The 288,358-nt window shown below is 45.3% G+C and overlaps 2 protein-coding genes across 2 annotated transcripts; both read left to right on the top strand.

Moving 5' to 3' along the window:
* Positions 1-67,437: 67,437 nt before the first annotated feature.
* On the top strand, positions 67,438-259,259 carry LOC146340470 (uncharacterized). The gene is given in 87 exon segments (XM_084807236.1): positions 67,438-67,537; positions 77,842-77,986; positions 80,996-81,083; positions 86,414-86,602; positions 88,155-88,263; positions 100,128-100,235; positions 107,945-108,137; positions 110,206-110,342; positions 113,247-113,471; positions 117,012-117,153; positions 119,187-119,310; positions 123,339-123,530; positions 124,426-124,563; positions 124,776-124,958; positions 126,522-126,716; positions 127,834-127,982; positions 129,709-129,877; positions 131,070-131,204; positions 134,454-134,606; positions 135,882-136,083; positions 137,630-137,770; positions 139,333-139,515; positions 140,105-140,176; positions 142,628-142,754; positions 143,006-143,145; positions 143,954-144,157; positions 146,027-146,176; positions 148,026-148,205; positions 149,268-149,384; positions 150,752-150,901; positions 152,251-152,466; positions 154,592-154,696; positions 155,118-155,262; positions 157,744-157,961; positions 160,678-160,896; positions 164,425-164,531; positions 165,249-165,402; positions 166,685-166,784; positions 168,179-168,345; positions 173,620-173,853; positions 175,993-176,090; positions 177,085-177,262; positions 183,263-183,520; positions 183,960-184,037; positions 184,824-184,997; positions 186,623-186,778; positions 190,861-190,981; positions 193,993-194,219; positions 195,993-196,244; positions 197,047-197,238; positions 197,348-197,572; positions 198,334-198,483; positions 198,781-198,898; positions 199,795-199,998; positions 201,797-202,017; positions 202,245-202,391; positions 203,166-203,330; positions 206,178-206,329; positions 207,317-207,485; positions 208,562-208,670; positions 209,794-209,939; positions 210,933-211,058; positions 211,208-211,390; positions 214,360-214,584; positions 215,304-215,430; positions 217,622-217,821; positions 225,142-225,354; positions 226,702-226,847; positions 226,987-227,114; positions 229,433-229,565; positions 231,115-231,247; positions 232,492-232,647; positions 234,405-234,531; positions 237,287-237,498; positions 239,453-239,615; positions 242,181-242,260; positions 244,221-244,381; positions 246,132-246,288; positions 246,652-246,821; positions 247,072-247,153; positions 249,301-249,453; positions 250,592-250,933; positions 253,981-254,099; positions 255,705-255,820; positions 256,834-256,963; positions 258,149-258,292; positions 259,071-259,259. Coding segments are annotated over 87 exon segments (13,860 nt in total).
* A 3,240-nt stretch (positions 259,260-262,499) lies between these two features.
* Positions 262,500-280,101, top strand: LOC146340469 (uncharacterized protein CXorf65 homolog). The gene is made up of 6 exons (XM_084807235.1): positions 262,500-262,587; positions 265,876-265,962; positions 267,921-268,037; positions 273,443-273,517; positions 278,982-279,080; positions 280,025-280,101. The coding sequence occupies exons 1-6, from the start codon at positions 262,500-262,502 to the stop codon at positions 280,099-280,101; spliced, it is 543 nt and encodes a 180-aa protein (XP_084663361.1).
* Positions 280,102-288,358: the final 8,257 nt, after the last annotated feature.

Raw genomic sequence — 288,358 nt, 5'->3', positions numbered from 1 at the left:
GATATTGAGCATGCATATCATGTTACTGGTTCAAGGCATGGCACTAAAGGGACTTCTGGGACTGTTATTGTTCAATTTTCATGAGTCTCCACAAAAAACTACCTTATGCGTTTGGCAAGAGAATGAGGTATGCTCTGGTGGGGACCAGCAAATGACAAGATTGTGCTCTTTCATGATTATACTAAAGAAATTGCTGACAGAAGAAGGCAATTTGCCAGGGCAAGGAGTTGGGCAAAGCAAATTAACCTGCAATATCATATTAAATATCCAGCTACATTTTGTGTTCTTTTTGAAGATCAGATGAAGAGATTCTTGAATCCTGATGCTGCAAAAACATTTTTAATTGGTATTAAAATTAAATTCAAGGAACCAACTCTCTCAGCCTCTGGAGTTGGAACTTAGCTATTTTTACTGTTCTTTTGAAGTGTTGTTTGGGTTTTAGCTGATAACTGGTCAGGCAGTAGGCCAAAGTTAAATGTTTGCATTTTTTTCCTTCTCTCTCCTCTTTTTTTCATGTTATATTGTAATTAAGTGCATATTTGTGTGCGTATGTGTGAGTACACATATAAATCTATTTTTAGATATGATACTACTTAAAATATACAAATGATTTGTTTCTGTTTTTGTCTTTCTCTTAAACTTCTCTTTATTCCCCTTTTTATTAGTATTATCACTATTAATATCACTATGGGATTATTGTTGTTGCTGTTCCTTGCTGGTTAAACCTTTAATGTTTATTAATACATGTTAACTGAATAGTAATTTATGGCCCATGGAAATTGGTTGTTTACTTATATTTCTGTGCTAGAAGACTGCTTGGATATTTGGTTTGTCTTTATTGAAGTTTAATATAATTCTGTTTTTTCTGTTGTTCTTTTTTCTTTTTCCCCCCTCTTCCTTCTTTTGCTATCCTCCCTTTCTTTTCTTTTGTTAGAATACTGTAATGTTGGAAACAGAAGATTTTGATGATATTGTTGGTAGTGTTTATTTTATTTGTAAAAATAAAATAAAAATATATTTTAAAAGAGAGAGAGAACCTAGGCAGATTATAATTTGACATACATTTGTCCCTGATATATGGTAAAATTCATACTTTCCCAAACTTCACTACCACTCTCTACACCAAAAAATAACATTTAAGAAATGCATACAAATATTCTGGAAACTCCACTGCAACATTCCAAGAAATGCAAATACCACAAGATAACTGAATTCTGGTTTGCAGACCGATTCATGAAGTGTGAATTTGGTTCACTTTTTGATAAGAATTTACCATACAAAATCCTCCCCCATGCCTACAAAAATAACCCATTCAGTATGAGGTTATGTGCACACCATGCTAAATTACTACTTGGTAAATCATTGTCTGTATATCCAGATATTGGTTGCCTGTCAATGAAATGAGGAGGCAACATTTCTCTCCCACCCCCCCGCCCTGCCTCTGGATACCAACATAAGAGCTGCAATGCTTAACTAAAGGGCTTTGAGACCTTCAGATGAAAGGGATTTTGATCAAAGACATAAAAACGGCTAAGTACTCCAGAGATGTAGCAGCTCTGAGCATTCAGATACCTACCACCTTCAATTCTAAACTGATGTTTGTAGCAAGACTATCATCTTCCTGTCAGCTTACTGGAGGATATTAGAACAAAAGCTCCTTTTATAGATCTTTCATTTTCCTTTCACATTATCTGGACAGGTTCAGATCCAATAATTAAAATGCCTCTCACTCTCTTTTTACTTTTAAAAATGTGTACACAGGCTCATTTTCTCGTTAAATAGGCAAGCATGACAAATAGAATAATATCAACAGAATTAGGGATGGGTGAATTCACCACATGCGGCAAGTGGTGCGTGGCCTCCCACTCCCTCGCCAAGCCATCATTTTGCGTGAAAATGACAGCTCTGCCTTTAATGGAACAGCCGATTTTGCGCAAATGGCAGCCAGGAAGAGACCCATTTACAGAAAATTACAGGTGTCAATGTTCTAAATAGACCATTTATGACTGTAAATCTGCATAAATGGGCTCTTTATGGCTGCCATTTGCACAAAAAAATGGCCTTTCCGTAAAAGGCCAAGCTGCCATTTTTAAACAGAATGGTAGCTCGGCAAGGGATCAGGGATCCTCACACTTGCCTGGCTGGGGGCTGAGCCAGAGAGAAATCACCAAGCTTCGAGCCCCAACCAGATGCCTGTGACATCCCTAAACAGAATATATGCTAGAAATCAGACACAGTGTATGTTCTCCAGCTCAAGGTCCCTGCAGTCAATTACAGGAGAATAAATTAGGAGCCTGAGCCTAGAGTTCAAACAGGAGTTTTTGTTCTGTTGACCAAGATCCTAGTTTATTTATCCATCCTAGCCAATGAAGCATCTTTACACTGAAAACCAATCATAGGGGGCAGTGTTGACATCCTTCTTTTCTTCTATGCTTGCAGAGGGTTCTGCTGCTGGGTTTAGATATCAATGCTGCCCTCAGATTCTTATCTGGGGCCCAGCAATTGGAAGGTGTATGTCTGCTTTTTTCCAGCTAGACTGATTACCTTTTTGTTTTCTAACTCAGTTAACATGCTGGTATTAACCTTTACAGCCCTTACCCTCCTAAGACCAGTGTACTTCAAGAATTCCTTTCTCCTGTATGAACGTGCTCACATTTTTAAACTTTGCCTCTGAGGCCCTGCTCTCTGCCATCATTTTTTGATGTTAGACAGACAAGTATAAGAGACAGGGGCTTTATGGTGGTGGTGCCAACATTTTTGGAATGCCTTCCCCGTAGACCTGCAGCAACTCCGCTTGCTTTCAGATGTCTAATGATCTGCTGCTTTCAAGGATTCATTTCCTTTTAATTAATATGTCATCTGATTGCTGCCATTTTGTTATATTAGATATTTGTGTACTCTTGTTGTGTAGTTTTGATTATATTGCTTTTAGTTTTTATAAACATCAAGATGTCTTCGTAGCAGAAAAGCTGGAACGAATAATCAGCATGTCCGTGCACTGTATCTGTTCTTGGACTGTGCTACTTCAACCAAGGACAGGGGAGTTGGATGTTTGAATTCTGCCCCATTCTTTAAAAAAAAACCTGTGTGGTAAAAAAAATGCTCATGTCTGGGTGTTAGGATCTAGAGGAGCCTTCTACAAAACATGCTAGTTTTGTAGGCACTGTGAATTTTATTTATGGGAGACGATTCAAAACTTCAGTATCCCCATTTGCCCTCTGTCCAGCAACAGATGTATCCTAGAAGCCTGCTGACGGTGTACTTTGGCTCTGAAATTCAGTGATGAACGAGGTGTGAATATGTATGAGCATCCATGTGATAGATGCAAGGAGCTGATTAAACCATATTTGGTTTGTCATGTTAAGTAATTGGCCAGTTCTCTGAGCCGAGAGCATGAGCAAACTTATGTGGTCTATAAATCAAGGAGAAGCAAATAAATAAAAGTCATGAGAGATAGGAGTAATAATAATAACAGGCACAATTTACATCTTTCCCATCTGGTATAAAGGGTTACTTTCGTACGAACTTGGCTGGCACAGGCACAGCTATGTTTGGGTTGAAATGACACAAGTTGTAGCCAATGTGTCACTCAATCTACCTAGCTGAATGGTTTCCAACCTGTTCTGGAAGGGATTTTACTGCCCCTAAAGGACCAGGTTCACAGTCTGAGGGTACTCCCACATCCACCATTCTTACTGGAAGCACAGGTGGTCTCACTGGTCTTTTATATTTAAGTTAAGACCACTGGGACTACCTGTGATTTCAGTAAGAATGGTGGATGTAGGTCAACAGATTTGACCCTATCTGGACAGAGAGAGAGACTTGCTGCCATTATCCATGCTCTGTTAACGTCCCCTTCAGATTACTGCAATGGGTTATAGGTGAGGCTGCCTTCGAAAATAGTCCAAAAACTTTAGCTGGTCCAAAATACGACTTCAAGATTGCTAACAGGGACTGGCCTTCCTGGTCATATCATGCCAGTGCTGCCAGACCATTTCTGGGCCCATTTCAAAGTCCTGGTTTTAAATTGTAAAGCCCTAAATAGCTTGACACCAGCTACCTGAAGGATTGCTTCTTCCTCCATCGACCTGCCCACATACTAAGATCTTCTTCAGAGACCTTCTCAGGATGTTCCTGACAAATACATTATGGAGGGTGGTTACCAAAGAAAGCGCCTTTTGTGGTGGCACCCCAAATCTGGAATGCCCAGGAGATGATTTGGCACCTACATTTCAGTGTTTCAGTTCCAACCAAAGACTTTTCCCACACATACACACACTTTAAGATCATGTAAAGATCATCAGTGTTTTTATCTCTGCTCTGTTAATGTGAGGTTTTACTGATGATTATTTTATTTATTTAGAGAACAATGCTATGCACGTTTTCATTTTATTTCATTTATTATATTTCTATGCCGCCCCATAGCCAAAGCTCTCTGGGCAGTTCACAAAAATTAAAAATAATTAAAATACATTATATAAAGTACAAAAAACTATTCACATAATGACATAAAGCAAATAACACATACAACAACAACATATCTAAAAACAACAACAATCAGCCAGAGACAATCAAGAGACTCATTATATGCTGCCAAATGCCTGAGAGAAGAGGGCAGTTTTTAACCTGGCACTGAAAAGATGAGAATGTTGGTGCCAGGCAGGCCTCATCAGGGAGATTATTCCATAAATGGGGAGCCACCACCAAAAAGGCCCTCTCCCTTGTTGCCGCCCTCTGAGCCTCCCTTGGAGGAGGCTCCCAGCAGAGGGCTTTAGATGCAGAGCATAGCATATGGGCTGGTTCATGCCGGGAGAGGCATTGTCAGGTACCATGGTCTTGAGCTGTGTTCTATTTAGGTAGAAAAAATGTCCTACAACTCCCAGCATGCCCCAGCCAGCCATGCTCCTCTCCATTTTATCCTCCTCCTCTCCATTTTATCCTCATAACAATCCTGTGAGGTAGGTTAGGCTGAGAGCCAGTGACTGGCCCTAAATCACCTAGTGAGTTTCATGGCTGAGTGGGAACTAGAACCTGGATCTCCCAGGTTCCTGTCCATCACTCTAACCACTATACCACACTGGCTGCTTGGGGAAGGCTGCTTTATGGTATAAGGCACTGCCTTATTTAAAATTCAACCAGTAGCCAAGCACCATCTATTCTGATGGGCAGGATCACTGGCTGAGGCCTTTCTCAACCTTACTATCTGATATCATTTAACCGGAGACAAGAAGCCAATATTCTCCTCTCAGACTCCAATACGGTCCTGCCTCCACCAGCATATTAGTCCTTGCTAGCCTGGCCTGGTTATAAATACGTCCAGGTCAATGCAGGGTCTTTGCCAAGGCTGCCTCTGCGCTTCCACTCAACGTGTGGGGGAGGGATTGGGGCCACAGCAGCAGGCCACGCCTCTGACATCCATGCATTGACCGCCTGTGTGTACATAGAGCCTATGCCCATACACAGAGCCAATTAACATGAGGGCAGGGTCAGCAGGTGTCACCCTGATCCTCCACACACACCTACACTCATGCATTGATTCTGTCCACACTAAGATTGTCTAGAATGTGTCTGGGCATCCATTCTAGTGTGTGTGCATGTTTAAAATATTTGCAAATATAGCAGAACAAAAAGAAAGCGGGAGAGACATAGGGATGGTGGAGAAATTCGAGATGGACTAAAATGAGTTTGGATTTCTAAGAATCCAACCTGTGGGATCTGCTGTGGACTGGTCTCCTCGGGCTCTGCAGAGTCCATGGACTTTTGGATCTATCTATCTATCTATCTATCTATCTATCTATCTATCTATCTATCTATGCAAATTTATTCATAGGAAAATACATACGTTTCTGCTGAGACATGCACCATCCTGGAAAATATAAACGGGGAACAGTTAAATAGAACGGGGGACAAAACACTAAATGTTATGTACTACCATAAATTATGTAAATTGTTGCAGACCCTCATATGGAATTATTTGTGTGTTTTTCCACATAATAGGAAAAACAATTTGAATCCATCTGTGAATGGACGCCAAAATGAACAACACGATGCACGAAACACACATGGGACGGAGTTCATAAAATCCAAACATCTCTAGGGAGGCAACAAGAAACAACAACAAAAAGAACATAATAAAAAAGAAAATTCATCCACCATAACTATTCACAACCCCATTAATATGTGGTTCAAGCTGTTTGCGAAACACATTCATGCCATTTGGTTTTCAGGGCACTTTAGAATGTATATTGAGCCTTTTTCAGATGCTTGATCAGTATAGAACACGTGAACATGGGAAGAAGGGAGCAATATCACAGTAGAGCCCCCACATTAGCTTTCATTTCAATATCTGTAGAGACAGAGCCATGTATAGGTGTATAGGTATAGAGACACCATCCAGGTATAGGTGTACACAAAGAGAAGGGTCTTTCTGTGTGACCAGTAACCCTTGAAAAGCAGGGGTCCCACCATGTGGAGAGAGCCCTCTGTCAGTGTAATGATGGGTAAATCTGTCAATTGCAGTTTCTCATTTTTCCAGTCTTAATTTCAGTTCATTCTCAAGTTTGAGATTTTTTCTAATCTTCAGTTTGGTTCATTCAAAACTTTGAGTGTTTTTTTTTTTTTAAGTTTGCAAAAAAATCATATGCAGTTTACATACATTTTTATACATAACTTTGACCAATATATGCACTTTTGCAAGCAATTTTCCCATAATATAATACATTTTAATGTTGTTTTCACTTAGATACACATTTTTGATGCAGTTTTCCCTCATATATGCACTTCTGTATACAATTTTGAATTGGAGAACTCCATTACAGAATTTGGAGAAGTGTGAATTTTGAAGGATAACAGAGTTTCAGTTTGCATATTGGTTCAAAAGTTTAAAATTAGGTACATTTGCATTAAAATGTGAACCAAATGAATTTCTCCCAGATCCCCACTAGGGATGAAAGAATCTGTCGAATCTGGTTTCTCTTGATTTCTCATTTCTCCAATCTTAAGTGTAGTTTGTCTCAAACTTCGAGAATTTCTCCAGTATTAAGTTCAGTTTATCCTGAACTTTGCAAACTTTTTAATAAGTTTGCATGAAAATGTTAAAGCATTTGTGTGCACATCTCTCTCTCTCTCTCTCTCTCTCTCTCTCTCTCTCTCTTTCTCTCTCTGCATTTTTGCCTAACAGACACATTTTTGCAAGCAATTGCCTAATATAATGCATTTTTTAATGTTATTTTCCCGAATATACTAATTTTTCTAGCCATTTTTGTAAATAAGAGAACTCCATTGCAACATTCAGAGAAGTGAAAATCTCCAAGAATAACCGAGTTTTGGTTTGCGTAGTGGTTCAAGTACATGAAATCGGGGGCAGAATCCTATGGGGATAGTCAGCTACCTCTGAACTCGGACGTGACCAACTATCCAATACAGAGCAGGCAAAATGTGGAGGGGATCCTCTCCTCTGCTCTGGCCAAACTGCATTTGCGGCTACATGATTTCAGCTGTCTAGCCAGGGCACCTTGGAGTGGGTGGGGGGAGGCTGGATGGTGCATAGGAAGCATTGTAACGGTGCTTCCACTGTCCCCTCTGCTCCCTGCCCCCATAAACACCCACTTTTTGGCTTCTCCACACTGCTCTTATGTGCACAAAGCTGGGGATGAACCACACCGCCTACAAGGTGGCGGAAGAGGGGGTGGGGAGTCGGTTTTCTAGTAACTGAGCTCAGAGCGCTGGCTCCAAGCTCAGTTCCCAGAAAACTAAAAATCTTGTGGTCATCTAGATGCTGTCTAGCGGCCATAGGATTGCATCCTAGGTAAATTTATTTATTATTACATTTATTAATCGCCCATCTGGCTGGTCACCCTTCGCCTACATTCACATTGAAGTGAAGCAATTTCTCTCTCATCACTAGTACTGACCTCACCATACTCCTAGCAGTCTAGGGATGTACGAATCCCATATGTGGCTCCATTCTGGGGCATCTGCGGTGGGGGGGAGGCATTCTGTCCCCCCCCCCGGAATCCTCCCTGGCCAGCTCTGCTCCATGGCAACTCCACGGAGCCACCAGCCAGGGCTGGCCGCAGCCAGACTTCTGGCCACTGCTGGGCTGCTGTGGCCGCAAATGGCGGCCGCTACGCCGGCCGCCATTTGCATCCATGCCAAGCCATGATAGGCTACTTAAGTATTTACGTAGCCTATCACAGCAAAAGGCAAGGATGCAAATGGTGGCTGCTACGCCATTTGCATGGCTGCCTTTTGCTGTGATAGGCTACGTAAATACTTGTGTAGCCTATTATGGCAAAAAGCAGGGCGCAAATGGTGTAGCGGCTGCCATTTGCGCCCCTGCTCTTTGCTGTGATAGGCTACGTAAGTATTTATGTAGCCTATCATGGCAAAAGGCAGCCACGCAAATGGCAGCCGCTACGACGGCTTCCATTTGCAGCTGCTGCAGCCTGGCAGCGGCCAGAAGACGAGCCGGAGCCGCTGCTACTGCCGAATGCGCCACCGTCGCCACATCCGCCTCTAGGTAGGCTCTGTCCCGCGGAGTGGCGGGGGGAGGGAGGCCGTTCCGCCACGGACTCTGGGGGGTCGGATTCTAAAGAATCCGGCCTCACTGGAGTCCATGGCGGAATTCTCCAACATCCCTACAGCAGTCTCAGGTGCTCAGTCTCCATCCTCTCGGTTTATACACCAGTGCTGATGGACACTTTTCCTTTTGAACAGTTTTTCATTTTTACAGTGAGAGAAGGGCCCTTGACCAGGGAAAAATCTGTGCTGATATTTGCTCTTTTTTCCATGACAGCTGGCAAATGAAAAGTTGCTGAGACCAAGATGCAGAGAACAGGAGCTTATGATTGATTGTGTGTGTGTGTGTGTGTGTGTGTGTGTGTGTAGAGAGCGAGAGAGAGAGAGAGATGCCAAAGTGAGTGAAGAATGCAAATTGCTTTCTGGAGTGAGGACAAGAGGGAGAATTGGCAGATCATTTAGAATTGGGAGTGACTGGAAAGTTTTGCATCTTTGCCTCAGCCATACTGGAGGTTGCAGAGGGGTGTCTTTTCTGCTCAAACTGCTAATTACTCATTAAGCACTACAAAAGTAACCCTCCTGACACTTTCATCTGCATGCAAATTAAATTGTCCAGATTCATTATTATTTCTCTTCCTCAGCTGAAGGGGGATGCTGCAATTTGTGGAAAGCTCTTTCAGTGCAGATTGTGTAAAATGGCATGAGGATCATCGGGCACCTCAAATGTTCTCCAGGCTGGGTCCTAATCTATGTGTTCATCTTCTAAGCATCCATACCTCCCTTCCTGCACCTCTGCCTTTGCCAGCCCCAAGGAAACACAAGAGAAATGTTTGGAGCACATGTTTGCCCCCACACCCGGAAATAAACAGGTGAAATATTTGATACTGGGATGACAAGGATCCCAACTTTAACAACTACAACAAGGCAGATCTGCAATGGGTCAACCATTGTGGGCCTTTAAGGCAGAAAGTGACGCCCTCTCTCCCTATTATCTAAATGAGAGTGAGTCTGACCTGGTCCTGAGTCCACAGACGGTGCACTGTCTGTCTCTGTTCCCTTGGCTACATCTTCCTGGTGCTGAGAGAGGCCTTCCTGGTGTGTCTGCTACATGGGTGGCCCAGCTGAAAGTGGGGCCAGACAGATAACTCCATCCCTATAGTCCTATGCTCAGTGCAAGTGACAATAGCCAGGACTGACCTGTGTTTTTCCCCTAGTAAGCCCCAGCTGCCCATTTGTGGCCACCCTGGTCCTCCCCCAAAGTGTAGTAAAGTGCTACACTCTCCTTGAGCAGTTGGTTCAGCAGCTTGGTCCATGCCCAGCTGCTTTAGATCTGGTTGCTCTCCCACCCCAGTCCCCCTCTGGGCATGGCACCTCCTGCATCCTTGCCACTCTCTTCAAAGACCACAAGCCCCCTAAAAGCTTTAGTCTTTGCAGGACCCTTAGTTTGCCACCCTTCGTTGTTTGGTTCTCCCTGCTTTCCAGGTGTTGGCCCTTTTGCTCTCTCTAAAGCCTCTGCCCATGGCATCAGGGCAGGTAAGCCTGGGCCCTCATTCTCCTCAGAGGAGGAAAAAGATATTAGGGGGTACTTAGGGGGTGGACTTTTAGCCCTTCCTTTCCCTTTTTTGGATGCCATCTTCTCACTGGGTCTTACTGCCCTCCCATTTCTCTTTCAGTAGTAGTAGTTGTGCATACATCTATTTAGTTATTGTGCGATGATGATGATGATTGTTATTATCATTATTATTATTTCTACTAGCAGTAGTAATAGTAGTAGTGGTTTAGTCATTAAGTCGTGTCCGACTCTTTGTGACCCCATGGACCATAGCACGCCAGGCCTTCCTGTCCTGCGCTCTCTCCCGGAGCGTGCTCAAGTCCATATTCATTGCATCGGTGATGCTATCTAGCCATCTCATCCTCTGCCGTCCCCTTCTCCTTTTGCCTTCAATCTTTCCCAGCATCAGGGTCTTTTCCAGGGAGTTTTCTCTTCGCATTACGTGGCCAAAATATTTCAGCTTCAGCTTCAGTATCTGTCCTTCCAATGAGCACTCAGGGATTATTTCCTTTAGGATTGAATAGTAATAGTAGGAGTATATAAACATGAGAGGGAGGAAGTGCCCTGTTGCAGTCACCATTCATATCAACTTACACTATGCTTTGGGTCCAGTCTAATTCCCTAAGGCAGGGGTGGGCAACTTCTGGGCCAAAACATCTGTTGGGCAACATTTTTCATCAGGCCTAGCCAGCATAGCCAATAGTGAGGGATGATGGGATTTGTAGATAAGGATGGCTGTCGTGAGGAAATCCGGCCCTTTGGGGGCTTCCTGGATTTCCCTGGATTGCCTTGCTCAAATTTTTCATGAAATTTGGGAACTTTGATATTTTTTTCTTCTTCTTAAAATAAGCATTTATGCAAGTTGGAGCTGCAATTTGTGTAACTTATGCAAATTTCAGCTATAATTTGCATAAATTGCAGCCATAAATATGCTTAACTTGCAGAAATTGCACCCACCATTTGTGGCCGGAAATTGCACCCACCATTTGTGGCCAGAAATTGCACCCACCATTTGTGGCTGGAAATTGCACAAATGCCAATTTTGAGCGGGGTGAGGGGACCACCCCAAAATCTGCAAGATGGCCTGACTCGATACAGATCAAGTCAGGCCAGCTTGCAGGTAAATGAACTGGAGTCTGGGGGGCCAAGTTGCTGAATATTAGGTGAACTTGACCCCCCAGACAGATTGCCCTGACTTCCCTAGTTGTGTACCAAAACATCTGGATTGCTATAAGCTCCCCACTCCTGCTCTAAGGTCTAGCCATGTGGCCATAAATCCAAGCCTCTGTCTCCCACCAAGCCCTTCCCAAGTGTTAGCACCCCTAATTTCTGCTGCTAAAGTGACAGAAACAGGGCTACCAGGCCACAAGATCTGGCCCACTGAGCAACAAATGCTGCCACTCATATGACAGTGAACAAGCCCCAATTCTCAAATACCAGCCCATGGGGTACAATGCTTATAAGGCCACGAATGGCGAGCCCAAGGGACCAACACCTTTCCTGCCACTCTGCAGGCTCTAGTGCCCCTTCTTGGCATCTGTCCTTGATGCTGAGTGAACTGATTGGGCCGGGGAGGGAGGTGATGGCCTCCAATACATCCTCTTAAGCTCCACCCAGTACCACCTGTGCAGATGCACTGCAGAAGACACTTGTGTCCTGAACATGTCTTGCATTCCTCCAGAGCTGGCCACAAAGCCAGGCCTCCGTCAAACCCACTGCAGGGTCTGAGAAGGAGTGGGAATGTACTCCTAGTAGCACTTTCTAGAGGAGTGGCACACAGTGCTAAGTCCATGGTTACTCCATTTGTGAGTGACCTTGTTGTACAGGCATTGAGAATCATGGTGGCAAAGGAGTATGGACTTTGGCAGACAAGGTTGAGGAGAGTTTGATCAGGAGAACACATGCACATACACCAGATCCATGCCTCCCCCCCACAATTATATTACAGATGGATATGAAATCAGAATGTTGGGAAGCCGTTTGCAACCTTTTTTTGATGAATGAAGCTCCCAGCCCTCATGGTAGTGTGGAAATAGATTAGAAGACTTTTGGAGATATCTGCTAACAGACTCTCAAGGTAGAAAGGGAGGAAGATCCAGTGGTGAGTGGGCATGCTTTCCCATGTGGCATTCAGTGTACCCCCCCCACAACTCCCCTCCATTCTCCACTGTCTCTCCCCCTCCCCTCCCATGACCAATTTTCTGTGCCAAAATTCCAGATCTTGCAATTGGAATAAATATGGTAAAATCAGCCAATCTATACCCTATTAAAAACTCACACTGTATATCTCATCAGCCTTATCTCTATCTTGAGAAAATGAAGACAGTTCAAAAGATAACATGAAAATGAATCTAGACAATTTAATTATCATGCAGATGAACGTGCCTTGAGAATTATGTTTGCAGCTCTTAATGCATAATTAGCAATTTTAACAGCAGAGGCTCCCTCTACAACCCCCTGAACAGCTGAGGTGAGCATGTGGCAGCTCCCAGCCAATCTCAGTTCTGGATGTGTACAGATTTGCTTAATGTACACAATCTGTTATGACTGTAAAAGTTGAAGGCTTCTCTTTTTTTAAATGTAGAGCTCAAGCTTCATTGGGTGTGGTGGTGTGGCATATGAATGTTAAGGATTGTTTAGCAGGTAGGGATGTGTGAATCAGCAAAACTCAAGCTCACTGAAGTCCTCCAAATTCCATCTTAAAGCTCGTTCTGACTCTCGAGTCCGTATCAGGTTGCGAGCTTTGTTTTTTTCTCTTCACCTGAAAATCCATGCATATTTCCACAAATGTACACCTCAATTGTGCACATCTGTGAAATGTACACATCCTTCTCCCATTGATTGAAGCATATTCATGTGCATTTTCCAGAAATGTGCATGCTGTTGAACACATGGGGGGGCTGCAAATAGGAATGTAAGAACTCCCCCTAGCTCAGTTTCTCTGGGCACTCACCAAAGCAGCACCCCTGCTCGCACACCCCCCCCCCCCAGACCTGTGCTCCGGCTGCCCATGAGCTTGGCGAGTTCCCTGGGCTCACTGCGATCCTGTTCAGTGAGCATCCACCATTTTTGCACCTTTGATTTCAATGTAAAACAGGAAGTTAAAAAATGTGCATATTTAAATATGTGCAGTTTGGAGCTGGGAAAGCTAAATAAGCGCAATATTAGAGGTATAATCCCTCTAATATTGCGCTTATTTAGCTTTCCCAGCTCCAAACTGCACGTATTTAAATATGCACATTTTTTAACTTCCTATTTTATGTAGAAATCAAAGGCGCGAAAATGGCGGGCGCTCACCAAACGGCATCGCTGTGAATCCTGGAGAGCACGAGCGGGTACAAGTGAGGGGCAAAGAAGGAGCGTCTTGGCGAGTGCAGTCCGGGGAGGAGAAATTCTCCAACAATATCTCACAGATATGGTAGGGGTTGTAGCACACCTTCCTTCTTTTTTCCACAGGGTTTTTGCTTTCTTGCACTGCTCCTGCAAATGGCAACAGGCACAGCATCAACTGTGTTGAGGCTTCCGCTCTTCTGAGGCAGAATTTTGAATTTCTTTGGTGGTATTTTTGAGCTTCCCTAATCCCTGTGAGGTGGCCGAGGGTGCTGTGTGTGTTTTCTCTCTCTATTACACATCCTTCCATTGCCCTGCAGCCTCCCAGGCCACCTGCACTTCCTGAACTGAAAAAGCGCCATGGGAGGAATTCCCTCAGGATGTCTTCCTCAGCATGTCTTTAACTGAAGTGTGGGAAGCCAAGGAGGCTGCAGGCTGCCACAGAGATTACTGTACAGTGACGAACAGGACACTCCTGCACACTCGATTGCATAAGTAAGGTAAGCACAAGAACCCCAAACCCTGCCCATGAGAATTTCTCTGAATTCTTGCCCAATTTGAATTTCTTTTTGAAAGCCATTTCTTTTCTATCAAATTGAATGAGAATGGTTAAAAAAATGTAGGAATAATTTTCGGCACAGCACTAGTTAATCCTGATCAGAACTGAAACACATCCCTATTAACAGGAGCAAAGTGGAGAGTTACTGCTTATAAAGAAATCACTTCCAACTCCAGAGTCACCTGTTCCTCCCATAGCTTCACTTCCCACACCCCTTAAGAATATAAGGCCATAATCCTATACACACAGAAAGAAGTCTTACACCTCCTAGCATTCCCCAGCCAGCCATGCTAAGCCCTAAGTGTTGCCTCTTTGGGTCCGACCAGAGGACCATGTTAAGGGCTTATATCAGGGACTGGGGAACCTCCTGTGACACTTTAGATGTTGTTGGATTTCCATCATACCTTCCCCTGGGCCATGCTGTCTGAGACTGATGGGAGTTGGAGTCCAACAACATGTGAAAGTTCTCCACCCCTGGATAGCATATGATCCAACAGTCCCTATGTACCAGGTACTCTCTGAATTTTCTGGCCCCTGTTCTTTGTAATTCACAGCCCCAAATTTTGTCCTTATTTTTGCCTTTGGGGAATATATTGTTAAAACCTGGTTAGTACAAGTTCTCAGTGTTGTCCTTCTTCAGGGTTCAGCTGCTTCCCCAGGGTCTCCAGAAGTTCATTCCCTGAGTGGAGGTAGCCATGACCCAAGAGTCCAGCAGTGGCATGGACATGGACTCAGAGGTTGAAGAATGAGTGGTGCTGACAGAGGAAACACCAGGCCTGAGCACTGCTGCAGAACCCAAAGCCAGGCCAGCAACCCCTTCTTCAAGATCCCCACAGAGGTGATGAGCCAACATCAGCAGTGCACCAGGCATGAGCTCTTAGAGAGACAGAGGGGTGCTAGGCTCCAGGTCAGAGATCTGTCCCATGAAAGCATCCATTTTCATAGCAGAAAAGGCTTCAGTTTGGTTTCAGACCATGTCGAAGCTCTCCTAAACTCTCGTAAATTGTTCACTAGGAGCTCTCCTGAGTGCTACAAAGTCTGGGCCAACCAGAACATGACAAGAGGGTGGGATGCATGGTTCCCTCTAACACACATGTAAGTAAGTGCATGAACATGACCACTAAGGCACTATGCAGTGCCCAGCTTGCTATTTCACACTCTGTGGCTCCTGAGGTCTGTTTTGAACTGTTCATAACAAGTATGTGTTTCTAGTACAACTTTACCCATCTTGGCATTTAAATTGGAGGAGGACAGGGCTTTGGCAGAGTCAAGGAATACAGCAAGTTTTGCCATCAGTGGCTGGAGGCTAAGGTTGCCAATCAGCCAGGATTTTACCGGTCCTATTGATAAACAATGTTCTATCAGAGCCTTCCCTCTCCTGGTGCCCTCCAGATGTTTTGTACTTCAACTCCCAAGAGCCCCAGCCAACTTGGTGAATGGCCATGAATGCTGGGAGTTGTTCAAAACATCCGGAGGGCACCATGTTGAGGGAAGGCCACTCTATCAGATAATCAATATTGGGAGTCTGGAAAACCATGCGCTGCAGATTCTGTGAATCTCCCACTAGTTCAGCTCTGTTCAATGACTATCTAAAAATATTCCCAGAAGATCAGGAGAACAGCTGACATCAAACATCACAGATGGTAATTTGGGGAAACAAATTGGTTTTGGCTGTAAAAGAGAAGGGACTATTTGCAATCAATGGCAGCAATCCTATACTCACTTACCTGAGAGTAAGGCCCATGGACTTCAGTGGGGATTCCATCTGAGCAGACATGTAATGGATACTGCTGTATAAAACAAGGAAGAGTAACGCAGGAGATTCAGGTTCCTCCTTCTGATCTTCCGGCGGGAGCAGCCTGTGCAAAGTATGTTTGTTATCAATGCTCTCTTTTCATTGAGGGACCCATTTTATTTGGCTCTTTCATTTTCAGCTGATTTAGAAGGCTTGGAAGAAAACAGCAACCAGCCTTCAGAGAAATCATTTGGCAAGGTCTCTATATGGCCTGCACATCTCACATTATGTCTTCTGAGGATCTGGTGCACATATTTTCATACCACCATAAAAGGCAGGGAGAAAAGGGTAGCAGATGAGATGGCAGAGTTTAAACAAAATAAGCTCTCCCTTGGTTAGTAGTCATTGATCTTCTGTCTGCTCACTTTAATGAGACCATGCAGCACATAATGGCTGCCATTCCTTCAACTCATGGAACTGTCAACAAATGTATTATTTTTGTTAGCTTAGATCAATTTGCTTTGTTATAAGGGAGGAGAGGGGAGCCATTCTCTGATCTCCATATGGATTCTCCCCTCCCACTCTCTGGGCCTACTCTGACTGTCTTTGTAACATTTCTTTCTGCCATTGTTTTCCAGTAAGAAAAAACATTACAAAATTAAGATGGGCTCCTGAGGAAAGTCCAGTGAACTAGACTGTGATAGCAGGGAGGGAAGGGCGAGCAAGCAATTTTCATGATCTTCCAAGTTTCTCTGAATGCCACCTTGAAACTCTCTTCACCTCATTTCCCATGCTTGATTGTGCTCTCATGCTTGTCATGCTCAGTTTTCATTTCATTCAAATGGGGAAAGTATGTATTTCAAACGAGGAAAATTCGCATTTTTAAAGAAGAATGCACCCTGATGTACAATTTCCCCCCATAGAATAAAGTGTGAAAGTGTGTGAGTGGGGGGGGGATTTGCTTTTTTAAAAGTGTACATTTTTCAAACATGAATGCAAATTCAGGAAACTGAGACACACACACACCCTGCTGTTGCTTGCGTTTGTGTTCAGAATTGTGAATGGGACAGAAACAAAATTCTTATACATCCCTAAGAGTAGGCATGATCTTAAAACTTTCTTGGATGCAGACATCAAAACGAACCAGTTCCCATGTACATTGGCCAGATACAAAAGAGGGACAAGACTATTGCAACTGCAATAGCTGTGTGGAAAAGAAAATTTCCTTTGGTCCACATTGGGTGGTGATTTAAGCACAGTGCTTAGTGGTTAAGATGCTGAACTGCAGACCGGAAGGTCGGCAGGACGGCAGTTCAAGACCCGAGTGCCGCATGACGGAGTGAGCTCCCGTCTTCAATCCCAGCTCCTGCCAACCTAGCAGTTCGAAAGCAAGAAATTGCAAGTAGATGAATAGGTACCGCTTTGGCGGGAAAGGTAACAGCGTTCCGTGCACCTTGGTGTTCAGTCCTGCCAGCCACATGACCACGGAAGCATCTTTGGACAGCGCTGGCTCTTCGGCTTAGAAATGGAAATGAGCACCACACCCTAGAGTCGGACATGACTGGTTGGGGACACCTTTACCTTTTTTTTATGCTTTGGATTATTCATTCATTCATTCATTCATTCATTCATTTCATTTCTATACCACCCAGTAGCCGAAGCTCTCTGGGCAGTTCACAAAAATTCAAACCACAAAGCACAGCATAAAACAATATAAAAAATGAAAGCTTAAAACCACAATATAACAGTACAACCAGAATAAAACCTAGCAGCAATGCAGACATTTAAAATACAGATTTTATTTAGCTTTTACCAGAGCTAAAAGATTAGGAAGCTAAAATGCTAAAATATACAGGATTATACTTCTCCAAATTTTGCCATGCAGTTCTTGGCTCAAAAAGTGCATACAGAAATGTGCATATTAGGGAAAATTGCATAGAAAATACACATATATTACAGAAAGCTGTTTACAAAATGTATATGTTATTGAAAGCCACATATGAGAATAAACGTGATGGGAGGGTGTTTAAAAAAAAAGATTGCAGAAATTGGATGGAACGGACTTCGGACAGAATACATAAAAAACCGACATGGACCAGAAATGGTCTGATTCATCACTCCAGTTGTGTGCCTTGCATGTAGCATGGTGCTGAAATTCCCTCTTCTACACAGTTATTATAAATGCAGGAGCCCTGTCATCTTTTGATCTGACCATCCTACTCCCATCCCATGTAAACTGTGACTTCATCCTCCCCTTGTTCATATTGCAAGATTCATTTCCCAACACATCCATGCAGATCAGGTTCAAGACATCAAGATTTTGTTGTTGTTATTCTGTGGTGGTTAATTTAGGCGGGAGAAAATTATGGGATGGAGGTGACAGTTTTGATCAAATTACAATGGTTTTTCAATATATGGAGTGTGATATTACATCTCTGAGGGATGGGAGAGGGGGAAGAACAATCTCTTTTCTCCATGACTAGGTAATTTCATACACATCAACTCAATAAAAAACCAACCGAAAGGGTCTGAAACACCTATTCTATTCATTTATTAGCTATTACAGGGCTGCAGATTTGCTCTGCTGTAAACAAGGTACAAGATGACTGAAGCATTTGCACCTCCTGGCTCAAATCACCAGTTCCTTGTGGTGTTCATTTCTGCCCCAGTAGGGATGGAATTGTACCCCAAAGGAAGTGTAAGCTAGTTCGTGGGTTGGTCGACCAAGTAAATTTATAAACTTTGCTTTATGACATGAACTGTGCAATTCTACGCATGACTACTTAGAAGTAAGTCTCATTGTGTTCGGTGAAACTTACTTCCAGGTAAGCATTCGTAGGATGCAGCCTTGATGATTTAGGATGCAATCCTATGTATGTTTAGACAGGAAAAAGTCCTGCAACTCCATTCCTCAAAGAAGTTGTTGTTTTTAAATCTGCTGTGCCTGCTTCTCTTGCATTGTAGTATTTTATTTGGGTGTGTGGGGGGGGGGTGAGAGAGAAAGAGAATGAGAATGTGAGTTTAATTTGCTGCAAGCCACTTCAAGTTGTGCATGAAGCTAGAATCTCAGACAGTGCTGGGAGGAGCACTTGCTATGTCCCTTTCTCTGTGCATGGAGAAAGTGAAAACAGGCAAGGTGATGCCAATGGCCATGACCGCACCCACTGACATCATCCTGTCCATGATGGCTTGGGGGAGGGGGAATTCAACCCCCACACCAAATATTAGTTCTGCATTACCTGCTGTATCTGTGGGCTAGCATATTTACTAACCCACTCCTGAATCTCTGGGGAGAATGGAGTAACAGGAAGAGGGACGGAGAAAGAATGGGGTGACAATGGGGTGACGGAGATGTGTGTGAATCTGGGAGTGTGTGGACATATAGATATGTGTAAATAGGTTGAGTATATGTCCTTAGCCCTGCTCACTATTGGATTTGGTCCCCATCCACCCCCAATTAGGGATGCTGGAGAAATCCGCTGCAGACTCAAATGAGGCCAGATTCCAAAGAATTTGACCTCTGGAGTCTGCAGTGGACCAGCTGCACTCACCTCTGCGTCTGCACTCACCTCCACATCTGCAAGACTTCCCAAGGGGCAGCTTTTCAGCTTTCAAAAAGCCACGATAGGCTAACGGCAGCTGCCACGAACCTATCGTGGGAAAATTACGGCTATAAATGGAGTATTTTATGTCATTTGCAGCCATAAAGCACTTACTTTTACGTAAATACAGCTGTAAATATCTGCAATTTATGGAAAAGTAAGTGCATTATGGCTGCAAATGGTGTAAAATATGCCATGTATGGCTATACTTTTCTTGTGATAGGCTAATGACAGCCACTATTCGCCTATTATGGCTTTTTTTTAGAAAGCTGGAGAGCCGCTCCGTGGACTCTGGCAGAAGTGACAGAGCTCTGGAGAATCTGTGGGGCCTCAAGCAGCCCAGATTTCTCTGCAGCAGACGCCCCACCCCCTGCCTTGGACTGGATGTTGGGGGTTTGCCTGTCCCTACCATCCACTGGCCTCCACCTAACCAGCCCCCTGAATCTATCTGCAGCTCCTTCTACTACCTCTCTTTTTGGGGAACAAGCCTGGAGTCTGGACTATGGAATCAACTTCCAGAGCCCAGAAGAGATTGCTAAAATTGCACATTCTTGAGGATTATAGCTGCCTTGGAAGCCAAACTTAGCTAAATGCAGGGCACAAATCATCATCGTCATCGTCATCACCATTCATCCTGATGGAGTGCCTGTTCCAGCATGAATGAGCTAGTACACTACATTCAGCATGTAAGGCCCTCTTCCAGGTGCTTCCTCCAAGGGAGGCTAGGAGTGTGGCAGCAAGGGAGAGGGCCTTCTCAGTGGTGCCCCCTCCCCAATTGTGGAATGATCTCCCCAGTGAGGCCTTCCTTGCACCAACATTGCTATCATTTTGGAGCCAAGTTAAAACTACCCTCTTCTCTCAGGCATCTAGCAGCATACAATGAGTTTTTACTCAGGTCCTGGATTGTCTTTGGTTGATTGTTTAAAAATTATTTTTAGGTAGATGTTGTCTCTGTGTGTGCTATCTGTTTATTTATTCTCATATAAATGGTTTTGTATTTTGTATAATGCATTTTAAGTGGTTTTCAATTTTTATGAACCACCTAGAGAACTTCTGCCATGTGGCGGTATAGAAGTACAACAAATGGATGGATGAAATGAGTAAAATAATGTTGATGATGCATTAGTTAAAAGCCCACGTAAGCAAAAGAGCACCCTACTTTTGGACATGTGCCATTTCAATTGATTAGGAGGCATTCATTAAGGGGAATGTTGCCGTGGGGCCCTTTGGGACCCAATTGATTTGAAGCTCCTCTGCAGGAATTAATTTATCTGGGTTAGCAGGAAATGTGTGGGACCCAATATACTTTTCTATTGAAGTGCCAGGAGGCTTTGACTAGATAATAGGATATGCTTCTCCTTCCAGACATCACTGGATTATAGAATAGAAGCACATGCTACCAAGAAGAGAAGCAATAACAAGGCTGCCCAAAGACAGACTCTGGGCTCAGAGCATCTTTTGATTTTCCTCTGTTCTGAAAACTAAGTTGCATCAGGATCTGAGCTCTTCATCTATTGTCTTCATTGCACAAACTAGAAGAACTGCATGATCTGGGATGCATCGCAAATCAGCCAATTATTGGTTCAAAGGAAATGATAAAGTGATGCAAGACACAAATTTAGAGGCGCATGTAGGCTACAGTTAGTCCTGTTTGTTCTATAATAAGGTCTAAGGGGAGCTTAGCGCAATGTATATACTCCGAGGACGTGGAGGGGGCAGGAGATGAAACTACCTTAGTATAGGTTTTCTGGCTTCGACTACGTGCATTCTTCCTGACACAATCAAGAGGTGTCTTACTGGAAATATTTATACACTGAAGGGATTAAGGGATCAATCAGCATCCTGGCTAGGGAGGTATGACAACTGTTCCTTTAATTTTATTTATTGTTGATATTTCTGCCATCCTGTATGTTGGCATCACATGTCTGGGACAATTATCCACACAAACAGATACGTGGATTTTGCAAGGTGGATCCAAACCATTGCTGTACATCATATGGGTATTATCTGCAGTTGCATATTTAAAAATGCAGGCACAGTGGGATATAAATTAATGTGGATCTGAATCTTTCTTGCACTTGCAGGTCAACAGCTTGCACAATTAAGCTACTGCTTCCCACCCCCCACCATCACCATTCATTTTTGCAAATTGGAGCAAATTTTAGACACTTACCTACAACAGGAAATCTGTGTTTTTTGCTTCTGGAAGAGAAAATCAGAGTCATCCAGGGCATCCCTAATCACTTTCATTAATGGTAATAGTTCTGAACTGCATCCTGAGATGACAAATGTAAGACACTTCAAATAATTGCAAGGGTAACTAACTTGCTTTAAGCAATCTGCATGGTAAATCCTTTGGCTTTTCTCAGAAAAACCAAAGTTTGGCTTCACAGTGTTGTCTGTCTTTTAAGTTGGGTGGTGAGATGTCCTCTTTTATAGAAGACAGTCCTCTATTAGAAGGGGTGCAAGAGGAGCATCCTCTATTTTGAAGGCATGATCTATTTGAAGGGCTGTCCTACAGGCTGTCCTGTAAGTCTAGCATACAGGTAAAGAACCATCAGAAAGAAGAACTGGGCTATCAATAATAGGGATAGGCAAACATGTGATGTTTGAGTTCGTTGAGGTTCTCTGAATTCTTTCTCAAAGCTTGTTTCACCTTGTTTGCATTCTTTTCTTTTTTTTCCTAGTGTTCCTTATCAGAAAAAATGTGCAGTTTTAAACGTGCACAATTTTCTCCCAATTGAAAAAAATACGCATTTTTTAAAATACACATTTTTCCTGAGCAAAAATGTGTATTTTCCACTATAGGCTAAAGCATGAAAATACAGATCGGGGAGGGGGGATTTCCAGAAATGTGCACTTCCAAAAATGCACATTTGTGCACTTTTAGAAGTACACATACTGTATGCACATTTGCAGATGTGTGCATTTGCACAAGTGCACATTTCCAAATGTGAACACAACCTCGGGAAATTGTGGAAAATTCCCGATAACTGTTTTCCTGCTCACATTGAAATTCAGGGTTGTGAATGGGATGTTTTCACATGAGTTACAAACAGGAACAAAATTCTTGTACATACCTAATCAACAGCACCTGGACAGCAGACCGAGCAAGGCACACAGGTCACCTAGTCACAGTCTTTCACATTATGGTGTGATGTATTGTATTTCTACTGAAACTGGTTTCCACTTATGTCCTCTTTTTTTGGTGGTGCATTTCCTTTTTGAGGGGACTGATAAGTCGCCATCCTACTGTTAATACCTAAGCAACTATCTCTTCAACCTATGTTGCATCCATTTGATGTATCCTAAACTCTGGTCTCAGGTACAATCTAGAAGAACCATGATGCCACCCATGCAAGCTTTACCATCAGTGTCAGTAGGATTAGGGATTTCATGAGCAAAAAGGTGCTACAGATGCTCTTGTGTCCATACAGATGTTCAATCTGCCACATTTCTGCACCCGATGGAGTCACATCCTCCTTGCTACTTAGTAGGATGATACAGACAACTGAGCTACTTGGGATAAGAGAACTGGCATGAGTTGCAGGGGGAATAGGGCAGCATGAAAAATCAGAAAGATGGAGGGGCTAGCATCTGATGAGAGCACTACAGTACAGTCACTAACATAAAGACAGGAAAATCACCCAGTCTAATGATATCCCTTCAGGCAAGGCATCCTAGCAGTGTGGCACTGAATGCTGTTATCCTGCTGTGTTGTTGTTGTTCAGTCATTAAGTCGTGTCCGACTCTTTGTGACCCCATGGACCATAGCATGCCAGGCCTTCCTGTCCTCCGCTCTCTCCCAGAGTGTGCTCAAGTCCATATTCATTGCATCGGTGATGCTATCTAGCCATCTCAGCCTCTGCCGTCCCCTTCTCCTTTTGCCTTCAATCTTTCCCAGCATCAGGGTCTTTTCCAGGGAGTTTTCTCTTCGCATTAGGTGGCCAAAATATTTGAGCTTCAGCTTCAGTATCTGTCTTTCCAATGAGCACTCAGGGTTCATTTCCTTTAGGATTGACTGATTTGACCTCCTTGCAGTCCAGGGGACTCGTAAGAGTCTTCTCCAGCACCACAGTTGGAAAGCATCAATTCTTCGGCACTCAGCCTTCCTTATAGTCCAGCTCTCACAGCCATACGTTGCTACTAGGAAAACCATAGCTTTGATGATACGGAGTTTTGTCGGCAAGGTGATGTCTCTGCTTCTTACTATGCTGTCTAGGTGTGCCATAGCTTTCCTCCCAAGGAGCAAGCATCTTTTAATTTCATGGCTACAGTCACCGTCTGTGGTGATCTTGGAGCCCAAGAAAATAAAATCTTATCCTGCTGTAATAAAGCACAATTCTCTGTCTCTGTTGGTGTGTGTGTGTGAGTGTGTGTGTGTGTGTGTGTGTGAGAGAGAGAGAGAGAGAGAGAGAGAGGTGGATGAGGGAATACTCATCATTTTGCTTTGGGGGGGGGGTCTCACTGCTGTGTACTGCAAAACCCCTAGGCCAATTACTTCTGCCGCTCCTAATGATAACAATAATTTAGTGATAATTATAGGAGCAGCAATAAGAACAGTAATAATAATGACAAATGTTAGCCCATTAGCCAGATGTGCATCTGGATGAAGATCACCATTGCAAGGCTAGTTCCTGAAGGGAAGCCTTGCTTGGAATGCAGCTGAGGAGCAGAAGTGACTTCAGAATGGAGTCTGGGGAGATGGGATGAATGATGAGATCTTGTTTTCAGGGAAAGTGGAGGAGCAACATCTTTCAAAGTCCTGGAACTGGCAATATGCCAGGACACTTACTGAGTCACCAAGCTATTGGCTCTTCACAGGAAGGGGTTAACTGGGCCATCAGTCAGCTTGTTGCAAGGCAGCCCAGCTTCCTTCCGAACTCTGCTAATTAGACCATGTGGGATTTGAGGATTGAGAGTCTTTAGGGGGTGGGGGGAGTTTGTGTTTTTGTTTTCTGACTGTGTGCGGCCCAGGCCTTGCCCCCGCCCCTTGCCTGAGTTTGAACGTTCTATCCAATACTACCTTCAAAACATGACCTCCAGTCGTACCCAGGGAAGTGTAAGGTGCGAACTGGTAACACACACAGTTCACACACAAATCTTTTGTTAAGGCGAAAGATTTAATAGATTTGCAGCCAAGCCAGGACCAAGTCACATGCTTCTGTATATGGAGGTTTATATATTTATCACATTCACACCACAGTTTTCCACTTTAAGAAGCTCAGTGCAGCATAAATGGGTTTTCCCCTTGCATCTTCGTAATTACCATATGCGGTGGATTAAGCCTGAGGGATGGTGACTGGCCCGGCCGTAGATCACCTTGTAGGGATGTACGAAAGTCACTTACCTTTTCGAAGGGTGACATTTGCAGTGAGGCGGGAGGCACTCCATCCCTCCCCCCAAAATTCTCCCCAGCTGGCTCAGCTCTGCAGCAACTCCGCGGAGCTGCTGGCTACGGCGGCCGCCATTTGTGTTCCCTTTTTTTGCCGTGATAGGCTATGTAAATATTTACGTAGCCTATCACGGCCTCCACAGGGAAACAAATGGCGTCCCTGCGTCAGCCGTGATAGGCTACATAAGTATTTACATAGCCTATCACAGCAAAAATAGGGAAGCGAATGGCGGCCGCAAATGCGGCCGCCATTCGCAAAGCAGTGTGAACGGCACCAGGTAAGTGCTCCGTTTTGTGTGCCTTTCGCGGGGCGGGGGGGCGGGGGCTTCATTCCTCCATGGATTTCGGGGGGCCGAATGCAGTGGCATTCAGCCTCACCGAGATCTGTGATGGAATTCTCTGACATCACTATCACCTTGTAAGCTTTATGGCTGATCCTGCGTTTGAATCTGTATCTCCCAGTTCAAATCTAGCTGTCTGTCAGCTGTTAGGAATATGTACCTGGAATTACGAAGTGAGTCTACATACTGAGACTGAAAACCCAAATGGAGTTTTTAGAATACCTTTATTTAGATAGAATGCAGTTCAGTTCAATCCAGTCACACATTCTCCATTCACACAGATAGTGTAGGAGCAACAGAACCTGATGGCCCTTCGGGTTGTATACTCTGAAGCAAGAGGTGCACTAGTGGCAGCCGCTTCTTGGTGTTCGGGTCTTCCTCAGAGTTCTGCAGATTTGGGGGTAGGGATGTTGTGGGTGCCCACTATAGGGGTGAAATCCCCCCCTCAGCCCCCCAGACCCCCATTCTCAGACTGTGCAGCACTCACCATACCCATCCACGAACACCGCATGGTCCATGAGCATCCAACAGCCTCCCATTCTTTCCCTGAGCTGCCATTCATGCCTGTAATGCTGTGTAGATTGCCCTTTCACAGCCACAATCTGCACAACATTGCTGTTCTAGAAAGACCCGAGCAGCCATTTCTATGCAAAATGGTGGCTCAGTGAAGGAGCGGGTGGCCCCACTGCACTTGCCGGTCACTCGCTGAGCTGTCGAGAAGCTCATGTGGTATGGCAACAGCTTGCTGAATGACCGAATGACCCTGGACAGAGGTGAGTCCATCCACCCCTATTTAGGGCATATCCTAAATACTCTTCCTCCCAAGTCTTTGCAAGATGTGGAAAAATACATGTGTTGACTATGTGTTCTGGTCATGGTTGGGCTTTTTTCCTGGAAACTCTGCTGTTTGGTGCTAAAGACACCAAAGGTTCTTAGAAGTCCCAACAACCACCACTTTACCTTTGCCTTCATCTCCAGGCTTATCTTGGAACTCTCTTGTCCATTGTTTTCCTCTTCTAAAGTCCACCTATCTACTGCTTTTTGTGGTTCACTTCTTTTCCGGTCTGCTTTGCACATGCACACCTTCTTTGTTCTATTTCATTGGCCTTTACTGCACATTTCCCTTGGTAACTTTCCTTCATTCTGACACTGGAACTTATTCACCCAATAAAGGGGGGCATTTTGGGGGGGGGGTCCGACAGGACATTATGGATGCATAGTCATCTGCATGCTTTCCTTCCCTCCTGCATTCAGTTTATGGCTCATCGAAATGAATGGCTAGCTTGGAGGATTTCCTTTTCTTAAGTTCTGATTGAATCCAAGCATGACTAATTCCAGCCTGAAATACAATTTCTCCAAGGAAGAAAACAACTGAAGTGGGCGTTGTAGGAGGGAGGAGGACAAAAGCATTAGTTTTTACTTAGAATGTTTTTATAGCAAATAGCTGGAGTATACACAGTTCACGGAGCAGAGAAGCCAAACGTTGCTGGTCTCTCACTGGAGCCAGCAGAATGGCCCAGCTTCTCACCTCCCTCTCTCCTGCATCCTGATGGAGCGACTGCTGCCAAGTGACAGTTCATGGAGGGATGGGTGAGCCTCATAGAGGTTGCAAATCTGCTGTGGCATAGGCTTTGTGGAATAGTACCCATTTTATCAGAGGCATGAAAGGTTACCCTCGGTTGGCAGATAGATAGATAGATAGATAGATAGATAGATGATAGATAGATAGATAGATAGATAGATAGATAGATAGATAGATAGATGAAAAGTTTATTTTTACAAAAGGGAGAATTTTTGGATCTATAGACTGAGAACTCTTAGTCCCAATGGCCTTAACCTGAAGGACAATTCATAGGCATTATACCAATCATACGTAGGGATGTACGAAACCCCTACCTGGCTCCGTGCCAGGCAATCCGTGGTGGTGGGGAGGTGCTCCATCCCTCCCCCTGGAATCCTCCCCAGCTGGCTCCACTCCGCGGTGGCTCCACAGAGCCGCCGGCCAGGGCCAGCCACAGCCGGACTTCCGGCTGCTGCCCGACTGCTGCGGCCGTAAATGGCGGCCATCTTAGCGGCTGCCGTTTGCGTCCTTCCAGTAAGCCGTGATAGGCTACATAAGTATTTACATAGCCTATCACGGCAAAAGGCGGGGATGCAAATGGCGGCCGCTACGCCATTTGCATGGCTGCCTTTTGCCGTGATAGGCTACGTGAATACTTACATAGCCTATCACGGCAAAGATCAGGGGCAAAAATGGCATAGCGGCTGCCATTTGCACCCCTGCTCTTTGAAGTGATAGGCTACGTAAGTATTTACGTATGTAGCCTATCACAAACAAAGCCAGCCACACAAATGGCAGCCGCTACAATGGCTACCATTTGCAGCCGCAGCAGCCCAGCAGTGGCCAGGAAACCAGCTGGAGCCGCCACTGCCGCTGCATCCTCCGCCGCCACTGCTGGAGCCGCCGGAGCCTCTGCATCCACCGCCAGGTACACTCCGTCCCGGGGGGATCCCGCAGGGTGGCGGGGGAGGGAGGCCGTTCCACCAAGTATTCCAGGGGGGCAGATTCTAAAGAATCCGGCCTCAATGGTTCTGTGGCGGAATTCTCTGACATCCCTAATCATACGTCTGTTTTTTCTCCTAAGGAACTTTCATCTCCAGGCATTCCAAACAGCCACTCCTTATACCCAGTTAACAGCACAGCTACTGATGAGGGCAGAACCTGAAAAGTTTAGTATAGTATGTATGTATGTGTGTGTGTGTGTATATATACACACACACACACACACACACACACACATACATATACATATATACAAACATATAGATAGATAGATATCTGTTAGTTTTTCTATCTTTCATTTATATATGTACACACACACACATATACATACACATACACATGTGGGTGTACAGAGAAGAATATAAATCATAAGGTCAGATGCAAATTAAATGTAACAGCTTAAATGTATGCAAAATAAGCATAGTGACCCTTTGAGAGAGCAGCAGTTACGAACGGTGAGTTTACTGCTGTGAGTGGTCACTGTGCTTAATTTTGCTTTTTTAAATTAAGAGTTTAATTTTCCAAATACAAAGACAAACAATAACGAAAAAGGAATTCACATCAAATGTAAGTCTAGTTATTGAGAGAGTGTAGTACATTTAAGGGAGCAATCCTATGGCCCCTAGACATTGTCTGAAGGGCCATAGGAATAGGATACTAGGGAATCCGCCTTCTGAGGTCAGAAACAGCACTCTGACCTCAGAAGGAGAAGTTGGAGGTCCAACCCCCCTCTCCTGACCTGTTGCAGCTGACATGGAAAGAACCTTGCCAGCTGGCCTCCAAAGCTGAAACATCAACTTCAGAGAGGAAGGAAAGGTGGTGTTTTGGTGGACATGAGCTATCGTGTGGCCTCTCCAGCCTCCTTTCTTCCCCCTCCAAAGTACCATTGCTAGATGGGCAAAAAAGCCCATCTGTAGTTTCCCAGCTTTTAACTATTGCCCTACAAGCTGCCAGCAGCGTGAACACAATTAAGGTTGCAATCCTATGCATGTTTAGACAGGAAAAAGTCCTACAGCTCCCAGCATTCCCCAGACAGCATGGCTGGCTGGGGCATGCTGGGAGCTGTAGGACTTTTTTTTCTGTGTACTGTAAACATGCATAGCATTGCGACCTAACTCTATGCTTATTTTACATTCATTTCCGCTTTAATGTAATTGTTACAGACTGTATTTTTTGCATTTTATTTCCATCTGACCTCACTGCTTACATCCCCCCTTATAATTATACCATAATACATTTTATTTATTTTTATTTAAAATATTTCTTGGCTGTCTTTCAGGGCAGAAGCCCTCCCAAGGTGGCTTACAACAATAAATTGCATAAAAACAGTTAAAATATTAAAAGCAATAAAAACATAAACACAATAAAATAGCAATAAAAACAACAATAAAAGTCAGCAATTAATCCAGCAGCAGCAACAGCAGTGGCAATAACAGCAACAACAGCAGTCATATCAAGGGAAGGCCACAGTAAAATAATATGTTTTCAAGGCCTTCTTAAAAGCCTACAATGACAGAACATGACGGACTTCCGATGGCAACTTGTTCCAAAGGTGTGGGAGCACTGCAGAGAAGGCCCCCTCGTGTGTGTTCACCCACCTAACTGCTCTCATGGGTGGGAAAATGAGATGTGTTCCCAAGATTCTCTCATCTTTTTTGCTGCAATGGTCTAAGACAAGTATCCCTCTAGAAATTACACAATAAGAGACATTTCAGATGTGACTTAAAAGACAGAGGACAGGAAGTGAAAGTGACATATACTTTACCCCTGTGCAGGCTTTCAGCACCTGCAGGTACTGATCATGTGAAGGAACTTCCAACGATGTGCCTGACGAGTTCTGCCTGCTAGGTCCCAATGTGATGCTGGCCACACACCCCAGGTCATCATGCAATTGATATTATTTGGTGTATGGATGGATATGTATAGGGCTCCCTCCACAGGAACATGAGCCCTGTTCAATCAGGGTCTGCATCCCTGTGAAGAGACCCCTATGCGTGTACATCCATGTGTGTGTAAGGCCCCCTTCTGACTGTCTCTGGTCTCACGTCAACCTGAGGCTATGGTCCATGCATTCATCAGAGTCTATATGGCGGGGCTACCTGGGTACATTCTCAGAAGCCCCGTTATGCATTCAGTACCCCTAGGTACCAAACACCTGCTCAGGTATTTGGTACCCGCTCACAATATCCCATCAGAAATTAATGGTGTGCCTCACACACAATGGGGAGATAAAGAACCTCTCACTGCAGGGGCACACCTTGTATGTATGCCTCCCCATCAAGGGAAATGTGCAAGGTCAATTCTGCACATGTCAGAAGTCAATGGCACATCCTTATTGTCATATCCCAGTTCAATGTTAGTTAGCCCAATGGTGCATCCAATGCAGAGCTCAACTACTGAACTTTATGAGATAAAACTAGTATTACCAACATTCCAATTTATATTCTCCTAACTGATATTCCTCCATAGTATGCCACAAAAGGGAATGAAATTATGCCTGTGTCTTGTTTATCACCAGTTACCTTGAGTCATCCAGTCCCCAGCAATTTATTTTGTGATGTTTCCCCATTGTAGTCTCAAACACCTGTGTGCAGCTTTTATTCATCACCTTCTCTGTGAAAAGAAAGGAGGGGAGAAGTCTAAATAAGGGCAACAAAAGCAATTAGAGGTCTCATGGATGGAGAGAGTTCCATATGAGGACAGATGAAAAAGATTAGGACAATTGAGTTTGGAGTGGAGATGACTGCAGTGGAGATGGCAATGAACAAGAGAAGGTCAGGCCAGCCATGTCTGTTTATCCTTTCCCATATTTCAAGGACAAAGGAAAAGGGAGGTGGGAAAACTAAGCTGTTGCATAAGGACATGGGCTACTATTATTTCCATAATTACTCTTTGGTAATTAAAAAAATTGATTGTGTGGATCACAACAAAATGTGGCAAATTCTTAAAGTGATGGGAGTACCAGACCACCTTACCTGTCTCCTGAGAAACCTGTACAAAGGTCAAGAAGCAACAGTAAGAACCAGACATGGAACAACTGAGTGGTTCAAAATTGGGAAAGGAGTACGACAAGGCTGCATATTGTCACCCTGCTTATTTAACTTATATGCAGAGTACATCATGAGAAACGCTGGGTTGGATGAATCACAGGTCGGAATTAAGATTGCTGGGAGAATTATCAACAACCTCCGATATGCAGACGATACCACCCTAATGGCAGAAAGTGAAGAGGATCTAAAGAGCCTCTTGTTGAGGGTGAAAGAGGAGAGTGCAAAAGCTGGTTTGAAACTCAACATTAAAAAAACTAAGATCATGGCATCTGGCCCCATCACTTCCTGGCATATAGAAGGGGAAGAAATGGAAGCAGTGACAGATTTTACTTTCTTGGGCTCCAAGATCACCGCAGACGTTGACTGTAGCCATGAAATTAAAAGACACTTGCTCCTTGGGAGGAAAGCTATGGCCAACCTAGACAGCATAGTAAGAAGCAGAGACATCACCTTGCAGACAAAGCTCCGTCTAATCAAAGCTATGGTTTTCCCAGTAGTAATGTATGGCTGTGAGAGCTGGACTATAAGGAAGGCTGAGCGCCGAAGAATTGATGCTTTCAAACTGTGGTGCTGGAGAAGACTCTTACGAGTCCCCTGGACTGCAAGGAGTTCAAGTCAGTCAATCCAAAAGGAAATCAACCCTGACTGCTCATTGGAAGGACAGATACTGAAGCTGAAGCTCAAATATTTTGGCCACCTAATGCGAAGAGAAAACTCTCTGGAAAAGACCCTGATGCTGGGAAAGACTGAAGGCAAAAGGAGAAAGGGACGACAGAGGCTGAGATGGCTAGATAGCATCACCGATGCAATGAATATGAACTTGAGCACACTCCGGGAGAGAGCGGAGGACAGGTCAGGAAGGCCTGGCATGCTATGGTCCATGGGGTCACGAAGAGTCAGACACGACTGAACGACTGAACAAATTAAAAAAAATATTCCTAAGACTTTAAACAGCTTTTACACGAATATAATGGATATTTACATAAACAGCACTGTCCGTAATTACATTGCATAAAGAAATTTCTGAAGAATTCTCAAGGGCAAACAGTGCCTTTAGATTTTGTTTTGTACCAGGAAGATGATTACTTTAGTTTACTCAACTTCTATGCAGATTCACCAACAAAGTAAAGTGTAGAGAAAACATTTGTACTTGAAAATAAATGACTCGTTACACAGCCTGAAGAATACATGCCCATAGCACATCAGACTCTGGCTTCTAGGGTTATTTCATGCTTCTACAGGGGGGAATCGTCCTCTCTGAGGAGGAGCTAGAGCTCCCAGAGGCAGACAATGCCAAGGAGCTGCCCATGTCAGGAGATCTGGGGTGCCTGGGCCCTCAGGGGAGATCGCCACTAGTCCATCCCTGCTGGAGGAAGGGAGTTCCACCTCTGAGGCCGAGGCTGGGCAACCATCTAGTGCCCAAGAGTGTCACCACCTCAAGAGGCAGGCCAATAGGGCTCCCTTGAGAAGGAGTGCTCAGTTACAAAAAGGGACTCCTCGGGAGCAAAGCCTTCCTCCAGAGTAGGACTTTTGCCAGAGGGGCTGTAATGCACTGCAGATAAGCCCTGGGTGGGGCTCAGAAAACTCTGGCAATATAAACCATTGTGGTGCAGCGGTTCGAGTGCTGGACTGGGACTTGGAAGATCGGCTATTGGGCGGTATAGAAATTGATTAATTGATTAATTAATTAATTAATTAATTAAATAAATAAATAAGCTCACTGGGTGGCTTTGGGCCAGTCACAGACTGTCAGCCCAACCTACCTCACAGGATTGTTGTTGTTGTGAGGATAAAATGGAGAGGAGGAGGATTACGTATGCTGATTTGGGTTACTTGGAGGAAAAAAGGTGGGATATAAATGCAATAAATAAATAATAAATAAATAAACCTTCGCCTTTAGCCTTGCCCGTGCTGGAACAACATTCATAAGCTCCTGTGCCTTTCTTCCTGGACCTTGCCTTGTGATTGACCTTTTGTGCTACTGACCCTTGGACTCCCATTTGACTGTTTCTGGACTGTGTATGGTAACTTGCTTGTATGTGGACGACTCCTGCCTTTGCCTGATCCCATACTGGACTGGAGCTTTTGTATATGACAATTTGCTTGCTTTGTTGCCTTGTCTTTTGGATTTCCCCATAATTTGCTCTAATGCTGAGTCTGATTGAGCCATAGCAGGCCAGGCTACTAGTCAGAATAGAAAATGGCAAGCAACCCCAGTTGAGATATTCACACCACAGCCAAAAAACCTTCTGGCCTCAGGTGCCAACCAAGGGCCAATCTAGTGCCACTGAATGATATAAAAATCTCAGAATGGCTGACTTCTCTTACTTGGACAGCTTGTGCTGGCAACCTATCCAAGGCATTCTTGTCCTTTCTGGTGTGTGCACCTGAAACACATATGTGCAAAAGAAAATCCAAGGCATTTCATTCCTGCAAACTATTGATGCTGCATGAATTAGCCACCAGCCAGAATCTGTGGAAATTTACATTGGCAGCCAGGATTTATGTGGAAATCTTTCAAAAATGGGGGAACATAACTGCAAAATGGCGTTCCTGCAGTGGGTTTCTTGGACAAACTATATATTACCTGGCAGATGCATAAAACAGCTGCCTGCTAATTGCTGAGGGGTGCGGGTTAATGAAAAGCAGCCACCATTGGCTGTGAGACTGATTGGAGAAGAACTGGAGAGGATGCTTGAACCCCCATGAATAGAAAACAACGGGGTGAGGGTAATTTTGATTTGGGGGAAAAAAATGCTCCACCATGAGTGGGTTAAGCACTCCTTCCCTCCGCCTCTTCTCCACTCAAACTCTCAGACTCCCACTAGTGTTTTGTATGAAAAACCCCCCGCTGTTTAGAGCTGTGTGTAAATGGTCCCTCAAAATTATCTGCTGTATTTGTGGGGAGGGCAATTTGGAGGACCACTCTCTGAAGTTCTCCTATGGGAGAAGAAATTCTCCATCAGTTTCTCAGAGGTCAAGCTGACCGTTGCTATGGCTACAAGTTGCAGCAACAACAACTGTGTAGGCAGCCCAGCTACCACTTTTCATTGTCCACAGTGCCCAAACCTAATACTGCTCTGGTTCATTAGGAGGGAGGATGGCAGCCAAATATTGTTGATGAACAATATTTGGAGAAAATTCTGCAAAATGACCTCTCTATTCCTTTCCTAGGGAGATGACAAAAAGTAGAACCTCAGAAATATTCTCAGAAAACATCCTCTGAGGAATTTTTGGCTCAGCTCTGCTGTCGTATGCCATCTAGTCTGGTCCTCATCAGCATGGATGACTATTTCTAAAGTGCCTGAAATAAGAACACAAGTGCCTAATTTTCACAGGAGGCTGAAGACCCACTCTTATGTTTCACTTTGCTTCCCTTCAGCAGTCCAGCCCTTATTCTTCCTCCACCACTTCATTCGCTAATTGCTTATGGAGACCATTCTTGGAGACAAGGCATCCCTCTTCTGGAAGATGCAAATCAAATCCCACTTGTGGGCAGGAACAACTCTCTTGCTGCCCCACATGAATAACATATATCTCTGTGTTTGTTTGTCTGGGCTATTTTTTTCCTGGCCCAGGGAAACGTTTGAAAAGCTGGAAGTGCCTTGCCATCGCAACCACTCAAAGAAACTGAGAAGTGCACACAGCTGCTCTCCTCCTCCTCCTCCTTCCTGTGTAGTGTTACATTGCCAATTAACAATGCTTTCCCTCACATCAAACAAAAGGAAGAGGCTCTGAGAACTGGAAAAATCCTGCACATGAATTCAGCATCCTTTTGAGCCCTCGGTGTTCCAATTGCAGCAGGCAAAGCAGAGATAATGGAAAGAGGAGATGCAACTGTTGTGCTGAAATTTCTTTCTTTTATCTGGAGATGTAGACATACTCTCTGTTTGGGGGTGGGAAGAGATAAATGTACCCCAATGCAAAGTAGTAATATTTCATCTGATGTAAATATTATTCACTGTCTTGTGGCTAGAGGGCCTTGTGACTCAAATGCTCTCAGAAAGTTAACTAGCAGCCCTGGGTCAAATGCAGCCCCTTCTGCCATAAAGCTGCCAATGCCATTGACCAACCCAGGTTGCCTGTCTCATTTCTATTGCTGAAACATACATTTCAGTGGAAGGAGGAATGACAGAATGAGAAAGAGGATGGGGGTATGGGCTGGTCTACCACTCCTCAGTGCCTTGTCAAAAAGGCTACCCAGAAATTGAGCTCCAGAAGAACAACCTATTTATTTTGTGTACCAACTAACACACATGTAGCCTCAGCCATTGTGCCTGTAATGCTAAACATGCGTAACGGTTCTTTCAAGCTTGAGTCACTGTGAGCCACTTATAAGTGGACACCCTGGTATTAGAGGATTTAGGAAGTCAGAGACAGGGATTTCCAGAGAATAATATGCTGCATTTATATTGAGAATTAATTACTGGGATAACAGAAGCTCAAGAATGTGTTAGTGGTCCCAGTGGGTTTAGGTGAAGTAATGGATAACAGAGAAGTATAGCATGTGCTGCACAATTTCATAATGTGTATGTGAGTCTATCCAAATATGGAAAGGCAAAGGGGGAATGAAAGGAGATGGATACAGTTAAGATCCAACTGGGGGGGGGGAATATAGGGTGGTGGTGGAAATGATGAGTGCAAATTATGGACAGGCTCATTTGGGAGAATGTGGTTTGTCAGTTACTCTGGGACCAAGGTGTTAGGGCTTTATAGGTAAGAGGCAGACCCTTGAACTAGGGATGGATGAAACTGACAATTTCAGTTCCTCTCAATTTTTTTCCTATCTTAAGTTTGATTTGTCTCAGATTTTGAGAATTTCTCCTGTCTTAAGTTTGGTTTCTCCCAAATTTGAGAAACATTTAAAAAGAAGTTTTCATGAAAATTTGTAAACATTTCTGTGCACGTTTCTCCAAAGACATGCATTCTGTATGCATTTTTGCCCACTTTAGACATTTTTGCATTAATATAATGCATTTCTGAACGTTATTTTCCCTAATATACTCATTTCTGTATGCATTTTCTGATGGGAGAATGCAACTCCAAATTTGGAGACATTTGAATTTTGAAGAATAATGGTGTTTTCAGTTCACACAGTGGTTCAAAAGTGAAAAATTAGTTAAGCTTGCATTAAAATGCAAACTTTATCTTCCCATCCCTACTTTAAATTGAGCCAGGAAACAAATTTTAAGTCAGTGCAGCTGTTTCAAGACCAGTGTGATATGTTCTATAAAATGCACACCAGAGGGAAGTTTGGTTACCATGTTTTGCATTAGCTGAAGTTTCAGGACACTCTTCAAGGGCAGCCCCATGTAGAGCACATTACAGTAATCTAAATGTGAGGTGATTATGGCATGTAGCACTGTGGCCAGATCCACCTTCCCCAGGTGCACCAACCTAAGCTGGGCAAAGGCAATCCTGGACATTGACACCACCCGTATGAGAGTAGTTAAGTAAGAAGTGAGTTTTGGGATGCAAAAAGATCACAGACTGAAGTGTTGCAACAATAATTTACAATCTTCCAGGTCCACACGGGATTTCTTAAGGCTTGGCTGCACAAGTGCCTCCTAAAAGGCAGCTGAAAACCACTTCCTCCCACATGGAGACATGCATAACCTCCCAGACCCACCTAGTCAAGCCCCTAAGGATAAGCACTGGGGAGAAATTCAACCAGTTTGCATCTCAGTATGAATTAATCTATTTTGCCCTTCCTAAACCAATATGGAAACCACAATGAAGTTATCGCTTCTCTTAATTTTCTGGTGGAAATTAATAAAAAAATGCACATACTAGTGAAAATCGCATACAAAATGCATTATATTGAAAAAAAAATAATGCATGTTAGGCAAAACTGCATACAAAAATGTATGAAATGCACTCAAAAATGCATACACATTTTTATGGAGGTTTTTTTTTTTAACAAATTCATGAACTAATGCAGAAACAGGATGGAATTTATTTATGAGAAAGTAAGAGAAACTGAAATTGACAGATTTGTCCATCCCTATCTATGGCTAGATATCATTAACCAAGAAGGATAAGGGTCAAGAACATAAGCATTTGACCAAAGCCCTCCAAGCACTTTGCCTACATCCTCTTAGAAGAGGCATTTTCTCCTGTAGAAGAGTGAAGGAGGTGGGTGCCTCTTCCAAGGTGGACCTTCACCCTTCCCAGCTTTACCAAAATCTGCTGTGCTATTAAGCAAGGTCACATTGTTAATTGATCCAAATAATTGCAATTGGTTAGTGTAATTAATTGATTAAATGTTTGTGCTCTACCAGGACCCTCAAACATGATGCTAGCAGCACTTCTGTAGAGATTATCAGCTTTATAGAGAAAAATCAAGTCAAAAATGCCTGTTTTTCCCCACCAGCAGCTCAGTGCTGTGTTTAGGGGTGTACGAAATACTCACCCCATTCCGGTTTGGGCGTCTGTGGGGTGGGGGGAGGTGATCCGGCCCTCCCCACAGAATCCTCCCTGGCTGGCTCCGCTCCACAAAATATTTACGTAGCCTATCACCGAAAAGAGCAGGGACGCAAATGGCATCAGCTACGGTGGATGCCATTTGCATCTACAGTCCGGGGCAGTGGACGGATGGCAGCGGACGGACCCGGACCAGCTGGCAGCCGGTAGGGTCCATCCAAGGAGAATTTCAGGGGGTGGCAGGGGGGGGAGTAGTCTGTTCTGCCATGGAATCAAGGGGGTTGGAATCTAAAGAATCCAGCCTCATTGGAGTCCGTGGCAGACTTCCCCACCATCCCTAGCTGTGTTGAGTTCTGGTTTCTCACCAATCTTCAGGAACAAGACCACATAGCTACACTTTACTTATACTGTCAAGGTCATCAACCACAGACAACTAAAAGTCCTTCTATGAAATAGGATGGAGGCTCTGCAGTGTATGTCTGTGGGAAATCATAGGTGTTATGACCTGGACTTCAAGCACCAACCAGGACTAAGATATGGACAGGACGGACCTAGTCATGAGTAACAAGACCTCATTTCTCAGTTATCTATTCAGGGTCCTGAAAGCCCTGTATTTGACCATCCTTGTTCTCTAGCCATAAGCCAGGGGAGGGCAACCACTTTTGGTCCAGGGGCCACATTACCCTCCCCCCTGGACTAAGCTGGTGGACCAGATGATGTCAAAGGGGCAAGGCCCCACCCCAAAGCTCTGCCCCTCCCATAACCTCATCTGACTACCCCACCCACTTTTCTGGGGGGTCTGCATGCAGAGGTCTGCATTCTGGGTCTGCGTGCAGAGAAAAGGAGCTCTGTGCCTCTCTGCAAGGAGGAAGGGGCTTGGCCAGAGTTTGCAGGAGCCCTGCCTGAGTCAGGCAGGCTCCTCCTTCCTGGACTGCTCATGTCCCAATCATGGCATGAGCCCCACAAGAAGGGACTCAGCCAGGGCTCGCAAGACTGGCTCCTTCAAGCCCCAACTGAGTAGTGCAGGGGAATCCATAAGAATGTAAGAACATCAGAAGAACCATGCTGGATCAGACCAAAGGTCTAACTAGTCCATCATTCTGTTCACACAGTGGCCAACCAGCTATCAACCAGGAACCCACAAGCAGGGCATGAGCACAACAGCAGCCTCCCACCCATGTTCCCCAGCAAATGGTGTACATAGGCTCATTTATGAACAGGTTGAAAAGCAGTGGTTCTAATACAGGTCCCTGTGGGACCCCACTATTTACTTCCCTCCATTGGGAGCATTTACTATTCATTCCTACTCTCTGCTTTCTGTTCTTTAACCAGTTACTGATCCATAAGAGGATCTGTCCTCTTATTCCATGACTGCTAAGTTTGCTCAGGAGTATTTGGTGAGGGACTGTCAAAAGTCTTTTGGAAGTCCAAGTAAACAATGTCTACCAGATCACCCCTGTGTACATCTTTCTTCACACTCTCAAAGAACTCTAAAAGGTTAGTGAGACAGCACTTACTTTTGTGGAAGCCATGTTGATTCCTTTTCAGCAGGGATTTTCCTTCTATATCCTTACTAATTTTATCTTTAATAATGCCTTCAACCAATTTACCTGGAACAGATGTTAAGCTAACTGGCCTGTAATTTCCCAGATTCCCCCCTGGATCCCTTTTTGAAAATTGATGTTACATTGACCATCTTCCAGTCCTCTAGTATAGAGGCTGATCTTAAGGACATGTTGCATATTTTGGTTAGAAGATCAGCAATTTCATATTTGAGTTCTTTGAGAACTCTAGGATGGACAGCCTCTTGGCTTGGTGATTTATTTGCTTTCAGTTTATCAATAAGGTTGAGAACTTCAACTTTTGTCACCACTATTTGCCTCAGTTCCTCAGTCAGACTCCCTTCCTGAAAACATCAGTTCAGGCAAAGGTATCTGTCCTATATCTTCTCGAGTGAAGAGAGATGAAAAGAATTCATTCAGCTTCTCTGCAGTATCCTTGTCCTCCTTCAGTACTCCTTTAACTCCATCATCATCATCCAGTGGTCCAACTGCCTCCCTAGCTGTTTTTCTCCTTCTGATATATTTAAATCATTCTTTATTGTTGGCCTTGACATTGGTAGCTATATGCGCTTCAAAATGCTTTTTTGCATCTCTTATTGTCTGCTTGCATCATCTTTGTGCAAGCTCGTGCTCCCTTTTGTTTTCCTCACTTGGGCAAGACTTCCAGTTTCTGAAAGAAGCTCTCTTTTCTATACTAGCTCCCCTTAACACTGCTCATTAACCATGCTGGAGACCCCTTGGACTTGGTGCTACCTTTCCTAACCTGTAGTATACATTTTAGCTGAGCTTCTATTATTGTGGGTTTGAGTAACCTCCAAGCATTTTGAAGGGAATCTTCTTGACTCCTGCTTTTGACTTCCTTTTCATTCATTTCATTGCATTTCTTATATTTCTACACTTCCCCATAGCTGAAGCTCTCTGGGCAGTTCACAAAAATTAAAAACCATTAAAATACATTATATAAAATATAAAAACCATTCACATAATGACATAAAACAAATAACACAAACAACAACAACATATATCTAAAACAATTTAAAACCATCAGCCAGAGACAATCAGAGACTCATTACGCTGCCATATTTTCACCAGTTCCCTCATTTTAGAGATGTTTTCTCTTTTAAAGTCAAATGTGACTGTGCTGGACTTCTTGGGCAATTTTCCACTTAAATATATATTAAATCTGATAGTACTGTGGTCACTGTTTCAAACTGGCTCAACAATATTTAAATTTCATGAGCTTTCACAGTTGTTCACACCAATCGTTTGCAAATGCTTGACTCATTTCAAGCAAAGGGATGTTCCTGTATCCCTATCTGAAACTTGGTCAAACTTGGTGTGCTTCACTGTGTATATGAAAAAATTTGCCAATTCTGCTTTCCGATGAGAATGTAAGAGACTGACATTCATTTCTAAACAGAACACTTTTTAAATGTCACAAGATTTAATGTGTCTTCTTTTATCCAAAGACAATCTGTGAATCTGAACACTTACTTTCTCCCAAAAAATAAAAAAAATACCCTTTGCAAAACAAACACACACTCCCAAAAAAATCTTAGAAAAAACATATAGAAATTGGCCATTAGGGTGGAAGAAGCTCCCTGCTGGCATGTAATCCGTTATCACTCACTCCCATTGCACTGTATTCCAACTGTGCACCCAACCTTAGCTTTGCAAAACTATGCAAAGGTCAAAATAACAAATTGCTTAGAGATTATAAAAATCCCATTTCCCATTTGCTGGAATCTATTCTGAGGAAGTTTCTAGTAATTTGTTGTTTTCATCTGTCTATATAAATTTTTTGCTCTCTGCCAAGCCCAACAAAACATTGCATGCTCGAATGTTCATATTTCATTCCTCTGTGAAAGTTAGGGGCTGGGGGGGGGGTGCACATAAAAGTTGCTGTTGTTTATTCATTCAGTCACTTCCAACTCTTCGTGACTTCATGGACCAGCCCACGCCAGAGATTCCTGTGGGCCATCGCCACCCCCACCTCCCCCAAGGTCAAGTCCGTCACCTCCAGAATATCATCCATCCACCTTGCCCTTGGTCGCCCCCCCTTCCTTTTGCCCTCCACTTTCCCTAGCATCAGCATCTTCTCCAGGGTATCCTGTCTTCTCATGATGTGGCCAAAGTACTTCAGTTTTGCCTTTAATATCATTCCCTCAAGTGAGGGTTAAATTCCTTTGAAAATAATGGAACATGCTGGATGTGGTGAGTCCTGTCGCCTCCAAATGGGACAGAGATGAATTGGACATGACACTGAAGAGGTGTGAATCTGTCAACATTATTTGAGGAGTGGCTAAAAGAAGCTGTGGGAGCCCCAAATTGGATTGGGTCTATATCATGGGGGCAGGGACTTCATAATTATTATTTATGTATTTGAAATATTTCTTAGCCTTCTTTCAGGGCAGAAGCCCTCCCAAGGCAGCTTACAACAATAAAATACATAAAAACAGTAAAAATGTTTAAAGTGATAAAAACATAAAAACAATAAAAACAACAATAAAAGCCAACAATATAGACAACAAAACCAACAATAAAACCATTAGTGATGTTAACAGCAGTAACAGCAACAGCAGCAATCAAATCAGTAGAAGGCCAGGGCAAAATAATATGTTTTCAAGGTCTTTTTAAAAGTCTGCAATGATGGAGCAATGGCGGACCTCCAATGGAAGCTTGTTCCAAAGGTGTGGGGCCACTGCAGAAAAGGCCCCCTCATGTGTGTTCACCCACCTGACTGCTCTTGCGGGTGGGCAAATGAGAAAGGCCTCTCTTTCTGATCTTAAAGTGTGGGCAGGCTGATATGGGTGTAGGCTGTCCTTCAAGTAACTTGGTCTCAAACCATTTAAGGCTTTAAAGGTCAAAACCAGCACTTTTTAACTGTGCTTGGAAACACACCGATAACCACTGCAGCTGGCACAGTATAGGCATTATATGATCATTTTGCCTTGCCCGCACCAATACCCGGGTGGCTGCATTCTGCTCAAGTTTCTGATCCTTCGTCAAAGGAAGCCCCATGTATTCTAGTAGTCCAGCCTGGACATGACTAGTGCTTGGATAACTGAGGCAAGGTCCGTCCTCTCCAGATAGGGCCACAGTTGGCGTACCAGCCTAAGCTGGTGAAAAGCACTCCTGGACACCACAGCCACCCGGGCTTCCCCAGCTTGCTCAGAGTCCAGGAGGACCCCCAAACTGCACACTTGTGTCAGGAGCACTCTGGCAGCCTCTCCCAGTAGATTCCAATAGCCAACTCAAGACACAGATGAAAGGATTTCTTTTCAAAGCTTTAATCCCATTACATTACAACTTAATGACTCTTTCAGATGCTAATCACCAGTGGCTAAAGCAAGGAACAGCAGCGTGGCCTAAGCTTCAGGCAGACAGTTGATCCCTGTTTGAAAGAGAGTCACTTGAAGACCCAGAACTTATGGGCTAGGGAGAGATCCTCCCTCTTTCCCTTCGGCACATGGGAGGCAGCCATTGCTTGCACACCAAACGGGTGCTACACCTCCTTTCCGCGCCCTCCATCGTTCGTCACTCTTTGTGTCTGCGTCGAGCATCTAAGAAGCCCCCCTCCCACATTCCCTCACTGCCAGGGTCGCTATCTATCTTAGGAATGCTGGCAGGAGGAATCTCTGCCAGGTGCTGAGCCTGGGAGGGATGAGCTGGCCCCTCTCCCACAGATAGCTGTTCCTCCTCAGAATTCGAACTGCTCTGAGGCTCTCTGGGCTCAGTTTCCACCCTGGCATCATCCCTGCTCCCATGAGGCCCCCCCTCATGCTCCTCCCCTGGGGCCCCAGGTTTGTGGGGGTACAGCTGGTGGAAGTGCCTCAGCAGCAATGGAGCATGAACATTTTCCACGGGTTCCCAGGATCGCTCATCTGGCCCGTACCCCTTCCAGTCCGCTAGATATTGCAGGCGGCCATGAGAAAGGCGGGAGTCCAGAATCTCCATGACCTCAAACTCCTCCTTCCCCTCCACTAGCACTGGCAGCAGGGGGGAGCCGACTGAGCGATGAGGGTCACCAGAAACCAGGGGGGACAGCAAGGACTGATGAAAAACAGGATGGATCTTCATAGACGGGGGGAGAGCCAGGCAAAAAGCAACAGGGTTAATCTGGGCCATAATCTGGAAAGGCCCCGTGCGGCGAGGCGCGAGCTTCCTTGCGGGCGAGTGAGAGGGGAAGTATTGGGTGGACAGCCAAACCCAGTCCCCCAGTTTCAGAGATGGACCTGGCTGGCGCCGCCGGTTTGCAGAGGCCTTGTAGGCTCTCTTGGCTTGCTCGAGGGAGTCCCGTAAGAGGTGGTGTACCGCTTGCAATTCCTCTAAAAAGTCATGGGCCGCCGGCACTGAAGAGGGAGCTAGGGTGGACGGGAAAGCCTTGGGGTGGTAACCAAAATTGGCAAAAAATGGAGTTTGGCGGGTGGAAGCATGGCAGGCATTGTTATAAGCAAATTCTGCGAGAGGCAGCAAGGAAAACCAGTCATCCTGCTGGTAACTGACACAACAGCACAAATATTGCTCCAGAGTAGCATTGGTGTGCTCGGTCTGACCGTCCGTCTGTGGATGGTGGGCAGAGGAAAGACGGAGCGTCACATGGAGCAACGCAAGTAGCTCCCTCCAGAAACGGACAGTAAATTGGGGCCCCCTATCCGAAATGAGACCCTCAGGCCATCCGTGGAGCCGGAAAACATGCGCCAAAAACAGCTCTGCCATCTCCCTGGCTGTGGGCCACTCAGAGCAGGGGATGAAATGGGCCATCTTACAAAACAAATCCACCACCACCAGAATGGTGGTCTTACTGTGTGAGGGAGGCAAGTCAGTGATGAAGTTAAGGGAGAGCAGTTTCCAAGGTCCTGAGGGGGTAGGCAGGGAGTGAAGCAAGCCTGTGGGCTTGCCTGGGGGGGCCTTCGCCCACTGGCAGGTTGGGCAGGAGGCGACATAGGTCTTGATGTCCCAACACACACGAGGCCACCAAAAATCCCGTGTCACTCTGTGCAGGGTCTTGGCAAAGCCAAAATGCCCAGCAGTGGGGGAGTCGTGGCACTGATGGAGAACCTTCTCGCTGAGGGGTCTAGAGGGCACATAGACCTGGCCGGAATGGTAAAGCAGGCCACCTCGCAAAGAGAAGGGGGTAGAGTGGGGGGGCAGAGGCTAGCCCAAATTCCTCCACTTTTGTGTGAACAAAATCATCCTGAGCCTGTGCAGAGTGAAGGAGCTCCTCCCAAGGGCGAGGCACCGCAGCTGCCACCAGGCTCTGGGGGGGGGGAAGAATCGGGGGGGGGATTCCCCTCACCCCCTGGCTGGAAGTCCGGCTTACAAGAAAGAGCATCTGCTTGTAGGTTGTCGGAGGCCTTCACATAGCAAATCTTAAGGTGGAACTGGGGGGAAAAAAGCAACCATCTAATCTGCCTCTGGTTTAAGGCTCGGGCTGTTTGAAGATGTTCCAGGTTGCGATGGTTGGTTCTAACTTCAACTGGGTGCTGTGCCCCCTCCAGCAGATGACGCCAGGTCTCCAAAGTGGACTTGATGGCCAACAATTCCTTCTCCCAGATGGTATAATTCCTCTCAGACATGTTCAGCTTTCTGGAGTGGTAGGCGCAGGGTTGCAAAGCGCTAGGGATGGCGGAGAATTTCTCCCCGAAACTTCGGGGGGCCAAGCGCCAACGTGTTCGGCCCCCCGAACAAGTTTCGGGGAGAAATTCTCCACACACCCCGCACCCCCCCGGGACGGGACTTACCTTTGCCGAATGTCCCTCCCGGCGGCAGGTCCGGCCGGCGGTTTGGCGGGTGTTCGTGCGGGGCAGGAGCGGCAGCCGGTCTTTCAACCGGCTGCCGCCGCCGCCATTCCAATAAAAGAAAAAAAAAACGCCCCCGTGATAGGCTACGTGACGATTAACGTAGCCTATCACGGCTAGATCTGCAAAGTGAGCCGTGATAGGCTACGTTAATCGTCACGTAGCCTATCACGGGGGCGTTTTAAAAAAAAAACTTTGGAGTTCGTGGCCGGGCGAGGCGGGAAGCCTCCTCCCCGGCCTGAATTTCGGCCGGGCGAGGCAGGAAGCCTCCCCCCCGGCCTGAATTTCGGCCGGGCGAGGCGGGAAGCCTCCCCCCCCAGCCTAAACTTTGCGGGGGGAGCAGCGAAGCGCCTCCCCCCCACCGCGAACAAGCTTCAACGACAGGTAAGTGACTTTCGTCCACCCCTACAAAGCGCTGCCCACCCGATTTGGCTGAAAAAGCACCAACCCCACCGCAAAGTCAGAGGCATCAGTTTGCACTACAAAAGGCTTCCTCTGGTCGGGATGCAACAGGATCGGCTCAGAACTAAAAAGTTTCTTAAGTTCCTTGAAAGCCTGTTGGGCAGATGCCGTCCAATAAAAAGATTTCCTGCCCTTAAGGAAGTCTGTGAGAGGAGATGTCAGCCGAGCAAAGCTGGGCAGGAACTTTCTGTAAAAAGAAAGCAAACCCCAGAAAACGTTGCAAGTCCTTCTTGGTGGATGGAGCCTGCCAGGAGAGGACAGCCTGGACCTTTGTAGGATCCATCCTGATACCGTCAGCTGAGATAATGTAGCCAAGAAAGTCCAAAGAGGTTAGGTCAAATGCACATTTCTCCAGCTTGGCATAAAGATGGTTCTCGCGGAGGCGCTGGAGGATGGCAGAGACATGGTGCTGATGGGCGTGGGGGTCCTCAGAAAATACAAGTAAATCATCGAGATACACAATGAGGAAAGTGTTCAAATAGTCTTGGAAGATGGCATTCATAAAACGCGAAAACATGGGGGGGGGAGCTGGCCCCTCTCCCACAGTTAGCTGTTTCTCCTCAGAATCTGAACTGCTCTGAGGCTCTCTGGGCTCAGTTTCCACCCTGACAACTTGGTCTTTCAGGGGGAGTGCAACCCCATCTAAGACCAGTTGTAAACCTGCATCCGAAGTAGTTGGTTTCCCAACCCACAGTACCTCCATCTTGTCTGGATTAAGTTTCAGCTTGTTCACCCTCATCCATCCCCAAACAGCCTCCAGATGCTGGTTCAAGAGTTCCACAGCCTCTGTGGGATGTGCAGATGGAAATCAGAGGTAGAGCTGAGTATCATCCACATACTGATGACATTTCAGCCCAAACCTCCTGATGACTTCCCCCAGCAGTTTCATGTAGATGTTAAAAAGCATAATGCGGGACAAGATAGAAGTTTGCGGCACCCCACAGGCAAATGGCCATGGAGTGGAACTGAAGTCCCACAGCACCACCTTCTTTACCTTTTCTCCCCCACACTGATGCACTGATGTGGACAAGATCCCTTTCCAGATCTGCTATTAGTTATGGAGGAAGAAGCACGGAACCACTTTGCCACAGAATACGTGCAACAGACTACTGAGAGAAGACAAAGGGTTGTTTGTTTGTTTGTTTGTTTGTTTTATATTGTCCCTGACAAAGATCTTAATTAAAGCACATTGGGCCCAATAAACTATATTTGTGTGCATCTCATTATTTCATTTCCTTTTGTTTCTGACTTTTGAAGCCCCCAGTGGTGTGGGACCATGGATAGGGGAGAATTTCATTTGTTCTGTATTTTGAGACGGACCATCATAATTCTCACTTCCTGGACTAATATGCAGATCAGAACACAGTTATCATTCAGATCGCACACTCTGCTGAATTTTGCAATGCAGTTCTAAACTCAAAAAGTGTTAAAAGTGTGCATATTATGGAAAATTGTGTGCAAGTGTATAAGTTAAGGGGAAATTGTGTGCAAAAATAAATGTGAATTTGCGTGCTTTTTTAAAAAAAATATTGCAGACTGTTTTTTTAAAAAAATAGGTAGAGCAGACATATAGTTGAATACATGTGAAAATGACACAGGCCAGAAATAGATTGATTTGTCCATCCCTAGCTGGGATCACAGCACTATCTTAAGGCACTGCCTCCATCCATGTGAATCTACTCAGCCCTTGAAATGACCTGGTCCATCTGCATCCTTCTGCCATCTAAGTACAGCAGGTGAGTAGAAGGGATAGGGTCTTCACTGTGTTGGCACTGCAACACCCTGCTGAGAGTTGTTCACTTGGCCTAATTATCATTTGCCCTGTGGTGAGCAGCTGTCTTTTTCAGGTGGCTTTTTCAGGTATTGGATCAGATTTAGATCCAGACATAATTGCACTTAGAATAGGCCCATTGGAAGCAATGGGAGATGTTAGAGGGTCTACTGTAATTATGACTAAGTCTGGATTGAACCCATTGCTGTTAGTTTTAAACTGAATTTCTGAGTGCAGCTAGTTTGTATGGATATTGATCTTTTAATTGCAATTTCAGCTTAAATTTTGTTTTAAGTGTATCATTTTGAATTCTGTTGCTGCCTTGAGTATTGTGCTGCCTCAAGAGGAAAATGCTGAAAAGCAAACAGCAATTCTCAGGGACTCAGCAGCAGCTGGCCCAGGAGTGTCAGTCTGGAATGACAGGTTGCTCAGAGAGAGGGAATGCAGCAGGCAGTGGAGGCAGGAGAGTGGGTCGGTGTCTCTTGCACCGTTGGACTCCCAGCCACAGCCCACAGGAGAGTTTCTCATTAGCAGTGCTGCCTGTTGTGTTTCTTGACTTGAACATCTGCAGTCCCCCTTCCTAACTGTGAGGTTACCTGGACAGTGCAGGGAGTCAGAAATCTGTGCCTGGCCTGCAGAACTCCTGGCTCAGGCCCCCCGCACCTGGCGGTTGGATTGCCTTTTTGGTGACAGAAGAGGGTTTCTTTGGGAAACAAACCACTGGAAGTTCTGCATTTCTGCACTGCGGAAGAGTTTAGGGGGCTTCTTTCATGAGTGGCTCTGCAGGTTGCTGATGAATACTTCATTTTGGAAACAGGCATGTTTTCCTTTCTCTGCGGCACCAGACATCTGAAAGGTTGGACGAAGTCCACAGATAAGCAGGCATTCTCCATTTGCTCTAGGATATAAGATTCACTTCACCAAGTCTGTGAAATCAACTGAGTGAGACTTGGATGGCTGTGCAATATTCATAGTCAAGCTTTCCAGCTGTGAGTTGCATGCGCCAGCAAGAACAGTTGCCATGTCTTTGAAAGGACAAAAAAAAAAGTTGCACTCATGCCCGTCAAGCAAAAACAGCTGAAGGGAGCAGTTATTGAGTGAGAAATGTAATTGGATAAGATCTCTCTGTACTTCAGTCTCTGGGGAGCTGCCTGAGTGCAGTGGTAGAGCACCTGTTTGTATGCAGAAGGTTCTAGGTTCAGTCCCTGCCATGTCCCCCAGGTAGCACAGCCTTCCCCAAACTGGTGCCTTTCAGATGTTTTGGATTACAACTCCCAGAATGTCTGACCATTTGCCATGCTGGCTAGAGCTGATGGGTGTTGAAGTCAAAAACTTCTGAAGAGCACCAGGTTGGGCAAAGGTGAGGTAGCAAATATAGGGAAAGAGACCAACACCCGCCTGACGCAAACGCCTACTAGGCTAGATGGGGAAATAGCCCAACCTGATAGAAGGCAGCTTCCTTTGTAATGTTGTTGCATCTGTCACATTGACCTTTGATAAGCAATGCATCTTCTTGACACATCCTTGATCTTTCACACGTAATGTCCTATCCATGTTTGAAACAGGAAGTTGGGGAGAAATGTTTGCCAGTCTTCTCTACATTCTCTCTCAGCTTCCCTTGATGTTGGTTAACTGCTTCTTCCCAGCAGGAGTTTCCACTCTGAATGCAAGATTTTGCTAGGGATGAATCAGTAGATTGTGTTCAAGTCTGCATTTAGGTCTGGACATGCTAACGGGGTAAATTTTGGTCTGAAATGTTCTGAAATGGATTTCTCATACATCCATAGATTTTGATTTTTGTGATATAGGAACTTGGATATGAGAACAGACCCTGAGAAACATTGCCATTCTTATTGGCACTCTGTTTGATTCCCACAAAATCTCTTGGATGTTATCCCCAAGCAGGAATTTTCAGATGTTCCTAAACATTTTCCCCTGGGCAAAATCTGGAGGCAACTTTAGTTTGAAAGAAACGAAACCACAATCCAATCCGGGGAAAGATCTTACTTCATTTGTGCTCCGCTCCACCTCTGATTCGTTTCTATGGCTTCAGCTACAGAAGTGCACAAAACTGAAGCTATTATATAGGGAGAGCTAATTTCTTCTTTATAAAAATTAATATTTATGGGAGGGAGGTCCCTCATTTGGTTTGAGGAGGGAAATTAGAAGAGCTGAAATGGCCCCTTCAAGGAACTTTCTTTGGATCTTATCAAAGTTGTGCACACTGAATGTCAAACACAGTTTCAGGTTCTGTATTTAATGCACGGGCTTCTTGATCAACGTACATATGGACTATAAGTTAGCTAGAATCACGAATATGTATGCACTAATATACAAGAGCTATCAGGAGTATACAGGAGCCAACATCTTTTGCTGTGCATAAGTAGGGATGTATGAATTACTCACCTGCTGTTCCGGCCGGGGGGGGTCCACGGGGGGGGGGCACCATCCCTCCCCCCAGAATCCTCGCCATCCGGCTCTGCGGCGATTCTGCGGCACCGCTGGCCAGCTCCGAAGCCCCAGCGATACGGCCACCATTGTTGTATCTCTGGCTGGACTGATGTACTGCCGACGCAAATGGCGTCCAGCATAGCAGATGCCATTTGTGTCCCTGCTCTTTGATGTGATAGGCTACATAAATCTTTACGCAGCCTATCACACGAAGGAACAGGGATGCAAATACGCCATTTGTGTCCCTGTTTTTTCATGCAATAGGCTACGTAAAGATTTACGTAGCCTATCATGTCAAAGAACAGGGACGCAAATGGCGTAGCGGATGCCATTTGCGTCTGCAGTCCATCAGTCCAGCCAGTGATACAGCAATGGCGGCCGTATTGCTGGGGCTTCAGAGCCGGCGGCAGGTGGGATCTGGCTGGCGAGGACTTTGCGGGAAGGTGGAGGTAAGAGATCCGATCCTCCATGGACTTCAGGGGCGGGGGGAGGTTTCAATAGAATCCGGTCTCATTGGGGTCCGTGGAGGATTTCTACGACATCCCTATAAGGTATCAGGAACCTTGAACCAGGGATGTTGTCAGCATAGCCTGGCTGCCTTACTGTCCTTGTACCACTGTGACAGTTTGCATACAGGTGTAGCTGCAGGCTCGAGCTCTTCTGCTCTGCATCACCACTGCTGCAAATGGCTAGAGTGGGAACTGCAACTTCAAAGCCCAGTCAGATCAGGTGATCTGAGGAGCCAATAGGGTCCTGTGTAGCCTTATATAATTACTGGGGGGGGGGGCTTGGCCACTTAGTCAAAGCAATTTGTTGTTCACTGTGAGTGAAAGCCTAGTCCTCTGCAGAACACCGAGGTCTGTTTGAAAAGAGGCAAGCTCTGATGAGGTGTCCTGTCTTGCAAAAGCCCTTTTTGTACACTGTGTGTTAAAAAGCCATTGCCAATGCCAGCCAGAGAATCAGGTTTTGCATGTGAATGAACATTTGCTGATGCAATGACATGGATAGGTATCGATACATAACAACCAGCAGAGCACCACAGATAGGAGCATGAAGAGAGGGCCTGAAGAACATAGTCTATGAGGAAGTGGAACAAGGTATTACTAAGGGACTTAGTGTGTTGCTTAAGACCTAAATATAATTACAGCCATGGCACATGCTACAGAACTATTGTGAACTCATTCATTAGGATTCATACACTGTTCTACTGAACTTAACTGTATTAGTTTGCTGACACCACTGGATTGGTTTGCTGCTGATATCGTTACAACGTTTGGATGACTTCAGTAATGCAAGCTAGCATGGTGAGTGGCTTGGATTGCTGTTTACTGGCTTTGCTGAAAAGAGTAAAAAAAGAACAGCCAACCTTCAGGCAAGGGCTATCTAATACAAATAGCACCACCAGCTGAGCTGTGTTGATTTCAGACAAGGTAGCACAGAAGGCTTTCACAAAGGATGCCCTGGTGGGCTGAATCCAGGGTGCTCTGCTCATTCTATTCATCAAGCCTCGCCCTAGATCGGAGGTGGGCAACTTGTGGCCCTCCAGTTCTGTTGGCTTACAAATCCCATCCTTCCTCACCATAGCCCATGCTAGCTAGGGCTGATGGGAATTGTAGGCCAAGCATCTAGAGGACTGCAACTCCCATGAGTTCTAGCCAGCATGCCCAATGGTAAGGAATGATGGAAGCTGTAGGCTGAAACATCTAGAAGGCCACTAGTTGTCCAACCCTGCCCCAGATGGACAGGAAACGGTCTGGGTCTCACTGCCACCTGAAAACCAAAGGAACTGGTCATTGGGTCAAGTGTGTGCAATGACCCATGATGGTTTGTTAATTCTCCCCTGTTGAGGTTAGAATCTTGTGGGCAGAACTATTGCATTTGGGGTCTGCTGGGCATATTCATTATAGTGGAGCCCTGTGGACAAATGTAGTCTACTATGACATTGTGGGTGATTTACTTGTAGTTACTGCATTGTCAAATAAAACTGAATTATATCCTTTCCCCTTTGTGATCTGGACTCCTGTTCCTGATTACACGGTCCGTGCAACCCTTAAGCTGCCCTGTGTGTGAGTGCTCACCCAGGCTACCTGGCTGGAAAGTCTTCCCAGGCCTGTTAAACCACTGGACTGCCTCCTAGCCAGCCAGCCTGCCTGGCCACCAAACCAAACAGTGTCTAGCCTTGTCATGTCATCCATCTTGTTTCAGATACGCTTTTGTGTTACTTACAAATAAAGAAATAAATAAAGCAGATATGAACAGTCATAAGGGACAGTGGAAGCAATATGCCATTCTCCTATTGTACAGGTTGGAATACAACAGAGCTGTAATCGAAGTTCTGATAAGCGGGGGGGGGGGGAGGTGTGACCATTTAGAAGAGTGTTCCCTGAAACACTGTGAATGATCCAGCAATGGGGAGGAAAGCTGGGGTAGAATTAATATTGTTACCTGAAAAAAAATTCACACTAGACTAAGCGGGGGGGGGGAGGAGGAGGAGGAGGAGGAGGAGGAGGAGGAGGAGGAGGAGGAGGAGAAGAAGAAGAAGAAGAAGAAGAAGAAGAAGAAGAAGAAGAAGAAGAAGAAGAAGAAGAAGAAGAAGAAGAAGAAGAAGAAGAAGAAGAAGAAGAAACCTTGTGTGGGCCAGTTTGTAACCCAAGCTTTGATAACAGAACAAACAAAAAACATAATTAACTTGAACTGTGACCAAGATGCACTCAAAAATTAAAACAAATTGGAGATTGTCAGGGAACTGGACTTCTCTCATTATAAATCTCTAGAGCTAAAATGTATTTGCTCCCAAAAAGTGTCTGTGAAATTTTTGTCTGCATATATGGGTTTTAAAAAACTTTCCAGATATCCCTTTAGTACTCAAATGTTTGCTGAATATTCACCAAACATTTGATTTGCACTTCACATCCTATGAGGTTTCATCTCATTACTTGATATCTGACAGCAGCAGTTTCTTCATATTTGACAAGAATTGATTACTGACATGCAATGGTATTTGACAGATGACATGCAGTGGTGTTATTTGACAGCTAAATGCTTATAAGATTTCATATTTGACACATGCCAAAATAAGCAAGAGCTAACATTCAAAGAGCTTAAATTGTGAGGTGGAATTCCAGAGTCAAAATGCAAATTTTATGTATGAATTTTTCATATTCAAAGTCCGAATGACAAAAATTGGAAAGTCTAGCACATGCTTGGACTATTTGCAAATATTTGTTTCACCTGCTCTACACATTTATAGCAGAGAATGTAACAAGATTTAGACAACTTTTTTTCTAGCCATATGAGCAAATTCTCTGTAGGAATCTGGCAAGAAAAAATAAAGCAGGAGGATAGAAGAAAACATGACAAGAAAGAGTATAGTGGTTTGTTAGATCAGTGAGTCATGAAAAGAAAAAAAAGCTGCAACTTAAAGAAACAATATGTACCCACAACCATTAAAAAGAAACCACAACCCTCAATAACAGCACTTATTTATCGCAGGATCGATCAGCTGCACTATGGTATTTGACAGCTAGTTTCTTGGTTTGGAACCACACCTGCCATTTAAGGAGACACAAAGTCAGGTGGAGGATGCATCAACTCTTAAAGTGAAAAGACACCTGGATTCAAAGTTTGCAAATGGTGAACTGCTGCATTTTTCAATAATAATAAAAAAGATTGTGTCCTTTCCATCTTGTTAAATATTTATAAGACTTTAGAGATTCCACATGCAGAGAGATCTGCAGAAATATAGCATGTGTTACTGATGTTGATACAGGAAGTAGCCGCTGCTGGAAGCGTATCTCCACCTGTGTCAGGATGTTCCTCCAAGCATGACTGAAGTTCATTGAGCAGGTCAGATGCATATTGTCATGTCTGCGACTACAGCAGGATTTGAGCCATCATGAGTTAATAATTTATCTGATAACCATGGCCAAAGTAATGCTGGTACCAACTTGGGAAAGAGCACACATTCCTAACCTGGATCCTTGAAATTTGAGACACTACTAGAAATCAGAAAAGCGTGCGCCAGTGTGTAGTGTTTTACAGTCACAGTCAAACAACACGGTACTCCCTTCTTGTTCTGTTTTGATGAGCAGGGAGGGGCGTGGTCTTTTAAACCATACAAATATAAAACAGTTGTGCCCTGTTTGAGACAGATAAACTTCATAAGATTTGGAATGGCCCCACAATATGGCCTATTGGATTTAAGCAGAAACCAGTCGCTGTGACATATGCCTTGATCATTTCAGGATTAGATTACTGTAATGTGCTCTACATGGGTTTTTTTTTATTGAAGCATGTTCAGATACAGCTAATCCAAATTACACATCCAGAACAAGAGAACACATTACACTTATACATAGAACCTGGTTACCAGGTAGTTGATGGCCTTGTTTTAACCTGGATAAAATGGACAAATTCAGCTTCTCTCCATTTCTTATTTTTCCAATCCTCAGTTCATTCTGTCCTGCTTCCACATTGGGTTGAGGGAGGCTTCTTTTTTCAAAGCCTTCACAAAGCTCTGCATGCAGTTTTGTGTGCATTTCTAATATATGCATGTACGTATGTAATTTTGCCTAATATGCACATTTTTGCAAGTGTGGGTTTCCATTACATGATGCTTTTGTATGCTTTTTTTCACCAATATATGCATTTTTGTGTATACGTTCCCCTAATAACACATTTTTGCATGCATTTTTTTGTTACGAGAACTGCATCACAAAATTCTGAGAAGTGTGAATTCAGAACATAACTGTGTTCCTGTTTGCATATTAATTCGGGAATGGTGAATTTGGTAAATTCTTATCAAAATGCAAACTGAAGGAAGTTCTCCCCCGTCTCTAACTTTGAGCCTCTAAGGGCACAACTCTATGCATGTTTAGAGAGAAAAGAGTCCTACAGCTTCCAGTTAGCCATGGCTGGCTGGGGAATGTTGGAAGTTGTAGGACTCTTTTTTGTCTAAACTTGCATAAGATTGTGTCTTCAGTGGTTTGGGTCCAGGATACCTGAAGGATCATTTTCTTTCCTATATTGCTGCTCAAGCTTTGAGATCACCAGATGAGGCCCTATCCTAGGTCCTTCCAAATGTCCTTTCTCTGTCCTTCCAAATTAAAGTGATAACGAACAAGCCCTTCACTGTGGTGTCTTTCACTTTGTTGCAGGAATTTCATTTCTTATGGCCACCTGACTGGGTATGTTTAGCAAGGTGGTGGATTTCTTCATACATAGGAAGGCTTTTGGATGAGTGCTTGCGCTGGTACTCTAATTTTGTCACTGTGTTTGAGTTGACAATTTTTTAATGGTCATTAACGTTTTATAGGGTGTTAAATTGTCTTACAGAATTTAATACATATTTTAGTGATTGTTAGCCATCTTGAATGCCTTTGGCTGACTGGCAGGGTATAAATAAGAGGATTCATTTATTAAATACTTGAATTTATTACTCCTCTGGTGTCTCCTGGGATTTGATAGTTCTTACTGAACTGTATAGCTAAAATAACTGTGATGGATGCTTCCTTATCTTTTCCATGTCTTCTCCGGGAAGCTTTTTCCCCCCTTCTTCCCTTCAGTCTGTTCTGTTCTTTTTTAATTTTAAAACAAACAAAATATAACCAAATAGAGATATTTGTAGAAGTATATTCTCCTTTTCTGTCCACAAAACCACTCTCTCCTTCTATTTGCCCATTGGGAGGAGTGAGCAAGGGTGGAGAAAGAGACGGTCCATGAATCAAACCTCCAAGAAGTGTATGGAGTAGTTACAATTTATACATGCAAGATAGAAGGCTCCAGTATAGAGAAAAGAACCTGGTTGTGAGTAATGATGAGGCCATGGTTATCTCTTGCAACTAAATCCTGTTGCCACAGCATGTTCTACAACTGGGCAGTGCATGGAAGAGGTTGTATTTCATGCCACATGTGTGTGTATAAAATACTTCCCATCTTTCAATTAGATTCCTGATGGGATCTCTGTCCAGTCTTAAGTTTTGCCTCCTGGCTCAATGGACACATCCATTTCATTCATCCCGTCCTGTGAATAACGGAGCCTGAGACAAGGCTATAAATCGTTTTAATGGGTTCCTCAGATCCAGATATTAGGAGCTTCAAATTTATTGGTGATTTAAGATAAAAGGATGGAGGAATCATTACCGAGCACCTCGGATGGGCTGCATGTAACTCTGGGAGCCTTTGATAAATCATCTGTCCCATCTTCCCTCACTCCCCCGTGACACCCCATCCGTGTACCCCCCTAGTGCCCAGTAAATGAAGGCCCCTTGATTTCCTACCATGTTTTGGAGTCGCAGCCTGAACTTTTCCAAGACTTGGTCATTACCACTGCTGGTTTGACATATAAGACATCTAAAGGGAGCATCTTTCCCCAAAGCAGACCTACTCAATCTATTGGATCAGTAGACTAATCCAATCGATTGGTGTCCTTACACCACAGCAGTGGTATAAGGACACAGTAACTCTGTGGCATTTTTGTGAACTGACGCTCTCTGCCCAACATTGCGGTGGATAGATATCACACGTGGCTGCCTACAGAGAGATGTCTATCTATGCATTCACTACATTTTACTTACTAAGAATCCAATCCTATGGATGTTGAGATAGAAAAAAAGTCCCACAATTCCCAGCATGCTGAGAGTTGTAGGGCTTTTTTTCCTGCCTAAATGTTCATAGGATCATGTCCTTCCTTACTTACTTATTTAAAGTATTTTTATCCTGCTCCTCAGCCAAAAAGGCTCCCAGAATGGCTTACATATAATCAGTAAAAGAAGACAGACCCTGCCCTCAGGCTTACAGTTTAACAAGAAAAGACACTCAAGGGGAAAGGGGATGGGAATGGAAGAGGAAAAAATTAAGTAGCCTTTCAGCAGGGCTGGTGGAATGGCCCCGCTTCCCTCTCATCGCTTCTTGTACAGCCTGGTGAAATGGCTGCTGATGGCAACAGTTGAGGGAGGGGGAGATATCTCTCTGCAGCCTGCTTCATGATGGTGATTCTGTTTCTCTCCTAGGCTCCCATTAATTTGTTTGTCTTCCCCTACCAGTAACCCTGCAGCATTTTTGTGAACTGTCTCTGCCCAACATCATCATGGATAGATATCATTCTTCCGTATCTTTTTCATGTCTTTTCCAGGAAGCACTTCTTTTCCTTCTTCCCTTCAGTCTGTTCTGTTCTATCATTTGTTTTATATTTAAAAACAAACAAAATATAACCAGAGATATTTCTAGAAGTATATTCTTCTTTTCTATCCACAAAACCACTCTCTCCTTCTACCACTCATCATAACTAGTGATGGGCAAAGGTACTCCAAGTGAATGTATGATTTACTTGGAAATTAATGAATTAATTCATGTGAGCTTGGCTGAGACTTATCCTTTAATATGAAATTTCATTCTGTGTATAAGGTTTTTGTTGTTGTTTTTTGTGCATGCTTACTATCAAGGTGTTTCTTGGGAATGGTAGTTTGGAAGTGCATGGTGAGGCATGAGGTCATGAACCACCACATTATGCACCCTCGTTCTGACCAGTTGTTGTCACATGGTCTCCTTGCACGATGATGTCATGTATTGCCAATGCCAATAGCCAGTATGAAGATGGACCCACAGAGTCCTTGTCCTTGGAACCAGATCTATGGCAGTGGCGGTGATGACGATGGAGGAAGCAGCTAAAGAAACTGCTTTAATGTGCAATCCTATGCAGGTTCAGATGCTGGGAGTTGTAGGGCTGTTTTTCTGTCTAAACATGAATAGGATTGTGCACTCAAGTAAGTAAGTCTAGGTGGTAGGAAGACTGAAAATGTAAAGGGAGGGGGGATCTGTGTAATACTTTACTGCCTTTGCTTCAAGGCTTGCAATCAATTCCAAACTTAATAGCAAATTCATAATCCATCGATCCAGGCTCACTGCAAAGGTGAGCATTACAAACTGATGAGTTTCAGCCAACAAGCTGACTAATTACAAGATTTGGCAACATCACCACTTATAATAGGATACAAGGAGCTCCCTTATCCTGACAGCTATGTTACAGATGGATATAGATCACCTTCTAGCTCATCTCTTGTTGGCCTTCAATGTGATTGTGTGAAGTGACTCCCAGGGCTGGAGCTGCTTGGGGTACCATGGTTGGGAGGGGGTGCCATGCTCAGGATGGGGCACATGTCAATGTGAATGTGTGCAGCACCTCCAGGGCTGAATCTGACGATTCTCCGTTGAGCCCAATGCGTTCTCCTCTGACTCACAGGAGCTCTCTGTGGTCTTTTCAAATGGCCCTTGAGACTATTTTAACTAGAGTTTCCAGGGTTGATCCTGGGACCTTCTAAATGCAAATACCTCTGACCATGTATTTCACGTGTGCTCAGTCTTCGCTGTTTCTCTTCTGCTGCTAGACAACATGTCACCAAAAGAGTAAAAAACACCTGCATCTGGATCCCACTCTTGTGCCCTTTTAAAACCTCCCCCCATGGATGAGACCTTTAAAAATGATGTCCATACAGTAATCATTGCATTTGGAATGTGGACCTCTGGCATTCCAATCCACTACTGTCTTGGTGATGGATGAGCCATCTTCTAAATTCAATCTGTTGTCTATGATGAGTCAGAGAGAGAGAGAGAGAGAGAGAGAGTTCATATAGCTGATATCTGCTTACAACAGCACCTTCCAACATTACAAAACCCAGCACTGCTAATCCTCCCTCTCACTTGTGTTGGGAAGAGGAAACTCTTGACCTATATTCGCCATCCCTCCTTGCCACCTCCACTCACCAGTCTGCTAGGCAACAAAAACCCCACATGACTTCTGCAATCCCTTTCCTGCTCCTTCATCATTGTCAGGTCAGGAGCTTGACACAAATCTGTCTGTTTTGCCCCCAGCTCCCTGCACCTCCATTCCCTCCAGATTCTTCACTGATGGTTCCATCCCTCTAATATGCTCACCAACTTCGTTATCAAGGTCTAGAACACTCAAAGAAAATGTATAATCCTCCCAGGCTGGGGAATACAATACATGTTATTGGCCTAACCTTGTTGTTGAGAGAGTTCTGTCCATTTAGCTATGAATAATTCAGCTTGAAACAGGGTTTATTGAAGGGTGTTGTCCAAAATGCACTAGTTAAGGCTCTGGCAACATTTTCCATTATAAATCCCCTATATACAGCAGGTTTTATTGCTCCATTACTAAATGGGAACTAAATGGGATGGGCAGGGGGGAGAATCTTCCTGTACCAGTAAATAGTAGACAAAGTCTCTGAGCACCTCCATGACTTCTAATTTTATGTCTAACCATAAACACAAGTTCTGCTTTTTTTTATTTTACAATTCAGTCCTATGCATATTTACTCAAAGGAAGCCCCACTAAGTTCAATATGGCTTATTGCCTGGTAAGTGTGCATCAGAGTTTAGCCATGCAGTGCAATCCTATGCATGTTTACACAGAAGTAAGTCACACTGTGTTCACTGGTGTTTACTCCCTAGTAAGTGTGTTTAGGATTGCAGCCTCAGAGACTTTCAAACAACTGAACAGATGCTAAGCTTACATGCCATTAGTGCATCCTTATCTTTTATCAAAAAGATAATAAACCAGCACACATATTCACACACACACATACCAGTCCTAGACCTGGGCTTCCATAAAATACAAACACCCTGATGCTCAGATGCAGTGCCTTGTGGAGACATTGTTAGATGGTGCTTGCAAAAGGAGAGGAGAGTGTGGTATACCCAGCTCCCGCTGTGTCTCCACATGATAACACATGGACCTGGCCATTCTCTCTTGCTGCCTCTTATGCTTGGAACTGCTTCCCAGAACACTGGCATGATGCCTCCTCTCTTGTTTCTTCCAAATATGTCCTCAACCTCTGCCTTTTCTGTGAAGCCTTTGACAGAAGCCGTTTGCCTTCAGCTTAAGTATTAGAGCTGTGTGCAAATGGCCTCTTGATATTCTCCACCTTACTTGTGGGCAGATAAATTTGGGAGACAATTTCACGGCATTTCTCCAGTGGAAGGAGAAATTCTCAACCATTTCTCCCAGGTAGGGCTCCCCACTGGCAGTAGTTGTAGCACAGCTTCTTTCTCTTTTTCCTGCTGCAACAGCATCAACTGTCTTGGCAGGCCAGCCCCCAGTTGCATCCACTGTTGTGTCCAGCTCCAGAGATGAGGTGGAGTTAGTGCTCTGCCAAAATTGGCCCTCCAATTTCCTGAAAGTTTTCTCCCCCTGTGAAAGAGGCTTCTGTTGTTCTGCCTCATTTAGGATGTTTTATAATTTCTTTTTGTGGTGATTTTGAGCTTACCTAATCACAGCTAGCTTCCCAGGCTGCCTGCACATCCTGATCTGAAAAAAGCCCTCTGGGAGAAATTTCCTCATGGTGCCTTCCACTGGGCTTAACTGAAGTGTAGAAAGCTGAGGAGGTGACAGACGGCTGGAGAGATGGTCGTACAATGAAAAACAGGAGACTTGTGCTCACTTCTCAGTCACCTCCTAACTAAGGGAAGCCCAAGAAACCCAATCCCAACCCATGAGAATTTCTCCAAAAATTTCTTCACCACTGAATTTCTTTTTGGAAGCAATTTCTCTTCTATCAAATTGAATGAGAACAGTCAGAAAAAAACGTAAGAGAATTTTTGGCACAGCACTATTAAGTATATGAAAGAAATGCATATAGTCTTATCACCCCTAGGTTGAATGTTAGACTGCTCCTCAGGGCAGGGGCTAGGACAGGGCTGTTGAACCTCTGTCAGCCCAGGGGCTGAATTTTGTTTTGGAAAAGATCTTGAGGGGCTGCATTCCAGTGGTGGGCAGGACTGAAGCCAATAGGGCCAAAAATACCAGCATATTTTAGCTGAAGGATCTTGCTGTCAGCAACTAAGAGGAGGCGGGAAAGAAGGATATGAAGAGGAGGAGGAGGAGAGGAAAAGGGGAGGAAGAGGAAGAAGTGGGATCCAGACACAGGCTAGATCTACACTACTGCTTTATCGTGGCATTGAAGTGCACTGATAACTGTTGGGGCACATGACACTTTGTATATACCGCTACCATGGTGTTATTTCCTTCTTTTTATTCCACATTATCCAATATATCATAACAAACATAACTGTGTGTCCTACGAGGTTTAAATGCACAAGAGGGATACAGCATTGCCATGATGGGATCGTAATGATGTGACACAAGGTGTAGAGCTGGCCTGAGTTAGTTGAACTTCGTTCAGTGGGACCTAAGTTCAACTAACTTAGCTCAACAGCAACAAGATAGGTGCTGGACCAAAGGGAGGCTGGAGTGACTGGGAATGTGCGAAGCTCTACACCTGGCTAACCACTGGACAGAGAACAGATTGATCTCCTTGACATTCCAACCCAGATATTCTGCCCCTCACATTCATAGCTATATCTTTCTATTCCCACCTGAATAAAGGTGCACTCCTATTCATATTTAGACAGAAAAAAGTCCTACGACTCCCAGCAGCTGGATTTTTTTTCCCTGACTAAACATGTGCAGGATTGTGGCCTAAAATTATTTGAATGGAATGACATTCAACTCTGATCTTAAAGGAAACACTGCATATTTCACGGGTGAAATTCACTACTACAAGATGAGGCATCGGCCACTAGCTTAGCTGCCTCTTCGAAAGGATTAAATAATTTTGTGGAGGATCAGTCTCTTGACATCTCTTAGCCATGATAGTTAAGTGGAACTTCCATGTTTGCAGGCAGTGGACTTCTGAGTGTCCAGCATTTGGAACCAGCAACAGGAGAGATCCATTGCCCTCTTGTCCTGCTCCTTGAGAGCTTCCCACAAGTATGTACCTGGCTAATGTCAGAAACAAGATGCTTGACCAGATGGAGCATGGGTATGAATCAGGAGTTTGGTTATGTACCCTTCCCATAGGCTTAAGTTGGGTTCCAAGTACAACCATTTAAAACTCTTGCATAAATCCACACTGAATTAAAACAACAGCTATAAACTACAACTCTATTTAAATCATTTCACTCCCAGCACACTCTTCTTCCTACCTCAAACATCCACTACATAGTCAGATGTCTGTATCTCCTGATGTTAATTTTCCTTCATTTTTTTTTGTTTTGTTCTGGCATCTTCACCTTACATCCTTCCAGCTTTCTATAATGAATTCCAACTGCATCATATTGGCGTAAATTCTTTGCACTAACCCCAATTCTTCTGCGTTCTTTTCCAGAAGTGTGTGCTCTGATTAACAGAATCTCCAGTGTAATCATCGTGGTGAGACACCCAGCAGTAGCACCAAGCCAAAGACCCTGACTGCATGGCTTTTCATGTCTTTATTAGCTCCTGAGCAATGCACAAAACGCAATTCCCTGCCTTATCCCCCTGGACTTTCCTTTGACACTGCCCACAGCAGACTCTTTGCAAGTCAATATGATCTGTTCGTGATTTCACTTCAGGTTGTGTAGGCAGGCAGAAGTGCACTCACACCAAAACCCATGTGGAAAAAAATGCTAACTCTAACAAGGCATGCAATGGATCCTAGAAATAGCACTGGCAGATAGCCTGTCAGGGAGCCTGTCAGGGAGCCAGTAAGAGGTATTTGGCCTTTACAACCTCTCTTAGTCACAGTGTGTTTACAGAATGCTAAGGCAGAGCTAAAACAACTCCTTCTGTCTTTTAGATGATATGCTCTTTTTTATTGCTATTATGGTGATTACATTGATTTGTGACCCAACTTTTTACAAAAAGTAAACAATTATTTGGCACATATCCTCTTAAATAGTTCTCAGGCTTGCTCTTAGTTGCCCTCACTAGCCCTCTCAAATGAAATATGCTATAGTCATATCTGATTTGCTACATAGCATTGTGATGATATTCCATTTACTATGTGGTCCTTGACTAGGATGGATCAGCCTTGTGATTGCTCAAGGAATGATGAGAAAGAAACTGCCAGGGGACACAAGGGAAGCAGTTTAGAAATTGCAGTTGTGGCAGCTGGAACACGTCTGAGAGCTAGACATTCAGATCATAGTCTTTGCCAGTTACATTGGCTGTCTGTTTGTTTCCAGACCCAATTTATAGTGCTAATATTAACCTCTAAAGCCCCAAACTGTTTGAGACCAGGTTATCAGGACCCATACACCCATATGAATCTGCCCAAACTTTAAGACTGGCATCAGAGGCCGTGTTTTGTAGTCCACTTGTGTGAGCTGTCCATTTAGTGAGTACCAGAGATGGGGCATTTTCTGTGGTGATCGTGATCCCACTTCTCTGGAATGCTCTCCCCAGGGAAATAATTTTGGCCTCTTCTCTGCTGGCCTTCAAGACAGCTTTATTTACTTTTATTATTCCATACCATATTTGGATAACTTTATGGTGCTATGTTCTGTCTATCTATCTATCTATCTATCTATCTATCTATCATCTATCTATCATCTATCTATCATCTATCTATCTGTTGCTGCTATCTTTTAATGCCATCTCAATGGTATAATGTTATTTTAATAATCAGGAAGTTTGTAATATTGTATCTTTGTTATGTGATATTATATTTGAGGTTGCAAACCACCTTGTGGGGGTAGATACCCTGAAAGGAGGGTTAAAATCTCTTAAGGAAGGAAGGAAATATTCACACATTCAAACTGGTTTCTGAAGGATTTTCACTCCACAAGGATTGCTAGCTTTGTCTCAAAAATTCAAACAGATGTACATTCAGTGCTGCCTCAGCTGAGATGCTTTCATCAGAGTACAATGTTTCCCATTACTTGTGCTGCTGTTGCAATCATTTAAGCAACTGATTTTTGTTTAAATCGTGTCACTCTTAGTGGACATCTTAACAAACATGCAGAAGTTTCATGTGACATATACCAGCTGCTATGGTGTACTGTTAAAATTCACATGTGGGGGGGGGAGGAGTCGAATGTTTGAAAAAAAACACCCATAAAATACTTCCTGGTTCCTGCACATGAAAACTAGGATGTTAGTGAGAAGGTTCTAAGAAGGTCTTTTCCCTGATACACTAGTTTTGAATGTGTGGGATTCTTTATTTTTTCATTAAAGCTGGCAGGCATCTTCAAACATGAAGCCCTCCCTTCACATCAGATTGAAATGGCACAGCCTGGTAACAGGTACATCAACCTGGGACTTCTGCTCATCTGTCTTAGCTGCACACCAAATACTTTGAACAAAGGAAAGAGGGACCAGAGAGAACCATGACACTTGAAACATGCCTTACAGAAGCACCTATTTAATAGACACACATAGCTATTTTGTCTCTGTTTATCCCAGGTGCTGGTGCACATAGAATACCTGATAGTTAGGTCTTAATTGATGCATAACCACAAACAGGATATTATTTTGCCTTTCCAATTCCCCATGTCTCACCACAGGTTGTAGGCACAGGGGATGGTTAGTAAGAACTACAGGGATGCAAGGGTGATGTAAGGAAAGGATGGTTTTCCCTGAGCCAAACTGAGCTTCTGCTTCCCCGTTCCACAGCTGCACTGATGGTCAACGTTCTGTGACTGATCCTTCCCCACCACCAACTAGAATATTTACATCTGCTGATCTCCTAGGATGCACTATTATGGCACCAGGTGACTGTGGAGGTTTGAGGCCTACAGAGGCAAAGGGGGGAAAGTTTTCTGTTGGGGTAACCCTGAGAGGAGTAGTTTCATTTCTCCACATAAGTTTTGTTTCTTCAGGTTTGAAGCAGTACTTTCAGTTTTGAGGGAGGTGGGTATATAAGGAAAGAGAGAGAGAGAGAGAGTAATGGTCAGAGGAAGACCAGGCAGCAGCAAGAGAAGAGCCTGAAGAGATAGCCAGGGCCTGAAGTGAGAGCAGAGTTTGAAGAGTGAGCAGGAAGAAGCAGCCTGGAGAAGTCTAAGTACAACTACAGTAAAGGAACTTGCGCTTTGCATATATCATTTTATTTAAATGCCTTTTGCATTGCTCAGCTCTATTGTGTAAATACCTTTAGTTGTAAATAGCTTGTTTTAAATCTGCTAAGTAAACTGTTGTGGTTAAACCCTGTGTCTAGAGTGTCAGTCACCCCACATCTACAACCTAAACCCCACATTACTGGGAAGGGGAAGTTTAAAAGAAGGAAGGTGGGTCTATTAAGGAGGGAAGAGATCCTTAAGGAGTTGCTCAGCAGGTCTAGGTCATAAGGGGAACCTTGACAGTGACAGCCAGTGTAGAACTTAACTTTGCAAGATGGGATATTTGAACAGATGAAGATCAATGGAGCCAGAAGTGCTACCGGAAACTGCCTCGATAATCCTAGCACAGCGGCCAAGTATCTTTCTTTTGTTAGGGAAACTAGCTGATGATTGCTCTCAAAAATTGGCCTTCTAAAGCAGGGCTGGGCAACATATGGGGTTTGAATTGCCTCCCCCAGAACCCACCAGGGGCCACATAACCCCCCCCCCCACTGGTGCCATAATTTCCATCGCTGCTGAAATTGCTGTGGCAGTGGCAAAAAAAAGCAGTGATTGTTCAAGAAAACAAGCTGTGCTCAGGGAGAGTGTATCTTGTTTATAAACAGAATCACACTCCTGATTCTGCTTTCCAAACAAGGCATGCACTCCCTGCATGCCTTGTTTTCTTAAAATAATATATGCTTTTTTGCCTCTACTGCCACCACCACCATGGTGTTGAATTTGGTGGCGGTTGGGCAGTCCCTCCTTGCAAAGATGGCCATGGGCAGGGTGCATGTTGCCCCCCCTGTACTATATGGTTAGGAAACACCTGCAAGGGGAATACTTCTCCCCCACTCACCCCAGCGAAGGACAGTATGACCTAGGTGTTTGTGTGTGACGAGAGACACCGAGAGATGAATTGGAGCTCTGTGAGCACCTTGGGGTACTGGCTGTTTCCTCCAAGATCCGATGTGGAAACATTGGAGTCTGGCTATCTTTTGGAGTGTTTAAGCTGTGCCTCCACCTATGCTCAACCTGTACATTTGTAAATACATGCAAATATTACAAAACACAAGTAAGTAGAGATGGACGGACCCATCTCCATCCGGGGCATGGGGGAGACTCCCTGCTTGCCCCGCCCACCTGCCGAGCCATGCAAGCCGCCCCTCCTCTGTGCCAAGGACTCTGGCAGTCAAGCCCTTGTGCTCTGTGCGCACAAGGGCTTGACTGCTAGAGTCCTTGGCATGATGCACCCCACAAGCTAGAGCACTGGGGTGCCACCAAGGCCCTTCCTGCCTGCACTGGTGGTCAGGGGTTTCCTTGACAGCTGGTGGAGGCAGGAAGGGTCCCTGCATGGCCACCCCCCAGCAGTCTAGCCCTGTCCTCTGGAGGAAGACAGGGCTCAAGTGCTTTGGCATCAACAAGGCCCCTCCTGCCCACACTGGTTGTCAAGGGCTTCCTTGACATCCGGCGGAGGCAGGACAGGTCCTCGGCAGTGCTCCCAGCTACTCACCAAGCTCCAGGGCACTTGGTGGCTGGGTCCATCAGCACCTCACGGCTTGGTGAGCAGGGTCCGGCAGGCCAGACAGGGGGGAGTCCATCGGAATCCACCCCCTCCTCAGACTCCTTTGCCATCCCTAACAGTCAGCCTCCAGTGACCTCCTTCCCAAAGAGAACAAATCCTGGGTTAACACTGCACGCCTGGGAACCTCTCACTGCTCAGAGAATTGTGTCTTTGGGTAACAATAGCTATCCTGCCACCCCTTGCCATTGTGATTCTAGCTGCATGCCATCTATAAACTTAAAAAATGACTGGGCTCCATGATCACATTCACATACTCCAGAAAAATATGCAGTCGAGTCCAAAACCTGTTAGTTTAACACTGTCAAGTTCTTTAGGTTGAGAATTAGCATGCTAAAATGGTGTTCAGAAGAAATCGAAGGTGTTCAGTACTTTTTAGCAATCATTTCTCACACAGCAAGGGAGCAATATAACGGGGGAGGGGGGAATGGTAAAGAAGAATGCAGATCTCATTTTGCTGCAACAGAGGCTGAGTGTGAATTGCGTGGACCAGGCCAGCATGCTGTTTGCCCGCATGGATGCAATTGGTCACGTCGCAGTCTTCTATTGCCTTCAGCTTGCACCCCACCATCCTTGTCTCTAACATGAGGTTCGTTCCAAAGCTGAATAGTGCTAAAATAGCATCTGTGCTGTTGTGCCTTTCCACAAATCTGTCTGAGGCATCATTGTCAGGGAGGTGTCATTATCTTGTCAGAGCTACCTTCTTCCTGAGGTGTTAACATCTCTTTGGAAGGCTAGAATTACAGGGTATGGCACCAATCACAAGATGATGTGAAAGATGCAAATTATTTCCATCTTGCCTCAGAAGGGATTGCCTAGCACAGATTGCCTTTTGCTCCCCAGGGTGCAGGTGGGGAGGTCAGAGGAGGGAAGAACTGAAACAGCATTGCCTTTGCTACGCCAGAGGTGGGATTTTAATGTTTGAAGGTGTATATGCTTTATACGGATGGGCAAATGAGTGATGCTGAAGATTGCTGGGACATTTACCACCCTAACATGGATGCTTGCCTCACAGGACGGGGTGCTCTCTGAAGGAACCACCACACCCAGGGCTTGTGGACCAAGGAGGAATCTCACCTCAGCATCAACCTACTGGAACTGAGGGCCATTCACCTGGCTTTGTGGCACCTAGCCCCACAGCTAGAGTCGCAGAATGTCCTAGTCAGAACAGACTAGAGGTGTATAAAACCCCCTTACCTGGAGTCTGCTGGGGGTTCTGTGTGGGGGGGAGTCGATCCGGTCCTCCCACCCGGAATCCTCCCCGGCCAGCTCCTCTCCGCGGCAACTCCATGGAGCCGCCGGCCAGGGCCAGCCGCAGCCGGACTTCCGGCCACAGCCGGTCTTCGGACATAAATGGCGTCCAGCCTAGCAGACACCATTTGCAACCCTTCCCCTTACCGTGATAGGCTACGTAAGTCTTACCTATCACAGTAAGGGGAAGGGATGGGAAGCAAATGGCATAGCGCACGCCATTTGTGTCCCTGGCCTTTACCGTGATAGGCTATGTAAAGATTTACGTAGCCTATCATGGGAAGGGGAAGAGAAGCAAATGGCGTCCGCTAGGCAGGACGCCGTTCGCGTCCGAAGAACGGCCACGGATGGACCCCGCTGGACCCAGACCTGGCAGTGCCAGGTAGGATCTGGTTGGGTTGGACTTTGCGGGGTGCAGTGGTCCATTCCGCCACAGACTCCGGGGGGGGGGTGGATTCCAAGAATCCGGCCCCCTGGAGTCCATGGCGGAATTCTCTGCCATCCCTAGAACAGACAGCATGGTAACAAAGGTGTTCAACGAGGCACTCAGTCTAAATCTATTCAGGAGGAGGCCATGATGCTATTCAGGTGGGCCCCAAAACATCTCCGTTCCATCATGGCAGAGTACCTAAAACGTGTGCTGAACGTCCAAGCTGACTGGCTCAGCAGGACATCCTTAGACATAGGGGAGCAGAACCTCCACAAAGATACATTCAGTTGGCTGACGAGGGGTTCAGATAGAGGAGGGCAACAAAGATGATCAGGGGACTGGAAACAAGGCCCTATGAGGAGAGACTGAAAGAACTGGGCATGTATAGCCTTGAGAGGAAAGGACTGGGGTGGGGGATATTGAAGTCCTTGAAAGGCTGTCATGGAGAGGAAGGCCAGGATCACTTCTCGATCATCCCTAGGGATGTTGGAGAATTCTACCACAGACCCCAACAAGGCTGGATTCCAAGAATCCAGCCCCATTGGAGCCCGTGACAGAATGGAGCACTCACCTCCGTGCCCCTCCGGAATCCGTCTGGGTCAGCTCCTCCACACAGTGATCCTGCGGAGCTGGCCACTGGCTCCACATCGCTGGTGATACAACCAGCCGCCATTGCTGTGCCATATCGCTGTGTTCAGTCCATATACAAATGGCATAGTGGGTACCATTTGCAGCTGTAAAGCTGTTAGATTAGCCTAAATGCAACCATTTATGGCTGCATTTAGGTTAATCTAACAGCTTTATGGCCTCAAATGGCACCCACTACGCCATTTGCCTCCCTGTTTTTTATGTGATAGGCTACGCAAATATCTATGTAAATCTAATTTGCATAGCCTATCACGTGAAAACAGGGATGCAAATGGCGTAGTGGATGCCATTTGCATCCAGACTGAGCACAGCGATACCGCATGGCAATGGTGGCTGGCTATATCGCCAGCAATGCAGAGTCGACAGCTGGTTCCGTAGGATCACCGCAGAGCTGAGCCAGCCCAGACAGATTCCGGGGGAGGGACGGATCACCTCCCCCCCCTGCGGACCCCCCCAACTGGAACGGGATAAGTGATCTGCCCATCCCTAATCATCCCAGAGTGCAGGACTTGGAATAATGGGCTCAAGTTACAGGAGGCCAGATTCCGGCTGAACATCAGGAAAAACTTCCTGACTGTTAGAGCAATGTGACAATGAAACCAATTACCTTGGGAGGTGGTGGGCTCTGCCACACTGGAGGCATTCAAGATGAAGCTGGACAGCCATCTGTCAGGGATGCTCTGACTTGGACTCCTGCACTGAGCAGAGGGTTGGACTCTATGGTCTTGTAGGCCGCTTCAAACCCTACTATTCTGTGACTGTATGATTCTATGAATCTCATCTCACTGCTAGTCTTGTGCCTGATTCCTGTTCACATTTCTGTTCTGAACACTGATCACTCTGAGCGAACAGGAAAATTGCACAAATTGAGCAGTAATCAAATGTGAAATTTGCATACATTCACCCATCTTGGCACACATTTCCTAATTTGCTCAAATTTCCTTCATAGAGTAAAGCAGGGCTTTCAGTCTGCGGGAAAAATTTGCACAAAATCAAACTGGGAAAATTGTGCAAATCTAATGCGAGCACATGTCCAATAATTTGTGAACATTTTCAGTAGACACATGTTCACATTCATGTTCAGGGCTTCAAACATGGCATGCTTGCATGTTTTGTGAGCAAAAACTAAATTCTCATTCAACCCTGCTTTTTTAAGACACAGCCTTCCAAACAACACTACATGAATAATAACAAAACAAAAAATTGACAGGGGAGGGGTGTTCAGGAAGAAAAAGACACCCTCTTTGGGGCTACATACTACACTGAAAGCTAAAGTAATATGGTGACTAAATGACTGAGCTATGCACCAAGATATGTTGGGTTCAAATCTCCCCATAGCCATGAACTCATTAGGTGGCCCTAGACAAGGTACTATCTCATAACCACAGCCTTCGATCAGTCCAGTTGCACACTTAGATTTTCAGCAGAGGTTCTACGGTCTGTCCAACTGCTCATTGAGACATGGTGGGTTAGTATGCAAGACAGGGCCTTTTCAGTGGTCCCACCCACTTTCTGGAATTCCTTGCCTTGAAGTGCTAGGCCAAGGTGTGGTTATTTCAGTTTTGGGGCTGGGCAGTATTTCTATGGTTGCCTTATTGGATTTTGTTTCTGGTTTTGCTGCTTCTCCTTTTGAATCTTGTGGATTGGATTTGTTAGGGATGCCGGGTCCTCACTATCCCTAACAACCAACTTCAACATTATCAGGCAGGCAGCCCAACACAGATAGATCCCGTCTCCACTCTCAGCTGGCCTTGAGATCATGCCAAAAGGCCTTATCTATCAGCCTCAAGCACAGCGTCAACAGCCTTAGCCCTGGTAATCAGCATAGCTACCCCCCATCAGCTCAACCAACAGGCACTCTAGACATGGGTGGTGAAACTGATGCGCTGCTGCTGACTCCTAAATATACAAGGGTCTTCCATATTTCCACTATAGCTACGTAGGTCTGCCCCTGTATGCTTAGGGTGGCCATTTGTCACCTGCTCAAAAAGAGAACAAAAGACAACACTGATTGGTATAAACTGGATTCCTGCACTGAGCGGGGAGTTGGACTCAATGGTCTTATCGGCCTCTTCCATCCCTACTATTCTATGATTCTATGATTGTATATGTAGATACAAATTATTATTATTATTATTATTATTATTATTATTATTATTTCGAAGGAAATACATCTCTCTATAGCAATGGAAGACTGTGACCAGGTGACCTGTATGGCCTTGCTCAGTCTGCTGTCCAGGTGCTGCTGATGGGCAACTTCAAAGCCCTTTTGCTCTCCCTTCTTATGGTTCTTTATCTTTCAACCAGACTTGGACTTAACAGCCCTTCAAAAAGAGGATCACTTCAAAACAGAAGACACTCCTCTGGCAGCCCTTCAATTAGAGGACTGTCTTCTGTAAAAGAGGATACCTGGACACCTTATATACACTGCCTGGATGAGAGCGTACCTGAGAATCAGATGTTAGCCACTCAGAGCTATTTGTAGGAAAAGTGAGGAATGGCTTTAATTAATAAATATGCCATGTTCCAGAAATGCAGTCCCACATCATGCTGCACCTGCACCCGTGTGGGGGAGTCAGACATGTGGAAGAGAGCAGGAATGGATCTCACATTGCTGTGTCTACTCTCTTGCTGTATGTAGAACCCAAACCCTCCAACATTTCACAGATGGAAAAGAAGAGACACTTATAATATGAATACCCCTGTGTTCATACTAAGGATTAGTGCACAAATCCACTGCCCTTTTCCAAAAAATATGACTCCATCTGTTATATGCTTCATGCCTTTGCTGTGCAACAGCCTGTCCTGCACTATTTTAAGAGCCAAAAAGGTGTTAGTTCTTCCACTTGAAGCTATGCAGGGAAAGCATAAAGAATTCTATGCTCTGTTATCCATGGTTCAAAACGAACTCAGCCAGCATGAGAAATGACAGGCTGTGTCTTACATGGAACTTTTATGGTTCATGCATGCATGCTGACATGCATGTTGCATTAGAGACATCTGTTGTTGCCACCCTCCGAGGTTTAACTCCTCACAGCACTGGGGAAGGAGTTGATGCCTGATGAATGACAACTCTAACAACTCACACTGATAAAAATTCAGCAAGGCATCCCAAAACAAAGGAAAAAAGAGAGACAATGATCTACCAGAGGGACCCCCAAAATGTCTGTCCCTGCCAAATAGAAACAGTTGGAGCATGTAAGACCCTCTAGCATGAATTGGAGCCTATGTGAGGAAGTACTTGCATGCATAGGCCCAGTGGAGTTTGGTGGCTCCAATGTCAGTGGGGCCCAGAAACCGCTCCGGTTTTCAGTCAGAACCAGTCAGAACTCTAAAGGAGCTATCCAAGGAGCTGCACCTTCAATAGCTCCTTCTGAGTTCTGACTGAAACCCAGAGTGGATTCGCTGCCCCACTGACATCGGAACCACCAGCCTCCACTGCATAGACCCCATTCACACAATTCACATCATGAATAGAGGGCAGACGGTTCATGTGTACAGGGCCCATTCTTTCAATTCACATTGACTTCTGGTTGCGCAGTTACATCTGGATCTGTAAACAAAGATGTGGTAAACAATAGAAGTGAGCTCGGGGTTGTTGTTCCAGGATAAGAGAATGTTTAACCTGTTTCACAGAACGTAATCAGGGAGAGAGAAGGGAGGAATATTTCTTACTAGGCTCCAGAACTTCATATCTGGTTTGCCAGTACCTCCCTCAGTCTAAGTGATCTGAGATAGCAGTTTGAACCAGCTCCTGCCCTATACTCCCAGCTGATCCTCCAAAGACCTCCACTATCCACTGTTAGAAATTCACATCTGGAAAGATACAGCACAATGGACTAAGTTGTTATTACAGATGTCATCTAAAGGTCCTTGTTTTTGCTTTCTCTTGCCTTTTCCCATAGGGTGGCCAACATTTGATTTCAAAACTACTTGTCCCTTGGTAGAACAAATACTTGTCCAATTGGAAGAGGGAGCTGTTGGCCAAAGGGAATCTCCATTCTTATCTCCAATCAGAGATAACAGTGGGGATCCCATCCCTGCTATGCTTCAGGGGGCAGGGCTTTGAGGAGGGGAGGTGCTCTAGGGAAGGGCATTACCCAACTAGGTACCACAGCCCAGAGGTTCCCCATTCCTGATTTAGACTTTAGAGAAATCAGGAAGGATAGTCTGGGACAGAGTTAAGGTGAGATAGGATCTGGTGAATCTATCAACACCAAAGTGGAACCTGACATATTATGGATGTGGCCTGGCAGAACCAGGTGCATCAGGAGGAAAGCATTTTAGAATCCAGAGTTTACAGGCTCTTCAAACTCTGTGAGTGGTTATCTAGTGGAACTAACTCAGCTTTACTGATTCAATCAGTAAAATATACTGACTGGCTGGCAAACTTACACTCCCACCCTATAAAATCCACAGGTGTTCTCAGACTGCCAGCTAGCTGGGGGAGAAAAAAAAAACCTATATCACTGAATTTGGCTGGCTGCCTCTCTTTAACACTGTGTTGATAAAGATTTAATTGGCAATTCTTGTCTGTAATGTAAGATAATTGCAGATATTCCCAGGAATTGTTTATAGAGTGGAAGGAAACAGATGCATCTGAGATGTATTGGAAGAGTTTAATTAAAGACTTTATAAAAGTGCAACAGATGGCATCTTGCTAGCTAAAGGGGCAGGAGGCGGAGGCTTTGGGTGGCATCTCAGTGACTTGAAGGAGGCAACTCTTCCCTGCTGTTTGAATGTGCTCCCTTCAGATGCCTCTGTTCTGTTGGCATGTCTGTATTTCATATTCATAGCCTCCAACTCTTCACAGATGAAAACAGGCATACTCTTGTGTAGGTGTAGTAAAGCCGTTTTCATATCAAGGATGAGGCTCAGATCCGGTTTGCTCGTATTGCTGAAGGATCTTCTCTGCCTGCTGTTCTTACATGGGGTGCTAAAGCAGGCATTGTTAATTGATTATCCACAGCACACGCTCCAGCATTTCAGAAATGGAAAAAAGGACAATTCTACACATGAATTTGTAGGGCTATACGTTGGAGCCAAACTACACTTTAAGCTAAGCACGTAAGGCAAGCTAGGCAACCTTTTGGGGCTGTGGGCACATTTGGGAATCTGATAAACTGTCTTGGGCATCTCCACAAAATGGCCACCATGGGAGGTGTGGCAAGAGACAAGTAGCCTGCCCAAAAGACAGTATAAGGCAGAGGTGGGCTCTGAGCTCCAACACACTAAACAAATCCTTTGAACCCACAGTTTTCAGCATGAGCAGAAGCCCATTTCATAGCAATCTTAGCTGCTGGCAAGCAAATGTGTTAATTTAAAAAAAGCAGGAGGAGTAGGGCACATTGGTGGGTGCCAAGAAAAGTATTCAGGGGCACATTGTTGCATGCCCCGGTATAGCATGATGGTTAGTTTTTTTTTAATTTACTCTTGTGTAAGCATATGTGGCCCCAATGCAGATTGGGGCCACCACTTGGGATGTCAGAGGCACCTGCTGAGATACTGTTCTCACTCTCCCCTTGCTCGCGCCCGCTTGCGCCCTCCCAGACTCGCCGCAATCCCATCCGGTGAGCACCCACCATTTTCCCGCCTTTGTTTTCTGCTTATAAAAGGAAGTTAAAAAAAATGTGCATGTTTAAATATGCGCCATTTGGGGCCGGGAAAGCTTAATGTGCCCAATATTAGAGGTAGAATGCCTCTAATATTGCACATATTAAGCTTTCCTGGCCCCTAACTGCGCATATTTAAACATGCACCTTTTTTTTAACTTCCTTTTTTAACGCAGAAAACAAAGGCGGGAAAATGGCAGGTGCTCACATGACAGGATCACGGTGAGTCTGGGCAACTCACCGAGCTCATGGGTGGCCCAAGTGCAGGTTGGACTTGCAAGCGGGGGGCGGCTCTGCAGCAGGCACCCAGAGAACCCAAGCTGGGGTGGGTTCTCACATCCCTAACCACCACGCACTGGGAGGGGAGGATTAAACCTTCCCTATCATTCCCCCCCCCCAAAAAAAAAAATACCACCCTCCCTGGGGGTGTGGGTTCTAGAAAATTAAAAAAAATCTCCATGGTCATCAATAGAGGCTTTTTCTTCTTCTACTTTTTTACACCCCCTGCCCTGTTGGGGGATTTCAGGAAAACATGGTGGGTGGAGGTGTAATCCTCCCATCCCAGTGTGTGGTGGTCCTGATCCTAATTGGGGTTACACATGCTTCTACTCAAGTAAAAAAACTTACATGCCTCAGCTACACAATTAGTGTAACGTGTAATTTGGCTCTTAGTGTCAGAGTTGAGGAACACACAGAAACACACCAGAACCAGGAAGGCCTTGATGCTCAGACAAGGCCCTGCCCCAAACAGGAAGCCTTTTATAGCCCTTTTCCTCCAATAGCCAGACTGAGTGGGGTGGGCACGGCCAATCCAGATCCTAAAAATTCTTACTACTCAGAAGATATCCCAAGTTACAGTTCTGAACTCTCACCACATGGGGAAGCTATGCACAGACCTAAAGGGTTCCCAGGTTTTGCCTGGGCTGTTTCAAACACTGAGGCAAGTCTACGTGGCAAATCAAATGCACAAACATTCACATTTGAATTGTAACAATGTCCCCTAAAACATGCATTTCCCTCTAAAATATGCGTGTTTCCAAGCATTTTTTCTCCAAAATCTGCATTTTTGTACACATTTTTTGAGCCATGAACTGCATCGTAAAATTCAGAAATGTGCAGAGTACAAAGGATAACTGCATTTTAATCTATGTATTAGGATGGGCATGCAAATTAGGCTGAGTCGCTTAAAACATGGACCAAACAAAATTCCCTAACTGAAATGCTCTTCCTACAATGTCTGTGGCTGCTTTGCACACTCTAGCTAAGACTGTGTTGCTATTGTGCCAAACAGAGAGCAATTCGGTGTCTGCTTACATACCCCCGTACCTGTCCGAACATTGTCTCTTTCTGTCTTTCACAACAGGTAAATGAATGCATAGGAGCTTTGTGCTTCTTTGAATTGAATTGTGCTGCTTGGCACTTTTAACAGCAGCCGGATGGATGTGACAGGAGGAGCTGACATTTAGGGCATGGTGGTTGTGTCTACCACCGTTTAATCAGATATACTTCTTCTGAATATGGAGGTTCTGGTTGCAATGATCAAGTACGATAATAGCCTTCGGTGGGTCTGCCTTCTGTAGATTCATCAAATTTAGCAACTTGCTGATGCTGGGAATTTTAAAACCAAACCAAACAACACAGTGCTGTCAGAAGCTGGGGGTTATGTTCAAACAAAGTGCCCTGAATTTTGCTGCCACCTGTACTTTGCTTTTTTTGAAATTCCACAGTCATCGTTATATGATTTTCTGTGACCTCTTGGAGGCTGTCATCCTTTTTCCATTGCTTGGTGTTCATTTCACTTCAGGCTGTTTTGGAAAGTGATTACCTGGGAGAGATTTGGTTACATGTTTGGCTCCAGCAAAGGAAACTTTGGTCGCTGGGGCAGAAAGACACCTGGCAGTTTTTTCACGTGTTTTGGGTTTCTGTGCCAGAACTGGTCTGCCTGTGGTCTGATGGCTGAACTCTGGTGCCACTTTATTTTGATTTCTGCCCTTGCTTGCTTCTCAACTGGTATGTATATACATACATATATATATATATATTTCTCCTTTCCTTATATGTGTGGTTTTACTTTTTAAATTTAGATACCCCACAGAGACGAAAACTTTTTGCTTCTTCTTAAGCATCTTTTAATGTTTCTCTGATGGTTTGCCTGAGCAGGATCCCCAAAATTTTCCCCAATTGTTTTCTAATACCTCATCCCCCTGAAGCTCCCTCCACTGTTCCAAAGGGTCCTTCAGCCCTCCAGCTCCACAGTAAATTTCTAGCAGGACAAGAGGCTGCAGGGGGGAGGGGAACTTGGGAGGAAACTCAGTATCCTGGCCCCTAGAATGAAAACCGCTTTCCAGCCCCAGATTAATCACATTCACACACAACAGAAACAGCTTTAGAAAGGCTCACAGGGTTGTATTGGGGGGGGACCCTTCTCTTGGTCGTCCTGCCACCTCCCCCACCCTGCAAAACAAAAAACTTCCCAGGAGTTTTTGAAACTCAAATATCAGCTCTGCTCTTAAACACACACATTCCCAGCAGTGTACATTATGTTTTAAACCTTTCTTCTCCATGAGGAATAGAGAAGGAGAGATGTTATTTAGGTGCCTGTTACTAAGTACTTGACTATTCAAATTCGAGCCGAAAGGAACTTTCTTTAAAAGGATTCTCACCCACATTTAAATTTTTATGTGAAAATATACATTTCAAAATATGCTGAACATTTTTCTGGATGTTTGAAGTCGAACAGCTTTGTTTCAGCAGTTAAAAAGAAAAAGAAAAAAAGATGGCTCTTTTATAGCACCAAACTATTTCATTATATATGCTGGAACACTGAAATCATTGACATGATCTCTCTCTCTCTTTCTCATGTATATGCATAGATGATGATGATGAATTATCTAATCCATTTCTTAGCCAGCTTTCGAGACCAGCATCTTCCCAAGGTGGTTTATAACTTAAAAACTATACAATTCAAAAATATATATTGAGTGGTGCAGCTAGGGAGCTTTAGATCCTGTACTTCACGCCAATCCTATGTGTGTTTGGACTCCCAGGAGTTGTAAGACTTTTTTTTTCTGTCTGCCTAGGATTGAGCCCTTAAGGGCACAATCCTATGGCTGTTAGACAGCATCTAGACGGCCATAGGATTTTTCATTTTCTGGGAACCGAGCTCAGAGCCAGCACTCCGAGATCAGTTCCAAGAAACCAGACCCTCCACACACAGACACACACGCACACACACACACACACACATTCTAGCGAGTTTGCATCCTCGCCAGGGGCAGGTCTTTGATAAAGTCAATGGGACTTAATTGTCCATTCTAGACGAAGCCACCACAAAATACTTTGCATTACGACAGGGATAGCTTATAACAAGCTATTGTTGCTAGAATCCCCCCCTCAGCTACTGTGAGGATTGCAGCTAAACTCAGGGAAGCCTGAGCAGAGAGGCAGATCACATCATTGGCCCCGGTAATCAAAAAGTCACAGCACTTCAGCCTCATGAGCCCTGGATCCACTACACCACGGGCGGCTCTCAGTTGGCTGCTGATCTTGCTGCTAGACAGGGCTTGATTTGTGCCAGGACTTTCTGGGGACTCACCTCCAGAATCTGACCTCAGTGGCAAGGTTGAGCACTGAGAGACATGATAAAGTGCCTCTGAACATATGCAGAGTGCCTTTCAAGTAAGTCCCACTGCTAACCCTCACACTGCCAGGAGTAGTGGCAAATCTTCCAGGTCAAAGGCATAGCTTGCAGGTAGTGAGTCCCAGCACCTCTCTTCCAAACCAGCACCTTCTGGACCAATTATGGATGAAGTAGGGATGTCTGTTTCTGGGAAATCCAGTGCTTCTTTTGACTCAACTGAGTTTTGCAGCGTGTATGGCTTGATTTGTGTTTACAAGCCAAGCTGTGGGCTTTCCCCAAAACTCTGGGAACAGTTTTTGCACGTCGGTTGTGCAGGCTCTGCAATTTGTGCAAATTTCTGAGCAAACTGAGCAAATTATGGCTGAATTTGCACAAATCACAGCCGGATTTGCATGAATTGCTCAGAAATTCATGTACATTGCTCAAATTTGCGGAAATTGCGGAACCTGGGGGGGTGCACAAAATCCCCAGAAAATCTTTGAACTGGCCTGACTTTCTGCAGATCAGGTCAGGTGCCACAGTGGGAACTGAAATGAAACCCAGGGGGCTGAACCTAGGAAAACTTGTTGAACACCCCCCCCTCAAAAAAAAACAATTTCTCCAACATCCCTCTTATGAAGACAAGTGGCTCCCTGGCCCTGCTTGTGTTGAAAAAGCTAGATTCCTTATCTCGGTCCTGCTTCCCTCCAGGCACCATTTCCATCTTATTTGCAGGAACCGTCTCTCTCTCCTCAAACCATGAAGACATCGACTGCAAGAGCCGGTGCCTCATTAACTGCTCAGAGGGACACTACTACACATCTGGCAATTGCCTGGAGTGCCCAGTTGGATTCTTGTAAGGAAGCACCTTTTCCCACTGATATTTTGCACAATTAGAATATAAAACATAAAGAGATCCAAGGCCTGCTGTGTTTTGTTTTTTTTTCTTCCTGCACAGAAGAGGTACATGAGGAGACATGCATTCCCCAGCACACACCAAAATGGAAAGGAATATTATTTATATAGCACCATCAATTTAGATGGCACTTTACAGAGTAATGCAAGCAAAAAAGAGGTCTCTGCCTCAGTCAGTTTACATCTGACATTTCAACATGTTGTTGTTGCTGTTGTTGTTTCCTTTATCCATTTTCATGTTGTGCATCATGCATAGGCCATCTGGTGTACTTGTGCATTTAATTTTTAACCTCCAGGGGTTCAAGCCAAAATGTCTCTTTGCATATAGGGTAATTCATGAATACTTAAAAAAAAAAAAAACCCAATTATTTCAGGCACTAATATCTGCCTTTCAGGAGAATTTCCTAAAGTGTTTATACTTCAGAGGTAATTTCCTTATCCTGTACTACTCTCCCAACATCTCCATCACACTTAAGTGTGACCAAGAAACAGAACAACCAAGATGGGTCTATGGATGTGTTTGGGGTTCATTTGACTCTCAGTGGCTTCCACAGAGTTCTATGGGACAATGGAAATGACTTGCTATGTGAGGCACAGATGAAAAGGGGCTCTCCATGGCCATGCCAGCTGGGGTTATGGGAGTTGTAATCCAGCACATCTGGAGGGCACCAGGTTTAGGAAGGCTGAGCTAGGTAACTTTTAAAGTGCACTCTCTCTCTCTCTCTCTCTCTCTCTCTCTCTCTCTCACACACACACACACACACACTGGAAGGGGATTACAACTGAAATAAGCATTTGCAACTGCTTGAAATTCACCCACTTTCCAATTTTTTTTGCATCTACATTTTCAATGTGTTGTTGTTGTGATTACATTTATTCTGCCCTTCAAATTATATTTCCAGGGCAGTTTAAAAAAACAAAACTGAATATGACTTTCCCTCCTGAAATGTGTCTTCTTGGCAGCATTTCTTGATTGCTTTGATTCTTGACAACATCAAATCTACATGTCATAAGCTGTCAAAGGTCAAATACCACTGCAAGTTATCTATGACATGTCGAAAGATGCTGAATACCATTGCACAAAAGCAGTCACAAAATAATAGTATTGCATGTTGACTGTCAGATACAGTCAAAACTTTAATTGTATGTTGGCTGACATGCAACAGTCTATCAAATATCATGTGACAGATAGCAGATGTTAAGTAAATACTGAAATATTTTAGGAGAATCTGGGAGAGCAAAGTCATACAGCTCTGGGCACCTCCCAAATCTTGAAGGGTGAGTTAGGCCATTCCCATATTATTCCATTCTTCATGTTCCCCAATTCTTAATAGTTAAAATGCTTGCTGTCAGCTACTAATACATTCTTCCATTCTACATTATTTCTGCTTGTTCTGCCATGCAAATAGGGCATGGCCTGATAAGTAGTAACATCTCCCTCCCTGAGGGTGAATTGGAGGAAAATCTTCAGTTGAGTCCCCATAGTAAGGGGTAGCTGTGGAGGGTGAGGCCCAGCTGGGGCCCAGCTGTGGAAAAATCACAAGAAAATGGAGATCAGTGGTGCCCATCTTCAACCAAATCTTTATTGCTCAATGAAAATGTTGACCCAGTGTGTGGCTGCTGTGAAAAAAAATGCAAAACAAATGCATGTTAGGTATAATGAGGAAAGGAATTGAAAATAAAACTGCCAATAACATACTGCCCTTATACAAACCTATGGTTTGACTACGGTTAGAATACTGTGTACAGTTCTGGTCACCACACTTAAAAAAAGGATATTATTGTCAGGAGCGCCCTAGCTGCCTCTTAGAGTCACCTCCAATAGCCAACTCAAGACACAAATGAAAAGGATTCTTTTCAAGGCTTTATTCCTTTTACAACTTAATGACTCTTTCAGATGCTAATCACCAGCAACTAAGCAAGGAACAGCCCTGGGAAAAGAGAGCAGAGTAGCCTAAGCTCCAGGTTAGGCAGTTGGTCCCCATGTGGAGGAGAATCACGGGAAGACCCTGAACTTATGTGCTAGGGAGAGATCCTCCCTCTTTCCCTTGGGTCCTCGGGACGCGACCGTTGCTTGCGCACCAAAAGAGCGCTACACCTCCTTTCCGCGCCCTCCATCTGTCGTTGCTCCCTGTGTTGGTGCCGAGCATCCAGCAAGCCCCCTCCAGCACTCTGTCGCTGCCAGGGTCACTATCTATCCCAGGAATGCTGGCAGGAGGAATCTCTGCCAGCTGCTGTGCTTGTGAGAGATGAGCGAGCTCCTTTCCCATGGATTGCTGTTCCTCCTCAGAATCAGAACTGCTCTGGGGTCCTATTGGCTCAGTTTCCACCCTGACAATTATAGAGTTGGGAAAAGTGCACTAAAGGGCAACCAAAATGATCAAAGGGCTGAATCAACTCCCCTATGAGGAAAGGTTACAACATCTGAGACTGTTTAGCTTTGAAAAGAGGGAAGTAAGGGGAGAAATGATTGAGGTGTACAAAATCATGCATGGTGCGGGGGGGGAAAAGTGAATAGGGAGACATTTTTCTCCTTCTCTCTTACTAGTAGAATCAAGAATCATCCCATGAAAATGATTGGTGGGAGATTCAGGACTGATAGTACCTCTTCACACAGCACATAGTTACATTACGGAATTCACTTCCATAAGATGTATTGATGGCTACCAACTTGGATGAGTTTAAAAGGGGATTGGACAAATTCCTGGAGGAGAAGGCTATCAATGGCTACTAGTCCTAATGGCTCCAGCATCAGAGGCAGTACACCTGTGTACACCAGTTGCTGGGAAACATGGGTGGGAGGATGCTGTTGCACTCATGTCCTCCTTGAGAGTTTCCTGTGGGTAGCTGGTTGGCCGCTGTGTGAACAGAATGCTGGACAAGATGGGCCCTTGGTCTGATCCAGCAGGACTCTTCTTATGTTCTTTCCTTCTTATGTTCTCAATTGCAGCTGCCCAGGAGGTCAGATGGCTCCACAGTGGTGTCCAGTAGGGACATACAATCAACTCACAGCTCAGTCAGATATCGCTTCCTGCCAGGTAAAAGAAACACAGTGGGAGGAAGGAGAGGTTGAAGGGGACCATAGGGGGCAGAGGATTGTTGCTGTGCTTTCTGTCTGTGCTAAAAAGCTATTCCAATGCTGTGATCCTTTTTCTTTGCTCAAATTATAGGAAAGACACCCGCAGTCCACCCCAGGGTCCGTCACTAAGATTGCCAACTTTTGAAATTTTTTAAAAAGCTTGTAATTGGGTGGGGGCTGGAGAGGAAGAGACGAAAGTGTGCCGAAGAGTGAAGCTAGGGGTACAGCCCGTTCAGTTTAGCATGGCTTACAGCAGGGGATGCTGAACCTCAGACCTACAGGCCAAATCTACCTAGCCCTCCTTGGGTTTCAATCCAGCCCTCCAGGGTTCCTCAGATGGCCATGCCCCTTTCCCATGGGCCCACCTTTTTCCCCCTCAACTGCCAATCATTTGGTCATTCCTTGGCTTTTCTGAAGTTCCCCACCCCACCCACAACCCATTCTTAAAGTTTGAAATTAGAGCTGTGCGCAAATAGCCTCCACCTGACCTGTGGGCAGAGAAATTTGGGAGACAATTTCACCGAATTTCTCCAGGAGGAAGAGGAATTATCAACTGTTTCTCCCAGGTAGGGGTCTCCATTGGCAGGGCTTGTAGTTCAGCTTATTTCTTGTTTTCTAAAGGTTTTGGGGGTTTTCAGGTTGCAACTCCATCAGCTCTCTTGGCAGGCCAGTCTCCAGTTTCCATCCACTGCAATGCAGGTGGGGGCAGTGTTGCATATAACGCCAGGGATGAGGTGGAGTTAGTGCTGTGCCAAAAGCTGTCCTCCAATTTCCTGAAAGTTTTCTCCCCCCACCACCCCCGTGAAAGAGCCGTCCATTGTTATGCCTCATTCAGGATGTTTTATAATTTATTTTTGTGGTGATTTTGAGCATACCTAACCAGAGCCAGCCTCCCAGGCTGCCTGCACGTCCTGATCTGCAAAAGCCCCATGGGAGGAATTTCCTCATAGTGCCTTAAAATGGGCTTTACTTGAAGTGTAGGAAGCTGAGGAGGCTACAGGCTGCCAAAGAGGTGATCATACAATGAAAGACAGGACGCTTGTGCTCACTTCTCAGCCACCTCCTAAGTAAGATAAGCCCAAGAAACCCAACCGCAACCCATGAGAATTTCTCCAACATTTCTTTTCTATTGAATTTCTTTTCACTTTCAGAAGCAATTTCTCTTCTATGAACTGGTCAAAAAAAATGTGGGAGAAATTTTCAGCACAGCACTAATTGAAATGTCTCTCCTGAGGCTTAGTTACCAGAAGTAAGAACTTCAAGCTAAAATATGCTGGCATTTTTGGTATTCTAGCTTGCCCCTTTTGGCTTCAGCCCCAAAAGCTTCTCCAACCCCCACCAAAACTTTTTCCCAAAGTTGAATTTGGCCCTTGGGCCAAAAGAAACTCAACATCCTTGGCCTAGAGGGTGGATTTCAAAAGTAAAATCAGCCTATTCACTGAAAGCAGCCTCCCTTGAGCTTCGGCCCACAGCAATGTGTTGGACTACAACTCCCACCATCCATGTGGTGGATGATGGGAATTGTAGTTCAACAAATCTGGAGGGTGCCAGGTTGGGGAAGGCTGAACTAAGTGTTACATTTTAAAAACACACAGATGGGGTGAAGAAAAACATAAAAACAAAGAGCCCTTCTGGAACAGACCAAATATCCATCTTGTCCTGCATCACGCATCTTCCAATGGCCAGCCAGATGCCTCTGGAAAGCACCCAATCAGGGCATGAGTGCAATAGCCCTCCCCTGCTGTTGCTCTCTTGTAGCTGATACTCAGAGGTATAGTGCCCCTGACCATGGAGGACCCATACAGAAGCCATCCTGGCTAATAGCTACAGATTTTAAAATATTGTCTCATCTCTATCCACTTTCACCACATTATCTGTAATTTTATAAATAGTATGTGTAATTTTATAATATTATAAGCCTCTGCTACATTCCCCTCCTCATCTGTCTCTGTTTTATTTTTCTAAAATTAAAATAGCCCCTTGTTTTTTATGGCAAGGGGCCCAACCACAAAGTAACCCCCTCCTCGCTGTTTTTCTTTTTCTACTGTTTGCTTGGGAATTCTAAACACCATCTGGGAATCAGAGTTGTGCAGTGTAATTTTTACAGCTGGCATGAAATCTGTTTTCCCCAAATTTCATACAGTTGAATAATAAGGGAGAGGCTACAGTCTTATGCACACTTTCCTGGGAGTATGTCCCATTGAACACAATGGACTTTCTTCTGAGAATTTTTTTTTTTTTTACATTTGTACCCTGCCTTCCCCCCAAAAATACATCTAAGATAGCTTATGACAGTAAAACCCAGAATATTAAAAAGTAACATGAGACTCATACAAAACCATCTAAAACAAATAGAGTATGCAAGAAAAGCAGCCAGTTAAAACATCATTAAATTCGAACACAAGTTAAAACAAGGAGCTGCAGAGAAAACAGATCAGTTCTCTAGGCCAAATGTTAACCTTCCCCAACATGGGAGCTCCAAGATGTTTTGGACTACAACTCCCAGGATTCATGACTATTGGGCTTGCTGGCTGGGCCTGATGGGAGTTGAAGTCCAAAATATCTGGAGGGCACCAGGTTGGGGAAGGCTGGAATAAAAAGGGTTTTGCTGCTGGCAGAAGGTCATACATGAGGGGTTAGACAAGCTTCCCTTGGTAGGGAGCTCAAAAGTTTGGGCACAGCCATAAAGAAGGCCCTTTCTCAAAGTCACATCAGATTTTGGTAGGACAAAGAGAAAGGGAAATACATAGGCGAATTCTGCGAAGTGGTACTCCCATGCATGCTCATTTTAGGGATGGCCATCATGGGGAAATCTGGCCCTTTTTAAGCTCAGTGGATTTCCCAGGATCCCTTGGCTCACCTTGCATTTGTGAGCCAAGCCATGGGCTTTTTCCCAGGCCAGATCTATACCTTGTGTCATATCATAATGATCCCATCGTGGTAATGCTATATCCCTCTTGCATATTTATCCCTCATAGGACACACAATGACATTTTGATGCAGTATTTTTGGATAATGGGGAATAAAAGGCAGGAAATAACACTACAAAAGCAATATATTGAATCTGTAATGTGCCCCAACAGTTATCAGTACATTTCAATACCACTGTAAAGCAGTAGTGTAGACTCTGGGAACTTTTCTCAGATTTTTTTTCCCCTTAAAGTGACATTTATGTAAATTGTGGCTCCAATTTGCTCAGCTTGGGCAAATTTGTTTGTTTATTTATTTATTTCATTTCTATACCGCCCAATAGCCGAAGCTCTCTGGGCGGTTCACAATAATTAAAACCAAACAACACACAATAAAACAATTTAAAATATATAGAACATTAAAACCACAATATAACTAAAACCACAATATAACAAATTCCAGTCATAACTTGTGTAATTTGCGCAAATTGCATCTGCAATATGCTTAATTTGAACAAATTGCACCTGCAATTTGCAGAAAATCACGGGCTTAATTTGTGCAACCACAATTTGCATAAATGTTGCTTAAAAAAAACAACAAGCAAAAATCCACAAGCTGGCCCAACTTGATCTGCATCAAGTCAGGACAGCTTGCAGGTAAGCAAATCGAAGTCTGGAGGGCCGAGCTTCTAAAAGCTCAGTGAACTTTACCCCCTGGACAGATTCCTCCAACATCCCTAGCTTATGTGAGTGTAATTTCCAATGAACTCAGTGGGACTTACTCCTGAGTAAACATGTGTGAGAGATCCTTCAGATGTATCAACTCATAACTGCAGCAAACAAGAGGTGAATGAGCGTGGGTGCAAATGAATGAGTGACTGCAGCACTGCTAAGGAGGCAAGAATGTGACTCTGTAGGTGGTTGTAGCCACCGTGGAAGCTGAGAACCGCTAAAGCCATCTGGAGATTTCTTTAAATGCAGGGGCTGGTTCCCCGGTTCCTGCCTGAATCCGTCCTCAGTTCTCATCTAAATGTGTTTGGAACGATAGAGGTATTTCTGTTAAGAAAAAAACAGCCCCCATCACCTGTGTTCCAAAGCACTCAAGACTGGGTGTGCTGAATTACAGTCATATGTTCAGTTGTTATCTCTCCCTGAGCAAAAACATGTGGTCTGTTTCCAAATCCAGTGACTAACATTTAAGAGAAATTACCCTTTCAGCAGCTGCTAATAACTGATTTGAGGCCAAAAAATAGCAAGGGATTTTGATGCAAAATTTGGGCTGTTCCTGAAATCCAGTCTTTTGCTTCAGCTTTGCAAAATGTGAGCATTGGTTCTGCTTTTGATTCCTTTTCTTTCTTTAAAACCTTGGTCTCTAGTAAGCACATACATTCACCTTTGCTTCCATCCATCACTAGAATAAAACTAAGGAATGGGGTTTGGGGCGGGAGGGAAGCTTGCTATGTTTATTCTTCTCTCAGGTGTAAAGCTCACTTCTTGAGAGTGCAACAAATCCCAACAATTTGACCCTCTCTATTGTGTTGTTATTTAATTGTTTATATTTTTATTAAAACTAATTAATAATTAATCACAGGGGATAGGATGTCCTGCATCAGACAAGATTACCTTTAGGGACCCTTCTCCTTTCTACTTTTGTATGTACTTGGGCTGGAACTGACAAGTTTTTTATCTGCACTCTGCTGTCCCTTGTTATAAAGGAGTTCCTAGGGCAGTGATGCTGTCCCAGCTTCAAGCTTGACTCTACCTGGCAATCTTTTGGTAAAGCTATGAAAGTTTCAAAATCAGGTTTAGCCTTTTCCTGGGTGTCTGGTTGCTATCATTGGCTCTTATTCTCCTGCCCAGTGAATTACAATCATGCCCCAGTCCTAGGAAAATATGCCTTCTGCTCCCATCCTGCCAGTTCTCTGATGGCCTACAGCCCACCTTCATGATGTTATGGATGCCTATCTTCTTTGGTTGAAATGGGTCATGAGAACATGATGGGACTCTTCTATCATCAGTCAATCTCCCATCTGCTGCCCATCTAACTTGTGAGTTGGGTCCAACAAGGAGTCTGCCAACAGATCTGTTCACTGTCTCAAGAAGAAGCCAAGAGGGGGAAGCAGAAATTCTGATGTTTATTTTCTTACAGAGGCAATGTTTGGTCATGAAATTGGCCATCACATTCTCAAATGTTTTGCTGCTAGTGAAAAGTCCTTCATTGTGGGAATTAAGGAGATCTTCAACTTCCAAGTGCTGGCAAATTGGGAATACACCCATGAATGTCAGCTCAGCAGTTTGAAAACCTTGGCCTTCACAACTCTTTGTGTCACCATCCCACTCAATAAGGTCACCTGGTAATGGTTCAAAAACTCCTTGACAGGCTTGCCCAGATGGTTACATCAGCATGAAAAGCAGATCCGGATGCCGGGCATGTCCAGATGGCTACTGGTGTGATGCACAGAGGGGTCTGCAGAGACATTGCCTCCCTGGTCATTATTCACCTGAAGGCGAGATGGAGTGTCAGGAATGTCCCAAAGGATATGTCTGCCCAAATGGACAGGAGAGATGGGTACAGTATAGCACCTGATGCCTGTTGAGTGTGATTTTATGCAAACATTATTTTCAGAAGACATCCCAGGATTCCCAGCCTTCAGAGACATTTCTGCAAGTGTCCCATGTTTACATACAAGCATAATCTTATACATACCCACTCAAAAGTAAATTCCATTGATTTCAATGGGGCTTATTATGTATTATTTTATTTATTACATTTCTATACCACCCCATAATCGAAGCTCTCTGGGCAGTTTACAAAAGTTAAAACATTGAAATACAATATACAAAGTGTAAAAGCCATTTACATAAAAGCAGACAGACAAACAACATCTAACTCAAAACAACTTTGAACTAAAAATAATGATAATCCACCAATAAAGCAGCACACATCAAGAGCCAGCAAAAGGCACGAGAGTTCTAAAAAGGGAAGGCCTGCCAGAATAACAGAGTCTTTAATTCCTGCTTAAAAGCCTTCAGTGAGATCAGCAGGTGCATTTCAACCGGCAGGTGATTCCACAAGACCACAACTGAGGGGCAGCAAGGGAAAAGGTCCTCTTGCATGTGGCTGCCAATCTCACATTAGGCAGCCGCAGCAGAGAGCCCTCGGAGGACCTTAGGTGGCAGACTGGGACGTCGGGGAGAAGGTTTACTCCCAGGGAACTAGGTTTAGGATTTCAGCCTTAGGGGCTCAGTCCTATGCAGGTTTAGACAGAAAAAAGGCCTACAATTTCCAGCATTCCCCAGCCAGCCATGCTGGCTGGGGAATGCTGGGTGTTGTAGGCCTTTTTTCTGCCTAGACCTGCATAGGATTGCACTCTTACTCTTTTAAATTTGCCCCCAGGTGGTGAAAGAGATGGAGGTTTCCTTCCCAGAAAATCAAACAATTTCTTCTTCCATCTCTTTCTTTTGGTTCTCTCTTTTTCGCTATGGGGAGGCACGTAGGTAATACTAATAAAACATAGACAAATTACAGGGAATTCACACTGCAGAGTGAGGTTTCTTGATCGGGTGGAGGGAGAGAGAATATGTTAGCTCATCCTGGAAGACAGACTCCAACTCATCCTAAACCAGATGTTTCTATTGGCTATGGCAGGCATTGTTGATATAACATATGTTGATTAAGTGAGAGGAATTAAGGGAGCTCCTGCCTAGATGCCATGCAGATGTACAGGTGAGGAGAATGGGGGGAAACAGTTTTTGGAAGAGTGAAGGAAACGTGTTCATTATTTTGGCTAAAGTGAACATTGTGGAACCAGAGCTGGCATCAATTCTTTTGCATGCCTCCAGCCAGATATCTCAGATGAAATATCCAAACTTTGAAGCTCAAAGTCTAATTTCTCTGGGGTGGAGAAAATGGGGCAAGAGTACAAAATCAGAGCAATAACACCTGCATTTCCATGGCCCACTTTCGCTGGCCACTGAAATGTCAAGCTCTGCTGCCAAAGCTTTCATTCTGCCTCTTGGCCGTTTATTGTGAAGGCAGGGAATTTAGCGAATGTTGTGTTTGGGAGATAAACACAGACAGACACACAAATACGAAGCTCTGCTCTGTCTCCTCTCTTTAGCATTGCCTAGGTGGCCAGGAGCCCAACCCCAGCCGCACATTTTGTGTCACCTGTCTTCCTGGGTTTTTTTCTACCGAGGGGACTCCAGGATGCCAGCTCTGCCCAGCAGGTAGGTCACGCATCTGGGACCATCCCAAGCCACCTGGGATGAGACACATGGAAGCCATCTCTTTGGCTCCCTGCATCAACAGCAGTGCTTCTTCTCTGCTTCTAAACCCTTGAAGTATTTCTGATTAAAGCAGTGGTTGAGAAAAAGATAATCTACAACTCTGGGGTGAGAGTTTTGAGGGTGTTATAGTAGTGACTTGGGTTCTATCCTAGGAGAATGACACGATAGGACGTGGCAGGGATTAATCTTCCTTTCCTGCTTCTTAGGAACAGGTGCTGCAAAATGAGAGAAAAGCACATCCTCGCACCACACATAGTTACACTATGGAATTCACTACCAGAAAATGCCACAAGAAAGATGTTGTTCTGGACACCAGTTTGAATGGCTTTAAAAGAGGTTAGAAAGGATGAGGCTATCAACGTCCACAAGTCATGACAGCTATATACTACCTCCAGTATTGGAGGCAGTATGCCTCTGCATGCTAGTTGCTAAGGATAGGGATGTTGTGAGTGCCCGACAGCCACGTGGTCTGAGAGCAACCCTGCTCGGCCCTCTGGACACCACTCACCAAGCCCCAGAGCACTTGTGGATGCACTCACCGAGCTCCATGTGGTCCAAGAGCGCCCCGAAGCTGCCCGCTTCTCGCTGGGAGCCACCATTTTTACGCAAGACCGGGGCTCTGTAATTTCTGTATATTTAGTATTGTGCAAAATGGCAGCTGTACAGGGCCATCCCTGCAACATGAGAGGAGTGAAGGGGCCCTTTGAACCTCTAATGGTGCAGAAATGGCCCTGTGTAGCCACCATTTTGCGCAACATCAAATATGCAGAAATTACAGAGCCTCGATCTTGCATAGAAAAGGTTGCTTGCAGCAAGGAGCAGGTGGTTGCAGGGCACTCCCGGTCTACTCACGAAGCCCTCCAGACCAGGGTTCATGCAGCCTGGTGAGTGAAGGTGGGCAGCTGTGGCAACTCAGTGAGCATCCATGCTCAGTAGGTGCAGGTGAGCCCATCTACCCATAGCTGAGGAACATGAGCAGGAGGATGCTATTGCACTCATGTCCTACATGTGGGTTTCCCACAGGCAGGTGATTGGGACTGTGAACAGAATGCTGGAAGAGATGGATCCTTGGTCTGATCCAGCATGGCTCTTCTTTCGATCACTGTCTGTATATCCCCTATTGGTTAGGAGGCTACACATGAAGTCTACTTGGGGTCTATCAGATCACACATGCTAAAGTCCATGGTTTTTCTTGGGAATGGGGCCTTGCACCATGCATACAGCCATATAATCTGAGAGGGTAATTTCTAGTAACACAGAGAGGGATGTGTATTAAGAATGAGTGTACTTTAAAAGTACTTATTAAAAGTGTATTAAAAGTACATGTGAATCCACCCCAATTTGATATGCCATAATCATTTGGTAACTTCGAGTGCTCTGATCTGAGACCCCAGATTTGGGCACAATTACAGCACTTTGCAATGCAGAAATGAGAGGCCGCCATTTTTGCAGTCAGATACCTATCTTGGGAGTTGTCCAATTTTAAAAGCTTTCAGATGTTTGACATCAAAATGGTAAGCGTTCTGGGTGAAAGATCTTTCATGGCACAATTTCGTGTCCCTCTGCGTCTCCAGGAGAAACTGAAGTGGAATTCTGTAACCCCAACTTAATGATTTGTAATAACAATGTCAGTTTGGGAGTATTGGGGGTGGGGGAGAGAGAGGATCCTACAGGGTGGCGGGGGGGGGGGCTGGACTGAATGACTTTCAAGTCCTTTACAGTCCTACATGTCTGTGACTCAAAGCAACTTGGCAGGATCAACATTTAAGTCTTTGAAAAACCTAGAAGTAAAGCCTGGAGATTAGATGTGCTCCACCAGTAAATAAGTAAATTCTCAATTGTCCTCCATAAGCCTTTTAAAAAACTACTCTCTCTTAACTGCGATGTGCCTCCTTCTGCTTGATATTCCAGAGAGGTCTTGATAATCCCATCCTCAGGATATCACCAGCCTATCATTGTGGGAATGATAGGGGTGTTGCGAATTCATCACTGTGACATTAGTGCCAAACCAAGTATGACAGGAGGATGGGCGGGGGGGGGGGGGGACTCAGACCTTTGTTTAAAAAAAAAGAAACAATTGCCTTTGAGAATTATGAAAGCGTAGAATGTGTTATTAGAGATGATTAATTGGCTGAAATGGCTCAGAAAATTACAGAGAAAGACAACCAGCCAACACCACAGGGCTCTTCCTAGTGCACAATGGCTCTCACATTAAAATTGGGTTGGAAGGGAATCAAATATCTGAAATAATTCATGGTGGGAATTTATTTCCCTCAGCTAGTTCTCTGAAAATGGGAAACATCTGAGAGGGGAGCTATCTGAAAATTGCCAATGTGTTTTTTAAGGTGAGAAGGTAGGAGGGGAATAAATGCAATTTTCCCTTGTGAGGTTGCTTTTTTCATACACACACACACACAACCCTACAGACAGACAGACAGACAGACAGACACACACACACACACACACACACACATACAGAGAGAGAGAGAGAGAGAGAGACTGTGGAACTTATCTTGAATTAAGCCACATTATTCCTCCATGTTTACATAGGGATGGGTGAACGAACAATTTGCGGGCTCTCCTTTTTCCACCCCAATGCTTGTTGTACCTTGTTCTTGCAAGTGTGTGTGTGTGTGTGTGTGTGTGTGTGTGTTGGTAGTGGTGGCAGTGTGGTTCTGAACAGGGACACTGCAAATTTTTGAAAAGGGAAAATGCACACTTTTCCAAGCAGAAGCAGATACACTCAAATGCATACTTTCCTGCCATTAATTAAAGCATGAAAATGCTTCCCGTTCTTTAAAGTGCACATTTTAAAGTGTGCATTTTTCAAAAAGGATCCCTTTTGTAAATGCAATCACAAGCTCATGAATGTGCAAGCAAGCTTTTTTTCCAAAAATTGGCCTCTCATTTGGGGGTTTGAGTGGTGCATTTTCATCACTGCTTCAATGTGAATGAAATTCTCATACATTCCTACATAGGAAGGGCTTCTTTTGCTATATTCTGAACATGCCTACAGTGCGATTTGAGTATTGGCAACATGCAAAGATTTTCAGGGACATTCATTCTGACATCAACGGTGGCTTCTTTGGCATTCCTGTCAATGTGGGTTGGCCAAATACTCCCTAGACACTTGCACTTCCTGTTTTTATAACCATTCAACATCACAGTAATTCAAGTCTATGCCCCAACCACTGATGCCAAAGAAGCTGAGGTTGATCGGTTCTATGAAGACCTACAACACCTTCTAGAACTAACACCAAAAAAAGATGTCCTCTTCATCATAGGGGATTGGAATGCTAAAGTAGGAAGTCAAGAAATCACCGGGATAACAGGCAAGCATGGCCTTGGTGTACAAAATGAAGAAGGGCAAAGGCTAATAGAGTTTTGCCAAGAGAACACACTGATCATAAGCAAACACTCTTTTACAACAGCACAAGAGGCGACTCTACACATGGACATCACCAGATGGTCAATATCGAAATCAGATTGATTATGTCCTTTGCAGCCAAAGATGGAGAAGCTCCATACAGTCAGTCAAAACAAGACCTGGAGCTGACTGTGGCTCAGATCATGAGCTGCTTCTTGCAAAATTTCAGCTTAAATTGAAGAATGTAGGGAAAACCACTAAACCATTCCGGTATGACCTAAATCATATCCCTTATGAATATACAGTGGAGGTGAGGAATAGATTTCAGGGATTAGACCTGATAGACAGAGTGCCTGAGGAACTATGGACGGTGGTCCGTAACGTTGTTCAGGAGGCAGCAACTCAATCCATCCCAAAGAAAAAGAAAGACAAGAAAGCAAAGTGGCTGTCTGATGAGGCTTTACAAGTAGCTGAGGAAAGAAGGGAAGCGAAAAGCAAGGGAGAAAGGGGAAGATATACCCAACTGAATGCAGAGTTCCAGAGAATAGCAAGGAGAGACAAGAAGGCCTTCTTAAATGAACAATGCAAAGAAATCGAGGAAAACAACAGAATGGGAAAGACTAGAGATCTCTTCAAGAAAATTGGAGATCTCAAGGGAACGTTTTGTGCAAAGACAGGCATGATAAAAGACAAAGAAGGCAGGGACCTAACAGAAGCAGATGAGATTAAGAAGAGGTGGCAAGAATACACAGAAGAACTATACAGGAAAGATCTGAATATCCCTGATAGCCATGATAGTGCGGTCACTGAACTTGAGCCAGACAACCTCGAGAGTGAAGTCAAGTGGGCCTTAGGAAGCATTAGTAACAACAAAGCTAGAGGAGATGACAGTATTCCAGCTGAGCTATTTAAAATCCTAAAAGATAATGCTGTTAAAGTGCTGCACCCAATATGCCAACAAATTTGGAACACTCAACAATGACCACAAGACTGGAAAAGGTCAGTTTACATTCCAATTCCAAAAAAGGGCAATGCCAAAGAGTGTTCAAACTACCATACAATTGCGCTCATTTCACATGCCAGCAAGGTTATGCTCAAAATCCTACAAGCTAGGCTTCAGCATTATGTGAACCAAGAACTACCAGAAGTACAAGCTGGGTTCTGAAGAGGCAGAGGAACTAGAGATCAAATTGCCAACTTACGCTGGATCATGGAGAAAGCAAGAGAATTCCAGAAAAAGTCTATTTCTGCTTCATTGACTACGCTAAAGCCTTTGATTGTGTGGATCACAACAAACTCTGGCAAATTCTTAAAGAGATGGGAGTACCAGACCTCTTTACCTGTCTCCTGAGAAACCTGTATGAGGGTCAAGAAGCAACAGTAAGAACTGGACATAGAACAACCGATTGGTTCAAAATTGGGAAAGGAGTATGACAAGGCTGCATATTGTTGCCCTGCTTATTTAATGTATATGCAGAGTACATCATGAGAAATGCCAGGTTGGATGAATCACAGGTCAGAATTAAGATTGCCGGGAGAATTATCAACAACCTTAGATACGCAGATGATACCACCCAATGGCAGAAAGTGGAGAGGATCTAAAGAGCCTCTAATTGAGGGTGAAAGTGGAGAGTGCAAAAGCTGGTTTGAAACTCAACATTAAAAAAACTAAGATCTTGGCATCTGGCCCCATCACTTCCTGGCATATAGAAGAGGAAGAAATGGAAACAGTGACAGATTTTATTTTCTTGGGCTCCAAGATCACCGCAGACGGTGACTGTAGCCATGAAATTAAAAGACGCTTGCTCCTTGGGAGGAAAGCTATGGCAAACCTAGACAGCATAATAAGAAGCAGAGACATCATCTTGCCGACAAGAGTTCGTCTAATCAAAGCTATGGTTTTCCCAGTAGTAACGTATGGCTGTGAGAGCTGGACTATAAGGAAGGCTGAGTGCCGAAGAATGGATGCTTTTGAACTGTGGTGCTGGGGAAGACTCTTACGAGTCCCCTGGACTGCAAGGAGGTCAAATCAGTCCATCCTAAAGGAAATCAACCCTGACTGCTCATTGGAAGGACAGATACTGAAGCTGAAGCTCAAATATTTTGGCCACCTAATGCGGAGAGAAAACTCCCTGGAAAAGACCCTGATGCTGGGAAAGATTGAAGGCAAAAGGAGAAGGGGACAGCAGAGGATGAGATGGCTAGATAGCATCACTGATGCAATGAATATGGACTTGAGCACACTCCGGGAGAGAGAGCAGGACAGGAAGGCCTGGTGTGCTATGGTCCATGGGGTCATGAAGAGTCGGACACGACTGAACTACTGAACAACAACGCGGACATTCTCTTTAGGCTGAAAGAATACATGTGAATTTACAGAAGCATAAAAGCAAGCAAGCACCAGGGTTTGGGGGTGGGTTTTTGCAAGACCAAGGAAAGACCCAACACCATACTTCTGTGATTAAGTCCAAGATGTGTATGCTGGATCATACTCAAAGTGTGTGGTAAGTTCTGCAATACCAGGGCCAGCCTACTAACCAGGAATGGGGAGGCAGGGATAGACCCTAAAGTAGATACCTGAATTCCAGAGAGGCAATAGAAACAACTGAGACAGGGGAAAACACACAGGGTTAAACACTAAGTACAGTGAATGATTCATTGAATATGCACGGACCTACAAATAGGGATGCTGGAGAAATTTGAGATGGACTAAAATAAGCTCAGATTTCTAAGAAACCAGTGGAATCCACTGTGGACCAACCTCCTCGGGCTGTGCTGAGTCCATGGACTTTCTGACCTTTTTTCTTCCTTTCCTTTCCTTTCCTTTCTTTTCTTTTTTTACTTTCCTGAAATTTGCACAAAGTTATTTGTGAGGAAAATATGCATGTTTCTGCTGAGACTGAATGGAAAAGTTGAATGGAACAGGGGGCAATATGCTAAATATTACATACTACAATATGTAAATTGTTGTGAACCCTCTTACGGAATTATTTGCGTATTTGTCCACATAATGGGAAAAAATGAATCTGTCTGAACAGATGATGGAACAAAAGGTGTCTGACAATCCACAAGACACAGACAGAGTGGGTTTTACACCAACCATACATCCCTACCTACCAAAGGGCCCAGAAAAAAACAACAACAACAACAGGGAATCAAGATTAGAGATGTGCGTACAAGAAAAACTTGTGTTTGTCAAATTTCTCCAAATTCCACCTCAAAGCTTGTTCCATCTCTTGTCTGTATCAGGTTGGGATCTTGGGGTTGTTGTTGTTGTTTTTCTGTTCACCTGAAAATGCATGCATATTTTTGTATGCTTTTTTCCAAATGTTCACATCAATTATGCATGTCTTTGAAATGCATGCATTCTTCTCCCATTGATTAAGGCATGTTTGTACACCTTTTCAGCAGTACATATTTTGCAAAAATACGCATACTGTTGAATGCAGTCGTTCTGGTCTGCAAATCACATTGCAAGCTTGGAAACATATGGACATGGACTGTAGATTGAGTTCAAGTCCATGGTCCATCCAGAATGTCCAAACTGGGCATAGCCTGATCAAAAACAAATTGAAATGAATTTATGATATATCCCTAATCAATATTCAGGTCATAGTCAGAACTAGCTCACACATGCATAGACATCACTTTATTTCTCTGCGTGTGATTCAGCCACATATAATGACTTAGCAGCTGGAGGCAAGAACTGACTCCACCCAAAAGCATTGTGATATGAAAGCATTCTCTGTAGTGTTAGGTCTCTGTTGGTCAATACACACATGCAAAGCACTACCTGTACTTTTGCATTTATCAAAGGAAGATGTGCATGCGTGTGTAAACCAGCCCTCAGCCAATCAGGAAACAGTGTTCATAACAGATTTAATTACCTCTTCACTTGCCATAATTAGAGGGCGAGGGATCACTCTATTTTTTCAGTCCATATCACTTTTGCATGTGTTTACCCATTCATGGCATTCCATTCATGTTCATTCCAAATGCTACAAACATGTCCTTTCAATTCCAATTCCACATTACTCTATGAATTTTAAATATGCATGGAAAATGGCATTAAATACATATTTAAATAGGCATTTAAAACATATTTTCTCTCAAATATACATTTCTAAACATATTTTCTCTTAAAATATACAGTCCTAAACACACCTTGTTTTAAAATATGCATTGTTGATGTATTTTTGTATGTTTCCTGATTTAAAAAAACTTGTGCATAACATTTGGGGAAATGCCCAGAGAGGCTGACCTGGCACCTACATCATTATCTTCTCGCTGCTAGGTGAAGACTATTTCATTTCCCCAGGCTATTTAGTCCTTCCGTTTTGTTTTTAAATATAATATGCTGTTGTGTTTTAGACCTTTAGTCTGCTGCTGGCTTTTGCTATGGTTTTTACTTTGGTATTACTCTGTTTTAAACTTTTACAAGTTTCATATTTTATCATGTTGCATTTTGAGGTGTTAACGTTTGTGAACCACCTAGAGAGCTTCGGCTATTGGGCAGAATAGAAATGTAGTAAATAAAATGAATAAAATAATAAATAAAAATCTGATGGATAGCTGTGTCCCAATCCTCACATTAGTCCAGGCATTGCTGATCAGGTCAGCTTGTTTCAGAATTCACAAAGATCAAATTCCTCAAGCATCCTGCATCACAATGTATCAGCCTGCCGAGTCTTCAGTACTGGACAGCTCCTTAAGGAGTGTCTCTGCAGGTTCAATACCCAAGACAAGCAAGTGCCTGGTGACATTTTGGGTCCAAAGTTCCATCTCCCAGTGAGTGCCAGATGCTCCTCTTCTTTGAGACCCATTGCTCCATTGGAAGCCAAAGTATTTAATGAACATGCCTAGCTATCTCCAGCTGTGCCACTGTACTCAGTAACCTGATTCTGATGTCTGTAATGAGGATCCTCTTAATTAAATAATGAAGTGTTCCTGTATTCCGGTTGCCTTGATGTCAACTGATAAAAGGCAAAATGGAATGGCTGATGCTCCATGAAAAACCCCATGGTTCACATCCAGCAGTGGTCTGTAATTCACTATTATGGAAATTAGATAACGTTGGGTCTTAGGTTTCTAGGCTTTCAGCGTCTAGTATTAGCACATGCTGAATAGAGGGCAGACTTCTCCTGGGAGTGTCCATTGTGTGAAATACAGAGTTAGGAGACTGTGTGCTGGCACTGAGGCAATGCTTGGGGGTCAGTGCGGAATATTGCAATTTCAGTCTAGCAGTTCTGGCAGAATGAGACATATGGTATTTGTTGCCTACCCCCCCCCCCCCCAAAAAAAGCAGTTTTGGACACAATGGAAAATTTGCAAACTGGTCTATTTTTATTGACAATCTTATTCAAGGCTTATAAAGATTTCAATAAATATGCAAATAATATAGGCTTTGGCTAGAGCTCAACATTGGGGTGTTTGGGCTATTATTTGCCCTGTGGCCCAGCTCTGGGGCAAGATCAGGCTGTGACCAGGCAAGAAAAAGGTTGGAGCATCTCCATGGGCCAACAGTGGACAACTAGTGGCCAACCACAACTTTTTGCCTACAACTCCTGTCAGCCTTAGTCAGAACATAAGAAGAGCTGTGCTGTGTCAGACCAAAGACCTACCCAGTCCAGCATTCTGTTCCCACAGTGGCCAACCAGCTGCCTATGGGAAATTCACAAGCAGAACATGAGTGTTCAATAGTACCCTTCCTCTTGTGTTCCTCAGCAACTGGTAAACATAGACATACTGCCTCTGGTATTTGAGAGAGCATATAGCCAGTGATGACCAGTGATGACACCAAGTTCATAATTAGGTGGATCCTTAGTCAAAACTCATCTGTTGTAAATGCTCACCTTTGTAGCAAACCTGGATCAATGTATTACAAATTCACTATTAAGTTTGGGATTGATTGCAAGCTTTGGAACATGTGCAGTTTGCATATAGACAACATCATTTGTGTCCATGCACTGAGTTCTTGGTTTAATCCTTGAATGATCTGGTCTTGCATCCACTGCTTCCCTCATTGTTGCCACCACTGCAGCTCTGGCTCTGTGGGGAAGACTCTGTTCTTCTCTGAACATCACACGTGTAAGGCATGCAAAAACAACCAATCAGGAAGGAGGGGTACATAATGTGGTGATGCATGGCCTCATGCTGCACTATACAATTCCAAACTACAGCTCCCAAGATGAACTTTGATATTATGCATATGCAAAAACTCATATATGTGGAACAAGATCTCATATTAAAGAACTCTTGTCTGAGATCACATGGATTCATTAGTTACTTTCTGAGGAAATAATGAACTAACTTGAGGGTAAATTTTCCCATCATTAGTCATGACTAGTAGCCATTGCTAGCCATAAATTTCTCTAATTCCCTTTTAAAGCCAGCATAGCCAGTGGTGAAGGATGATGGGAGTTGTAGGCCAAAGCATCTAGAAGGCCATAAGTTGTTCACCCCTGCCTTAGGCAAGGGTTCGGAGATACTGCAATGGTTCCACCCACTGAGTCTAGCTATTGACTGAAGACTCCCTGTTCAGGCTGGGACTTTGCCTGAACAATGATAGTACTTCCTGTCCCTAGCTTGTCCTGACTGCCCAGCTCAACTTCCTTCGCTGTCACCCCTTGCATGGCTCCTGGCTGTCAGTATGCCCGGCTTCTGCTCAGTAGCTGTCTACAGCTCAGCCCCCCTGACAGTTTGGAAGCCACATCTGCCTAGGGTGTGAAACTGAATTCCAAACTAATCCTGGTTTCAGTTTGAACATTGCAAAATACATTTCAATGCTTTGCTAAAGCAAGCTGGAGGGAGCAGTGTTACGGAAGAGTGAATGCCATCATGACCTGATCCTAAGGCATTTCTCTTCACCCCCTCATCTCCTACTTTAAGAAGTATTGCTAAAGAGGGAAAGATATAAGAGATGTTGAGTGGGGGAGGTCTCTGACCTCTAATATCACTTTGCTTCCCTTGTTCTCTGTGCTCTGTCAGTATGATTTACTGGCGTTCAGGGTAGTGTGATGCCATTCCTTGTCTTAAGTTAATCTCGCATCTCATGGTCATTAGCTCTCTCTTTTTCCCTTTTTTTTTAAACAACATTTGAAGTACAAGTTATCAGAGACCTAAGGAGAATGGGATAGTGCACTTAACTTAGCCAGCCTGCCAATCTCTACAAATAATGTGCTGTACCTATCAATAATGCATCAATATGGACACCATAAAAGGAAGTACTTCTTCACACAGTGCATAGTTAAACTATGGAATTCACTTCCATAAGTTGTATTCATGGCTACCAATGTGGATGACTTTAATAGGGGATTGGACAAATTCCTGGAGGAGAAGGCTATCAATGGCTGCTAGCCTTGATGGGTATGTGCTACCTCCAGAACCAGAGGCAGTGAGCCTATGTACACCAGTTTCTGGGAAAAATGGGTAGGAGGGCACTGTTGCACTCATGCCCTGCTTGTGAGTTCCTGGTCAACAGCTACATAGTTGGCTGCTGTGTGAACAGAATGCTGGACTAGATGGACCCTTGTTATGATCCAGCAGGGCTCTTCTTATGTTCTCATGTTCTTGCCCTCTGTTGGTTTTCACTGGCTGCATTAAAATCATGCAGACCCCACAATAACACATGTCATATGTTGCTCCATCTGGTTTGCTTGGTTTTTCAGGACATTACTGTCCTCCTGTTGGCACCATTCAACTGCTCCTGTGTCCACCCATCCCTTGGGCCCATGCTCCTGGACAGCCTGAGTGTCAAAAGTGAAATGGAAGTTTTTGCTGTCATGAGGTGCATCACACCCAGTATCTCACTTTCTCTGCTGGAGGTCTGCAATACCAGCTCTGACCCTCAAATTAATGCTCAGAAATAGTTGTGCTCTGAAGCTTGTTGGAGCAAATTGTTCACTTTCTAGAGCCTAGTGAATCCCTGTGTCTGACTGGTTGCTCTGTTTGTCTGGGTGGTTCCTCTGATTGGTTGCTCCAGATTCTAGTTAATCCCTGTGTCTGATTGGTTGCTCTTTCTGTCTGAATGGTTGCCCTAGATTCTAATGAAACCCTGTGTCTGATTGGTTGCTCTGTCTGACTTCCTATGCTCTCCCTGCAGCTTAGTTCCTAGCTGTTGGTTACCTGCTCTGACCCTTCACCTTCTGCCCACATGCCCAGCCAAACCTCTGTGATTTTGACCAAATACCACAATTAACTGGTTTATGCAAACATGAACCACTTCAGACTGCAGGTGGAGAATTGCATGACTGGGTGTTCCTCAAATGCCCTACTTGTGGTCAAGTCTACCCATGAATATCCTGTTTCTGAGTAGGCTCTCTATGTGATCATCTCCTGGGGTGATGATCCCAGCTTGAGGCCATTATCAGAGGGATTGCTTTTGGAGGAACCTGAAGGCTGCATCACAACAAATATATTGGTGTATCTCATCTGGCAGGTCACTTCCGAGCTGATGAGCTCACTACAGCACCATGCCCAGCAGGAAGCTTTGAGTCCAGAGAGCGTTTTGCAAGGCCCGGCAATGGCTCTTCTTCATACTTTCCAGGTTCGTGTCTTATATTATCTCTACTTTGCACAATGGGGAAAGCCATTTCAGCTCTAAATCACACTACTAATTAGGCTCTTCTACAGTCCCTGACAGTTATAGTGCTTATTTACTACCCTCTGGCATAAAGCAAGGCAAGTTAGACACCAAGGAAATTTCCTAGAAATTTGTACATGGAGGCTTTTGAGAATTATTAGTTGGGGGGGGGGGGTTGTTGTTATTGTTTTAGGTAAGATATAAAGTTGGGCTATAGGTTTCTTGGAATTCACTGGTATTTCAGTAAAAATGTGGAGTAGATTCCATGTGGATGGGTGAAAGGTACTAGATAACCCAAAGCTTCTAAAATCTGATCTAATCATTTGTTTTGGATCATTGGATGAGCCATAGGTAGAGGATCTGAACCCAGGATGGAAGGGCCAAGATTGCTATTTCGAGGCTTTATCACTTGCCATACAGGAGGAATGTCACCATTTCACCATCAAAGAAATGGTTCATTGTTCTTCTACAGCACATTCACTGTTAGGGGAATACACAATCCTAAAGCCACTTAGCTACCTAGCCAGACGTCACCCAATGCCATCCCTTGCAAAATGTCATCTTGGCATGCCCACTGGTTAGTTAGGCTGATTCTGTTGCTTGTAATCACACCTAATGAGATCCTCCCCAGACTGCACACAAAATAACTGCTTTCCATTTGGGGGGGTATGGTGAGTACCTTGATTGTCCAATGTCATTAGGAACACTCTCCATCTTTTGAACAGGAATGGGTGAATGAGTGATGTTCAAGATCACCAGGATTCTCTGAACATTGTCTCACCACTCATCTTGTGCCTGATTCCCATTTGCATTTGTGATCACTGCTTGCTCTGTGTGAACAGGAAACTTGCCGAAATCGAGTAGCGATTGAAAGGGAAATTTGTGCAAATCAAACTGGGAATCAGAAATGAAATGAAGCACGTCTTTGACAATTTGTGAATATTTTCGGCAGACGCACGCTCATGTTCAGGGCTCCGAACAGGGCATGCTTGCATGTTTTGCGAGCAAAAACAGAATTCTCATACATCCCTACTTTTGAACATGCAGGCATAAGCAATCAGGACTGGACTGTAAGTAGGGAGGTGAAGTGTGAGTCTCGGAGGATTTGGGACTGGGTGGAGTTCTGGGGCAGAACCTCAGAAGGATCCCTCTTCTGGATCAGTCAGTCGCAAGCTAGGATCTAAGCTGAGAAGTCTGACCAACAGAGGGCTGGAAGGATGAGTCTCCATCAGCTACTTAATCTCTCTATGATAGAGCTCCCATGGGAATCTGACATACAGGAAACTGGCAGACTGTGATGGAAACAGGGAAGCAGGGAGATAGGCACTGCACTCTTCCTCCCATTTGCCTCTCAACATTTAATGCTTCTCCATGCTGTGATGCCAGCAGATTCCCATGGGAAACCTATTGTAGAGAGATTAGGTAACTGATGGAGTCCATTCCATTAACGTACAGGTTTATTTTACTTACAATTGACATCCATTAGGACAGGAGATGGATGGCTTGGCCAATGGCCTTTGTCATGGCATTTGGCATAATGGATGATACCTGTAAGTGAAATAAACCTATTTTTAATGGAAGCAAGCGACTGCATGAACAGCCTCCTCTAAAGCAGAGGGCACCTTCCTGAATAAGTATCCCACATGCTTGATCTGTGCAGATCTTGTTGGATATTAACAATGGTGCCAGTTAATTGGCATCTGTAAGTATAACTTGTCATTATCATTATCCAGTACTTAAAGGAATGTAGGATGCAGAAAATTATACTTCTCAGTATATGCAAAGCTAAATAGAATCCCAGCACAGGAGGAAACTAATTAGATCCAGTATCTTCATTTTCAAATATATGTTGACAAGGTGAAAAATGCCCTCAACTTTCACAAAAGTCGGGACGACTTAAAATCAAGCATTCCTTGGGCAGAAACCCCACATTCTCTGTTAACTGGTTCCAAAATCTGTTTGGGAAGGAAAGTGACAAGCTATTGCTAGATAATAAGATGTGATGGAGCAAAGGTGCTCAGGCATAATAGCATTATCTGCAGATCTGTAGTTTTACATATTGCATCAGGCATGTTACATATAAACTAGAAGAAGCAGAAGCAGAAGCAGAAGCAGAAGCAGAAGCAGAAGCAGAAGCAGAAGCAGAAGAAGAAGAAGAAGAAGAAGAAGAAGAAGAAGAAGAAGAAAAGGAGGAGGAGGAACATGGTGTGGACCACCTCCATTTCTTGCCATTTAACACACACACACACACACACACACACACACTTCCTAGTGAATTTGTGAGCAACTGTTTCACTGTAATGTGATTAAAATTTGGTAGCACCAACAGCCGCCAGACATAATTGCCCTTGGGGCCAGATTCAGTGCCAAGACTGCCAGTGGATGACTACCCCTGCTCTATACAATGTCAGTACTACAATGTCACAGTTGCCACCTCTGTCATAGTGACTTCATCAAGAGTGGGCTGAAACAGCCACTCATTTCCTACTGCTGGTATATCATTTCTTACAGGAAAAGCAAAGCAACGTGGAAATACCTCTCATAAGGCTTTCATTTACAGCAACAGAAACTGCCAAACTCATCAGATCTTTTTGTTTTGTTTTTAAACGGATTGCAGCTATTTATTTCCCTTAAGCATTTGGGCTCTCCCTTTCTTTTTTTACTTACCTTCTGGATTATTAGTTATTATCCTTACTGTATAATTTTTAGAAGTCATCCTATAATGAGTGGGGAAACAACCTGTTCAGTGTGAATGAGTTTTGCAAATTAACAAGTAAATTGGGCAAACTCAATTAAAAATAATAATAATCCAATGATGGCACATCACAAACTGCACTCGCTTCATTTATTTTGATAATTGCCATTTGTCTTTAATTATTATTATTTTTTCCCCTGGCACACTAGTGAGTGGAATGAAATATGGCTTTTTCCTGTGAGGCGAATAGTATCTAAGTACTACAGGGGTGCTTCTGTGACCTTCTCTCCGTCAACACATTGTTGCTCTGATTATCAGCTCTGTATCTGAATGGTAACAAATAGAAGTGTCATTGTGAGGAGGTTGACTGAAGGATTTCATGGCCATTTTCCAAGTTTCTTGCATGAGTTGACCAAACGTCATAGACATCCGTGGCAGGATTTGAACTATGACTTTAAGAACATAAGAAGAGCCCTGCTGGATCAGAAAAAGGGTCCATCTGGTCCAGCATTCTGTTCACACAGTGGCCAGCCAGCTGTCGACCAGGAACCCACAAGTAGGGCATGAGTGCAACAGCAACCTCCCAACCATGTTCCCCAGCAACTGGTGTTCGTAGGCTCATTTCCTCTGATACTGGAGGTAGCACATAGCCATCAAGACTAGTAGCCTTTGATAGCCTTTTCCTCCAGGAATTTGTCTAACCCCCTTTTAAAGCCATCCAAATTGGTGGCCATCACTACATCCTGTGGTAGCGAGTTCCATGGGTTAATTTCTTGGTAACCCATTGTGCTGATCCACACAGGGAAGGGGTATTGAATCTCTTTCAGCCCAGGACCAACCCAAGGAGCTACTTTCTGCCTACCCCTGTTCTAGGGCAGTGAAGTCTTCTCAGTCTCTGGACTGGCCCCACCCACCCAGGCTGGCCATGGGGCCCTTCTGGACAGAAAGACTTGTACAAGGCTTCCTGTTTGGGCCGAGACCTTGCCTGAGTAACAGTGGTCTTCCTGGCTCTGGTGAGGTCCTGTGCATTCTTTGTCTCTGACTCCCTGACTCAGCTCCTGGCTCACCTCTGACAGCTGCCAACAGCTCAGCCTTGACACACAGCCTGTCTGTTACCCCTCTGCCTTCGTTTCCCACCACCACAAGCTCTCCCAATCTGTCTACTTCCTTACCCACTGGCCTGTCCTTTCTGTCTCCCTGCATCCTCATTCCAGCAGGCTGTACAGAGTGAGATCAGAGGGGAAGCAGCTGGGCCATTCCACTAGCCATGCGGAAAGACAACTTAATTTTCCCCCTTCTCTCCTCATCCTTTTTTCCTTGTGTGTCATGTTGCTTGAGATTGTAAGCTTGTGGGCAGAGACTGTCTTGTTTTACTGGCTGCATGTAAGCTGCTCCAGGGTTTTGTTTTGTTTTGGGTAAGGAACTGGGTATCAAATGAGTATTAAAAAATACTAATCCCAGCTCCCCATTCAGATCACCTATGTCGCTGGATTGCTGCCAATCCACTCCACCTCTGGATTAACCTTCCTATGGTCTCAGGACTTCATCCATCTTGGGTCGCTGCCAGGGAGGAGGACCTACATGTCACCTCACTGCCTGGCTGGCTGTCTAGGGCTCAACGCTGACCCCTCTGCTCCTTGGGTAGCTCTAGAGAAGGCAACCTTCCCAGGTGCAAATGGCTGTCATAAAGCTAGCCCTGCCTTCCCTGATCTGGTGCCCTCCAGATGTGTTGAACAACAATTCCCATTGATGCTGGCTGGGGATGCTGTGAGTTGTAGTCCAACATATCTCGAGGGCACCAGATTGGGGAAGGCTGAGCTACAGAAATGGAAAGAGGGTGCACCATATATCTCTATCACAAGCAAAACTAATATAACATGGCCTATGTGCCTTTGTTCTTCTGTTACATGGGAAGCTAAAGATGTTGCATTCTTTCCGCTTTTTGCTACAAGCATGAAAACCAAAAGGATGTCCAGGGCAGAACAGATCCCCCTGACTTTGCTAAAATAAGGAACTCAGAACAGCATACATGGGAGAGTTTTAGCTCTGTGGTTAGAGCACATGCAGGTACAGCTGGCCCTTAGCTGTAGAGCATATGTTTTGTGTGCAGAAGGACCCAGGTTCGATTCCTGGCATCTCCAGGTACTGCTGGGAAAACTCCTGCCTGAAACCCTGGTCAGTGTTGACAATCCTGGGCTAGATGGACCAATGGTCTGAATCAGTATAAAGCAGCTTCTTCTGTTGTTATGATTTGTATTCTTATACTTTAATCCTGGGCATTTACAGTTAAAAGGATAAAGTGGCAAGAGATGGAAAACACCTTTCTCTACCCTGCGACCATGCAGAGTTGTTGTCAGTGAGGGTAATCAATATCAAGCTAGATAGACCAATCAGGGTTGGTTTGGTGTAAGGCAGCTTCTTACGTTACCACATTCTGGCCAGTTCCAGACGGTTTAGCAGATTTATATTTGCGGGGTGGATGTTTGTTTGGTTTTTGTGGCAGGTCCTACTGTGCTGCATAAGGACAGATCTATACTGCAAACTTGCATTGGCTTAAGACAGGCTTCCACAACATTGTGTCCTCCAGATTTTGTTGGACTGCAACCTAGTCCCTGGCCATTGGCCAACAGCTGGCTGGGGCTGATAGGACCTGTATTTGAAAACCCCTGGAGAGCACCAGATTCTGAAAGGCACTTTGAGCTTCCCCTAGAGGGAGTTGTGCTTTGAGAGGAGGGTGCTGAGAATCTGTTATGGATCTCTGGTTTCTCTTCCAGAACTACAGTTCCCTAGGGAGAGAGAATGGCCATTAAACCCATCTGTGGGGTAGATACCTCCTTTCTTTTGCCAAGCTTTCTCTCTCTCAGAGGTGCTGCAGATGTTGGTGACCAACCAGGAAAGAGATCTTGGGTGAACAGCTCAATGAAGATGTCAGCCCAGCATGAGGCCATTATAAAAAAGGCGAACTCCATGTTACGCATAATTAGAAAAGGAATTGAGAATAAAATGGCCAATATCATACTGCCCCTATACAAATCAATGGTGTGACCACACTTGGAATAATGTGTACAGTTCTGGACACCACACCTAAAAAAAGATATTGTAGAGTTGGAAAAAGTGCAGAAAAGTGCAACTAAAATTATCAAGAGGCTGGAGCATCTCCCCTATGAAAGAAGGTTACAACAGCTGGGATTGTTTAGCTTGGAAAAAAGGAGGGCAAGGGGAGACATGATAGAGGTGTACAAAATTATGCATGGTGTGGAGAATGTGGATAGAGAGACATTTTTCTCCCTCTCTCAAAATATTAGAACCCAGTGGGGGCATCCTATGAAGCCAATTGGTGGGAGATTCAGGACAGATAAAAGAAAGTCCTCTTCACACAGCACATAGTTAAACTAGGGAATTTGCTACCACAGGATGTAGTGATGGCCACCAATTTTGGATGCCTTTAAAAGGGAGTTGGACAAATTGCTGGAGGAAAAGGCTATCAATGGTTACTAGTCTTCTTGATGGCTATGTGCTACCTCCAATATCAGAGTCAGTGAGCCTATTTACACCAGTTGCTGGGGAACATGGGTGGGAGGGTGCTGTTGCATTCATGCCCTACTTGTGGGTTCCTGGTCGACAGCTGGTTGGTCACTGTATGAACAGAATGCTGGACCAGATGGACCCTGTTTCTGATCCAGCATGGCTCTTCTTATGTTCTTAAGTTCACGATGCAAAAGTTTTGTGCATTGTTTTTAGTGTTTGTGTGTGCTTCCCCTGCCAGATGGAAATGTGCTATGAGAATATGTGGCTGGTGAGATTAGCTCCAACCAGGCATCATTTATTTTCTCCCCCTTCTCATCTCAATGGTGCCCCCCTTTCTATGCCCACAATGAGGCAGCTCCGTTGTTTAAGGTCCACAGTTCCCAAGCCCTGCCGCACATTTGGGATGTTTGTCATTCATGCAGGTATGCCAGTGTTTGCGCTGAGTCTATCACCAGTCTGTGAAACCTATTCAGCGTTCTCCATTCAGAATACAAATGTGGACTCAGCTTTTTGCAATAGAGCCCCGGCTATTCAAAGACCCGGCCACAGGTGCTCTTGCTTAACTACATTTAAAAGAGTTCATGGTGAACCTGCACCCATGCATGTTCATAGGCTGATATTTTTATTCGCGGTTTAATGTTTCTCTTTGTCATATGATCAGCTGTGAACAATCCCTACTGCTTTTTATCCCTTCCAAGATTTTTAATTTTAAAAACACCAAATAAAACCAGACTGATAATATTAAAGCTCGGCTAGTCCAATAGCACCACCTGCTGGCCCTGGATTCTGGACTCTTCATCACATTTAAGAACACCGAAAACCACCTTATACTAAGTTGAACTCTTTGTCCATCTACCCGACTCTGCCTTGACTGGCAGAGGACTTTGCCATCATCTGCTACTTGACCCTTTTAACTGGAGATGCCAAGGATTGTAGCTTGGGACTTTTGCTTCCCAAGCAAACACTCTGACTGTGGCCATACCCCATCCACAGCAGTCATTACCTTTCCCTACCCACATTTTCAGAAGTGTGAATAGAGAAACTCCTAAAAATTGGCTGAATGCACTCTTCCAGTCAGGCACAAGGCTGGTGTGCATACAAAACTGCATGATGTCAGAGCACTGGTCCATCTAACCCAGTATTGTCTACAGCGACAGTGGGGAACCTCCAGGCTATAGGCCACCTTTGGCCCAACAGGCCTCTCAGTCTGGCCTGCAAGTTCTCCCAACAGGCCACACCCAGTCTCCTCATGCCCCAACAAAAGCCAACGAGACTCCCCTTTGCTTTCTGTCATCAACTTCGTTACCTTGAAAATGCATCCAAGTGCTTTGTGAACATAAAGCGGCTAAGGCTGACATCCTATGCATGATTAGACAGAAAAACAGTCCTACAACCTCCAGCATGCCCCAGCCATGTGATACTTTTATTTTTTTCTACCCTCCTCATCCAGGAATCAAACAGTGCCTGAAGTGCCCTGCAGGATATTTCTGCCCTAATGGAACAAGTTACCCAAATCCATGCCCCTCGGGGACCTACAATCCACTTCAGGGACAAGATGAATCTACAGACTGTAGAACATGCCTTGCCGGGAGAGCTTGCACCCAAGCTGGCTTGGCCAAGCCAGACTCAGAATGCATGCCAGGGTAAGTTTTGGCTGTCCAGCCTCCTTTATATCTCTCCTTGAAGCTGCCATCTTTCAGGGAAGCCTAAGGAGCAAATTCAGGGCACAAGGGAAGTAGAGACTGTAGTGTGCCAGAAATAGGACTAAAAGGGCACACCTTAGAAGAGCCTTCCCCAATCTGGTGCACTTCTTCTGTGTTGGACTACAACTCCCATCATTACCAGCCATACTGGTTCAGAATGATGGGAGTTACAATCCAACACATCAGAAGGGCACCAGATTGGGGAAGGCTGCTTTAGAAAGGGGAACTCTTCATCTGCAAAAGTATTTCTGCTTCCCTACACATTGTGCTATGGCTAAATGACACATCATATATAAACATGCATTGCTGACTCTGTCCCTAGGTGGTGAATGAGGAGGCATGGGGTTAACTTTCTTCAGGGGTGGGTAGCTTTTTCCTAATCATAAGAACATAAGAAGACCCATGCTGGATGAGACCAAGGCTCCATCTAGTCCAGCATACTGTTCACACAGTGACCAGCAACCAGCTGCTCACAGGGAACCCACAAGCAGGACAAGAGTGCAATAGCACCTTCTTGCTCATGTAAAGGATGTCTATCAAGACTAGGGATGTCTGCCACTGGGAAATCTGTTTCTTTTGGGGGTCAGTCGAGTTCCGTGGCATGTCCAACTGAGTTTGCATTTGCGGGCCAAGCAGTGGCTCTTTTTCCCTGAACTCCAGGAACATTTTGTGTATTTTTGTGTATATGTTCAGCCATAATTTGCACAAATGGAGATCTGTGCAAATCATGGCTGAAGTTTGTGCATGTTTGTGCAAAAGCCAGCCATAATTTGTGCAAATTAAAAAATAAGGAAAATACACAGATGGGCCCAACTTGCTGCAGACCAAGTTAGGCTCTACAGCAGAAAACAGACTGAAGTCCAGGGGTCTGAACCAAGGAAAGCTTGTTGATCTCTACACACACACACACACACACACACACCCTGAACAGATTTCTCCAGCATCCCTAATCAAGACACATGAACTGGAGTGAGTAAGTGCACAAGCATAAGTGAATAAAAGACATGTTTAAAAGCAAAGGGTTCATTGCCACAGGGGAAGGGGGTAGCCTTTCTGATCTCAGTATTTAAAAAGAAAAAGAATGTTGATGAAGTGCTCCCTGACTGGAGTATCACAATAAATGGTATAAATACATCAAAACAGTCCCCTGCAGGATAAAGTCCTTTTAGTCTAACATCCTCTTTCCCAGAGTGGCCAACTGGATGCCTCTGAGAAGACTTCTAGTGGGAGTTGAAAGCGTTAGCCTTCCCCTGCTGTTTCTCCCCAGCAAACAATCATCTCTGAGGTTGAATGTTCCATATATAGCCATCATGGGTAGCAGCTATTGATAAGACCTCCCTCCTCCTCCAAAAAATTTTCTAGTGGCCAGCCCATCATCTTTTGGCAGCAAATTCCACATGCTCAACCTCTTAAAATACAGTTCTGTCTGAGCGTTAAGGTCAGCCTCAGGGGTCACTTCTCATGTGTCTACCATTAAGATCGGTCAGGCCGGTGGGCACAAGAGATGTGGCCTTCTTGGTGGTGGCCACAAGGTGGGATTCCCTTCCTAATGACTTGCCCCTTCTCTCCAGGTGTCCAGGTGAGCCTTAGGGATCTCCCATTTCAATGCCACCTTCAACTGAGGTTGCAATTAGCTTTGCAATTTCAGAACAGCTGCTCATTATACTCCGTACATTTGGCTAATGCTGCTCTGGTTTTTGTACATCGCTTGGTGAGGGTGTCACCCTAAAAAGCAAATGAAAATACTTTAAATAAAGAAATAAATGAAACTTTCACATGGCCACAAAATGATGCGGATAGATGGGAAGTAGGAGTTGTGTCACCCATCACTAGTGATGTCATACAATGGCTTCTCTGACAAACCCGTTATCCCACACAACAATAGCAATGGAGATGCTGAGGAGCAGGTGTTCCTACTGGGAGAGTACAGAGGCTTGAGCACTGGGAAGCCATCTCTCTTGTTTCAAGAGGCCTAAGTGTTATGACCTGAGTATTGCTTCATTCTCAGATATGTTTGCCCAGTTGGTTCATCCAGTCCTCACGCCCCCAGCAATGCTTGCCCTCCAGGGACATTCGGCAACCACTCTGGCCTCTTCGATAAAACACAGTGTGAAACCTGCCCAGAGAGATTTGTCTGTACAAAAGGTATGTTGCTCCATACTTAGTTATATACAAAACGTTGATAAGCATTTTGGTAAGCAAAATGTTGATAAGCTGAGCAAGCATCAGTTGCCATCCAAGAAGCAAACCTGGGCTGATGAATGAGAGTATTGCCAGGAGTGGCGGCATTAGGAAGAGATGTACTCAGCCCCATTCTGTCCACTTGCCAGATGTTTCACAGTGGCCCTGATTCTGCAGCCCTCCCATCTCAGAATCAATCAGGATATGCACATCAGCAAAACTTGAATGCATCAATGATCTCCAAATTCCACCTTGAAGCTCATTCTGTACAAGTGTCTATATCACATTGCAAGTATTATTGTTATGGTTTTGCATGAAAAATCTTGCATACTTCTGAGCACACTTTTCCAAATATATGCATCAATTTTGAAATGCACACATTTTTGAAATGGACACATTTTTCTCCCATTGATTAAAGAGTGTTGGTGCACATTTTTCAGATATACTCATTTGATCATGCACATTTTTCAAATGTCTGCATTTTTTGAATGCTTTTTTTTTTGCTGTACAAATCGCATCGCAAGCTTGGAAATGTACGGAATTTGAACGTGCATTGTGTTCAGGCCCACGTTCAGGTCTGGGAGATGCAAACTGGGTGAACTCTGGTCAAAAGTGAACTGAAACAAACTTCTCATATATCCCTAGCCATCCGTATTTCCATTGTAACTGCTAGGGCTTGATGAATAGTTGTTTAAAGGAGGCCCCCTAAAGGAACGGCAACAGTCAGCAACAACTGAAGAAGATAGTGTCAGGTCAGCTCCAGACTGGAGCGTGACTTGGGCAAGATGCCATAAGCGAGGGTCCCTGTGGAGTCCACCTCCTTACTATTGTCTCCACCTCCCATTTGCTTGCCCCACTTCAAGCCCAGTCCATACTACTGCCCAGAAGAAGGTGGCAAAGCGAATGGAGGCTGCTGTTCCTTCTATTTGCATTTGTCGCCATTTGCATGCTTGGAGAGTGCAGGGGAACAGGCAGCAACAGGAAGGAAGAGGAGCAGGAGCGGAAGCAGGGGGCTCTGGAGTCAGCGGTGCCCCCCCTGCTGGGGTGTTGCCCTAGCAGGTGCCCAACGATGCTGACCTTTGATACCAGGCCCGCTGTGGATGTCTTAGAATGGTGGGTACAAACTTTTCTAAATAAATAGGCTGGCCTGCTGGCTTGTTCATCTAGGAATATGCTTCTATCTCGGGTTGCGAGAGGTCCCAGGTTCAAATCCTAGACAGGCTATCCCCAGGGAGATTGGGTGGCTGAACCTTTATGGGAAGGGTCGATAGCTCAGCAACAGAGCACATGTTTTGCATGCAGAAGACCCCAAGTTTAGTCCTCGACATCTCCAGTGAAATAATATCAGACAGAAAACCTGAGAAAGGCTTTTTTCTGTCTGAGATCTTGGAATGCTGGTGCAAGTCAGGGCCCAAGTACACGTTTCACTGAATGCATAGAGTGCAGCGTTGTCTGCATTGTTAAAAAAAAATAAAGTGATAATATGCGTGGGGGGCAATTTGCATCAGCACCACAGCGTGTGAGGAGAACAGCTGGGGAGGGAAGGGTTAGACCTCCATGCCTTGTACACTCTGGTGCCAATAAGGGATGTGTGAATCAACAAAACTCAGGCTCACCAATGTTCTCTGAATTCCACCTGGAAGCTTGTTCCAACTCAAATCTGTATCAGATTGTGAGCTTTGTTTGTGTTTGTTTGTTTTTGTTTTTTGTTTTGCATCAAAATCTCCATGTATTTCCATGTGTATTTTTCCAAATGCACACATCCACATTTTTGAAATGTACACCTTTTGAAATGCGCTCATTTTGCATGGTATTTTGAAATGTATGCATTTTTTAAATGTACTCATTTTTCTCCCAGGATTACGGTGTATTTGTGCACATTTTTGAAATGGACACATTTTGAAATGTAGACATTTTTAAAATGTATGCCTGCTGTTGAACACTTTTTTGGGGAGGGGGTCCACAAATCACACTGCAAGCTTGGAAATGTATGGACTTTGACTGCAGATGGTGTCTGAGGTTGTGTTGGTTCAGGAGGTGTGTGAACTGGGTATAATCCTGGTCAAAACTGAACTGAAACAAATTTTCCATACATCCCTAATCCAAATGCAAATCAAGTGGGGCACACACCTACTGTTAATTTTTTAAACCTACAGACAACACTATGCATTTAATGTGACATACAGTTAGGCCCTCAGAAGAGACAAAACAGGACTAAATGGGACAAATTTCTGACTCAGCAGAAGGTGGCAATATGAGTCCCAACATGGCTTTGCCTAGTTCTTCTCCCCTGGCCCCCTGTTTCAACCACCAGCTACCCTGGTCTTTCACTAACTTTTCCTTTGGATCTCAACTTCACCTCTGCCTGCTGAACATGACATGCCCTTGATTGTAAGGCTGAGACAAAATTTCTCAGAAGACATTTTTTTTTCTGAGAACTTTTCTGAGAATGTTCTCTTTCTCACACCCTTAGGAAAAGAATGCCACATCACAGCATTTTCTATGGATATTCTCCACAATATGTTTTTATCTTTTGTGTGGCAGCCACCTTTTCCCGTCCAAAACACCCTAGGAAATGCTGGGGCATTGTGGAGGATGCAGAATGGTAGCCAGGCTGCCAAACAACAAGGGGAGAAGAAACTTAGGAAAAACAGAAGGAACTGTGATAGTCTGACTGCTAATGATGAACCCCACCCCTTAGAAACTGCTGGAGAATTTCTCTTCCCCATGGGGAAATTTGGTGAAATGGTCCCCCCAATTTCTCTACCTACAGAGAGGAGAATATCAAGAGGCCATTTGTGCAAAGTTCTGCTTGATTTCCTGTCTAGGCTGGGCTTCAATGCTGACTGTCCATCATTGCATTCACAGGTTCAGGGGGGAAGCAGAAACCACCTGCCCCATGCCCAGCTGGTCACTACTGCCCACCAGGCACCAAGCACCCGATGGAGTACAGGTGTGCTCCTGGCACATGGAGCAACAGGACAGGACTAGCGGCAGAAAAGGAGTGTGTGCTGTGTCCAGCAGGATGGTTTTGCATGGCGGGTGCTCAGGCCCCTTCGGGAAGTTGCAGTGCAGGCCATTTCTGCCCAGAGGGTAAGGAGAAGGCAACTAGGCTGAGCTCATTTCCCATGCATTGTTCGCTATTGGAGTTCTTCCAGTGTATTTTTTTCAACCTCTTAAGTCAGGATCAGGGCAGGACTTGGCAAGATCAGGGGCCCTGGGAGGTCATGAGTTCATGGAGATCAGGATTCTCAAGAACAAAAGCCCAAGAAACCTGCGGATGCCATTTTTCACCCACAGAGTTTCAAATGCACATGGAAATGAAGACTAGGTTTATCTGGCATGAACCATCATGATTCAAAACGTCTTCCAGAATTCTAGCCTGCTGCTTCAGTTAATATACCCATAAGGACACAAGAGCTGTCTCACTGTATCAGACCAATGTTGTGTCTAGCTGAATGTCTTGATTTTCAAGAAAAGCCATAACAGGAAATGAGTAAGGAGTAGGGATGTCAGAGAATTCCACCATGGATCTCAGTGAGGCCGAATGCCAGTGCATTCAGGCCCCCGAAATCCATGGCAGAACGAAGCCCCCACCCCCCCAACCCACGAAAGACGCGCGAAACAAAGCACTTACCTGCTGCCTTCCGCACTGACTTGCGAATGGAGGCCATGTCTGCGGCCGCCATTTGCTTCCTCATCATAGCCGGGATAGGCTACGTAAATAATTACGTAGCCTATCACAGCTAACACAGGGATGCCATTTGTGTCCCTGCGGAGGCCATGATAGGCTACGTAAGTATTTACATAGCCTACCATGGCAAGCAAAACAAAACAGCGGACACAAATGGTGGTGGCTACAGCGGCCGTCATTTGCGTTCCCTTTTTTTGCCGTTTTAGCTTACGTAAATATTTATGTAGGCTATTATGGAGGGGGGGGGAAAGGGGAACACAAATGGCATAGTGGGCGCTATTTGTGTTCCCCTTTTTTTTCACCATAATAGCCTACGTAAATATTTACGTAGGCTAAAACGGCGAAAAAAAGGGAACGCAAATGGCGGCCGCCGTAGCTGCCGCTATTTGCGTCCGCTGTTGTTGTTGTTTTTGCTTGCCGTGATAGGCTACATAAATATTTACGACGCCTATCACGGCAAATACAGGGATGCAAACGGCGGCTACAGCAGCAACCATTTGCATCCCTGCAGGCTGCCCAGCGGCTGGATGTCCAGCTGCAGGCGGCCCCAGCTGGTGGCTCTGCGGAATCTCCGCAGAGCGGAGCCGGACCGACAGATTTTCGGGGGGAGGGACGGAACACCTGCCCCCCACCACAAATGTCACCCCAAAAAGGTAAGTGACTTTCGTACATCCCTAGTAAGGAGCAAAGCAATATGCTGTGATGCAGTTTCTGGAAGTCTTAATATAAGGAGATGCCTTATAGTGAATCAGATTTTTGATTGAGATATCTATCCCAGGATTGACTTGCTAAGTGGCAGCAGCTCTCAAGATCTCAGGCTGGGGCCTTCCTAGCCAGCTGCCCAAGAACTGCAGAGCCAGCTCCAGGTTTTTGAGGGTCCTTGGGCAACACACCCTTAATGGGCTCCCTCCATTGGTGAATCTACCTTCTCACCCATTGCCACCAGCTGCTATTGCTCCTTATCCTGTTTCTTCTCATTGCTACCAGTGGCTTGCTTGACAGGGAGAGAACCAGTGAGCAAGTAGGCAGGGGCATCTCCCACTCCTCCTTAGGGATGTTGGAGAAATCCATTCGGGGGTGGAGTTCAATGAGTTTTCCTAGGCTCAGCCCCCCTCTCCCCAACTTTTTTCAGTTCCTGCTGCAATGCTCAACTCAATCTTCAGTGAGTCGGGCCAGTTCACAGATTTTCTGAGAATTTTACTCATTGGGGAGAGAGTTCTGCAATTTGAGCAAATTTCTTAGCAATTCACGCTGATCATGGCCAAATTTGTGAAAGTTACTCAAAGTACAGGCAAACGTGCATAATTTGTGCAAATTTGGCTGTAATTTGCCCAAATTTGGCAGTAATTTGCACAGATTGTGGAATCATCCCCCCAAAAAATTACAAAAAAGTTCCTGGAGTTTGGGGAACAGCCCACAGCTTAGCTCACAGATGCAAAGCAAGTCATACATGGCATGGAACTCCTTTGAGCCAAAAAAAAGAACTGGATTTCCCAGCGATGGAAATCCCTACTCCTCCTTCACACCACCACCACCATTGTCTTGGCCAGAGCGAGAGGCAGGTGAACAAGCAGACTGCAATTGTCAAGAGGAGGAGCAACTCCATGGGGCACTAAGCAATGGGCTCCTGCCTGGTCTGGACCCTTGGCAGGTTTCCCACCATGCCTACCCTTGATGCTGACCCTGTGTCAGGATTGGTTCTGAATGCAGGGAGATAGAAGTTCAGATTCAGAAGAGGAGCAGCCAGAACTGGGGGAGGCATTTTCACAGGCCAGTTCAGATATGGGTAGGCGTGCTTCTCAGGTTACCAACTCCCAGATGGCCAGGCATGAAGCTTCCTCCTTATCCCCCTCTGTGAGAAGCAGCAAGCAAGAGGAGGAGGGGCTCAAGGACTGTGACCTAAGAGATGTGAAGCCGCAGCTCAGAGCTAAGAGGGAAACATCAGGGGCAGAGCTCAGACGGTCGAACTGGTTAGCGATGCATGAGAAGCTACGCAGGGAATCATCACACAAGGGGTGGGGCCTCCCTCCCTAAGTTAGCCAAGCAGATAGCCTCCCTTTCAAACTATGGGCAACTTTCGGTGATCCCATTTGAATCCCCTGGAGGCATTCCTTTGTAGCCAGAGAGTCTTCAAAGGTTTGCATCTGTAATGAACCTGTGAATAATGAATTAAAGGCGTGAGACTGAAGCCTCTCATTGTGTGTGTGTGTGTGTGTGAGTGCTTAAGGAAAGAGGGGCCCAAGGGAATTGTGACACCCTGTGACTGAAATTGAACCTGGGATTTCCTACCTTCTTCCTTTATCAGTATGCACCTCTCTGTTATCCTATTTACTAACAGCAAACTCATTCTCCAAGTGCTGATCCTTGTGTAAACAGCACCATCCACACACAAGAGGGGAAGTATCAGTGGGGTTGGGGGAAGCCCAAGATCTGCAGAATTAGGGGCGGGGGGAACCTTTAGGGAAAAAAATCCCAAAGGTGGGGAATCCAAAACATCCCAATGAGAACTGAGTATACTCAGTGTCTATTGGGGCGGGGGGATAGAGTATCCTGGAAAAGGGCATGGCTACCAGGCACAACCCTGAACAGGTACATTTTGTTGCAGGCCCTAACTGTATTTCCCAGTAGCATATCTAATACTGTGGAAATAATAATCTTGAGGCCTGGCCTGGGGACACTTGATGTAGCTAGCTTGCTGAAGCTAAGCAGGATTGGGTCTGGTCAGTGCCTGGATGGGAGGCCACTTAGGAACTCAATGCATGCTGCCTTAATTTCCATGGAAGACAGGTGACATAAATATGATTGATGATCATCATCTGTTTCTGTTTATGAACTAGCCTTCTTGTCTACTCCATTCAAGGCTGGGAAGAGTATGTCTTTATTCTTTTGCCTATGACTACGGTTGGGTTCATTCTGTCCCCTTTGTCTCTTTGAAAAAGGTACTCAGACAAGCACACAGTTCCCTTGCCCAGCTGGAACCTATAGCACCAGGCTTGGAAATGGTAAAATGGATGATTGCATTGCTTGCCCCAGTGGAGCCTACTGCCCGGAAGGAACCGCCAAGCCAGCTCTCTGCCCACCGTGAGTCAAAAACGTCACACTGTGACATTAAACTTGGATAGTATAACATGAATCATGACAGTAGATTCTAACACTGGATTCACCATTATGTTTGGGAAGCTATGGTGTATGGTCCCACCCTGCTATGAGGAGCTACATATCGGTGAATTTCTGGGAAAAGGGATCACAAAGAGCTCCAAAAGGATCTCTCCAAACTGAGAGAACAGGCATCAAAATGGCAAATGCAGTTCAATGTAAGCCAGTGTAAAGTGATGTATATTGGTGGGAAAATCTCAACTTCATATATACACTGATGAGACCTGAGCTAGTGGTGACTGACAAAGAAAGAAATCTTAAAGCTGTGGTGGACAGCTCAATGAAAACGTCAACCCAGTGAGTGACTGCTGTGAAAAAGGCAAATCCTTAGAGATGTCAGAGAATTCTGCCACGGATCTCGGTGAGGCCAAATGCCAGTGCATTCGGCCCCCCGAAATCCATGGTGGAACAAAGCTCTGCCCGCCCCCCCACCCCGTGAAAGGCACGCGAAATGGGACACCTACCTGCTGCCTTCTTCATTATAGCTTCTTCATTATAGCTGTGGTAGGCTACGTAAATACTTACTTAGCCTATCACGGCTAACGCAGGGATGCCATTTGCGTCCTTGCAGAAGCCGTGATAGGCTGCGTAAGTATTTACGTAGCCAATCACAGCAACAACAACAAAAAGGGAACGCAAATGGCGGCGGCTACAGCGGCTGCCATTTGCGTTCCCCTTTTTTTTGGCCATGATAGGCTATGTAAATATTTACGTAGCCTATTACGGCAAAAGAGAGGGGTGCAAATGGCGTAGTGGCCTCCATTTGCGCCCATCTCTTTTGCCGTAATAAGCTATGTAAATATTTACATAGCCTATCACGGCAAAAAAAAAGGGAACGCAAACGGTGGCCGCCGTAGCCCCACCGCGAATGTCACCCTTCGAAAAGGTAAGTGACTTCCGTACATCCCTACAAATTTTGTGTTAGGTGTAATTAAGAAAGGAATCAGAAATAAATGTGCCTGTATACAAATCTATGGTGTGACTACACTTAAAATACTCTGTACAGTTCTGGTCACCACAACTAAAAAATGATATCGTAGAGTTAGAAAAAGTGCAGAAAGGAGCAACTAAAATGATCAAGGGAAGGGAGCAACTCCATCATGAGGACAGGTTACAATGTCTGGGCCTGTTTAGCTTAGAAAAATAAGTGATTAAGAGGAAATATGATAGAGGTGTACAAAATTATGCATGGTGTGAAGAAAGTGGAAAGTAAGTTATTTTCTCCCTCTGGCATAATGCTAGAACCCAGAACCCAATGAAGTTATCCCATGAAGCTGATTGGTGGGAGATTCAGGACAGATAAAAGGAAGAACTTCTTCACACTGCATAGAGTTAAACTGTGGAATTTGCTACTGCATGACATAGTGATGGCCACCAATTTGGATGGCTTTAAAAGAGGATTAGCCAAATTCATGGATAATAAGGATACATTGTGATGGCTACTAGTCACAATGGCTTTATGCTACCTCCAGTATCGGAGCCAGTCAGCCTGTTTATATAAGTTGCTGGGAGAACACAAGCAAGAGGGGACTTACAAATAGGACATGAGTGCCCTCTGGGCAGCGGTTTGGCCACTGTGTGAACAAAATGCTTGACTAGATGGACCCTTGGTCTGATCCAGCACGGCTCGTCTTATGTTCTTATTTCTTAGATAGTTTCCTTTAGAGTATGTCTCTGGTACAAACTCCATTTTCATGCCCCTTTCTCCCCCCCTCCAAGGAATCCTGGTTGCTAGTTGCTTCACAACTTTCTGAATTGCAATAATTGCAGAGCTCAGTGTGGGGTTAATGAAGGAAACTAGGCAACCCCACAGAGATGGGGGAAAGAGAGAACAGAAAGCCCATGAAAGCAATAAACAGAGAGTCCCCTTACACAACCAGATAGTATTAATGCATTGTTTCCCCTCCACTGATTTAAATGGTAAACAATCCTTCATCTTCTGCTCTCTCCTTATACAGGGGAACATATTCTTCAGAGCAAGGAGCAAAATCCACCAGAGACTGCATACCCTGCCCTGGAGGGTATCACTGCCCTGAAATGGGCACCATCACCCCTCAGACATGTGGTGCTGGCAAATTTTCAGTAAGTGCCATCAGATGATTGCCCAGTAGGCTAGCTGTACTGTTGATGGCCTTTGGGCCTGCCAGTGAGATGGGGATATAACCTTAGTAACTCAACAGCCTGTAAGCCAAATTATGCTAACCCTTTCGCTCTTCCTGGCTTGCCATTTCCATTTCCTCCTGCAAACTTCCCCCTGCCAGCCCCTAAAAGCTTGGGGTTGCAAACTTGAAATAAAGGTCTACTGCATCAAATTGCGGGGGAGGGGAGTCTCTGCTGGTTGCAGGGGGGGAAGTAGCAGGTTTCAGAAGGGTTAAACACCTCTCCAACTGTCCATTGCTTCTCCCACATAAATCATCTTCTAACAATATATTTCTGCAGTAGAGAAGAACCAAAGGTTTACAGTCACATGTTGGCCACCATTTTGTTTTTTTAAAAAAAATATGTATAACCGACCTTTTTCTCCAGTGAGCTTGAAGCAATGTATGGTTCTCCCCCCTTTAACCTCATGACAATCCTGTGAGGTTGGTTAGACTGAGAGACAGTGAGTGGCCCAACATCACCCAGTGGGCTTCATTCCTGAGTGGGAATTTCAACCTGGGTCTCTCCACTCATAATCCAACTCTTTAACCACTACACCACACTACACTGGCACTGGGGTCAGGAAGGTCAAGTAAATGAGTAGTTTTGCCTTTGGTCAACTGTAGCCAAGCCATATCAAGGACCTTTGTTTAATTTGTAGTACTGTCTCATGGGAACAGATGAAAAGCAACCATCTCTGGATGCATTTTTTGCAATAATGATGCTCTTGAAAACTGCAAATTTAGCAGACAGACCCACCACACAGATTTGACTGTATGATGGTCTTCCTTCAGTGATCATTAATGCGAATCATAGGAGTTTTAGAGACACATTCCAATTGACATGGAAATTGCTGCCATTTTAATGGGGTCTGGTGGCTACCCAGCTGGCCACTAGCCATTTTGAAGAAATGTGTAATTTAGATGATTTTCTCCTCCTCATTGTCAAAACGAAGCTGTGGAAAAGAAGGAAGTGGTTATTAGTGTTTCAGACTGGCTCTCAGGGGAGTACAAATTGCAAAGAAATTGAATGTTCCTTTTGCCATCAAAGGTAAAATGATGTGTTGTTAGAGCCACAAAAGAGGAGATGGCAGCATGGTTATTCTGACAAACAAATGCCAAACCCTGTGTCCTACTCATCTGTGGCTAACTTGGGATGAATAATGTTTAAGTGCTAATGATCAACATTTCCATATTGATGGAGGACAAAAAGGAAACATTATTGCTCTCATGTTTGTACTGTTGTTTCCATCCAGTCTGGTTTTCTGTACCTTTCTGATTTCGGCAATATATCATTTAGAACCATGTGTTATCCTTGGAGATATGGCATGAATGATGAATAGAGACCCACAACAAATATCCAAAATCCATAGTTGGGTAGTACTTTACTGAGACCAACTTAAATGCCAGAAAAGATTGTGCTAGAATTCAAGTTCTCCAGAACTTTTCATCAGGCTAAGTGGTAAGAAAAATGGGGGGAATAGGGGAAGAAGAGAAAAGTCCAACAATTAGATCAGAAGCTGGCTGGGGAATGCTGGAAGTTGTAAGCCCTGTGGAAGTTTGTGTGTGTGTGTCTAAACATGCATAATATTGTGCCCTTAGGGCGCAGTCCTATCTAGCTAGGGGGCTGCCTCAAAACTTGGAGGTGACCACCTATCCAAAGCAGGGCAGGAGAAGCACGGAGGGGATTGTTCTCTCCACGCTTCTCCTGCCCTGCTTTTTCGGCTAGACAGCCAATTGCAGCTATCGAGCTGTGGGAGCACAGAGTGGGAAAGGAGGCTGCTGTATGACACCTTAGATGAGTTGTACAGGCATTTCCATCCTCCCCGCCCCAGAACGCCCGCAGCCACGCCCCTTTCCAGCTACTCCATGCTCCTCTTATGAGCACAGAGGACGGGGATGTTCCACGCTGCCTCTGAGGCAGTGTGAAGTGGGGGGGGAGGTCGGTTCTTTGGGAACTGACCTTTGAGCATGGGAACCAACCTTGGAGCACAGGCTCTGAGGTCAGTTCCCGGAAAACACCATATCCTATGGCCATCTAGCTGCTGTCTAGCGGCCATAGGATTGCTCTCTTACTGTATTACTCATGGTGGGTATTTAGGTATCAGATTATACTTAGCATTCTGCGACAAAGAAGCAATGGCAAACCCACATTTCTGAAAACATAAAGGCGAGTTGATGAACCACCTAGCCTGGTGAAGAGTTCTGGAGAACTCAAAAGCTTGCACAAACTTTTGTGGCATTTTGGTTAGTCTTAACAAAGGTAATGTCCAACTGTGGATTTAGGATCCCCACCCCCACCCCGTGGACCAGTGTAGCTATCCTTTTTTTTTAATGTGCCATGACAAATATGCATAAATTGTGTCATCCTTGTTCTATCTAGGCGGACTGGGTTGAGAGCTAAGTAGGTAAATCTTAGAAGGGTCATATCTAGGGTGGAAGCAAAACTAGATTTGTTTCAGGATACAAAAGCTGGCAAACAAACATGGTTTGACAGGCAACAAAGAAGCAAGATGGAGGCAAGCAACAAGCTTATGGGAAAATATCACAGCAGATAAACAGCAAGCAGAACCCAAGGCTTGGGGGGGGGATGGTCCAAACAAGGAAGATTCGGGGGAAAAGCAGCAGCTTCTTGTTGCTTCCTTTTGCAAGAGCTTTTGGGAGACTGAGTCCTAGGATGATGGTGTCTGAAGCCATCTGTGCCCTGTTCCATATCAGCAAGAGAGAAGTGAGGGAAAAGATACTGAGGCGCTGCCTCAGTGAAAAAAACCCAGCCTTTCTCTGATTTCCCACAGCCTGCAAGCAAAAGAACTAGATGCAGTGCAGTTGTGAAGACAGTCCATTGACAGGAGGCCCTTATGGTCTTTAACCCCACTGAATCTGAATTTTATTACTGGTATTGCATGGCGTGTGGCACTTGGTAATTGAATTGGGCCACATTTCCATAGGTCCTGTTATTTTTGTAGCTGCCCTGTACTGCTCTGTCCACCCTGTTCCAACTCCGTGCTTCTTGAAAGAAGTAGGGATGGCAGAGAATTCCGCCACAGATCTCGGTGAGGCCGAATGCCAGTGCATTCAGCCCCCCGAAATCTGTGGCGGAACGGCCTGCCACCCCCGTGGATCCCCCCTGGGACGAGACTTACCTGGGGCAGATGTTCTGGGCGGCGGCGGTGGCTCCGGCGGCAGCTCCGGTGGCAGCGGCGGTGGCAGCTGGTCTTCTGACCGGCTGCCGCTATTTGCAGACTTGTGGTTTGTTCTGTTTTTTTCAAGATGTGATAGGCTACGTAAAGATTTACGTAGCCTATCATGGCTGGGTTAAAAAAAAAAAAACGTGTACGCAAATGGTGGCAGCTATGGTCGCCGCCATTTGCGTTCCTTATTTTTGGTGTCTTAGTCTACATAAATATTTACGTAGACTAAGATGGCAAAAATAAGGGGAACGCAAATAGTGTAGCGGGCGCGATTTGCGTCCCTTTTTGATTCGCCGTTTTAGCCTACGTAAACTTTTATGTAGGCTAAAACGGTGAATCAAAAAGGGATGCAAATAGCGCCCTCTATGCTATTTGTGTTCCCCTTTATTTTTGCCGTCATAGTCTATGTAAATATTTACATAGACTAAGACGGCCAAAAATAAGGAACGCAAATGGCGGTGGCCGTAGCTGCCGCCATTTGCGTACGCATTTTTGGGGGTTTTTTTGTTTTACCCAGAGCTCTCCATGGCTGGAAATCCAGCTGCGGACGGCTCTGGCCTGGGCCTGGCCAGCTGCTCCGTGGATCCACCACTGAGCACAGCCAGCCATCGAGGATTCCGGGGGGGAGGAATGGAGCACCTCCCCCCGCGTCGAGGATTCTGGGGGGAGGGACGGAACGCCTCCCCCCCACCATAAACATAATCCACAGAAAGGTAAGTACATTTCGTACATCCCTAGAAAGAAGGCTGTGATGAGAATGTTTCCTCCTTCTGTTGTTCAGGACCCTGGATCCACCTCCTGCCCACCTTGCCTTGTCGGGCACTACTGCGCAGCCATGAACACCAGCAGGGAGGCCATGGTGCTTATGATGGTGTGTCCAGCAGGTATGCTTTGCCCTGAAGGACTGGCAGCTGCTCCAAATGTTGGTGGCCATGCCTGCCCAAGAGGCTACTATTGTCCACCGGGTGATGTTGTAAGTACTCTTGTTTTGACTGTTGTCATTCACTTTTATCCCCTTCTGACTCACTGTGCTGGAATGCCGCAGAATGTGCAGCAGAAAAGCTACTGAAGCATAGTGCAAGGGTCCCCAAACTTTGGGGTTCGTTGGGTATATTTGGAAATTTGAGAGACTGTCAGGGGCACTCTCACTAAATGGCTGCTATGGTCTTGCCCATTCCTACAATGGCTGTCGTGGTGGGCATGGCTAGTCACAAAATGCTCATTTCCCAGAAGGCAAATGGGTGAGACAAAAAGAGAAGTAATTTGCTCAAGGACATGAGTACAAGACAGTGGGATCTGAGCTCCAAAACACAAAAACTTTCTATGGAACCCAAATGACCATATGGTCTTTAACTGCAGTGATCATTGATCTACTCTACAGAGCTGTTGTTAGGAGGATTGCTGAGACAATGTATCACAAATTGTCTTGAAGTAGCTTTAAAGACTAACTGATGTATTTTGGCATAAGCTTGCGTGGTCTAGACCCTGCTTCATCAGATGCATGAAGTATTATCCTCTGTTAGCAGATATATAGGGTTAAGGAGGGGAAGATGTTCACAGTGGGGCCAAATGGCTGTGAAATGCAAACATTTCAGCCTGTGAAATTCCAGAGCTCAACAGTATACAAGCTAGTCACAGTGATTGTTCACAACAGTAATAATAGATAAACTAACAGCACACTCTTCTTAGCTTTGCTGTTTTAATTTGACACCTGTAGTGGAAGAGGAAACCATTGTCTTGATTCAGACCTAAACAAATAGAATCAAATCTATTGAGAATGTATGTGGTGCTCTGAACACTCTAAAGTGCTGTATAAAATGTTGTTGTTATTAGCTTTAAGAAACAGCTTCTGTTCTTTTTGCCTCCAGCATTCACATGCTAGGCCATGCCCTAATGGGACGTACAGTGTTCAAAGGGGGCTCGGCAGAGCTGACCAATGCTTGCTATGCCCCATGGGCAAGTACTGCTACAGAGAAGGGCGAGTACCTCAAGGAATATCTCAGCCAGTGAGTACTCTCCTCCTGTCTCCTCCTTAAGCACACCCTTCCACTCCTTCTTGAATTTTTATGCTTTAAAAAAAGAACTGCTTCTCACGTCTGATCTTGCCATTGTCTTGCTCAATGTGTGGCTGGCTGGATTCTTCCATCCCTGTCCTGAAGAGCATTGCACCGTTAACAGCCCATATATGTAGACTTGTGTGTGCATGTTTTCTTCTTAGACTGGTGATTGCCCCACTGGATATAAATGTCCGCCAGGGACTGGGTTCCCTTTCTCTTTTCCATGTCTGCCTGGCTCCTACTGGGATAATTCCACAATGGATGGAGGAGATACATGCAAACCATGTCCAGCTGGGTTCTACTGTGATTCTGTTGCAATGACCCAACCCAAAGTATGCCCACTGGTAAGTTGTTGGGGAAGAAAGGAATGTGGGGTCGTCATTGTTATCAGGCAAGTGGGACCTTCAACAAAATGTTACCGTGTGGAATCCTCAGGTGGTTTCCAACAGTGCCATCCCACAAACTCAAACAGCCCTAGCAGCCTGCTGCTAAACTTTCCCATTGCACAAGCAGTTGCCCGTTATGCTTGCACAAGCAGTTGCACAACAGGATGCACAATGTGTTGCACACGAATTATGCACACAACAGGTTGCACAAGCATAATGCACAATGGCTCGCTCCACCATGCTTGCGCAAATGTAACTTTAGTTGGATTCTTCTCTTTCCCATAGTTCAGAACCTAGTTTCTGCTAGCGCAACATCACTTGTGCTACCAGAATGACACAGTTGGATACTGCTCCTCTTGTTCAGATAATGGTACCACTCGGTAATTTTAGACCTTGTATTCAATGGTCTTATTGGGGGGAGAGGCTTTAGATGGCCATATATATTACTTCACTTGTGAAACGCACAACTCACATTTCTCTTCTCCCCTTGACCACTGTTGCATGCTGCTTCTATATTCCCAATAGGGTAGAATAATAACAACACTATTTGCCAACATGAAAAAATATACTCCGAACATGTGCAATTTTTCACTATAAACTCACTTAAATCATAGCACCATCATGACTACAGGAATAAAATGCAGTTTGCTTCTGCTGCTGTTCTCAGGATAGTCTTTTACCTCCCCCCCCCCCGCCCCTGACTAGGCTGCAGGGCCCAAGATTCAGCCTTAGCTGCACCAGTATGTTCAGAGTTCCACTCACCCATGTCCTCTTCCATGATATTCCATTCCATCCCCATCTCCCTTTTTTTCTGGTCTGTTTGTTCGTTGTTGTCTTTCCTCCAGCAGTTGATCAGCTCAGGCATCATTGGCCTATTTGGTCTCCCCACCCTGGAGTTTCTTTTTTTCTTAAACTTTTTTTCCCCCTACTTCTGCAAACCTTGGGGTCCCCCCCCCCAGTCTGCCAATACTTCCTGCTTGTGCATGGATGGTACCATTTTGCCTACATAAGGATCCACATTTGGAGAATGAGTTTGCTATTAGATGCTGCATTAATCACATTCAGCATCCAAGGCCCTCCCGCAGTGCCTCCTGCAAGGGAAGCTTGGAAGGTGGCAACATGGGAGAGGGCCTTCTTGGTGGTGCCCCCCCCCAACTATGGAATTAACTACCTGACAAGACCCGCCTGGCTCCAACATTGTTATCTTTTTGGTGCCAGGTTAAAACTGCCATCTTCTCTCAGGCATTTGGCAGCATATAATGAGTTGTTAAATCAGGTCCTGAATTGTCTATGGTTTATAGTTCAAAAATGGTTTTTAGATATGTGTTGTCTGTTTAGATTTTTTTATGTAAATGGTTTGGATTTCATATTTTTTTAATGGTTTTTAATCTTTGTGAAACTCCCAGAGAGCTTCGGCTGTGGGACAGTATAGAAATATAATAAATGAAATGAAATGAAATGCATTAGGATATGCAGCATCTTGGTGCCCTATAGGCATAAGGGGTTGTCTTTGCTTTTCAGGGGTCTTACTGTGCCAGTGGCAGCTCCCGGCCCGAACCTTGTCCAGAGGGCACCTATGGCAACAGGAGGGGGTTGATAGCCCAGCGAGATTGTAATCCATGCAGAGCAGGCTTTTACTGTGCTGCTCATGGACAGACAGCCCCAAGTGGTCGGTGTGAGTCTGGGTTCTACTGCTGGAGCAGAGCAGTGTCACCGGTAAGTCTCTTGCATGGATGTCTCTGTTTTGTTCATTGACACATGACATGGGTGTGCGTTCCTCCCATGCTGCCTTCCTGAAGAGTGATAGCAGTGTATCTACCTTTGTTCCATTTCTATGTGCTTTGGGACATTCATAGATTTAGAGCAGGGGTGCTGAAGCTCTTTCAGCCCAAGGACCAAATTCCATTTTTGGAGAAGCTCTTGGGGGCTGCTGTAAGGACTGGGCCCAATATTTCTGCAGAAACATTCCAAGAAGGCATGGGAACAGATTCAGAGTCAGATGAGGGGGAAGTCAGGTGTGGTGGAAATACCAAGGTGGCAGGAGATAGGGCAGGGAAACAGTGTCAGAGAGGACGGGTCTTTCAAGATGCTGGCTAATCAGTTGGATCAAAGCCACCCAAAGACCTTTCTATCCATGGGAATCCAAGATCTCATGGCAGGGGAGGAGTTGGGAGTGATGGACCTAAGAATCAGATGTCAGGTGAGGAGGGAGAAGCAACTTCAGGACATGAGCCATTCTAAAAGGTTGGCCACTCAAAAGGGGTCCCTAGGGGAAGACCCTCCAGAAGGATGGGACTGGAAAAAATACTCTGGTTTCATACTGTTGGCTGGTGCCAGTTTTGTGGCAGCATCCTAACATAGTGTATTCATCAAATGTAGCTTCTTGTAGTCTAATCAGTATTCTGCAAAACTGACCAGAGAATTTAGCTCTGTCTTGCTTTATGTGGATTACCTCTGTAACCTGAAGTGTGGCTGATCTGGCTCTGGCTTGCAGAATGAAAGCTAATTACTAAGACTTCATCTTCATTGCGTGACCAGAAAGATGACCGGAAGCCTGGCATTCGACAGCCATGTTCCAGTGGTGGGTGGGGCTGAAGAAAAAGGGGTGGGGCCAAATATCCAAATTGCCAGTAACTGCACCTTAGGAGAAGCATTTCAACCTTTTAGACTGGGGAAAAAATGCACCAACGATTGGTGGTTTTCAAAAGGGGCTGGAGTCCGTGGAAGAGAGTGTTGCCTTCTGCAGAACCCCAGACCGGCCCCCCTGCACCACTGATTTAGAGTAACCTTGGATTCTTCCCTCTGCTGAGATCTATCCCTTCCCCAAATTCAGCTGCCCACAGATGGAGTCACTGGGAATATTTGCCCACCTGGAGCATACTGCCCACCTGGATCTCCTATACCCATCCTCTGCCCTCCGGGAACCTACAGCAACATCAGTGGATTGAAAAAACAGAATCAATGTTTAGACTGTCCACCTGGGTGAGTTTGTTTTTCTTTTTCATTCTGCAGGAGAGTGTCTCTCAGCTGCACTGTAACACAGCGAACTGCAAAGGCTAGAGACACCCAGCCAGGTTGAATCTTTGGTGGCACACATCACATGAATGGCTCATGGATATGCACCACAGAAATACTTCCAGCTAGGTGTATACCTCAGTACCTGTGGGAACTGAAATATTCCAGGTGCATAATGCCAGCATATATTCCTTGTGCAGCCTTCCAAGGGGAGTAGATTCACTCACATAAGCTATGAGACGTATTTATTCTCCTATTCTGTGTTCCAAAGTGGTTTTTAAAAGTTAATGGAACTGGAGAATTAAGAGCCACACTTAACTCCCCCAATGAAATCAAAAAGTCTGAAAAGTGCTTAGCTTTGTCTGGATTAAGAATATAAAAAAGAGAAGCCTTACTAGTCTGTCTAGTCCAGTATTTTATTTTAGCCTGCCACCCACATGGAACATTCACAACCAGAGCCTTAGGGTATGCAACTCCCCTTTTGCTGTGTCTCCCCAGTACCCAATACTTAGAGATTGGGTACTAGGGACAACAAAATAAATACTGGGTACTGGGAACAACACAACAAAATGTGAAAAAGTCAAGGGGGGGTGAATACTTAGGCAAGGCATTGTATACTGCCTCCATGTAGCCACTGTGGCTACTACGGGTTGACAAACTGGTCCACCATGGATATATTCCATCTTTTTTGGAAGGCATCCAAATTGTGCCTATACATTTTATTTTTTTCCATGGACATATATGGTCTTGAAGATTGATCTGTGATACCATGGAATTCCATCCAATCAGTTTCTCAGTTTGGGATATGGTCTATTTTGATGATAGATTGGTTTTATGTATTGACTGACTGACTTATCAAGCAATCCTAACCCCACTGAAGACTGGCTTCATAGGGGATCTCCCTCCTCCTGATACAGAATAAAACAAGATCACAGTTTTAAAACGCAGCAGTTAAAACAAATTCCTCAGTCTCAGGACATTAAAAACCTGTAAAGGCCCATGAGAATGAAAAGACCTTTGCCTGTCGCTAGAAGGACAACAGAGCTGGTGCCTGGGGAGAGAATTTCATAAGCAGGGCCCCACCAAAAAGATGACTCTCTCCCTCATCCCCACTTCAGATGGGGGAAATGCTGAAAGATGGACCTCTGCAGATCTCAGTGCATTGTGAATAAGAGTGTTTCCCAATAAAGGATATTACTTACTTACTTACTTACTTACTTACTTACTTAATTAATTTTACAGCATTTGTATACCACCCCATATCTAAGATTCTGGAGTGGTGAACATAAGAAGTAAAAAAGGAAAAAGATAAAATGAATTAAAACACCTTTATTACAATTGTTCTTTTAAAAACAGTACGCCAATAAAAACTGGCTGGTTAGTTAAAGAATGCTTCCTGGAAAAGAGCTGTTTTCAGGAGGCACCAAAAGCAGCACAATGTTGCCACCTGCCTGACCTCCAGGGGCAGGGAGTTCCAAAGAAAGGGAGCCACCACAGTGAAGGCTCTTCTCCAGGTGGACTCCAGTTGGGCCATAGGTCCATATGAAACCAGCAGGAGCATGCCCTTTGATGACCTTAGTGATCAGTCAGGTTGCTAAGGGAGAATGCACTCTCTCAGGTATTCTGGTCCCAAGTTGTTTAGGGCTTTGTACACTAGTACCAAAACCTTAAACCTTTTCCCCTCTAATACTAGGCTTTACTGTGATGGGACTAATACACACGCTCCCACCGGACCTTGCAAACCTGGCTATTTCTGTACTGGTGCTGCCAAAACAGCCACCCAGATGATGGCAAAGGAAGGGCATTATACACTGGAAGGGGCTGTCCAGCCAGAGCTCTGCCCTCCAGGTAGTTTCCAGCCGGTAAGCAGAGTCAACAGAGTGTTTCTGCCCTACAGATAAATAATGCGGCCAAAATTGCTTTCAGATAAATTTACTATCAAACCAGATGCATACAGAACCAGGCACCTAAAAGCATGATGCATGTCTTTGCTGTTTGTCTTTTAAGAGCACCAAGCTTTAATTAGTTTAATCAGTAAATTAATCAACCAAAGCTTTAGTTGATTAATAGGCAGAGGCAGCTTTTAACCAGCGAGAGTGGAAAATTAGGGCAAAGTTGTTCGTTTTTCAGACTGTTCTGGTATGTTGCTCTAATGAGGAATGGAAAACAACATAGTAAAGATGCCTTGACAGTTAGTGGTGGTAGATTATTTTATTACTAGATTGTAAGTTGGCTCATGCTTATGTCAAATAGCGGCACCTGTATTCAGACGCTGATGTATTTTTCATCAGTGATCAATTGCTTACAAGGGAGATGACTGATCAATTAAAAATTCTGTAATTGGCTGACAGTCCTGATCTTTTTCCCAGTGTGCCCTTTACTCTCTGCCACCAACTCCTCATGCATGTCTCCCTGACAGAGTAGTCTATAGGGTATCTCATGATAGGCTAGTTGGCTGCAAGTAGGGATGGATGGATCAGTCTATTCTCTAGTCCTTGTCAGTTTCACATAAGCTCATTCATAAATCTATTCCATCCCATTTCTGCATTAACTTTTTTTAAAAAAAAATCTACATGAACATTTGTACTTTAATCTGTATTTTGAATGCGTTACCCTGCCCCCCCCACATGTGTGTGTGTGTGTGTATTCTCAATGTATGCTCTTCTAAAAGAATTTTATCATTTGAAAAAAGCATTTTATATACATTTTTGTACTTTTTTTTAAGCTAAGGACTGCATCACAAAATTTGCAGGAGTGCAAAATTTGAAGAATAACTGTGTGTGATCTGATCCACATATTCATCCAGAAGGTGTGAATCAAGTGGATTCACTGCAAAATGTGGGCCAAACAAAATCTTCAAGTGTGACGTGAGCCAAATCAATCAACACAAGAGACACAACACATACCTGTTTCGTCTCTTCCACCCTACTAAAGATCCCTGGAGCCTTGGGTTGGCAGTGAGGGGTGGGGGATGGATGTATTAGGCTTTCTTTCTCTCATTTTCATCTGAAGCCTGAGTATGACCTTTCCCACAATCTCTCATCATCTTTCTAGAGTCTAGCACAGTCTGCCTGCACTGAATGCCCAGCAGGGATGTTTTGCAATCACACCGGCCTTGTGGAACCCTTGGTTTGTCCCAAAGGATATTACTGCCCAGCCCGGAGTATTCTGCCTCTACTTTGCCCAGTGGTAAGATGTTCTAGAGATGTAACAACTTTCTCAAGTTGAAGAAACCCATGGGTAATCCACAAAAGGCAAAGATAACCATGATGGCTGACAAGAAAGATTCCAAACTGCATGCTAGAGCAATATTTTTATTATGGTGATTTTGGTTGGCCTAATAAAGGTACTGCCCTACTACGGACATAGGAAATTTAGGAGCTTCATTCTAATATCAACATTTCATCTTTGATTCCAGGGCTACAGTGAATACATTGCCATCAAGTTAAGACTTTCCTCTATTTCCAGGCATCTGATGCATCCATTGAATTGTTTATGGTTGCTACTGGTGTTTTATTAGTTGTCTTAGGGTGTCATGGTCTTTTATTAATAATTCCTTTTGGCTGTTTTAACTTATTTCAAATTTTTGTCTGTTTTAATTTGTAAATTTGTAAGGACACAACCCTATGCATGCTTAGACAGAAAAATGTCCTACAACTCCCATTCCCCAGCCAGCCATGCTGGTTGGGGAATGTTGGGAGTTGTAGGACTTTCTCTGCCTAAACACGCATAGGATTGTGTGTTTAGATGAGGAGGGGAGGGGAGGAGACCGGGGGGCTGCGTTACGCCATCTCCTATGGCCACCCCAGCCTCCTTCCCTTCCTCTCTGAGATACCACTGCTAGACAGGCAAAAGCACCCATCTAGCAGAAATGCTGGGCAGCTGGATCGCGGGGCTGCTGCTCTCCTCCCGCCCTGCATTGGATACTCGGCAGCCTCTGACATCAGATGCTGCCAACTATCTGGATAGGACTGAGCCCCAGGTGTCTCTTTTTTAGAAAGGTGTCTAAGAAATTGTTGTTGCTGCTGTTGCTGAAAATCCAAAGTGGAGTCTCTCTCTCTCTCTCTTTCAATCTCTCTGGGCTGGTTCGCACAACCCAAGGGTGGTTAACAAGCCATAGTGGTTTGTTAATAGGGATGCTGGAGAAATTCATGATGGTCTAAAATGAGCTCAGATTTCTAAGAATCCAACCTGAGGAATCTGCTGTGGAGCGACCCCCTCAGGCCACGCAGAGTCCATGGACTTCTGGATGATATTTTTTACTTTCCCAAAATTTATGCATATAAATTCATAGGAAAATACATATGATTCTGCTAAGGAAAAGTTGGATGGAATGGGGGACAATACGCTAAATGTTACATACTACAGTAAATTATGAAATACTTAAGTAATTGTATATTTTTCCACATGACGAGAAAAAAATATTTGCCTCTGCCTGTGGGCAGACAATGGAACAAAAGGCACCTGACAATCCATGAAACGCAGACGGAGCAGATTTTACACAGTCCTTACATCCCTACTTGTTAACCACCCTGCATGTGCCAGTCACATGCTGGCCCAATTTACATAATTACTCTTGCCGGATGCAGCTTTTTATGTCATCTGAACCCAATGAGGATAGCTCGTTGGGGTGGTTAAGAAACCACCCGGAACCCATGGCCTGTTGTAGGGTTGTGAGGTGGCTTGTTAACCAGCCCAACAAGCCACCCTTGCCAGGGTCAGATGAAATGAGAAACTGCGGTGCGGGGCTTGAATCGGCAACTTGGCACCTGCAGATGCTGCAACCCAGTGGACTGCGATGAACATGTGAACCAGCTCTCTCTCTCTCTCTCTCTCTCACACACACACACACACACACACACACACTTTGTATGGCCAGAAGAATCCCAAAAACGAAGGGGCATCCATATAGAAGTGAACTACATGTGGAGGTACAGTTTTGCTTCCTGCTTACACTGCAGCAGTTCCCACTGCTTTAGAGACAAGCTACTTGTAAAATTGGACAGGAGCTGATGCCTTCAGCGGCAGCAAGGACAACTCCTCAAGCTCTCTCCTGTCCGTGTTCACATCTTTTAAATCCTGGCCACAGCCTATGGATAGATTTTAAAGCTGACATTCAAATCTCAAAAATCCTGAGTTTTTAGGACTCAGAAATGTCAACAGATTCCTGGAGCAAATAGTAAGACTGCTTTCATGAGATGAAGACAGTTTTTTTTAATTGCTGGCATCTACATGATATACTGATCCTCACTATGTGTGTTCATGTGTTAACATTTTTGTGCTCCAAGAAATGCCATGCCAATTATTTCCAGGTGTGGGAGAAGCCACATGAACCCAGAAGAGTCTCAGTGCTGCGTTCCTCCTGTATGGAAAACGTGGCATTTAGCAGCCGATACAGTTCTTTAAAGTGCTGTTCACCAGAACAGGAAAACATACATTGTCAATCTTACTGCTTAGCTACATTTCTAGGAGTTATCATTTAAACTGTAAATAGCATTTTTTGGCATCATATCCAGCAATAATTGCCATCTAGTTCTTATTGAGGTCACACACACACACACACACCAGCACTCTGAAGTACAGCCGAGACCCAGGTTTCCCACCTTGAAGAAAATTTGGCCAAAAATCTCAAAACAAATTGCTTAGTATTGTATTTCCCAGAGATTAAGAACGTAGTCTTCATATCAGCTGCTGAAGCATTCTAATTCTTTTTCCCTGCCAGGATCCAGAGAATCATGCAGCTACTTCCACACACACCCCAAAAGCAAAACTGCTTTGGAAACAGAAGGTGGTTTCAAAAGACTTGTGTGATCTGACATGGGTAGGGATGTGTGAACCAGCAAAACTTAAGCTTGCCAAAATTCTCTGGATTCCATCTCGAAGCTTGTTCTGACCCAAATCCATATCAGATTGTGATCTTTTTTTCTTTCTTTTTTTGGCATGAAAATCCATGTGCATTTCTGTGCATATTTTCCCAAATGTATGTGTGCATCTTTGAAATGTACACATTCTTCTCCCATTGTTGGAAGTGTATTTGTGGGCATTTTTCAGAAGTACGCATTTTTTTCATGTGCATTTTTCAAATGTATGCATGTTGTCAAATGGGGGAGGGGAATCTGGAAATCACAGTGCAAGCTCAGAAATGTATGGATTTCAACCACAGATTGTGTCCGAGTCCATGTTTGGTCCAGAAGGCATGAACTGGGTAAATTCTCATCAAAAAGGACTGAAACGAATTTCTCATACATCCCTAGGCATGAAAGGGGTGGGGAGTCAGCTGTTCAAAGGCACAAAGTTAAACACGCACAGGATTGTGTTGAAAATCTGATTGTGGAAAAGCTTTGATAGAGTTCTAGATAGAGTGAAAGAAAGAAAACCCACTTGTGTGTGCCAAGAGTTTCCCTTGGCCATTGACATATTTCCCCCCATTTTATTCAGGGCACTTACTCAGACATCTTGGGCGGCACTGGAATGGGCAACTGTAAGCTATGTCCGGCAGGCATGTACTGCAGCAAATCTGGGCTGGTGGCACCTGAAGGATTTTGTCAACCAGGATATTATTGTCTCCAAGGAAGCAGCGGTTCCTCTCCAGTAAGTCCAGCGCTGGTGTCCCCTCTCCCACTATTCCAGTCAAGACTGCAACCCTTCTTTAAGAGGGTAGCCCTGTCTCTGTCAGACTTCAGGGCTGAGAGACCCAGGTGGGTCAATCCACACATATCTTGTCCTGAGGTCAAAGTGTTTAGCTCTGGCCAAGCCAATAACTTAACGGTGAGAGAGATGTGATGGAGGAGTCAAAGGTGAAGCACGAGTCAAAGTTGTCATTAGAGGCCACACAGGTCCAAGTACCAGAAGATCAGGTCAAAATCCTTATTTTCTAGAAGGGACCAGATCCAGATTATTGGGATTTGCTTGGGGGATGTAGAGAACATACAAAGCAGGGAACAATAGAGAGCTTTTCTACATGTGGCTGTTAATCTGCTGTACCTATTTTCAGTTTTGTTGCAAAACGGAGGTCCGAGCAGTACACAAAGAGTATTTCATTTCCTGCTTTTCCACTACATGACCTCTAGGTGGCACTGTGGTATACTGGATTACAAAGAAGAAAAATGGGTTCTCAGGATGCAAAAATGAATTTATTATAGGAAGCCCAATGCATTTGGGCCTTTCCCCCCTTATTTTTAGGCCTTCTTCAGGGGGTAAAGAAAAAAGTCTGCAGATTTTTTTTCAGCAAAGGATTGTCTCCTGTGTCAATCTACTGGCCAAAAATAAATTCATTTTTGCATCCTGAACACCCATTTCTCTTCTTTGTGATCTGCTTTGGATGCTCTCCACCTTCTGTTTACTACGGTATAGTGGAATTGCACAACTGCAGACGTAGAAGAATGATTTCCTTTTGCTTTCACAAATAAGACTGCATTTTCACTACTCTAATAAAACTTGCCGAAAGTGCAGTTTAAAAACAGAAGCTAAACTGGAGGGTCATTGTAAGCAACCATGACTAGGGAATAATGAGCACACTATAAATGTGTTGTGTAGAAAAGCTTAGAGAATACAAAGGCTGAGAAGACATCTAGTTGCTTAGTACAAATTCTGGAACAAAACAGTGACTTCATAAAGGCCTCTAAGCCAATGAGAATGCAGCTAGGCTTTTTCCAGTCAGTTGCTCCTAGAGATGATGTTTGCTTGTGCGTGTTTTTATCTGTGTCCAGGCACTTGGCTGCAGTTGGCTAAGCAAGACTGTAGTCAGTCTTACTCCAGAGTTGGGTCATCCCTAATTTAACACCTAAGTGGTCCCCCTACATCTTAACAGGCTCCACATGATAACGGGGCTCTTATGCATACATTGCCCTCTTTCTCTTTTTGGAGGCTGGACTCCCTTTTGGTGGACCTTGTCCTGCGGGACATTACTGCCCAGCTGGCACAAAGCAGCCCAGGGAAATGCCCTGCCCAGTTGGGACATGGAATGAGCAGAAAGGAGGCCGGGATTCAAGCTGGTGCTTGCCTTGCCCACCTGGATTCTTCTGCAGCAGTCCAGGCCGTGTTTCCCCAACAGGTCCATGTGCTCCAGGTGAGAGGATATAATTTTTTTGTGTGGGGGGGGGATTCATCTGGGAATTGTCTTTGACTTGCAGCTTGAAGGGGAAGTCTAAAAATGATGCTCCTTCCCTAGAAGGAAAGCCAAAAATGATTGCTTGGATATGTGCATATGCTTGTTGTTTCATTTCAATGTATTCATATGTAATATCTTCATGATATTAGCCACTGTGGTATAGTGCAGGGCTGGACAAGAGGTAGATCAGGATGTACTGATAGATGTCTGGATGATTTCTAGTAGTTTGGCAAGGGATTCTGATTCCCAATTGTATAATACTAGCAATCACAAAAAGCTTTATCTCCCCCACTCCCTTAAATTAGGTTGCCCACCATTGTTCTCCCTTCTTAGGGTTCTTTTTCTTTAACCTGAGCTCATCAGAGGGCATGTTCCTGGTGGTTTCACATGCACCCATCACCCAGTTGGGGTCCACCAGGGAAAGAGCCTTCAACATGGTGGCCCCCTTCCTGTGGAACTCCCTGCCTTTGGAGGTCAGACAGGTGCCAACATTGTGTTCCTTCTGGCACCTCATGAAGACATTGTTATTTTGGGAAGCCTTCCTTGAGTGATTAACCATGGTTTAGTAAATTTGGTCTTATTGGAACTTATTTCTTTTAAAATGTTTTAATTGTTTTAACATGATGTTTTATTCATTTATCTTTGCTGTTCACTGCTCCAAAATCTTTTGATGTGGAGCGGTATATAAATATTGTAAGTAAGTAAATAAATAACCTGGACTTGGGCTGGACAACCATTCAGATAGAGGACACTTTATTTGAAAGTGTCCTCTATATAGTCCTTTACAGAGGACTGCCCTCCATAAAATAGGACACATGACTACCTTAACATCTAACCATTTCATTATTTGGGGTTCTTTTCCCTTCCATTGTAAATACTATAGCAGGATTTGTGTTTAAATTTTTGTATGGTATATACTTTAGGCAAAGTCCCTACCATCTTTTCCCTTCCCTGTATTGTAGTGCCCAATAGGCATGAGTAATTCAGTGATAAACAACTGAATAGATGGTGTAGGGATGTTGCGGGTGCCCAACTGGGTCCGGGAGTTCGTCGGGCTCCCCCTGTCTGTGACCCCTGCACTGCACCCGCTGAGACACTGTCCTTGCTGTCCCCCCCTTGTGCCCACTCATGCCCACTCGTGCTTTCCAGGACTCACTGCGATCCCATTCGGTGAGCACTTGCCCTTTTTGCACCTTTGATTGCTATGTAAAACAGGAAGTTAAAAAATGCGCATATTTAAATATGTGCAGTTTGGAGGTGGGAAAGCTAAATAAATGCAATATTAGAGAGATTATACCGCTTCAGCGAGTGCCTGGAGAAACTGAGCTAGGGTGAGTTCTTACATCCCTAAGTTGGTGTTACAGTCAACCAGTGAAGAACATGGGTGTGTGAACTGACCTTTAGTGGCAAACCCTAAAATATTGTGTGCTTGGTACTTCCTGGACAATTCCTCTTCTGCAACAAGATGTGGTTTGAGAATCATCCACTTGCTCTCTGCTTTCAGGCTTTTTCTGCAGGGGAGGAACACGAACAGCCAGGCCAGTGGACAGGGTAACTGGAGATGTGTGTCCCAATGGCCACTTCTGCCCTGCAGGCTCAGCAGTGCCATCTCCATGCCAAGATGGGGAGTACAGTGCAATAACAGGTCAGGAGTGGGAGGGCATCTCCAGCATGCCTAGCAGGAGTCAATTTGGATTGGATTGGCTCAGAATCAATCAAACCAAGCTATTTCCCCAAGAACTGCTTATTTTTGAGCCAATCCAAATTCAGCCTACCCCATCCCAAGCTCCTGTCCTCCAATCCACTAATCCCCCCCAAATCCTCCCCCCTTCACCCCTAATCCAGTTTACCAGGTTCCAGCACCAGTGTGCAGGGATGTACGAAAGTAACTTACCTTTCGCGGATTATGTTGATGGGGGGGGAGGCGTTCCGTCCCTCCCCCCGGAATCCTGGCCAGGGGGGAGGTGCTCCGTTCCTCCCCCCGGCATCCTCAAACAGCCGGCTGTGCTCCGCAGCAGCTCCACGGAGCAGCCGGCCAGGCCCGACCAGAGCTGTCCGCAGCCAGATTTCCGGCCGCGGAGGGCTCTGGGTGAAAAACAACAACAACAACCAACCGCGTATGCAAATGGCGGCAGCTACGGCCACCGCCATTTGCATTCCTTCTTTTTGGCCGTCTTAATCTATGTAAATATTTACGTAGACTATGACGGCGAAAATAAAGGGGAACACAAATAGCGTAGCGGGCGCTATTTGCGTCCCTTTTTCATTCACTGTTTTAGCCTACGTAAATCTTTACGTAGGCTAAAACAGCGAATCAAAAGGGGACACAAATAGCGCCCGCTACGCTATTTGTGTTCCCCTTGATTTTTGCCGTCATAGTCTACATAAATATTTGTGTAGATTAAGACGGTAAAAAGAAGGAACGCAAGTGGCAGCGGTCGTAGCTGCCACCATTTGCATACGTGGTTGTTATTTTTTTAAACCCACCCAACCATGATAGGCTATGTAAAGATTTACGTAGCCTATCACGTCTTTTTTTTTCTTTTTTTTTAAACCTAGCCATGATAGGCTACGTAAATCTTTACGTAGCCTATCACATCTTTTTTTTTTTTTACACACAAGCCTGGAAATGGCGGCGGTGGCAGCCAGTCGGAAGACCGGCCGCCGCAGCCGCTGCCGGAGCCGCTGCCGCCCAGAAGATCTGCCCCAGGTGAGTCTCGTCCCGGGGGGGATCCGCGGGGGGGCGGCAGGCCATTCCGCCACGGAGTTTGGGGGGCCGAATGCACTGGCATTCAGCCTCACTGAGATCCGTGGCGGAATTCTCTGACATCCCTACTAGCAACAAGCCATAGCAATGAGGAGGAAACAAGGGAGAAAGCTCTCTCCCTTCTCCAGCACCTGGCCACAAGTAGCTCTGGGAAGTGTGATTTTCCTAAGGCTACTGATATTTGGATCTGAGCCAGAGAAGTATTTGTGTTTTTCTCAATACTTGCCTCATATTTGAGCTCCCAAGACTCATATTTTTGAGCTCAGAACTACAATTCTCAGTAGCATCACTGCCTGTTGGCCTTCCTGTCATTTTGGTACTGTCTTAATCCAAAAATACATTTTTGGGGGATGTAATATTTTGGATCATCTCCAAGGACAGAATTAGGAAGAGGAGAGAACAATGACTTAGCTCAGGATTGTTGTTTTTTCTTCCCCCAGGTCAAGAAGAATGCTTTCCATGCCCAGCTGGCCTTTATTGTAAAAATGGGGTAAGATACCTCTGTCCACCTGGCTTTTACTGCCCACCAAAGACTGGAGTTTCCCTTTATCCCTGCCCTCCTGGGACTTATAACCCATCCCCTGGTATCGACCAAGTTCATAGATGTCAGCTGTGCCCTGCAGGTAAGCAACCATGTTAAAAAATAAATGTTGCATCTGTTTCGTTCAGCACAATGCCTTTGCAAAGGTCCTCTACATCAAGGGTAGCTATGGTTGGACATTTGCTGAGGATCCACACACTAGCAGAGGCCCACTGACAAGATCCCCCTGGAGTTGCTCTGCTTCTTCACCATTGCTTCTTCACCTGCCCTTTGCTGTGCCCTAGGCAATGGGGGTGGTGAGAAGGAGGAGCAGTGGATGCCACTGCCCACCTGGTCTCTGTCTGGCAAACAAGCAAGTGGCCGCAGTGATGAGAATCAGGATAAGGAGCAACAGCAGCTGTTGACAATGGCGGTGAGAAGGTAGACTCACTGAAGGAGGGGGCCCGTGGAGGGAGTCTTGCCCAAGAGCTCTAAAAAAAACTGAAACCAGCCCTGGCCAACACAATTTCTTAAAGAACATAAGAATTGCCTTGCTGGATGTCACAACCAAGACACAACATACTTCTCTGTTGCAGTGATGGGATCAATGCTATCTTTACCCATGTGGCTGTGTGTCTTGATAGCAAGCCATTCGCTATTTGATATCTGATTGCTTGTGTTTTTCCACCCAGGGATGTTTTGTGGCGAATGGGGGTTACCCTCTCCCACTGGCCCCTGTTTGCCGGGGTTCTTCTGCAGTTCAGGTATCAACAGTTCTATCTGTATCTGTCTATCCCTGGTTGTTATCATTCCTCTTGCACAGTTCACTACCTTGTATTCATCCAAAGGAGGTGAACCTCCCTAAGGGTATGTTGTTCGCATTACAAACAGACTGGTTTTATACCATTTTTAACCATTGCCGCTTCACCCAAGAATCCTATAAAATGTAGTTTGGTTGATGTGTAGCTGAGAATTCTGTGCTAGAAATTCTTCTCATACACCTCTCTCAAAAGCTGTTACCATAGCTCACTGGGGAGACAGAGTGACTATTAATGCTATTTGAGACAGCCAGTTCAGTCTAGTGGCTAGAGCAAGGTAGGGATGGTGGAGAAATCCTTTTGGGCGGTGGAGTTGGATGAGTATTCCTAGGCTTGGCCCGCTGAACTTTGTTTTGGTTCCCACTGCAGTGCCTGACTTGATTTGCAACGAGTCAGGCCACTTTGTGGATTTTCTGGGAATTTTGTGCATTTTTTTAAGGTGCTGCCATTGGCAAAAATTTCTGAGTGATTTATGCAAATTACAGATGAATTTGTGCAAATCTGACTGTAGTTTCTGCAAATTTGTCCATAATTTGCACAAATTGCTCAGAAATTTGTGCAAATGGCAGCACCTTCCCACCCCACTCCCCATAAATGCACAAAAAAGTTTCTGGAGCTTGGGGAAGAGCCTGCAGCTCATCCACAGATGCAAAGTGAGTTCTACGTGCCACAGAACTCCATCAAGCCAAAAAAGGAACTGGATTTCCGAGCAACGGACATCCCTAGAACAGGGATAGGGAACCTGTCTCCTTCCAGATGTTGCTGGACTACAGTTCCCATCATCCTTGACCATTGGCCATTCTGGCTGTGGCTGCTAGGAGCTGGAGTCCCACAACATCTGAAAAGCTGCAGGTTTCGCATCCCTGGACTATAGAGTCGGATTTAAACTGGGGAGACCTGAGTTCAAATCTCTATTTAGGCATGAAGCCCATTAAATGATCTTGGGCTGATCACTATCTCCTTCTTAAGCTTTTAAAGCTTTAAAAATATGATACATCATATCAGGGTTCCCCCTGACACATCTGTAAGCCTTTATTTTGGTTGTTGTTTTTACCTCTTGTGTTTATGGTTGTATTGGGACTCGTTGTTGTTTCTTATTGCTTTATTATTGTGAAGTGCCCTTGAATCAATTTTGGATGGAGAGAAGGTATACAAATATTTGTAAATGAATAAATACATATCAGCTCAACCTCCCTCACAAGGTTGTTGTGAGGATAAAATGACAGAGGAGAGAGAACCACGTATACTGCTCTGAGCACCTGGAAGGAAGCACAGTATAAAATTTAAATGTAAACTACATAAATAAGTTTAAAATACATAAATAATCTTGCAGTGTAGGTGTTTCCTAAGACATCCTACCCTGATTACATAATTGCTTTGGACTGCATATGCCAAACACTCTATTGCAAAAACATGGTGGTGGAGTGCCAATCTTCTTCAAGTTTTAAACCAGCTCATTGTATTATGCGTTCCCATGTCTGGCTGTCTAGAAGCAGTGAAAACTGACTGAAGAATTTGAATGACCTCCATGGTTAGTGGTAGCAGTTAACTGCAAAACTGGCCACACATTAAAAATATTGGAACATGATCCCCATGATGAGGGGGGCTTAAATATTAGAAGTCTTGAAAGGAATAACAGAGACTTGAATATTCTTTCTCCAAGCATTTGGAAATAATGGTAAGGATGATAGGAAGCAGTCTTACACCAAGCCAGACTATGTATTAATCTAGTCTAGTATTGTCTATTCTGATTGGAGGTCTCAGTCTTTCTGATAACCTGGGACTTCCTGTATGCAGAACAAGTGCTTTACCATTAAGCTATTGTAACATTTCCCCAAAGTATCTCGGGGCTGGGTGAGAGTTCTGGGCTGCAGTGGAGGCTGGTGTTTCTAATGCCATGGGGTGGTGAATCTGCTCTGGGTTTCAGTCCGAACCAGTCAGAAACCTAAAGAGAGCCAGCGTGGTGTAGTGGCAAGAGTGTTGGACTGGGAGCTGGGAGATCTGTGTTCTAGTCCCCACTCGGCCATGGAAGCTCACTAGGTGACTTTGGGCCAGTCACAGACTCTCAGCCCAACCCACCTAACAGGGTTGTTGTTGTGAGGATAAAATGGAGAGGAGGAGGATAATGTAAGCCGCCTTGGGTTCCTTGCAAGAGGAAAAAAGGCGGGGTATAAATGCAATCAATCAATCAGCTATCCAAGGTGCTGAAGCAAAAGGTTCCACACCTTGGACAGCTCCCTTAGGGTTCTGACTGAAACCCAGAGTGGATGTACTGCCCCACTGACATCAGAGCCACCAGCCTCCACTGTTGGGCTGGATGGGAGTGGGTGGGACCACTGGGCTGTCCCAGTTACGCTGTTCTGACATCCCTTGGCTTGGCTTGCTGTTTCTGTTCAGGCTCCAGTGTTCCAAACCCTGATGGAGCCACCAACATGAGTGCCGGAGGCCCTTGCCCACCGGGGCACTTTTGCCCAGCTGGCACCAGAATCCCCCTGCCATGCCCGGCTGGCACCTTCGCAGACAGGTATGGACCTCAAGGACTGTGTGTACACAGGCACAGTGCCCTCCTCAGGTAGAGAGGGGAGTGGCAGGCATGACAGAGCCCCTGGATCAGCTGAGTTGGGTAGAAGGAGGAATTCCACTTTGCCTGGTCAACAGAGCACTGGGCTTTCTGCAGTCTCCAGCTCAAGCCACCGAGAACGTGGTTTGTCAGGGACGGGATGCAGCCGTGGCTGCCCACAGCCCTGAGATCACCTGACAATTGTATCTCCTCAGACTGTATCTTTCCCTTGAGACCAGCTGCATTCCATGCCCACCTGGCCATTACTGTCTGTCTGATGGGCTCTCAGCCCCCTCTGGACCCTGCTCTGCCGGCTACTACTGCCTGCCTGGAGCCACCTCACCTTCCCCTGCAGGTGAGTGTGCCACTTGATTCCCTGCATGCCCTTGCCAAGGAAGGGTGAGATATGAACCCAGTCTGCCCCTCCGAACAGACGACTGGAGCTATTGGCTATATTGAGCTAACCATCATCTCTTTGGGAGGCTGGTTGTGGACTCCGCTTCCCTCCTTCCAAGGTATGGCCAGCATGGTTGGAGCTAACCTGTGTATGCATGTTCTTTTATCTGCATTTATATCTTGTCCTTTCCAGGGCTGCAGCCCTTAATCGGTTAGGTTAATGAATTACAGCCCCTCTTTCATTGACTAAGAAGGCATTCTGATTAATCAGGCAATCACTTTCTTTTTAAGATCCATTCTTTTAATGTAAGTACTAATAAAAACAGCAGAGAGCAAGTAGTATCTTAGAGAATGCGTCCCCTCCCTTCATTTTCAGCCAGTAGAGAATACCTCTTGTTTGAGAGGTGGGGGAGAATTTTGTTCAGTTTGCATTTTGATAAGAAGAACCTACCACATTTGCACTTCCCGAATCAAGAGAGAGGAGAAGAAAATGCAGTGTGGGTTCTGGCTTTCCCCTTGGCAATTCACTGCCCAACCTCTGAGTATTTTCTATTACCAATGTGGTCAAAACCTGTTGTGTCTGGCGGCCCCTCGGATTGTGAGCTTGTTTTAAAATGCTAATTTTTAACAAAAGGAACTGGCTCATATATACCTGCTGGTTTCTGCTTTCAAGGTGTTTTCTTTCTTTCTTTCTTTCTTTCTTTCTTTCTGCTGAACTCTTGAGGACTAGAAACATAATCCTAGATTTTCAACATTCTTTCTTACAGAATTTCCAGAACAGGGAGGTCCTTGCCCTGTGGGCCACTACTGTCCAGCGGGGACCAGCCAGCCACTTCCCTGTCTAGCAGGAACTTATAACAATCTTACTAGGCAACCTGCTTGCTTCCCGTGCCCATCTGGTTACTACTGCCCTGAAAATACCACCAACTACAGTGGATTCACCTGTCCACCTGGCTTCTACTGTCCTGAAGGTAAGATGTACCGTTGCTGTCATGAACAGGATGTTAGTGTGACTGACGTTTGTGGTCCAGAAATCAAAATGTGCTTAAATGTCATATCTGACTGCTCAGATACCTTGGAGGACACAGGTTTTAAAGCTACCTGGAGAAGTGTTTTTGCGCGCGTGTGTGTGTAAGAGCTGAACTTTATTTCCAAAGGGAGATAAATGAGCAAATTTGCAGAGCTTCAAAACAAATCTAGATCCATTAGCTCCATCTGCTGATAGCAGCATAATCCTGCAAGATACCAGAAACAAGACATACAAGCTGGGAGTTCAGTTATCTGCACCTGAAGTCCCTTTTCCATCCATTTCAGCAACGAGTGCAGACTTGGATTGGGTCTGAGGCAGCACCTGGAATGCAGCCAGTGGCCCAGTGTCCTAATGGACAGAGGACAATCCGCTGTTTGAAGGTGTCCTCTATCTGATGGGCTCTCCAGTCCAAGTCTGGTTTAGGGTGCAATCCTATGCATGTTTAGACAGAAAAAAAAGTCCTACAACTCCCAGCATTCCCCAGCAAACATGGCTGGCTGGGAATGCTGGGAGTTGTAGGGTTTTTTTCTGCCTGAACATGCATAGGACTGTGCCCATAAAGCCAAAGAACCTCAAGGAGGGAGAGCAGGGGCCTTGAGGTTGCCTTTCCACAGTTAGCAACTGGAGAGCAGACCGAGCAGGCAGGCCAGTCACCTGGTCTGCCTTTCCAGCTAGGGTGAGATGTATTGTACTTCTAATTGAAGTGCAATGATTATCTCTATGCTTGCACCTATAAATATAAATGTGCACAGGCAAATGTTATTTAAATTGATGTCCTCCTTTGTCCTCTTTTTGGGTGATGCAGTTCTTCTTTTTTGGCAATGCATCAGTCAGCGGCCATCCTTGTTACAACCTCCATGCAGGAGGCAGCCATTTGCAACTGTCCACCATGGGGGGTTATCATTTGGCAAGCTGTTCAGTGGAGCAGCTCATCTCGTGGGTTGGGAAGAGTGAGGTGCTGTGAGGGACACAGGGACATAAGGAGAGCCCTGCTGGTTCAGACCAAAGTGCCATCCAGTCCAGTCATCTGCTTCCCACAAGGCCAGCCAGATACCTTTGGGAAGCATACTCCCCCTGTTGAGTCAGCTGCCTTTATTACCAGTCCCATTTTTGTGGCAAGTAAGAACAGAAACTGGGGGGGGGGCTTCCACGGTGCCCTCTCCAAAGCTCCAGAACCTCCTTCCAGAAGGTTGGAGGAGAACCACCTCTCTGCTTTCTTTTTCAGAATGGCTTCAAGCCTTACTGTTTGACGTTTGGCTTTTGGTTAAAGCCTTCAGTGGCTGCTTAGTTTGATGACTGGATTTTCTTGATGTGATTTGTTTCGTCTGTTTCTTTTCATTATAACTTCTAAGTCGCTTTTGTGTGCAACCGGTGAAGCAGTATATAACCAGCCATGTGCTCTCCCATGATGTTCCATTCCCCATTCCCACACCCTACCCCTTGTTTTAATTCTCATGGAGGTGGTAAACCCAATTTTAGGATGTGCCACTTCAAACTGCAAATGGGAGTTTACACATAAGAATGCTCCTCCAGACAAACAAACAAATGAACAAAAGCCATTCTACCTAGAAAACGAGCATGTCAGGGAGAACAGTTCTAGCCTAGCCTTCTGCCTGGCATGCTACTTTTCTATGTGCAGGGAGTATTATTATTTCTGTACAGAGAAGCATTTGAACCCATGACTTCCTCCTTGCATCCCAGACACCAGGTTTATCACCTCCATGAGAACTAGGCCAAAAACACATCACAAGAATTGTACATCTGCTGAATGTTTTGGTTTCTACCATTTCTGTTTTGTTGTGCCTCTAAGGAACCAGGTCGGCGACGGACTTTCCCTGCCCTCGTGGCTATTATAACCCAGACCCCATGACCCAGAGCTTGGATAGCTGCTTGCCCTGCCCCTCAGGACACTACTGCGGGAAGGAAAATTTAACCACTGTGTCAGGAAAGTGTGATGCAGGTGAGGCTGGGTTATCTATGGAGAAATGTGCTGTGTCTTACGATCGGCGAAGGAGCGATGTTCAGTCTCACCAAGACTCTCCGAACATCAGCTCACTGTTTGTCTCATGCCCGATTTACATTCATGTTTGCGTTTGCTGCTCGTTTTGTGCAAATGGGAAAATTGTGCAAACTGAACAGCAATCGAACAAGGAAGTTGTGCAAGAATCCCTCAATTTGTGCAGGTTTCCAAAGTTGTGCAAATTTTTCCCCGTAGACTAAAGCAGGGCTGATTTAGAAATTTGCATAAATGTAGAAACTTGCACAAATTGAACAGGGAAAGCTGCACAAATTGAATACAAACATAGGTTGACTAATTTGCAAACATTTTTGGCAGACGTGTTTTCATGCTCACGTTCAGGGTTGCAAACAGAGTAGGCTCACATGTTTTGCAAGTAGAAACAAAATTCTTGTACAACCCTACCTGATATTTCTAAAACCAACAAAAATGCATCTGGGTTCCTCACCCTGACTGAGGAATCAATGCCTGCCTCATCTTCCTCAGACCTTGATAGGTAGCAGTTAATTTGTATTTATAAGCCATCACAATAAAATCACAATAAAAGTGCAAAATAAAATAAACAGGTTAAGCTAAACACCTATTCTTCACAAAACAGCTGCATAATTTCCTTGCAGTCATAGCAAATAAGGCTACTCTGTAACTAACAACGGGTTGATCATCACAAAGAAGTTCCATTATAATATAGGAGGATACTTGCTAAGAAACTGGGGAATGATATACAAGAGGAATTTTCCCCTTTGTTCTGCATACAAATGACAAAACAGTATGTAATGTTTACAGCCAGTGTGGTGTAGTGGCTAGGGTGTTGGACTGGGAGCCAGGAGATCTGAGTTCTATTCCCCACTGGGCCATGGAAGCCCACTGGGTGACTTTGGGCCAGTCACAGACTCTCAGCCCAACCTACCTCACAGGGTTGTTGTTGTGAGGCTAAAATGGAGAGGAGGAGGATAATGTACACCTCCTTGGGTTCCTCAAAGAGGAAAAAGGGTGGGACATAAATGAAATAAACAAATAAACAAACAAACAAACAAATAATAACAATGTTTGAGATCCTCAGCCTGGCTACAACAGTTCAGTTAAATTCAGATTATGTTCCAAAATTTGCATTCAAAATATAAACATTTCGACAGGTTTGCCTTTTTTTTTTTTAAGCCAGAGAGTATATTGTTTTTCATATTATACCCCAGCACCATGGAGCATACAATCTAAAATTTGATATAGGGAAAGAACAGAGGGAGAGGAGGGAGATGGAAATTTGGAACAAGATGGAAGCAAGGAAACTGCAGAAGAATTTGTACTGAATATAAACTGAATTCAATTCAATTACAGTGTAACTGTTACACCTCCGTTTAGTTTCAGTGGGAAATAAGAAATAGTGGGTTGTGCTAAAGGCTTCATGGAAAATGTGTGTTTTGAGGTGGGATTTAAAGAGGGCAAGAGTGAGATGGGATCACAAAGGACTGTGTTATTATAACACTGTAGTTTTAGTATGTGGTGGTGTGTGGCTGACCTCTTTCAAAGCTCACCTTTAACTTGGAAAGGAGATGGCAGCTCAGCTCTTGCAAGTCTTTTGGGTTCTGTTTATTGCTTTTATGTGTTTTGGCTATATTCACACAGAATATTCACGCATAATGCAAACAATCCCTGTATGGTCCCTGATCCTCCTGACCTACTCTGTTGGGCAAAACCAAAGATAAAGAAGTGTGGCCTGCACACATTGAAATATTGACCCCTTCTCCTGTGATTTGTGCTTTGCTCATCTTCTTGTGGTTTTTGTTTGTTCTCTTAGGCTGGTTCTGCATTTCAGCTGCCTGGACCCCCCAGCCCTTTGATCTGGATAACTACACAAATGGCAACTGTCTTTGCCCAGCCACAGCCACGGGAGCAAAATGTCCCCTTGGGTCCTTCTGCCCAGAAGGCAGCCCTGAACCCATTCTGTGTCCTCCAGGGTTTTACTGCAATGCACCAGGTAAAAGGGGGAAATATGGCAGTTGTGTCTGACAACAGTGATTCAGTAGTATGAAGGAAAGGGGGTTGCTGCAAAACTTTTGTGTCGTTCTACCCTAAGAGAGGCAGACCATTTGGGGTATGGCTTTAGACCAGGGATGGGGAATGTGTGGTCCTCCAGATGTTGTTGGACTTCAACTCAGCACTAGTCATCATAGCTGGTGGTGAGGGATGATGGAAGTTGCAGTCCTACAACATCTGGAGGGCCTCTCTTTCCCCCACCCCTGCCTCAGGCCCTGAACTTAGCCCCTAGGAGAACCCCAGAAGGAATGGACAAAGGTAACCCTTTATTCACACACGAGAATCAAAACTGTACTGGAGTAGATGCCAAAATGTACAAGTGCATTTTGTCCATAAGCTTACACTTATTATAAAGATGGTGTTCTTGCATGAAATCTGTGTGATTTTGTGAAACCTACTGAGTAAGCATCCAGACTTAGCAATGAGTAGTCTCTTTACTCATTGAACTTAACACAGGATATAGATATGGGGAATACTTGAAATGATTCAGCAAGATTTGCTATGAGTGCTTTCCCAATTTATTGTTCTGGATATTCAAAGATACAGCTTCTGAAGTCACTCATCCTGTCATTTTAGTAGAGCAACCAGCCGGCAATAATTCAATAATAGATTATGCTTAAATGCATGTGCATATTATCAAAACATCAATATGGATGTCTTGTTGAGATATTGAAGGAACTGTAAGATAACTTAATATTTAAAGGAAAGGGAGCTACCTGTTATTGGTAGATGGAAATAATAGTGTTAATGTTTTATTCTTTTTCTATCTTGGTCACAAAACACACTACCTATGTCAACTATACCCTTAATTTACAACCCTACAGATTAAATCCCCACCCCCACAATTCATCAGCTAAAGGGTTAGCTGATTTCTCTGCTAATTTAAGCTTCTAGTCCTACATTTGTTATTTAAATGCCTATAAATAACAAAAATGTAGGACAACGTTAACATATGCTAAGAATGTCTCCGGGTTTATGTTTCTTGGTTCCCATTTTTCTACAGGTCTGTCTGCTCCAAGTGGGAAATGTGCTGCTGGGTTTTTTTGTGCAGGTGGAGCATCTTCTCCAAAGCCAGTTGATGGAGTTACAGGCAAGATCTGCCCTGAAGGGACTTACTGCCGTGAGTATCTGGCAGCACATCTTGCCTGCATCAAGGATTTCTCCACTTATAATCATCATATATACTGATAGCAATCTCAGTTGTCCAAGCACCAGTGATTATGTTTTGCAGTAAATACTTTGCCTACCTGCAGTCTGAGTTGGTACAGTCCTTTCTACCACCTCATTCTGCTGTGTATGAATTTAGGAGGAAATAATTTATGGATAATACATCTAATTAAGCAAACCTCCTGTTTTCTTGTGACGGGCTCTTACTTCCTGTCTATATCTGGGTTCAGAACGATATGGCTTTTGTGATGCCGAGAAGGACTGAGTTGTTCACGGACAACACAGTTACCTTTATAAATAGATACTCATAGACTATATTTGAAAACATTTATTAACAACAAGCAATTATATCTAAGACAATTGTACAAAGAAATTGATACCATGGCATTTGTTGATAAAGGTTAAAACAGGGAAAGCGAAGAAGGCAAAGTATAGTGCATTAACAACACAGCTTTCTGCCAGCAAAGCTTACCCCTGCCAGGAGCAACCCCAGCCAGTATCTCCCCTTTACTTTTATAGTTTTACACTTGAACATATGTGATGTGATTGCTTACCATACATTGATTGGCTAATGTACCCTTTTAACCCCACCTTTTCATACTTATTCATATTTGCTGATGTCTTGCTTTTACTTCTGCAGTTCTCTCTCTATATATATAAAAATCCCCAGCTTGTTGCCTGTGGTTTAGGCCTGTCTGGAGCATGAACCTTACTGATCAAGATTGTTTTTTTCATAATGTTCTGTTTTGCCCAGGTCAAGCTGCCTTCCAGTAATAGGTTAAAAGCAAACTTTGGTTCAGACAGCCTTTTTAACTAGGCCTCTTTGATATGTCTGATAGGACAATTGCCTTAAAATTGCCTAAATGGAGATCTGCCTTAATTGGTTCTGGGAGCTCACTTAGGATCTGAACCTCCAGCTGAATTCTCAGTAAATGAAGGAAGGGAAGGATATAAACATAATAGATAAATGCAATTCATAGAATCATAGAATAGTAGGGTTGGAAGGGGCCTACAAGACCATCGAGTCCAACCCCCTGCTCAATGCAGGAATCGAAGTCAGAGCATCCCTGACAGATGGCTGTCCAGCCTCGTCTTGAATGCCTCCAGTGTGGGAGAGCCCACCGCCTCCCTAGGTAATTGGTTCCATTGTCATATTGCTCTAATTCATCTGGCTTTTTTTTTTAACCTCACGTGAAGTGAACAGGGATATTTAGAATGAGCTGTTTGAGAGATAGAAGGTACTTGTGTTCCTCCTGCTTAGCAGCTATCCAACACTGTGTTCCCTATATTCTTTTCTTTCCCTTCCCTCCACCCCCACAGCTGCAGGGTCTCAAGCACCAAGCCTCTGCCCACCTGGCACCTTCTCGAACCTGTTAGGGCAAAGTATGGTTTCTGACTGCCAGCTCTGTCCCTCTGGGTTTTATTGTGAAGGATCTGGACTGAAGACCCCCAGTGGAGAATGCTGGGAAGGTAAGCCTCCTTTGTCCACCAGTAGGGGGAGCAGGGATGAGATGGAGGGAACATTTACAGCAGGCTTCCCCAACCTGTTGGACTAAAATACCCATTATCCACAGCTAACACATTGGTCATATTGGTTGGAGATGAGGAGAGTTTTAGTCGGTGGAGTCTGGTGGCTCTGATTTTAGTCCCAACACATCTGAAGGGCAGTAGGTTGGGGAAGGCTGATCTGTTTTAGTCTTGAGTTAGTCCCAACATCTGTGGATTTGGAGGCAAAGGGGATGTATTTTCACAAGGGAACAGCAGACATAAAGCTTATTCAAAGAGGCTATGAGGCAGCTGCACAATAACTCCCACTTTCCCAGCCTCGGGTATGAAATAGATGACAGGACAAAACTCATGATGGTCACTTCCTTGGTTGGCTGGTGGCTTGGTTTTAGAACCTTTCCTTGCTCCCTTAGTGAAGCATTTTATCTAGTTGGCATAAATATTTAAGTTGTTGGATGTCAGGGATAAATGGATTCAAGATGGCTTCTGTTGTACTGATGCCCTGCTTGCTACTTAACGTGTTACCTACTAAAGAGCATACAACTTCATAGGAAGCATTCGCTGGCTATAGTGTGACTCACTTAATGTTGAAACCTAAGGACACAACTATACTGTGGACCAGTTTAGAAGATGCTCCCTCTCCTCTGAGAATGCTGGATATTGTAGTTCTCTGGGAGCAGGGACTAGAGAATGCTCAATGCCCTCACTAAACCTCTTGTGACCCTCACTAAACTACAATTCCAAGGATTCTTTGGGAGAAGCTATGACAGTCAAATTTATATAAACCTGATACGTTTGTGGGTCATCTTGAGAGTAGGGATGCATGAGAAATGTGTTGTTTTGGATCCGGATGTTACCCAGGTCACACCTTCCAGACCAAACATGGGCTCAGATGCAATCTGCAGTCAAAGTCTGTACATTTCCAAGCTTGCAATGTGATCATGGATAAAAAGAAAAGCATTCAGCAGCATGCGTACAGTTCAAAAATGCATACATTTCAAAATGAGTACATTCCAAAAATGCATACGTTTCACGAATGCGCACAATTAATGTGTACATTTTGAAAAATACACACAGAAATATGCCCAGATTTTCATGTGAAAAGAAAAAAAAGCTCACAATCTGATCTGGATTCAAGATGGAATGAGCCTCGAGATGGAATTTGAAGAACTTTGGTGAGCTCGAATTTTGCTGATTTGCACATCCCTGAGAGACATCTGATATCCCCATCTATTGCAAAGGAACTATTGTGAACTCTTTCCCATTGTATTAAATCTGGGTCATTCCCCGCCCCCCATTCTCTACCCCTTCAGGCTATTACTGTGACAACAACCTGGGACCTATCAGTGACTTCACCCTCTACCCTTGCCCACAAGGCTATTACTGCCCACCAGGCACACTGTGGTCTAGGCAGTACAGTTGCCCCTCAGGGACATTTGGACCCAAACAGAAGCTAAAGAATATCCAGGAATGTCAAAGCTGCCCACCAGGAAAATTTTGTTCATCTCCTGGGCTGGCTGCTCCATCAGGTGGGTTGCTTCTGCAGGCTAGAACACCTGAGATGGCGGGGCAGGGGGAAATGTTGAGTCTACAATGAATTCAGATAGCAATTATAAATGTTTTAGGGAGCAAATGTTATACCTTATCAGTGCATCTTCTTTGTCAGGGGTGTTGAACCTCAGTTTTCCCGCATTCTAAAAAGTAGAAATGTCTCTCCTAAGGCTTAGTTATTGGCAGTAACTGGTATATGCTGGTATTGGGGGCATTTTCCCCCTTCTCTTTGACCCACCCTTTTGCCTCCCACCCCTCCCACCACTGGACCATGGCTCCTGGAGCTTTTCCAAAATTGAATTTGGCCCTTAGATGGAAAGAGGTTCAACACCCCTGCTCTGTGTGTTTACTCAGATGTACATTCCACAGTGTTTGATGGAGCATATTTCCAGTTAAGTGTGCATAGGATTGTAGCCAAAGGGTTCCAATATGTTTACTGTTGAATGTATAATTGAGACATGTACTCAAAATTGATAAAATGACATTTGGAACCATTTCAAACTGACATTTAGAATCATTTCAACCATTTCAAGAGAGTGCCTCCTTCTTTACCCACCTGCCCGGTCACTGAGGTCATCAGAGGTTCCACATGGTTCCACATGGACCCATGGCCTGGTTGGAGTCCACCAGGAAAAGAGCCTTCAGTATGGTGGCCCCCTTCCTGTGGAATTCCCTGCCTTGGAAGTCAGGCAAGCACCACCAGTGTTGTGTTTCTTCTGTAGCCTCCTGAAGACATTGCTATTTCGAGACCAGCCACAGTTTATTACATTCAACTGTCACCTTATTGGAATTTGTGTTTTTAAAAAATGTTTTAACTGTTTTAACCTGGTGTTTTATTATTTTACCTTCGTTGTTCACTGCTCCGAAATCTTTTGATGTGGAGTGGTATATAAATATTGTAAATAAATAACACATAAATAAATAAATAGGTTTCCTAGTCAAATCAATGGCACCTTACGGCACTGATTTACAAGCTGGCCAAGCAAGGATCATTCAAATATGAATACCTTGTTTGAACAGAATTGACTCTAATTCAGCTAAGGCTCAGTTTAGTGGTTTGGGAATCAGCACTTTTATCTTTTTCCAAGAACAGCAATCTTGTATGGACATTATTAGTCCCATTCAGAAATATTCTCTGTGATAGTTTCCCACGTATTTTGTATTGCTTTCTGAGATAGTATTTAATACAGATATTTAACGTTATATTTACATAATGGAGGGAGCAATCCTATGGCCGCTAGTCAGCGGCTAGATGGCCATAGGATATGTGGTTTTCCAGGAGCCGACCTCGGAGCCCTGTTCCCAGAGAACTGACCTTCCCCCCCTTCCGCGCTGCCTCACAGGCTGCGCAGAACAGCCCTGCACTCCACACTTGGAAGAGGAATGCGGAGCGGCCAAAATGGGCCATTCCGGTGGGTATTCCGGGGTGAGGAAGGCAGAAATGCCGGTATGACACATCCTATGTGTCATCCGGCATCCTCTTCCCCCGCTCCGCCTTCCCGCAGCTAGACAGCTGAAACCGGCTGGCTGCAAATAGCTGCAAATGCAGGGCAGGAGAAGCACAGAGGGATCCCCTCTGTGCTTCTCCTGCCCTGCATTGGATCAGGGTCGCCGTGGAGTTCGGAGGCAGCCACCTATCCCCATAGGATTGCGCCCAAAATGTATTATATTACAAGTGCCATAAGATGACTATTTGCATCATATCCTTCTTTACTGATGTGCTAATCCCCCTCTTGCCACTGAATTTGTTTTCTGCCAGGGAGCACTGTGCTTCATGGGGAGCATTCTGCCACCATGGAGCAATCTGAAGTTGGAGCCTGGGGCAAAGTAAATTACTTCGCTATTTTTACCAGCGTGCATTTGTTGCATTGCAAGGAGGGGGTCATTCATTTACTGAAATGCTTGAGCACCAGCCACAGACTTGACAGTGGAGCTTCTTTACAGATTGATTGCATAATGCTGGGCGGCTGACTGCAGTGCTCAGACATTTAAAATGGCTTTATACACCTAAAGCACACACAGAGATAAGCTCTGGGATAGCTGGTCTGTCTCGGTTTCGGAATCTGAGCCAGTGAAGTGGCCAAGACCCTCTTTCCTTTTTAGGAGATTGCTCTGCTGGATTTTGGTGCAAGGGAGGTGCTTGGATCCTGAACCCGACAGATGGTATGTCTGGACTTCCTTGCCCTCGTGGGCATTACTGCCTCTCAGGTATGTTTGTCACTGTTTTTACTCCCCTGAAGGCTTTTGTATAGGACACTGCCGCTGCATCTTTTTCTGATTTTGTCACTCACAGTGTTGAGATCCAAGCACTACTCAAGGAGCATTTCCTTCCCTGCTTTTCTGCTACATAACCTCTAGGTGGCACTGTGGTACAGCAGAACAATGCAAATTCAAAAGAGGAAATCATGCTTTCTTTCACCATCAGAAATAATACCCCATTTTCCCTTCTCTAAATAAACACATGTGAAAGTACTGTTTAGAACCAGAAGCAAAACTGGAGGGTCACCATGTCATCTAAAGAACCCATAAATAACCATGAGTAGAGAATGACAAGCACACAATAAATACCTCATGTAGAAAAGCTCTGAATGACTCTGAAAAGCCTTCCACTGCTTTTACTGCTTTTCAGGAACTCTTGCTCCATCTGCCTGCCCTCGTGGAACATGGTCTAGTGATGAAGGGAATCAAAACCTCCAGAGTTGCCAGTCCTGCCCTGGGGGATATTATTGCAATGGCACTGGTCTTGTGACCCCATCGGGACGCTGTGCAGCAGGGTACGTGCAAAATACCCATTCACCTCCCGCAAGATATACTTATTATCTTTGGAGATATCAGCCCTTTCACATGCAAATACAAATTGCACTGCCAGAATTTGTCTTTTGATTTGCCTAATCAGAGGTCACGATATTCACTGAATTACAGACTCCCTATCAAGCTTTGCATGCATTTCAAGGTGCTAGTACTCTGAAGCTCTCCATTTCTGCTCCACCTCTTTCTAATCTGTCTTATTTCTTCTTATACACTTCCTCATTCCTTTTGCTCTCCTCTTTCTCTGTTCCCTTGCTTTCTGTCATTCTGTTGCCTGATGCTGCCTCTTCCTCCTCCCTCATTCTTCACTTCTTTCACAAAATGTGCCCTGAATTACCCCCAACTGCATTTTGTCCACTGCCCTTTGTTAGAATTTGACATTCCCCTCCCTGTGCCCCACTAGTTCCTGACTCTTCCCCTATCCCAGTCTCGTTCCTCTTGTATGGTCTGCTAAGCAGAGGCTGTGTCACCCCCTTAAGCATCCAGGATATGCTTGGCACTGGCATGGACTTTTTGTACTAGCACCATTTCTAGTGTCTATCATGGATGATGCAAACTCTGAAATGTGTCTTGTCCACACACACTCCAATAAGTGGGAAGTTGTGTTTGCCCAGCAATAGTCTTTAGTAAATAGGATCCCAGAATTAATGACTTATGGATACTTCCCTCTGAACCTCCAAGAAAAAAATATGTTCATCCATCCAGTCATTTAAAAACATTTTTACGCTGCCCTTTTGCTTTAACAGAAGCACAGTGCAATCCTACAGTCCCCAGAAGGGAATTCCAGGAGCCCATAGGATATATCAGGTCTTCCCTCCAAGAGTGGAGAGAGAGAGGTCTAGGGGAGATACAAACTCAGAGCCCCACTCCCCACTGTGATGGAAATCTCCACAGCCAGTTCATCTCCAGTGTAAGAACTCCAACATTCTTGGAGGGAGTGTGGGGGAGGCATGCCAGAGGGGTGTTGGGGGGTGCCTTAGAAGGCTGTGGATCCACAGCTCTCCCAGTCCCCAGACCTGCCCCCAACCCCAAGTAATAACAGATCTATCCCCGCCATGAAGCTGAAGTATATTAATTTCCTCCCATTGGTTGCAAACAAACAAAACCCCAGGGATGGAAAACAGAACCACCAAAGTCAGAACTCCCTCCAGCAAATGTAGGTTTGACAGATGAGTGAGTGGAAGGAAGGAATAACAGTTGAGACCAGAATGGAAACTTGGGTGGAATTAGAGGCAGCTGGGGAAAGTCAGTTAGAAGAAGGACAAGGACAGTTAGAGAGTCAGGAGGGGAGTCAGGATTCATTTCTGAATTTTTGCCCTCTCTTTATCTTGGATACGTTCTTAAAGGCGTTCTCTCATATTTGGTCTTTAACTAAACCAAATTTTAAAACAAAAAAAAAAAACTTGACTGCAATTGTTCTGTGACCTTGAAGTTCTGGTCATCAGCACTTGGGGTGATTCAATCCTACATTGTCCCCCCAAAATTTAATCTCACAAATTCAAATCCCACCATTTTGCCATTGTGACATAAATAGGGGGTTCCCTGTATGCCTCTGGCCTCTAACTCCTCTCACTATCTCTCCTTCAGAACTCCCACTCACTGCTTCCCTGACCTCTCTAGCTGCCTCCCTATCTGACTTTCCCCAACTGCCGGTAGCTCCACCCAAGGTTCATTTCTGGTCTCAGCCATCAGTCATTCCTTCCATTCACTCCTCTGTTATATTAAGATTGCACTGTTATGATACATTTACATAAAATAGCAACAAAACCATATATAGATGAGCAGACAGATCTGCCTCTTCTTGGTTCTTTAGTATTTAAGATCTTGTTTCTGCTAATATAGATATAGATGATATGGATATAGATATGGATGTAGATGTGGATATATCTTAAATACAGAAGAACCAAAAGAGGCAGAAAAGAACACATTAGGAGGCTAAACTGTCCCCCCTCCACCTTGAATGCATTGTGAACTAAGTTGTTCACAAATCACCAGAAGGCAAGAAGGGAGATGGCCAGGTGAGCTTCCCAGGGGCCGGGAGTTCCAGAGTCTGGGTGCAACCACTGAAAAGGCCCCGTCCTTAGGTATAAGTCTAGAACTGATTCATACATGCATGTGTGTTGTTCTGTATCTCGTCCCTTAAAGATTCAAAACTAAATGGGTAAACAGCCTTCCTTGAGAAGTATTGTATCTGACATGCAGTCCGGTAATGCAAGAACGCCATCTCTGGGTCTGATCAGTCATGAATATTTCACACTGGCCAATCATCACTCAAGTGATGTTGCAGTCATAGAGTGGTGTGTGTACATGTCTGGACTCACCTTAGAAAGCCATGTTTCATTGTTACCTTCACCTGTGGTCAGGTTCTCTGCTTTGTTGAATTATTGCCAGTATCTCAGCCTCCTTCCTTGTTAACAAAACTGTATTTCTCTTGCCAATTTCGGTAGGTTTTATTGCATTGCAGGGTCTATCACACCAACACCCACAGATGGGATTTCAGGTGCTTCCTGTCCTGTAGGCCACTTCTGTCCCTTGGGCAGTGAGAACCCTATCCCCTGCCCCCCTGGCTCTTACATGGCTGAGACACATGGACAAGAATGGTGCCACACCTGTCCAGAGGGGAAGTATTGTATCCCTGGCCACTTGCCACAGCTGTGTCCCAAAGGTGAGTCTCTGGCTTCCACAATGTTGTTTTACCTTTCAGAATTCTTCAATTGCAGAGTATCCTACATAATCGCCTATCTGATCTTTGCTTTCATTTTAAAAGAGCCAGTGTGGTGTGAGAGCCAGGGGATCTCTATACCACAAGTTTATTGCATGTTCATGGTTGCTCACGACACTCACTGAATTGTGCAGGTCCATTACACAACATCGTTGTTGTCCAGTCATTATCCCACTATTTCCTCCCACCTATCCCGTGTTTTCCTCAAACGGAAAAAAATGGGGGTATTTTTTCCAGCCCACAGAACAGGAGCGGCATGACCTCCACATGAAATTCTCCCATAGAGGAAGAAACCGCTCTGTCTGCCTGCTGTGGGTGTTTGTTTTCGGTAGCTGAGGGTGCAGTCAGGATGAGGAAGGCATTGAGGATGGGAGCGGGGATGCACAGAAGGAGACGCGAGCCGATTTGACAGGCACGAGGGCAAGAATTGCCTGCCGATTGTGTCTCCTGCCTCTGCATTTCTCAGTTGGAGAGAGAAGAGGATAAAATGCGTCCCTGCAATGAAGGGAGACACATCTGATCCCCTACCCCACCAAGTTCAGAAGTAATGTCCTCTGTTGTTTCAGAGCATCCTATTATATTAAATGGGGCTTACTCCCAAGTAACTGTGCCAAGGGATGCAGACATACAGGGTGATCTTATGTCTACTCAGAAGTAAGTCCCATTGAGTTCAATGTGGCTTACTCCCAAGTAAGTGCCCAGGATTGGGGCTGCAAGAAAACAGTACAGCAGAAGTTAAGCTACCGGGAGAAGGAGGGGAGAAGGGGGGGAGTGCAAAGGCAGTCAGTGTGACCCTGCATTTAACACGGAAGCCAAAAATCCCTTTTTAAATGCAGGATTTTAGGCTGGTGTAGAAATGCCCCCAGTGTGGTGTGAGAACCAGTGTGGTGCAGTGGCTACAGTGTTGGACTGGGAGCTGGGAGATCCGGGTTCTAGTCCCCATTCAGCCATGGAAACTCACTGGGTGACTTTGGGCCAGTCACAGACTCTCAGCCCAACCCACCTAACAGGGTTGTTGTTGTGAGGATGAAATGGAGAGGAAGAGGATAATGTAAGCCACTTTGGGTTCCTTGCAAGAGGGAAAAAATGGGATATAAATACAATCAATAATAAATAAAAGTGCAAGTTTCTAGTCCTCATGATTATGATATAGGGATGAGTAGCTTTCCCATGTTCCACACCTTTATTGTTCCATGGGTTTATGCTGTCCTGTGTTCCACTTGGCCTGAATTCTGGGTTTACTGGGAGAACGGCACGCCAAAAATTAAATGTGGAACAGGTGCTTGTCCAGTTTGCTGCAGCTTTCAGTTCATCTACATCTCCTTTCCTCACTATAATACTGAGGCGCATGTACATGATGATACAACACTGCAAAGAAAGCAACATAAATAAAATCAAGATTCTTTAGGAGTGGTATGAAATGAGATGGGCACCTGAAATATTCTTGTGCAGAACCTTACTTAACAAATAAGTGGAAACAAAATCCTAAAGTATTGTATCTTCTAAGTTATGCAACATTCTCAAAAACCTTGGAATGCTGGACAAAATCAGGTCTTTCAGATCTGATGAGACAGGCTCCTGCTTGCAAAGGTGATACCACTAATAAACATAGAATCATAGAATAGTAGGGTTGGAAGGAGCCTATAAGACCATTGAGTCCAACCCCCTGCTCAGTGCAGGAATACAAGTCAAAGCATCCCTGACAGATGGCTGTCCAGCCTCGTCTTGAAGGCCTCCAGTGTGGGAGAGCCCACCACCTCCCTAGGTTCTGTTGTCCTATTGCTCTAACAGTCAGGAAGTTTTTCCTGATGTTTAGCCAGAATCTGGCTTCCTGCAACTTGAGCCCATTCTTCCGTGACCTGCACTCTGGGATGACCAAGAAGAGATCCTGGCCTTCTTCTCTGTGACAACCTTTCAAGTACTTGAAGAGCGCTATCATATCTCCCCTCAGTCTTCTCAAGGCTAAAAATGCCCAGTTCTTTCAGTCCACATGCCATAAGCACCCTGTTGTGTTTGCCCAAAGAGGCTTACAGTTATTTTATTTATTTTATTTATATACCACCCAACTTGCAGATGACCTCCGGGCAGTTACAAGCATTGAAACCCCCCCAAAAAACAACAATAAAATTGCAACCGAAATCATAAATGCAGCAATGACAATATCAAAATATTAAAGTATTAAAATATTAAAGAGCCAGCAGTAAAGATAACAATCAGAGCAAAAGCTTAAATTCCTGCTAGGACAGGAAGTTCTTGAGCTGGCATCTAAATATATATAGTGAAGACATCAGATGTACCTCCCCGGGAAGGATATTCCACAGACGAGGGGCCATTACAGAGAAGGCTCACCATGGTAGCCACCCGTCACACCATTGTGGCACCCAGAAAAGAGCCGTGGTTCATATGTAACACATAGAGCGTCCAAGTAGCCTCCCATCCAGACCTGCTTAGCTCCCAACAGATCCAGACCTGCTTAGCTTCAGCATAATTGCTGTGTATCATGTGCCTTCAGGCCATGTCCTGGCATCACTTTTGTCTCTCCGTTATCTATCTGTCCAGCATCTGAATACATGGGAGACGTCGATCGATCACTTCATGTCTTTCTTTGTCTTTATATAGCTTCCCATTTACAACTGATGTGACTTTCTCTCTCTCCCAGGCTTTTACTGCCCTGAAGGAACAGGCTTCAACTGGCAGCCGTGTCCCCCGGGAACTTACAATCCTAACCAAGGAATAGGGAGTCATGCTGACTGCAGAGTGTGTGATGGAGGGAAATTCTGTCTGCACCGCAATGCAACTGATGTCACGGGACACTGTTGGGAAGGGTATTACTGCAACCAAGGATCAGATCGGCCCAATCCTGAGACCCAGCTCAGTGGTAATGGCTCTTTCAATCGGTTGATTTTTCTTCTACTTATCCTTTCTGGTGTTCCTAATGGTGTGCAAATTCATTCATGTTTAGACAGAAGAAAGTCTACAACTCCCAGGAACTCCCAGCCAGCTGGGAGTTGTAGGACTTTTTTCTGTCTGAGCATGCATAGGATTGTGCCCTAAGGTTCTTTTCCCTGCAGCAGAGGTGGGCAACTTCAGGAAGTTCAGAAGCTATTTTTGCCCCCTTGATCCACCCAGTAGGCTGCATATGTACACACACACACCCGTTGCGGGTGCCAACAACAGGGGACTTTTTAAAGAAATAAAATATAAACCAAATGGTATCTGGAGCTGCTACAGAGCACCAGAAGGACCAAAATTAGCTGCTACATAGCTGCTACAGAGTCCTCAAAGGGTCAAAATTAGCTCACAAAACCCCCCAACTTTGACCCTTTAAGTGCTCTGTAGCAGCTCCATACACCATTTTGTTTGGGAAATTCTTTAAAAAAAAAACTTGGGGGGATCCCCTGGATTTTGTGGGGTCGTGGGGACTACATGCAACCTGCAGGCTGCACGTCACCCACCTGTGCCTCACCTCCACCTCAGGCATGCCAGTTGTACCACAGCTATCCACTGCTTCCAACCCTCTCATTTATGTCAGGTTGTCAATGCAGACAGCAGATCACATGCCTCGAGTGCCATTCTTTGATAGAAAGGAATGGTAGAAATAAATAAATAAATAAAATTGCAGGGTAACACTGATGCTGGACTATACCACTTCAGACTGCAGGCAGTATGGGTTTGCTTCCCCATATAGAAGAACTCCTTGCCTGAAGAAAACTACATGCATCTGTAGCCCCCGTAATGACCACAGCTGAGTAGGGATGGATGACTCATCTCCATCCGCGCCACCACCCATCCACCAAACCCCTGCCAGCTGGCCGTCTCTGCAGCTCGCCACCATTTCTTTGCGAATGGCAGCTTGGGCTTTTCCGGAAACGTAATGTTGGGTAAGTGGCAGCCATAAAGGGGCCATTTACACCTGTAATGTTGCGTAAATGTCCCCTTTATGGCTGCCATTTACATAACGTTGTTGTTGTTGTTCAGCCATTAATTCAGCCATTAAGTCATGTCCGACTCTTCGTGACCCCGTGGACTGTAGCGCGCCAGGCCTTCCTGTCCTCCGCTCTCTCCCGGAGTGTGCTCAGGTTCATGTTCATTGCATCAGTGATGCTGTCTAGCCATCTCATCCTCTGCCGTCCCCTTCTCCTTTTGCCTTCAGTCTTTACCAGCATCAGGGTCTTTTCCAGAGAGTTTTCTCTTTGCATTAGGTGGCCAAAATATTTGAGCTTCAGCTTCAGTATCTGTCCTTCCAATGAGCAGTCAGGGTTGATTTCCTTTAGGATGGACTGATTTGACCTCCTTGCAGTCCAGGGGACTCGTAAGAGTCTTCTCCAGCACCACAGTTGGAAAGCATCAATTCTTCGGCGCTCAGCCTTCCTTATAGTCCAGCTCTCACAGCCATACATTACTATTACATAACATTACATTTACGGAAAAAAATGTGCTGTCATTTTTATTTTTATTTTTTGCAAAATGGCGACTTGCTGAGGGAACAGGCAGCTGCCGGGCTCTCGCAGACCGCATGGTGGCTTGGCCAGTGAGTCCCATAAGCACAGCAGCTCAGTGAGCAGGGTCTGGGAAGCTGAATGGGGGAGAGTCCACTGGACTCCACCCCCATCTCAGACTCTCGCAACATCCCCACAGTTAAGTTCTCCGTTGACATTTTAAAACAAACTCTGGTTTTCCTTTCCCTGTCTTGACTCTTTCAAAGTTAGAAGTGAATTCTTCTGACAATACATTAGACTCACTGAGTCACAACAACTCACTGGACCTGTTCGCACATCATGACAGCCCACCTTGACTTCATTTACTCGTGGGGGCTGTTGTGTTGCGCCAGCCTCCCATGGGCACCATTTTTGCATAGTGCCCAAAGTTACCCAGCTTGCTGTGGCTTGTCATGTCATCTGAACCCAGGAGGCAGGGGTTGTTTGAGGGTTAGACATCCCTTAAATAACCCTAAAACAAGCCATGGGTTTTTTGAGGGCTGTCCAGCCTTCAAACAATCCCTGCCACCTGGGTCCGCATGACATGACAAGCCACAGCAAGCTGGGTGCCCACATGGGCACCTGGCACAACATGACAGCCCCCACAGGGAAATTAAGCCATGATGGACTGTCATGTTGTGTGAACCAGATCAGTGTCCTTTTTGTCTTGAATGGCCTACAATACCTTTACTCTGCACCATCAACAAAAAGGGTAATACTTGCACCCACATATAAATCAGTCCTTCTAATAATGAAGTCAGGTGGTGAGTGCCAACAGAAATAGAGCCAAAGTGGGGCCACCGAGAAATGAGCAGAGGTATCAGCATGCTCAGTGGAACGCCAAGGTTTGCTAAAGTGTGTGTGTGCGCGCGCACACGTGCACTACACACACACACACACCATAATCCTGAAAACCTCAAGAGACAAATAAGGATGGAGCCCAATGAGGACTGCGCATGCTCAGTAGCCACACATCACGTTGAGTGTCAGTTCCTCCTTCCTTGCTTTCCCTGCACAGGGAAGGCAACATAGATATGAAGCTGTCTTGAGTCTGCTTCGTTCCTCCCCCGCTGTCTCCATGCAGGGAAGGCGATGAAGGGACAAAGCCAGTGCCTTCGTGGGTTTCACTCTACCTGGGCTTCCCCTAGCTGGGGAAAACTCAGGCAAAGTGAAGCCAGCTGCCCATCCAAGGCACTGGCTGGAGGAGCAGTCCCCAAGCTGGTGCCTTGCTCTGGCTGCTGGCTTCACTCCATCTGGGCCTTCCCCAGCCAGGTAAAGCTTGTATGGAGTGAAGGAGGCCTCCTGACTGAGGTGCTGGCTGGGGGTGCTCCATCCAGCCAGCACTTTGGCCAGGGACACAGTGACATCAGGGGCAGGGCAATGTCCCTGACACCACTGATGGGGCTCTGTGCCCCAATGTCAACTGGGCTGTGAGGAGCTGGGGTGAAATCTGCCTCCCAGAACCAAGAAGGTTCCCTACCCCTTTCCTAATAAAATCACTGCCCTATATACTTGGTTTGGGGTCACGGAGAGTCGGACACGACTGAATGACTGAACAACAACAATATACTTGGTTACTGTGTAGTGGCGAGAGTGTTGGACTAGGAGCTGGGAGATTCAGGTTCTAGTCCCCACTCGGCCATGGAAGCTCACTGGGTGACTTTGGGCCAGTCACACACTCTCAGCCCAACCCACCTCACAGGGTTGTTGTTGTGAGGATAAAATGGAGAGGGGGAGGGGGGGAGGAGGAGGAGGAGGAGGAGGAGGATTATGTATGCCACCTTGGGGTCCTCAGGGAGGAAAAAATACTAAATAAATAACCAGGACCTCACTTTTATTACTCCCTTCTTTTTGTTGCTATTGTTTTATTAGTAGCATTATTCTCTGTCCTTTTTGTGACCTAAACATTCTCCTCCTTTTGATCACAGGTCATGGTGGCCCATGCCCTTCTGGCCACTACTGCCCAAGGGGCACAGCCACTCCCAAGCAGTGCCCTGCAGGGACCTTTGCTGCTAGGACCAAGCTAAGCTCGGAGGTAAGAGCTGACTTGGATTCCTGCACTGAGCAGGGGGTTGGACTCAATGACCTTGTAGGCCCCTTCCAACCCTACTATTCTATGATTCTATGATCTATGATTCTAAGGGCACATGCACGCACCCACACACATGCATGCACACACAGTGCTGGCTCCTGGCTTTTGAGGGCCGTTGGGCACGAGACCCTCAATGAGCCCTCTTCCTCAATGAGTACCTTTGCACCACCATTGTCACCAGTTGCTCTTGATCCACATTGTCTTTGCCCTCAGTGCTACTGGAGAGCCAGGGAGCATGTAGGCTGTGGCATCTACTGCTCCTCCTTATCCTCACCAGCACCACCATTGTCTGGGCCAGAGCACGAAGCAAGTGAACAAGCAATGGTGAAGAGGACGAACAAGTCCAAGGGACTCTTGGCAGAGGCCCCTTGGCTGGTGCCTGACCATGCATACCATTGACGCTGGCTTTGCACACACAAACACATGCACATAAATGCACATATCCTCTCTAGCAAGTAGTTATCAACCAGATTTTAACCAAGATCTATGATGAAGAGAATTCTCAGAAGATATTTCCTTCACTGCTCTAACCATAGCCTGCTCCCAACCACCTGAGATTCCAGGTAAGAGGATATGGGCTCCAATACACTCAAACACACACACACTGCCCTACAGTTCTTGTTTCAGAGAGGGATCACTGACCTAATTAATCTCTTGCAGGCTGAGTGTTCCCCCTGTGTGCCAGGTCACTACTGCAATACTCCTGGTCTGGCGGCCCCAACAGGAATGTGTGAAGAAGGGTTCTACTGCATCTTGGGCTCTGCAGTTCCCAACATACCACTGGTGGGCCAGAGTGGAGGCCCCTGCCCCAAAGGTAGCTTTCATCTTTCCCCAAGTTGGAATTACAGGGGTTCCAGAAAGCGCAGCTTCTTTCTGTTTGGGGACGCTTTACTTCCTGAAGATGCTGCTGGATACAATCCAGCAACAAACACCTCTCCTCTATTCCATGTGACAGCTGGCTCTACCTGCCGAAATCCCCTCTTCTACACAACTGTCAAAGGTGCAATGAACCCTGTCCTCTGCCCCCACCCCTAGCTCAACCTATATATTTCTAAATTGGGGGTGGGCAACTTTGGGTGGTCTGGAGGGCAATTTCCAGCCCCAGACTCTCCTAGGGGCTGCACTCCTGTCACCCCACTGCCTGCAATAGCAGAAACATTGGTGGCAAACCACGGTAGACTCCAAAGGGGCACATTTAGTTTGAAAACAAGGTAAATTTGGCACTTTTGAGTCTCCCTAGCAGTTTGCCATTGAACATTGGCCGCAAACCAACACTCTTTTTCCTGCTGCCACAGCAGTGCGTGGGCAGAAGCAGGGGTGGTGGGTGCTGCATTCAAGGCCGGGGAGGGGGGGACATGTTGCCTACCCCTGTTCTAAATAAACTCAAATATTACAACATGCTGTAAGCCTCCAGTGACCTCCTGCCAAAGGAAACTGAACCCTGGAACATGACACCACTTGGAGAAGGGCGGCGGGGAGGGGGGTGAAGCTTAGCAGTGCACTGGTTGCCCTGTGGTGAATGCCCTCACTTTTCAGAGAACAGTGCTGTCCTCTCAGCCTCCAGCCTTGCTCCAACTCCTCCCCACTGGCATATTGATTCAGCCTGGCCAGATTTCTCTCAAGATTTGTGGCAGTGTGTGGAGACTAGGGATGGATGAACGATAGATATTAGAGTTCGCTAGGTTCTTCAAACAGCATCTCATCGTTGGTCTTGTGCCTGATTCCCATTTAAGATAATTGTTTGCTCTGTATGAATGGGAAACTTGTGTAAATCGAGCAGTGATCAAATGGGGGATTTGCGCAAATCTCCCCAAATTCACGCAAATTTCCTCCAGAGACTGAAGTGGAGCTGATTCAGTCAACTGAGAAAATTTGTGCAAATTAGGCAATTTGCACAAATCAAACTGGGAATCAAGCATGTTTCAAGAATTTGCAAATATTTTCAGCAGATTGGTAGTGTTAAGAGCTGTCTTTCTGGAAGCAGCCCAGCTAGAGCTAGAGCTAGAGAGGGGGCTTATGCTTTGCTAGTGTGCTTTCTTTTCTGGATGTCGAGAAGGCCCCGCTGGTTTTAATCTTTGGCTTCTCTTCTCCTTCAGGTTATTTTTGCCCTCGAGGTACAGCTGCTCCACTGGCTTGCCCAGCAGGATCATATAATCCTTTACAGGGCCAAGCCAGCTGCCTCCCTTGCCCTGGAGGGTAAGAAAATGAATTAATTTATCTTTCGTAATTGTGGTGCAAAGGGGAGGGGGGAATTATGTTAACAATAGCAGCCAGTGGGGTGGGACAGGGGGACAATAAATGGCTGCATCTACGAAATGGCAACGAGGACAGAGGTGGGATCTTTCCAAGAGATGTTTGCCTGGCACTCTTTTTGCTGACTTTTTATAGACATGCAAAACCTAACCTCTTGACTCGAGCCTGTGGCTGCTGATTTTGTCTTGAACACTAGTGACGTGTTTACAATTCCACTGCTGCTCTCACCGTGTGCTTTCCTGTATGACTCTTTGAGGTGTAAACACCACATAGGTACCTGTGGGGCAAGAACTGCCATTTGAGGGGTCAATTTAGATCGGGAAGACAGTGGGGGAAGGAGGGTTGAAATCTTCCTCTCCCAGCATTGCCACCCTGATCTCCCCCACCCCCATTAAAAGCTTTTACACTTCTTTTTTTAAATGAGGGCAGTCGCTTCCTGCCACATATACTTAGCCAGACCTTAAGGTCATCTTCAGGGGCTTTCTTTGGGTTCTCCCACCAAATGAGATGCACTGCATGGCTACACCAGCCAGTTTGGTGTAGTGGTGAGAGTCTTGGACTGGGAGCCGGGAGATCCGGGTTCTAGTCCCCACTCGGCCATGGAAGCTCACTGGGTGACTCTGGGCCAGTCACAGACTCTCAGCCCAGCCTACCTTACAGGGCTGTTGTTGTGAGGATAAAATGGAGAGGAGGAGGAGGATAATGTAAGCCACCTTGGGTTCCTTGCAAGAGGAAAAAAGGCGGGATATAAATGCAATAGATAAATAATAAATAATACTAGAGAGAAAGCCTCTTCAGTGGTGGCATACCAGTTATAGAATGCCCCTGTCCAAAGAGGCTCACTAGGCACCCATGTTACATTCTTTTTAGTGCCAGGTGAAGACCCTCCCCACCCCCGGTATTTTAATGCTGAGGCTGTTTAATGCCTTTAGTTTTGCTGTATTAATGTTTTGCTGGTGGTGGCTTTATTTATTTAATTTACACTGCAGTTGTTTTATTCTATTTTGATTTTTTTTCTTGTTTTAAACTTTACAGTTTTCTATTTTATTGTGAGCTGCCCAGAGTGTTGTATTGTCTTGTTTAGTTCTGTAAGTTTGGTGGAGGGTATTCACTGTGTGAGATGGCCTTTCAAATTGCCTGCAGCAGAATTCGGGGTAATTTTGAGAACCTTCTTTAGAATGTCAGTTATTTGGAGAGGGAGGACATATACAAATATGGTTAATGAATAAATAAATCTCCCACCCTCTCATCTATATGATGCCTTGGCATGCTAAACACTGAAATCTCAGTGCGCTAACACAGGACCATCTTCTTGCCATTTCCTTTTCTGGATGCAGGTACTTTTGCCCTAAGAATTCCTCCTCCTTGGTTGGGAGCAAATGCCCAGTTGGCCACTACTGCCCTCCTGGCACTGTGTCCGAAACTCAGTTTCCGTGCCCCCAAGGGACTTACAACACAAACACAGGGAGAGGCAATGTGTCGCTCTGCATGCCATGTGAACCAGGTGAGTATCAGAGCGAAGGAGACCCTGTCTGGGGGAGCGGAGAAGCACGTGTCAGTCAGCACCGTTGAGAAGACTTCCCTCTGCACTTGCAGCTGCTGACCCCCATTTTGTAAACTGGTTGCTTTTTCTTTGCAACATTTAGGCTGCAATCCTAAAAACACTTACCACAGGGAAAAGACTTGTTTAACTCAGACTTGCTTCTAAGTAAGCATACTTAGGATTGCAGTGTTAGGGCACAATCCTTCGGGGATAGGTGGCTGGCTGCCTCCGAACTCAGAGGCAAATGCCTATCCAATGCAGGGCAAGAGAAGCACGGAGGGGATCCTGCATTTGCATTTGCAGCTAGACAGCCGATTTCGGCTATCTAGCCGCGGGAAAGCGGAGCGGGGGGGGGGGAGGCTGCTGGATGACACATAGGATGTGTCGTACCATCATTTCCGCCTTCCTCGCCCCGGAACACCCCCTGGTATGCCCCGTTTTGGCCGCTCCACCCTCCTCTTCAGAATGCGGATCATGGGGCTTTTCCACGCTGCCTGCGAGGCAGTGCGGAAGGGGGGGAGGTCGGTTCTCTGGGAACTCTGAGGTTGGTTCCCAGAAAACCACGTATCCTATGGCCATCTAGCCACTCACTAGTGGCCATAGGATTGTTTCCTCTGGGTTGCATCAACCGTTAGTCTTACTTGGAGTAGATTCATTGAAATGAATGGGGCTTAAGTTAGACTAACGTGGGATGCAATTAATTGGATTCAAGGTTAACGTAGTCCTTATATTACTGACACTAGACCAGAGCTAGTGCGTATGTCATTGTAAAGAGGAAATCGGGGCGGGGGGTTGTTTTTCAAATCTGCTGGAAAGACCCCCAGAGAAAATGGCCACTGATCAACATATTGAACCAGAAAATACTCTGAACTGGTGCTATTATTAAAGAAAACTAAGACGGCAGCAGCACAGAGGAAGCTACTCTGCCCGTGTGTGCATTGCATGTGTATATGTGTGTGAATGGGGGGGGGGTGTATGATGGGGTGTGCATGTATAAATGGTACGTGTGAGAGAGTGGGATGAGCACAACCACTTTGGGCTCCAGTCATGCCTGCTGCCGCCACATGGCCCTGGGAGGTTTCCCCAGGTAGCTATCCAGCCCTTGGGCCAAAAAAGTTTCCCCAACCTGGTCTATGATCTGGGATTGTTAAGATAATTTTTAGTGTCAGATTCATGACTCTATAATGTTTTGAATCTAAGCTATGATCGTATATTTAATTTTGATGGGATGGCCACACTTCATGCAACAAAGCAAATTTGGGTATTGTTAACAAGTACTTAGACTACTCTTTCTTTAATGTTTAATGCAGAAAAGGCAACTAAAATGATCAAGGGGCTGGAGCATCTCCCCTATGAGAGAAGGTTACAACAGCTGGGATTGTTTAGCATGGAAAAAAGGAGGAAAGGGAGACATGATGTTGTTGTTCTTCAGTCGTTCAGTCGTGTCCGACTCTTTGTGACCCCATGGACCATAGCACGCCAGGCCTTCCTGTCCTGCGCTCTCTCCCGGAGCGTGCTCAAGCTCATATTCATTGCATCAGTGATGCTATCTAGCCATCTCATCCTCTGCCATCCCCTTCTCCTTTTGCCTTCAGTCTTTCCCAGCATCAGGGTCTTTTCCAGAGAGTTTTCTCTTCGCATTAGGTGGCCAAAATATTTGAGCTTCAGCTTCAGTATCTGTCCTTCCAATGAGCACTCAGGGTTGATTTCCTTTAGGATGGACTGATTTGACCTCCTTGCAGTCCAGGGCACTCGTAAGAGTCTTCTCCAGCACCACAGTTCAAAAGCATCAATTCTTCGGTGCTCAGCCTTCCTTATAATCCAGCTCTCACAGCCATACATTATTACTGGGAAAACCATAGCTTTAATTAGACGGACTTTTGTCGGCAAGGTGATATCTCTGCTTCTTACTATGCTGTCTAGGTTTGCCATAGCTTTCCTCCCAAGGAGCAAGCGTCTTTTAATTTCATGGCTACAGTCACCGTCTGCGGTGATCTTGGAGCCCAAGAAAGTAAAATCTGTCACTGCTTCCATTTCTTCCCCTTCCATATGCCAGGAAGTGATGGGGCCAGATGCCATGATCTTAGTTTTTTTAATGTTGAGTTTCAAACCAGCTTTTGCACTCTCCTCTTTCACCTTCAACAAGAGGCTCTTTAGATCCTCTTCGCTTTCTGCCATTAGGGTGGTATCATCTGCGTATCTGAGGTTGTTGATAATTCTCCCAGCAATCTTAATTCCGACCTGTGATTCATCCAACCCAGCGTTTCTCATGATGTACTCTGCATATAAGTTAAATAAGGAGGGCGACAATATGCAGCCTTGTCGTACTCCTTTCCCAATTTTGAACCAATCGGTTGTTCCATGTCTGGTTCTTACTGTTGCTTCTTGACCCTTGTACAGGTTTCTCAGGAGACAGGTAAGGTGGTCTGGTACCCCCATCTCTTTAAGAATTTGCCATAGTTTGTTGTGATCCACACAATCAAAGGCTTTAGCGTAGTCAGTGAAGCAGAAATAGACGTTTTTCTGGAATTCTCGTGCTTTCTCCATGATCCAGCGAATGTAGGCGATTTGATCTCTAGTTCCTCTGCCTCTTCGGAACCCAGTCTGTACTTCTGGTAGCTCTCGGTTCGCATACTGCTGAAGCCTAGCTTGTAGGATTTTGAGCATCACCTTGCTGGCATGTGAAATGAGCACAATTGTACGGTAGTTTGAACACTCTTTGGCGTTGCCCTTTTTTGGAATTGGAATGTAAACTGACCTTTTCCAGTCTTGTGGCCACTGCTGAGTGTTCCAAATTTGTTGGCATATTGAGTGCAGCACTTTAACAGCATCATCTTTGAGGATTTTAAATAGCTCAGCTGGAATACTGTCATCTCCGCTAGCTTTGTTGTTACTAATGCTTCCTAAGGCCCACTTGACTTCACTCTCTAGGATGTCTGGCTCAAATTCAGTGACCACACTATCAGTGACCACACTGTGGCTATCAGGGACATTAAGATCTTTCCTGTATAGTTCTTCTGTGTATTCTTGCCACCTCTTCTTAATCTCATCTGCTTCTGTTAGGTCCCTGCCTTCTTTGTCCTTTATCATGCTCGTCTTTGCACAAAATGTTCCCTTGAGATCTCCGATTTTCTTGAAGAGATCTCTAGTCTTTCCCATTCTGTTGTTTTCTTCTATTTCTTTGCATTGTTCATTTAAAAAGGCCTTCTTTTCTCTCCTTGCTATTCTCTGGAACTCTGCATTCAGTTGGATATATCTTCCCCTTTCTCCCTTGCTTTTCGCTTCCCTTCTTTCCTCCGCTACTAGTAAAGCCTCATCAGACAGCCACTTTGCTTTCTTGCCTTTCTTTTTCTTTGGGATGGATTTAGTTGCTGCCTCCTGAACAATGTTATGGACCTCTGTCCATAGTTCCTCAGGCACTCTGTCTATCAGGTCTAATCCCTGAAATCTATTCCTCACCTCCACTGTATATTCATCAGGGATATGATTTAGGTCATACCTGAACGGTTTAGTGGTTTTCCCGACGTTCTTCAATTTAAGCTGAAATTTTGCAAGAAGCAGCTCATGATCTGAGCCACAGTCAGCTCCAGGTCTTGTTTTTACTGACTGTATAGAGCTTCTCCATCTTTGGCTGCAAAGGACATAATCAATCTGATTTCGATATTGACCATCTGGTGATGTCCATGTGTAGAGTCGCCTCTTGTGCTGTTGGAAAAGAGTGTTTGCTATGATCAGCGTGTTCTCTTGGCAAAACTCTATTAGCCTTTGTCCTGCTTCATTTTGTACACCAAGGCCATGCTTGCCTGTTATTCTGCTGATTTCTTGACTTCCTACTGTAGCATTCCAGTCCCTATGATGAAGAGGACATCTTTTTTGGGTGTTAGTTCTAGAAGGTGTTGTAGGTCTTCATAGAACCGATCAACCTCAGCTTCTTTGGCATCAGTGGTTGGGGCATAGACTTGAATTACTGTGATGTTGAATGGTTTGCCTTGGATTCGTACTGAGATCATTCTATCATTTTTAAGATTGTACCCCAGTACTGCTTTTCCCACCCTTTTGGTGACTATGAGTGCTACTCCATTTCTTCTAAGGGATTCTTGCCCACAGTAGTAGATATGATGGTCACCTGAATTAAATTTGCCCATGCTTGTCCATTTTAATTCGCTGATTCCCAAGACATCAATGTTCAATCTTGCCATCTCATGTTTGACCACCTCCAGCTTGCCTTGATTCATTGATCTTACATTCCAGGTTCCTAAACAATATTGTTCTTTACAGCATCGGATTTTCTTTTCACCACCAGACACATCCACAGCTGAATGTCCTTTTGGCTTTGGCCCAGCCGCTTCACTCTTTCTGGTGCTACTTGGAAATACCCTCTGTTCTTCCCCAGTAGTATATCGGACACCTTCCGACCTGAGGGGCTCATCTTCGAGCGTCATATCTTTTAGCCTTGTGATACGTTCCATGGGGTTTTCTTGGCAAAAATACTGGAGTGAGTTGCCATTTCCTTCTCCAGTGGACCACATTTTGTCAGAACTCTCTGCCATGACCTGTCCGTCTTGGGTGGCCCTGCACGGCATAGCTTATGGCTTCACTGAGTTACGCAAGCCCCTTCGCCACAACAAGGCAGTGAACCATGAAGGGGGGGAGACATGATAGAGGTCTACAAAATTATGCATGGGGTGGAGAATGTGGGTAGGGAGATATTTTTCTTCCTCTCTCAAAATACTAGAACCCAGTGGGGTCATCCCAGGAAGCTCATTGGTGTGAGATTCAGGCCAGATAAAAGAAAGGACTTCTTCACACAGCGCATAGATAAACTATGGAATTCGCTACCACAGGATGTAGTGATGGCCACCAATTTGGATGGCTTTAAAAGGGGGTTGGACAAATTCCTGGAGGAAAAGGCTATCAGTGCCTACTAGTCCTGATAGCTATATGCTACCTCCAGTAACAGAGGCAGTGAGTCTATGTACACCAGTTGCTGGGGAACATGGGTGGGAGGGTGCTGTTGCACTTGTGTCCTGCTTGTGGATTTCACAGAATGCTGGAATAGATGAACCCTTGGTCTGATCCAGCAGGTCTCTTCTTATGTTCTTATGTTCATCTGCTGAACTTGTGATGCTATTACTATTTTCTGTTTTGTATGTTTTTTCCTTTTTAATATCACTTTATTAAATCAATAACAACAACTACAACATCAACAACAATGGGTTCCAATGCATCTTCCAGGCCATTACTGTGCCCTGCCAGGTCAGTCTCATGTCACAGGCCCTTGTTCAGCAGGATATTACTGCACCACAGGGGCTTCCACCCCGACACCTACGAACCATCTGGCTGGAAGTGTTTGCCCAAAGGGGCATTACTGTCCCAAAGGCTCTGCCTTGCCCCAGCCCTGCCCTCGTGGTCTCTACAGCAACTCTTCAGGAAACACCAAGATTGAAGACTGTCTCCTGTGTCATGCAGGTATGGGGAGGAGGGTGGAGAATCAGAATACTAATGGATTTTTGAAATCTGGTTGGTTTTCAGAGTTGGATATGGGGAAAGGGAAAAGCACAAACTTGGGGGAGAAGGGTGGCCAGGTGTCCTATTTTACAGAGGATGGTCCTCTATTTTGGAGAGCTGGCAGAGGACAGTCCTCTATTTGAAGATGTGCTCTATTTAATGGGCTGTCAAATCCAAGTCAGGTTTAAAGTCAAAGAACCATAAGGAGGGACAGCAGCAAAGGCCTTGAAGTTGACCATCCATCCTTAGCACCTGGACAGCAGATGGAGCAGGCACACAGGTCGCCTTGTGTACATCTGGTGAGGTGTATTGTGTTTCTATTGAAATTATAGTTATTATTTCTAAATTTATACCATTTGCATATGTAGATGTAGGCCAATTGGAGTGCTCATTTGGCCTGTTTTTTGGTGATAAGATTCCTCTTGTTTAGCATGCATATGCTCTAGGAAAGGGGCCAGCAGGAGCCTATAACTTTATTCACAGGGGAAGGGGCTGTAGCTCCTTGGCAGAGCACTTGCTTCACACGCAGAAGGTCACAGGTAGGGATGGGCAAACAAGTGATATTTGAGATTGCCGGGATTCTCCGAACATCCACTTGCCACTTGTCTTGTTCCTGATTCCCATTCGTGATTGCTGCTCACTCTGCGCAAATGGGAAACTTGCACAAATCGAGTAGCAATCGAATGGGAGATATGTGCAAATCTCCCCAAATTTGCTCCAATTTCCTAATTTGTGCCAATTTCCTCCATAAACTAAAGGGGGGCTGATTCAATCTACTCAGTAAATTTGTGCAAATTAGGAAATTTGCACAAATGAAACTAGGAATCAGAAATGAGACTGTCAGGGTGGACACTGAGCCCATAGAATCCCAGAGTAGTTCTGATTCTGAGGAAGAGCAGTCGCTCCTGGGACAGGAGCGCGCTCCTCTTTCCCAGGGCCCACAGCTGACGGAGATTCCTCCCACCAGCATTTCTAAATTAGAAAGCAGTCCAGGGAGTGACCGAGCACAGATAGCAGACTTGGTGGATGCGCGACGCAGACGCAGAGAGCGGCGCCAGATGGAGGGCGTGGAAAGGAGGCGTAGTGCCCGGTTGGTGCGCAAACAAAGGCTGCGCCCGAAGGATCCAAGGGAAAAGGGGAGGGACTCTCCCTAGTCCTTAAGTTCAAGGGTCTGACAGTAATTCCTTTTCAAACGGGGACCAACTGTTTCAACTTAGGGCATAGGTACTCTGCTGCTCAGATCTAGTTGCTACCTGTAGAGTTGTTATGTTGTAAAAGAAGAATAAAACTTTGAAAGGAATCCCTTTGTCTGTGTCTGGACTTGGCTACTGGATTAGACTGAGAGAGGCCTCCAAGGAGCCCTTGACAGAGATGATCACGAGCACACCTTCGACAATTTGCAAATATTTTCAGCAGACACGTGTTCATGCTTGTGTTTGGGGCTTCGAACAAGGCACACTTGCATTTTTTTGTGAGAAAATATGAAATTCTTGTATATCCCTAGTCCCAGGTTGAATCCCTGGCATCTCCAGTTAAAAAGGGACTCCAGGTAACAAGCCTTCAAAAAGGCCTCTCTGCCTGAGACCTGAGTGAGATACTGCTAGCCAGAGGAGACAGCAGCACTGGGATGGTTGGATCAGTGGTATTTGGCATAAAGTAGTTTCATGGCATGTTCATGTTCATAGCAATTTCTTCTCCAGCCCCCCTGCAATAGGCTCCTTGACATCATAGGATGATAGAATTGGAGGGGACCTTGTTGGCCACTTCGTTCAACTGATTGATGCAGGAAAGCTAAAGTTAGAACATCCCAAACAGATGGCGGCCCATCTTTTGCTTGAAGACCCCCAGCGAGGGAAACCCATCTTCCTGCCCACCCACCAGCTAATTGGTTCCATTGTCAAACTATTCCTAGTGTCAAGAAGTTTCTCCTAATGTCCAAACAAAATCTACCCTCCTATAACTTAAGCTCCCTAGATCTATTCCCGCCTCTGGGGCAGCAGAGAACACGCTTTTGACTTGTACGGATTCATTTGGTTTCATTTGTTAATGCCCATCAGCCAAGTGTCTTAGAAGCTCTCTAATATTTTTGTTTCCTTCCAGGATATTTTTGTGATGGGACCGGGCTTTCATCTCCTTCTGGTCTCTGTGATCCTGGGTTCTACTGCAGTGGAGGAGCTGTTTCCCCAAGACCTGCACCAGTAAGCTATGTTGATATATTGCTCATGTTGTGAGAATGTTAGAGATGGAATGAGGAATGTAGAACAAACATTTAATTTTGACTTTTCCACTTCGTTTGTTGGTTCCCACTCAGTTGATCTCAGAAAGCATCAGGTGGCCTCGTTGCTAGTCTGAAGCCACTTTCTATCTGCCTCCTTGTTATTTATACTGTCAAGTCCACATCAGCCCTAAGCCAAAATGCTACGATGTCAGGGGAGAAGTCTCTCTCTCTCTCTCTCTCTCTCTCTCACACACACACACACACCAAAAAAGAAAAACAAAAAGCAACCACCTGGCTGTCTGAATTTCTTCCTGCTTGTTCCTCTTCTGAAATTACCAGTGCAAGTCCTCAGGGTCCCTTCCTTCTCGTCCATAAAATGCCCTAAATCCAGTGGTCACCATCCAAACACAGACTACACTTAACTTCTTGAAATGAATGGGTATTGCACACCTCTTTTCATGCTGGGCTTTGATCATTGCTTATGTGGCTTTTCAAACAGTGACTCATGAACAGAATGGATCCAGAAGAATTCAGAAGTGATGCTTGAGATAGATAGATAGATAGATAGATAGATAGATAGATAGATAGATACTGTAGATAGACAGATAGACAGATGATAGATAGATGATGGATAGATAGATGGATGGATGGATGGATGGATAGATAGATAGATAGATAGATAGATGATCAGACAGACAGATGTTACACTCAAATCTTGCCAGGAGCTCAGAGCACAGTTTTATTCTCACAACCACCTGTTAGGGTAGTTTGGCTGAGAGGTAACAACTGGCCTACGACTCCCCAGTGACTTTTCAGAGCTGTTGTGGGATTTCAGTCCAGGATTCTGATAACCAAAGTTGCCACGTGTTAGACTTTGGGTCACGTAGGATCTTTCATAAATTTGTCTGTCCACTTTAATTCCCACTGGGGGCTTCAACATCTTCCTCAATGGTGTTGTGCACTTATATTTGCAGACAACAAGCAGAGGGGGCCAGTGCCCGCCTGGTTATCACTGTGTGATGGGGAGTGGCAGGCCACAACCGTGCCCAGCAGGGAGCTACAGCCCCTTCTGGGGCTTGGCGCAGTGTTTGGAATGCCCAGAAGGTGTTTACTGTGACATTGGTTCTGCTAACTTGACAAACTGTCTGGCAGGTGAGTTTAACCCTACAATTATCCTTCCAGCTTTCTTTTTAATTGGAGTGTTCTAGTTTTCCACAGGCTTCTTAGCTGTGCATGGGCCAGACTACTCTGAGACCTAAAGCCTGAACCAACGCTTCTTGAAGTTCTGCTATGCTCCAGGACAGTTAGTCCTTACTATGATCCACTGCACCCTGGCAAAGCTCAGAATACATCTTCTTGCTGCTGCATGAACAAAACTTTCCCTGACATTGTGTTTAGGGATGGTGTGGGCACCTGATTCCATCCAGGAATCCAGCGGAACCCCCCCTGCCCGCACCCCCAGGCCCTGCTCACTGAGCCCCTCCCCCCGCTCTCCCCCGCCCATGCTCGGTGAGCAGACCGCACTCACCCCAATGGCCTCATCAAGCTCTGTGGTCGCCATTTTTTGAAAAATAAAATGGTGATCGGAAAAATGCGCATATTTGCATATGCACGAAAATGTGCATCTTTGCAAATGCTCATATTTCGTATTTGCGAAAATGTGCATTTTGCGAATGTGCATATTTGTGTGTGTGTGAAAATGCCATTTTTTGCAAAACTGTGCATTTTGCACACATGTAATTATGCGCATTTTTGTGATTGCAATTTTTTTTTAAAAAAAATGGTGCCCGCAGAGCTCAACAAGGCTGCTGGGGTGAGTATGGGCTGCTTGCCAAGTGCAGGAGGGGCTCAAGCATGGTCTGGGGACCAGTGACCGGGTGCAGAGGTTGGGGGGGCACCCAGAGCACCCAGACAGGGGTGGGTTCACACATTCCTAATTGTGTTAGACCCTGCCCCTACCAAATCAAAGGAGCAATCCAGAAGGAGAGCAAGGCTGGAGGTGATGAAGCATAGCAAAGCATGGCAGATCTGTGGCAAGGAGCAGAAGAGCCCCCTGTTGCTCAGAATGTTGCACAAACTTGACCAGTAAGCTCTTACATGAATCAAGCCTCACTATGTGATCTCCTTGGCCTATTGACATGCAGGAAATATTTGCTGATGGTCATGTTTGGTTTCCCTACCACCAGTGCTCAGTGGTGGTAGAAAGGCTGAGTCATCATTGCTTAAGCTCCATAGAATCATAGAATTGTAGGGCCAGAAGGGGCCTATAAGGCCATCGAGTCCAACCCCCTGCTCAGTGCAGGAAACATTGCTCCAGGTTCAATATCTGCAGAGAGGTCAAGGCCAGCTGTGCTGGAATGTATGGAGCTGCCTCTGATTGCTCAGAACCCTCCTGCTTTCACCAGAGCTGCTGTACAGGAACTTTAATCTCATAGAAAGCAATTGATTTCTTCCACTGAATGCCACTCTTCCACATCATAGGCTCTTTCACATGGAAGTTTGCGGGTCCTTTTCATGACATTGTTAACCTCCACGGTACATCCAGAGGTATTTCCTGGTTTTTCAGTCTCAAATAGATCCGGAACTAATGAACCATTTTTTAAACTCAGAATGGAATGCGATTAAGACAGCCGCTAGATGGCGTTATTTTATTGAAGTCTATGGAATATTGAACATTAAAAGCTTCCCCTCTCAGCAATCATGTGGCCACTGTCTGGGATCCTGGGATAAATGCAGAAAAGCTTCAGAATGGGTGGACTGGGGGGGGGGGTTCTTTAGTGTAAAGGCAGCCCATATCAGCTAGCCACCTGACACGGATTGTAGTGGTGCTGTCATGGTAGGACCCTGGGGCAAAAGTCCAGGGACCCCAAGATGCAGCAGACCTGGCATATCACATTTCAAAGTAAGTGAAGTAATACACATTACCATTTAAAGAGCCTGTCCATTCCTACCCGTAACACTGTTAAGCACTCCAAAACAAAACAAATGACCACCAAAAGCACATCCAGTTTATACATTTATAGATTTAATTTTTTAAAAAAGTGTATATGTGTGTGTGTGTCGCATAGTTAAAGCAATGGTATTCCCCATAGTAACCTATGGCTGCGAGAGCTGGACCATAAGGAAGGCTGAGCGAAGGAAGATAGATGCTTTTGAACTGTGGTGCTGGAGGAAAATTCTGAGAGTGCCTTGGACTGCAAGAAGATCCAACCAGGCCATACTCCAGGAAATAAAGCTAGACTGCTCACTTGATGGAATGATATGAAAGGCAAAACTGAAGTACTTTGGCCACATAATGAGAAGACAGGATGCCCTGGAGAAGATGCTGATGCTAGGGAAAGTGGAAGGCCAAAGGAAGAGGGGCCGACCAAGGGCAAGGTGGATGGATGATATTCTGGAGGTGACGGACTCGACCTTGGGGGAGCTGGGGGTGGTGACAGCTGACAGGAAGCTCTGGTGTGGGCTGGTCCATGAAGTCACAAAGAGTCGGAAGCGACTGACCAAATAAACAACAACATACATACACACACACACATACTGTATACATATATAAACAGATTTTAACATGTGAAATGTTACATGTGAAATGAACATGCTCACATATAAGAGTATGCTACAATACCACTTATAAGCTGAGCCAGAACCAATCAGAAACAAACCAAACCTGTGACTAGAGTGTAGAGTCTATTAACATTATTATATCTAGAGTCTAAAATTACCTAACTGCACCCCTGATGGATTGGTGTGTGGGGGGGGTGAGATTTCAGCTGGGGGGGGGCAGTGATTTATTTTATTTATTTATTTATTTATTTATTTATTTCTATACTGCCCAATAGCCGAAGCTCTCTGGGTGGTTCACAAAAACCAAAATCAAACAGCACACAATAAAACAATTTAAAATATATAGAACATTAAAACCACAATGTAACAATACAACCACAATAAAACCTAGCAGCAGTACAGGAGTTTAAAATACAGATTTAAAACAGCAAAGCTAAAAGTTTAGAAAGCTAAAATGCCTGGGAAAATAAAAAGGTCTTCACCTGGTGCCGAAAGGAATACAATGTAGGTCCCAGGCGAACCTCACTAGGGAGCTCATTCCAGAGCCGGGGTGCCACAGCAGAAAAAGCCCTCCTCCTAGTAGCCACCTGCCTCACTTCCTTTGGCAGGGCCTCACGGACAAGGGCCGCTGACGATGATCTTAAGGTCCGGGCAGGCACATTTGGGAGGAGGCAATCCTTCAGATAACTTGGCCCCAAACCGTTAAGGGCTTTAAATGTTAATACCAGCAATTTGAATCAGGCCCAGAAATGGACTGGCAGCCAGTGCAGCTGGAAAACTACTGGCGTAATATGAGCTCGCAGACCAGTCCCTGTTAACAATCTTGCTGCCCTATTTTGGACCAGCTGAAGTTTCCAGACCATTTTCAAAGGCAGCCCCATGTATAACGCATTGCAGTAATCCAGACGAGAAGTTATCAGAGCATGGATAACTGTAGCTAGGCTATCTCTGTCCAGATAAGGGCGTAGTTGGTATACCAGCCTAAGCTAATAAAAAGTGCTCCGTGCCACTGAGTTCACCTGTGCCTCAAGTGACAGTTCTGGATCCAAGAGCACCTCCAAACTATGAATATGATCCTTTAGGGGGAGTGCAACCCCCTCCAGAACAGGTTGAATATCACCTAGCCGGGCAGACGAACCACCCACTAACAGTACCTCCGTCTTGTCTGGATTGGGTTTCAGTTTATTAGCCCTCATCCAGTCTATAACCGTGCCCAGGCACTGATTCAGAACAGCCACTGCCTCACCTGGGTTTGATGAGAAAGAGAGGTAGAGCTGGGTGTCATCTGCATATTGATGGCACCTCAGCCCACACCTCCGGATAACCTCCCCCAGCGGTTTCATGTAGATGTTAAACAGCATAGAGGATAAAACAGAGCCCTGTGGAACCCCATGGCACAATTGCCATGGCACAGAGCAATAATCCCCCAGCACCACCTTCTGGAATCGGCCCTCCAAGTAGGAGCAGAACCACTGCAGTGCAGTGCCTCCAACTCCCAACCCAGATAACCTATCCAGAAAGCCGCTGAGAGTCCAGGAAAGTCAACAGGCTCACACTCCCCCTGTCTCTCTCCCGGCAGAGGTCATCACACAGGGCGACCAAGGCAGTTTCCATTCCAAAACCAGGCCTGAAGACCAATTGAAATGGATCTAGATAATCCATTTCATTCAACAGTGCCTGGAGCTGTCCTACAACCACCCTCTCAAGGATCTTGCCCAGGAAGGGGATGTTGGCCACTGGCCTATAATTGTTAACTTCCTCTGGGTCCAGGTTAGGCTTTTTCAGGAGTGGTCTAATTACCGCTTGTTTTAAAGTGGCAGGCACCACTCCCTCTCTCAAGGAGGAATTTACAACCTCCTGGACCCAACCGGACATCCCCTCCTTGTTTGATTTAATAAGCCATGAAGGGCAAGGGTCAAGCACACAAGTGGTCAATCGGACTTGGCCAAGCACTTTGTCCGCATCCTCAGGCCTCAGTAACTCATCCAATAAAACTGGACCAGACGGTGCTCTGAATGCCTCTACCAATGGAACTGCATTAATCGTGGTGTCCAATTCATGACGAATCTGAGCAACTCTATCTTCAAAGTGCCTTGCAAACTTATCACAGCATGCCACCGAGGGTTCCACCATCTCTCTGGCCCAGAATGTAACAGGCCGCAAACCACTCAGAAAATCTCCACTGGATGACACTGAGAAGATGTAATGCTGGTGGAAAAGAACTGTCTCTTTGCCACCCTCACCGCCACAGAGTAGGCTTGATAGTGGGCTCTTACCTGTGTTCGGTCAGACTCAGCATGAGTTTCCTCCACCTGCATTCTAGCCATCTCCCCTCTTGCTTCATTGCCCTCAGCTCAGGTGTATACCAAGGAGCTGGCCGGGCTCTGCTCAGAGGGAGAGGGCGCTTGGGCGCGATCATGTCAACCGCCCGAGTCATCTCTGCATGCCACATAGCAACCTGGGCTTCGACAGGAGCACCAGCCATACCAGCAGGAAAATCCACCAGAGCCCTCTGGAATCCATCGGAATCCATTAGCCTCCAGGGGTGGACCATTTTAATAGGGGGAAGGCTTGCAGAGAGGGAAGGCTGCCAGGAGTCCAAACCTCAGCAGGAAGTGATCTGACCATGACAAAGGGACAGATGTTAATTCCTCCACTTTCAGATCACCATCCTCCTGCCCAGTCAAGAAAACCAGATCAAGCATGTGTCCTTTTATATGCGTTGGGCCGATGACATGTTGGGACAGCCCCATGGTTGTCATGGCGGCCATGAAGTCCTGAGCCGCCCCGGATACAGCAGCCTCAGCATGGAAGTTGAGATCCCCCAGGACCATCATCCTAGGGGTCCTCAACACCAAGTCCAAGACCACCTCTGTCAGCTCAGGCAGGCAGTTTGATGGGCAGCGGGGTGGGCGGTACACCAACAGAATCCCTAATCTGTCCCAGGTACCCAACACAAGATACAAACACTCAAGATCTGCACTCGAATGAGCAGGAAGCCTAGAGAGGTAGGTTGAATTCCTATAGACCACGGCAACCCCCCCTCCCCGACCCTCGAGTCAGTGTTGGTGCTGCACTGAGTACCCAGGAGGGCACAACTGGGAGAGAGTGACCCCTCCCAGTTCCCCCACCCAGGTCTCAGTAATGCATACCAGGTCAGCCCCCTCATCCACAATCAAATCATGGATGAGGGAGATTTTATTTTGGGCCGACCTGGCATTCAGCAGCGGCACCACCGAGGGTGGACTGGTAAGGTTGCCAGGATCCATCAGGTTGGGGGAAGAACCAGAAGAGGGGACAGCTGTAAAGTGTCTAGCCCCTCTTCTCCTCAGCTGGCCTTGGGGAGGGCAGTGATCTCACTGTATGGATAAGTAGGAACCTGTCCTGGGCATTATTGATGTTCTGTGCAACCTTTCTAACATCACTTTTTTGGATTGTTATGTAATCCAAGTACGTTTTGGTACAATTATCCATTTTTGTATGTGTGTCTTTGTTTTCTGGTTTGATGTCAATTGCCTTGCGCGTTTAGAAAGGCGTTTTTCAACCAGTCTGCTAAATTAGTCATGAATACCACTCTCCTTTCCAATCTAGGACATTACTGCCCACGGAATACAAAGTTTGCCACTCAGTTCCCTTGTCCACAGGGGACCTACAGTGAGATTCTGAACCTCAAGACTGTCTCTGAATGCCAGCCATGCCCCCCAGGAAAGTTTTGCTCCAAGCCAGGCTTGATAAGCCCAGATGGCACCTGCATGCCTGGATGGTACTGCCCACCTGGGTCAACATCAGGCAAGCCAGCATTCCAAGGTAACCACTCTGGAGTTGAAGGGAACATTTGACTGCACAATGGTATTGCTGGGAGGAGGGGTGGATTTTTCACCCAGGCCAAAAATGACCCCCCCAAAAAAACAGACTGTAGAACTAGTGCAGCGTTCCCCAACTTGGTGCCCTCCAGGCATGTTGGACTACAACTCCCATAATCCCTACCTTGCTGGACACCAGGTTGGAGAAGGCTGCATTAAGCTGAGCCAAAAGAGGGATGGAGGAGTCATTTTTGTAGGGGGCGTAGTTTTTTGCTCTGAAAATTTTAACTTGCCAAAAATAATAATAATAGAAGAATAGTCAATGTGAGAGAAATGTTGCAAATGTGCATAAATTATAAAGGTTCTGGAATTCAGCTTTTCTTGGTGCAGAATTTGGATGTTGGTAGCACAGAGTTCACCTAGGCCTGCTCTGAACTTTTCAGGCACTGTCTTTTCCATTTCCTTAGCAGGATCTGCTGCCGAAGCTTCTGGTTTAATCCGAATGTGTCAAGCAGGAACATTTTGTCCAGAGGGTTCTTCTGTTCCAGTGCCTTGCAGTCCAGGTAAATTTATTTCTTCCTCACTTGCACAACAAACCTTTGGTCTTCTGCAGTCTTGCCATGTCGTGTTCTTTTATCTAGACCAGAAGACCATAGGTAGGTGTCTCCTGAGATGGGCTTGATTTCACCGTCCACATTACGAGCCACAGGGTATGTTCCTGTGGCTAGTAAAACCAGCAAGGTATCAAACGTAAATATTTTACAAATATGTAAACACTCCATGTTACTAGCTCTCATGGATCTCCCAGAGAAAAGTTTGTGCAAATACATTGTCTTGCCACCCTCTTCCTGCCTGTGGAGACTCCTTCTCCACCCCTGGCTCTTTCCTCTGCTCAAACACATCTAATCCAGGCCCCAAAATTCCCCAAAGCCCTATTTCCAAAATAAGTGTATTCATGTGAGCACATCTGAATTCTCATAATTCATTTTAGATATCAGAACCAGGAAGGTTTTAGCAGCCCAAAACTAGGCCCGTGTTGAGGAACCCTGTATGGAAATCAGCTCTTTTCTAGGAAGCTTTCCTTGGTTAACCGGCCTCAGTGTTATTGGCACTCTGTTTTTAAAAGAATAATTTGAATATCATGTTTCATTCTTCTTTTTATCTCTTGTTCATTTCATCTCTTGTTGTTCACCACTCCAGAAACTTTTAGATGTGGAGCAGTATACAAATGTTGTAAATAAATATATAAATATGTACCCTGTGGTGGCTTATATTGATAGTGGAGGTACCGATGAGGAGACTCAAAAAGGCACAAATCCTGAACATGCTTTCCCTCCCTCCCACTTTAGGCTTTTACTGCGCATCTTCAGAGCTGGCTGCTCCATCTGGCCCTTGTGACGCAGGCTTCTACTGCACTGGGGGCTCCACGCTAGCCAACCCAACGGATGGGGCACTGGGAGATATTTGTCCTCGAGGCCACGTCTGCCCCCAGGGAAGCTCTTCTCCCTTTCCATGCCCTGCAGGTAGGCCTAATAGTAATTTAGCTGTCTAAGGGCACAATGCTATGCATGTTTAGACAGAAAAAAGCATGGCTGGCTGGGGAATGCTGGGAACTGTTGGACTTTTTCCAGTCTAAACATGCATAGGATTGTGTCCTAAGTACATTAGCTATCTCAGTGCTCTGCTGACGTCAAAATCAACACATGTGATCTCACCATGATTTCGTAGCAGAGCACATACGATGCATGCAGAAAAATCTCAGGTTCAGACCCCATCTTCCTCCTCCTCCTCCTCCTGTATATTAAGAGTGAGCTCAGTTCTCCCAGTGTGGATCCTCAGGAAGCCAAAACAGCGCCACCACCCATCCGCAAGAGGGAGCTAACAGCAGGCTTGGAGGAACCCCGAGTTTTGCAGAAGCACAAAAAAACGGTTAGGAAGAGAAAAACCAAAACGGCCCAATGAGGATTGAGCGTGCTCAGTGGACACAGAATGCTGACTGACTCTTGAGAGGGGGTGGGATACAGGGCTGGCCCTACCATTGGGCAGGGTGAGGCAGTCGCTTCAGGCGGCAGATGCAGGGAGGCAGCATGCTCCCGTGTGCCTTGCAACCTACTCTGTGCCCCCTAAGTTAGCCTGCTGCCTTCAAGTTCAGTGGGGAATGTTGTCCCATCTTTAGTGTGGAAGACAGATTCATCTGCCAGTCCAGCCGGCTTTTGTACATCGAATGGAGGGGGCGCCATCTTGTCCTTCATCTCAGGCAGCAAAATGTCTTGGGCCAGCCCTGGAGGGATGGAGAACCATTTAGAGGGTGGGGGATGGGATCTTGCCAGAGGGCATGGGTGACTGGCTGGAACTCTGAATGACTATCTGCATGGTGCAACATTTTGTTGCAGGTCACACTTCTCCCTAGTGAAAAAGGATCCCAGATAACATATGCTGGGAGAGCCTAGCTTCCTAAGACTATAGAGAGACTTCCAATCAGATCAGACAATTCTGTGCTAGATACAGACTATTGGACTCCTTTTAACTGAGGTGAGTAGAAAGTATATCTCCAGACGTTTTCATCTTCAACTCCCAGCATTCCTTATCACTGGCCATGCTGGCCTGAGCTTCTGGGAGTTGACGTCCCAAACATCTGGAGATCTACCTTCTGCTCACCCCTGCCTTAAGACTGCTTCATAGGTTCAGCACGATTTGCTGTTGCTTTGAGAAAGTGATTCCATGGTGAGATTCCTTTGGGCAGCTGTGGGAAGCTGGGAGAAAGAACCTGGCTAGAACCTGGCTAGTTCCATGCTTAGATACTAATGATGGTGAAATATTTATACATAAATATTTATTTATATTTTTTATTATTTCTACTATTATATATCATTCCTATCATCCATTTCAGTGTACAGCGTCCTTTACATTTCTTCTCCTTATGACCATCTACCTTGTGATGGTCACTTTACCATGTTGGAATGATCCCCAAAGAAAACTTTCCCTGCATAAAGAAAACTAGAATGTCAAGGAGAAGACTGCAGACTAGAACCTTGGTTCCTGGTGTGTTTGTTTTCTTGAGCCCTGAGACAGAGTAGTCTGAAAGATGGTGGCTGCTAGAAATAGGAAAGGCAGCCATCCTGTTAAACAAACACATTTCCTTTTGTAGGCACTTTTTTAGCCCACCGTGGTGGTAGCTCAGTGCAAGATTGCCGTCTGTGTGTGGCTGGCTGGTTCTGTTCCCTCCAAGGTCAAACTTCGCCAGAGAGCTTATGCATGGAAGGCTGGTTCTGCCCAGAGGGATCGTTATTGGACCAGAATCCAGGTAGGAAATTATGATATGGAGTGAAGGGACATCACTTTTCATGATGAGGTGAGAATGTGAATATAAGCAAGAATTGGATTCCCCACTTGCCATGGGGGGGGGGAGGAGGAGGAGAGGAAGAGGTGGTGTTAGGGGTGGTGGCGATGATGATAGATTTGTAGCAGTCTGTGAGGAAATGAAGAGAAATTGTCTTTGAATTTTAACAAACAAATGAAAAATCAAATCATGCCCCTTGGACATAAATTGAAAACTGTAGCTAGGCCGTGAGTTTAAGAGTGGAACTAGCAGACACGAAGCTGTCACCAAAAAAAAAAAGCAGTTATGCCCCTTCATCTTCTGAAACATTTAGAGGTACTCATTGTTTACCATGACATTATCAACACTGAGAATTTCCCTTCCTACTTCTTCAGCTGCAGGCAGGACACTCACAGCCTAATGTCCTGTCATGTAGTGAGTATCCCTTAGATGTTGCTGAGGAGAGGAATAGAGAGGAAGACACACAGGTTTGTCATTTTCAGTGGCAGCTCAGCTCAGTTGAATAAGTTGTGACATTTACTTCCACCTGCAGGCAGTTAAGGGAAATTAGGGGTACTCATGAGCAAATCAATGTTTTATTTATTTATTTATTTATTTATTTATTTATACATTTATATCCTGCCTTTTCCCCTTATTCAAGGAACTCCAAGCTGCTTACATGGTTCTCCTCCCCTCTATTTTATCCTCATAACAACCCTGTGAGGTAAGTTAGGCTGAGAGTCAGTGACGGGCCCAAAGTCACCCAGTGAGCTTCGTGGCCAAGTGGGGACTAGAACCTGGATCTCCCGAGTCCCAGTCCAACACACTAACCACTACACCACACTGAGCCTTTTCCCACATCATGACAAGCCACTGTGGGCTGTTCTAGGGTTATGTGACAGTTGTTTATCCCTTGCATAACTCATGCTGCCCAGGTTCGCATGACACAACGAGCCATGGTGCCCACATGCCTTGGCTTGCATATTCAAAATGGCAGCTGGCAGCTGTCGAAACCATGCCAATCAGGTCTCTCTCTCTCTCTCTCTCTCTCCAAGTGATAAATGATATCATTTATCATTTCAATTGCACCTTTAGTAGACAGGGCACTTTACAGCCCCTTACCTTGACCAACTTTACAAGAGCCTGGTGAGATCAGCTTCTGACATTCCCCCCCTTTTTTTTCTTCCAAACTGGGATTGCTGGGCCAACACTATGAGGTCATAGAAAGCAGGGTAAGTGAAGGGAGGGACGTGGAACGTTGAGAGAGATCAAGGGGAGGAAAAGTCAGTTGGTGGCAGTTGGAGGGAGAGAAGGAACTGAGGAGAGAGAAGGCTGAAGAGAGGAAGGGCAAAGACAAGAAAGTGAAAAGGTGGTTGAAGAAGCTGAGGAGAGAAGATGATGAAGACAAACCTGAAGAGGGAGGGAAAGGGAAAGAAAGAGAGCAAATAGATTGGAAAGCATTAGAAAGAAGTGGGGAAGTAGACACAAGTGGGTATTACAGGCATATATTTTTGTATGCATGTGCATTTTCCTTTTATTTGTAAAGAAATGTGAATGGTCTGTGGACTCATTTTAAAAGAAACTATCTATCTAACAAGTGGCAGTACTGACAGACTGAAAGAAATGTCCAGGCATTGCATAAATATTAGAAAACAACAACACAGGTCCTACCTGCAGGCCTACAGTGTAATCGATTAAGGAGAGGGGGATGTGGAGGGATGTGGAAAATAAGCCATGTACCCAACCGTGGTTTGGGGTTGCATCATAGGGAGTGAAGAAGGGGGTTGTTTGTTGATTGTTATAATTGTGAGTTAACTGGTTTTGTCAACTGTTTTTCATCTATAAGTTGAAGACATGGGTTCGCATGACACGAGGGTGGTTAATAAGCCACAGTAGTTTATTAACCATCCCCATGCACGCCAGTCGTGTGCCAGCTCATTTCCCTAATTACCCTTGCTGGGTACGTTTTGTTTTGTCATTGGCTGCATTCACACAACACACTAACCCACACTCAGTGGTTGAGTGTGGGCTGTTGTTGAATCATGGATTGTTTGTGGAATGATGAGTTAGCATGTTGTCCAAACCCACAACATTTTCCACAGGGTGGCTTGTTAGCCATGCAGTGTGACTTGCTAACCACCCTGAACAACCCAACAACAAACCATGGGTTCAAAAGCTGACTTGTTCAAGAAAAATAAGCTACACTGCATGGTTAACAAGCCTCCCTGTGGAAATGTCCTGGGTTCAGACAACACGCTAACCCACAGTTCAACAAGCAACCACAGTTCAACAACAACCCACACTCAGCCACTGAATGAGGGTTAGAGTGTTGTGCAAACCCAGTCATTATGTGTAAACTGCATGAGGTGGCTGGCGGGGGTGGTTAACAAGCCACCTAGCAACCTTACACCAAGAGTGTTGATTCTTGGTGGTTTGCTAACACCCCAGCCATCTATTCTCACTGGATCTGCACATTACAAAGAGTCATGCCCAGTGAGGGTAATTAGGGAAATTGGGCAGCATACACTTGGCATGTGCAGAGATGGTTAATAAGCTTCCATGGCTTATTAACTACCCACAGTGTGCGAACCCAGTCTCATTGTTCATATTCAGACAGTATGGTCCAGAGTGGTTGCCACTTGACCTCTCTGCATCTATAGTGGAGAATTGTACTTTACAGAGGAGCATCACAGTTCCTATGGTGTAGGCAAATGTGCTTGAGAACTGTGAAACCTACCAAGGCTACTATGGCTCCCAGTTAAAATGTTCTGGCTGCTACTTGTGTACTCCACTATATGAGGCAGGGATATTATGATGCCACCTTGCTTCTCCCTCTTCCAAATGGTCATGGGTGTGTGGGTAGCTGGCGTAACTCTCCTATGGGGAAAGGTTACAATGACTGGAGCTTTTTAGAAAAAATGAGACTGGGGGTGGGGGACATGATCAATGTGTATGAAATAATGCCTGGGAGAAAGGAGATAGAGTTTATTTTTTCTCCCTCTCATAATACTAGAAGCAAGGGTCATGCAATGAAGTTGAATGGTGGGAGATTCAGGACAGATAACAGGAAGGGCTTCTTCACACAGTGCACAAACACTGGGGTTTGTTGCCAGGAGATGTGGTGTGAGAAACACTAGTTTAAATGGCTTTAAAAGGGGATTAGACAAATTAAGGCACAATCTTGGCTGGGGAATGCTGGGAGTTGTATGACTTTTTTTCCTGACCAAATGTGCACAGGATTGTGTCCTTAATGGAGGAAAAGACTATCAATGGCTGGAGATGACTATTACCCTCCTGTTCTGCTTGTGGGCTTCCCAAAGGCATCTGGTTGGCCACTGTGGGAAACCAGAAGATGCTGGACTATATAGGCCTTTGGTCTGATCCAGCTGGACTCTTCTTATGTTCTCATTGTGGAAGGAGAAAGGCGAATATAGAGGGGTTGAGGACATTTTGGATGACTTATCAGGAGGGAGGTTTCCCCTTGTGTTCTCCCAAAGAGCAAGGCAAGGGAGGAGTGGGGCTTAACTCTCAATCAACTGGAGTCCCATAGGTGTGAGATCTTCCACCCTCCAGCTCCTCTTCTCCCATGGAGAGAAAAAAGGACCTGTATGCATGTATCAGCAATGTTATCTATCAACCTAAACAAAACAAAACAGCAGTGGGATTAGTTACCAAAGGAGAGTGTGATGTCTTTTATTTTTAGACTAAAAAAAGCATTTTTAGACTAATACATTTTTAGACTAAAAAATAATAATAATAATTAATAATTAATAATTATTGATTATCAATAAATAATAAATAATAAAATAATGATTAATAATTAATAATAAATTTTTAGACTAAAAAGCATTTTTAGACTAATAAAAGCATCACTGATGGTTCAGGTATAACAGGTCCAGTGTCTGAATTAAGAGCTGGAGCAGATAACATATTGATGGTCTTGTAAGTTTTCTATGAATTTCCCTACGTTGCTAGCAATGTGTGCTCCTTCTTGTATTGACTACAGAGGGTGGCAGTTCAAGTAATGCACAGCTACAACACTTAACATTTTTTTGTTTTCTCTATAGACCGCCTCTGTCCTCTTGGTCACTATTGTCCCACCGGCAGCCCGGAGCCCAAATTATGTCCACCTGGAAAATACCAGGATGAAACAGGCCAAAGTCTGTGCAAAGTATGCCCAGCAGGAAAGTAAGCAACTTACTTTGCAGGCACATTCACCTTCTTTGGTTAACTTCAAGCTTTTCCTTTGCAATCTGCATAACAATGGTCTTGGAGTGCTCTGAAATACCTGTTGTCAAAATGCACAGTGAGCTTTGTTCCTTCCTTCTCTGCATTTCCCTCTCATTCCTTCCATGGAGAGCAGCTTCTGTGTGGTGAATTCATGCACCAGATCCAAATAGCCATGGTATGTAAAGCCATTCTTTCTGGCTATTTCCTCTCCATTCCTAGAGATCTGGAAAGTAATTCCTTCCTATGAAGACAGGTGTGATGCATCTGGGGATAAGCAAAGGGTTTGTTTTGTGTTTTCTTTAATGAATGTAGTTTTTTAATTATATCTCTTTGATTTCTAAATGTCATCCATTCTGCATCTTTTGGAAGCTAGGAGCAGCTATAATATGTTGTTGTTGTTTTGCTCTTTTTGTTGCTGTTCAACATGCATAGTGCATTTGAAATTTTCATGGCACTTCTCTCATTAACCCTTATAACAGTCCTCTAAGACAAGTCTGCATAATTGCCATCGCACTGCAGATGTGGCTTGCCTGAGGACCCCAGGATTCGTGGCAGACATGAGATTTAAACTGGGCCCTTCCTGGCTTGTGCTGCTGCTGTTAGCCACTCCACCAGCAGCTCCCAATAAATAAACGCGCCACACTAGGTCATCACCTTTCCCCTCCAAAAATAAAGCAGTCATTTGGACTGCTCCATTAGGCTCCTTCCTAGACTGTCATCAGGCCACAGCAGAGAGAGAGATGAGGGGCTGTAGCTCAGTGGTAGAGTACCTGCTTTGCATGTAGAAGGTCCCAGGTTCAATTCTCGGCATCTCTAAGTAGGACTGGAAAAACTCCTGCCTGAAACACTGGAGAGCCACTTTGAGTCAGTGTCGACATACTAGACTAGAGGGACCAACGCTCTGACTTAGCATAAGTCAGCTCCTATGTTTCCTATGTTATGGCAAGCAGGGCCAATCCATCCGCCCTGCTGCAGGATTAGCTCCATCAGTCTCCTCCTGTCCTCGAACTGTTTCCAGCTGGTCATTACATTTTATTGTTAATGTATTTATTTATCACATTTCTATACCACCGAATAGCTGAAGCTCTCTGGGCAGTTCACAAGAACTACTATTTAATTTTAGGAACTGGTGCCTGGGTTTGCCTTCCCCCCACCTTTCCCTCCCATTCAGGTATGACCTCAATCATATCCCTGATGAATATACAGTGGACGTGAGGAATAGATTTAAGGGATTAGACCTGATAGACAGAGTGCCTGAGGAACTATGGACGGAGGTCCGTAACATTCTTCAGGAACCAATCAGTTGTTCCATGTCTGGTTCTTACTGTTGCTTCTTGGCCCTTGTACAGGTTTCTCAGGAGACAGGTAAGGTGGTCTGGTACTCCCATCTCTTTAAGAATTTGCCACAGTTTGTTGTGATCCACACAATCAAAGGCTCTAACATAGTCAATGAAGCAGAAATAGACATTTTTCTGGAATTCTCGTGCGTTCTCCATGATCCAGCGAATGTTGGCGATTTGATCTCTAGTTCCTCTGCCTCTTCGGAACCCAGCTCGTACTTCCGATAGTTCTCAGTTCACATACTGCTGAAGCCTAGCTTGTAGGATTTTGAGCATCACCTTGCTGGCATGGGAAATGAGCGCAATTGTGTCGTAGTTTGAACACTCTTTGGCATTGCCCTTCTTTGGAATTGGAATATAAACTGACCTTTTCCAGTCTTGTGGCCACTGTTGAATGTTCCAAATTGTTGGCATATTGAGTGCAGCACTTTAACAGCATAATCTTTTAGGATTTTAAATAGCTCAGCTGGAATACTGTCATCTCCACTAGCTTTGTTGTTAGTCATGCTTCCTAAGGCCCACTTGACTTCACTCTCAAGGATGTCCGGCTCAAGTTCAGTGAACACACTGCCATGGCTATCAGGGACATTAAGATCTTTCCTGTATAGTTCTTCTGTGTATTCTTTCCACCTCTTCTTAATCTCAACTGCTTCTGTTAGGTCCCTGCCTTCTTTGCCCTTTATCATGCCCATCTTTGCACAAAACGTTCCCTTGAGATCTCCGATTTTCTTGAAGAGATCTCTAGTCTTTCCCATTTTGTTGTTTTCCTCAATTTCTTTGCATTGTTCATGTAAGAAGGCCTTCTTGTCTCTCCTTGCTATTCTCTGGAACTCTGCATTCAGTTGGATATATCTTCCCCTTTCTCCATTGCTTTTTGCTTCCCTTCTTTCCTCAGCTACTTGTAAAGCCTCATCAAACAGCCACTTTGCTTTCTTGCATTTCTTTTTCTTTACAGCATAGTAAGAAGCAGAGACATCACCTTGCCGACAAAGGTCTGTATAATCAAAGCTATGGTTTTCCCAGTAGTAACGTATGGCTGTGAGAGCTGGACTATAAGGAAGGCTGAGCGCCGAAGAATTGATGCCTTCGAACTGTGGTGCTGGAGAAGACTCTTACAAGTCCCCTGGACTGCAAGGAGGTCAAATCAGTCAATCCTAAAGGAAATCAACCCTGACTGCTCATTGGAAGGACAGATACTAAAGCTGAAGCTCAAATATTTTGGCCACCTAATGTGAAGAGAAAACTCCCTGGAAAAGACCCTGATGCTGGGAAAAATTGAAGGCAAAAGGAGAAGGGGACAGCAGAGAATGAGATGGCTAGATAGCATCACTGATGCAATGAATATGAACGTGAGCAGACTCCAGGAGACAGCGGAGGACAGGAAGGCCTGGCGTGCTATGGTCCATGGCGTCACAAAGAGTCGGACACAACTTAACGACTGAACAACAACAACAACAACACCCTTCCCTCCCCATCTCCTTTTCCTTTTGTGTCATGTCTTTTGGATTTTAAGCCCATAGGCAGGGACTCCCTTGTTTTCATGTAAGCCGTTCTGGAAGCCTTTTTGCTGAAGAGTGGGATAGAAATGCTTTAAGTAAATAAATAAGTGAATGTCTGTTTTATTGGAAGGTTCTGTGACCCTGATTTCCAAACGCAAGATTCCAAGGATCCCAAAGAGACCTCTCCAGGGGGAGTGGTCCAGCCATCTGACTGTCTGCCCGGATACTACTGCCTCTTGGGGACAAAAACTGCAAAGCAGTTCCCGTGCCCTGAGGGTACCTTCAGTGATCAGGCAGGCTTGAGCAACTCCAAGGAATGCAGGCCCTGTCCTGGAGGCAAATTCTGTGCAAACCCAGGTAAATCAAGGAGGCAATGAGCAGAGATAGATTTGGGCTGCTAACTATGCTAAGCTGCCTATTTGTCAGTGCTGGTGAAAACTGGTTTTATTTGAAAACGAGTGTTAGTCCTAAGTAGAGCCGACCCATTGAAATTAATGAAACTGAAGTTAGTCATGACTAACATAAGACCCATTCATTTCAATGGGTCTACTCTACACAGGACTAACATTGGATTACTACCCAATGTGTCTGGCAGACAGGCTGTTGGACTCCAACCAGGGAACAGCAGAGGTGTATTGCACATAGGGATGTACGAAAATCACTTACCTGTTCGCGGATTATGTTTATGGGGGGGAGGCATTCCGTCCCTCCCCCCGGAATCCTGGACGGGGGGGGAGGCGCTCCGTTCCTCCCCCCCGGAATCCTCTGCGGCCGGCTGTGCTCTGCGGCAGCTCCGTGGAGCAGCCAGCCGGCCAGGCCCAGCCAGGCCGGAGCCGTCCGCAGCTGGATTTCCGGCCGCGGAGGGCTCTGGGGAAAAAAAAAGAAAAAAAAACGTGTATGCAAATGGTGGCGGCTACAGCTGCCGCCATTTGTGTTCCTTATTTTTGACGTCTTAATCTACGTAAATATTTATGTAGACTAAGACGGCGAAAATAAGGGGAATGCAAATAGCCATAGCCGCTGCCATTTGCGTACGCCTTTTTTTTTTTTTTTACCCAGACATTTTAGGCTACGTAAAAACTTACATAGCCTATCACGTGTGTGTAAAAAAAAAAAACTGCAAATGGCGGCGGCGGCAGCCAATTGGAAGACCAGCCACCGCAGCCGCCGCCGCCGCCAAAGCCGCCGCCAGAGCTGCCGCCTGGAAGATCCGCCCCAGGTAAGTCTCGTCCCAGGGGGATCCGCGGGGGGGAGCGGGGGTTGGCAGGCCGTTCCATCACAGATTTCGGGGGGGCGAATGCACTGGCATTCGGCCTTCCCAAGATCCGTGGCGGAATTCTTTGCCATCTGTAATTGCACATGCTCTACATCTCTGAGATTCTGGGCTCCATCTCTGGAGCAAGGATGTTGGAGGAATGTGTTTGCAGGGTGGAACTCAGTGAGCTTTTGCCAGCTCAGCCCCCAGACTCCAGCCTGACATCTGCCAGCTGGCCCAACACAGTCCGCAGTGAGTTGAGCCAGCTGGCAGATTTTCCGCACGCATACCCGCTGTCCCTGCTGATGCCAGCACTGGTAGGGAGAGCAGGGGGGTGGCAGTGGTGGCAGTGGCAGGGAGGGAGGACAGCAGTAATTTGCAGAACATTGCATTTACAAAAAAAGGAGAAAAAAAAACCCAGCTCATCTTGCAAAGACCAGACAAGGTGGAGGTGTTGTGGGAATCCATCAGGCCCTTAAAGGGCTGGATTTTCCTGTGATGGACATCCCTACTCTGAAATCTTCTGTTAAATGGATCTCAGGTTAGAGGGCTTGAAAAACATCCCACCGGACCTTGAAGATCATCCACCAGTCAGGTTCCAAAAGTAATGTGAGATGATGAGGAGTGTGCAAACTGTACCACATGTTCCAGCTCCAAATCGTTTTCAGACGCTTGGTGTCAGTTTCAGTTTAGGCACATCTCTTTCTGAGCTCTTTTCCCACCAGTAAAAAAAGAAATGCACCACAGTTACAAGCTTTCCAGCAGTGGTACTGAATACATCTCTCGATGTAACAGCCTGGCAAGTTATGTGAAATTCAGAGCTCTTGAACCATGTAATAGTGTAGATTTACAAAGAAGCCCTATCTCTTCTTTAGGTCTTGTGACCCCCACTGGCCCTTGTTTGCCTGGGTATTACTGCACCCTGAAGGCACGAGTACCCAACCCTGTCCATGATGAAACTGGAGGTGTGTGTCCTGCAGGGCATTTCTGCGCCTTGGGCAGCAGCAGCCCAACACCATGCCCAAGTGGGACTCTTCTACCCCAGTCTGGGATGTCATCCCACAATGCCTGCCTGCCCTGTCCTGGAGGAAGTTTCTGCCAAGGAGAAGGACTGGCCATTGTTTCTGGTGAGTTCTACAGTCCTCTTCCCCGGTGCGCTGGTGTGATGGATATGGGGGGAGCGTGCAAGCAATTTTGATGCTGACACAAGAGAAATGTCTATTAATATACCCTCCTCCCCACCCCGATGCATTAAGCTAACTTTGTCTTGTACTAATCAGGCTGCCTCTTATTTCTGGCTTCTGCCCAAGAAAATAATTACATATGATAAATGTAATTTGCATAGGGGTTTCTTTTCCCCAAGGATTTAAGGCAGCTCATTTCTTAGGTTCAAAATCACAGTAACTTTTTTCTGCACAGTGTTACATGAGAGAGGTCCAGTGAGAGAGGTCCAATTCACTTTCCTGAGAAACAGTTGTCTGTCTGTCTGTAATACTTATATAATACAATACAATGCAATACAATCTCTAAGCAATCTACAGGAGGTTAACATCTCTTTATGTCAATTTTGTGGCTGGGGAGGGGGGTTCTGCACCAACCTCCTTCTGAATATTCTGGGCTTCAGTTGAGCTGAGGCACAACTCAGGAATCTCTTCTGAATGCCAGCAATGCAGTGAAGTAGTAATCAAAACGATGGTGTCTCTGAGCACACACAGAATGCTTTCTCTCATCACTGAATTATCACAGCCTTGCTCCCCTTCCCCCCATGCAGATCTGATTTTAGACAGCTGGGTGTCTATGATAAAGAATAAGGTTTCCAATGAGGCATTTAAGATGTGGCATCATCTCTCATTTTAGAAATTAAGTGCTGTGGATGCTTTGAGCTTCACCAGTGACTTGATGTTGTCTCTGAACCCCTCTACTTTGCAGGGATGTGTCATGCTGGCTACTACTGTGATATGTTGTCCTCGCGCCCTGATGAGAAGCTCTGCCCCCCAGGATTCTACTGCCCCAAAGGGACAGGGTCCCCAGTTCCATGTGCTGCAGGGAGCATCAACCCTCTCAGTGGGAAATGGGACACCACTGACTGCAAACTCTGTCCAGCTGGGTATTTCTGCAGTGGTATGTGCATTTTGTGGGTGTAGTTTGGGTGAGTTTACTTTGCAAGTAGGTTCCTGCCCACTTACCCTTGAGAAAAGAAACAGATATTCTTTCTTCTCCATGATTTCAGGGCCGGGAAAGACTGCTCCAGAAGGAATGTGTTCCGCTGGTTATTACTGCCCACCAGGGCAGGCCTCCGCCACACCTATGTCTCACCAGTGCCCACGTGGGTTTTACTGCCTTGAAGGATCTGCGGCCCCAGTGGCTTGCCAGAATGGAAGCTACCAATCAGAGGAAGGGAAAGAATCATGTGATCTTTGTCCAGCCGGGTTCTTTTGTGAGCTATCCAACAAAAGTAAGAAAGCAGGAGGAATACACCCATGCCAATGGTTACCACTTATGAGTAGGGATGTGTGTGTGTGTTTATATCAGCCTTCCCCAATCTGATGCCTTCCAGATGTGTTGGACTGCAATCCCATCATTGGCCATGCTGGCTGGAAATGATGGGAGTCCCAGTCCAACTGGAAAGCACCAGCAGTTCCAGCTCCAGGTTTTAGAAGGCCCTTGGGCAAGACACCCTCATTGGGGGGCCCTTTCCCTCAGTGAGTCTACCTTTTAACCAATATTGTCATCAACTGCTGCTGCTCATCCTTCTCCTGTTCCTCATCATCGCCACCTCTTGCTTCCTTGCCAAGCAGGCAGCCAAGTAGGCCGCGGCATCTCCTCCTCCTTCTCACCACCACTGTTGTCTGGGCCAGAACGAGAGGCAGATGAACTCACAGGTCACAGTGGTGAAGAGGAGGAGCAAATCCCAGGAGGCTCTTTTCAGTGGGCTCTTGCTGGGGTGTGGGCCCTGCCAGACCAGGTTAGGGAAGGAAGGTTTAGATAAGGATGAACCCCTTCTCCCAAGGCTTTCAGGTCTCAACTCATGGGGGAACCAAGCCTTTAATAAAAATTAAGGAAGGCAGTGACCCCATACAACAAGTGCCTAAGTACACATCTATCTGAATCAGCAAAGAGAGATTTTCAAATCAGAGTGCTGGAGATTTTGACCAAAAACAAGTTACCAAAAAGAAATGCCACCAAAAGGTTTTCAAGCTGCCCTTTCTGTCCTAGGCGCTGCAATCCAGGTTCCCAGGCAATGCCCTTCTGGGTATTTTTGTCCTCCTGGTACCCCATCCAGCATGGGACATCCATGCCCTAGAGGTACATATGGACCCAAGCCTGGGGGCACTGAGGAATCTGACTGTGAGCCCTGCCCAGCAGGTAAGTGAAGCCGTGCATCAAGGAACAAAGAACCTATCCAAGAAGGAAGGTGAGAAAGAGCGGGAAAGAATGGAGCTTTGGGTTGCCAGTACAAACACTGTACATCAGGCAGTGTTCTCACTGCACATCAGGCCCAAGGTCTGAATTCAACTGGAAAAGGGGACAGGTGGGGGCAAAGATGGCGGGGCCATCTGGGGAACATGGAGGGCTGCATTGGAATTCCAGGTTGGCCAGATTTGGCCTGTGGGCCTGAGGTTCCCCACCCCTGCTGTACACTTCCTTTCCTCTTCTTTCTAGGGATGTATTGTTCATCTTCCGGACTGTCCCAACCAACCGGTCTTTGCTATCAAGGCTACTATTGCACCAGGGGAGCAGTCAACCCAACTCCCATTAGACACAGGGTGAGTGGGAACAGGTTTAATTAACTACTCACCATGGCATTGTCCAAGCAGTGGTCTCAGCTTGAAAATGTAGTGCCATTACTATTTCAGTCGCATTTGTCAAATGTGAAAATTGGCCATTAAGGTTAGGGATGGATAAATCTGTTAATTTCAATCCAGTTTCTCATTTTGGGGTCAGTTTCTCATGTGTCTTAACTGTAAGTTCATTTCATCCCTTTTCTGCATCAGTTTCCAAGGTTCTGTTTTTGAAGTCTGCAAAGTACATTTCTCCAAATATATGCATTTTTGTGCACAGTTTTGCCTAATGTATTCATTTTTTGCAAATAGTTTTTGCTAATACAATGCATTTTTTATGTTATTTTCCCTAATATACACTTTTTTTTGACTGGAGAACTGCATTGCAACATTTGGAAAAAAAATGGCAGAAATCAAAGTATAATTGCTTTTCAGTCTGCTTATTAGTTCAGGAAATGCAAATTGCGTATATTTGCATTAAAATCCAAACCAAATGAATTTCCTCCCATCCTTAAGTGTGGTGCCCCATGTAATAACAGCATAAGATCTGGAAAGTGATGAAATAGTTAGGGTCAGGTCTGCCCTGACACAGTTTGATCAGTCCAGCCACACAGTGGTTGCACAACAACTAATTTTGCACGATTTGCATCTCACAAGATGATTTTACTAAGTTAGTTACATCCCTCTGTGGTGACAACTGGTATTTGTCTAGGGGAAGAAGCTTGAGAACTAACAGTTTTCCTGTTGTGGAAGTATTAATTGTCACTAATTTGTGTGTGTGTTGGGGGGGGGGGCATTCTTAACAAATCATTTACTGGGTGAACATGCCACAGTAAAATCATCTTTCTTATTGGTTTTATTTTCCTTTCTTCCTCCTACAGATGGAATCTGCTAGCTTCCTCTTGACTGGGAATGACATCTGCCCTCCAGGGCATTACTGCCCAAATGGGACTGGATATCCCATCCCTTGCCCGCCTGGCTCCTTCTCCACCTCTCTGGGCCTGAAGGCAGAGAGAGAGTGCCAGCCATGCCCAGCGGGACTCTACTGCAGCCAATCAGGGATGTCTGATCTGTCCCAGATGGCACAGTGTAATGAAGGGTGAGAGGCAGTAATGGCTGCTTTGCTTGATTTAATGGCAAACAGACATGCAGACTCCTCATGAAGGAACACAGAGGCCTCTGATTGCATCATATTCTCCATAAATGAATAGGGGTGACCTGAGTGGAATAGGCAAGATTGGATTGGATTGACGGGAGGACAACTGTCCTCGGTAATTGGGGGAACGATCCTCATCCCTGATCCATACACACAATTGAGCGTGGTGGCAAAAGCTGAGCTGGCAATCTGAATCCAGTCCTTGACAGACAGGCCCTCCAATATTACCAAAAACACACACACCCCAACATATATACTAATAGTGATTTCAATTCTCCAAGTGCTAATACTTGGGGCTCCTTCACATGGAGCTTTTATCCTGCTATTGAGAATGCTCACTCACGGAAGCCACCAGGGCACATCCAGAGGTATTTCCTGGTTATTTCATCTCAAAAAGGTCCAGAAAAAACTCGGTATCAAAAAACTCGGATCGTTACACTATTAAAACAGCCACTAGATGGCACTGTTTCATTGATTTCTATGGAACCTTGAAAATTAAAGGCTTCCCCTCTCAGCAATCACGTGGTCCCCATCTGGGACTCCGCTGTGAACGCAGAAAGGCTCCACAACAGTAGTGCTGCGGGGGGGGGGGGGGATTCTTTAATGTAAAGGCAGCACTTATGCAGCCCAGCTGACACCATCCATGCACAAGAGGGAGGTGTTTCCCAAACTGGGAAATGTTTAGCTGTGCTAGTTTTCCATGAGATGTCCTGGAAACTTCATTAGGCTCCTGTCCCAGTTTTCTTGGTTATTATTGAACTAACCATAAATGACTATAAATGTTGCAATGCAGAACGCTCTTCTTCAGGACACTCCATTACATTTCCCCTCCCACGGGATTTTTCATCCCCCCACCCACCTGCCCCGATGGCCAGTTCACATTCCATAGCCACTGAGCACGCTCAAATATCTTTGCACCATTGGGGGGGGGGGAGAGAAGGGTGTTCTCCCCCTTAGGGTCTTTTTTTCTAAAGATCTGTTGTGCTTCTGCAGATCTCGCCTGCTGATACCACCCTCTTGTGCATGGATGGTGCACTTGGAGAACTGAAATCCCTATTAGTATATATGATATCACTAAAGAACTCTTTTGAATTATTCAAGGCATGCTGGTATAGTGAACAGAATTTATTTGCTTGTCATGAGCCCAAGGGAGAACCCTAAACTGAGAGCTAGTATTTGGTGGCGGTGGGAGGGGTAGATTCTGAAGAGATGGTATGCCAGGGTGGGAGGGAATCCCTAAATAAACAGTAATGCAGGGGCATTATATCATGCAAGTGTTTGGAACAGGGCATTCAAGGTAGAGATAGCTAATAGCTATGAATTCTTTTCTGCTTTTACATCAAGGGTAATCCTTGGTCCAGAGCATCTTGTGGCTCATTCTCGGGTTGTGGCAAAGAGCAACACACCTCTGAACATCAGCCACCTGAGCTCTGCTCCCCGGGCTTGCTGTCTTGAGAGCAAGGATGTCTGTTTGTGTGCTCCCCCATGAGAGCGTGGTGTGGGGCTTCCAGTATGCTCCTTCATAAATACAGACCAAAGCAGGAAAATATCTCAGCCCTTCTAGGTCTGCCTCACCCAGGATGACCTTAACTAGAGCAGAGGCATCCAGGTCTCTTCAGGGAGTGTGCTCTGAATTTTCAGGGTTTAAGGGTGATTCCAACTGAACCTGCTTGTGGGGGTTGGACTCCTTTTCTCCAGGGTAGACAACAAAGCCATAGATACCCCTCTGTCATATCCACAGGTATGTTTGCCTCAAGGGGAACTCCGCTCCCTGCCCCAGTGATGGGATCCATGGGTACAGATGCCCTAAAGGCTTCCGCTGTCCTGAGGGCACTGGCCTGGAGGTTCCTTGTGAGCCTGGCATGTTTAGCCCCATGGCTGGGGCCAGCACCTGCCTCCCTTGCCCAGCGGGCACAGCCTGCAGGCACACTGCCACTGCGGAGCCACTCAACTGCCCTAGAGGTAAGGCATCCTGAGACTCTGTTTGACTGTGGAGTTGGAAGAATGCTGATTGCAGGATTTGGAAAAAAAAGAGCTCTGTCATGTCTTCGTTGACCACTGTCCCTGTGCTCAAGTTCTTTCCTGAGCTGTGGTGATAACTCCACCACAAACACCCAAGGTCCTTGGAATATTGTCTTGTCTTGTCTTTAATACTAGGACAGCCCCCTAATGCACTCTTGCTTTGGCAGGTTACTACTGTCCACCCCGTACTGCCACCCCTTTACCATGTCCTGCTGGTACCTTGAATACCCTGGAGGGGGCACTGTCCTTCGATGCTTGCAAGCTCTGCCCAGTTGGGAGGTACTGCAGGGGCGATGCTAACTGGGAACCGGATGGTAAGGAGCTCTGGCCATTATTTGTCTGAGATAAAGAGGGACAGATCAATCGATTTCCAGCCCATGTCAGTTTTGCATGTCTTGAGTCATCCATCTGTTCCATCCCATTTCTGCATCGCTCTGTGATATCATTTTGAAATCACACAAGAATTATCACTGTGTGTGTGTGTGTGTGTGTGACACACACACACACACATATATATATATATATATATATAGAGAGAGAGAGAGAGAGAGAAAGAAAGAAAGAAAGAAAGAAAGAAAGAAAGAAAGAAAGAATTATGGGGGCAAAGGTAAACTTCTAGCCTTCCCCCTGACATCCTAGTTTTCTGCATGCAGGGGGAATATTTTGAACTGAGGCATGCACATTTCATTCTGTGCCCCCACCTATGGTTTGAAATGATAGAGGCCAAGCAGAGGTTTATCACCCCAGTGAAAGCTAAGTGTTATTGAAGGTGTATTCTGGGGATGCATTTTTGAAGACGTAAAAGTTACTGCATTAATTGATAAGACAGATCAGTGATTCACTGAGAAATCTGTGTGCTCCTCGTGCATCAGACCAATTCATCAGCAGTTAATTCAGACTGAAGGGACTATGGAGTCGCAGCATTGACCTCTTTTTTCTCAAGAAGGGGATGCGCTCTTTATCCCTGTGCGAACGATACAGGTGCAATCCCCCCCCCATGACATAACCTCTGTCGGAGCACCTTACATTGATTGCACTTTGTTCACTGAACACAGCCCCTGAGAGGAGTCCTGTTTTCCGATTGGCAGGTCTGTGTTCCGCTGGGTATTACTGCGCGGGGGGAGCCTCCGATGCCGTCCCACAAAGCACAGCTGAGTTTCCCCTCAATGGGCCCTGCCCAGGGGGGCACTATTGCCCAGAAGGCACTTGGTTCCCTGTCTCCTGCCCAGTGGGCACTCTGAATAATGCTACAGGTGAGTATGTCTTGGGCTGGCCATCTCGCTCCATTTCCAGATCCCACTCGCTGCCACACTTGCCTTCCTCCAACTGAAAGGAATGTCGTTCGCAGCCCCTTAATGAAGTGAGCCAAATTGTTGTTCCCGTTGAGTGGAAAATAGCAGGGCCGGCCCAATATATTTTTCTGCTTGAGGACAAGATGGCACCTCCCCACCGCCCAGTTCCTCAAAAGCTGACCGGACTCATAATAGAATCTCACTTCCAACACTGGCGATGGAACCGTGTCCTCCACCACACCTGAGGGCAGCACGATAGCTTTGGGGGTGCCGAGCAGGCAGTGTGGCACACACAACTCTTCCTTTCCACCAACAGAGGAGAACGGCTAGTGGGCTCAGGAGGAATGTCCAGGAGGGCTGCTTGTGCTCCCCCCATACATACACTGCGGCATCGGCTGCCTGAGGTGATCACCTCACTCTGCCTAATGGTTGGGCTGGCCCTGTATGCCTGGCTTGGTTGTGCCTGGCTCTGGTAAGCTGGGCTGTGCCAATTAGACTTGTCTACTCCATAGGATGGGAGAGAGGTGAGCCCTTCCCAGTTCTGGTCCTGCCTAGCTCCAAGGCAGTGGGCCTCGACTGAGCTCTGTTAAAGTCACCTTATATTTTTTGGAGAAGCCAGCTTTTCCTCCAAGGACTGATCTGAAGCACCACCAAGGCAACTGGGGTTGTCTGAAAGGATGCCAGGGCAAACAAGGCTGTTCTGCATAAAACAAAGAACCCATTCCTTTGCTGGTTTCAAGGGAATGATCCAAATGGAGGCAGGCAACAGCACGGCATTAGCCACCATCCAAGCTTTTGAGAATAAAGCTGCATCCAGTTCTCAGCTCCACTGACAGCAAGGTTCCTTGCAAACTCAAGCACATTTGGGGATGGAACTTAATGTCTGTCTGTCTGTCTGTCTGTCAGTCTGTCCTTCCGTCTGTCTGTCTGTCTGTCTGTCTGTTTGTTTGTTTGTTTGCAAATGCAAGATCCCAACCCCATGTTTATCAAGACAACTACGGGGGTCTTGCAGTAGAAGGCTCATGGGAGGGAGGGATGCTTAGCCTATACCTATAGATTCCTACCCACAAATGCCCCTTAAGGATGTTTTTCCCCCTGCTGGGTTCATTTCAGCTTTGACAGTTGTCCAGGGAGGACAAATTAAAAAACTGATGAGGAGGCATTTGCATGAGAGAACTGACAGGTAAAAGACAGCTTAGTTACCCCCCTCCTATTGATTTTCCTTTGCAAATGTCCTCTCCTCTGGCCCTCACATTAGCTTTATGGATACACAGATACTTCAAATTTCCCTTGTAATGTCTACTTCCATCCTTAGCCACATCAGACAATCTCCTAGTTTCAAAACACTGAACACATACAAATACTGAAATACAGTGTTAACTTGTACTGCAAGTTTTAGTTGATACATTCAGCTAAAGCCCTCGCTGATTAACCAGTGGGGTCCTTTTTGAACCAGCATGGGGACATTTTAATTGGGGAGGTTGCCAGTTCAGGGAAATCTTTTTTGGGTTGGAGTTCTGATGTGTTACTTTAAGTCAGGGGTGTGGACCCTCTTTCAGCCCAAGGGACAAATTCCAGTTCAGAGAAGCTCTCAAGGGCCACATTCTAGCAGTGGGCGGGGCAAAGAGGGCGGGGGCCAACAATGCCAGCCTATTTTAGCTTAAACCTCTTACCGCCAGCGATTAAGCCTGAGGAGAGGCGTTTCAACTGTTTACAATGAAGAAAACACTGCACAAAACCTGAGAAACCACCCAATGAGCAGTGGTTAGGGGAAATGGAGTGATGCCAGGGGAGCGGGGCACAGCCCACAGAGGAACCCTGGAGGGTCAGATTGGGACCCCTGAGTGCCTAATTTGGCCCCCAGGAAGGTTAGATTCCCCCCCCAAGCCTGTTTTGCACCCCTACAAACAAAAAATATGTAATAAAGAATGATCTTTCTTTTAACAATATGTGTGTGTGTGTGGGGGGGAAATTAATACTAAATTATCTTACAGCCTCATATCCCCAATGTTATCTCTCTGCTGAGCAGCTGATGATATATGCAGATATATTTAAACATAATTGGTGGGTTAATTCAGTCAGTCAGTTAAAAGGCATGTCATTTGTCTGGTAAAACGTCTTGCATCAGTTGACAGCCCTGGTGTTGAGACAAGTGGTGGAGGAATGCTCACTAACAATCCCACCATGTAACATGAAAGAAACTGACAAGTGCACCTTTAAGCTTTGCAGAGCTTAGATCTTTTAACTCATTTACATATTTGCCTTGAACCTGTTAGTCTGACATAGTAAATTAATTGTCCAAATCATGACCAAACTAGACACAGGAGATCTATGCTTGCATTTTAAAGTGTTCAGAGCAGGTGCGGAGAAGATCCAGATTCAGACCACAGCTCTAGGTGAAGTGGATTCACCCTTTCTCTCCATTCTGTTTTCCTAATTAAAATGGTCCCACCCTTAAGTTGCTACTTCCCCAAGAGGCAAAGCATACAGGTATCACAAGGTTGGGGAAAATATCTTGGGGAGCAATTTTAATCAGGAAAATGCATGGGGAAAATGGCTTTCTAAAATCCTCCCCATGTGCCATGTCTCTGGTCCAAATCCTTCCTCATTCCACAGAGGCAATTTGCACATTTAAATCAATGGAGGGGGATCCTGTTCACAGACCTCACCCATCAGATCTAGCTTAGCTCTTAGACTAATCGACATTGCAGGTGTTGCAATTTCAAGGGCAATGTGCCGCTTGCTGGAGGCTTGTTGTTGGCCTTTCTCCAGGTGGAGCTTATCTCTGCCGGCTTCTCTGTCCTACAGGAGGTTCTTCTCCAGACTGCTGTGTGCCTTGCTACCCAGGATTCTTCTGTGCCGCTGTGGGCTTGAGTTCACCGACTGGACCGTGCGCTGCTGGTTTCTACTGCCCAGCAAACTTCAGCTCCTTCAGCCCAACCCCATTCCTCTGCCCTGAGGTCTGTCATTTTAGCTGGAACACAGTGCCTCTTAGGACTCCCCATTCAGCTTAAAATCTGGGTGGTGGTTTATGTACTGACTGAGAACGTTCGCTATGGCAGATCCTGCCCTGGTGCTTAGAGCTGGACGAAATGACCTTAAGTTCATTCATCAGTGCTGGGTAAGCACTGTGCCCCCAGAAGTTCTCGGCACTTGCAGAAGTCGGTGGAGCATAATGTTCTTCTTGGAGTACCAGCAAAAAATATGATAAAATTGACTGAGAGCCTTTCTACACAAGGCATTTATTGTGCACTCGTGATTCCTCGCTTACTTTATTTATTTATTTATTTATTTATTTATTTCTATACCGCCCAATAGCCGAAGCTCTCTGGGCGGTTCACAAAAACTAAAACCAAACAACACACAATAAAACAATTTAAAATATATAGAACATTAAAACCACAATATGGTCGTTTATGGGTCCTTTACACATCATCATCCTTCAGGGCCTCTCCAGCACTTTGCAACCATTTTAGAGGGTTTTTATTTTTTCTAATGAGGATAGTCTGGTTTTATTTGTGAATGGTGGGATAAAGCCTAGTGTAACTGTGCAATTCCACTACACCACTGCACCATCTAGTGCTTATGTAATGAAACATAAGGAAAAGAAAAGAAAGACAAGCCTGGGGGGGGAGGGCACACATGTAAAGGTGTCAGTCTTAATCCTGCAAAGGCTCTGGAAACAGAAGCCTCGGTAAAGTGGTGGTGGGTTAAAAGTCCCATGTAGAAAAGCCCTGAGTCAAAGAACTGTTCCTATTGTTCACTTGTTTGCACTGTTTAGATTCCATTTTCCTGTTTCTGTGTATTTGTAATATTTATTTTGTTCATTGTTGTAGAACTGAAACCTCTGAAAAAATAAAGTCTGTGGGTGGGGAGCAGTAATAGCACTGTTAGCTAGAATAGTTTCTGTCTAACCTATGCTTGTACTTCCTCTCTGCACTTCTCAGGGACACTTCTGTCAGCCAGGGGCTGCCCATCCAGCCCCATGCCCCACCGGTGAATACCAACCAAACCGGGGCTCAGAGTACTGCCTCCCTTGCCAAGCAGGGTTCTTCTGCCATGAGGCTATAGCTGGGGACCCCAGCCGCTGTCCACCACATTCATATTGTCCTACAGGTACAGAGATATGTACACTTGCTAGCAAAAGCACTAGGGCTGCAAGCTTTAATTGATTGATTCCACAGATCAATCACCTACAGCAGGGGTGAGCAAAAGGTAGATTTCCAGATGTTTGGGCCTTCAACTCCCAGAAGCCCCTGTCAGCATGACCAATGGTCAGGAATGCTGGGAGTTAAAGTCCAAAACATCTGGTGATCTTCTTTCTCTCCACCCTTGACCTACAGCACTAAAATCTCACCCCTGATTAACTGGAGGGCCTGACAAACAGGAAAGACCCTGGGAATGACCACCCTAGAAAGCCCTCCAGCTTGGAGACTCCTTACTCCCTGCACAAAAATTGGCAACAACAACAAACCTTAAAGGTGACATTTCCTTCTCCATTTGCACCACGTGCTAAGAGGTGATTTGCTGCTAGGGGTGAAGAAACTACACTTGCCTCTCCCTTCTGACAATATGAACCACATGCAAAGAAAGTTGGCAGGGCCCAACTGATGGACTTTGAATGTATTTGTTATCGAAGCTCTCTGTTAATATAATAAGGAATCTTATTTCTAAATCTAGTGCATGTTTATGAAGATTAAACAAGAGAGAGAAAGAGAAAGAGAGATTGAGAGAGAGAGAGAGAGAGAGAGAAGTTGTAGATAGCCTGATTACCTCTGCCATGCAAAATTATCTCTTGATTTAGTATTTGCAGCTCAGGTATCTCATAATTGGTGCTGACAAGGGACTTGTTAGGGCATTCCCAAAAGCGAACAAGCAATTGTACTTTGAATATCCAGAAGTCTGACAGCCAGATGTTTGCTTCTTCTCCATGACTGTGCTTCTTTATCGATGCAGAGGATTGTGAAACAGCCAGAAAAAAAGGGGGATCCCCTTACCTGGGAGTTCCTCTGCTATTCCATTTGTTACGATGATGTTAAATGTCTTGAGCAGGTGTGCAAGTAATAGTGGATACTACCTGTACAAATTACCTGGTTATGGTGGTAAATATATTGTTCTGCTTTTTTAAGCTGACCCAACCCAGATCATATCTACTTTACTGATTTGTGGGTTATTACATCCCCTTTCCTCAGGTACTTTTGCTCCTCATCCATGTCCCTATGGCACTTTTACTCCTCTGGGTGTGTCTGGTCTACGGGAGGAAAGAGAATGCCTTCCTTGTCCTCTTGGTCACTACTGCAGGTTAATACATCGTAGTGTTTACGTCTTGCCTGTAACTTGTTGCCTAGCATCCGTTTATTTGATTTGATTTAAAACAAGTATATCCTGCCTTTCTTTGCACCCATTAGAGTCCACAAAGTAGACAATGTAAAAAAAAAGATGTAAAACAATGCAATAAATCAATCAATCAATCAATAAATGGAATGAAGACAAGATGGATCCAAAATAAAACAATTACTAGATTAGGTTGCGAGAATGTGATTTGATCCAAGGCCACCTAGGAAATTATTATGGCTGAGCAGGGATTTGAACTTGGTTCCCTCCAGCCCATGCCTGATCTTATACATGAAGGTAACTGTATTCCTGTCACATATTGTGTATAAAAGCATATATTACAGTGTGGCCTTTCTGATGGTTCCATCTTTTAGGGATGCAAGAATGGAATATGCTAGGAGCAGGTCCTTCTTGTAGTTATCCCAGCTAAGTCAATGCCCTTCCATAGAAGGTGAACTCGATCTATCATTGGTCACTTTTTGAAAGCTAACTAAAACGTAGCTGTTCCTTCTAAACTTTGAAGTTTCTTTTTGATAGGCTGCTGCTTGGCTGATTCTAAAGGGCTCTGTTTCATTATATTGGTTTTAACTGTTACATTATAATGTTTTATACTGTAAGCCACTCTGTAAATTAATGTTGAAAAGGAGCATTTAAAAGATAGTGACATGGTTCACATGACACAACAGCCCACCATGGCTTAATTTACCCGCGGGGCTGTCACATTGTGCTGGGTGCCTGCAGGCACCATTTTTGCATGATGCCCATAGGCTCCCAGCTTGCCGTGGCTTGTGAACCCATGCAGCAGGGGTTGTTTGAAGGTTAGACCACCCTCAAATGGCCCATGGCTTGTTTTAGGGTTATTGGAGGGTTGTCTAACCCACTTGGGCTTGTATGATATGACAAGTCACATCAAGCCAGGCACCCATGTGTGCCATACAAAAAGGGTGCCCGTCAGCACCCAGCACAACCTAACAGCCCCTGTAGGTAAATTAAGCCACAGTGGGCTGTCACGTCCTGTGAAGCAGCCCACTGTTTAATGTATAAATAAACACTTCCCTTCTAACAACATTTCTACAACTTTCTCTACCAGGGGAGGACGGATGGAGGGGAAGTGTGCTGCTGGTTTCTTCTGCCAAGAAGGAAGCTCCGATGCCACCCCACAGGGCCATAACTTCACCTGGAGCCCCCTGGCTGACTGTTTCTGGGGTCAGGAGTGTGCAGGGCCTTGTCCAGCAGGTAACTGAGCATCATACCTAGAGCTAAAATATATGGGGTAATGGTATAAAATATACCAAATAAAATATATGTGGTATAATATGGTAAACATTCAGACCAGCTTCTGAGAAATGAGACTTTACTTTAAAGGTCCCCAGCATCTATGTACTTATAAGTTTTGATCCTGGAGTTTAAGAATTGTGCATGGCAACCCTATGCATGTTTACTCAAAAGTATCCACTGAACTCAGTTAGGCTTACTCCCCAGTAAATAGGCTTAGGATTGCTGGCTAAATGGAATTTCAGCTCACATATAGGGCTTGCATGCACACACACACACTGATGTTGACACCTTTGGATTTGAAATAATGCTTCACCCGTGGTATAAATCAGTGTCTGATACATGTGCATAATTTTTGTTCACTTTTTGCTGTAAGTAAAGAGAGAAGATGATATTATGTGCTGTCTGTTACTTTTTTTCTGCACTTGCCCATAACCTTGCCACTAGGAGATGGGCATATTCCCTCTGAACCAAATCCTAGGTGCAAACAATAATTTGGGTGAAAGATCCCAACTCAGTATCCTGTGGATAAGGCCAGCCTTGTTTGGAGTTGCCATCTCTCCATGATTGTTGAGACAAACCCAAACTACTTCAGCTCTTTTTGGAACAAAGGGGGTGGGGTGGGGTGGGGTGGGGTGGAGGAGTGTCAGAGACTTGGGAGCAAGCCCACCAGCTCAGGAAGCCTAGTCTAACCATAGGCGCTATCCAGTAACTTGCCACTGTGTACTCCACCTCCTTTCCAGAGAATCCATTCTCCACCCCTTTACAGAATGCCACAAGGTCATAGGATTCCATGAGGAGCAGAGCAAATTCTCCAGAGAGGCAGAATCACCTTGTTTGGAGTGTGTTGTCTCTGATGAATCAGACTGGTAGACAGCAAGCTGCTTAGAAATGCAAGCCTTGATCTTCACCATGAGGAACTTAACCTGGGCATGTTTCCAACCCTATCCCCAGGATTCTACTGCCCAGAAGGCTCAGAGGCACCCATGCCTTGTCCAGATGACACCATTGGTTCTCTCCCAGGTGCCAGACAAAAGGAGGACTGCCTGCCCTGCCCACCGGGCCGCTGGTGCAAAGCAGGTTAGAATTTCTGCAACTCCCTCCCAGAACCCCTCCCTACCCTTATCCCGTCAACTCTGTGTTCTCAAATCCCATGCCCTAAACACAGTAGGTCTGTGCCTTTGTTAATCCCCAGCATCTCATAACTCTCCCCCTTTCTACCTCTTCAGGGAATCCAGTGTCCTTTCCATGTCCCGATGGGCACTACTGCTATGAGATGAATCATACCATCCCCAGTGGGCCCCGGGCTGTCCAGCAGTGCCCCAAGCAGGCTTTCCGGACAGAAGGAGGGACTGAGAGCCAGTTGGATTGCCAGCTCTGCTCTGCATCAGACCATCAGTGCCCTGCCACAGGTAAGCTGCCAATTTAGCGGCTGGCTGTACACTCAGTTTGCAGACACTCTATTCAGCTCGAGAAGGATGGATGAAGGAGCACGCAACACACTCGTGGTGGTGGTGGTGGGGAGGCTCTGTTGAAATCTGAAGTTGAACAAGTGAAAGCAGAGGTGTGTGAACAATAGGAGCCTGCAGGGATCTCAACTGGAAGGGAGACTCCAGAAGATGCCAGGTACTCTGCAGAAAATGCAGAGTATATATTCTGCCAGATTATGATGACCTTTCCATAAGCAGAACCAGTGCTACAGTTATGGGCAACCAGAGGGTAGGCTCCCTGCCAGTCCTTCCCTGACCAGCGGTGTTGCCCACCTGGTTTTCTAAAGTGATTTCCAGGAAATCAAATATTTTCTTCTTCTTTGCAAGTTAGTTTTAAAATGCATACTATATAGACCAGACTTCCCCAACCTGGTGCCCTCCAGAGGTGTGGGGCTACAACTCCCATAATCCCCCAACCAGTAGACTTGTAGTCCCACACCTCTGGAGGGCACCAGGTTGGGGACAGCTGATACAGACCTTCTGATAGTTGCAATTTTCCTTCATATATAGCACCACAGGTGTTGTTTATTCGGTCAGTCGCTTCCGACTCTTCATGACTTCATGGACCAGCCCACACCAGAGCTTCCTGTCAGCTGTCGCCACCCCCAGCTCCCCCAAGGTCAAGTCCGTCACCTCCAGAATATCATCCATCCACCTTGCCCTTGGTCGGCCCCTCTTCCTTTGGCCTTCCACTTTCCCTAGCATCAGCATCTTCTCCAGGGTATCCTGTCTTCTCATGATGTGGCCAAAGTACTTCAGTTTTGCCTTTCATATCATTCCCTCAAGTGAGCAGTCTGGATTTATTTCCTGGAGTGTGGACTGGTTTGATCTTCTTGCAGTCCAAGGCACTCTCAGAATTTTCCTCCAGCACCACAGTTCAAAAGCATCTATCTTCCTTCGCTCAGCCTTCCTTATGGTCCAGCTCTCGCAGCCATAGGTTACTACGGGGAATACCATTGCTTTAACTATGCGGACCTTTGTTGTCAGTGTGATGTCTCTGCTCTTAACTATTTTATCAAGATTTGTCATTGCTCTCCTCCCAAGAAGTAAACGTCTTCTGATTTCCTGGCTGCAGCCAGCGTCTGCAGTAATCTTTGCACCTAGAAAGACAAAGTCTGTCACTGCCTCCACGTTTTCTCCCTCTATTTGCCAGTTATCAATCAAGCTGGTTGCCACAATCTTGGTTTTTTTGAGGTTTAACTGCAACCCAGCTTTTGCACTTTCTTCTTTCACCTTCGTCATGAGGTTCCTCAGCTCCTCCTCGCTTTCAGCCATCAAAGTGGTATCATCTGCATATCTGAGATTGTTAATATTTCTTCCAGCAATTTTAACTCAGCTTCATCAAGCCCAGCACATCGCATGATGTGTTCTGTGTACAGGTTGAATAGGTAGGGTGAGAGTATACAACCCTGCCGTACTCCTTTCCCAATCTGAAACCAGTCCGTTGTTCCGTGGTCTGTTCTTACCGTTGCTACTTGGTCATTATACAGATTCCTCAGGAGGCAGACAAGATGACTTGGTATCCCCATACCACCAAGAACTTGCCACAATTTGTGATGATCCACACAGTCAAAGGCTTTAGAATAGTCAATAAAACAGAAATAGATGTTTTTCTGAAACTCCCTGGCTTTCTCCATTATCCAGTGGATATTGGCAATTTGGTCTCTAGTTCCTCTGCCTTTTCTAAACCCAGCTTGTACATCTGGCAATTCTCATTCCATGAATTGCTGGAGTCTACCTTGCAAGATCTTGAGCATTACCTTACTGGCATGTGAAATCAGTGCCACTGTTTGATAGTTTGAACATTCTTTGGTGCTTCCCTTTTTTGGTGTGGGGATATAAGTTGATCTTTTCCAATCTGTTGGCCATTCTTGTGTTTTCCAATTTTGCTGGCATATGGCATGCATCACCTGTGACAGCACCACAGGTAAGCTCCTTTAAAATGCAAACAGGGGGCCTATTCAGACGTCATGCTAAGTCATGATGGTTAGGGAAGTTGCACTAACCACTGTGGCTTAGTGTGTCATGTGGGGGAAGAAAACCACATTCCCCAGGATTAGTAAGCCACCCTGGATAATCACCCTCCTGCAACAGGGTTAAGGGGCCCAGGGTGGCTTACTGTGTCATCTGGCGGGCTCCCCAGTGGTTAAGACAGGCTCCAGAGGATTTCCAGACTATGACCACAGAGTCCACCAACCAGAAAGCCTGTCACTTCCAGTCATGCTCTAGCCTCTGCAGACATTCTGTATGGTCACTCGGCCATTTTGGAAGGTGGAGCGGTTGGAGGGAGCCCATTTGCACTGTGAAGGATGATGGGATGTATGCTAACCATCATGCCGGGACGATCGCCAGGTAACTATAGAGGGGGGTGCTTAGCGGAACCACACAACACCGCACGGTTCTGCCATCATCTGGTGAGCCCACATGTCATGGTTTCACTCATTCCCCCAGACCTCCGTAATTACCCTAACCACCCTCTGCCGTGCATGTCTGAACAGGCCCAGTGCCTGTCAGGGTGGAGTGGGTACATGGGTGGCAGTTACCCTTGGGGAGGGGCCATAGCTGTGTGGTTCACCACCTGCTTTCCATGCAGAAGGTCCTAGGTTCAATCTCTGACACCCCCAGTTAGAAGGATCAGATAGCAGGTAATAGAAAAGACCTTTGCCCTGGAGACCCCCTGCCAGTTAGAGGAGACTGGCCTAGATGGAAAAACAAATAGCCTGACCTGGTATAAAGCAGTTTCCCATGTTTTCCATCATCATCATCATTTAATCCCAGCGGGGCTCCAGAACTATTAGTTTGCCTCTAAGCAAATCAGTTTCCATGGCGGGGGTTATCATAGTGGGGCTGCCCCTCTCTCTTAACTTGGTTTCTCTTCATTCATCCAACAGGAGCCACTGATCTGAGAGATTACCCTTGTGCTCCAGGACACTGGTGCCCAGGAAGAAGGGATGCCTTTCTTTGCCCACCTGGTTCTTTCAGGACTCAGCCTGGTGCTACATCTTTGGAGGAGTGCAAACCCTGCCCTTCTGGATTTCACTGTCCAGACCCAGCAAAGTCAGGGGTACCAAACATCCATGGAATACCATGTGAACCAGGCTATGAATGCCCACCAGGTGAGACGACATGATGTGTTGGCACTCAGGTACCATTTGGTAATCCAACAATTATTCCAATGAACTGCAAAAGACATCAACAGAAATCTGGGTAATGAAACCCTATCGTGTAAGGGACTAACGTCTCATTACTCTGACAGCTATTACCTCTGAGATTTGCCATGGCCCAGAGATTCAGAAGCAGAGTAGCAACTGGAACATCTGGGGAAATACTTATATATATACACCTTTTACTCTCCCTAATAACTCTTCTCTGTTTTGTCAGGTTTTTAATGTATTGTAAGCTGCCTTGAGAACCTTGGATAATAGGCATGGTAGAAATACCTCAATCAGCCCACCCCAACCTGATGCCCTCCAGATGTTTTGGACTACAACTCCATTGACTCCCATCACCATTGTCTATGCTGGTTGGGGCTGATGGGAGTTGCAGTCCAAAACATCTGGAGGACACCAAGTTGGGCAAGGCTGCTCTAAAGAACTAAGTAAATAAATATGCCAATGCGATGACACACACGGCTGTTCATGTTGGCCCTTCAGGCCATCACATATGTGCCTCTTTTCCAAAGGTGCACAGCCTACATGACTAGCTAGTTTGTAACATTTTAACGTCCAATCTATTTGGAAATAGAAAAAGTGTAGCTGCTTTCCATTGTGATCCTGCACAGAAGGTGGTGGGTTTGGGGTCCAAAATTATCTCAAGCCTTTGATCTCGTCACCAGGTTCATCCAAACCTTCACTATGCCGGCCTGGCTCTTTCTGTGGACCCCATACAGCAATTCCACCTCTGTGTCCTGCTGGGTATTATTGTCCTGAAGGGTCATCCATGTACAACACTCCTGAGCAGCTGTGAGTATACTCCACAGGTGATGGAAATTTCACACAACTATGGAAAATGCCTACTTTAGAACCACATTTATTCTGGGGGGATGCTGGGTGCCCCAGAAATATTGTGCATTTCATACATGGTATAAAAAGTACTGCTTATCAGAGTTTCAGAATCCCATACAGTTATCAGTGATGGGGTTGCCAAAATCAGCTTAGGCCTTGGGGCATCTCAATACGGCTATCTAACAATGCAATCCTATGCATGTTTATTCAGAGTTAAGTCCCACTGTATTCAATGGGCCAACGTTGCAACAGTCTTCATTCAAATTAACTATATTTAATGGGATGATGGATCAAAATAAGCCCACAGAATGAGCCTTGCTTCGCATCCATGGGACCATGTTTTTACACAACTTTTTCATCAACATACAACCAACCCAGGATCAGAAAATAAGAAGAGTCCTTCTTGAACACCCTCCCCAGTATTCATAACCAATATAGCACCTAGGTTAGCGGAGTGAATGGATAGGGCAGGGCACTATCACTGGCCCGGTTTGCATAATCACCGCAACCCACTGTGGCTTATTTAAGCCACGGTAGGTTGTGGCGCATGCCAATGGCCATTTTGAATATTCAAGTCATGACAGGCAATCAGTGTGGCTTATCATGACATCCGAACCCATTGAGGGTGGGTTGTTGATATGGTTAACAAACCACCCACAACCCATTGGCTGTTTTAGGGTTGTGGGTGGTTTGTTAACCATGCCAACAACCCACCCTCACTGGGGTCAGATGTCATGATAAGCCAAGATGACTTCCAGCCACAGCTTGAATATTCAAAATGGCCACTGGCACATGTTGGTGATAGTGTGAACTGGCCACTCAATCCATTTCATACCTGGGTTGCAGAGACCTTTCTTGCCTGACAGCTTTTGACACTTCCCAGCATATGAGATTTCAGATATGGATTAAGAGACAGCAATGTCAAAAGCATTCACATGCTGAGTCTGACGTTTTTGTATTCAAAATTTGAATTTCAAACTGAAAATTCACAACTGAACATCAGGTGGCAAAATATGGAGATGTTTGGAGAATTCTGAATATCCATCTCAGTTTTAGGCTGAGGCAATTCACACCATGACTGCAAGGCTGAGGGAGGAGATTTATCAAGGGCTTGTGAATGTAGCAATATTCTCACTGACCCTGCTCCTTTTACAGTAGGGATGTTGAACTTTTTTCAGCCTGAGGGCTGCATTCCATTTTGAGAAGTTCTCAGGAGGCCACATTTCAGTATATGGGACCAAAGGCAAAAAAAGCAAGGCTCAAAAAAACAAAAATACCAGCCTAAGAAGTAAGAACAGAAAGCAGAGGATAGGAATAAATGGTAAATTCTCCCAATGGAGGGAAGTAAATAGTGAGGTCCCACAGGGATCTGTATTGGAACCAATGTTTTTCAACCTGTTCATAAATAATCTGCAATTAGGAGTGAACAGTGAAGTGACCAGGTTTGCAGATAACACCAAATTATTTAGGGTGGTTAAAACAAAAAGGGATTGTGAAGAGCTCCAAAAAGATCTTTCCAAACTGGGAGAATAGGCATCTAAATGGCAAATGTGGTTCAGTGTAAGCAAGTGTAAAGTGATGCACGTTGGGGCAAAAAATCCCAACTCCAAGTATAGCCTGATGGGATCTGAGCTAGCAGTGACCGACCAGGAAAGAGATCTTGGGGTTGTGGTGGACAGCTCGATGAAAATGTCCACCCAGTGTGTGGCTGCTGTAAAAAAGGCAAACTCCATGTTAGGCATAATTGGAAAAGGAATTGAGAATAAAACTGCCAAGATCATACTGCCCCAAACAAATCTATGGTGCAGCCACACTTGGAATACTGTGTACAGTTCTGGATACCACACCTAAGAAAAGATATTGTCGAGAAGGAAAAAGTGCAGAGAAGGTCAATTAAAATGATCAAGGGGCTGGAGCATCTCCCCTATGAGGGAAGGAGGGGCTTTTCAACTTTTTAGAATGGGGGGAAACTGCACAAAAGCCAGGAAAACACCAAAAGATCAGTGGTCTGGTGAAAGCGTGTGAGGCCAAGGGAAGGGGCACAACCCCCTGGGGAACCTCGGAGGGCCAGATTGTGACCCCAGGCAGGACAGGTTTGGCCTCTGGGCTGGAGGTTCTGCACCCCTGACTGACCGCCTCTGTCTTTCAGGTGTGTCTATCCCCACTATTGTCCCCTTGGCAGTGCCCACCCGCTTTGGTGCCAAGCTGGTTATACAGCCTTGAACACCACAGGCCTCAGGGACTCCTTCGAGAAGAGCTGCAGAGCCTGTGAGGCAGGCACCTATGGCGGCAACTCTGTCTCCGACTCACCATGTCTGCCCTGCCCACCGGGATTCAGTTGTCCTGAAGGTGATTATTCCATGTAGAGCTGTGCTCACCCCTAACTCCAGATCTGCATTTTAAGATGCAAATCTAAGGTATGATAAGTGTTGCAACCAGGCTTACACTCAACAGAGTGATGCAGTCAATCCTGGCTCCCTAATGAGCTTACCTGTGTGATACCTGTCTTTACAAACACATATTTGTGACATTCTCCATAATGTATGAAATGGTCCTTGGTCCTCAGCTCAAAGAGTCTCTGAAATCTCTGTGCGTCATCCAACAACTCTGTGCAGCAGTGTGAACCTCTGAAGCATTCAGTGGGCTTTCAGATCCATCTACCCCTTGTTTCCCTTTAGAAAAACTAAATATGCATGACATGCCTTGCTCCGTTGTCATCATAGTTTGAATTAGAGCTGAGCGCAAATGGCCTCTCAGAATTCTCCACCTTATTAGTGGGAAGAGAAATTTGGAAGATATTTTCACTGAATTTCTCCAGGGGAAGGAGAAATTCTCAACAGTTTCTCCCAGGTAGGGCTCCCTCTTGGCAGGGCTTGTAGCACAGCTTCTTTCTTTTATTCCTAAGGGGCTTGGGGCTTTTTGTGCTGCAAGAATTGTGTTGGCAGGCTGCCCCCCATTTTGCATCCACCACAATGCAGGTGTGTGTGGGGGGCAGTGTTGTGTCCAGCTCCAGGAACGCGGTGGAGTTAATGCTTTGCCAGAATCTGTCCTCCAATTTCCAGAAAGTTTTCTTCCACAATGAAGGGGGCTTCCATTGTTCTGCCTCATTCTCAGGACAGTCTATAATTTATGTTGAATTTCTTTTGGTGGTGTTTTTGAGCTTACCTAATCATAGCCAGCCTCCCAGGCTCCCTGCACGTCCTGATTAGGGGTGCACGAAAGTCACTTACCTGGTCTCGCAGCTTGCTTCGCGGAGGGGGGGAGGCGCTTCGCTGCTCCCCCCGAAGTTCAGGCCGGGGGGGGGAGGCTTCCCTCCTCGCCCGGCTGAAATTCAGGCCAGGGGGGGAGGCTTCCCGCCTCGCCCGGCCGAAATTCAGGCCGGGGAGGAGGCGCCTCGCCTCACCCGGCCGCGAAATAAAAACTTTAAAACAAAACAAAACCCTCCCCCGTGATAGTGTTGCACAAAATGCTAGTTTCGCCCCCTGGAGGCTAGTCCAATTTGCCCCAAAGAGGAGAGTCAACTTCAGGCTGGGTCCAACTCGATTTTATTGTTTGCAAACAGTTCGACAAAGGAGCTCACGCTCAAAGCAGAGTCGACCCTGGGCAACCCCCACGTTACAGTTTTATCACCTCAGCTTGCATTCCTCAGCCAGCGTGTCACTTTGATTGGTTGCTAGCAGTTTGCTTGGCAACCTTATCTTAGGGTTACTGTCTGCTCATTCCAGGCATGCGCAGCTCTTACAATACTACGTGCTGCTTAAGACACATACAATGGCTTTTAGGTTACATTTTTACTACAATTCCCCCCTCAAAAGGCTTTTCTCAAATTTATACTCTCTTTGGTCCCGCGGTGGACTATGCACTTAAAGGCGCAAACTATTATCGCTGTGGCATTGACGGTTTTCTCTAAACAGCAAGTGAGGCCTAGGACGCCTTTGTTCTAGCTACTAGAATGCTGACAACAAAAACACTTTTTTTTGAACTTTTGGAACTCAGTTTTGTTCCGTTCATCAGGAACCCTTGAAACGAGAGTGCCCTCTTTCTGTAGAGCTACTTGAGTCCTTTCAGGGGTTCATTATTCCAACGGTGACCTTCAGGTGGGTCAGCTTCCGGTGTGACCCTCTCTGGTGCAGGTGATGCCTTTATTCAGTGTGATGAATCCACTTCTTTTCTTTGGCGACTTTCATAGCAATGGGAGTGGTAAGTAGGATCTGAAACAGACCCTTCTGCTTCTTGGTAGGTGGTTCATCTTTCTAGGACTGGATTAGCACCGAATCCCTGGGATTGAGATTATGCACTGGAGCATCTAAAGGCCAGGATTGGTGCGGTGTCGCAAACCTATGAAAACAAAACAGACTGCAAGGCAGTAACACAATCTTGAATCTTAAAACTCTTACTTCTAAATTTACATTTAAGCTGTCAGCCACTTATGGAACGTTTAAAGGGTGTCAATTTAATACTTCCCTTGGGGGTGCACCGTACTCGAGTCAAGGTGATTGGCAAGTCCTGTGGCCTTTCAACTTAATCTTTAAACAAATTCTAATGAGCATTGTCTTTAAGGTGCGGTTCATCTTCTCAACTTGACTTGTAGATTGAGGTTTCCAAGGGGGGTGTAGTTTCTAGTTAGTTTGTTATACCTGGGCCACTACTTGCTTCACTTGTCCAACAAAATGGGGCCCCTGATTTGATTCACTCTCTTTAGGTAACAAGAGCTTAGGGATTACTTTTTAACAGGATCTTGGCTACTGTCTGTGCGGTGCAGTCAATTGCTTTTATCATTACTAGCAGGTACCGATAGCCATGAGTCTGGGGCAACTCTGAAAAGTCAATTTGAAATCTCTGAAAAGGATAGTAAGCGCATGGGCGACTTATCATTTGAGCTGGGGGCTCAAACATCTTTGAATAAGACCGCGGGGAGCTCAGGGCACCTTGGGCAGGGTCTCCCAGTCTTCAAGCTCCTTCCGTGGGACTTGAATCAGGGAGAACAGGGGCTTTGGGCTTCACCTCGGAGCATACCATCATGACTTTACAATATTGAACTTTATATTCAACCTTTTCTCACCTTCAGTGGATTTTGGTTGGCACTCATCCAAATGCTGATAACCTCACTTTCCCTGAGGCAAATTTATCTCTTACTACTTGATTCAGACACCACCCGGGGACTCTTGCCCATGTGGTTCTTTGCCAGTAACACATTTACACATTTACACTTCTGTAACTAAGGGGGATTCTTTCCGCACCAATTCAACCAACCATCAGTATAGGCGAATTGATCCCATTGCCCATTATTCACCACATTTTTATATACAGCATTTACAAGATTTACACCAAAGGATCCTATGTCTGGCCAACTAATTCCAAATGCCGGCCATTCCAATTGACAGAGTGTAACCAGCTTGCCTTTCGACATCTTAGTACACGGAGTCTGACAAACCTCAGACGCTTGACTTTGCTAAAGTTCTTTAGCATGCATCCCAAGGGAGTGGCAGAGCTTTCTAAACAGGAGCTACCCGCCCCCATTGTGCCTACCTCTATTTGAAACCATACACGGAGACTGACAAACCTCCGACACTTACACGGAGTCTGACAAACCTCAGACGTTTACACAGAGTCTGACAAACCTCAGACACTCCGAAGGCAACTCAAACAGAAAGACAGAAGGGAAATCAAGTACTTACTCTGCCCAACACCCTAGTGCCATCTCTTCAGACCCGTTCAGCCTGGTTGACTCAATCAATGGAGTCCATGCCTTTAACCTCCTGGGTGTCCCGACCCCCGTTCTCTGGTGCCATGGCAGACCTCAAAGGCGGTCTGGCGTGCCCCACAGGCACCTTTGCCAGTTCTGTCGTTTGACCCCAGGGTGGTCCAAGGGACTCCTGACTGCTCGCCAATTTGTTGCACAAAATGCTAGTTTCACCCCCTGGAGGCTAGTCCAATTTGCCCCAAAGAGGAGAGTCAACTTCAGGCTGGGTCCAACTCGATTTTATTGTTTGCAAACAGTTCGACAAAGGAGCTCACGCTCAAAAGCAGAGTCGACCCTGGGCAACCCCCGCATTACAGTTTTATCACCTCAGCTTGCATTCCTCAGCCAGCGTGTCACTTTGATTGGTTGCTAGCAGTTTGCTTGGCAACCTTATCTTAGGGTTACTGTCTGCTCATTCCAGGCATGCGCAGCTCTTACAATACTACGTGCTGCTTAAGACACATACAATGGCTTTTAGGTTACATTTTTACTACAACAGGCTACGTGACGATTTACGTAGCCTATCACGGCTAGATCTGGAAAGTCAGCCATGATAGGCTATGTTAATCGTCACGTAGCCTATCACGGGTGACTTAAAAAAAAAAAGCGCGCGTACGCAAATGGCGGCCCCCATAGGGAGCCGCCATTCGCGTTCCTTATTTGGTCGCTGTAGTGTACGTAAATCTTTACGTAGACTACGGCGAAAATAAGGGCAACGCAAATAGCGTTGCCCTTATTTTCGCCATAGTCTACATAATCTTTACGTAGACTACAGCGACCAAATAAGGAAGGGGAATGGCGGCTCCCTATGGGGGCCGCCATTAGCCTTACGCACTTTTTTTTTTTTTTTTTAAGTCACCCGAAGAAATTCCTGGTTCTTCTGTGTACCCAAGAGGTCTTTGAAAAGGGTTTCTGTCAAATAGCAGGACAACCTGGCTAACCAGGCTGGAAAATCAGGGTCAAACCATTGGTCCAGCCAGCCCAGTACTGTCTCCTACTCCGACGGGCTGCAAAAGGGGTGGAGCTGAAAAGACAAGCATGTTTTAGCTTAAAGCTCTCACCACCGGTAACTAAGCCTCAGGAGAGGCATTTCAACTAGCGCTGTGCCAAAAATATCTCCCGCATGTTTTTCGACCCTTCTCATTCAATTTGATAGAAAAGAAATGGCTTTCAAAAAGAAATCAACAGAGGAGACATTTCGGAGAAATTCTCATGGGTTCAGTTTGGGCTTACCTTACTTGTGAGGTGGGTGAGGAGTGTGCATGAGTGTCCTGTCCGCCATCATACAGTAATCTCTGTGGCAGCCTGTAGCCTCCCTGTCTTCCCACACTTCAGTTAAAGCCGTCATGAGGAAGACATCATATGAGGCAATTCCTCCCATGGGGCTTTTTCAGTTCAGGAAGTGCAGGTGGCCTGGGAGCCTGCAGAGCAATGGGAAGATGTGTAACAGAGAGAGAAAAACACACACACAGCACCCTTGGTCACCTCACAGTGGTTAGATAAGCTCAAAAATACCACCGAAACAAATTCAAAATTTTGCCTCAGAAGAGTGGAAGTCTTAACACGGTTGATGCTGTCGCCACTTGCAGAAGCAGCACAATAAACCAAAAACCCTCAGGAAAAAGAAAGAAGCTGTGCTGCAGGCTGCAGCCCCTGCCAATAGTGAGCCCCATGTGTGAGAAACGTTTGGAGAATTTCTCCTCTCTTAGGAGAAATTTGGTGAAACTCTCTCCCCCCTCCCCATTTCTCTGCCTACAAAGAGGCTGGGGAATTTTGAGAGGCCATTTGTGTACAGCTCTAATTTCAGCCTTTCAGAATGCAGGAAAACTGAACGAAAGCCAGGAAACCACCCAGTGATTGATGGTCAGGAAAAGGGGGTGTGGCCATCTGCGGAATCCCAGAGATTGAATGGGGGTCCCAGGGGGGCTGAATTTGTGTAGAAGCAAATTCTACACAATGGTTAGCCCACCTCTAACCTCGGAGCCCAGTCTTGTCTGCCTGCCTCTGAGACCCATCGGGTTGGTGGGCATGAGGGAGAGGGCCTTTTGTGCAGTGGCCCCACATTTCTGGAATGCATTACAGACTAGGGATGTACGAAACTCTTACCTGGCTCCGCGCCGGGCAATCCACAGTGGGGGGGATGCGCTCCGTCTCTCCCCACGGAATCCTCCCCGGCCAGCTCCGCTCCGCGGCAACTCCGTAGAGCTGCCGGCCGGGGCCGCCCTCAGCCAGACATCCAGCTGCTGGGCTGCACAGGGACACAAATGGCGGCCCCCGTAGCCGCTGCCATTTGCGTCCATGTCTTTAGCCGTGACAGGCTACATAAATATATACGTAGCCTATCATGGCTAAAGACACAGACGCAAATGGCGGCAGCTACGGCGGCCGCCATTTGCATTCCTTCCGATTGATTGATTGATTGATTGCATTTATATCCCGCCTTTTTTCCTCTTGCAAGGAACCCAAGGCGGCTTACATTATCCTCCTCCTCTCTGTTTTATCCTCACAACAACAACCCTGTGAGGTGGGTTGGGCTGAGAGTTTGTGACTGGCCCAAAGTCACCCAGTGAGCTTCCATGGCCAAGTGGGGACTAGAATCTGGCTCTCCCGGCTCCCAGTCCATCACTCTCACCACTACACTACACTGGCTCTCTACACCATTTGAGCCCCTGTCTTTTGCCGTGATAGGCTACGTAAATATATACATAGCCTATCATGGCTAAAGACACAGGCGCAAATGGCAGTGGCTACGCCATTTGCGTCCCTGCCCTGAGCCATGATAGGCTACGTAGGTACTTACGTAGCCTATCACAGCTTGCCAGGGATGCAAATGACGGCCGGCGTAGTGGCCACCATTTGCAGCCACGGCCCGGCAGCAGCTGGAGCCGCCAGAGCTGCCACCGCCGCCACCGCCGCTGCCACCGGAGCCACCGCTGGAGCCGCAGCCAGGTAGGCTTCGTTTCGCAGGGCTTTCACGGGGTGATGGGGTGGGTTGCTCCATTCCGCCACGGATTCCGGGGGGCCGAATTCACTGGAATTCGGCCTTCCTGGGTTCTGTGGCGGAATTCTCTAACATCCCTATTACAGACTCATGTCTGTCAGGCCATATTGCTACCGGCTTCCAGGAAAGCCCTAAAGACCCATTTGTTCTTGTAGACTTTTTCTTGAGATGTATTTTATTGGGCTACTGATGGCTGGGCTGCAACTGTTTACTGGATTTTAGGTTTTCTCGGATGCGGTGTTTGTCACAGAGAAACACATGCTTTGCTCACAACATGGATGTTTGGAGGATGCGTAATTTACACAAAGAACAATTTCTTGTCTTCATAATGTGGAGCTCAGCTACTAGAGACATCTGACCCTCTGAAGGGTACCAGTTGGCCCCACAGTTACCAACTCAAAGACAGGAGAGGTGTGTGGAGGAAGTGTTGGCTGTGGAAATGTGACTTGCAGATGGTCCTCCTTGAGGCTGAATTGAGTGGTCCGGCCAACCATTCTCTACCTCTGCTACAACTTTTCTTCTCCTGCTGTGTTCGCTAATGCGGCATGGAAATTATAACAATGACAATCACACACACATACACACACACACACCCCTGTGTGCATTTCAACTGTCCAGACGTAAACTCGATGGGTTGTATCTGATGTTAATCTAACCTAAGTCCCATTCAATTCAGTGGGTCTACTCCAAGTAGGACTAACATTAGATACAACCCAATAACTACTAAGGTGAGATAGATGATAGATAAGATAGATAAGATAGATAGATAGATAGATAGATAGATAGATAGATGATAGATAGATAGATAGATAGATAGATAGATAGATAGATAGATGATAGATGTGTGTGTGCGCGCAGGGGGGTTGCTTTCAGAACCTCAGTAAGGATCTTCTAGATCTGAGAAATCCCCATTGTCCCTCTCCAGGCACTGCAAGTTACTTCCAACATCCCTGCCCCCAAGGGTATTACTGCCCTCCACTGACTGCTTCCCCAGTGCCCTGTCCCCCTGGTACTTATGGGAACAGCAGCCTTGCAAAGCAGCTGGAGGAATGCCACTCCTGCCCTGCTGGCTCTTTCAACCATCTCCTTGCTCAGACTGGATGTTTTCCTTGTGGGAGCTCCTCAACCTCCAAACCAGGTGAGTTTTGTGCCCTCTAACTGTGAGTCTTGATCTAGATTGGGGTGGGCAACTTGTGGCCCTCCAGATATTTTGTTCTACAATCCCCATCAGCCCTAGCCAGCATAGCCAATGGTAAGGGATGATGGCAGATATAGGCCAAAACATCCGAGAGGGTGTTGCCCACCCCTGATCTAGATGGATCCCTTAAAATTTCTCTCTTGAAAGGCTTATGCTAAAAGTACACCCCTGGCATTCTTCAGATTCTCTGTGATCATGGGCAAACTCACCTCAACACCCACTCAATCCCCCCTTCCCTAAATTTTGTGGCAAGTGCTTGGGGTAGGGGGGACCTTGAGGGTTTTCTGCAGAAGTTCCCCAAACCCCGTCCCCAACCAGGCCTTTCATACCCAAGCCAAAAAACTTTGAGAAGTGGGAGGGGTAACTGGGTCAGGGAGGAGTCAGCAGAAATATGAGTGACCTTTTCATCCTCTCCATAACTAGAAATGCTCCAGAGGATCATTTCTAGTTAAGGAAAGGCTGGCATTGCCTCTGCTGTCCCTGCCAAGCCTTCCGTTTGCTGATACCCACCCCCCTTTATCAAAGATAAGGGTTTTTTGCTTGGAAAGGGAGGGGAACCTGGCATGGAGGGATGGGGCAAATCCCAAGGCAGTCTTGAATTCAGAGAAGTTTGGCTCAAAACGGGGTGAGGATTTTTGAATGGCAGGGGAGGTTTGTATCGCACTCCCTAGAATTCTGATCTTGCCGCCATCACCGCTTCTTTTTTTAATCATGAAACTTTATTTTATTTTGAAATAAATTTAACAAAACAAAGGCCACAAACAGAAGAGCATGCCTAATAATAAATCAAAATGACTAAAACAACAAAGGAATTCACTAATTATAATTAATAACGTTTAGTCTAGAACTGATATGTTTATGGAACATCTACAGTAAAAAGGCCTAAATAGGAGCTCAATACCTAATGAAAGAGTAAAAAATAATTTTATACAGCATATCAATAAAAGACACTCCTTTGATATGTGTGTTGGAGGTGCGAATACATTCTCTAATACAGAGTCCGTGGCTTGGTTCTCTTGATTTGAGTAAGCCAGAGCTGTTTGCATGAGCATCCCATTTCTGAAGTGTGCCTGCGCTCAGCTTCAAGCTTGGAATGCTCATGAACATCGATGAGAACGGGTGGGTTGGTTGTGTGATCTTGCTTTTAGCTAAGTCATTGTGGAAGATTTCATTTTCCTGGTTGGACTCGATGGCCTTGTAGGCCCCTTCCAACCCTACTATTCTATATGATTCTATGATTTTGACGGCCTCCTCCACTTCTGAGTCATAACCTGCTGCTTTCTCAAGGTGCCACCAGCTGTACCTGCCATGGTCTGAATCGGGCTTTCCAGGAGTCTGATGGCTCTTGCATCTGCCAGGTGGGATACCTTTACTATGATGAAAGAGGAAAGAAAAGCTCAGACAGCAACAGCGACCAGGACTGCCAGCCCCAGGTGATGCACTGAGGCTGTTGCTGCTCTGCCAAGCAGGAGCTTGGGGTGGGGTGGCTTGGGACATTCATGTGTTGCTTCCTAATGACACCTCCTCATGAAAGCTATAGCCATTATCATTTGCCCTTTTTGTCTTGTACAGGTGGAGGAGCGCTGTGCTCCTGGGGAGATCCGCCTAGCATCCACCCGCAAGTGTGTGATCCCCGAGCAGTATAACTGCTCTCGGGTCTGTGAACCGGTGAATGGAGAACTCCACGCTGAACTTGGCATGTAAGCCATGGCGATGGTGTAAATTTTGAAGTGCAGGCACTCAGCATGACAGTCCCCATAGCCACGCCCCTGAGGAGAATCCCCAAATTCAGGCAGCTGTGTGGGTCTCTATCCACAAACCCATTCTATCCATGTTCATCTCCACCAGCAGCAGGTCTTTTGTAAAGTGAATGTGTCCTAATCACCCATTCACGACGGAGCTGCCCCCAAATGCTTTGCATTGCAAGAGGGAACAACATATTGTTCCTGGGAAATGCATTTGCCCCCCCCCCCCAGCTATGGTGAGGATGGCAGCTAAGCTCAGAGGGAGCAGGGAATTCTGAGTGGGGTGGCAGATGATAATACAGGAGTCCCTGCTGATAAAGAAGTACCAGTGCTTCATCTCCGAGCCCTGGCTTCACTAGTAGGGATGGTGGAGAATTCCACCACAGACTCCAATGAGGCCAGATTTGTGGCTGTAAAACTGGTAGATTAATCTAAATGGAGCCGTAAATGGCTGCATTTAGGCTAATCTACCAGCTTTATGGCTGCAAATGGCGCCCACTTATACAGAGATACGGCACGGCAATGGCTGCTGGCCGCCTGTATTGACGAAATTTGCCAGCGATGCAGACCTGGCGGCCAGGTCCGTGGGGTCAACACAGAGTGGAGCCGGCCTGGACGGATTCCGGGGGGAGGGACAGATCGTCTCCCCCCGCGGGTGGATTCCCCTGCGGAACGACAGATAGGGAATCCACCCATCCCTATTCACTACGTCACTGCATGCAGCCATCCTCTTTCCAGGAAAGCATTTCCAGGCATTGGGGAGGCAGGGTCTTTCCCCAAGCAACCAGGAGCTTCCATCTCAACAGGCTCTGACACATTTCTTAACATTAGTGGTGACATTTTTAGATATCCTCATGAAGGTGAACAGAAGCCCCGTTCACACGATCAGCAGGGGTAACCATGCAGTATGGGTTGTTTCCCCTTTCCCACCCAGCATTTGCTTAATTACCTGTGCCGCATTGGAGGTCGCCATGTCATCCGAACCCAGCTCATGGTGTGGTGGGGATGGCTTCTAACCCACCTTGCAACTCATGGCTTGTAATAGAGGCTGTGGGGAGGGCTAGAAGTAGGGGTGTATGGACCCCACCTACCTGGGTCTTCTGGGGGGTCTGCGGGGGGGGAGGCAATCAGGTCCTCCCCCCCCGGGAATCCTCCCCAGCCGCTGCTGGACTTCCGGCCGCAGCTGGTTTGCGGACACAAATGGTGTCCGGCATAGCGGACGCCATTTGCGTGCCTCCCTTTGGCAGTGATAGGCTACGTAAATCTTTATGTAGCCTATCATGGCCAAAGGGAGGCACGCAAGTGGCATCCACTACACCATTGCATGCCTCCCTTGGCCGTGATAGGCTACATAAAGATTTGCATAGCTTATCACAGCAAAAAGGGAAGGATGCAAATGGCGTCCACTATGCTGGACACCATTTTGCGTCCACACGGGGCAGCGGATGGACCCGGCCGGAGCCGGCGGTGCCAGCCTGCCAGGTAGGATCCAGCCAGGTCGGACTTCGTGGGGTGGTGGGGTGGGGTAGTCCATTCCGCCATGGACCCGGGGGGGGGCAGATTCTAAGAATCCAGCCTCATTAGAGTCCGTGGCGGAATTCTCCGCCATCCCTAGTTAGAAGCCACCCCCACCATGCCACGTGCTGGGTTCAGGTGACAGTCCAAGCTGTAATGTAGTACAGGTAATTAAAGAAATGCCAGGGACATAAGCAGCACTAGCGGGGATGGGGGAAATGACCCATTCTGCGCTGTTTCCCCTGTGATCATCCAGACCCAACCATTGACTACCGAAGCACGCTCTGCCCCATTGCTAGCAACATCTGCAGAGGGGGCAATAGTAAAAAAATGAAACAGGGGAGTGCCTTCATATACTGACCCATTCACACATTACATTTCTAGATGTACATTTACACCTTACACACACACACACATCCCCACACACACACACGTGCCTTTGGAAAGAGATGCACTTATATAGCTGTATAGCTCATAATATAGCTCATATATAGCTCATCAGAGAGCCAGGATTGGCTGCCGCTCCCTCCTGAGTATGCCCTCCATGGCAGACCTATGTTTGCTTCCACCGCATGTGTGGAATGGCCCTACATTTCAGTCACAATGAAGCTTCATGTCCAGCCTCCATGTCACACCCAGCAGCAATGTGTTTCCTGGTTCTGCCCCCAGCAGCTACTGACACCTCACTCATCAAAGTAATCTTTTCAAGTCTAGTATCCCCAGAGCAGAAAGGCCCTTTTTTGCTCCCTGAACCCCAGGTGTCATTGTGAGCAGTACATCTCTGCCGAAGAGGTCTGTGATCGGCTGTGCTTGTTGAGATCCCCACAGCTTTCCCTGAGATTCGGTGCAGAGAGGGAGCTCATTCTGAGTGCTGAGGGGGCTGAGGAAAAAGTGAGTAGATATGCTCGGGCTGGGAGGTGGGGCAGTGACTTTGCATTCTGGTGGATGAGGCTAGACCCCAGAGTCTCTCTATGGCAGGGCTATGTAAACTTTTGGACCTGTGGGCACATTTAGGAATTTGAGAAGCTGTGCTGGGCACCACCACAAAATGGATGCCATGGGTGGGCATGGCTAGTCACAAAGGAGAAGTAACCTGCCCAGAGGCATTCAGCTAGAGGCTCCCACTTCACTTTGAAGCAATCCCAGCAGTCAGTAAGAAAATCTAAACGTATTTTTAAAAATAAAAATTGGGAGGAGTAGGGTGTCCCAATGGGCACTAAGAAAGGTGTCTGGGGGCATATTGGTGCCCATAGGCACCACGTCATCTACCCTTCCTCAGCAACATGGGTTTTAAAGGCCTTGATCAGTGTGGCGCTATGGCTCAGGTTAGTTTTTGAGGGCCAAGCTGGACTTTCAGAAAAAGGTCTGGCTCAAAGAATCTTTGTTTAAAACTTTTTTTAAAAAAAGTGGGGAAAGGATGTGCAATGGGTCAGCGGTAAAATAGCTGGCAGAGGGAGGGCAATGGGGAAGCAGCTAGAAGGGGAAAGATGTAGCTCCCCTCTCCTCACCTGCCTCATCTCCCCTCCAAATCTCACCCTTCCCCTGTTAATTTAGAGAGCTTTGCTAGAGACTTGCATTCTCAGTTCTTTGGTCAGATGTCTACTTTAGCCCTTGAACACGGGGCCCAGCTTCAAATCCCTGCTCAGTCATTAAAGTTCAACAGTGACCCTGTGCAAGTTACTATCACTCAGCAGGTGGGAGAAGGCTGTGTTTTTTAATTGGTGTGTTATGCAGAAGTTTGTTACTTGAGTAACACTGGGTAATGATGCTTTCAACATGTGCCTCTCTCTATGTGGTGGGGAGCACCATGCAGAGAGCAAAACAGTGGCCATATCTGAGACATTTTGAGAAGCAGGGAAAGCAATGCCTGGTGATTTGTGTTTATTCCTGGCATAAGAATGTAGGAAGTGCCGTCCCGGATCAGACCAAGGGTTCATCTCATCCTTCATTTTGTCCACACAGTGGCCAACCAGTTTCCATGGGAGACACACAAGCAGGGCATGAGTGCAACAGCACCCCCTGTGCACCCACCCACCCATGTTCCCCAGCAACTGGTGCACATAGACATACTTCCTCTGACACTGGAGGTAGCACATAGCCATCAGGCCTAGTGGCCATTGATAGCCTTCTCCTTCAGGAATTTGTTCTAAAGCCATCCAAATTGGTGGCCATCACTACATCCTGTGGTAGCGAAATCCATAGTTTAATTATGTGCTATGTGAAGAAGGACTTCCTTTTATCTGTCCTGAATCTCCCACTGCTCAGTTTCATGGGATGACCCCACTGGGTTCTAGTATTATGAGAGAGGGAGAAAAATGTCTCCCTATCCACATTCTCAACACCATGCATCGTTTTGTACACCTCTACTTCCAAATCAGCTTGGGAGGACACTACAGTGGTCACATCACCAGTAATCATTCTGGCTGTGCTGTGCTCACAGGAGATACCGGACATCCTGGGACCAGATGAACATATACAGAAAAGCCAGCGGGTCCATTTGGCTCTCTTTGGCTCCAGAGGAGTTTTTGGCTTCCTTCTTTCCAGCCTGGACATGCTAGACGCTTTCCTGTCAGGTAAAGTGTGGGATTTACCCTAAAAGAAGCCCCACAGGACAGATCCCCAGGGAAATGAATGCTTTTGCTCCTTAACTTTGGAACAAATTCCAAGACATAACTTCCTGGTGAAATTGGCCCTCTCTGTTTTGTATTTATTGTATTTATTGAAGCTGCTCTGCTTTTTTGGTCATCAAGGCTCTCAAAATAGCTTTGCATTCTCATTTTTCATGGTTCATTGGAATGTTTTCTGCTTGTTGTCATAAGGTAGCCTTTATTTTTAACAACTATTCTTTCACCAAGAAGCTCACCTGCCCTTAGATCATAATAAGCACCCTTTATGTGAGTACATTAGAACTCCTTTTGGCATCTTTGGACAGATGCCACCATTCCATTACATCTGACCACTGAAGTTTTGCATCCCCAACCTATGTCTTTTTTAAGCACTCTGCATGTAACACACAGTAATATCGGTATGAGATAGGACTTCCGCAGAAAACCAACAGGTTGACACCCATTTGGATGTATGACACACTTATATCTGGTTGACACGTGTGTAATGACAACAGTGCCAAGTGGTGGCTTGTAGGTGTGAAGGAGCAAACCCAGATCAAACTTCACTGAGGGAACTTTCATGTCTCTCCAAAGGTGATGCTTTTCAATGGACCCAGTCTGCACATTCAGCCTGTGTGTCAGAAGCAAAGTGCTATATGCATGTGTCAACCAGTCATTAAGGTGATTCCCCCCACACCACCCCAGCATCGGTTGCAGCCTAGCATGGCCAGGAAACGTTCCCATCTATGAAAGAAATTGTGGTCAAGCACCTCCCCCTGCACCACCACCCCCTTTCCTTGATTCTGACTATGGGCATCTCTACACCAATCTAAAATCCTGCATTTAAAATGGGGCTTTCTGCTTCCATTTTAAATGCAGGATCACAAGAACTCCCGTTTTCACGTGCTTCCTTTCCCCCCTACCCTTTCCCCCTCCTTCTCCCCATATCTGAGGCTTCCATTATCTTTCATTGATCTCGCTCCTCTTCTTGCCACTTTTCCTTTTAATGGAGGGAACTCAAGCAGAACGTTATCTGCAATCTATTTAAAAACAGAACAAAGGGTATTTAGTGCAGGAGATGCCCTGGAGGGACACGGCATCATGTAAAGAGCCTGCAAACTTCTGTGGAGGATCAATCTCAATCGCAGGATAAAAGCTCCGTGTGAGGAAAGACTCTGTCTCTCTTATTTTCATCGTCTTTTCTGCTCCAGGAGATCTGGGGATGCTTTCTCAAGGGCAAAGACATCGGCGAGATGAAGAGGGTGCTTCATATCAACAAACTTCTCCCTTACCCACAATCCCAAACCCCGTCGCATGTCTGGCAGTGGGAGACGCTATCCTTTTCCAACTGAGCATCAATCCTTACGGTGAGTATCTGCAACTGTACTCAGTTGCCACCTGAAATGGAGTATGATAAATTCACAAAAGAAAGCAATAGCAAAACTGTTAGCCCAGTATTGTTAAGGGAGGTATCATTAGCCTTGAGATATTCCTAAATGTTGGTTCACTATTAGGGTGTGTACAAGCATACCTCCCTACAGGTGTCCCCACAGATCTCCCACACATCTCCCCACAGATGTCACTGTGGATTTTTCTTCCAACTGAGTAGGGATGTACAAAAGTTACTTACCTTTTCAACGGGGTGATTCGCAGTGGGGGAGAAGCGCTCTGCACCGCCCCCCGAAATCCTAATCTGGCCAGCTCCGCTCCGCGGCAACTCCACGGAGCTGCCGGCCGGGGCCGCCCACAGCCGGACACCCGGCCACTGGGCAGCCTCCACAGGGACGCAAATGGCAGCCGCCGTAGCCACCACTATTTGCATCCCTGTATTTTGCCATTCTAGGCTACATAAATATTTACGTAGCCTATATATTTACGTGGGCAAAAAAACCCACAAAAAAACAGCGAACGCAAATGGCGGCGACTATGGCGGCTACCATTTGCATTCCCTTTTTTTTCCGCTGCGATAGGCTATGTATTTACATAGCCTATTACGGCAAAACAGAGGGGCGCAAATGGCAGCCACTACATCATTTGCACCCCTCTATTTTGCCGTGATAGGCTACATAAATATTTACGTAGCCTATCACGGCGGAAAAAAAGGGAATACAAATGGCGGCTGCCGTAGCCGCTGCCATTTGCGTTCCCTTAGTTTTGCCGTGATAGGCTACGTAAATACTTATGTAGCCTATCACAGCTTCCACAGGGACACAAATGGTGTCCATGCATTAGGCGTGATAGGCTACGTTAAGTATTTATGTAGCCTATCACGGCTATATGGAAGAAGCGAATGGCAGCCACAGATGCCATTCGCAATGCAGCGCGGACGGCAGCAGGTAGGTGCTCCGTTCCAGGCCCATTACTTGGGGTGGGGGGGCAGGGGGCAGGGGGGGCTTCATTCCGCCATGGATTTCGGGGGGCCGAATGCACTGGCATTCAGCCTCACCAAGATCCATGGCGGAATTCTCTGACATCCCTACAACTATGTGAATTCAGTTCTTTCCACCATCACCACTCCTCTACTGACACATATACTTGGCTTTGAATCCAGCATGACTAGCCCATGCCTCTTCACCATAATTCAGGCAGGGGGTTGTTGTTTTTTCCAAAACAGACACCCAGCATGTTTAGCTGGATAAACCCTTATTTGTTGACTCTCTTTAAAGCCAAACATTCCTTTAAAAAGATACATAAAACCTTGAAATTTTGCACTAGGCAAAGGCTAAGAGCTGCTTTATGATTATCACAAGGGTCAAGCCAATCAGCACACTGTACAGCTGGCTGGGGGCGGGGGGAGAGGTTGCTTTGTGACAATTACAAAGGCCAGCCAATCAACACTTTGCACATCTGGATGAAGAGGGAGCTGTAGGTGGCTTTCTGATGATGATCACAAAGGCCAGCCAAGTGGGGACTCTGCACAGCTGGGTAGGGAGAAAAAGTGAGGTTGCTTTATGGCTATGAGTCTGCCTAGCTAGCTTTTGTTGGAGAAAGGAAGTCCTAGTTTCTCCTGAACTCACTTCTCTTAGGAAGGTTGTCCATCTGGCCAAAAAGGAGTGGCATGGACCCACAGAAATGCATGTCTATGTTGTTTGGATAGAGTTGACTTTGTTCCCATTCTTTCCAGACCGGGTTTCCAGCCACTACCCTGTATATCAGAAGCAGCATCTCTACAATAGCAATCCCCACTGGGATTTTGGTGCATTCAGAAGACTGGACCACCTCATTCGAGAGACTCATCTCAGCATCTCCAGGTATCCTCTGATGCTGCTGTGGCAATGCCACTCCCTTCTCTGAAATCTTCAATGGAGGCCCTGCTCAGACTCCCATCTTAGTTTTTCTGACCTTTGATCAAAGGGAAAGTGTAGCAGAGCCTTCTCAATCACTTGGGGTCTTCCTTACAGAATGTTTTCCCCAGCGATGTCTAGCAGACTAGCTTACTCCTTAGTTTTTAGCAGGCGGGGTGGTGGTGTCTTTTTATTCTGGTCCAGGGTGCTTAATGTTTAATTGCTGTTGTGTCCTGATTTGGCGAGGGGGGAGGTCTTCTTCATTTTTTGTGGGGGCTTTCTATTTGAGATTTTTTAAAAGATGCTGCTGCTAGGCACTCTGTGAGCACCACCATAACACGTGATGGATTCTGCATTCCAACATAAATAAGTATGTGGATAAACACTGCTGCTGTGACTGCGTTGTAAGGTTCCAAGAATCACTCATGTCTGCAACCTGGCAAACCCCCTTAGAAGATTCCGCACTTGGAGAAGAGAAAGTGCTGCTTGGTTTGTAAGTGCTCATGAAGGCAGCACATTGTAACAGAACATAAAGATTGCTGGCGTATTCCAGACCTTTTGCCAGAACAACTGAATATCATCTTGAACGGTACCTGTGACAGATAAAGGGAGGGGAGGGGAGCATAAAGAAAAAGGAAAACATTGGATGGGTATTTTCACATATAACATAATAATTCCTGTATTTCTGAAGTATAAAACTTACATTATGTGCCTTTGGTTTTAAAATGCCTCTTCTAGTTTCTGTTTCATGTTCAACATATAGCACATAAAGGGCACCTTTAGACTACAACCTTATGCACCAGATGTGGTCACCTTGTGGTTATGCAGATGTTGTTGGATTGTAACTCCCATGATCCTTCACCATTGGCTATGCTGGCTAGAGCTGATGGGATTTGCAGTCCAACAACCTCTGGAGGGCCACAAGTTGACCACCCCTGCTACAGGCACTTACCTGAGAGTAACCCAATTGAACTTAGTGGGGCTTACTTCTGAATATTATTTGTTTGTTTGTTACATTTATTACATTTCTGTATCACCCAGTAGCCAAAGTTCTCTGGGTGGTTTACAAAGAATAGACTTATACAGGATTGCTCTGTTAGCATTGTGGGTGAAAATGCGACATGTCTCCAGTTCTCTTTTCTCAGACTCTTCAAAGGGATCACTAAAAACTTCCCTTTTCTTTGGGAGCATGGAATAAAGGTACTAAAACAACAACAACCCCCCAAGGGGGCCCTTGGAAGGGGGTTGAAAGACAGGGTTGATTTTTTTTCTTACATAAATAAATTTCCCCCCTCCACTGATGGGGAAAGTAAATCTCATAAAGATATTCATGTTTGTAGTATCATGATGAAGCATCCACCAATTAAGCTACTCAACACCCTGTCTAGACAAACAGCACATCATGTCATGAAACTGTTTCTCCTGAACTGTACTATTTTAGACTGTGTGAGGGTAACTGTATGTTCCTGCATGAGAGAGGAATTCAGCAAAATCAGGAAACTCGTGTAATGCCTATTCCTATGACATTACAGAGCGCAGGACAGATGAAGAGAGGTTAGTAGAATATTGGGTAAAGAGTGAGAGGAGGAAAAGTCCTTTGGTGACAGTTGGAGGAAGGAAAGATGTTATGACAGACCAGTGGCAGGACAGTGGGGAGAAGAGAAGAGAAGAGAAGAGAAGAGAAGAGAAGAGAAGAGAAGAGAGCATGTAGACAGGACATCCGAAAGCAGGGGAAATGTGGTTATGAAGCAACACAACTGACAGACTGAAAGGTACTGCAAAGGAGCCAGCAACAGGTAACTTGACACTGTTGACATGTTATCCAACAGTGGTTTGGGTCGTTTGTGGGTTTCTTTCAGTTGGGGGTGGGGGGTGGGGTTGGAGGCAGTCATTCATTGTTAACATTGTTAACTGATTGGTTGTGTTAATTGATTTCATCTGTAAGATAAATAAATATTTCACCTATCTTCATCCATAGTTGACAACTGTGTGTGTTAGACAAGCTTACTGGGGAGAAGGCTAGACCAGAACAGTTCTTCATCTCTATGTGTGTGCATGCATGTGCAGGTGTACACACAGATATCTCTGTGGGGGAGCATTTGATGCCATCTACACCTGCAGTCTGAAGTGGTACAGTCAAGTAAACAGTTTTGTCACATTTGCCTAGACTGGGCCATACATTTGTTGACATCTGGAGAAGCAAGCTGGCTTCAGTACCTGTGTCAATTGCAATATGGATTCCTTTGCAAATACTTCATGCATCCTTCTCATCCCTCTAATCTGCCCCTCTTTTTTGGAGCTAGCACATGGTTGATCTCCTTTTCTACATTCTCCTCTCCTACCTTAATCCATTGACCTTACAAAGTCTTGCCTATTCCACATTCCAGTTTCTCAACACTCAGAAAACCAGTAAGACCTCGCCAAATATGAAATGCATTTCACAAGGAAGAAAGAATGCCTAAGGAGTAAGAGTCTCCATCTTCTTAGCTCCTTCTCTGAAAGACTAAACCAGAGATTATAGGAGCAATAATGGGGGTGGGGGAATCAAAGCATAAACCCAAACTTGTTTCCATGCCCTCAGATTCTACTCTGATTAATATAGTGTCTGCCTGAAGATGTTTCTTCCACCTTAAGACCTTTAGCTTCCCGTCATGTTAAATACTGATGGAATACAGTCATGCAAATTGCTTTAATTAAAACTGTGCACTTCTCCCCTCCTCAGGTTCACCCATGTTTTCCTACAGCCTGGGACATATGTTTTCCGGGATAATGCCCTTGAAGACCGGATGCTAATTGTGGTGGTGAATGAGGAGAGTGTGGGCTGTGATTCCCTCACGGCTTCCTTCCAGCCCTCATCTCCTTACCAGCTGGCTCAGCATGGAGTCCTGAAGCACCAGGTGCTGAATGTAGCCCCGGACTGGGCAGCTATCGCAGGTACCATGGCAACACTTCTGGCCACTGGGGATGGAACTGAACCCTATTGGAGAATGGGGAATGAGAAACTTTCAGTCTATTGTATTTTATGTTAACATTTTTGCTCTTAAAATAACAAGGAGTCATGTGTAGGGATGGATGGACTCACCTGCGCTCCTTTAAGCCTCTAATGTTGCAGAGATGGCCTAGTACAGCTGCCATTGAGCACATTAAATGTATGGAAATTACAGATCCCCCATCTTGCGTAAAAACGGCGGTGTGCATTGAGGAGTGGGAGATGCAGGGCATTCCCAGGCCACGCAGCACTCAATGAAGGTGCATGTGAGTACCCCGCGACTCACCGAGCAGGGTCCAGGGGGCCAAGCACAGGGGCGTCCACCAGACTCTCAGACCCAGTCGAGCACTTGCAACATCCCTAGTGGTGTGGCACTTGAAAGACTAACAAATCAGCAGCACTGCCATCTCTCCAATCTAACCATCCATTAGTCATGTACAGGATGCTGCATGATTGCCTTTGAATTGGGACTACCCTGCAAAATGCAACAGAAACACGCATTCACTGATTTCCCAGAGATGCTCCAAGAGACTCCACACCCCAATGACTTTCTTGGATGCTTCAAAAACATCAGTGGACTCTGCCTCTCCAGCCAAAAGAAAACAACTGGGCAGGAATTATTGAGTTCTTCTTCCCATATTAGCACCCACATTAGCACACGTCTGCTAGGCTCCCTGCTCATGCTTATAAATAACAACTGCCCATCTGGCAGATTTTTCCAGATCCAGAGCAATCTGAATCTTTGCAGCATCCAATATGGGAAAGCAGAAGCTAAAGGAGGAAGTGAGAGTTGTGACCAGATATTTATTGCTATATTAATTTACTTAATTGCACCAGTTAATCCACCTCTTTGTTCCGCACAAGTAGAGGAACAAGTTGGGGAAGGGCTGTAGAATAGTGGTAGAGCAGCTGCTTTGCATGCAGTTGCTTTGCATCCTTAATCTCAGGTAGGGCTGGGAAAGATCTCTTTCCCTGGAAAGCCACTGGGAAGCTGCTGTCAGTCAGGCTCAAGCTGGGTGATTCAGCGTAAGGCAGCTTCCTATGTTCCCATGACAGAGTCTCTAGACTTCCAGCCTACGTTTGTTTCCTGGAGCAACTCCCCTGCCCCCGTCAACAATTCCTGGCTGTAGATCAGTTAGAGGTGGAAGTAGAAATGCTACTACACCAAACCTTGCCTCAAGAATGCAAGTGATAGGTGGCTTTGTTTTTTGGCACCAGACACCATAGTTTCCAGGATATACTGGTGTCAAAAGAAACAACATATCTGGTCAGGTGTCCTGTGTTACAGAGGACAGTCCTCTATTTGAAGGGCTGCCAGAGGATGGTGCTCTGTTTGAAGGTGTCCTCTGTTTGAAAAGCCGTCCTCCCCAGTTCCAGTTTCAAGATAAAGAACCATCAGAACTGTTGCCCATCAATGGTTCGCACCTGGACAGCAGTCCAAACAGACAGGCACACAGGCACCCTACGTTTCTAATTTTCCATCTATACATATAAATTAGCATATGCAAATCTTATACAAATCACTGTCCTCTTATCCCCTTTTCTGGGAGATGTGTTTCCTCTTTTGGGGTGATTCATAAGTGGCCACCCTACATAAAGGGTTCTTTTTGGTCTGGATGCTAAAACAGCACTAAGCATGGTATGATTTCAGGAAGTGCATTTAGTGAAAGGGTTCTGGGAGTGACTGATCAGCATTCAAGGCAGCTTACATGCATAATTAAAATGGATTAAAACAATAAAGCATTGGGCAGAGTGGAGGTGTGAATATGTGAACCATTTTTGATGCAACCTGGGAAAAATGGAGCAGGAGAGAGCGATGCCAATAAGTACTCCGATTGTGAATTGTGGTGTGCTGTTTCCCTTCCTTTCATCACTGCTGCTTTTCTCCTGCCCTTTCAGCTGTGCTTTTTGTCCTGGGCTTCCTCACCATGGTGCTGATAGCCCTGGTTGTTCTACTGAGGCATCCTAGCTCCACTCCGAGCCCCATGAAGAGCTGGAAGCCACGGTGGAGGAGCCTGGGGGAGCCACGTGTCCCGCCTGAGTACATGCTCATTAAAGAGAGGTAAGGGCCAGGACCCTGCTCAGCAAGGTGCTGAGCAGTGGCCAATTTCACCAACAGTTTTTCAGCTAAGGTTGCCGGGATAGTGCAGGAAAAAGGGTTATGGTTCTTCCAGTAGCTGAGCAGAAAAGAATTGAAGGTGCAATCCTATGCATTTTTAGACAGAAAAACCTCTTACAACTCCCAGCATGCCCCAGTCAGCCATGCTGACTGGGGTATGCTGGGAGTTTTAGGACATTTTTTTCTGTCTAAAGATGCATAGGATTGCACCCTTAGTCAACAAAGAGTTGTATGAGTCAATGGGAGTTGTAGGATGTTTTTTTCTAAGCATGCATAGGATTGCACCCTTAGTCAACGAAGCTTCTCCCAGCCCACCAGAACCCCTGGGGACCAGCGGATAGAAAGCTGGACTTAAACCTTCATTGTCTGGGTTCTTATCTGTGCTCTTGGGCATGTCATATTCTCTCTGCCTCAAGTCCTCACTTCTACAGCGGGAATCCTAGTGATCCATCGCAATCCTGCAAGGATGAATCACAAATAAAACAAAACGTGAAAACCGGAGGATAATTGAATGTCAGTTTGTGTGTTAGTTTGGGAAGTGTGGTTATTAAAATGAGAACCATATCTATGAATCCTTAAGCATAAGTGCTACAGATGGGAGAACCAGGGATGCTGAGCTCACTGAAATTTTCCAAGCTTTACTTCAAAGTTCAGTTCAGCTCACTCCAGCTCTCATTTGTGACCTGTTTTTTTGGTTCATTCAAATGGGGAAAGTTGCACGTTTCGAGGAAGTTGCACATTTCGAGAAAGATGCACTTTTTCAAATACATATTTTGCAAATGCAAGTTTGGGAATTTGTGAACATTTTCGGAGAACATGCACTCATATTTGGGTTTGTGAATGGGGCATTTTCAAGTGATTTGCAAACTGAAACAAAATTCTCATACATCCCTAATAGGCACCTACATCTTGATTTCTATGCATGCACCACAGCTCATACTTTATGTGTGCACACCTAATGCTTCCCAGTGCCTGCCTTCAAGGCTGTAATAGCTGCATGGCAGTGAGATGCTCAGCAGGGGCTGCTTTCCCCATCACTGTGATGGGAAAAGAAGCCATGAATGCTTCTCTACTCTGCTATGTAATGCTACACCGAAGGCTGTCTTTGGATCAGGAGTCTGCAACTATGTACAGATCCTTGCCAAGTCCATCCAAGAGGACAGTGCCCATTACAGTGCCACACAAGAGAACCCATTTTGCCAGTCTTGCCAGGATCCTTGTCAAAATCTATGGGAGGATGGAATCATACAGTTTAAATCTGAACTTGTACCTGTGCACGACCCCAGCCCTTCCTTAATACAAATAGAGAAGCACAAAGGATAAGAGGACAAATACAATGAAGGACATAACCCTCGGTGCACAGTGTAGATTAGACATACTCAGGGAGGAGAGGTATGTGAAGGACAATAGCTATGATAGCAAGAATCTATGGAGCCTCCGTGTTCAGAGGCCGTGTATCTCTGAATACCAGTTGCCTAAAAGCAACAGCAGGGCAGGGCTATAGCTTTCATGCCATGCATGTGAGCTTCCTGGGGACATCTGGTTGGACTTTATGGCTAGATCTACACTACTGCTTTATAGTGGTATTGAAGTGCACCGATAACTGTTGGGGCACATTGCACACTTGATATACCACTATCAAAGTGTTATTTCCTATTTTTATTCTCCATTATCCAAAATATCGCAACAAATGTCATTGTGTGTCCTACGACAGGGGTCCCCAACCCCCGGGCTGCGGACTGGTACCAGTCCATGGCCTGTTAGGGACCGGGCTGCAGTAGGGGTGTGGGAACCCCCCTTACCTTGGGTCCGCGGGGGGGGAGGCGATCTGTCCCTCCCCCCCGCCCCGGAATCCTCTCTGGCCCTGGCTGACTCTGCTCCGCGGTGAGCCCCTTGGAGCTGCCAGCCGGCTCCAGCCCTGTTCTTTGCATTAATATCCTATTACTGCAAAGAACAGGGACATAATTGGTGTCCACTACGTTGACACCATTTGCGTCCCAGCAGCCAGAAGTCCGCCCGCAGCCGGAGCCTGTTCTTTGCAGTAATAGCCTACTACTACAAAGAACAGGGATGCAAATGGCGTCTGCTATGCAGACACCATTTGCATCCCAGCGGCCAGAAGTCCTCTCCCGGCCGGAGTCAGCCGGCAGCTCCGCGGCGAGTCCAGGGCCAATGAGGATTCCGGGGGGGGGGGGATGGATCGCCCCACCCCCGTGGACCCAAGGTAAGGGAGGTTCCCACACCCCTACTGCGGCCTGGTCCTATCCCCCCCAGTCTGTGGAACAATTGTCTTCCACGGACCAGTCCCTGGTCCCAAAAAGGTTGGGGACCGCTGTACTACGAGGTACAAATGCGCAAGAGGGAGATAGCGTTACCATGATGAAATCATAATGAGATGACACAAAGGGTAGATCTGGCCTCTGAGACATGGGATTCTGCACTAGATGGACTTTTAGTCTGATCCACCAGGACTCTTCTTACATGTATCTCCCCTCCCTGGACTTGCAGCCTCCACTTCTATGAAGCTGTTGGCCCCCAGGGCTCTCGAGAAGAACCTGATTTTGGAGAAGGAGTTTTTCCTGGATTAGGTAAGACCCTACATCGAGTGTTTTCACAAATGGGTGGGTGAATGTTTCATACCTCTGCTTCCTACACAAACACCCAAGTGCCGGCAAGTGGTTTTATCTCCAGTTCTGGCTTGAGAGGCGTTTCCTGGGCCTTTAAGAAAATCCTGCCCCAAAACTGGTTTCCCAAAGTCATTGCACAGCGGCTGTGAATGCTGAAGCAAGGTATGTGCTGTAATAAGAGAAGCCGCACTCTGGCACGGGATGCCTTTGGGCAACACACCTTCCACAGGAGAGAAAAATAACAATTGCACACGTGCACACGTGCAAGCCCATTTTAAACATGGTGCATCTTTCAAGTGTTTGGAGGATGTATGGTGTAGATTCCATACATTCTGGTGGCTGTTTTTCTGGAATTTTTCAGAACCAGTGGAAGATATTTGATGAAGGCGTAGCATACTTGGGTGGAGTGGGTGGGGCACTTTGCCTGGCAGTGGATGCTAATGAATCGAGACATTCCCCATTGCTTCCTCTAAATGAACAACAGTATCATTCATACTCAGCTGTTTTTCTCATGCCTGACGATGACCCAACAGGTTTTCATCTCCTCTTTAATGAGAATATGAGCCTGTGAGATCTTTCAAGGCAGAATAGTTTACTAAAGGTGGTGCAAGAAGAACTATGGCCAGAAGATGGTGGTGTTTGCACTCTTAGAGAATGGATGGCTCTGCTAAAAATTCAGAAGGGGGGAAAGAAAAGAAAAGAGCAAGGCAGGAAGGTTTCTGTTACTACTGTCATGTGTCACCCAGCCAGTTCCATTTTCAAAATTATCTCATGGCTCTCAGGGCTTCTTCACACATTACATTGTTAGGTGCACATCTAAGGTGTTTTAAGTATATGCTTGAAAATGTAAAGTGTGAACAACAAGTGGAAACAAACCTATATTTCCAAATGCATGCATCATACACCTGCCCTTTGCAATGGTGTAAGGTATGAAAAGCCATGAAGGTGTGTACTCACGTAATTCGTATTGGGTGTGAATGCTGAAACCTGTGACTCTTCAGATTTCAACCATGGAAGCTTTTGCAATTTATAAAGTATGTGCTGGAGTTTCATTGTTAATGGCTATTTCTACAGCTGAAATCCATGTGCTTCCATGTCACACCAAACACTGCTCACACTAGTAAATTGCTCTTGTGTGTTAGAGAAAGGCAGAGACCAAAAGTAACTTATGAACCAGTCTTCCCAGAACAATAAAAGTGAGGATTTCAAATGTGCCTCTTTCACAGATGAAAAATATTACAATCTGAATGGCCTGACATATTGAGTGTACGGCACTCCAGGCTAATAATAGCTGATAATTAACACTTTGCAAATATCTGGGGCACCTCACTAGGGATGTTGTGAAAGCTGTCAAGATTTGTCTTCAGTATTGTGGTTTTCTGGAGACAATTTCAGATTTTGACCTACTTGGTCAAAGTTTTGAAGTTTATGCATTGAAAACGGATTCCATGACGGGTCTCTCTGTCTGTCTGTCTGCCTAATCACATTTCTGTGCTACCCTCCCTTCAAGGAAACTGAGGTGGTATTGATGAGTTTATCCAATTTTCTCATCACAATAACCTTATGGGGCAGTTAAGGCTCAAAGAGAGCAACTCGGCCCAGGTCACCCAATGAGCTTCATAACTGAGCAGGGATTATTTATTTATTTATTTATTAGATTTATTAGCCACCCATCTGGCCAGCTACCTGGCCACTCTAGATTTGAATTCTGGTCTCTCTGATCTAACCATCTATCCATATCTCACACTATTTTTGAAGATGACAAGACAAGAAAGCAGAGGTATTGGAAGAGCCCTTCCATTTCTGCACTCCCTTTTCTTCCCTTCCCAGTGCAAAGGAATCACAGAAACTGAGCACCACAAATCCTCCTTGGTGTATAAGGTCTTATGAGATTAAAAAGGATCACATGTCTTTGTTTCAGGGGACCAGTTCATGATAAGAGACCTGGAAGATTTCAGTGTTCGCACTTTGTATGACAAACTGGAGGACCAGAACCTACATCTTGCATCACAGCTTGCAAAACACCGGGCAGATGTCTTGGTGTTTTACCGAGGGATCAACCAGAAGATCCAGAGTCTTTTGGTCAGTAAATTGATGAGGAAATACATGTTTAGGCAATCCCCAGACAGCGGAAATATTTTCGCCCATCCTAGCGATTCTGTCCTTTGCTACCTATCTCACTGTGTACCCAGCAGAGCAGAGCACTGGGGCTACCTGGACTAGAACTGACCTGAAAGGGTTCTGAGCCCCTTTAAAATTACTTGAATGAGGGAGGGTGATTGCAGTGGAAAAGCCTTGTCTGGAAGCACCCTGGGTCTGACTTGGGATGATGGGCGCACGGACCACCAGCAAGAGGCATGGCTGTGAATAGGGATGTTGGAGAAATCTGCAATGGAATCAAAAGAGTTTGTATTTCTATGACTCCAATCAACAGGTTCCACAGCAGACTGGCTTTTCCCAAGTTGCACAGATTCTGTAGACCTCTGGACCATTTTTTTTTTAAACTTTCTGGAATTTTACACAAATTTAGTTGTAGAAAAATATGTAAAATAAAAAATACCAGTTGAAAATGTGCATTTCCCCCATGGGCTAAAGCATGAACACATGCATTTGGGGGAGATTTCCTCATTTTCTCAACTGCAAATTTGCACAAATGTGAATTTGAACAAATTTGGGAAACTGGAAAAAATCTGATTCTATCAATGAACAAAAGATGGAATGAAAGGCACCTGACAATCTGCCAAATGCAGGCAGCATGGATTTTATGAAATCCATACATCCCTAGCTGTGTATGAACTAGGAGCTCAGGTACCAGTCTGGATAGATAAGGTGAACCCCGGCAGGGCTGGTGCAAGGCAAGGCAGAGTCTGTGTTGTTTCCCCATGGGATGGGTTGCTCAGACTGTCAGGACAGAAGGAAGGTCTTTGTAGGGTCCCAGTACCTCTCTGTTGGGCTAAAAGGTCTGCCAACCACCTTCCGGCCGTGGAGCCACTCTTGCCCCATGGAGCCCAGTCACTGGCTCATGGAAGGCCCAGAAAGCTGTTGGCCCAGGAGACAAGGTCCCAAAGGCTGGCTGCTAGAGGCACCAGTTCAGGACCCTCCTCAGTGCCTTCTAGGGAGGGACCATAGCTCAGTGGTAGAGCAGCACACTGAGGTCTCATGTTCCATCCCTGGCAACTCCAACTAAAGGATCACAGGTAGCAAGCCTGGCAAAATCTGACTTTGGCCCTGGACAGTTGCTGCCCACCAGAGTAGACAATAGTGGATTAGATGGACAAGGCGTCTGACATAGTGAAGACAGCTTCCTATTCCCTATGTAATTGACAAAGGTGGAAGTTCTACTTCAGAGTCAAGTAATTTGGTGTGGTGGTTGGAATGTATTTTATGTATTAATTCAGTTGAATTTATATCCCAACATTCCACCAAAACTGGCAGTTGACTCATTCAGGCTCTTGCCTCCCTCAGCTGTCACCAGGCAACAGCCATTCCATCAAGGTGAGGTGTGGGAGAGGAGGAAAGCAGGGCCACCCCATCAGTTCTGCTAGGAGAACAACTCCCTTTCGTTCCTCCTCTCCTTGAACTGTTTCTCTTCCAGCTAGAACTTCATAATTACAAATGAGTGCCTGAATTGGTTTTTTTCCTCCTCCCTCCCTCCCTCCCTCCCGATCCCTTTTCCTTTTGTGTCATGCCTTTTAGATTGTAAGCCTGAAAGCAGGGACTGTCTTGTTGTTGATCTTCTTCCCCGGCTGAAGAGGGAGTAAATGTTTCAATAAATAAAAGAGAGTTTCAATAAACAAAAGAAAGCGTTATAGGTGTTGAGTTCTCTTTCTAGGATATGGTACAGTCCTTAGACATGGATGAACTGAAGGGCCCTGAAAGGGCCAAAGTTTCCAAGGACAAGGTCACCTTCAGCCCAGCCAAGGAGACCCAGCAGAGTGAGAACTCCCCAACCACGTTTTCTGGAGCCTTGCAAGCAATGGGCTACTCAGGTGAGAGACCTGGGAAACAGGGAGAGAATAATGCATCTCCACAGAATTTCAAAGACTTTAGAGTTTTCTGCAAGCTGCAGGCAGTACATCCTCTTTAAAATAGACTCCAAATGATGGAGTGGTTTTTTTTTTTATTTTAAGAAAATCACATTTTCCTTTACAACTTTTAATCATTTCATAGTTTTCCCCAGATTCTTTTATAGGATGCTGGTGGAACATACGGAACTTACTACGTCACTCCATATATAGTTACATTCACTAGTGCATGTCCAAAAGCAGCTCCTTACAGGCATATAAAGGCACCGACATAAAGAAGCAGTATTAGCACATCACTAAAGTTGATGTCTTGCTGGATTCTTTCAGGTTCGGAGTGGCAGGAGGCAACTGACTTAATGAAGGCCCTGGGAATTCTGCTGCGAAAAATGCATTATGGGAAGGGGACAGCGAAACAAGACAGGGCACAGGGGCGGAATGGGGCTGGAGGCTCTGGTCTGGCCATCCGAGAGCAAGCTAGGACTCAGCAACTAAGCCCGGTAAGAATTAAGCTCTCCATCTGGGGAACTCCCTCTTTTTCGGGCACAGGGCACAGTCTGAAGGCGCGTGAGGCAGCCCCCTTGCTGAAGCTAAGCAGGTCTGGGTCTGGTCAGTGCTTGGAGGGGAGATCACCTGGGAACCCCATGTAGCCACCTTGAGTTCTGCAACAGAAGAAAGGTGGGATATAAATGTAAAAGAATAAATAAAATATTCTCTGTACCTGATTCTTTAACACTGTTTGAACCATAGGGTGCCGGCTTGCTGTTGCAGCAGCATAGGCCTTCTGGTGGGAAAAGGGCTTCCCTGAGCTCCCATGTGTGTGAAGACCAAGGTAAGGGCATGGTCTTTTACCTTGGTACAGAACAGGGGTGGGGAACTCATGCCTGCGCCCCCCTAACATGGTTGGACTCCAGCTCCCATCATCCCTAGCCAGCAGAGTCTTTGGTTGGGAGGGATGGGTGCTGTAGTCCAGCAGTATCCTTGACCCAGCTCGTTATCTGGAGGCCAATATGATGAATGTTATCTATCGAAGGATGAAGATATAAAGGCAGGATTCCTGCAAACAGCTGCAATAAACCTGACATCCTAAAGAGATTTACTAGAGAGTAAGCTCCCTTGTACACAATGGAGCTTACTCCCTAGTAAGTCTCTTTAGAGAGCAATCCTATGGCTCACTAGACACTGTCTAGTGGGCCATAGGATATGGTCTGTTCCGGGAACCGACCTCGGAGCCTGTGCTCCGAGGTCAGTTCCTGGAGAACCAACCTCCCCCCTTGTCTGCGCTGAGAAGCCCCATCCTCCGTGCTTGGAAGACGAGCACGGAGCGACTGAAAAGGGGCAGGGCTGGGGGGCGTTCCAGGGTGTGGAGAGCGGAGCTCTGCGTACAACACATCCTATGCAGCTTCCTCTCCCGGCTGCTCACCCCCCCCCCCGCCCCCCGCTGCTAGACAGCCAAAAATGGCTGTCTAGAGAAAAAGAGCAAGGCAGGAGAGGCGCGGAGGGAATGATCCCCCTGGGCCTGTCCTGCTTTGCTTTGGATAGGCAGCTCCCTCCAAGGTCAGAGGCCTATCTACTTAGGATTGCGCCCTTAGAGACACAAGAATCTTTCTTTCTTTTGAATTACCAGCCCTACACAGTTTAGGGCACAATCCTATGCGTGTTTAGACAGAGAAAAGTCCTGCAACTCCCAGCATTCCCCAGCCAGCCATAGCTGGCCAGGGAATGCTGGGAGTTGTAGGACTCATTTGTCTCAACATGCATAGGATTGTGCCCTTCATTACTCTCAAGCCGAGGGAAGCGCACTCGGAGGGAGGGTGTTGAATCCTTTCCTCCTTTTGCCCTTTCCCTCATCATGCTCACCCCAGTTGCTATTGGCTCAATGGGATAAAAAAGGCAAATGCCTTGATTATTAGCAGTTCGTCGGCGGGGACGATTAGATCAAGGCAGGGGAGGAAAAGATTCACACCCTCTGCCGGAGCACCACTTCCCTCATGTACAGAGCAGCCACGTTGTTCTAAAGGCACACATGAACCGCTGGAGATGTAACCCTAATTACCCATCTCCCACGCCATGTCTCGTTTCACCCCGTCTGCTGTTGTCAGATGGTGCCGTTCCTCTAAGCCGCAGGTAGGTGGCAACACAGGCCATGTATAGAGCATCGTTCACGAACCAGGTCTATGTTTTTATATACATATTTTAGGCCTTGCAAGGCTCCTATGTGTGACAATATGTTATATCATACCCCCTCCCCCCGTGCTTAATCATCTGCATTTATTTTTATTTTTAATGTATGTATTATTTATTTATTTATCGCCCATCTGGCTGGTCACCCAGCCACTCTGGGCGATGTACACGTATATAATAGAACATTTTAAAATAATAAAATTCTACAGCAAAAACATCATTTTTTACAAATGCCCTAACCCACCCCAAATGCCTGCCTGAACAACAATGTTTTTAATGTGCGGCAGAAGCTTATTAAAGAGGGGGCATGGCGGAGTTCCCTAGGGAGGGAGTTCCACAGAGTGGGGGCCACCACAGAGAAGGCCCTCTCCCTCATCCTCAACAGCCTAGCTTTCCTGGCTAATGGGACAGAGAGAAGGCCATCTGAGGATGATCTTGTTGAGCAGCCTATCTGGTGTTGCTGGAGGCGCTTCTTGAGATAGGCTGGGCCGGAACCGTATAGGGTTTTAAAGGTCAAAACCAACATCTTGAATTTGGCCTGGAAGACAACTGGTGACCAGTGCAGCTCCTTCAGCACTGGAGTGATGTGATCTCGCCGGCGGCTGCCTTTAATCAGGCGAGCCGCCGCGTTCTGTACCAGCTGCAGCTTCCGAACCGTCTTCAAGGGTAACCCCACGTAGAGCACATTACAGTAGTCTAAACGAGAGGAGACCAGGGCATGAAGCCATTGTCTCTCCCTGAGCCTGCAAGCACCACCATAAGCTGATACACCTTGTCTGTCTTCATCAGGGTTAGATCTGCAGACTCGCAGGAGCACCATACTTGCTTGTGTGAGCGAGCTGGAAGTGGAGGCCCTGATGACAGCATCTCCCCTTGCCAGGACCTTGCGTGAGATCAAGCACTTGCTGGAGGCCTTGCAGCAGCCTCCTGACTCTCTTCCTTCTCCAGGTGATGACGCAGATCATTTTTTGTGTCTCTTTCCTGGTACCAATCAACCCTGCAATGCTCAACATTATCTCAAATTGGGAGTCAGAGAATAATCATGCTGCCCACAACCCAGAGTTGTGTGTGCCCATCAGAGATCTTTTAAAATTCTGTTCTTGAATGCCCAGCCTGCTTTTTTAAATTCCCTCTGTTGTTGTTGTTGTTGTTTTTAAAAAAACAAATAAAACACTTTGGGGGGCTAGCAGGAGACCTGCTTGAAAAGAAAAAGAAAAAACAGCTGTCTCCAAACATACTGGAGGCTGTTTTAATTTCTGCAGCTCTGTCACCCAGCCATCAAGGTGCTCTTTAAGCTGTGGTGAATTTAAGGAGAAGTTGTTTAGGGCTTCAGGGTTAGCGATGCACTGAAAGGGAATCTCCCCAAACATAACTCAGTTGCATGGATGGATGGTATATTACAGGGCTTTTCTACATGAGACATTTATCGTGCACTTGTCATTCCTTACTCACAATTGTTTGTGGGTTCTTCAGACAATATTGTGACCCTTCAGTTTCACTTCTGTGTCTAACCAGCACTTTCAGCAACTTTTTTTTTAGAGCAGGGGAATTGTGGCACTTAATTGTGAGAGCAAAAGAAAGCACAATTTCCTTTTGTGTATTTGCGTGATTCTGCTATACCACAGTGCCACTTAGAGGTTATGTAGTGGAAAAGCAGGAAAGGAAATGCCCCTAATGTAGTGCTCAGAACAAATGCGCATGCATGCACTCATTAGGGAGCTTTGCGACTCTTGGCTCTTGTTAACAATTTCTGGTATGCTGTATATAGAGTTAAGACCTTAACCACTCACCTCATCCCCTTATTACTGGAATAAAGAAGCTACATCAAAGTAGATGCTAATAACCACAACAGAGGTAATATTGTTATTCACACAGTACCTCCCCCCCCCCTAAAAAAAAAACAGGTTTCCCACCAAGGCCTTTAGGGTTAGCTATACAATCTTAAAAGCATTCTCACAATTATGGGAGAGTATGTACCCAGGGATAAAGGTAATTGACTCAGGAACCTTAAAGAACACTTTTGTGCTTTCACAATCATTCTCTGGACTATGGAATTAATTTCAGTACTGGCTTCCCATTTTTCCAGGGACAAATGAAGATGGCAGTTCTTTTCCTTCAGGGCCTAGTGTCAATACCGTGGTCCCCACCAACCTGGCCAGCTTGTCTCCTCGCCATTTTGTGGTTTACCATTTTGGCTGCACTGTGGCACGCTTGCTGGGAAGAGTCTACTCCTTCCCAGCATTGGTTCTCCTGTTGGCTCAAGCCATCCCCAAAGAAGGCCCTGTGGAGGTCTGCAAGGCCCTTCACTCCACCGGAGATTCATACTACGATGCTAACAACAGGTTCCTGTATATACTCTCATCACACCTGGAGGATGCTGGGGGATTTGTGGCAGTCGTGTTGAATGCCATGGCACAGATCAAAGCAGGTATTGTCAAGCTGTCAGAAGCATTGGTCCATCCAACCCAGTACTCAAGGTTTCAGGCAGATCTTTTCATACTTGCCACCTGAGGGCAGAACTACACATTGCAAAGAAAGAATGCAGGGCTACTGCTGAAAATGGCACCCCTGAATCAACTTCCCCCTATTCAACTTACCCCATGTCCTATTGTCATTATGATATATGTTTGCCCCTGCCACCCAATGATGTAGAGTAGAGTAGAGTACATCATGAGAAATGCTGGGTTGGATGAATCACAGGTCGGAATTAAGATTGCTGGGAGAATTATCAACACCACAACCTCAGATACGCAGACGATACCACCCTAATGGCAGATGGCGAAGAGGATCTAAATAGCCTCATGCTGAGGGTGAAAGTGGAGAGTGCAAAAGCTGGTTTGAAACTCAACATTAAAAAAACTAAGATCATGGCATCTGGCCCCATCACTTCCTGGCATATAGAAAGGGAAGAAATGGAAGCAGTGACAGTTTTGATTTTCTTGGGCTCCAAGATCACCGCAGATGGTGACTGTAGCCATGAAATTAAAAGATGCTTGCTCCTTGGGAGGAAAGCTATGGCAAACCTAGACAGTGTAGAGAAGCAGAGACATCACCTTGCCAACAAAGGTTCGTATAATCAAAGCTATCGCTTTCCCAGTAGTAACGTATGGCTGTGAGAGCTGGACTATAAGGAAGGCTGAGCACCGAAGAATTGATGCTTTCGAACTGTGGTGCTGGAGAAGACTCTTACAAGTCCCCTGGACTGCAAGGAGGTCAAATCAGTCAATCCTAAAGGAAATCAACCCTGACTGCTCATTGGAAGGACAGATACTGAAGCTGAAGCTCCAATATTTTGGCCACCTAATGCGAAGAGAAAAGTCACTGGAAAAGACCCTGATACTGGGGAAGATTGAAGGCAAAAGGAGAAAGGGACAGCAGAGGATGAGATGGTTACATAGCATCACCGATGCAATGAACATGAACTTGAGCACACTCCGGAAGAGAACGGAGGACAGGAAGGCCTGGCATGCTATGGTCCATGGGGTCACGAAGAGTCGGACACAACTTAACGACTGAACAACAACAACAAAGGACATGGGTAACTAACTAGACATTATTAAAGGGAAGGTGGAACTTGAAATCGGGCCATTTTTAGCAGCAGTCCCATGTCCTTTGCAATGTGCAGTTCTGCCCTGAGATCCTTTCACTGTAAACACCATGAATTGAACCTGGGACATTTTGCGTGCAAAATATGAACAAATTTCTTAAGGCTAATTTGAATGCCTAAAATATAATGACGAATTTCTAACAATTGTCACACCAAACTCAGATTAGGCTGCTACACCCTGTGATTGAATGATAGTCTTTCCGCATAATTAGGTGCAGGGATTTTTTATTCTATTTGTAGCAGGTACTTGGCACAACACTTCCTTCATTGTGTTATTTTCCCCAGCTTGTTCTTCATTTCTTATTTGTTTCCCTGCTTAGGTAATATTGGGGGGAAATGACAGTTCTCTCATCTTGCACATCTTCTCTTTTGTCACTCACTTGCTCTGGAATCCCGTTTTAACCTTGCAGCGTGCAGGATTAATGACAGTAGGGATGCTCCTATTTTTAAAATGGTTCAGCTCAACGATTTTATTGAAGACAGGAAGGAATGGGAATCTCTCGGTGCAAATATGAGGCATGGTCCAGCTAAAGCTTAGCACATTTACAGTGTAATCCTGTGCATGTTTACTCAGTAATAAGTCCCTTGGAGTTAAATGTATCTTATTCCTAGGTAAATATGTATAGGATTGCAGCTGGATGTTCCATTGTTTTTAATGGGGAAATGAAGCACGTGTTTAACACCCTCCCATGGAATTCAATGAGACTTACAATTTTGGCTTGATTGTATCTATTCCCTACTTCTCCTGCCTTGGTTATTAATTTTGCTCTGCTTGTGAAATTTACTAAAACTAATTACTTGGTTTAGGTAAATGGGTAAACTGTTTAATTGCACTCAAGTGGCGTCCCCTTAAATCTATTTGTAGCCAATGTGCTGGACAACAGAAAGCCATGAGACTGTGCAGCACAGAAAACTAGATGTTCAACAAATATTACAGGATAGAATCTGGGCACTTGTTTGTGCCTTATGTTGAATTTGATAATAAGAAGTGTCCATTATACAATAAGCAAAATAGTAGCAGCAGCAGCAGCAGCAGCAGCAGCAATAATAATAATAATAATAATAATAATAATAATAATAATAATAATAGTTTCAGCTGGTTCATGAGATGCTCTATTGGAGCTTTTGCTTATTTGTAACTATAATGTTGCACCAAATCAGCACAGCCTATCAATGCAGAAGGGCCTTCAAACTGACAAGCATATGTTGCTTTTCTCTTGTTTGGGTTTGGATTTCTGACTCATCCAAGTAGTTTCATCCATTGACTCCTCTGAGCAATTAGATAAAATAATTGCCCAAACTTTGCCCAGCTAAAGTTGTTTCTGTGCTGTTTGGCTTGTTTGACCTTGATGGTTGCAAAATTGTTCTGACCTAGACGGTTGCAAGAAGGAAGAAGTACTTGCAAGGTTGTCACAGAGAGGAAGGCCGGGATCTCTTCTCGATCATCCCAGAATGCAGGACACGGAATAATGGGCTCAAGTTACAGGAAGCCAGATTCTGGCTGAACATCGGGAAAAAATTCCTGTCTGTTAGAGCAATATGACAATGGAACTAATTACCTAGGGAGGTGGTGGGCTCTCCCATGCTGGAGGCATTCAAGACGAGGCTGGACAGCTATCTGTCAGGGATGCTCTGACTTGGATTCCTGCACTGATCAGGGGGTTGGACTCGATGGTCTTATAGGCCCCTTCCAACCCCACTATTCTATGATTCTATCGCAGATGGAGAACTGAGTAAAAGCTGTGAAACTCTAGATTCATTGGTTCCTGGAAGTGGCCAATGGAGAGGACAGGGTAAGGAAGTTAGAAGTGGAGGATTAGAAGAATTCTAATGGCACCGGCCTACTTTTTAATCTTTCTTTTCCCCAGGCCCTAAGGAAACCATCCCAGCAAACTCTGGCTTTTGGAAAGAGCTAAACGTAGCAATCAGAGCACTAGCTGATGCCTTTTTCCAGTGTTCTTGGGGAGCAGCGGAAACAGCAGAGAAAGTAAATAACTTTCCAGTGCTTACAGACAGATGCACAGACTGCAGCAGTGATGATGTGGCTCTAAAATTCATGGGTATGGCTTGGAGCCAATTTTCTGTTAGGGCTGAGCTGAAAAGCCCCCGCCCCATTTCATCACCGTTTTTGCATGGTGAAAAGTTGGGAGTGGCATTTCAGGGGCTGCAAAAGAGGATGAGGCTGGCAGTAATGCTGCTCCCCAGAATCTCAGTGGCTACTGGCCACCATCCCCCCACCCCCCTCACCACCACCACCAGGATTCCTTAGAGTGAGAGCAAGAAGCTCTGTATGTGATGATGCGGCATTATCATGAAGCCAGCTAGAGTGCAGGCAATGCTTCCTCCCCTCATTCTAAAGAATACTGGGAACAAAACACACACCCGCCCAACATCAGCCACCAGGTACCAAGACTTTGGTAGCCCCAAAAGTTCCAAAGGGAACTTTTGCTTCAGCCTTAATATTCACCCCACCATTAAGAATGGAGTGTGAGAAGCAGCTCCTAATGTTTTCCATGCCGCTACCTTAGCCACTTGCATGGGATCCTGCCTTGCACTGGATCCCTCACATGACACGGTGGGTGGGTGACTCATCCCACTTGCTCCAATGAGCCGGGCTTATGCAAATTAGCTTTAGATCCATAATATCTGACAGTTGGAGGAGTAACCGGCCTCTTCTAGTTTCAGTCCTGCTCACCTCTGGGACAGTTGTGGGTTGGCTTTTCCTTCCCTATCCTCTCCTAGATTAGAGAATTTGGGTGGGAAGTTACAGGCCCAAGCATTCCCAGATGCTTCCAAATTTCCAGTTGATTTTTGTAGACTTCCAGGCACGAAAGTGGATATATGCGCAAATATCCATAGAAGCAACTCTGGAATGGGGAGGGGGGCAACAGATGCTGGACTGTGTGGCAACACCCCCCCCCCAAGTCTCTTTGCTGTCCCCCTCATCTCAGGTAACTTACATGAAAGTGGAGCCTAGTGGTAGGGATGTCTTCACAAACCCCATAACAGAGACTACTCCCTTGGGCCACAATAATGTCATTGCTCTAGACTTAATCCAGAGTTCAGATTTCTTGAGCTTCCAGCAAACCTCCAGGAATGTAGGCTGGTTGCTCCAGATTAATCCACTTGTTCCAGTAGACATGGATGAAAAGACATATAGTGGAATATAGTTCAGACAGGTCTCTTTGGAGTAAGCGTTTGTGAGAGTGACTAATCTCACAAGAGGAGATGGACCATGCCGTCTTAAGTATTTTTAATTTGACTCTGGATCCCATGTGGAATCAAGTGTGGTTTTAAAAATATCCTGCAACACTAATGGCTGCAGGTGGTGAAGAGGAGATATCCAGGTGGTTCTTAAGCATAAGACTCAGCTTGTGAGCTGGAAGTTTAAGCCCAGAAAAGGCTTTTGTTCTTTTGTTTTCAACGCATAGCTTTGGGTTGTGAATAGAAAAACCAAAGACGTAAATTTCAAAGTGGTTGAATGCCAAAATATTTCCCCGAGATCATCAGCAAAATTTTTGAGTGTTCAATATTTCTGATGAATAGGCCCTCTGATTAGGACCATGAAAAGCTGCTCATTTTTCTCTTTCAGAACCCTATGAAAAATTACTCACCTATTTGTTTAGCCACTCGATCGATTTTTGAAGAACTACTGAGCATACAAATATTACCGAATCCTCACTTCCTTGAGAATCACCTGCATGAAAGGTACTGGAAATTGAACTGGTTAGATAAGCAACCCAGGTCTGTGACAAACAATTCTCGTCCTGAGATATTGCTGTGTATTGTGATATTAGTCCATGTATTCCGGTAAGACGACTATTTTTCAATTGCATCATTGAAATAATTACCTAGCTTATGTCCCAATTCTCTCTCCACTGTTTCACATTAAGAAGTAACCCAGCCCTATCTAACCATTCTCATCCCAAGAAATGGCTGTGTGTGTGATATCAGTGTGGACATTCCAAGAATAGGGCTGTGTGGATTTTTTTAATTTGCATCACTGAAATAATTACCCAGTTTAGAGAGTTGCCCTATTCCTTAGTCAGTACCCCACTTAACACACAAAGGCTCTTTAGAGGTAGGCATCAAAGAAGGAAGAGGTATCTATCAATGTCCACTCATTGGCACCCTGCACTTAGGCCTGTGTCCAGAGCAACCCCCCCCCAACCTACCTTTGAACATGGGCCTTCATGCAGGGCACAGCTGTTGGATGCTGATATCCCCTGGTTCAATGCCTGGTTCTAGATGTCTTTGTTGATGGGGCCCAAGCAGGGTATGTCCATGACAGTTCACTCATGAGCCTTTTCCATCCTGTTTCTGCATTAAGCTGCACAGCAGAGAGAAAAGGGAGAATCTGCATGGATATTCGTATTTCAGTATATATTTAAACATGTATTTTCGAACATATTTTCTCACAAAATGCTCACTTATAAATGGCTTTTCTCTCAAAGTTCGCATTTCTAGACATATTTTATCCAAAATACATATTCTAATATGCAATTTGGTATGTTGTTTGAGCTGAGAACAGCATCCCAGAATTTGGAGAAGCATAAAATCTGCAGGAGCAGATCAAGTCAGTTTGGAATGGTATGGTTAAAGAATGAATTCCTCAAGCATTCCTGCTCAAGGCAATGAACTTAGAGACAGGTGTTGGTCCTCTGAAGGCAGATGGATGCATCAAATAGGAAATCCACACTTGCCTTTTTCATGTATCTCAGGTTGCAACATTACAAAAGTTTCCAGCTGCAAGCAGAGCTTCCAAATATAATGGAAAATTCTGACCAAAACATGGAGGAGGTGTGCAGCAATGAGAGAAAGAATCAGGAAGATGTTTCCTTTGGCCTTCAGGTACCTCATTTGAAGTAAACCCATTAGGCTCTTATGTCCCACAACTTGTTTCTGTTGGTCGCTGCAGTTTGCCTACAGTGGACGAGTGTGTCTTTGAGCAGGTTGTACCTCACGCTCACTTCAGTAGGCAGGACTAGACAAAACAGACTTGTCTACATCCTCCCATGGGAGCAAGGCCCCTCCTCTTGCTTTGCTCTGAGGCACAGGGGGTTTTGATGGAGCTCCATTGTTTTTGGAAGGGCTGGCTTTTCCTTCCCCACCTCTCTTGGATTAGACAAATAGGATGGGAAAGAAGTAGGAGATAATGAGAAATGAACAGGAGGGGGAATGCAGGGAGGCCTGGGGGTCATTTGTCATTTATCATTTATCATTTATACAGCAGCTGGCACTTGGCCATTGTGAGGAAGACAGTAATGGGCTCATGGGGAGAAGAGAACGTGGCCAAAATCCCCCTGATACTGGGTGTATCTCTCTTCGGCGACTGCGGAGTAGGGATGGGTGGATCAATCTTTTTCCAGTCCACGTCTATTTCATGTGTTCAGTTATAAATCTGCTCCATCCTGTTTTCTACAAAACAATTACAATGCATAAAATTCACATTTAAATTGTACACATTTTTTGACCTGAGAACTGTATCTCAAAATTCAGATAAGCATGCAATCCGAAGGGACTGTGTTCCAATTGTGTATTAGCCGGGGTGAGCAGGGAGGAAGGAGGGGTGGAATCAAATCAGTTGGCTTAGAAACGGAGACTGAATGAAATGCTTGAGAAAACTGCATAGCATGATGCAATTGCTTTATTGCTTCCCCATCCTCTACTGTGTTTCATTGACTAGCTCTCACCATGATCAAGGAAAAGGCTACTGCAATCACACCATGTGTTTCTTCGTTTGTTTTTAATTGCACCTTACTGGAGAGACATGGCACAGGAGGCACAGGTTGGCATCATCCACATACCTTTCCATAATGTGCAGTTTGTACATTGGTGTGGAGTGATGAGATGCATTAAGGGGCAGGACTCTCGTAGACTCAGCAGTTGTGCAGAAGAGGGGAATTCAGCAGGCAGTGGCATCCTTCAGTGCTGCAAGCGATGAAATTCCCTCTTCTTTATAACTGTTTAACATTATAGGAGGACCTTTGTCCTCTGTTGCATCTGGCCACCTTTTTAAGGGCTTCTGGTTTCCAGGTGAAGATTGCAGAGCTGGAGCAGATGCTGGATGGCCTGAACAAGGACTTCTTCCAGCTAACAGTGCAGGCCTTAACAGTCCAGAAGGAAGAGGAACAACTGGACCAGGAGCTCAGAACACAAGAGGAGTTAGCTTCACTTGCAGTATGTGCATTCCACCATTTCATTGCATGGGGACAATGGTGGCATTTGTCATTATTTTATATACAGATCAATATACATTCACAGTGCCCTTAGTATATATGGAGCTTACCCCTACATTTTTGCAACAGCCCTATGAGGCAGGTCATTGGGTTTAAGATGAGGAACGATCTAGAGTGACATCTCAAGCCTCCCTCAAGCTCAGTTCACACTTCATATGGCACACAAACATGTTTGCTATGTGGATACTAGTGTGCAATGCTATTGAAAACTGAAGACATATATCTCCAAACACATTTGGCCGTGTGGGGGAGAATCACCAGTGAGATGTGATGAGTACCCATGTGATGAGTACCCATGAGTACCCTGGTACATGTCCATCCTGTGCCCCTGACTGGAGACAGCCATTTCCTCGTCATGTTTGGTAAATACTGACATACACATCACAAAGAGGGCTGCCACATAATGTTTAAATGGGCCCTTGGTAAGCAACTAAGCTTAGATGTGCCTAGATGTGAATGCACGTCTCCAGGAACTAGATCCAATGCTATATCTAGCAATTATACCCGATAATTTATTTACAACCACCAACTTGAAACAGGCATTTTGCAAAGGCAGCTAAACTGGAAGAAAGAGCCATGAAGTTTGGTTTACTCTTTGTCAGTAGCAACACAGTAATGAGAACCCAGTTTTCAGTATCCTGCCTCATCCGCTATTTCAAACTCAGTAGATTTTTTCTTTCTTTCTCCCCCTTCCTCCATTCTCCCCACCTGTTCTATAGTCTTCAAGTGGACTTTCTGGGGAGAAATCACAGCATTTCCTGGAAGTTCTTGAATGTTGGGCTACCAAGAGAGACCAAAGTTTGTTGCTGGAAATTAAGAGGAGTTTCATTACACAGAAGATCAAAGATGTTGAATTAGAACTGAATCATCTTCTGAAAATCCAGAATGGCCACCAGCAGAGCAGCTGAGTGCAGGCCGGCCTGAAATGGGCACCTTTTGGTTGACTAAGTAGTTCTTGCTGGGTTGATCAGCCCTTTGCTCAAATACTTAACTGTTTCTCTTGAGGCTTCCAGTATACAGTAGGGATATATCAAAACAGCTGCCCCCCAGCCCAAGTGGCATATTGAAGGCAATCAAGTTGGGGACTACACTTAGACCCCCCAAAAAATGGTTTCAGAGGAGGGGCTTACAGTGGTGATGTGGGAGACTTCTTCTTTTAATTTTTCATGGCCAGGCAAGACAGCTTACAATAGGAGTGAGGAGCTTCTTACATTTTACCCCTTTTTTTTCTAACTTTTAAAAGTCACCAGCTCTGCTGATGGCTTCAGTAGTGTGGCAGCAGTAGCAGAACTCTGACCACTGCTGCCACTATCCTTTCTTTCTCAGAGTGCTTCTGGGAAGGACACTGTGCATCCACATCATGGATGTGTGGTGAGCATAGTCACATGAACGAGACCACAAATCAGGGTACATGCAGCCACAATGTGATTATGCACTTAAGATCCAATGTCAGATGATTTCACAGCTGCTTTGCACATGCCAATTTCAAAGGAATATAGACAAGATTAAAATTCCAAATCTTATCTAAGAATACAATAGTGTAAGGCTTATTACTAGAGATCTACCAGACCAATTTTGCTCATTTTTTAAAAAAACTGAAGCTTGAGCAGTGTAGATGTGCAGAAAATTTTGAAATCTTGAAAAAGTTCCAGGCTTGAGCTTTGGACATTTCGGGAAGAGATAAGGGAGAGGGATGAGGCAAAGAGCAGGTTAATGTATATGCCCCACACTGTGCATGTAATGTAACATGTGACGTGACACACTGTGTTTGCATGTGTAGTATGTAATGCTTACTCATGTGAGGTCTTAGAGTGCTGGGTCAATGGAAGGACTGGCACAGAATGTTGGGAAAGGGAATGAAGAAAAGTCACTTGGGAGGGATGTCAGAGAATTTCGCCACAAATCTCGGGGAGGCCGAATACCAGCACATTCGACCCCCTGAAATTGGTGGTGAAATGGTCTGCCCCCCCGCCCCCCCAGGACGGGACTTACCTTGGGCGAATCCTCCTGGCGGCGGCAGCTCCAGCAGCAGTTCAGTGGCAGTGTGGCAGCGGTGCGGTGGCGGCAGCTGCGGCGGCCGGTCTTCCGACTGGCTGCCGCCGCCGCCATTTCCAGTAAAAAAAAAAAAAACACGCGATAGGCTACGTAAAGATTTACGTAGCCTATCACGGCTAGATTTTTAAAAAATACCGTGATAGGCTACGTAAATGTTTACGTAGCCTATCACGGCTGAGTAAAAAAAAACCCGTGCGTACGCAAATGGCGGCGCCCATGGGCGCCACCATTTGCGTTCCTTATTTTGGCACGTCTAGTCTACGTAAACATTTACATAGACTACGGCAAAAATAAGGGGAACGCAAATAGCGCAAATTCCCCCCCACCGCGAATCAAATTTCATTACAGGTAAGTGACTTTCATACATCCCTATCACTTGGTGATAGTTAGAGGAGGAAGAGAAGCTGTGGAGAATGAGCTAAAAGGACACCAAAGGGAGAAGAGAGAGAAATCTTACATCATGTGTTTTTGACCTCAAACTTCAAGAAATAGTAAAGTTGTTCCAGTCGCAAGGGAAATGGGCAAACATATTTTTATCCAATCATTCTCAGACTACTAGCCCCCATGGCAGCATGGGATTTGCACTAGTGAATAGAGAAGGGGGGATGGAAACTGAAACATAGGTCAATCATTGCACATGGCAAAAATGAAAACAAAAACAGGTGAGTCGTTCCGGCTCAGAATTACTGTTTGCATGAGAGAGAAGTTATTGGTTATGGATGTGTGCAAACACAGAAATTTGAGGCACTGAGGGTTTTTTTAACAGTGGAACAAAATGTCAGATCTGAGTTTATTTAGCACATGCCCAGGGACTCAGGTGGGTTCCCGAAAGGTTGCAGAATCCGCATTGTGTAACTGCTGACCTACTGAATGGATTTGAAAAGCTGTGCATTATAATTTAAAGGAAAAGATGTAAAGTCAAGCATTATTTCTGTGATAAAAATGTTTTAAAAAGAACAAATGTATTTATGCTGCATTGAGATATGTGTATTAGGTAACTTGTTTGAAAAATGTCATGTAAATACTCAGCTGTGACAGCAACTGGATCTGTGCTTGTGTCTCCATTGCAAGTTTCCCGTATGCAAATAAATGCTGTTTGTTCCTAAAATAAATATCACAAATAGTCACTGTGAGCTTCTATAACAACCAGCCCATCTGATGAAGGAGACCAGTGACTCCTGTTGGGATCAGAAGAGCGTGTCACATCTAATCTTTGAGATTCGTGGTTACTGTAATAGAATAATGGAGTGGGTGTGTTGTTTCTCATGCCTGAATACTGTTCACCTCAGATTCGTTCAGTTAACTAAGCACTTCCTCTAACCTAGTTTTCTTTAGATCCCCATCCAGGTAAAGGTAAGGCAAGGAATGTCCTCTTTGGCTTGGAGCCAGCTCAACAACACAACCATCTAAAGGCAGGCATGCTTTTTTCCCTCATGAATAATGAGGTAGTATTTAAACAATTGATACTACAGAGCAGAGTTTTTTCAGCTCTTCTGCTGATTAAGATTGTTTATCAAGCCCTTTGCTAGGCCGATGTGTCACCCTTGGAGAGGAAAACAAACTTGGGCAGCACCCAGCAACCAGGACTGCAACTGGACTTCCAGGAACAGGCTGCTTGAGAAACAGTTCCCAGTATCGGTTCCATTTGCAAGGCCTGTGCAGAATTTAGGGGACAAGGTGGCAGTTTGTGCCTGACCATCATACTTTTTCCTGGTCTGCCAAGCAACATTGGTACATAGTGGTGTTGGGTTAGGGGTTCATGCTAGCAGGCGGCCATTGTGGTGCCATCTTGAAAGCATGTAGCCATTGATGGTTTGGTCCATCAGGCATTTTCTCGGTATAATGTTATGCTGCTATATTGTTATTTTATGGAATTGTAAATGGTTACAAGCTGCCTTGAGTTCTTGTCTAAGAAGGAAGGTGGGTTATAAATTTAAAACTAACTGTGTAGTAGATGGAAGAAGGGAGAATTCCAGAAAATTCAGTGTAAAGGACTGGACAGCAGACTTCCACACCTCCCTGCTCCCAGTTCCTGGGCATTTGCTGAGAGTTCTTGTGCTTTGCTTCATCAGCATAAACAAACGTCATCTCATATGTTTCTCTCATGGCTTATTTCTCCTTTCCTCCCCCCCGTCCCCTTCAGGTTATCATCAGAAATGTTCATAACTGTGCTTCATGGAGGTAAGTGACCATCTTGCCTTGGCCCTTTGTTGTTTTATAACATATCTATGAAGTACCAGATTAGCCAGCAAAGGGATATCCAGTAATTATCCTTTCTGCCATGTCCCCACTGCACAAGCCATGAGCATGTAGTAAGGAGATGCAGCACAAGAAGATTTGAAGTGATCAGTTCACGTTCTCTGTTTCTAACCTTGATTGCTAAAGTCAAGAGGCAAGGACTTCTTCCGTTGTGTGCTCCATAGGATGGCCTTGGGCATGTTACTATTTGCCAGGTTTTGCTTCCCATTTGTGTAAAGGGAATAATAGTGGCTTCCCTCAGAGGGATTCATTCACAGGGTCGAGATTATGTTGTAATGGGACTTCACATTACCACGTACAGAGGCTCCTACCATGAGGCAAGGTAAAAGAAATGCCTCAGATAGTAGATTTTGGGCCTCATTCGAAGTGGCCAAGTGGGCAGCATACAAATCTGACCTACGAAGCACAATTTAGCAAGACATTCAAGACACAATTACATTCTTGTGCAGCTTCCATTCATTTCAACGGAGCTTGTACGGGACAGCTTTCTGGTGGATTACACCCCATACTACTTAGTGGGTGTGTTTCAGTGGGCAGGGGAAGAGGCCAACTGAATTTGCCACCTGAGGCAGCAAAATGTCTTGGGCCGGCCCTGACCACACATTGCACCAATGCATGGAAAACACAAGTTTGCCAACATACAGATGCTCATGATTAGATGGCATAAGAAGAGCCTTGCTAGATCAGAGCAAGGGCCCATGTAGTCCAGCGTTCTGTTCATCCAGTGACCCAAGATTATACTGTAAGCTTGCTTTACCAGGGTAGTCATGGGGGTTGTGGTTGTTGTTGTTGCTGTTGCTAGGACTGTTACATTTATATCCCACCTTTTTTCATCTTGCAAGGAACTCATGGCAGCTTACATGGTCCTTCTCTTCCTCTCCATTTTATCCTCAAAACAACCCTGTGAGGTATGTTAGCCTGAGAGTCAGTGGGGCTGTTCACACAATATGCGAGCCCACACTCAATGGTTGAGTGTGGGTTGTTTTGAACCGTGGGTTATTTGTTGAAATGTAAGTAAGCATGTTGTCAGAATGCAGCATGTTTTCTGCGAGGTGGATTACCATGTTGTCTGAACGCAGCGTGGTTTCCACAAGGTGGCTTGTTAACCATGCAGTATGGCTAGTTAACTACACTGCACAACCCAGCAACAAACCATGGGTTCTCAAGGTGGCTTGTTTGAGAAAAATCAGCCACACTACATGGTTAACAAGCTACCCTGGCTGCATTCAGACAACATGCTAACCCACAGTTCAACAAACAACCCAGGGTTTAAAACAACCCACTGAGAGCGGGTTGGTGTGTTGGGTGAACAGCTCCAGTGACTGACTCAAAGTCATCCAGTGAGCTTCATGGCCAAGTGGGGATTAGAACCCAGATCTCCCAAGTCCCAGTTCAACACTCTAACTGGTACTGTGTGATGTGCACCTGACTGGGCTTTTATCTGGCCTACGTTGGGCAAGACCCCATGAAGGAAACTGCATGTCTCCATCGTTTGAAGCATTTAGCTTCACTCACAGGGTGATCTCATGCAGGAGTCATTCATGGCTGGGTTCCATGCTGGCACAGCAAAGGAGAAACTCAAAATGGAGCATTCACCTAGCGTGAATTCCAGTGAATTCCAACCTCTTTCCCTGCACACCTTGTTGTGGCTTACTGGCATCGTGGTTATCATGCAATATCAATTGCTATCATAAATCGCAAATACTGCTGTTAATTTTTATAACCCATCTCCTCAGTTCCTGCATTGTGGTGCACAGAATGGTGCTGTGGCATATTGTTTATGAGCTAGAAAGTCAGCTGAGCCAAGAAGTCAATGGGAAGGCCTAGGCTGCTATCTCTCAGTCTTGACCCGTTATCTATAATACAGGGATAATAATACTTGATGTACCTTACAGGAGCGGTGCAACCAGTTGTGGGGGCAGGGCACAGCTAGCTGCTAACAAAGGGGAAGGGCCAACACATAACTGGCAGTGCCTCAGGAGCAGCCAGGCCAAAGAGAGTGGTGCACTACTGGGGGGCCACTCCTCCTGGAGGAGCACCTTGCGCCGGAAACCTATGCCATGCTCACCAACCCAGGAGGATGGGAGCACAGCCAGAGGCAAGTCGCTGGCTGAAGGCAGGAACCACAGGCACAAAAGCTCGTAGAAAACAAACTGTTCTATGTTAAGGGAGGATTAACAACCAGGGGGAGGAAAGGAGAGCTGGAGACAGGTGTCAGGGTGAGAAGGGGAACAAGGAATATACAGAGAGAGAGAGAGAAGGGGCAGAGGGTGGGAAGGGGCTCTCTTGAGATGATGGGCCTTCCATGCATGGTACAACCAGAATAGCCAGCTGCACCATCTCTGCCACCTGCAGGTAGTTGGCCGCCCCCTGGTGCTCTGGGCACATGGCTGCACTGCCCTCTGGCATGGCCAGACTTCCCGCCTGATCCAGGGCCCCCTGAATGCATGGCAGCTGTTAGCACAGCTCCCCATGTGGCCCTCAGTATCACACAGGTGCCACTGCCCCTCTGTCTGTCAGCCCAGGGTGTCATGTAGAAGCCCCCCCACACACACACACACACACACACACCTGCCAAAGCACCACCTAGAACCTCAGCTGGCTGGAGAGAATTTGACCCTGTCCTGTCCAGCCAGCATCCAGCCACTGGTGGTGACCAGTGGAAGCAAGGAAGGCAAGAGGCCATCAGGGCCAGCATGGACCATCCCTTCCCTGTTTCCCTGCCACAGCCATATCATGAGATGGGGGGGGCATCGATGGGAGAATGGAGTCAGAAGGACCAGTCAAAGCCAAGCAAACCAGGTTGCCAGGGCTGTCCATACTCTCAGCATGGAGAATGCCTCTCCTTCTGGCCACTGTGCCCCAGAGGAAGGAAGGAAGGAAGGAAGGAAGGAAGGAAGGAAGGAAGGAAGGAAGGAAGGAAGGGGGCCATCACCCATTCAAGCTGATCTGCACCAGGGAGCAGCAGAAAGGTGCTGCCCATCTTCAAGGGCAGCCCCACCTGTAATGCATTACATTAGTCTCACCTAGAAGTGACCAGAGTACAAATAACACCTGTTTTATTTGGATTTATTAAATACATTTTAAACTGATTGTTTTAATTCTTATTATTAGCTGCCTTGGCAGATGTTTTAGTGACAGATGGGACATAAATGTTTTAAATAAAAAGAAAATGAAATCTAATATCCATTTTGCCTCTTCCCTTCATAGAAAACAAGGCAGACATTTTTAACACTCACTGTAAAGTCCAGCTTCTCCTAGATGGCATCAGACAGCACTGTGGCTGTGAAGATGAAGGTATGGTGGCTAAAAAAAAAAAAAAAAGTGCACCTCTGTGTATTTTTGTAACAGTAGTTTATTAAGATCTTCCATCATCTGTAACAATAGTACTAAATAATAATCGAAAGGAAGAACAACTGTAAGTAAAACTAGAACAAAAGATTAAAGCATAGATAGATGATAGATGATAGAGAGATAGAGAGATAGAGATATGGGGGGTGTATGTGTATGATGTATATGTGTACACAGAGAGAGAGAGAGAGAGAGAGAGAGAGAGAGAGAGAGAGATTATCCCTTTGGGTGGTACACAACTATCAGAAAGAAAAGAGGCTTCTAATAATTCAGTGTTGTCTGTGTTGTTACAGTCTTGGGCCTCTGCTGAATTATTGAAACTCTGATCTTCTGTTTTCAGTCAAATAAATAGGAAGCTAAGGAGAAAGACAGAAGATGATAAAAGGGACACAAGTGCTGGGAAGGAGGAGTACACTGTTGTTTTTACTGTGTCACCTGGGCGAGGACTCAGAGCACCAGGTCACCGCAGCTGCTGATTGGGGACAACATTGTTGTAATCCAAACACTCCAGAAAGGTATTCCATATGCTACACATCTAGACTGTGATGCTGACCATACAAACACCTCTTGGAACAAGGAGTGAGGTGGAGAGAGTCACTAGAACTCTAAGGCTGTGAAGTGAATCTTGAAGCAGATGCTTGGAGACATTAACTTGATCATTCAAATAATGTCTCCAATGAAGTTTAGGTGAACTTATACACTTCCATGTTGCATCATGAACAAGAGATCATCAGGGTCTTCTTTGGGTTGCATTTGACAAGTCTCCAAGAGGGAAAGAAGGCAACTGAGCTTGTGCGCGCAATTCCTCCAAGCTAGCAATGGCTACTAGTCTGTGTGGCTATATGGTACCTCCAATATTAGCAGCAGCATGCTTATGTATACCAGTTGCTGGGGAAGATGAGTTGGAGGTTGCTATTGCACTCATGTCCTACTTATGGGTTCGCACAGGTAGCTGGCTGGCCACTGCGTGTGCAGAATGCTGGACTAGAAGGACCCTCGGTCTGATCCAGCAGGGCTCTTTTAAGAAGATTGGCCATATGGAATACCTTTCTGGAGTGTTCTCCAGAGTTGCCCAATGGACATCAGTGAGGCTTTTCATTTTGGGTCATATTGATGTGGTTAAACCAACTGACATATAGTGGGCTGTGCATGGGTTTTTGTTTTTGTTTTTAAATTTAAATAAGTTGCTTAACTTGTTTGGAGGTTTTGAAATTGCCAGCTTCCCTGTTGTCTGCTACTTTCTACCTTCATCATGGTGATCACAAATGCCTAAATCATTCACCTCTTTCCTTGCTCAGACCACATGACATCCATCTTTAAAGCCTTACATTTGGTTACTTTAAAGCCTTACATTTGGTCACTGTCCATTCCCAGATCCTACACAAGCATTTCATCTTTTACCTCCAAAGCCCTTATTTCTCCACTGTCATAGTTTATATTATATTATTTGTATATGTTATATAGTATATATTATTTATCCAGTCTTATATTCACCTGAAGTTCTTCTCCTTCCTCAAATGACGCCATCCTTTCTCCCTTTGCTCCCCCTTATGCCTGGAACTGCCTACTAAAAAACGTCTGTTACTCCCTTCAAATCCCACTTCTAAACCCACCTTGTCCATAAAGAATCTGGCACAACCCCATCATCTTCATACCCTCCCCTAACAAATCTTCTGTGTGTGTGTGTGTGTGTACAAGCACATGAAATAAATATATATTCTCCCCCTGCTTACCCCTGCCCCCATTTCCCTGCCTATCCTCTTGTGTCCTCTCTGTGTTTAATTATAGATTGTCAGCCCCTTGGAGCAAGGACATGTACTCTTGCACTATGTAACATGCCATGTGCATGTAAATGGTTGGTATCTAAATAATAAAGCTGCCAGCTTTTGAATTATGCATTTCAGATGAACTAGAGTTAGCAGACGAGAGTGGCCAGGTAAAGAACTTACTCCAAAACAAGCACCGCTCTGCAGCTGAGCTTCTGGGGGAACGAGAAACCTACGTGCTCCTTGCCGTTGCAAGTAGGTTCCACACTCCAAATCCTTGAACCACCACAAGATGAACAGGTGTATATGTCAGGTTGTGTATACTATGTTCAGTACACTCACACACACAAACACACACACACACACACACACACAGAGAGAGAGAGAGAGAGAGAGAGGGAGAGACATAAATCTAAAATCAAGAAATCCCAAATTCAGTTCTCAGAACAATTTATGCAATTTGGATTTCATGGTATACATCATGTATACTGATATGGACACAAATACACAGTTTTGCTTGTAAGCAAGGTCAATACTTTTACACTGGGCCCTGAGGCTACCTAAGACATTGCATAGAGATGTGAGGGTGTCCTTGATAGCCTTCGGTTTACCATCCTACTCCTGGGGAGAAAGAGATGAATATTTACATAACTGGATAGCAGAGTACAGTTTTAGATTTAGCGTAACATACATATCCCCTTCATGGATCACTGCCTTGTTGTGGCGAAGGGGCTTGCGTAACTCAGTGAAGCCATAAGCTATGCTGTGCAGGGCCACCCAAGACGGACAGGTCATGGCAGAGAGTTCTGACAAAATGTGGTCCACTGGAGAAGGAAATGGCAACCCACTCCAGTATTCTTGCCAAGAAAACCCCATGGAACGTATCACAAGGCTAAAAGAGATGACGCTGGAAGATGAGACCCTCAGGTCGGAAGGTGTCCAATATGCTACTGGGGAAGAGCAGAAGGTATTTCCAAGTAGCGCCAGAAAGAGTGAAGCGGCTGGGCCAAAGCCGAAAGGACACTCAGCTGTGGATGTGTCTGGTGGTGAAAAGAAAATCCGATGCTGTAAAGACCAATATTGTTTAGGAACCTGGAATGTCAGATCAATGAATCAAGGTAAGCTGGAGGTGGTCAAACATGAGATGGCAAGATTGAACATTGATGTCTTGGGAATCAGCGAATTAAAATGGACAAGCATGGGCAAATTTAATTCAGGTGACCATCATATCTACTACTGTGGGCAAGAATCCCTTAGAAGAAATGGAGTAGCACTCATAGTCAACAAAAGGGTGGGAAAAGCAGTACTGGGGTACAATCTTAAAAATGATAGAATGATCTCAGTACGAATCCAAGGCAAACCATTCAACATCACAGTAATTCAAGTCTATGCCCCAACCACTGATGCCGAAGAAGCTGAGGTTGATCGGTTCTATGAAGACCTACAATACCTTCTAGAACTAACACCAAAAAAAGATGTCCTCTTCATCATAGGGGATTGGAATGCTAAAGTAGGAAGTCAAGAAATCACCGGGATAACAGGCAAGCATGGCCTTGGTGTACAAAATGAAGCAGGACAAAAGCTAATAGAGTTTTGCCAAGAGAACATGCTGATCATAGCAAACACTCTTTTCCAACAGCACAAGAGGCGACTCTACACATGGACATCACCAGATGGTAAATATCGAAATCAGATTGATTATGTCCTTTGCAGCCAAAGATGGAGAAGCTCCATACAGTCAGTCAAAACAAGACCTGGAGCTGACTGTGGCTCAGATCATGAGCTGCTTCTTGCAAAATTTAGGCTTAAATTGAAGAACGTCGGGAAAACCACTAAACCATTCAGGTATGACCTAAATCATATCCCTGATGAATATACAGTGGAGGTGAGGAATAGATTTCAGGGATTAGACCTGATAGACTGATAGACCTGATAGACCTGAGTGCCTGAGGAACTATGGACGGAGGTCCATAACATTGTTCAGGAGGCAGCAACGAAATCCATCCCAAAGAAAAAGAAATGCAAGAAAGCAAAGTGGCTGTCTGATGAGGCTTTACAAGTAGCTCATGAAAGAAGGGAAGCGAAAAGCAAGGGAGAAAGGGGAAGATATACCCAACTGAATGCAGAGTTCCAGAGAATAGCAAGGAGAGACAAGAAGGCCTTCTTAAATGAACAATGCAAAGAAATCGAGGAAAACAACAGAATGGGAAAGACTAGAGATCTCTTCAAGAAAATTGGAGATCTCAAGGGAATGTTTTGTGCAAAGACGGGCATGATAAAGGACAAAGAAGGCAGGGACCTAACAGAAGCAGATGAGATTAAGAAGAGGTGGCAAGAATACACAGAAGAACTATACAGGAAAGATCTGAATGTCCCTGATAGCCATGATAGTGCGGTCACTGAACTTGAGCCGGACATCCTCAAGAGTGAAGTCAAGTGGGCCTTAGGAAGCATTAGTAACAACAAAGCTAGCGGAGATGACAGTATTCCAGCCGAGCTATTTAAAATCCTAAAAGATGATGCTGTTAAAGTGCTGCATTCAATATGCCAACAAATCTGGAACACTCAACAGTGGCCACAAGACTGGAAAAGGTCAGTTTACATTCCAATTCCAAAGAAGGGCAACGCCAAAGAGTGTTCAAACTACCGCACAATTGCGCTCATTTCACATGCCAGCAAGGTGATGCTCAAAATCCTACAAGCTAGGCTTCAGCAGTATGCGAACCGAGAACTACCGGAAGTACAAGCTGGGTTTAGAAGAGGCAGAGGAACTAGAGATCAAATTGCCAACATTCGCTGGATCATGGAGAAAGCAAGAGAATTCCAGAAAAACGTCTATTTCTGCTTCATTGACTACGCTAAAGCCTTTGATTGTGTGGATCACAACAAACTGTGGCAAATTCTTAAAGTGATGGGAGTACCAGACCAGCTTACCTGTCTCCTGAGAAACCTGTACGAGGGTCAAGAAGCAACAGTAAGAACCAGACATGGAACAACCGATTGGTTCAAAATTGGGAAAGGAGTACGACAAGGCTGCATATTGTCACCCTGCTTATTTAACTTATATGCAGAGTACATCATGAGAAATGCCGGGTTGGATGAATCAGAGGTCAGAATTAAGATTGCTGGGAGAATTATCAACAACCTCCGATATGCAGACGATACCACCCTAATGGCAGAAAGCGAAGAGGATCTCAAGAGCCTCTTGTTGAGGGTGAAAGAGGAGAGTGCAAAAGCTGGTTTGAAACTCAACATTAAAAAAACGAAGATCATGGCATCTGGCCCCATCACTTCCTGGCATATAGAAGGGGAAGAAATGGAAGCAGTGACAGATTTTACTTTCTTGGGCTCCAAGATCACCGCAGACGGTGACTGTAGCCATGAAATTAAAAGACGCTTGCTCCTTGGGAGGAAAGCTATGGCCAACCTAGACAGCATAGTAAGAAGCAGAGACATCACCTTGCCGACAAAGGTCCGTCTAATCAAAGCTATGGTTTTCCCAGTAGTAACGTATGGCTGTGAGAGCTGGACTATAAGGAAGGCTGAGCGCCGAAGAATTGATGCTTTCAAATTGTGGTGCTGGAGAAGACTCTTACGAGTGCCCTGGACTGCAAGGAGGTCAAATCAGTCAATCCTAAAGGAAATCAACCCTGAGTGCTCATTGGAAGGACAGATAATGAAGCTGAAGCTCCAATATTTTGGCCACCTAATGCGAAGAGAAAACTCCCTGGAAAAGACCCTAATGCTGGGAAAGACTGAAGGCAAAAGGAGAAGGGGACGGCAGAGGATGAGATGGCTAGATAGCATCACGGATGCAATGAATATGAACTTGAGCACGCTCCGGGAGAGAGCGCAGGACAGGAAGGCCTGGCATGCTATGGTCCATGGGGTCACGAAGAGTCGGACACGACTGAACGACTGAACAACAACAACAACATACATACAGCTGATCCTGTGCATGCTGCTTGGAAGTAAAACCCCACTGAAATTAAGGGGACTTGCTTCCAAGTGAATGTGCCTAGGACTGCAGTCCTAGTCTCTCTTCTGGTGGCAACTGTCCAATGTCTCATGCTGAAGCCTTTCACAGCCCTTCTAAGGGCTACTGTAGACAGAACAGAAATGACACCGTTAGCTCTTGCATGATTTAAAGCAATAATAAGTATCAGCTGTGGTGGAGGAGGACACTGGATCTCAACTGTGGCATGGGGGGAAGGGGGCTTTAACCCTTTGCCCCTGCCATTTAACCAGGGAAAAATGCTTCCATCGATGTGTTTAATGTCATGTCTAATTTGGGCCTAAGAAACAGTGGGGCAATCTGACTGGAATGTTCCCCTCCTAACTGCAGAGAGGTCCTGAAATTATGTCAGTCAGGAGGCTTTCACTTTCACCAGACTAGCCCAGTCTCAGACAGGGCTTTTCAGGAGTGCCAGTAAAGGGCTTCCAAATTAACCATCCTTCCCCAACCCACCCAAAGATGGTCAAGGGCCTCTTTCCCTCTGGATGATCTTAGTGAGGTGGGGGTTGGGGGGTGAGGGGACACTGCTTTGAGTGGGAGAGAACCAACCAACAGTTGTACTGTTATTTCATGGTTTTAAGCTTTCATATTTTATATTGTTTTATGCTGCGCTTTGTGGTTTTGGTTTTGGTGAACTGCCCAGAGAGCTTCAGCTATTGGGCAGTAAAGAAATGAAATGAATGAACGAACGAACGAACGAACGAACGAATGAACGAATGAATGAGGCACCCTACCCTTTGGTCAAGGGCAGTTGGCATGTGTTGTAGCACCTGAGAGACCTCTGTCTTGTCCAACTCCCCCCACCACACATGCACACACAGCAGCAGGACAATGGATTGAGGCTGCCTTTCCTCCGATGGCAGTTAGGGCTGTGATGAGAGGAAATTCTCCAGCAGTTACAGGCCTGGCTAAGGTGAGCAACAGCATTGCCTCAGAACACTAAGCTGCAGGCTCTCGTATAACACAAACAGGATTCCTCATTTCATAGCAATCCTGAGATATATTTTGATAGTTTTCCTTCAAAAACAGGTATTCCATGGGCTAGATGGGCAAAGCACAGGAACATGATGGTCATGGTGCCAAGGCTCAAGCAGATGTCATGGACACTGGCCAGTATCCTAGTCCAGCAGGACATCAATCCAATCCTGATGCAGCGGGGGGAGGGGGGGAGGAATTCAGCACTATCATACTATGTATTGCCTTTTCATATGCATATCCCAAACCTCTTTGTAAAAAAGGAAAAGGGAATTGTAGACGGACAAACAAATCTCAAATCCCAATCTTCAGTGAATAAGAGGTGCCACCTAGATATAGGTCAGCCTTCCCCAACCAGATGCTCTCCAGATCCCATCATCCCCAGTCAGGCTGATATAGGCCTTCATATGCTCTTTTTGCTCCGGGCATCATTTTGGGGGAATGTAGGAAACCAGATGTGTGAAGCAATGTGCATATAGTACCCACAAGTCAGAAGCTATTCAGAAGATTTTTTTGTTTACCTTCTAGCTGACAATCACCTTGAAAAATATTATCCAGTTAAGGAGAAAGCCCTGGCTGGGTCAGCTCTCACATTTTATTCTTATCACTCTAAACAGGGTACACCATCCTTACCTTCCCACTAATTGCTTCTCTCCTTTGCCCCTTATAGGTGGTGAAAGGCCTTCAGAGATAGAATTCACACCTCTGCTGAAAGATGACAATATCATTAACACTAAATTCTTAGGTGGGTAAATTTATTTCCATTTAACTATGGCCTTTTCAAACTAAGAATTTATTCTATTTATTTAAATATTTCTTGGTTGCAGTTCAGGGCTGGAGCTCTCCCAAGGTGATGTACAACAATAGAACTCACATAATAAAAATGGATACAGGAATAAAAACAGTAAAAACAGCACAACAATACAACTCACATAATAAAAACGGATACGGGAATAAAAACATTAAAAGAAAATGAAAGATCAGGACAAAAAAGCAAATCTTACACACAAATAACTATAATAAAGTGACAACGTTTATCCAATACTATAAAAAAATTATAAAACACAATTTTTGCTGTGCAATTTTAAGCTACAAGTAAGAAGTAGTACTACAGTCCATAAAACTATAAAATATTTATAGGAAATTAAAAAGCAAAACTAAAATTGTGCAAATTGTGATCTTTCATTTTCCTTTTTTATTGGTTAGGAAATTATCCTCTTTGTTTAACCTTAAATGATAAAAAATAGTAAAAAGAGCACAACAATGAAACTCACATAATAAAAAGCAACATGGTGATAAAAACAGTAAAAAAACCTCTTTTTTTAACTGAATTGTCCGGGAAATGAGACAAGGAAGAGAGCTGCGTCTACTTTGCATATTTCACACAAACTGGGTTGTTAAAAACTGCTAACGATCAGGAATCCCTATGAAGACCACAATATCCTTCTCAGATCCAGTGGTAGCACAGTTAGACACTCTGTATTTTATTCAGACCTATGGTGAGAAATTGCTCTCAGTCAAGATCTCCTTGTGTAGACCATTAACATGTTTTCTGTTCCGATAGTGGGAAAACATGATGGTGGCTTTTTGCCAGAAGAATGTCCAAATGTGCTATTTCTCAGGACCACCATGAACGTATAGAGATAGACAACTGGACAAAGTGTGTGCGCGCTGCCACTGAAATACACGAAGACCTACTCTGAAAAGTGGTTTGTCTCTTTGGCACTGGGAATTGCATTTGTGAAAAGGGCAAGCAAAGATCCAGCTATACATGCGGAATCTGCATGCGTATAGGCCTTTTTAGAGCTTCACCTTAAGTAGCAATCCAGAGAGAGTGAAGCGCTCTTACATCCCATTTATTATGGAACATTGTGGTTAGACTGTCACTATTATAACAACTGAAGAGTGGCCAAAACCTTCAATTGATGCAAAATGCGCCAAGTCCAGCAGCTAGGCTGTGAACTATATCAGTCAGTGCACTATATATCAGTTGCCAGTTGTTTTCTGAGCTCAGACTTAACTGTTAAAGCATCAAATGGCTTAGTGACTGCCTATCAGAGGGACTGCCTGTCTTAGTATGAAACCTGCCCAGTCATTAAGCAGGAGAGGCCCTTTGCAGCATACCCCTGCTTGAAGAGGCCTCATTGTTAGGCACATGTACAATGGTTTTCTCCTGCATACTATCTATCTATCTATCTATCTATCTATCTATCTATTTACTGCTCCACGTCTAGACAGAATGAAAGATACAAAGAATAAAACACCATAATAACAATTTTGTTTTTCAAACAGAGAACCGATAAAACCCATGACTGGGCAGTCAAGGAAGACTTCTTGAAATAAAGATGTTTTCGGAGGTGCCAGAAACAATACAATGTGGGTGCCTACCTGACCTCCAGAGGCAGGGAGTTCTATAGAAAGGGGGCCACCACACTACAGGTTCTTCTCCAGGAGGACTCCAATCGGGCCATAGTTCCATGTGGAACCATCAGGAGCGAGCATGCCATCTGATGATCTCAGTGACTAGGCAGGTTGATAAGGGAGAAGGCACTGTCTCAGGTATCCTGGTCCCAAGTAGTTTAGGGCTTTATTGTGGAATGTTCCCAAATTGTGGAATACTCTCTCTTCAAAGCTAAGATTAGTCTCCACATTCTCAGCTTTTTGGACAGGAGTTAAGACATATCTCTTTAATTACACTAGTTCAAAGATGAATAGTTGTTTTCATGTTTAAATATGATTTTATTGCTTTTAATGTATTTTTTTAATTTGAATTGCTGTACACCCCCTAGGTGACACTTCTGGAAAGGAAGTATATAAATATGATTGATAGATAGATGATAGATAGATAGATAGATAGATAGATAGATAGATAGATAGATAGATGATAGATAGAACATATGTGAGTATAACTTTGCCAACTGCACCTTTTATGTTTTTATTCTAAGTCTGTTCAGCCCTCAAGCTTTTTGATGCTTTACCCCCTTGAGTGACACATATAAGCACAGCATAAATATATAACAAAGCATTGATGGGCAGCCCTAGTTCTTAATGTTTATGGAGATTTGACTACTGTATAAACAAATAACATGAAACCAGGAAATATGCAAGTGGCCTTGGCCTCTCCATTCAGAAATGTGTTCTGTTTCCACCTATGCCTGTGTTGGCATTACGGATTTCCCTTTCGATTTGCATAATAGGCAAAAAGTTTGTTTCTCTAACCAGTTACTTTTTTGACGTGATCATTCAAAAATTTATGGTATACAAACTACAGGAAAGCCTTTTATCCCCAAGAGGGATGTTTTATCATAGCCTAGCATTTATTCTCAAATAAACATTTGTTAGATCAATGCCCAAAGAGAACGAACTCTCTCTCTCTCTCTCTCTCTCACACACACACACACACACACTAGGGCTGAGTCAAAATGAGGAGAGTTAGACCAACAAGAGTGCTTCTTTTGCTCTCAGTGATGTCAGCACCTGGCAATGGACACCACTGATGTCTGCCCTGGGGATTCTTTGATACACACACACACACACACACACACACACACACACACAATATACAGTCAGGGCCAGAAATATCGGAACAAGGATAACTGTTTTGGCAGTTGGTCTCTGTACACCATGATACTGAAGTTGAAAGGAAACACACCCAGATGGGAGCAAAGTCAGACTTTCAGCTGTAATGCAAGGGGTTTGGCAAAAGTGGGGCACCAACCATTCAGGAAGTACAGCCAGTGGCATCCACACACACCCGTCGTTGGTGGCTCATAAGTAATGGAAAGAATGGCTGACAAGCAGCTGCATGGCCAGCTGTGGCCTGTTTCCTGGGCACCCCATGACCCCAAGCAGATAAAAGGCCTGGAGGTGGTTCTGAGTGTTACATTTGCATTTGGTAGCTGTTCACTGGAACTCCCGACATGAGGTCCAAAGAGGTGTCCATGCGAGTGAAGGAGGCCATCATTAGGCTGAGGAAACAAAATAAACCCATCAGAGAGATAGCAAAAACAGTGGGAGTGGCCAATACAACAGTTTGGAACGTCCTGAAAAAGAAGGCATTAACTGGCAAGCTCAGCAACAGCAAAAGGCCTGGAAGACCACGGAAGACAACTAAAGTGGATGACCACAGAATTCTGCTCATGGTGAAGAGGAACCCTTTCACGACATCTAGCCAGGTCAAGAACGCTCTTGCGGAGGTAGGCATGTCATTGTCAACATCTACAGTCAAGACACGGCTTTATGAAGGTAAATACAGAGGCTTCACAACAAGGTGCAAACCACTGGTAACACTCAAGAACAGAAAGGCCAGATTAGCCTTTGCCAGCAAACACCTAAAAAAGCCTGCCCAGTTCTGGAATAAGATTCTTTGGACTGATGAAACCAAGATTAACCTGTACCAGAATGATGGGAAGAGAAAAGTATGGAGAAGGAAAGGAACAGCTCATGATCCAAAGCATACCACCTCATCTGTCAAACATGGTGGAGGCAGTGTTATGACATGGGCATGTATGGCTGCCAATGGAACCGGGTCACTGGTGTTTATTGATGACCTGACTGTTGCTAAAAGCAGCAGGACGAATTCTGAAGTGTATAGGGCTATACTTTCTGCTCAGATTCAGCCAAATGCTGCCAAACTGATAGGATGCCGCTTCATATTGCAGATGGAGAATGACCCAAAACATACAGCAAAAGCTACCCAAGAGTTTCTGAAGGCAAAGAAGTGGGATGTTCTTCAATGGCCAAGTCAGTCACCTGATCTCCACCCAATAGAGCATGCTTTTCACTTACTGAAGACAAGACTGAAAGCAGAAAGACCCACAAACAAGTAGCAGCTGAAGGCAGCTGCAGTAAAGGCCTGGCAAAGCATCTCGAGGGAGGAAACTCAGCATTTGGTCATGTCCATGGGTCCCAGACTTCAGGCAGTGCCCTCAAAATTCTAAATGTGAACACCAACCCAAAAAGGTTGGGGGACTCCTGCAATAAATGCTGCAACACCTGTGAATGACTTCTTCAGCAGATAAGTCACAGGCCTTCCACTATACTACCTTTGCAATGGCCCAAACTTGCTAACTCATTTAATTTGCCACAAAGCATGCATAGACAGGAAGGAGTAGCAGCTCCAGGGATTTTTGCAGAACAAAAGTGCTACTTCTCCATTGGTGTGGGAGAGTATCCAGAGAGGCTAATCTTCCTGGAACTTATAATCATCACATTCCCAGATATCTTCTTACTACAACTGCCTGCCCATTAGCAGGGGGCAGGGGGTGGAATAAAAATTGTCCTGGAAACTGTGTTTTGTTAGATCAACTTTCCCCAGCCTAGTGCCCTCCATAGCTGATGGGAGGATTCTGGGATTGCAGTCCAACACATCTGGAGGAAACCAGGTTGGGGAAGGCTGCCTTGGATATTTACCAATCTTGCATTTAGTTTGCTAATTAAACTAGAGTTGTATGCAAAAGCCCTCTCCAAATTCCCCAGCCTATTTGTGGGCAGAGAAAGGGGGGCGGCAATTTCACTGAATTTCTCCTAAGGGAGGAGAAATTCTCCAGCACTTTCTCACAGGTAGGGCTGATGATTGGCAGGGATTGTAGCACAGGTTCTGTCATTTTTTCTAAGGGTTTTTGATGTACTGCACTGCTTCTGTAGGTGGCAACAGCATCAACTGTGTTGAGGCTTCCACTTTTTTGAGGCAGAATTTCTAATTTCTTTTGGTGGTATTTTTGAGCTTGCCTAATCACTGCGAGGTGGCTGAGGGTGTCATGTGTGTTTTCTCTCTCTATTACACATCTTTCCATTGCTCTGCAGCCTTCCAGGCCACCTGCACTTCCTGAACTGAAAATGCCCCATGGGAGGAATTGCCTCATGACGTCTTCCTCACTATGGCTTTAACTGAAATGCAGGAAGCCGAAGAGGCCTACAGGCTACCACAGAGATTATTGTACAATAACAGACAGGACACTCATGTACACTCCTCAGCCACCACACAAGTAAAGTAAACACAAGAGCCACAAGCCCAACCCATGAGAATTTCTCCAAACTTTCTCCTCCTTTGAATTTCTTTTCAAAAGCCATTTCTTTTCTATCAAATTGAATGAGAATGGTCAAAAAATGTGGGAGAAATTTTCGGCACAGCACTAAATTATACTGTGAAACCAATGATGTCTGGTAATTCTTTCGGTGAGGTGATTGTGCATTTCTTCTGCCTGAAGCAAAACTAGGGAATTGGCAAGATCGCAAGGTCCCCTCTCCCAGGATGAAATACAGAAGGACCCACAAAAAATCAACCTTGGATATTACAGTTGCTGAAGGTGAGCTTGTAATTATGAAAGACAAACCTTAAGACAAGATACATTTTGTGAGTCTTTCCACAGTAGCACATGTTAGAGAGAGACAGCTGTAACAAAACATTATGTATTCTAAATTGTGTACTTGCTTATCTTTTCTTTTTGAGCCAGGTGAGATTAACATGCATCTTTAGAGGGATGCATATTCTAAAACTTATCCATAATCAACTCAGTGGACTTATTGGAGCGCAACTACAGTATATTAATTTCAAAGTTCTTTTGTCTTGTTTTTTTGTTTGCTTCTCACCTTTCGAACCAGAAGAATCCCCAAGGCAGCTTATTACATAGAATAATAAAATATTATTACATTAGGGATGCTTCTTCCTCCTTCAACATATGCTCTGGAAGTGGCATATCCCCCCCACCCTAACCAAAAAAACACCCCAGTTCTCATTGCATTGTTGTGACTGTTCCAATCTCCTTTCAACCTACCTATCTCACTTCCCTGACTGCTGGCAGTTGGGTAGTCACTGGTCAGTTGCCTGACAGTATGCTCTCTACTTCCTTCCCTGAGGACTACAAGTCCTTTTTCACTGCTCAAGGGCTGAGTGGAAGGAGCTAGGTGCTCAGGTGAACTGCTGAGTTGATTGATATTATTGAGTTGATTGTATGATTACAACATCAACACCTTTTTCAAAATGATCACAAACAGGTTAAAAAAACATCCATGTTATATTACCTTATAAGCAGATACTTTCAAAGTGGCTGCCATTTAATGGTCATTGGCTGAAAGTGCCTTTTGTCTTGCCTGTGGAGGTCAAGGCAGCTTATCAAAAATAAACTTATGAAACGATAGGCTGGAATAGAAATGTAAGAAATATGTGTAAAAAAAAATCCTCTATTTTCCACCACTTTTTTATTTGTAGCCATGCGCATGGTTGATTGATTATTGTCTCTTTCTGCTGCAGGGTTACAGAATCATTCACCCCATGGCAGTAAAGCACGGACACCCATGGCTTCTCCAAAACAAAGCAGGAAATTCTGATTTATCTCTGGGTATCAAGTCATAACCAATGCTAAAGGTTTGGGAAATGTTCTGCTTTGTGCAAATGTTGATTAGGGGTACAATTCTATCCGCTCTTGCCTGGGATTAAGCCCCATTGGACACTGGATGCTTCCAGATGGAGGGCTTCCAGCATTGCCAGTTAGAAGGCATGCAGCTATTCAGTCTTTTCTTCCTTAATGGATTTGCTGCAGTAAGAGAAAAGATGGAAGATGTGGTGTGTTACAACTAGAAGACATCATCCTCTGGACCTGTTCTTAAACTATGTGAATGACGCAAGGTGATGGTACCATAAAAGCCTTATCTGGAAGCACCCGGTGCTGTACCATTGAGTAAACATATATAAGATTACACTGTAGATGTGTCATCTCAGTCTCAACTTAAAAGATTAATTGACTGTAAAAATGCTGGCATCATTTATGTATTTCCATTTCTCTCTTTGGAAGGAATTTGGTTTCTTATTTCCATTTTTCTTCCAAAGCTTTCAAAGAAGGGAATTAACATATTTACCCATGATGAAAACATAAGTAGTCCACATGCTTGACTGAAGCTGGTTCAAGCTGGGGGTTGGACTCGATGGTCTTATAGGCCCCTTCCAACCCTACTATTCTATTATTCTATGATTCAATAAAACATATTATCTCCTGTGCATCCTCCAAGACTTATTTATGGGACTTGTTTCCAATGTTACCCATCACCGCTAGAAAAAATAATAAAAAGAGAATGTGCTTTTGAACATCTGTGATTCTTTCATGTGCTGTTAGGGAAGCTGCATACATGTTATGCCAGGGGGAGTGAAGATTTGGGAAATCAGATCAGGGTTAGAAAATGTGAAGTGTATCTTGGTGGTGGGGAAAGTGTTCTCAACAAAAGAAAAGTTCTGGATGCTAACAAAACCAGATAGCCTGTTTATGTTGAGGGTCCACAGCTCAAAGATAGAGCAGATGATACACATGTAAAAGGACCCAGGGTCAAGCTCTGGTATCTCCATTTAGAAGGATCAGATAAGGTGATGTGAAAGACTCTTTCTCTGAGAACGTAGAAAGTTGCTGCCAGTCACAGTACAGCAATTCCACCTTTTTTCTTAACAGATTTTTCTTAACAGTAGGAAAAAAAGATGGAAGAAGCTATGGTAAAAAAGCAAAAGGTTATGGGGAATGCTTCTTTTGCTCTCAGTGATGTCAGCACCTGGCAACCTGGCACAGCGCACCACCAATGCCTGCCCTGGGGACTCTTTGTGGGTTTTTCCCCCCCTACCCCAGTGCTCTGAGCTGGGTCTAGCATCCATTTTAATTTCTCACAATGCCCCCAACATTTAATGACCAGCCTTTGATGACATCTGTGAATGAGGCAGTGTGTTGTTGTTGGTGTTCAGTCGTGTCCACTCTTCGTGATCCCATGGTAGGGATGTACGAAAGTCACTTTTTACGAAATTTGATTCACGGTGGGGGGGGAGGCGCTTCGTCCCTCCCCCCGAAATTCTGGCTGGTGGGAGGCGCCCCGTCCCTCCCCCCCAAAATTCTGGCCAGGGAGGAGGCGCCCCGCCCCTCCTGCCGCAAATCCTGGCTGGCCGGGTCTGCAAATGGCGGCAGCCATAGCTGCCACCGTTTGCGTCCCTGCAGTCAGCCGTGATAGGCTACATAAATGTTTACGTAGCCTATCACGGCTGAGTTAAAAAAACAACGCACATATGCAAATGGCAGCGCCCATGGGCGCCGCCATTTGCGTTCCTTATTTTGGCACGTCTAGTCTACGTAAACATTTACGTAGACTACGGCGAAAATAAGGGGAACGCAAATAACGTAGACGCTACGCTATTTACGTTCCCCTTATTTTCGCCATAGTCTACGTAAATGTTTACGTAGACTAGACGTGCCAAAATAAGGAACGCAAATGGCGGCGCCCATGGGCGCCGCCATTTGCATACGCGCGGTTCTTTGTTTTTGTTTTTAACTCAGCCGTGATAGGCTACGTAAACATTTACATAGCCTATCATGGTATTTTTTAAAAATCTAGCCATGATAGGCTACGTAAATCTTTACGTAGCCTATCATGTTTGTTTGGTTTTTTAAAAAACTTGGAAATGGCAGCAGCGGCAGCCGGTCGGAAGACCGGCCGCCGCCGCCGCCAAACCACCGCCAAACCGCCGCCGGAGCCGCCACCGCCAGGGAGATTCGCCCAAGGTAAGTCCTGTCCCGGGGGGGCGGGGGGGCAGACCGTTTCGCCACCGATTTCGGGGGGCCGAATGTGCTGGCATTCGGCCTCCCCAAGATTCGTGATGAAATTCTCTGACATCCCTACCCCATGGACCATAGCACACCAGGCCTTCCTGTCCTGCGCTCTCTCCCAGAGCGTGCTCAAGTCCATATTCATTGCATCAGTGATGCTATCTAGCCATCTCATCCTCTGCCGTCCCCTTCTCCTTTTGCCTTCAGTCTTTCCCAGCATCAGGGTCAGCACTATAAAAGTGTAGGGACATAGGAAGCTTCCCTATACTGAGCCAGCCCCTTGGCCCATCTAGCCCAGTATTGTCAACACTGACTGGCAGCAGTGGCTCTCCAGGGTTTCAGGCAGGAGTTTTCCCAGCCCTACCTGGAGGGATGCTGGGGATCGAACCTGGGACCTCTTGCATAGTAAGCATGTGTTCTACCAACTGAGCTACAGTCCCTCAATACTGAGCTAGATGGACAAATATTCTGGACTGGTATAAGGAAGCTTCTCCCTATGTTTATCAACATCAGTGCTAGCAGTGCGTGCACCCAGTATGGAGCAGACACTGGTGCGGCAGCTTGCCCCGTAAAGGTCAATCCATCAAGTGGCATGCTTCCTGCTGTGCAGCTGCCAGTGGCTTCAGGTGTGTATTGTTGCAACACGATTCACTGCGTCAGTCGATGGAAACTGAAGGCTCTGTTACTGTGTGTTACAAACACATGTAGCAAAAGCCTGTCAGGCAAGAGCAGCTTCTGGAATGGATGTCTGGAGCCGAGAAGTGACTGGGAGGAGGAGAGAGGGAAAGGGGCTTAACTCTTTCCTTGCCAGCTGGTTCACTACTCCATGTCCCTTCCTCCCAGCCTGTTTCCCCCTACAGAGTTCCAAATGTGCTTGGAATTCCCACCCAGGGACAGAGAGAAATGATGAGTGGGGAAAAGGTGTAGGCAGGCCATCACTACTACTACCATAGCTTCTCCTTTCCAGATCTACTTCCTGGCTCCTCTTCCCTACAAAAAACAGTCCAGTCTGGGGCTTTCGTAACACAATCGCACGTACACACACACACACACACACATACACATACACACAACCTATACAGTAGTTCTGCCCTAATATTTCAAATAAATATGTATGTTAATTGCAAAACCACATGAAGTACCATGACACCATAGAGATTAATCCATTTGTGACATGAGCTTTTTAATGCACGACGGAAGCTCATTAAATGTGCACACACTGTGGTCTTAATCTGAATAAGAACATATGAAGAGCCCTGCTGGACCAGACCAAGGGTCCATCTAGTCCAGCATTCTGTTCACACAATGGCCAACCAGCCCCCACTTCATGTGGCTGCCTTAAAACAGCATGGGAGATTCACAAATCTTCCATCTCACATTTTGCCTGCCAACCATCATTCATCCTGTCTGAATTCAGCTTCAGTTGGCATGGCTGCAGTTACAGTGGGTCAGATGAAAAACAGAGAGAGACCTAAGCATCGAAGCATACGATGGCAACAAATTCCATTCAGTTGTACAAACTATATCATTAGTAAGATGCAGAAATTGAAGGTAAAGGAGCAATGTCTCTATGTCTACATACATCTTCTGGATCTTCATTATGACTTGGAAGTACCCCCCAGTGACTTCATGGATATATTTATTTTAGGACTGAGGACAGAATGTTTGGAAGAGGTTTTCCCTTGCAGAAGGTGCATCAGACAGCTCTGCATTCCACATCGAGGGGTAGGCTAGGACAATCAGTCTGTTAGTCATCAGACAATTTATTTTGATTAAGATAGTTTCTGATTTTGATAAGGGCTTCAGTGTTTAGTCAATTGGTCAGATTAATCCATTAAAAACATTTGATCATCTAAAAAGGTACCTCTATCTATGTCACATTTCTTAAATTATGATTTAGTACAAGTACTTATAAAAACTGGAGGATCATGCTTAGAACAGGCCTTCCCTCTTCCCTCACACAGAGTGGGGGGATACCTCTTCTAAAGGCACAATCTTTTGCATGTTTAGACAGAAAAAAGTCCCACAGCTAACTGGAATGCTGGGAGCTGTAGGACTTCTTTCTGTCCAAATATGCATAGGAGCGTGCCCTAAGTTTGTGATCTGCTGCAAAAAGAAAAGAAAAGGCACAAGCATAATCTAAAAATGAAGTACACCTTTTCTTTAGAACTATTGTTTCTCTCATATACAAATTCACTTGGTCAATAAAAATGTTCTAGCTGACTGACAGTTTAGCAAATATTCTGTTGCTGCCAGATCTACGTGCCATGGAGGGAGTTGGAGTTGAAAGCTCGAATACTGACACCTATTCTGAACCACAGAAAGACATACGCCCTTGAAATATTAAGCACCATTTGGTTAGTTTGCAATACACGTTCAGATTTGTAAGGTTTTCTGTATTTTTGAACTTTATTTGTATATGTTAATTAATGCACACAGAATCCTTCCTGTTTAATTTGAAATAAGTGTAACTTATCTCCAATGGGACCTATTCTCTAGTAAATATGTTTAGGATTGCAGTCTTTGTCTCATACAGTTAATCCACTTAGATTTATTTAATCAGGGCCCCATCTATATGGTACCTCTTTGACCCCCCCACCCTGTCACAAGTGTGCAGCGATTCAGCTTCGAGTCAGCATGCCCCGCGATACACTTGCGATGTACTGCACACTTCCTTTACAGACTAGACGTGCCCTGGGGGGGGGGGGCATTTTACTGAAATGTGCAGCTGTGCAATCCCGTGAGTGTGGGGTGCAACTCTTCAGTGGCTGTTTTGTATTTGAGGGGCTCTGCTGTGTCTTTCCATCTCTTTTTAGGTAAAAAAGTGTTTTGTGCTCCTCCATTTCTGCACCATCAGTTTGTCAGTTCCCCAGCCCGAGACTCTTGCGATGGTTCGCACTCACGAGCATGAGCGCTATGTGCCTAGCCATTGCTCCAAAATGGTGGCTGGAGCAATGTTGGTCCTTCCCCAAGATCCCGCCCCCCCCGGCCGTTGGCTACTCAGTCCACAATCATTGCAAAGATACGAAGCTGCAAAACTGTGAGAAAGTGTGATTAAATAGATGAAAATGCCCCTCTGTGCCTCTGTAACTGTGCAGCTGTGAAGGGATGGGGAGTAAAGGGCCATCACAGAGTGATGCAGGCACTACGGACGCCTACAACGTGCCCACTGCAAAATGCGAAGTTGGTTCAGGGAAGGAACAGATGGCCCGCAACTGAGGGAGAACCCCCCCAAAATTGCAGTACAATGACTCCTTGGAACTCTGCTTTTTCCAGGCAAAAACCACAGATGGCTGCGAAGTTGCGACTATGTCATCTATCACGTGGGACCTCGACTCGCACCCGCCCTGGAGCAAAAACCCAGTGTAGATGGGGCCCAGGTTATGAGCTTTGTTTTGCTGTTGTTTGACATGACATCACTAACTGTTCATAAATATATTTTGATGCCATCGGATGAACCCTCCTATATATATACTAAGCAGTTTTCATTTCTTTTTCAAGAAAAAATGTGAACAGAACTTCAGAATTGTCATAATTAGCTAATCTATGTCATTCTATCGTCTTGAAGACCTCTTCAAAAATCATTGCTCTCAGTGGAAATTTTCAGAAAGTTTGTCCTCCTAACCTTTAAGGGATTTATGGACATTCTGACTAGTGTGAGACCTTGCCCCAGGCCAGGGGGAGCTATAGCCTGTGACACTGATTCTGAGTCAGAGGGGGAAACTGTAGTCATTTAATTAAGTTCTACCAGGCCTCCCACTGGCTAAAGAGCTGGGAGAGGGTGAGACTTAGGACACTGATATGGCCTATCTTCCACAGCTGGGAGACCTGACCTTGACAGAGGTCCCTTCTTCTCAATCAGGGGTGCCTTCCATGGGAACAGGGCAGCAGGATGGGGACTCTGCAGGAGAGGGGGTTTGTGGGTGCTGTCTTAAGTTGTGTTGTCAACTAAAGAGGGTGGTACAGAGGCATCCAGTGAGATGCAGCAACCATCTGCAACCTAAGTTTCCCTGCCAGGATCTAATGTCCAACAGTGATCTTTAGCAGCCACTCCCCTGTATTTTAACCAGAGCAATGGGCTGCAGACTTTGCTGAAAGCAATGTCTTTGTAACCTTGAAAGCTTCCTGGTTTTATGGGAATGGTAAACTTGTTTGGATTTATTCGGTGTGCTGAACCCAGGGCTGATTGGGTCTTTTGTTGTGATGCTCATGAACTGATTCTGGTAAAGGAGCTACGTCATAATCTGTTATCTGTGGATCTTTATTGGGACTGTACAAGCTTAGAGCTAATTACTGGAATTACTGTAATAAAAAGGTTTACTGAGACTTGTGCCTCTGCATCAGGAAGTCAGGTTCCGACAGCAATATTAGTCCATCCCTAACCATTGCAGCCCTCAAACAAACAAGATACAGAGTGGGAGAATCTTTTGTTAGGCTAATGGCTAATATTCTAGGATAATTGACTGATATTCCATCAATGGGAGCTAATGAAAGGATCTGACCAGCTTTTCAGATGTAATGCTCATCAGCATTTCAGAAGGTGACACTCACCTTACTAGAGAGAGGGGCAGCGAAACCGTTTTGAGTCAATTTTGAGTTTGGAGAAGAGGATACCAGGAGGTTGTAGCTGGAGTTAGCTAGGAACTGGGGAGGGGCAGTCTTGAGACCACTTCACAAGTTACAATTTGTGAATCTGGAGCTGTTCTACCATTTGTGGAAACAAGGAGTTCACAACAGTATAATGACATGCAAAGTCAATTTTTGAAATTTTCCTTCTACTCTGTTCCATCACACATTGTTAACTGCAGGTCTTCAAGAAAGGAATAAGAAGTCCCTTAATATTTGGGGAATCTGGCCAGACTGCATACAGTCCCTTGGCACCTGATGTTCTACCAGCATAAACCAAACATGACATGTCCATGCATGAACCCTGTCCACTTTTTGTCCAAGAGGCAGTAGAAACCCTGCTTGACAAGGGGAAGATATAAAAGTGCATGGAGAGAGAGGGGTGGGGGAGGGAGAGGGAGAGGGGGAGATATATATATAGAGAGAGAGAGAAGGAGAGAGAGAGGTGCATAAAGGCATGAAAATCTCCTGGTACCCGCAGAGGAGAGGACATACATTCACAAGCAGCCAGGTCTCCCTTCCCTGCTGGTACCAGCACATTCTTCTGCATTAGGTTTAAGATGTGAAAGTGGGGAAAAAGGTGGAGGGTATGCATGTATCCAGATTCCACTATAAGCAAACCTAAACTCACCAAGCTAAATGAATTCTGCAAATGTTTAAATTCTGCATATATCCAAGACAGAATCCAACCCAAGACCAGTAGATACAGTGGTACTTGGATACAGGGACCAGAATTCATCCCATTTGTGTCTCAGCCATAATCCAACAGTTTCAAAATGGAAATAAGCGTCACCCACCTGAGTGACTTATTAGGAAGAGAAATGGAAGAGAGACTAGAAAGCATTCCTGCAGATTAAATGTTTGGGGTACAAGTAAAGAATAGCATGACTGAAGAATGGAGCTTTGATAGCCAGTAGACCTGTATATAGAGGGTTATGCATTAAAGCCTCATCTTTAGAACTATGGGAAGCTCTACCCAGCTTCCCTCTGGCTCTGAAAGTTTTATCAAATGCTGGCAATGTGTGCAATGCTTTCCCCATAATCATAGGAGTAGAAGCTGCTGCTGCTTCTTCTTCTTCTTCTTCTTCTTCTTCTTCTTCTTCTTCTTCTTCTTCTTCTTCTTCTTCTTCTTCTTTTCTCTCTCTCTCTCTCTCTCTCTTTGAAGAAGAAACCCTGAGGATTTCACAATATCTGGTGCTACCTTCTGCATTTGCATGGAATATCCATGCAAGGTTCCAGGGAGAACATTTTCAAGGACTGCCAGCTTTTTCTTACTGGGACATTGTTCTTAACTGATATCCTATGCAAGACTAGTCCTAGGAGCCACTGAATACATCATAGTTTAAGTTTTCTATAGTATGCTCTGTCTAAACAGAAAAATACTG

This window comes from Heloderma suspectum, chromosome 6 (genome assembly GCF_057233095.1).
Source record: "Heloderma suspectum isolate Gila_16-S chromosome 6, 16-S_ref, whole genome shotgun sequence".
NCBI lineage: Eukaryota > Metazoa > Chordata > Lepidosauria > Squamata > Helodermatidae > Heloderma > Heloderma suspectum.
Note: the sequence above shows the minus strand (reverse complement) of the source record. Positions and strands in the feature narration are given on the sequence as shown.

Bases quoted from the DNA above. Each gene is read 5' to 3' on its own strand.
- LOC146340469 (XM_084807235.1), top strand. From the start codon at position 262,500: ATGTTTCTCTCATGGCTTATTTCTCCTTTCCTCCCCCCCGTCCCCTTC. The intron at 262,588-265,875 runs GTAAGTGACCAT...TTCCCTTCATAG, and splicing joins CATAACTGTGCTTCATGGAG to AAAACAAGGCAGACATTTTT. The intron at 279,081-280,024 runs GTGAGCTTGTAA...TTTCTGCTGCAG, and splicing joins GGATATTACAGTTGCTGAAG to GGTTACAGAATCATTCACCC.